General features: G+C 39.3%; 1 protein-coding gene, 1 non-coding gene and 1 pseudogene across 4 annotated transcripts; all 3 read left to right on the forward strand.

Annotated features, from left to right (window-relative positions):
- The first annotated feature begins 12,269 nt into the window (after positions 1–12,269).
- Positions 12,270–12,650, forward strand: LOC118617482 (annotated as a pseudogene).
- Positions 12,651–84,535: 71,885 nt separating this feature from the next.
- Positions 84,536–240,184, forward strand: COL8A1 (collagen type VIII alpha 1 chain). 3 transcript variants are annotated; one of them, XM_036243718.1, is made up of 5 exons: positions 84,536–84,587; positions 101,621–101,671; positions 182,824–182,923; positions 234,543–234,870; positions 237,511–240,184. In XM_036243718.1, exons 4-5 carry the CDS (start codon positions 234,546–234,548, stop codon positions 239,418–239,420), a joined length of 2,235 nt encoding a protein of 744 aa, XP_036099611.1. In that variant the 5' UTR covers positions 84,536–84,587; positions 101,621–101,671; positions 182,824–182,923; positions 234,543–234,545; the 3' UTR covers positions 239,421–240,184. The 3 variants fall into 3 exon arrangements, with proteins under 3 accessions (XP_036099611.1, XP_036099613.1, XP_036099612.1); XM_036243720.1 differs by having other exon boundaries at positions 237,514–239,423; XM_036243719.1 differs by lacking the exon at positions 101,621–101,671 and having other exon boundaries at positions 84,544–84,587.
- Positions 187,211–187,314, forward strand: LOC118617950. The gene has a single exon (XR_004956906.1). It is a non-coding gene; the product is annotated as a U6 spliceosomal RNA (small nuclear RNA).
- Positions 240,185–255,085: the final 14,901 nt, after the last annotated feature.

Genomic DNA, 255,085 nt, shown 5'->3' on the forward strand with positions numbered 1-255,085 from the left:
AAGACCCTGGGTATGACTCAAACTGTCACTCGTCTCTGGCTAGAAGTGGGACATGCAGCCAAGGTCCAGAAATCATATAGAGCTGAGAAATCTGGAAGTCCCCCAAATGAAGGGAGAAACACAGATCTTAGAGTTAGAGAGACCTAGGTTCATATCCTTCCACCTCCAATTTCTAGGTATGTGATATCTGAGTAAGTTGTTTTACCTATTTGATAGATGGTATTAATACCTTTACAGAGTGGGTACAAAAGCTAGAGATAATTATGATGTTCTCCAAAAAACCTTTCACATTTCTTATTAGATTTATTCCTAGATAGTTTACATATATGTTTTATTGAATTTTTTTTTTTAAGAGAGAGGGAGGAATGGAGAAAGAGACAGAAACATCAATGTGAGGGAGAAACATCAATCAATCGGCTGCCTCTTTCAGGTCCCCTACTGGGGATCCAGTCTTCAACCAGGGCATGTGCTCTGGCCAGAATCGAACCAAATCCTCTCAGTCCATGCTGCAACGCTCAGTCCACTGAGCCTCATTGGCGGGGTGATAGTTTATATTTTTTATGCTACTATAAATGGTATCTTTTAATTTTTTTCTTTTTATTAATTATTGCAATTAAATTTATATATAGCAAACTTACTAAGCTTTTATTAATTCTAATATTTTATCTACAGTTTTTATTCTCTATGTAAACAATCATACTACTTCCTAATGATATTTTTTCTTTATTACTTTTCAATCCTAATGCCCTTCAGTTTTTTTCAACTTTACTTCCTATGCTAGCTAGAGCCTTCAGTACAGCATTGAATAGAAGTGTAAAAATAGGCACACTTCACTTGTCTTAGTCCTAATATTGAAGGGAAGTTTCAGTGTTTCACCATTAAGTTTGTTATTTTTCTGTAGGCTTTTCATAGTTGTTCATTATCAAGTTAACAAATTCCCTTTTATTTCTAGTGTGCTGAGAGTTTATTTCATAACTGGATGTTGAGTTCTACCAAATGATTTTTCAGCATCAGTTGACACAATATTTCCTCCTTCGATCTGTTAATGTATGTAATAACATTAATTTGTCTAGTGTTGTTTTAAAACCTTGCATTTCTAGGATAGACATAACATACATAAGTTGTATTATTTTTTAGACTTTCTGGATTGACTTTGCTAATATTTTGTCTTATTATATAATGCAGTGTAGTTTATATGATTACTTACAGGTAAAAATAAACCGCTAATAACAAGCTATTCAAAACAACATATAACTGGGAGGAGAGTTTCTGGAGGAAAAAGGAGAAACATCTGTAACAAAAATAATAATAAAAAAAACATATAAATGAGGGCAGCATTGAACTGGGGTACAGCCTGTTTATTTTAAACTTTCATATACTGAACAACTGCAGGTACCAAAGCTAGTGTCTGAATATTTTGTTTACTGGAACTTCATGACAATTTTTTTTCTCAATAACAGTTGACATTCAATATTATATTAGTTTTAGGTATATGGCATAGTGGTTAGATATTTATGTAACTTACAAAGCGACCCCCTCCTCGATAAGTCTAGTATCCACCTGGAACCATACATAGTTATTACAATATTATTGACTATATTCTTATGCTGTGCTTTAGTTCCCATGCTGATGATTTTGTAACTGCCAATTTGTGCTTCTTAATCCCTTCACCTTTTTCATCCAGCCCCCCAATCCCCTCCCATCTGGCGAAAATCAGTTGCTTGGCTAATAATTTAAGATTGTTGTATCTATGCTCCTAAATGATATTCACTTGCAACTTATCTTTCTTGCACTATTCACAACAGGTTTTTGGTTATCAAAGTTACACTAGCCTCAAAGAAGTTGAGAAATATTTTCTCTTTTACTCTACTTTGGAATAGTTTCTGTAAAACTGAAAGTATGTGTTTCTTTAATGTTTGGTTAGACTTTATGGTAAAACCTTGCAAGGTCTGGAGTTTTCTCTGTGAGAAGATCTTTACCAGTCAATGTTGTTAATGGTTAGATGATTTATATGTTCTATTTCTTCTTCAATAAGTTTTGGCAAGTTACATTGTTCTAGGAATTTTTCTATTTCATATAAATTTTCCAATTAACTGGTATGAAGTTGTTCATACTATCCTTTTATTATCTCCTTAATGCTGGCCATTATATCCCCTTTTTCATTCTTCATATTGTTTAGTTGGGACAGCTTTTTTTTGTTTGTTTTTTTCTTGATCAATCTGGCCAAAGATTTGTTGATTTTATTAGTCTTTCCAAATAACCGAATTTTATTTTTGTTCATCTCGTTTATTCAATACTTATTTTCTCTTATATTAATTGTGGCCCAGGTCTTCGTTGTTTCCTTTCTTCCAGATTCTGTGGGTTTACTTTGGTGTTCTTTTCCTATCTTCTTAAGATAAATGTATCACTCATTATTTTCCATTTGTTTTTGTTTTGATATTATCATTCAAAGCTAAAATTTCTAATTGCTGCTTTATTTGCACACATCTCATAAGTTTTTATAGTATTTTCACTACCATTCCATTCTAAATATTTTGTGATTTCATTATATTTTGACTCATGATTTACTTAAAAATGTATTTACTAATTTCTCAGGATATGGAGTTTCAATATATCTTTTGGTTATTGATTTCTAGTGGAACTGCACTGTTGTCAAAGAATGGTACAGGATTTTGAAAATTATTAAGTCTTGCTTTATGGTCGATGTTTGCAGATGTCCCTTGTGTTCATGTACAGAATGCATATTCTATTGTGGGGGAATGTCTTTATACATGTCCATTAAGACATGATTGTCAATCACACTGTTTAAATCTTCATTTTCCTATTTAAGATATATTATTAGGTAACAAAAAAATTAAATTAGTATTTTCCTGGAAAATTAAATATTACATCACTAAGAAGAGATTATCTAATTTTGCCTTAAGCATACTTTGTCTGATATTAAAATAATATAGCATCTTTCTTTTGATGATACTTAACCTGATACATTTGTTCAGTTCTCCTTTTGTTTTGTCAATCTTTATATTTTTAGTTGAAGCATTGATCTCATTTATATTTTTTTGTAATTACTGCACTGACTTTTTTTTTGTATCTACTGTAGGAGGTGTCAGCAGTACTACTGGTAGTTTTCAGTGAAAGAGTTTGTCTGAGTACCTGGCCTATCACATTGTCAGAAACAGAACACAGGTGATATTATTCATGTAAATTATCAAGCACAGACTAGGCATTCAATAAACAGTAGCTATTATTGTTGCTATAGTTTATCCTCTTACTTACATCAAATGTTTGCTACCTTATTTTGTCATGGAATCACCATTCATTAAAGAGAGAGAGAGAGATGTTTTTATATTAGTAAGGAACCAATTCTTCATTGATTTTTCTATTAATAGAATGCCAAGGCTAAGTTTTGAATTCTAGTAATTTGAACCAGAAAAGAAAAAAGCCATGGTCATACATATGTTCCAAGGCTCTCAAAGAATAGGACAGAAAAAGAGAACCAGCTCCCTTTATTTTAGGTTCGAAAACAATACCTCTGATCACATAAAACACAGAGTAGAGTTGAAAAAACAAATCAAAAAACAAAAAACATATCAAATTACGCAGCAAACTTTGCAAAAAAAAAAACAAAAAACAGAAAAAGAAAAACAAAAGAAAGCCTATTTTCCCACATAAGTCCTAAGTATCAATTGATAAACATAAAATAAAATGATTTTCATGACTGCGTGGCTGCATATGACCGAAGCCCCGGTGTTCGGTAAACCTGTGCCTCTGTCTGCAGGACTGGGAGAGGTCTGACGCTACCATTTCAGAACTTCTAAACCAGACAGGGTCACTGTAAGGATACGTGAACGTCATCATAATCCTAAATCACAAAAGTAAATATGAACACGCTAAATGCCAATATCTCCTCACTATTATCTCTTGCCAAGTTTGTACTGACAAAACTAATAAAAGGGAAAATGACATTTTCCACATTTATCTCATTGGTAAAATATCAACCACATGACTAGCTTTTGAACTGTCAACCTAATGGCAACATTTAACACTTCTCAATGGAAGATGTCAGAGACCCAAACCGTTACTTAATACTGTTACCTCTTTTCAGATGTGAAGCTATGATTCCAAGGATAGCAGTATTTCAAGAATGGCACATCTGTGAAAACAGAATCGACCATGAGAGACTAGTTCTTTTGTTTGTTTGGCTTTTTCCAGATATGTTTTATGGATCAAAGCCACTCTCACAGCTCTGAAATACTAAATAGTCATTAGCCATCCTATGGAAGAATATCAAAATGTAGGAGTACTTGGATATTTCCTCACCAGTGCAGGAATTGTAAGGAATGTGGAGCCTGGGGTAATTCAAGGTGCATGGCCACTGGCACCTGAGGGATAGGTGGTCAAAGTGGAAAAGTTAGCCAGTCACAAGACAGTTTGGAGTTAGTGCAAATTATACAGGCCCAGTGATTTACAAGTCCCCAGAACCAGTCCTGGGAGAGAAACTGGTAACTAGGCCTGGTGGAGATCAAAGGAGTGAGGAAACAGGTTTCAGACACTGGCCTGGCATATGGGGAAACTTGACCCTAGAGTATATCAAAATGCAAAGGCAGGACCAGGATACTCTGCACAACCTGAAACAGTTACAGAGGACAAACAAGTAGCAATCACTAGACTGGACACTAAGATGAGTCACCAAGGAAAATACCTTGTTAAACATAATTACACTAAATTTTGAGAAATAGATATAATTGCTGAATTTGCTGACTTCTGAATCTGCTCTAGGCTTAAGACCTGGAGCATAGGCTGATGATTGTAGCATTAGAATCATAAGCCATATAGTATCTTAGTTTCACAACCAAAATAAGAATCCCTATGGAGTCTGGCTGGTGTGGCTCAGTGGTTGAGCTTCAACCCATGCACCAAGAGGTCGCCAGTTCAATTCCCAGTCAGAGCACATGCTCAGGTTGTGGGCCAAATCCCCAGTGGGAGGCATGCAGGAGGCACCCAATCGATGTTCTCTCTCATTGATATTTCTGTCTCTCTCTCTCTCTCTCTCTAAAATCAATAAAGAAAAAAAAAAGAATCCCTGTAGAGACCTAGCAGTTCTATATTTTAAGGGGGAGGGGAGAATATCCTAAGCATTTAAAGGATTGTTTCATCTTCACCTATAATATAAGTTGAAGAACAAATCAGAAACCAGAAAGTATTTCTCAAAGCATAACTTTTAACCCACCAAAAAGTTATCAGTGTTTTACGCCCTGGCACTGTGTACTATGGAGCAACTGTACTGTGAAGCCATCCAGTTTATTAGGACACATTGGAGGTGATACCCATGGTGTGCCAGCAAGGTTTCATGAGACAGAGACAAATAAGACATGGTCCTTGCCATGGAGCAAACTTGTTTTATAAAGACACCATAAAGGCTTCTAAGGGAGCCATATGTAATCACTTATTTTTAGTATTTATATAGTTTTGTGTCCATGTGGCTCTAGACATTTGGACACAAGGCAAGCTGCTCCATGAATATGATTGAATAAAAAAGTGTTTAGCTCATGTATTAGTTTTCTATTGCTGCCCAAACAAATCACCACAAATGTAGTGGCTTGAAACAATACCCACTTACTATCTTACAGTTCTATGGGTCAGAAGTTTGAGCACAGTGTATCTCAAAGTAGCTCTACACAGGGATCACAAGGTAGAAATCAAGGTGTTAGCCAGGCTGGGACTTACCTGGAAGTTCTGGGGAAGATTGCACTTTGAGGTAGAATTCAGTTCCAGCTATTGCCAGACTGAGAGCCCCATGTCTTCGACACAGGGCCCTTCATCTTCAAGCCAACAATAGGACCGCAAATCTCTGACTTTCCCTTCTGCTACCAGCCAGAGAAAAATCTCTGCTTTTCAGGATTTGTGGGATTAGATTAGGTCTCTCTATTATAAGATCAGCTGATTAGTAACCTTAATTACAGTCTGTAAAGTCCCTTGTGCCATGTAACTTAACATATTCACAGGAGTAACATAAACTGGTCAAAATGTGCTTACCACAGTTCATTTGATACAAATCTGCCTCAAGTAGTTTGTTTGTTTGTTTATTTTTTTTTTTAATTTTCTTCCCGAATTCTCAGTGATTTATTTTTTTTAATTAATTTATTTATTTTTGTTACAGTTGTTTCTCCTTTTCCCCCCACTGATTCCTCACCGCCCCCCCCATCCCCACCTTTGTTGTCCATGTCCATTGTTCATGCATACATGCATATAAGTTCTGTGGTTTATCTCCCCCCCCCCACTCTTCAGGGGATTGTCAGTTTGTACCCCACTTCCACCTCTCTGACACTACCCCATTCCTCAGACTGTTATGGTCATTATATTCCACAAATAAGTGAGATCATGTGATATTTGTCTTTCTCTGTTTGGCTTGTTTCACTTAGGATAATACTCTCCAGGTCCCTCCATATCATCTCAAAGGATAAGAGATCTTTCTTTCTTACAGCTGCATAGTACTTCATTGTGTATATGTACCACAGCTTTTTTATCCGTGCCTCAGGTAGTTTATATCACAAGGGAGTTTATTGGCAAACTGGGAACTTAAGGAGTGATACTCCCTTTATCATGGATGGAGAGATGCCTAAAGATGTTAGATCTTAGACACCATCTCTCAGTTCTGCCCCCTGCTGGGGGTGGCCTCAGTCTCTCCTACTGCAGACAGATTTTCTTCAACTCCAATTTTGTGTATTCTCAAATTAGTGACCTAGAGAAAAAAGGAAATTTTTTTCTTTCGATGTCTAATCAGAGCCCCTCTCTCTGGACTTTGAATTGATGCTCATTCATTCCCACATCATAATAATTCGTTCTTGATATTGATACCCCCCTATTTCCTCCAGAGCACTCTGGGTCTTGTACTTTTCTGAGTCTTATCTGCTTGTCTCCCTTTAATAGATGGCATGGTATCCTATCCATATCCTCTTCACCAACCAGTTATCCATTACTCAGCAGCTGTATGTACTGTGTCTAGCAACTTATACCTGGAACTTTCTCCAGAGCATTGCCCTTGGCTGACTGGAACACCTTGGCTGACTGGAACACCTCACTCAGAGATGCCTGGGAGGTTTCAGTATCCCCCAACCCAAGGCAGCCAATGGCTGACTGATAGGAAGGTACAAAAGTCCAACCTTCTTAACTTAAGATATACACTTCCAAACTAAAAGTAGACTTTACTGAAGACCACATCCTTCCTTAGTTCCTCATCCTTACCTCTACTGCTTCTCTCATTTCCTTATACGTTTTCAGAAGAGCGAACCCAGTCCTCAATAAACCATAGGCACTTCAATCCCTGTCTCAGGCTCTGCTTTTAGGGAACCTACCTAAGACACTTCCATTTATTTATTTATTTATTTATCCTCACCTAAGGATATTTTTCCATTGATTTTTAGACAGAGTAGAAGAGAAGAAGTGGAGAGAGAGAGAACAAGAAAAACATCGATGTGAGAGAGACACATCAATTGGTTGCTTTCTGCAAGACCCTGACCGGGGCAGGGATCAAACTTGCAACCCAGGTATATGCCCTTGACTGGGAGTCAAACCCATGACCCTTCAGTCTGCGGGCCCACTCTCTAACCGCTGAGACAAACCGGCCAGGGTGTCACGTCCTTTCAACTCTGCTTTGCCTAATGTCCCACCCAAAGTCCCATTTTTGCTCAACTCAGCCACAGTTCATTTCTGTTGCTCAAAATAGAAGAACTCTAACTATACTCTGATAACAAAGAAAAGGTCCAAAGGGGAGCGTGCTCCATGATGACAATTCCACTAGGGCTCCATGAAGTGGAGAAAAGGTTATTTTTCAGTGTGCTAAAGCCCTGACTAGTTTGTATGATCCAAGTGAGAGAGAACCATGTGCTAGTCATCTTTATATCCTCCATGACATGTAGCTCAAAACCTTGCATAAAGCAGATGCTTAATAAATATGAATGGACCGATTTCACAGAGGTAAATTCCCCAAAGTCATTATCATCTGTCAAAATACAATATGGAAACAGAAAATTTGAAAATGACAGTGTTTTTCCTCCTTACAAGGTAAATTGTCTACATATATCATTTTTTTTTTTACTCATTATGGTGATCATGCAAGGTGAGTATTAACAATAGCTCCATTTTACAGGTAAGTCTTAGACCACTAGAGACTTGCCAAAAATAACATAGCTGGTAAGTACTGAAGAAGAACATCTGATCCAAATTTTTTATTTCCTGTTCTACTAAACACAATCTTTCTGGAGAAGAGGAGTCGGTCCCTACTGACTTGGTCTTATGCTACATTTTCTTGGCTCCTGAGATTAAAGAGAGTAATGGAATTGTGACATGAGAAAGTGTGTTCTGTCCTACAGGCTCTCATTTCTTTCAAAATGGAGTGTGATCGCAACATGAAGTAAAGCCACAGAGAATACCTAAATGAGTGTGACAGATCGTGGGGACATAGCATGTCAGGGCGCTCTCAGAGTTGGTTTTGTTGTTATTCTCCTCTAATTCCTGGGGCATCTATTGTTTCAGCTGCTGAGGACTTTGGGTTTCTTCCCCAAGAAAAAAGCAAAGCCAATCCAATTTCTCTTCAATTATACAGTTTCACTCACATCCTTTAAAACATAATTAATTAGTGTGGTGTGTGGCCACTTCCAAACCAGGAGCCAAAACTTTTACTTTACCCATTAGGAAAATATCTCCCACCCAGGGAGAGAGCGCTCCTTGCTTGTTCTCAATGCCAAAAAGCAGAGCATGAATAGGTCATCTGTCTCAAATATATAGATATCATATGGGCCCCATGTCTGATCTATGAGGTCCAAGAAAATACAGAACTTCATCTGAATAGCTCTTGAGAAATCCTCTGCAAATCTGTTTGAAATTGTCTGCTGGCTGGAGCTTTCTCATTTACACCGATGGTGTCTGATTTTCCATTCCTTTCTTTAATAAGGTTTTTATACCTGGGGCCATTGATTGCAAACTATTTTATTCTAGGGCTGTTAGGCTTCATACCAGCTGGAAAAACAGAAAAACCTTCCCTGGGCTCCAGGCTTCCCCTGCCGGCTCACCACCCCCAAGAACTCAATAGAAGTCACTGTGATCTTGCCTGGCGAGGTTCTAATGTCAGCCAGAAGATTCTTCCAAGTGGAATCCAAGCATACACCGAAGACAAAATCATCTACCCTGATACACTTGTCCTTTGACCAAGAATTTTAGAGCACCTTTCCAAGAACCAAAAAATGAAATCTCCCTCCATAGACAGTATTTTGTTAGCCAGTACCATTGCAGCCAAAATGGTTCCAGTCACATATCTGCCTACATTCTGATTTAAGGATCAGCAAGGTTAAGGAACACACCCTTAGTTTTCCAGGGGTTCAGCAGTCAGGGGTGGAGTTTCTTCTCCATACTTCTCTCCCTGGGTCTCAGCATGGTTGTTTACAAATACTATTTCCTTTGAAAGGGCTTGTAAGTTTTTCTTAAATCAAACCAATTATTTTGGTGCCAGATTGCAAATATAGAACCACATCATCACCCCTTTTGTCTTTAACCTTCCCTATTTAAAGATAATTATTCATTTTTAACTAAAGTAACATGTAATGAGAGAGGGTATGGCATTGAGGAGAGGGGGACTACGATCCATTGGTAGTCCCAACAGGAAAGCTAATTCAGAGGGAGGGTATTCTGGGGGCATGACTCACCAATGTATGGATTTAGGGGAGCTACACATAGTGGAGTGCAACACCTGGAGATAGTGCCCACTGAGGCCTTCGCACCACCAGTGGACCTACAGAGAGGGGAGAAGCAGTTATCAGAATCCAGAAGGAGAGAGTGTTGGATGGAGTCTGCTATCCTATGAAGTTACTTTTGGTAGAGAGACACAGTCAGGTCTGATAGGGAGGGGGCCAAGTACATAGATCCCTGAGCTCACTGTCGTCCCCCTCCCATAGCTTCCTGCAAGGACTTCCTGTTGGCCAAACCCAAAAGAAAGCCTGAGGGCCCAGAGAGCTCTGATGACTTAGTCCATACAGGTCAGCCTCTCAGGATCAGTCACTTTGCTGGGTTCTTGTGATCCTTAGATATAATAACAAACACCTCATACTGTATTACTGGTATGTACCAGGCACCAGCACTTTATATCTTCTAATACTTTTACCAGCCTCTACTGTGGGTATTTTATCTCTGTCTTATAAATGTGGAAACTGAGGCACAGAGACTTTCAAAAACTTGCCCACTGTGGTCATACAGCTTGTAAGTGCCCCATCCTGGTTTTGAACTCCATTTTGTCTTCCACCAAAGTTATTTTCAGTATGTCCTACTGCATATAAAGTGCCTATCGTTGTGCTTAGTACTTAATAAGGGTTATGAAAAGGTAGCTTGGCAGGTAATATAATGCATGATAAGAAGAGAGCTGCCACTGATTATTCAACCACCATGAGCTATGTGCTGTGTCCTTTGTATAAATGTTATCTCAGTTAATCTTCACAGCCACCAACATTAGGTCTCCTTCTGCAGAAAGTCATTGACTAAGAGCCCCAAGCTGCACTCTGAGATCTCATCATTGCCTTTTCTCTGAGGTCACGCTTTCTACCAGCTACCCCCAATCAATGACTGAGTGCAACAGAGACACACTAAGTCAGGCACTTCCCTCCAAGATGTGGATTTCTTTGATAAGCAACTTTGGCCTGAGCACTCTTTAGCGGCCTCACCAAACTTTTCTTAGAACTGCACTTCAGTCTAAGATGTTTCCAAGCCACCTCCCTCCGTCCCTCCCTCTCCCCTCCCTCCCTCCCCCTCTTCCCTTCCCCACTCCCTCCCTCCCCCTTCCCCCTTTCCCCCTCCCTTCTTTCCTTCCTTCCCTCCCTCCCTCCCTCATTTGGGGTCAGATCTGCACTACAGTCTGAGGTCTCTCCCTGTCTTTCTCAGCTTCCTCCCTATTTTTGTTGAGAGGCATTTCTCCTAAATTTTTTTTGCAAGTTTAATTCCATCTCAGTGTCTACTTTTTTGGCAGATCTGCTTCTTAGCAGACCTTAACACAGACCGTAGCTGTCTCACTGAACTTCTAGTTTTAAATATAGCATTTTACAGATAAGGACTGAGGATGTATTCTTTACAGAATTGTATAAAAGATAAAAAGAGAAAAATCAAGCACCTATCCACAAGCAGTCTACAATCTAGCAACACATTTGGTACGTACAAAGATATGCTGTAGCTGGTTACCTGATATGCCAGAAGGAGAGACCACACTGGGCGGTCAGATTCCTCCATCCTTTTGTGTTTTATGTCAGTATCAGTGGGAATTCCATGCATGTTCCCTGACAGTGTGTTTCTTTGGAAATTTGGTTCTAAATCTAATATCAAACTGTGGTTTTTTTGAATCGTAAGTGGAAATGGCTTGGCAGGAAGAAAAAAATGAACCAGCTGTCTTTGTCCAACTGTTTAAAATATGTATTTTCCAAGTATCCCATTCCTTCCACTGTGTGAGTATGTTGTGTTTCTTTTTAACAAAGACCCCACAAAATATGTTTGCACTCAGGAAGTCCTCCTCTCCTCTGGGGCAAATGAAGGTTGCAACAGAGTCATCCGTATAAAGCATTCTTTTTATTCATATAACAGACTACTACGTACCTCCCGCCCACTCCCCCAGCCTGGAATAAAAGAGAAAAATTTGCTGTAATTTTCTTACATAGATATTCTCTTTCCTAATAATGAATTTTTGGGGTGTATGTGACATACACAAAGAAACAGAAAGACACACACACAGAGAGAAAGATAATTCTAGTTGCCTTTGTTGTTGGCCCTGAAATACATCTTATATAAATACATCAAAGAATTACTAAATGAGCCCTGACCGGTTTGGCTCAGCGGTTAGAGCATCGGCCTGCGGTCCAGAGAGACCCGGGTTCGGTTCCCACTAAGGGCATGTACCTCGGTTGCAGTTTGTCCCCGGCCCTGGTTGGTCGTGCGGGTGGCAGCCACTCGATGTGTCCCTTTCACATTGATGTTTCCCTCTCTCTCTCTCCCTCCCACTCTATCTGTGCAAAAAATGGAAAAATGTCCTCGGGTGAGGATTTAAAAAAAAAAAGAATTACTAAATGAGAGAATTTTAATTTTCTATCATTTTCTTGCTTGAGGGAAGTCATGGGCTTTTTTTTAACCTACTGAAACGAATACAAAATAATATTGTATGTTAGCTATAAATTGAAAAATAAAATTTAGGCTCTTTCTCTTCAACGAGGCAGCAGAGCACCTCCCCAGCAGACACGGAGATGCAGATCTTTGTGAAGACCCTGACAGCAGGACCGTCACCCTCACAGTGGAGCCCAGTGACACCAATAAGAATGTCAAAGCTAAAATCCAAGACAAGGAGGGCATCCCTCTTGACCAGCAGCGTCTGACTTTTGCAGGCAAACAGCTGGAGGATGGCCACTCTCTCAGACCACAATATTCAGAAAGAGTCCACCCTGCTCTTAGTGCTTGGTCTCAGGTATGGCATCCTGGAACCCTCTCTCCGCCAGCTCGCCCAGAAGTACAACTGTGACAAGATTATCTGCCGCAAGGGTTACTCATGTCTGCACCCCAGTGCTGTCAACTGCTGCAAGAAGTGAGACCACACCAACAACCTTCACCCCAAAAAGAAGGTTAAATAAGACTCCTCCACTACCTCCTGGAGCCCACAGATTAGCCTTCTGCCTGGACCCTGTGACTCTGGGCCCTCAATAGTTTCTCTTTTGTTGATGGAAAAGAAGGAGGAGGAGGGGGGGAGGGGGGGAGGAGGAGAAAGAAAAATAAAATTTTAAAATATTAAAAGAAATAAAAAAGTAAAATTCAAACACCTAAAGAAAGAGACCCACCTAAAGTCCTAAAAAATTACAGCCATTGTTTTAACGTGCATAGAATCTATAACAATGAATTAATCTCTCTAGAGTTAAAATGAAGTGTCAAGAAATATAGATCATTTTTATAAATTCCAGTTATGTTGTTAGTTCATTTAGTGACTTAACTGATTTCTCTCCTTTGATATGTTACAGAAAAAAACAAAGGACAAACAAAAACTATTGCCTGAAGGGAAGAGGAAGCCCCCAAAGCTTTAAGATGTCTTCTCAGCTGCCAGGGTGTCCTCATATGTACCAAAAACAACCTATAAAGTGTAAACAGGAGGTTAATGGAGAAAGTCTCTGCTTTTCTAGTGGTCTTTAAAAATATGTCACCATACTTGTGGCATCTGGCTGGTTCTGAGAAGCCCAGCATGAGTCTGACTGGACCTCAGGGAAACATGGGTCCCACCTTGTTACCTCCTCACAGGTGGGATGCCACCCAGCTCCACCTGTCAGCGGCCTCAGTTTGCTGCGGGCATTCAGAACACATTCAGCTGCAGGGGCAGCATCCTCTTCACTTTACACTTCACACACCCCAATGACACTTATTTGAAAACAATCTTGATGGAAGAAAATTAAGCAAGTATTGCCCTGGCCAGTTTGGCTCAGCGGTTAGAGCGTAGGCTGCGGTCCGGAGAGACCCGGGTTCTGTTCCCGCTAAGGGCACATACTTCGGTTGCAGTTTGTCCCCGGCCCTGGTTGGTCATGTGGGTGGCAGCCACTCGATGTGTCCCTTCACGTGGATGTTTCTCTCTCTCTCTCCCTTCCTCTCTCTCCCTCCCACTCTATCTGTACAAAAAATGGAAAAATATCCTCAGGTGAGGATAAAAAAAGAAAATTAAGCAAGTATTCAGAACTCAATGAAATGAGTAAACTCTAGTCCATCTTGTCACCTTTATTAATGCTCAAGGAACACCTTTTCACAGAAGCTTGTCTCCCTTGTGTGTGGTCTGTGAAATATCACAGTCTTAGCATGAAATTGAGTCACGATCTGTTTTAAATGTGCTGTGCTTACCTTCCTTTCATGTGGCTCCTTTAGGGTAAGAATGTGTGCCCTCCCTCCTCCAAACCACCCCACCCAGGAAAGGACACAGGAAATGAAAACTAGATGCCCTAAAAAAAAAAAAAAAAAAAAAAAAAAAAATCAGTTCATTTTGCCTTCACATATATTTTAACTTTCTGGACTACTGATGGATGACCAAATTATTAAAAGAGAGGAATTTCTAATTTTCATAAAGGTCTTTTCTATAAAACAATAATATACACAGACATTTGTAAACTGAACAATAATTGTCTTTGAATTTCTGCAACTAAAACTACTTATTAACCACAGAATTGATAACTGGTTACTTTTGTCATTTAAAGTCATTTTTAAATTTCTTTCTATTTCCTGCTTCACTTTCTTTCATTAAGTCTCCCTGGGAAATGTCCCTTTCAAATTGAGTCTAAAGGCTGTGGATGTTCTCCTTTCTTTGAGGCATCCCATTGGAGAAAAACTCTAACTGACTGGGAGGGACAGAGGTAAGACTCCTCTGAGAAATGGTTGAGCTAAAAGAATTATTCTTCACAGTTATATGGAATAGCATTTCGATTTGTGGTTGATGTTAGGAATTAGGATTATTGTAGAAAAGTTAAACATTCAAAAGCAGACAGCATTGATCAAAAGATTTAAGAAGCCCTCAGGGAAGCAATACTGACTCCACAGCAGCCCTTGACAGTCTACCCGTTCTGTTTCATGCCCAGGATTTTTGGAGAGGAGTTGATAAGAGGAGAGGCAGGGCAGGAAGAGGGGAAAGTGCTTAAAGAAAGCTTGCCATGCCTAAGGCTTTTTTCTTCTGTGTATGTTCCCTTAACTAAGCAACAAACCATGATCTTTATTAAAGACAAAGGCAACAGAGACACTTCACCTGAGAAGAATTGTCCTCTGTAACTGAAAGCTACCATATGCTTTTCCTAGCACATCTGGTGTTACTAAAGGCCTGGATTATTGAAAGATTTTTCCAGTCCCTCAGACAAAAGCAAAAGTGGCCACATCACTAGGTAGCACTAAAGAGAATTTTGAGCATCTGGTTATTTCAGTAATTAAAATGGCCCAGAGCACTTTAGTCCCTTATTAAGCACAGACCAAAAAAAGAAGTGGTTTCTACCATTTGCAGAAATATTCCTTGCCTTATCTTACTTGTATCTTTCTGAGTCTGAGCACTGAATTTAGAGTCCCCAAAACTGGAATTGAGCCCCAGTACTACTTACTGTCCTGTTACTTGGGGCAAGTTATTTAGTCTTGCTGGGCTGGAATTATTCTACCTATAAAACTGGAATATTTTTATCTGCCATAATAAAACAAAAGAGGTTTTGCAAGGCTCAAAAGAGAAAATGAATGTGAAAGCATTTCATAAAGTATAAATCATTGTGCAACAGGCTGTACTAAATGGATTAGCTATCTCTGGGGGTCCTTTGATGATCTTTGCTTGACCATCACACAACATTTGGGCGACCTAACCTGGCCACCATCCAATCCTCAAGCAGCCCTTCCATCGCTTGAATCCACTGTTGGATAGAGCATGAATGAATTGAAACCAAATCAAATCCAAATTCTCCTTGTTCCTGATAGATCTCCTGGTAATTAGCATTCCAGAGTTGTTTTCAAAGATAAAAATTGGGAAAGAAATAAAAATTGCATTGGTTTAGGTTCTTGAAAACTATAGGGAATTGTCTGTTTCGTATATTCTATTAAATTATTTTTGCCAAGTCCAAATTAAATTATATACATTTATATATTCCATAGAATGTATATAAATGGACCCATTTTCTTCACTGAAGTTCTAGACAACTGTTGTGAAAAGTATTCCTCTGCCCCTTGGATTTCAGTAAAGATGTTTTATTCTTCCTACAAAATCATTTCAAATTATGATCCATGCCAGTAGTGTACATTATCCTCCCGCCAATCAATAGCTAGACTGCAATGAAAATCATCCAGATTCTCATTTTTACATAAGTGGTTTTAAAACGCCCTCTCTCTATTACATCCTAATCTCCAGCTGCCCAGCAAAACATACATGATTTAATATAATGCGAATAATAATATGATGCGAAATAGTTACTAAGGAGTCAAATGGTGTTTAAAGACTTACTATAAAACCCATATGCTCACTCTGAAAATGTTCCAAATAAGCAATAGAAACTGACAGTTTAATGTGGTACTGAAAAGGTCAGATCAAGAGGTAGGAAGGCTCATGAAACAGAAGCACATGCAGAAGATATGGCCAAAAGAGTATCATGACTCCTGTAAAGAATTCAATATAACATGAGGCCCAAATTTCTAGCCCCAAACTTAATATACTTCTTTCTGTCCACGTAACAGACAAAATATCCTTTTGAGAAACATTGGAAAAGTAGAGCAATGTAGGTATTGTGTGTTTGTGCTAATCCAAATCAATGGAAAATTTAGCCAAAATACCTTCCTTAGAATTAATAAATGTGAACACCTTAGGTTTTCAATCTCCCCACATACCGAGATTTTACACATCCATCTGCCATTTAAGTCAGTTGTCTGATGAGAATTCTCCATGTGCGTATTTGATGTTTTCTATATAGTCTCCTGCTGGCTGTTTTCAAATAATGTTTCAGACATGATTACTGGATTATATATTCCCATGGTGCTTTCACAGGGCAAATCTCTTAAAGAACTTCTGCTTAACTGTAGCTTCAAATGTGCATCTTGTAAAAGGGACCTTAAAGGATTTGCCAAGGCCTTATGTTAAATGTACAGCCTATTATAATAGCATCCCTATATTTTACCACATTCCTATATTCTGGATAGAGAAATTGAGGCAGAAAGTGGAAACTTTGATTCAGATCATTCAGTGATAGGGTCCAGTGAAAGAATTGATGTTTCCAAAATCCTTTTATTATCATAGTTTTCTGGAACTGCCTTAGAAGACCTTCCTCCAAGCATGATCAAGACTCTGACAAACAACAACTGCCTTTAAAAACAAGAAATTGACTTTTGAACACCCCCCCCCCCCTTGATGACATGAGTGAAATCAAAAGCCAATAGGTCCTGCATTTAAGTCTTTTATACATTTTGGGTTTATTCTTGTGTATGGTATACGCTGGTGGTCTAGTTTCGTTTTGTTTTAAATCTAAGTCATGAAACCATAAAAATCCTAGAAGAAAATATACACAGCTAAAACTCAGATATCTCACGTAGCAGAATTTTTACTGATACATCACCTAGAGCAAAAAAAACAAAGGAAAAAAATAAACAAATGGACTACATAAAAATAAAAGGCTTCTGCACAGCAATAAAAACCATCAACAAGCCCTGGCCAGTTTGGCTCAGCGGTTAAAGCGTCAGCCTGCGGTCCTGAGAGACCCGGGTTCGGTTCCCACTAAGGGCATGTACCTCAGCTGCAGTTTGTCCCCGGCCCTGGTCGGTTGTGCGGGTGGCAGCCACTCGAGGTGTCCCTTCACGTCAATGTTTCTCTCTCTCTCTCTCTCTCCCTTCCTCTCTGTCCCTCTCACTCTATCTGTACAAAAAATGGAAAAATATCCTCGGGTGAGGATTAAAAAAAAACCATCAACAAAATGAAAGGGGAACCCGCTATATGGAAGAACATATTTGCCAATGATACATTGCATAAGAGGTTAATTTCCAAAATATTATAAAGAACTGATACAGTCTAACAAGAGGAAGACAAACAATCAAATTTAAAAATGGGCAGAGATGGCCTGGCCAGTTTGGCTCAGCAGTTAGAGCATTGGCCTTCAGACTGAAGGGTCATAGGTTTGATTCCTGGTCAAGGGCATGTGCTTGGATTGCAGGTTTGATCACCGGCCCCGGTTTGGGTCTTGCAGGAGTCAACCAATTGATGTGTCTCTCTCACATCGATGTTTCTTTCTCTGCTTCACTCCTCTCCTTCCACTTTATCTAGAATACCAATGGGAAAGTGTCCTTGGGTTAGGATTAAGCAAAAAAAAAAAAGGACAGAGGACCTGAATAGATACTTCTCCAAATAGGACATACAAATGGCCAAGAGACATATGAAAAAATGCTCAACATCACTAACCAGAGAGATGCAAATTAAAATGACAATGAGGTATCACCTCACACCTGCCAGAATGGCTGCCATCAACAAATCATCAAACAACAAGTGCTGGAGAGGATGTGGAGAAAAGGGGACTCTAGTACACTACTGGTGGGAATGCAGACTGGTGCAGCCACTATGGAAAACAGTATGGAGTTTCCTCAAAAAATTAAAAATGTAACTGCCATTTGATCCAGTGATCTCACTTCTAGGACTATAATCTGAGAATCCTGAAATACCAATCAGAAAAAAATATATGCATCCCTATGTTCATAGCAGTGCTATTTACAATTGCTAAGATCTGGAAATAGCCCAACTTCCCATCAGTAGATGAGTAGATAAAAAAGCTGTGATACATTTACACAATGAAATACTATACATCTGTAAAAAAGAAGGTTCTATTACCTTTTGAGACAGCATTGAGGGACCTGGAGAGTGTTATGCTAAACAAAATAAGCTAGTCAGAGAAAGACAAGTATCACATGATCTCACTTATATGTGGAATCTAATGAACAAAATAAGCTGACAAACAAAATAGATCCAGAGACACAGAAGCATGAACCAGACTGATGAATCTGAGTTGAGGGTGGGGGAGTTTGGGAAGAGTTAAACCAAAGAACTTATATGCATATATGCATAACCCATGGACACAGACAATAATGTGGTGAAGGAGTGGGGGTGGGAGTGGGGTGGAGAGGGACAATGGGGGAAAAAGAGGGAGCATCTGTAATACTTTCAACAATAAAGATAAATTTAAAAAATTTAAAAAAAGCCAATAGGACCAAATAATCTTGGCTCGAGCTGCACAACAATTCTGACAGTAAAATTCTGAAATGCAAACATGCAACATTCAACAGAAACTAATAAAAAATCTTCAACATGTCCCTCAATCCAGCACAAATCAAAACAAACAATAATAGAGTCATATGAGGTGCTTCCAAATTGACATGGACAAAGCAAATCACTAAGCTGAAGTATGAAATAATTGAGGAGAAGCCCTCTTCTTGGAACTGGGCAGTGAACCCCAGGGTAACATGAGGTTCCCTTCTCTAGTTTTCCCACCAGTGTAGGTAGACACCTGACTCAATGCTGCCTGTGCACCAGGTCCAATGGGAAGTTGCAGCCAACACCCAAACTCCCTTTAAATAAGAATAAGAGACAACAAAGTATTTAAACGAATATTTTCTGCAATAACAAAAAACACACAAAAAAGAACATAGAAATCATAGACAGATGGTTATCTCAGGATTCCCTTATCCTAGAATGAGAAGTTAGGACAATAAAAGAAAAGATTAAATTTTGAGGATTCTTTGGTTTGTGGCTACTGCTCAGTACCCCTATATTTTGATTCAAAATTATTTATTTATTCTTACAGCAACATTGGTAGCAGTGTGTACTCAGGAATGGGTATTTTTTATTCCAAAATTGAGAGATTATTTCTGCCTCAAAAAGTATCCTATAAAGTGAGAATGAGAGAAAAACAGAAATAACATTGCCACAGTAATCACTTGTAAATCAGCAAAAATAAGAGCAACAGAAATAAAATCTTAAATTGTTGGTTCAGAGACACTACTCCCTCCCTTCAAAACTGTTGTTACAGGTGTAGTTTGTGTTTACTGTGTAATTTATTTCATGACAAGCTCTTCCTCAGTCCAGGAGTCATTCTGAAAATGTTTTCAATGGCAAAGTGTATTTTGAATCATTCAAGAATTCATAGCAAATTAAATTATGTTAAACCAAATTTTATATAGCTCCTAGACCTATTTCTAAATTGAGAGCCATTCAAATAAATCGTCTATTCACATGTATATTAGTATTCCATCTGTTACAAATTCATAACTTTTTGAAAAGAAACTGTCCATAATAGTCACAGAATCATAAACCTGATGAGCTAAAGGACTTTGGAGACTACACACCTATTAGATTCCTCTCAACAGAAAATGAGTCTGGGTTAATAAGACTAATTCTAACCTTCAACAAGACAGATTTGAATAGAAAATAAATATATTAGTAAGTTGCTCTTTATTTGAAGGCTTATTTCAACCCTTTCTCATTAACTCCAAAAGAGAAAAAAAATCAAATTTGACATCTTGTAACTTGCTTCCTAAATATAAGCATCTATGAAATGATACTCAGCGTCACTAATCATCAGAGAAATTCAAATTAAAACCACAGTGAGATATCACCTCAAACCTATCAGAATGGCTATCATCAACAAATTCACAAATGACAAGTGTTGGCAAGGATGTGGAGAAAGGAGAACACTCATACACTATTGGTGGAAATGCAGATGGTGTAGCCAGTGTGGAAAGCAGTATGGAGTTTCCTCAAAGAATTAAAAATGGAACTGCCTATGACCCAGCAATTCCAATTCTGGGAATATATCCCAAGAAACCTGAAATACTGACTGGAAAGAATATATGCACCCTTATGCTCATTATTTACAATAGCCAAGATTTGGAAGAAACTCAGTAGATGGGTGAATAAAAAACGTTTTGGTACATTTACACAATGAAATACTACTCAGCTGTAAAAAATTAAAGAAGGAAGTCTTACCTCTTGCAACAGCATGGGTGAACCTAGAAGGTATTATGCTAAATGAAATAAGCCATTCAGAAATAGACAAATACCGTATGATTTCACTTATATGTGGAATCTAATGAACAAAATAAACAAAATAGAAACAGACTCAAGTACAGAGAACAGACTAACAGTTGTCAGGGGGGGAGAGAGGCTGGGGATTAGGTGAAATAGGTGAAGGGATTAAGCAAAAAAACAAACAAAACAAAAACAATTTATAGACACTGACAACAGTATGGTGATTACCAGAGGGAATAGGGGTGGGGGCAGGTAGGAGAAGGTAAACAGGGGATAAATGATCACAGAAGAAGACTGGACTTTGGATGGTGAACATCCAACATAATATACAGATGATATCTTATAGAATTTTACCCTTGAAATATATATAATTTTATTAACCAATGTCACTTCAATAAATATAATTTTAAAAGAATCTAACGTGCACACATAGTAAATTCTTTCTAATTCTGATTTTTATACCTTTTTATTTCTATTTCTTTTATCCCTTAAGACAGCAATTTTCAACAATTATGCCAAGAATTTTTAAAACATGCAATACCTGACTATTTAGTCAGGGACACTGACTTCTTTTCTCATAGATTGTCAAATAAAAATATGACAACAGCCAACACAACAACAACTGTCTGGTGTGAATGAATCATTACACCTATTTTTTGTCAGATTAACAAAAACTAATTTTTTGGTGTGCTGCAGAATTTTAGTAATTAGTTTATGTGTACCATGAGGTGAAAAAGGTTGAAAATTGCCCTGGCCGGTTTGGCTCAGCGGTTAGAGCGTCGGCCTGCGGTCCTGAGAGACCCGGGTTTGGTTCCCGCTAAGGGCACGTACCTCGGTTGCAGTTTGTCCCCGGCCCAGGTCGGTTGTGCGGGTGGCAGCCACTCGACGTGTTCCTTTCACATCGATGTTTCTCTCTCTCTTTGTTCCTCTCTCTCCCTCCCACTCTACCTGAACAAAAAATGGGAAGGTGTCCTCGGGTGAGGATAAAAAAAATAAAATAAAATAAAATAATGCTTTAAAAAAAAAAAAAAAAAAAGGTTGAAAATTGCTGCCTTAATATATTTTTCAAAGTTGTATGTGGGAAATGTATGTATACCTATATGTGCCTGTGTTTTTAGGAAACATGAGCATATAGGAAACTTGAGTACATGCATCTCTGTGGCCACTGGAAAAGAGCAAGAACTAGCATTCGCGGCTGTATACAATGAATTTTCACTGTTGAAATCACTGTGAGATTTCAGAGGGAAAAAGTCCCAAAATTTCTGAATAGTTATAGTGACTATATCATAAACTACACGTACCGGTTGTCCTTTCTTCCTGCAAGGAGAATATATTGAATTTGTGGGCATGAGGCAACATATTAGAATGTACCCATTCATGATTATGGCTCCATTCGATATCTGTTCTTTTATGCCAAATAAATCTAGATTCTAAAAGCCCATATTTTAGTAAAGTTGAAGGTCAGATACAAAGCAACATGATTCCTGCCAGTTTTTGGAAACCAAACTGAAGCTTATCTGCCTGGAACTGCAGAGCCCTAAAACTGAGACCATCCTGTTCAAACACCCTTGTTTCCAAGATGAGAAACCTCAAGCCTAGAAAGGCAAAGTGCCGTCCTCAATGTCACAGTTCATAACTAGAACGCTGAAGGCCAGTCCAGTGGTTCTTCTGAGTGACACATCCAATGAGAGAGAGAACATCTGTGAGATGGCTAATTGTGGTTCATAATCATAATGCAACCTTAATGTTGACTCATATTTTTTTCATCTGTGATTTTTGGTTGATACTCAAATATCATGTTGACTTGGTACACCCGTGTTTATAAAATAGACCTAAACTCCAACTCCTGTAGATTATTCCTATTTAAAATATACATTTTGTTCCCTCAAACTCTGTAACTCTGCTCTTAAAACTCTGACATAAAAGGCCCATCTATGATTTAAAGAATATCTTCTTTTTTTTATCCTCATCTGAGGACATTTTTTCCATTTTTTGTTCAGATAGAGTGGGAGGGAGAGAGAGAGAGAGAAACATCGACGTGAAAGGGGCACGTTGAGTGGTTGTCACCCACACGACCCAACGAGGGCCAGGGACAAACTGCAGCTGAGGTACATGCCCTTAGCAGGAACCGAACCTGGGTCTCTCAGGACCACAGGCCAACACTCTAACCGCTGAGCCAGACCGGCCAGGGTGATTTAAAGAATATCTTACATCCGCCCTGGCCGGTTTGGCTCAGCGGTTAGAGCGTCGGCCTGCGGTCCTGAGAGACCCAGGTTCGGTTCCCGCTAGGGGCATGTACCTCAGCTGCAGTTTGTCCCCGGCCCTGGTCGGTTGTGCGGGTGGCAGCCACTCGATGTGTCCCTTTCACATCGATGTTTCTCTCTCTCTCTCTCTCTTCTTCTCTCTCCCTCCCACTCTACCTGAGCAAAAAATGGAAAAATGTCCTCTGGTGAGGATAAAATAAACACCATAAAATGTATCATTAAAAAAAAAAAAAAAAAGAATATCTTACATCCATTTCCTTCATGATATCCTGCAGACTTCGGGCAGAAAAGGAACCTTCTGAGCCCTAGGACATCTCATTCATGCTTGTTGTTTAGCATTTGTTACATACTTCCTTGTATCAGTGTTACTCATGTGTGAATTTTATCTGCCTCACCATGTCTAACACACTTAGAGTTTGAGTGGGCACACTGCCTCTTTCTCCCTTATATTCCTGAAGTACAACCTTTTGTCTTTTGGGGAAGCCCATCAGCCCTGTTGAAGTCACAGTCTAATTTGTATTATAGTGGATCACGTATTATTCTGGATCCTGCAACAAATTAGGAAGCCCTGTTTGTCTAGGATTGTCTGTGTATTAGTTTTTAAAAGCTCCCATTGCATTTATTTCTTTTTGTATCCTACACTTAGGGGATTTAAATACTGAAATAACATCATGCCTGGCATTTAGTAGGTGCTCAAAAAATATGGCTACACATACCATGAAAATCCCTTTAAAGTGCTATTATAAAAATAATCCATTTTTTGAAAAGGCTGTACAGTATTCCATAGCATGAATAAAACCCACTTTATCTAATCACTTCCCTATTAAGTACATCTAGTTTGTTGCCAGTTTTTTTGGCCACTACAAACAAGGCTGCCACAACCAGTTTTCTACACTAAGTTCTGCTATAACTTAATATATGCATCCCTAAAAACCACCCGGCAATGCAAACTTATGTAATAAAAACTACAGGACTTCTGGCAAGTATGTGGTAAGGGGCACTACATACAAAAAGTTCTAAAAAGGGCAACATATTGAAAAATATATAAGAACCTAAAAATAATGGTAGCACAATATTACACATGATAAATGGTTAAGAAATACATAAATCCTATAATAAACATGGCATTCAAACTTGAAAAAGACCTGATATTTGCTTAAGGAAGTAGGTATCAGAAGGGTGGTTGCTTGTGAGTTATTGTGAAGTGGTGCAAGGAGGGTTATCTGAAATCAGATGGAAAGTCTTATAACACCAGATGTAGATGGGTGTGGCTCTCAACACACACAGTGAGCTGAGGTAGCAGGAGATGTATGAGGTGTCTGTGTTTTGTGTTTTCCCAGGCAGCTTGGTTCAGCTGGGTGCAGTTTCCTGCCATCCCTTAGTATTTCTTACAAAGGAAATTGTGCATCAGCCAAAGTGAAATTCATGTTATGCTCAAAGTGTTCCCTAATATATCAATTGCATTGGAAGAAATTCACATTTTCAAAGTAAAGCGTTATAGCAGAAGTGACTGCGTGAGTATCTTCAGATACCAGGGCATTCATTCCTATGGGCTAGATTCCAGGATAGAGATTGATAGTTTAAAGAATTTGTGCTTGTGTTTTGTTTGTTTGTTTGGGGGTGTCAGGGTGTGTGTGGGGGGTGTGTGTGTGTGTTTAGATGTTGCCTGATTGCATCCCACCAGTTTTAAGTTTTAAGATGTTTTCTATTTTCACATCCTCAGAGAAAACAATTCAGCCCCACACCCTACACTGCATCCCCCTCTCAACCTCCCAGTCTGAGAAGACAGTTGTGAGACTGGTTGAGACTTCCCAGAAAAGACCCTGGCCCTGCTTTGTATAGCCAAAGCAGCCAAAGGTACTGCCTGAGACAATTAGGAAAGAAAGCTACTCCTATCTGTCCTTCATGTCTATCTACGCAGCTAAGGACCAGAAATAGAAGATTCTTCAGACTCCAGGGTACTTTTCTAAATAAAGTTTTGTCATATTACAAAAAAAAATATCTTTTGGCAAGGATTGAAATACATAAAAAAGAGAAAAAAATTTTTCACTTATGACTCCACCAGATAACCATATTTAATATATTGGTGAAGTCTATGTCTATGTGTTTTGACAGCATATGATACTGAGTTTTATCTTGACTATTTTCATGTTGTAAGCATTATTAAAGTGCTTCGTATTAACATTATATACCTGCATAATACCCCATTTTACAATATACCATAATTTACCTAGACAGTTTTCTACTGTTAAAAATTGTATTATTTTCACCCTGGCCAGTGTGGCTCAGCAGTTGAAGCGTCAGCCTGAGGTCCAGAAAGACCCGGGTTTGGTTCCCACTAAGGGCACGTACCTCAGTTGCAGTTTGTCCCCGGCCCTGGTTGGGTTGTGCAGGTGGCAACCACTCGCTGTGTCCCTTTCACGTTGATGTTTCTCTCTCTCTCCCTTCTATTCGATCTGAACAAAAAATGGAAAAATGTCCTCGGGTGAGGATAAAAAAAAGAAAAAATAGTTGTATTATTTTCAAGAACAACCATCATTCAAAACCGCCTGACATCAAGCTGAATGGAAGTCCTACAACAAGGAAATTAAATAAGAAGCCACATTGAGACTGGTAGGAAGGGCAAAGGTTGCCATGTTGGTCCCATACCCACGTGTGGTGGATAAAATTCAGGAGGGACACCTTGGCTGTGAAGGTCTTCCCTGAGGAGTAAGGAGTCCCTCTCCCACACCAGGCCACCAGCTCAGGGTTCCAGTGCCAGGAAGAGAAGTCCCATCACTTCTGGCTGGAAAAACCAGTGGGAACTGAGGCAGAGGGAGGCTGAAGCTACTGGAGCCCCAGGCAGCTCCTCTTAAAGGGCCCAGGCAGCCCTGGCCGGTTTGGCTCAGCAGTTAGAGCGTTAGCCTACGGTGGACCGGGTTCGGTTCCCACTAAGGGCATGTACCTCGGTTGCAGTTTGTCCCTGGCCTTGATTGGGTCATGTGGGTGGCAACCACTCGATGTGTCCCTTTCACGTCGATGTTTCTCTCTCTCTTTCTCTCCCTCCCACTCTATCTGAACAAAATATCAAAAAAAAGTCCTCAGGTGAGGATTAAAAAATAAAAGGCCCGGGCATGGACTTACTCGGATTTGCACCCTCCAAGCTCTAGCGTAGGGGAGGCAGCTCGAAAGGCACCAGAGACATATGGGGAAGAATTGAGTTTTTAGCATTGAGGTGAGGGCTGGAAAGGCAAATTTCTCCTGGACAGATGTGCTGTCAGAGGCTTTGTTCCTTTGGTGAACCCTTCCCCCACAAGGCCAGCAGACAGCAGCCATATCTGGGACTCCAGCAACCTGGCCAACACTTTTTGTCCCTCCCTACTGATTGATTTCCTGAGGCCCTGCCCCACTCAACTTTCAGGCCTACCCAAGCTGTTGCCAGTTGCTTGACCATAGGAATGACCTGATTTTGGATCCTGCTTCAGATTTTCCTAAATTCTTTCAAACAAGCAGCATCTGGTCTCAGCAAGCCCCATACCTCTCGTTATGTGGCCCCAGGCCTGGCACTAGATGCAGCCAGCATTGGTTTACAGCTTGGCTTTGCCTGGGCACCTCCAAGCCCAGCACAAGAAGCAGTCATCTGCAGACTGCTTTGTAGCTTATTCCTGGTGGCCCCTGGTAGAACACAGGCAGTGGCTGACCTGGCCCCAGAGACAGCACACCCAGTGGACAGCTTCAGACCACATCGAAACACCACCACCCAACCACTTCCACAAGTCACACACTCAAGGAGTGGACTCAGTGAGTACCAGAGCCCTGCTGAAGCAAGTCTTGCTCTGTGTGGTGGGCCCCTGCACAGCTGATCAATCAAGGTAGTCAGAGGTTGGTGGATAGTGGGCACAGCCAGTCCTTGCAGCTGATCAGGCACTGGACCCTATGGGACACCTACTACAATAGGCCATACTAGGAAGCCTACGAGACATAGCAACTCTACCTAATACATAGAAACAAACACAGGCAGGCAGCCAAAATGAGGAGACAAAGAAACAGGTCCCAAATGAAAGAACAGAACAAAACTCCAGGAAAAGAACTAAGTGGAAATGGAGATAAGCAACCTAACAGATGCAGAGTTCAAAACACTGCTTATAAGGGTGCTCAGTAAACTTAGTGAGGGCCTTAAGAGCATAAAAAAGGACCAGTCAGAAATGAAGGAGGCACTAACTGAAATAAAGAATAATTTACACAGATTCAACAGTAGAGTAGGTAAATCCAAGAAGCAAATCATCGATTTGGAAATAAGGAAGCAAAAAAACACCCAATCAAAACAGAAAAAAGAAAAAAGAATCCAAAAAAATTAGGATAGTGTAAGGAGCCTGTGGGACAACTTCAAGCGTGCCAACATTCACATCTTTGAGGTGCCAGAAGAAGAGAGAGAACAAGAAATTAAAAACCTATTTGAAACAATAATGACAGAAAAATTTCCTAACTTGGTGAAGAAAACAGACATACGAGTCCAGGAAGCACAGAGAGTCCCAAACAAGATGAACCCCAAAAGGCCCACACCAAGACACATCATCAAAACGCAAACGGTTCAAGACAAAGAGAGAATCTTTTTTTTTTTTTATCCTCACCCGAGGATATTTTTCCGTTTTTTTTGTACAGATAGAGTGGAAGGGAGAGAGAGAGAGAAACATCGACGTGAAGGGACACATCGAGGGCTGCCACCCGCACGACCAACCAGGGCCGGGGACAAACTGCAACCGAAGTACGTGCCCTTAGCGGGAACCGAACCCGGGTCTCTCCGGACCGCAGGCCGACGCTCTAACCGCTGAGCCAAACTGGCCAGGGCCAAAGAGAGAATCTTAAAAGCAGCAAGAGAAAAGCAGTTAATGAAAAGCAAGAACATACAAACAAGATTACTCTATCCTGCAAAGCTGTCATTTAGTATTGATGGCCATTATAAAGAGTTTCCCAGACAAGAGAAAGCTAAAGGAGTTCATCACCACCAAACCATTATTATATGAAATGTTGAAGGGTCTTCTTGAAGAAAAAGAAGATCAAAAATATGAACAAACAAAATGGCAATAAATAACATATCTATCGACAATTGAATCTACAAAAATGAACAAGCAGAACAGAAACAATCTCATAGATACAGAGAACATTTTGTTGGTTGCCACATGGGAGGGAGGTTGGAGGAATGGGTGAAAAAGGTGAAGGGATTAAGAAGTACAAATTGGTTGTTAGACTGACAAACCTCAAAGGGAAGGGAGGTGGGGGGTGGGAAGAAATAAACTAAAGAACTTCTATGCATATATGTATAACCAATGGACACAGACAACAGTGTGGGGAAAGGCAAGAAGGGGGCAGGAGGGGACAGGAGGGGGTCAATAGGGGGAAAAGGAGGACCATCTGTAATACATTCAACAATAAAGATAAGTTTTGAAAAATTGTATTATTTTCAAATGTATTCTATTCTAAATATATCTTCTAATGGCATTTTTGCATGTATACAAATATATATATTTATATATGTATACATGTCACACACACACACACACACATTACTTATATAATTATTTCTTTATATAGTCTCTATAGTCTCCAAGGACAAGAATTTATGGGCCAACATAAGAATAATTTTTAAAGCTACTGATACCTTTTGTAAAATTTCTTTTCAAAAAAATAAGTTACCCCAATTTTACAGCTCTGCAAATCCAGCCTTAACCAGATTTTAATATTATCCTTTATAGATATATCCTAATTTAATATTTGAAATGTTTCCTTTTAATTTTCATTTCCATCACTTGTTAGAATAAAATATTTTATTATTTTTAATATCTACAATCTTTATTCTACTTAAAACTTCCATGCCTCTTAATTAGATATATTCTGTCTTACCATATTAATCGTATTAATCCTTTGTCTATTGTATGTACTGCAAATATTTTAACAGTTTATTGTTCACTTTTTTATCTTTGTGAGGAAGGTGAAGGGATTAACTAAAGAACATATATGCATACCCCATGGACAAGGACAATAGTTTGGTGAAGGCCAAAGGAAGGCAGGGGTGGGTGGGGGTGGGCAAAGAGCCAGGAAAAGGTGGACAGTTGCAAGTATGTCAACATTAAAAATATTTAATTGAAAAAATTAAATAAATAAAAATGGCTTTTGTATATTACAGAAGTTTTACTAATGTTTAGAATTTTTATCTAGTTAAAGTTTATTTCTTTAAACTTTGGACATCTCAACTTGTTTGCAACTTGAGAATTTCTTTTTAATTTTTCAATATACAGCAAATTCATTCTTGGTGATTTACAGTTCTATGGGTATTGGAAAAATAAATGAAGTCCTATAATACCACCATAATCATGATAGAGAACAGTTCCATCATAGCAAAATTCCCTCATGCTCCCTCCTTATAATCTACTCCTACCTCTGAGCCCTAATTCCTGGCAACTATTAACCTGTTTTTCACCAATATAATGATGCCTTTCTCAAAAACATATGATGGAATCATAGAACATACAACCTTTGGGGTCTGACTGCTTTCACTTAACAAATCAGAGTCAGTCTTATTGTATGAGTTCTTTTTTCTCACCCATTAACTAGAGAAAGGACATCTCAACTGTTTCCAGTTTGGGCAAATATGAACGAAGCTACTATAAACATTTCCACATAGATTTGTGTGTGAACATACGTTTCATTTCTCTTGGACAAATACTTAGAAGGATTTCTGGATCATATGGTATGTTTATGTTTAACTTTATAAGAAACTGCAAGACTGTTTTTTTCAAGTGACTATTGAATTTTGCATATCTATCAGCAGTGCCCCAAAAGTTGCTCCAATCCTGGCCAGCATCTAGTATTGTCAGTTACTTTTGGTAGCCATTTCAATATATATAAAATAATATTTATTTTGGTTTCAATTTGCATCTCCCTGCTGACTAATAAAGTTAAGCATCTTTCATGTGCTTATTTACTATCTGTGTATCTTCTTTGTAGAAGGGGGTGTTCAGAGGTTTGTTGTTGCTATGGTTACCCTCAGTGCATCTTAGGCTTCAGGTACTCTAGTAATACCTTGAGTTTAGGGTGGGAACAGGGTCCCTAGAGGGGTTTTCTCAACATCTAATTTATCCCAAGCCTTAGGTCTTCCCTTTTCACTAACTTCAGAGATAGTATAGCTCCAAACTCTTGCAAAAATCCAAGAGTTTTCCACTGGTATTTATTACTTTGTACTTCAAGGCCTGGAGTGGGTAGGGGAGTGGAGGGGAGTTGAAAGCCTCTGGTCTGATTAAGACTCAGTGTTGGGCATACACTGTGTCCCTGGGTCTGGGGTCGGTGTCATTCTAAGTGATCCTGTCTCTCCCCTAGCGGTAGCTCTAGACATAGCACAAATATATACCTGCCCCTCCCTCAGGGATAGAGGGTTTTTTTATTCACTTCCCCCAGATGCAAAGGATTTTTACCAGTGCCTTATGGGCAACATTTGTTGCCCTCCATAGACACATCGATTAAGGCTTTTGTTTTATGGACAATATTGGGAAGAAGTGTCCTGGTGGGGTTTTGGACACTCAGCAGTGAGAGTAGTCCTATTTGTCTTGGTGAGTGGGAGCCCATACTGTTGAGCTCTTGCATAACCTCTATCCCTGCCTCAGTGGCTCACTGTGCCAGCACTGGGGACACCAATGGCAAACATTGGTTGACAACTGGACAAGGCATTGTGTCTACTTGGTGTTTGGTAGTTCTTTGAGAATTGATACTCTAGGGTAAGAATTAATACCTGATAAAAATACTTTCACACTTTTTTTGCATGCAATAGATGTTCCTCTCCCCTAGACTTCCTTCTCTCCAAGATTCCAATATTCCTCCTTTCACCACCCTGGTGCCCACCCCAACCCTGATCCAACCACCAGTCCATTAGCTACAATTCAAGAGCCCATCTATATTCTTACCTCAGGCTGCTTCTCTCTCCACACAGTGGACCAAAGCTCTGCTCATTGGGAGAATTTTCCCCCACTATTGGTTTTCAGGGTTATTCCAGGGCAGCAGTAATCCCTGTACAGCTTTCTTCTATATATGAAGCCTACACATACATGAAATAAGCTTTGCTTTTTTTCTCAGTCGGTTGGCTGATTTTAAAGAATCCCCATGATCATAAACTGAATGAGAGGCTCCGGTGCAAAAGTTTTAGATGCTACATGGGTATGGACCACCTGCTCATGCCTGACCCTAGATTTGCCACAATAATAGGTTACCATTCGCTGTCTGCCCAATACTCTGCTCATGATGAGCAGACTTAGCTGCAAGATTGCCCTGTGTCTCAAAGTAAGACACGTGACCTCCACTCTCCCCCAGCACCAAGCAAGAACACTTTTCCAACAGGTTCATGCTGCAGATGCATTACAGTGTCTACTGCATTACAATAATTACAGATGGCTGGCCCTGTTTCAAAGCCAGAGGTCTACACTGGGATTCCCCAACTGGAGCTCTTCATAATCTTCTACCTGGCCACCTTTTCTCAGCACATATACTTTTATTACCAAAAAGTCTGCTGAATGGCAGGCCTGATTGGTAGGACTTCTACTGCAGCCTCAGCTGTCACAGAGGCCTTTCCTGCCCTGGGCCTCACTCAAAGCAGACTTGTGGGTCAGCTAGGAAATGGGTCAGAGCAGTATACCCAAGTATACTGAAATATGCTGCCTCCAGAACCAAAGAGGCCACCCAGGCACTTAAGGGTAGGAATTTCCTTTGCATTGGAGGAGTGTCCTATTTACCTCACTAATGTCTTGGGTCACTGAATCTTCAGAGTTTATTTCATATCATGTATCTTACCAAGGTCTCCAACATGCTTGTTTGTCTAGTCCAATTAACATGGATCAATGTGATGTTTATGGAACATCTAGGTGGTCTGAGTACTATTGGACCATACTATGACAAAGTGGGAGAGTTATCTGTGGCCCTGGGGTAAGGCCACAAAATTTTTGTTTATCTCATGTGAATGAGGCATGCTTCTTGATTCTCCTTCTTAATAGGTATGGAAAATAATGTATTTTTCAGATCAGTGGTTGCATGCTTTGTACTTCAGGTCCTTTATTAATTTGTTTTAACAAAGATACAGAAGCTATAATTAGAACCACCCCTTGGTTGAATTTGCTATCGTTCCCTAGGATCCAATCAGGTTTGTTAAATGAAGATGTGCTAAAGAGCTCCTCCTCTGCATCCTTTAAAGCTCCAAAGGTGGTATTATTATCTCTCACCACCTCTCTATACAAGATGATGATGATGATGATGATGATGATGATGATGATGATGATTTGTTACAGAGGTTTCTCCTTTTCCCCCCATTGACACCCTCCTCTCGATCCCCCTGAATATTATTGTTGGTCCACTATTTTGACAGTGGAGTAGAGGCTAGTTTCAGAGGCTTCTGCTAATTCTTTCCCAGTAGAAATTACAATAACAATTACCCCACAGGCTCAGAACCCAATTTGTATATTCTGTCAACTACCAAGTATATCTATTCCAATTATACATTCAGGGGCTGGAGAAAGAATGAGGTGAGTCCCTAGCTCTAGTGAATGCATGTAGATAGTCTTGGGCCAGGATTCCATCTCTTACCTGCCCACATATAGCCTCATTCCAAAGAGGGTGCCATGATGATGCTTCAGGTCTCTAGATATTAATGTCAACTTGGACCCTGTGTCCACTAGTCCTCAAAATGTCTGAGTATTGCTCTTTTCCCAAAGACAGTTACCTGAGTAAATATTCTAAGTCCCTTTGGGTAAGAATTGAGGGAATGACTGCCATATACACTTGCCATGGTGTTACAGGTCCTGCCTTGTGGGGCCAGGCCTCTCCCTATGTCAATGTGTCCAGGAAACACAACTTATATTTGGTTGTCTGCTTCAGTATTTTGACCATCCATTCTTGATTTATTTTGTTTGTGTAAATTAGGTAATACACTTATTGGCTGCCCATCTATCCTGACCCTGGGAAGCCTGAGTTTGTTTTTTTAAAAAATGTTTTCATTTATTTTATGTATTATTTATTAATTTATTTATTTTGGTTACAAATGTTTCTCCTTTTCCCCCGCTGATACCCCCCCTCCCCACCCTGTCCCCAGCTTTGTTGTCCATGTCCATTGTTCATGCATACATGCATATAAGTTTATCTCTCTCCCACCACCCACTCTTCTAGGGATTGTCAGTCTGTACCACACTTCCACATCTCTGGGACTACCCCGTTCCTCATATTGTTATATTCATTATATTCCACAAATAAGTGAGATCATGTGATATTTGTCTTTCTCTGCTTGGCTTGTTTCACTTAGGATAATACTCTCCAGGTCCCTCCACATCGTCTCAAAGGATAAGAGATCTTTCTTTCTTGTAGCTGCATAGTACTCCATTGTGTATATGTACCACTGCTTTTTTATCCATTCGTCTACTGATGGACATTTGGGCTGTTTCCAGATCTTAGCTATTGTAAATAGTGCTGCTATGAACACAGGGGTACATATATTCTTTCTGATTGGTATTTCAGGCTTCTTAGGGTATATTCCTAGAAGTGGAATCACTGGGTCAAATGGAAGTTCAACTTTTAATTTTTTGAGGTAACACCATATTGTTTTCCATAGTGGCTGCACCAGTCTGCATTCCTACCAGCTGTGTACTAGAGTCCCCTTTTCTCCACACCTTCACCAACACTTGTTGTTTGATGATTTGTTGATGGCAGCCATTCTGACAGGTGTGAGGTGATACTTCATTGTTGTTTTAATTTGCATCTCTCTGATGATTAGAGATGTTGAGCATTTCTTCATATGTCTCTTAGCCATTTGTATGTCCTGTTTGGAGAGGTGTCTATTTAGTTCCTCTGCCCATTTTTTAATTGGGTTCTTTATCTTCCTTTTGTTGAGCTGTATGAGCACCCTATATATTTTGGAAATTAACCCCTTATCTGATATATTGTTGGCAATTATGCTCTCTCATAGAGTGGGTTGCCTTTCCATTTTGATGGTTGTTTCTTTTGCTGTGCAGAAGCTTTTGAGTTTGATGTAGTCCCGTGTGTTCATTTTCTCCTTTGTTTTGTTGCCTTAGGTGATGGATCAGTGAAAATTCTGCTATGTATGATGTCTGAAATCTTGTTGCCTACATTTTCTTCTAGAATTTTTATGAATTCATGGGTCGCATTTAAGACTTTTATCCATTTTGAGTTTATTTTTGTCTGTACTACCCAAAGCAATCTATAGATTCAATGCAATCCCCATCAAAATACCAATGACATATTTCACAGAACTAGAACAAATACTTCAAAAGTTCATATGGAACCAAAAAAGACCCTGAATAGCCACAGCAATCTTGAAAAAGAAGAACAAAGTTGGATGGATCACATTACCAGATTTCAGGTTATACTACAAAACCACTGTAATCACAACAGTCTGCTACTGGCACAAGAATGGGCAGATAGATCAATGGAACAGAATAGAGATCCCAGAAATGGACCCAAGGCAATATGCTCAATTAATATTTGACAAAGGGGGCAAGAGCATACAGTGGAGTAAAGACAGCCTCTTTAATAAATGGTGTTGGGAAAATTAGACAGCTACATGCAAAAAATGAAACTAGACCATCAACTTACATCATTTATTTTTCTTTAGAGGGAGAGGAAGGGGGGAGAGACCTAGAAACATCAAGGGGAACCACTGATTGGCTGCCTCCTGCATGCCCCCTACTGGGGATTGAGCCTGAAACCTGGGCTTTTGCCCTGACCAGGAATCAAACCCATGACCTCTTGGCGCATGGGATGATACCCAACCAACTAAACCACATCAGCCGGGCAACCCTGAGGGTTTCTTTTCTTTTCTTTTTTTTCTTCACTGATTTTAGAGAGGAAGGGAGAGAGAGAGAGAGAAACATCAATGAGAGAGAACATAGACTGGCCACCTCCTGCATGCCCCCCCCCCCCACTGGGGATTTGGCCCACATCCTGGGCATATGCCCTGACCAGGAATCGAACTGGTGACTTCTTGGTGCATGTGTCGATGCTCAACCAGTGAGCCACACCAGTCGGGCAACCCTGAGATTTTTTAATCATCACCAGAGCCCTCTGCAGATCATATCTTTTGGCTGCCATAATGACCATGCTCTTCATTACAATAATTGCACCCACCTTGCATATCATGGTTAAGTACTACCACCTGGACTATTTACCAGCCCAACTTAAAGATCACAGCTCTCATGTAGTGTCTCAGCCATACAGGTACACCTCTCACAAGCAAATTCCTTGCCACTTTGGTAAATAACGTGTCCTCCAGACTCTCCTGTAGAACATAGTGAGCTGGTGGGTATTCCAACTTTACTTAGATATCTACTCGAGGAGGCCCTGTTCTCCCAGCTTTTTTATTCCTGCCTCCACTGTCTGCCATGGGAATCGTGACATTTCTACTTTCCTTAATGTGGTCCATCATTTCTCCCAAGCTTTGAAGAACCATCTTAGTAGCATATTAGCTCCATTTCCTGGGTCCTTGATAGGTTGTTAAATCCTATAAACTGGGAGAGTGCTCTCATGTAGATAAAATCTCTATTTCCCAACTTGATGTTCTCTCTCCACCTTGATCCAGCACCCTCAACACATACACACACACAAATAAATATAAATATATATATAAATATATAAATATGTATATAAAATGTGTGTGTGTGTGTGTGTATATATATATATATATATATATATATATATATATATATAAAAATTCTTCCTGGCTCCTGCCAATACATATTAGCCTGGCCCAATAGTTCCTTGCACATGGAATCTCTCTGCTCCCTCAGGAGGCTTAGCATGTCCTGCCTTGCCTGGGTTATGTTGTGAATAATCCTAGTTTTTCATCTGGTGTCCAGGAGTGGAAGTAGGGATAGGTCCTGAAGGGAGTGTGTGTTGTCTCTCAAAGCCTGGGTGTCATCTTCAAGCAATGGGGGAAGGGAGTGCCTAATATTTAATAGAGCAAAGTAGGCTACTTTTATGGGCCCAGAGTTTAAGAAAATATAAGGATTCAAGGTTTTTGAGGATATAAATTTAGATGCTCCCATTCCTAGTTTCAGCATCCTACTGCTTTCTAACTGGGGCTCTAATCTTGATATAATAAACTTTCTGGGGTTAAATATTCAACCCTGTCTGAAGTTCCACTGCCCTCATAATTAAACACTGGGATTGATTCTCAACCTATTCATTTTCCAATTGTAGGACATAAAATTTTCTTTGTATGCTGCCAAGAATATCCTCTGGCTTGTACACTTTACCTGAAATTAATGATTAGCCACCTTAGCCTTTAATTATCTTTCTCCAATGTATTGCTTGCACACAGCAAAAATCCATCTGATTCTATTGGCTTGATAATTCTACTTTACTACATAGAATCTCTCAAATGCCTGAGATATTGCCCCTGCCAGAGAGTTCCCTTTCACTGTGCCCTATCCCAGTTCACCACTTATGAAAGTTAACAGCTGCTCTGCTAGAACATGCCATGGGCTATTAGGGTCACACCAATCACCAGGGATGGGGTTCCCATTGTCTTCAAAGGCAGCAGATGATCCAATTTCAAAATTGAATGGTAGAGCCTGGGTCCTCAGACCACACCGAGTACCAACTAGTATTTAAGTTGGGTTCGCCAGAAAACAGATTCTAATACTGAACAACACCAATTAAGGAGAAAAGAATGAGGCCTGGGCAAGGGAGAAGCTGAATGGCAGTGCAGTTATACCAGAGTCCTCAGCAAATCCTTCAAGACGCCCTGGAGCTAGAATGGCTCTTCAGAGCTTTCTAGAATTGAGGCAAGGAGAAGGGGTCTTTGTACACCCACATGGATCACTTATTTAACATGAGCTATCTCCAGGGAGAGGGCACAGCCTTGAGCAAAGCTGTACCATTTATTCTAGACTCTAGAGCAATTTCCAGAGAGATCCTCAGCAGCCAGTACGCCCTGGGGTAGTTGAATGGGTGCCACACACTTGCAGGGGAATCTGGATGACAGAGCACAGCACCCGTCACATACTTCCACAACAAAATAGTATTTGGGAAAGATGTTCATGAACATCAGCATAACAAACAGGTAGAAGAATAAGTAGTAGTATAATATAAATGGAGAAATTAATATCACTTAGCTTCTAGTAAATAAAAACAGGGAGGGACCAAACAAACTCTGGCCACGAGAGAAACCTTCTCATAGCACAAGATATGTTCCATCAGTTGCACAACCTCCCCAGTCTGAATCTGTCTCCACCTCACAGCTGGGGCGCTGGTCCACGCGATTTCATCTGCCTTCCTTCCACGCTACCACTCACTGTGTTCTGCCTCAAGGTCAGGGACAGCTCTTGGTTTCCAAAAGTTATATTGTTTTGTGCAATTACACACCAACTATTATTCAGCCAGCTCTCTGCTTTAACTGGGAAAAACTAGTAAAGAGAAAAGATTTGGGGAGCAGGTTGGTTTCTGGTTCCACATGCAAGAAGCTCAGAAGTCAGCAATCAATCTTTTTCTTTTCTTTTTTTTTAAGAGAGAAAAGGGAGAGGTGGAGAGAGAGAGAGAGATGGCAACATCGATGAGAGAGAACATCGACCTGCTGCCTCTTGCATGCCCCCCACTGGGGATTGGGCCCACAACCTGGGCATGGGCCTGGACTGAGAATCGAACCAACGACCTCCCGGTGCATGGGTCGACACTCAACCACCAAGCCACACCGGCCGGGCAATCGGCAATCATTCTTAACAAGTAAAAAGCTGAACAGGCTGAAAAATCAGCGACTCATCTTGTATCTGTAACAGGCAAGGGTACCGGGCAAGCTGCTGCCCCAATAACAGAGACAGGTGCATACGGAGAGTCATGGTTCCTGGAGCAGCCTCACCTTGGGAACCAAGTGCCAGGCAGGCAACCTGAAACTGCAATTGACAATCACTGAAGGCCCAGCACGGACAAGTCTGCGAGTTAAAAACTCTAGGGCAATCCAGGTATAGGGGTACCCCACAGTTTTGTGAGATTTACCTCCAGGAGCTTGACCAGATTCCCTCAGAACTGTTGGAGAAAAGTCCCCTCCTCTTCTGGCAAAGGGAGCGGAAAGAGAAACTGTTCTGAAATATCCCAGAATGCACTGTTCTGAACAAGGTTTGCCCTCCGGAGGAACTAATTAAGCTGAGTCTGACCTGCTGGGTGTTCTCAGAGCCTAACTGACCTGGGGGAAGAAGAAACTTAACTCCAGTCAGCTCAGCCGTACTGTTCCTCCTAAGAGGGGAGAAAAAAACCTCAGAAACACTTGTGAAGCTCCCAGTTCAAAAACATAGCTCGCTTAAAGACAGACCTACTAGTGCATTATAGGATACTTATCCTCATTTCAAACCTCACCACCTTCTTCCTAAAGGCCTATTTACAGCAGTTCCTTATACCTGGTACATCATGTACAGTTATCAAGAAAAAATTACAAGAGATACCAAATGGCAAAATGCCATCTGAAAAGACAGAGAAAGCATCAGAATCAGACATGGCAGGGATACTGGAATGATCCAACTGGGAATTTAAATATTATTAATGTGCCAAGGACTTTAATGGATGAAGTAGACAGCATGCAAGAACAGATGGGTATCTAAGCAGAGAGACAGAAGTCCTAAGAAAGAACCAAAAGGAAATGCTAGAGATCAAAACACTGTAAATGAGAAAGAAGGCTTCTGATGGGCTTATGAGAAGAGGCTTAAAACGAAACAAAACAAACAAACAAAACAGACTACCCAAGGACTATGGGCAGTTACAAAATGTGCAACATACTGTATGTGTAACCAGAAGGAAAAGAGAGGAAGGAACAGATGAAATGTTTGAAGAAATAAAATGACTGAGAGTTCCTCAAAGTTAAGTTGGACACCAACCCACAGGTCCAGGAAGCAGGAGAACACCAAGCAGGATGAATACCAAGGAGAAGAGATTGAAATGACTTGAGTCTTTCTCCCCCAGTCTGATAGTTATTAATCACCATAGGCTATTATAAGAAGGAACACTTCAAAATTTTTGCAGCCTGAGTGATGCTGACCCATTTCCTAAGTCAGTCTTCTTCATTAAATTTGCTGAATAAACTCCTCTAGTCAGAGACTCTGAGTCCCACTGGTCCCACTTCTCCTATTTGCCATACTTAAAAGAAAAAATCTTAACCCCATTAATAATAGGAATGGTATCATTTTAAATAGAGTCAAATAGTGGTTTCTATACTTTATTAAAGTCATAGATTATCTTTCTATATAAAAAGTAAATAAGGTATTATAAATATTTTACTAACCCACCCAAGGCCAACTTTCAACTTTCATGAGAACTGGCAATATGACTTTAGATTTAAATAAACCTAAGTTCAAGTCCTGGATCTGCTACCTAGTAGTTTTGCTTTCATGGGGAAATTATTCAATTTGCCTAAGCTTCAGTTGCCTCTTCCATAAAAAATATATTTTAATGATACCTACTTCATTGAGTTGCAATAAGGATATTTCACAATGGCATAAGCAAATAGCTTTGGACCTGGGACTAACAAAGTCCTTAATTAATTATATCTACACTTATCAATATTATATTCATGTATCAATTATTATTTGTGTTAATATTAGTCCCTGTGTAAGCGATCTCCTTGCTTGGTGTTCTCGGGCTGTCAGAGTATAGCCTAACAGAAGCAAAAGTCCATTTTTTTGTGTTTTAAATTGTGACCCTCCAGAGAACCAGCAACCCAACTGTGCTTGTTTAATGTGGTTTGTTCTGCACCATATGCGTGTGGGCTTTTAATAAATGCTGTTTGATGATGATGATGAGTTCCTGGAGACAGCGCTGTGTTCAGCAGAGTCACTACATTATGCTTGGCCTCACTTTCTGCTACTCAACTCCAGGAATGCTCTTGTGAGCAGTACAGAAACTTCTGAAATTTCCATTTGAGGTGAAGTACCACTGCCAGTAACCTAATGAAGGGAGTCATTAACCCTCACCCTTTTTTCTTGTGGCTCCTTCCAAACTGACCCTCAGAAGGGCGTTCTCAGCAGGCTTCACGGGGGCTCTCAGCAGCCCTGTGCGTTCTGCAGCAGCTCTATCGGCCATGCTTCCCCGGAAAGCAAGGGGCTAACAGCTGCTGAGCTCAGTGGGCCAACTCCCAGAGTCCAAACTATGGAGAACAGTTTATTACAACTCCACCGAAAGAAAAAACAAATCAAACCAAACCAAGGACTCAGTCTTCATTCCCTAATAGATACAAAATGAGCTTCAACTCCAGGGACTCAAACAGGGTTTAAACTTTTTTGAAATGTTTGCATTAAAAACAGTGATATATTAAAACACCAAGCCTGAAAACTAAGATAAAAAACAAAGACTTTTTCCTCCCCATAATTTATTTTAAAGTGATTAGGAAGTATGAAGGGCATGTCATCCGCTGGGATCAAGCCACTTCAAAGAGCACAAGCTCTTTTTCACAGGTAGTTTGCTTTCCAATCCAAGAGGGCCTTTTGACTGAGTCTTGGGTTGGTAAGTTCTCCCCACTACTAGAAAACTATATCTATATTTACCAACTAGTATTTGAATTAAGAATGCCTTTTGTTTCAGATGTGCCCCCTTATTTTTAGAAAACAAAGAATTTCTTCTTAGGTGAAATGTCAACTTTCTCACCTATAAAACTTCTACCCTTCTGCCCAAGAGTTGTAGTTGCAAAGGGTCTAGTGACCCCTGGCACACCCTTTCCAAGGAGGATGCTTTGGACATAGTGCTATAAATGAACAATGCTTCCTTTCAGACAACCTGGGTTCTCCAAACACAGAGATGGCTGTGAAGCTTTGCCAGATCAAGAGAGAGCCCTGTGTTTAACAGTGGTGACCTGGACTTGCAGCGACATTATGAGCTTTGCAGACAGTCTGCCTATGCAGGCTTAGACCTGGTTTCCAAGGTTCATTGAGGCTATTGCCTGAAATAGCAGGGGAGAGTGAAAAGAGATTCGAGAGAGCAGAAGGACATCAAATCATATCTGGGAGCAGAGACAATGATGCCTGTCCTTGGAAAACAACAAAAAACTATGAATTTAATTGCAAAAGTCATAGAAATAAGAAATCTTGCCTTACTGCACCTAAGTTTGCTGTTATACTCCAAGCCACTCTTTGATCCTTAATCAAATTTTACAGCCACTTGATCAATCATTTCATCACGTTTTTAAATTCATCCACAGAGACTTTGCAATAATATTCCAAAGAATTATTTTATTTTTATTTTTTTATTTTTTTGCATTGTGGATAAGTCTGTTGTTACTGGCAATGTGTGTAGGAACCAGTCCTGGTGACCTCTCTGTGAACCCACCAAAAAGTCAAAATTTGCAATTTCTTGTTCAGTGTAAAGCTAAGCTTTGACCTTGAGGACTTTGTTGTGGTGGCTTTCCCCAGGAAATCAAAGCGACTGGTCATTTCCCAAGTCCCCAACAGCAGTTCTGTTATGAAAATCTCTCAGGGGCCTCTGAGTAAGCATCTTTCAACTTCATGGTTCAAGTACAAGTTTCATTGGTACACAGAGGCTATAATCTAAACCTCAAGTCTTTCAAGAGGTGACAGGAAGACAAAAGGAAGGGGGGAAAAGGAAACTATTTTTCAGCAAAGAAGAAGTGAGATGAGATAATGTAAAACCTAATAGGAGGGGGTCTGTTTGTGCTGCATAACTTTATCAGTCTTTCCATCTTTTTGGAATGTCTCATTTCTTTTGTCGGTCCTTTCCATTGTTCTTGCTGGCTCTTCTCATGTAGAGAACAAATACTTTCTCTGCCAATTACAATTGAATCTCTTATACCTCTGCTGGGAACATTCTGTAGATTGGACTGTATTCCAATTTACTTGGATGCCCTTCCTGTTGGCCTTATTTCCCTTGTGTCTCACTTATCAGCCCTCCCTAAGAAGTTAGGTACTGCTAATCTACACCTCACTCAGATGTTGACATAACTTTTCTCACCAGCGGTTCTATTTGTCAAAAGCAGTTGTATGTGCTATCAGATGTCCAGAGCTCAGCAGATTATGATAAACTTCAGGGAGACACTCAATTTGTAGATTTATTCACCCAAATTCTTCTCATCTTGTTTACCCAATCCAAGGGACTGCTTCCCTCTCTTTGAACCACACGACTTTGTGAGGGCCAGGATTAGTCTGTATTTATTGAATGCACACTCATTATTTGCCAAAACTTGGTGAGAGAAACAAACTGTAAATCATTAACAGAGCCAAAAAGGACCCTGCAGCTTTAGTCTCAAAATGTCATGTCTCAGACAAAGAAATTGAGATCCAGAGAGGTGAAGTAATTTTTTTCAAGTCATCCTACAATAACATGGTGGTGGGAATAGAACAAGAAAACAGTTCTCATCACAACTGCTGGGCTTTCATATGTTCCTAGGGCTTCCAGCTTATTTGCAATGGCAACTTTAATTCCACAACATCATAACCCCACAATATCTCCATGTAAACTTACATGCTTCCCTCTAGTTCAAAAGTTTTATGCTGTTTGAAAAATGCGTATTGATGCCTTACCTTCCTAAGGCTTTCTGCAAAAGCAAACTTTAAATAGAGAGCTAATCAATTATTTTATTCTTTTCATTGTTCAAGTTCTCACTGACCTCATAGGTCCTGGGAAATCTTCCCTAGCAACAGTCCTACAAGAGTCATAAAGCAACTCACAGTCTGCAGTGACCTCAGTGAATTCAGAGTAGCATGTGACAGGAAGCCTGTGAGGAGGAAGCCTCAGAACCATATGTAAGAATTGAAAGATGGTAACTTTTATTTTGACTAGTAATGATTTTGGTAAATCAGGCTGAGTAAATCATGCAGTTTGTCCAGATCTTTCATCGAAACTACGCCATTCACTACTAAACACATGTGTCTCAAGTATGGTCCAAGGTTCTTCTAAAATACATGTGTTTTTTATCCATACAACTTTCACTTAGTGAGGATTTGTGGAATAACTACAGTGTAGAGAATAGAGGGACTTAGAGAAGAAATAAGAGACATAGTCCCTTGTATTCAGAGCTCAGTCCTCAAATGAACCTGCCTTCATCTAGCTGTCTCATCTCTTGACTTGCACTAGATAAATCCCAAGATCTTTGAGAAGGTGTATATGAAGAGTATCACCTGCTTCAGACTTTTTCTCTCCATACTTATTCTATGCTGAAGTTAATTCTTGCTTCTGGCCCCACTTCTTCAGATCTTTTGCATCAGATCCTTAACCTCTTGTACCAGACCTTTGACTTGAATTACCAACGTTATATTGATATTGTCTGATCCTGCCTGAGCCCTTCAGCCCTTGAAGGTCTTTCAGTTCCCTTGTCTGGGTTCTCGGTCCCAGCAGCATCCATTCTTACTGACTAACCCAAGACACCTGCTTGCTCTCCCCTTGCTCTCTCCCTGGATTTGACCTCTGATGCTTTTGATGTGGTTACTGCTAGCTACTTACTGACTTTCCAGAATCTTCTATTCCTCGTGTTTGGGAAAGACATTCATGCTGACAAACAGAGGACATGTGAATGAGGTCTTAAAAAATATCAGGCTTGCCCAGCCGGCATGGCTCAGTGTACTGAGCATCAGCCCATGGACTGAGAGGTCCTGGTTCCATTCCTAGTTAGGCTACATGCCCAAGATGTGGGCTCGATCCCCAGTAGGGGGCGTGCAGGAGGCAGCTGATTGATGTTTCTCTCTTACATTGATATTTCTATCTCTCTCTCTCTCTAAAAAAAAAAAAAAAAAAATCAATAATAAAATAAAAACATTAAAAAAAAAAGAATATCAGGCTAAGGATAAAACCCTCTGGGGCACCAGCATGATCAAAAATTGTTAAGAGTTAGAATAGCTCTGACATGAGCAGAACCTGCTTAACTGTGACTTTCAAATGATCCCAAACTTTTTTTTTAATGTGCTCAACCTTTTTTCAGAAAAATTAAAGTCACTAAAACAAACTCACGTAAGAAATGTAATCTAAAAAAATTTTTTCCTAGATGTCCTGGGATCAGTATACATTCAAAACGATCTCCTGCATTCTATATATTCAATTCCAAAATCTCTCACCAATGATCCTGGAGCAATGATAGGCTTTTATTCATAATTAAAATGGCCCATGGCCTTGTGCAGACTAAAATAGAAGCAAACACTAATATATGTTGAAATCATTTTCAATATCAAATTTTGATTCCTTAATTTTTCAGCAAAAGTTAATTAACTAGACATTAACTGCTAATATTTCAGTTTTAAAATAAACAATACAAGGGAAATTCATTATAATGGGATTTGTGAAGTGACTTTTGTATATCTGAGAACTGAGTGTCAGTTCCCTAAATATGCCTGCACTGAAAGGTCATCACTAATCCTACATCTACCAGTAACTATACTTAATCAGGTAATTTGAAATATTTAAGCCTTAGTCCTTTCATGTGTAAAATAGGGTGTAAGATGTTCAGCTAAATGACTTTTAAAGTCCCTTCCAACTGTGAAGTCATTTGATTATGTGGATTCTATAACACTATTTGTGTGTCACCCCAATATTAATCCCGTCCTCTGGTAATAACAGAAAGAAAAAAAAAAAACCCACATAAGTACAAAATCAACTCTCATGCGATGTCTCCAGTGTGCTCAAAGCCTGTAATTCTCATTGACTCTAAAAGGAGTTTTGCAGATGTGGAAGGAAGAACATAAATAGTGTGCCTCTCTGAAGTGAAACTGAATGAACCAGCCAGCTGCACCAAGAGGGACTGCACTTGAACTGTGCTTTGGTACCTAGCACTCAAACCAGCTGTGCCTCAATCCCTGATCCAATTTTATTTGCAACAAGAAAGTATTAGGAGACACAAAGGAAACTATTTACCTGCGGAGATTAGAGATTGAAAGATAACAACTGACTTGCAAGTCATTGATAACTATAGGAAATGTCTCCAACAAATATTTGCTAGGCTTTTCTGTTTTGTTTTACTTTATCTTGGTCCAATATCCAGTTGTGCAACTGCTGTATACCAGATTCTGGGATGGAAGACCTAGCTCTTGCCTTCAACTCTAAGTAGGAGATAAGACATACACAAATAAATATAGCATAATACTGTATGGATTGATCCACAAGTCACTGATACAACATTCTCTAAAAACTCCAAATAGGTTTTAGGCTAAATACAATCAAGTCAGTGTGACATATAGGGTGGGCAAAAGTTGGTTTAAAGTTGTATGTGAAACACAGAGTTTATTCTTGTATTATGAATTAATTATTGTATTATATATTTATTTGTATTACAATTATAAACCTACTTTTGCCCACCCCTGTATATCACATAGATATAAGTGATACACACACACACACACACACACACACACACACACAAACACACATTTGTTGCAAGCCAAGAAGTATGATCATAGTAAATAAATATTTTAATTAAACTGTAGTGAACTGGATAGACTTGGTAAAAATTCAGTGAGTCATGTAATTATAACCCTAATGACCTTGCTTTATCTCCTTAATAAAAGTGTTAACATTGGTTGTTCTAGTAGAGATTAGTAAACCTGTTCAAAGTAGATATTTTATACATATCCCTCTATTAAATGAAATGTTTCTTGGAAACACTAAACTGAAAGCAAAATGGATGACTTCACCCCAACACACTGCTCTTTGGAATTTCTGACAATCTTGTTTAAAACTTAAAGCATTACAATTTTTAACTGTCACTGTATTTTTATCTACCTAGTTTTTAATGATATATTTATTATCTTTAGTGGAAATGGTATATTGACTAGAAAATACAAAATAAACCTGAATTTCTATATACATACAGTTTAAGCTTCCTTATGAAATTGACCACATGCATATAACTCCATTCTCCAAAAAATGTGCTAAGATGTCAGGAGAGAGATAAAAAGGTGTAGACCTTAGAAGGGCAACAATAATGAAAAATAAAACAACAGAGTATAAAAGATTTCAGCACCTTTTTTGGAATGCCAATGGGGTCATGGTAACAACAACTGGAGGAGGAGTAACTAAATTAACCACAGGCACACCTTGGAGATATTGCAGGTTCTGTTTCAGACCTCTACAATAAAATGAGTATCACAATAAAATGAGTCACAACCTTTTAATTTTTTTTTTAATCCTCACCACTCATCCTCACCAGATAGAGTGGGAGGGAGAGAGAGACACAAACATGGACTGGCTGCCTCCTGCACAACCCCCACCAGGGCCAGGAACCGCAACCGAGGTGCGAGGTATATGCCCCTGACCGGATTCCAACACCGCCACTCATTGGTGGGCCGACGCTCTAATTGCTGAGCCAAACTGGCCAGGGCGAGTCATAACCTTTTTGCTGGTAGAGGGTCTTACCTTCAATTTGTAAAAAGCAAAACATCTGCGAAGCACAATAAAACGAGGTGTGGCTGTACAATCTGAAATGCTTGAAAAGGAGGGCCTCAAGTCAGGTTCCTTAGAAGCAGAGACTGAAATAGGGATTCCTGCATAAGTGATTTATTGCGGAAGTGCTCTCAGGAGAACTTGTAAGGGCAACGAGGGAATCAGACTAGAGCAGAAGAAAAGGCTAAGCAAATGTGATTTTTGGAGGAAGTCTAGTCTCAGCCTGGTCTCACGGAGGGCACTGGAGGATAATGTGCTTTAAAGGTTATCCCATTCAGGCTGAATGAGGCTGGGCTGTTATGCCCCTGCTTTGGTTACTCCATGGCCATGGGCTGTCCCAGGTAGAGGGAGAAAATTGTACTCTCCCATGTATCTCTGGGCAAAGAGACTCCCCTCAGCCAAGGACTACCTTGCAAAGAAGTGTGTACTGGTGTATACCATTACCAGCCAACATTTACAACAGCTGGGGGCTAATGTACATCCCTAGCAAAGGATATCAGGGCAGAATACCCAGAAATATCTTTTATCCCTTGTACAGCTCAGTCCACTTGCTTCTCACATTAAGTTTACTCCATCTAGTCCCTGCTTCTCCAGAATTTTAGTTGGTTGCAATTTCCAGTAAAACTTAGATGAGGAGAGTTAGTGAGGTGAGCTATTGTCCCTCTGCTGAAATTGGTCCCAAGTCCACCCTTTCTAGATTTCCCTCCATTCTAGCATTTTTGATGATCTATGTGATTCCCCTTGAGTAGTCTAAGCCCCTGGTTATCAAGGTTTTATTGCCTCACTTTCCCAATTTACAGTTAAAATTGAGCATGGGAATGCCAAGAGATACCCCAGTGACAAACATATTCCACCCTGTTCCGATTATATAATAGCAACTTTGCCACCTCAATGATCACAATGACCTCTGTTAACATGGTAATTACTTCCTTTGACTGCTGGTCTGCTGGAATGGGGAATGCCAAAATGCCAGGTGGTTGCAGTAGTTTTAATTTAGGTTGAACTCTAATTTTATTCCAAGATAGAAGACTTCCCCTTCTAGGAACCAGGATCTCTAGACCCACAGAATTTAGAGATGCAGACTGATGGTGAGTTGGAGCATCCTTACTTACATCCTTTAGGTCCCAGATGCATGTAGTCTACCTGCCAACAGCAATGCAACACACAAAGGTCATCGGTTCAGGGCAAATACTGGCTCCTGAAGAATAGTGCCCAACATTTTCAGGTGTCAACAGTCCCTCAGTTGCACCATCAAGAGGTCATTCTAATGTTCTATCAGGTCAGAAGCTTCGAGACAATGCTACATATTTAAGCAATTAGCAAGCTAATACCCTCTGAAGCTGGGGAATCCCAGCACCAACCTATTAAAGAGAATCCGGGTGACACCTACAACCCTTGCTACAAAAAGATCAACAAGAATTGAAAATTGAGCTGATTCAGCCCTGGCCGATGTTGTCAGTGGTTAGAGCATTGGCCCATGCACTAAAAGGTCATGGGTTCAATTCCCAGTCAAGGGTACATACCTTGGTTTCAGGTTTGATCCCTGGCCCCGGTTGGGGTCGTGCAGAAGGCAACCAATCAATGTGTCTCTCTCACATCAATGTTTCTCTCTCTCTCTCCTTTCCTACCTCCCACTCTATCTAAAAATCAAAGGAAAGATATCTTCAGGTGAGTATTAAAAAAACTGAATAAAAATAATAAATAATGTTAGCAATCCCTTTTACATAAAGCCTTCTTTCATCAGTAGTTGTTTTTCTGTTATTTTTACTTTGTTAACCATTGCTCCTTGTTAGGCAATGGTATCTTCCCTTATCAATGCTAGTGTATTAACATTCCAAAATCAACATTACTTATTGACCATCACTAATAATGCAGCCAACTCCAATTTTGATAGGGGATTTTCCAGAAACCTGGCTTTGGCCTTAGCACCCTCCTGCTACTTGCATTTGGGACATCTCACTTCTTGTTAGCACCTCCATGAAGGGTGTTGAGAAGGAAAAAGAAGATAAAACTCAAACTCATCCAATATTCTTCTGAGAATCATACAAATTTTTAAATTAGAAATCATCTCCAAGGCTATCTATTCCAACTCCCACCCAGTGCTAGAATCTCCTTTAACCTATCTTTTCTTTTTTTTTTCCTATTTATAATTAGATAGAATGGAAGGAAGGGGGAGACAGAGAGACAGAGAGAAACATCGATGTGATAGAGCCACATAGACTCGCTGCCTCCCGCACGACCCAACCAGGGCCAAACCACAACCAAGGTACATGCCCTTGAGTGGAATTGAACACGCGACTCATTGGTCCACAGGCTGACACCCACCACCGAGCCAAACTGGCCTCCTCTAGTCTATCTTTGACAAATAGTCACCCAAGATAGATTCTACTTGGACATTTTGAATAAAACAGAGCAAAATGCTCAGTTGCTCAAATAATGAATTTCATGATCCCCTGGTTTAGTTCATTTCCAAATTATCAGTTCAAATAGAAGTTCTGAAATGTGATTGGAAACAATATTTAAACTTTGGTTAGGGAACAGTAATATGTATTTCAGTTATGACACACACACACAATATTCTTCAGGCACACACACACAATATTCTTCAGGCAAAGAAAAAGAAAATCTTCAAAAATAATATATTATAGCCCTGGCTGGTTTGGCTCAGGGGCTGGAATGTCAGCCTGCAGACCAGAGAGTCCTGGGTTCGGTTCCCGCTAGGGGCACGTACCAAATAATAATAATAATAATAATAATAATATATTAATAATAATATATACTTATCATTATTATTATTATTATAAATATCTAAACCTCAGCATTCCCTATGAGTCATGGAAAGGGGGGAGGAGGGAACTGAAAAATAAATCCATTCATACTATGAACTGAATTGTATTCCCTCACCCCAAGTTCATATATTGAAACGCTAACTCTCAATTTGACTGTAATTGAAAACAGAGTTTTTAGGAGGTAACTAAGGTAAATGAGGTCATAGAAAAGGATTTCTAATCCAATAAGATTAGTGCCTTACCATGCTGCCAAGACTAGGAGGGATAGCAGATTTACCTAATACATAAAAACAAAAAGAGAGGCAGCTAAAATGAGGAAGCAAAGAAACATGTTCCAAATGAAAGAACAGGAGAAAACTCCAGAAAAAGAACTAAACAAAATGAAGCCAAGTAATCTACCAGATACAGAGTTCAAAACACTGGTTACAAGGATGCTCAATGAACTTAGAAGAAAAATATATCAAGTCAGTGAGACCTTCAACAAAAAGATAGTAAACATAAAATAGAATATAAAAACTATAAAAAAAGAACCAGTCAAAAATAAAGAATACAATAACTTCATTGAAAGATACACTAGAAGGAATTAACAGCAAATTAGATAAATCAGAGGGCTGAATTAGTGCTTTGGAAGATAAGGTAGCAGAAAATACTCAATAAGAACAGCAAAATAAAATAAATAAATAAATAAATAACTGAGGATAGTTTAAAGGACTTATGGGATAACATCCTAAGGCCATAGAGGTACCAGAAAAAGAAGATAGAGAGCAAGAAATTAAAAAACTATTTGAAAAACATAACCAAAAACTTTACTAACCTGGTGGAAAAAAAAAATGTCCAAGAATCACAGAGACTATCAAACAAGATGAACCCAAAGAGTCCCATACCAAGTGCATCATAATTAAAATGCCAAAGGTGAAAACTAAAGACAGAATCTTCAAAGAAGCAAAAGAAAAGCAGTTAGTCCACTACCAGGGAACTCTCATAAGACTGTCAGCAGCTTTATCAGCAGTAACTTTGCAAGCCAGAAGAGATTGGCACAAAATATTCAAAGTGATGAAAGCAAGGACCTACAACCAAGACTACTAACCCAGCAAGGCTGTCATTTAGAGACAAAGGAGAGATAAAAAGCTTCCCAGACAAGAAAAGCTAAAAGAATTAATCACCACCGAACCAGTATTACAAGAAATGTTAAAGGGGCATCTTTAAAAAGAACTAAAGAAAACCATAGATATGAACAATAAAAGTACAATAACTATATACCTATCAATAGTCACTTTAAATGTAAATGGATCAAATGTTCCAATCAAAGACATCAGGTAGCTAAATACATAAGAAAATGAGACCCAAGTGACCACTGATAGAAGACTGGATAAAGAAGATGTGATATATATACACAGTGGAATATTACTCAGTCATAACAAATAATGAAATGTTACCATTTACATATATATAATGGAATACTACTCAGCCATAAAATAAGAATGAAATCTTATCAACTGTGACAACATGGATGAACCTAGAGGGTATTATGCTACATGAAATAAGTGAGAGAGAGAAAGACAAATAGCACATGATTTCACTTTATGTGGATTCTAAAATACAAAATAAATTAACAAAACAGAAACAAATGCATAAATACACAGAACAAATTGATGGTTGTCAAATGGGAGAGAGATTAGGGAACTGGTTGAAAAATGTAAATGGATTAAGAAGTATAGATTGGGCCCTGGTCAGTTTGGCTCAGTGCTAGAGTGCTGACCAGTGGACCGAAGGGTCACGGGTTTGATTCTTAGTCAAGGGTACATACCTGGGTTGCAGATTCAATCCCCAACCCCAGTTGGGGTCATGCAGGAGGCAACCAATCAATATATCTCTTTCACATCAAAGTTTCTCTCTCTCTCTCTCCTTCCCTTGCTTACACACTATCCAAAAAAGAAAAAAAAAATCAATGGAAAAATATCCTCTGGTGAGGATTAATAAAAAAAAAAAAAAAAAAAAAGTACAGATTGGCAGGTAAATAGGAATATAAAATACAGCATAAGAAATATAGTCAATAATATTTTAATAATTATGTATGGTGTCAGGTTATTAGACTTATTGGGCTGTTCACTTCATGAGTTATTTAATTGTGTAAACTCTATCTTGTATACCTGACACTAATATAATATTGAATGGCAACTGTAATAGCAAAATAAATTTAAAAATTAAATATATTTTTAAAATATGGCAAAAAGGAATAGGGTAGCTGTATGAATAAGAAAAGAAGACCAATACATGTGATGTCTAAAAGAGACCCATTTAAGATCAAAAGACACAAACAGACTGAAAGTTAAAAAATGGAAAAAGATATTTCATGCAAATGGGAACAAAAAAGAAGCTGAGGTAACAATACTTATATCAACTATAATAAACTTTAAAACAAAGTTTATAGCCCTGGCTGGTGTGACTCAGTTGGTTGGGCACTGTCCCATGTACCGAAAGGTTGCTGGTTCAAACCAGGTCAGGGCATATGTTTGAGTCGTGGGCTCAATATCCAGTAGGAGGCATGCAAGAGGCAGCCAAGCAATGCTTCGCTCTTGCATCAATGTTTCTCTCTCTCTTCCTTCCTCTCTCTCTAAAAATAAAAAAAGAAAAAGTGTAAAGCAAAAAACAAAGAAAACTACATAATGATAAAGGGATCAATCCAACAAGAGGATATAACCCTTATAAACATTCAAACACCCAATGTAGGAACACCTAAACTTATAAAGCAAATATTGATGAACATAAAAGGAGAGATTGACAGTAATATAGTAATTGTAGGAGACTTTAACACTCCATTGACATCAATGGGTAGATCATCCAGCCAAAAATCAACAAGGAAACAGTGCCTTAAATGACACATTAGACCAGATGGATTTAATTAATATTTAGACATTTCATCCAAAGCAGCAGAATTTACATTCTTTTCAGGCACACATAAAACATTTTTCAGGATAGACCACATGTTAGAACACAAAAAAGTATTAATAAATTTAAGAAGACTGAAATTATATCAAGCATCGTCTCCAATCACAATGGTATGAAACTAGAAATCAATTATAAGAAAAAAACCTGAAAACACACAAACACATGGGAGCTAAATAACATGCTACTAAACAATGAATGGGTTAACAACAAGATCAAGGAAAAAATCAAAAGGTACCTTGAGCCTAGCCAGTGTGACTCAGTGGTTGAGCATAGACCCATGCACCAAGAGGTCACTGGTTCAATTCCCGGTCAGGGCACATGCCCAGGTTGTGGGCCAAATCCCCAGTGGGGGGCATGCCGGAGGCAGCCAATTGATGTTCTCTCTCATCAATGTTTCTATCTCCCTCTCCCGTCCTTTCTCTAAAATCAATAAAGAAAAAAAATGTTTTTAAAGGTACCTTGAGGAAATTGAAAAAGGAAACAAAAAGACCCCAAATCTATGGAATATGGTAAAAGTAGAACTAAAATGAAAATATATAGCAATACAGGCCTACCACAAGAAACGAAAGTAAACATCTCAAGTAAACAATCTAAACTTACCCCTAAAGGAACTAGAAAAAGAACAATAAACAAAGCCCAAATCAGTAAAAAGAAGAAAATAATACAGATCAGAGAAGACATAAATGAAATAAAATCTAAAGAAACAATACAAAGGTCAATGAAACCAAGAGCTGATTCTTTGAAAAGATAAAAAAAATATTGCTAAACCTTTAACCAAATTCATAAAAATAAAATATAAAGAGGACCCAAATAAATAAAATTAAGAAATGAAAGAGAAGTGACAAAATGACAGCACAGAAACAAGTGATTATAAGAAAATACAATTATAAAACAACAATTTGCATAAATTGGAAGAAATGGATAGCTTCTAGAAACATACAATCTTCCAAGACTGAATCAGGAAGAAACAGAAAATCTAAATGGACTAATTACAACCAATAAAATTGAAACAGTAATAAAATAAATAAATAAATAAAACTCACAACAAACAAAAATCCTGAACCTGCTGGCTTCACATGCAAATTTTACCAAACATTCAGAGAAGAACTAACAGCCATCCTTCTCAAACTATTCCAAAAAATTCAAGAGGAGGGAGAACTCCCAAGTTCATTTTACAAAGCTAGCAGTATACTAATTCCAAATATTGTCAGACATTACCAAAAATAAATAAATAAATAATTACAGGCCAATATTTTTTATGAATATAGATGGAAAGTCCTCACCTACCAAATACTGGCAAACTGAATTCAGCAAAACATTAAAAAGACTATACACCATAATCAATTAGAATTTATTCCTGGGATGCAAGGTTGGTTCAATATCTGCAAATAAATTAACACGATACACCACATCAACAAAATGAATAATTAAAAGCATATGGTCATATCAATAGATGCAGAAAAAGCATTTGACAAAATCCAGTGCCTATTTATAATAAAAACTGTCAGCAAAGTGGGAATAGAGTGAACATACCTCAACATAATAAAGACCATGAATGACAAACCCACAGCTGACATCATACTAAATGGTGAAAAGATAAAAGCATTTTCCTTAAGGTTAGGAACAAGACAGAGATGTCCACTTTCACCACTTTCAACATAATATTGGAAGTCCTAGCCACAAAATCAGACCAGAAAAAGAAATAAAGGCATCCAAATTAGAAAGGAAAAAGTAAAACTGCCATGATTTGCAGATAACATGATAATATATATAGAAAACCCTGAATATTCCACAAAAATATATTAGAATTGATCAATGAATTCAGTAAAGTAGCAGGATATAAAAGTGATATTCAAAAAGTGGTTGCATTCTTATACGCCAAATAACAAACTACCAGAAAGAGAAATGAAGAAAACAATCCCATTTATAATTGGATAAAAAACCAAAACAAACAAACAAACAAAAAAAACCCATAGGAATAAGTTTAACCAAGAAGGTAAAATACACATACTCAAAAAATTATAAGACATTGGAAGAAAGAAATTGAAGAAGACACAAATAAATGGAAGCATGCACTATGCATATACCATGGATAGAAAGAATTAACTTCATTAGAATGTCCATCCATGCAAAGCAATCTATAGATGCAATGCAATCCCTATCAAAATGGCATTTTTCACAGAACTGGGACAAATAATTCTAAAATGTATATAGAACACAAATAACCTGAATAGCCACAGCAATCTTGAGAAAGAAGAATAAAGTTGGAGGTATCATGCTACCTAATATCAAACTATACTACAAGGCTATAATAATCAAAATGACATGGTACTGGCATAAAAATAAATATGTAGATTAATGGAACAGAATATATATCTCAGAAATAAACCCACACTATATGGTCAATTAATCTATGACAAAAAGGTAAGTATATAGAATGGGGTAAAGACAGTCTTCAATAAATTGTGTTGGGAAAATTGGACAGATACATGCAAAAAATGAAATTAGACCACCTTCTTACATCATATACAAGAATATGCTCAAAATTAATTAATATATTAAATGTAAGATCCAAAACCGTAAAACCCCTAGAAGAAAACATAGGCAGTAAATTCTCTGACATAGCTCTTAGTAATTATGTTTTGTATAACTCCTTGGATAAGGGAATCAAAAGAAAAATATATACAAATGAGACTACATCAAACTAAAAAGTTTTTGCCCAGTAAAGGAAACCATCAACAAAACAAAAAGGCAAACTACTGATTGGAGGAAGATATTCCCCAATGACACATCCAATAAGGAGTTAATATCCAAAATTTATAAAGAACTCATACAACTTAATAAAAAAATCTAGTGAAAAATGGCAAAGGATCTGAATAAGCATTTGTCCAAAGAGAACATAGAGATTGCCAATAGACATATGAAAAGATGCTCAATGCCACAAATCATCAGAGAAATGCCAATTTAAAGAAGAGATATCACCTCACACCTGTCAGAATGGCTATCATTAATAAATTAACAAACAAGTGTTGGTGAGGATGTAGAAGAAAGAGAACTTTTGTGTGTTGTTGGTAGGACTGCAAACTGGTGCAGCCACTGTGGAAAACATTATGGTGGTTCCTCAAAAAAATTACGAATAGAACTATGTATGACCCAGCAATTTCACTTCTGGGTATTTAGGCAAAAATCCAGAACACTATCTGGAAAAGATATATACACCCTTGTGTTCATTGCAGCATTATTTAGAGTAGGCAAGATATGTATCAACAGATGACTGGATAAAGAAGATGTGGTACATATCCACAATGAAATATTACTTGGCCATACAAACATAAAATCCTACCATTTGTGACAACATGGATGGACCTAGAGGATATTATGCTAAGTGAAATAATTTAGACAGAAAAAAACAAATACCATATGATTTCATTTATCTGTCAAATCGAAAGACCAAAATAAATGAACAAACAAAACATAAACAGACTCATAGATACAGAGAAAAAAAACTAACAGTTGCCAGATGGGAGGGGAGTTGGGTGCTGGGTGAAAAACAAGAAGGGATTAAGAAGTACAAATTGGTAGTCATAAAAGTCATGGGGATGTAAAATACAGCATAGGGAATATACTCAATAATATTATAATAACTATAAACGGTCCCAGGGGGGAACTAGACTTACCAGGAGGAAACACTTCATAGATTATATAAATGTCTAACCACTATGTTGTACCCCTGAAACTAATATAAAATAATATTGAATGTCAACTATAATTGAAAAAAAGATTACTGGCATTATAAGAATAGTCTCCTCTCTCTCTCCCCCCACACCCCATGAGGACACAGAAAGAAGGTGGCTATCTGCAAGCCAGGAGGAAGACCCTAACCAGAACCTGACCATGCTTGCACCCTGATGTAAGACTTCCAGCCTCCAGAAAAGTGAAAAAATAAATTTCTGTTCTTTTTTTTTCTTCATTGATTTTAGAGAGAAAGGAAGGGAGAGGGAGAGATAGAAACATAGATGAGAGAGAACACTGATTGGTCGCCTCCTGCATGGCCCCGACTGGGGATTTAGCCCACAACCTGGGCATGTGCCCTGACCAGGAATTGAATTGGAGACCTCTTGGTGCATGGGTCGATGCTCAACCACTGAGCCACACCGGCCAGACTAAATTTCTGTTCTTAAAGTCACCATGTCTATGGTATTTTGTGATAGTAGCCCTAGTTGACTAATACAGTTAATCTTAGGAAGACTTATTTTTAAATCTATCAAGGAAACTGGGGGCTCAAAATACCTTCTTGAAAAACTCAAGTCAATTTAAAAGATGCTACAGCATTGCCCGGTTTGCTAAGTGGTTAGAGCATTGGCCTGCGGTCCAGACAGACCCTGGTTTGGTTCCCCCTAAGGGCATGTACCTCCCTTACAGTTTGTCCCCGGCCCTGGTTGGGTTGTGCGGGTGGCAACCACTCACTGTGTCCCTTTCACGTTGATGTTTCTCTCTCTCTCTCTCTCTCCCTCCCATTCTATCTATCTGTCCAAAAAATGGAAAAATGTTCTTGGGTGAGAATTTAAAAAATTAAAACTAATAAAATAAAATATGCTACAGAGTCATTTTTATTGAAACCACTTACTTAGTCTTGACTTGTTTTTATTTTAAAGAGAGAAAAGAGGTTGTGAAAGAGAATGGCAATCTTATAGGGGGAGACTGAATGCCTAGATCCTGGACTTGAAATGGCCAAGATCATGTGACATACTGAATCTCAATTACTCTTCTATAAAATGAAGGATTAAACATTTTAATGATCCCCAAGCTTCCCTCTAGCTAGACTCTCTAGATCTTTAAACCTAAAAGAACCTTTGAAATATTAGAGGAAAAGGAACAAATTTATAATCAACTCGAGTGAATGTGTAAAGAATGTTACAGGTAACAGGAAGTGATAACTGCTGGCTAACAAAGAGCATTATAAAACTCTCCATAGGAAGTTGAATTTTTCCTATTAAGGATTCAAGTATCCTAAAGGTGAATATTCTTATTATTTAGGGCTCAAGTGTGGAAGGGAAAATTATTATTGCGTTTCCATTTTGGTGGTTGTTTCTTTTGCTGTCCAGAGCTTTTGAGTTTCATGTAGTCCCATGGGTTCATTTTTCTCCTTTGTTTCTATTGCCGTCAGTGATGTATCAGTGAAATTCTCCTGCATATGATGTCTAAAATTTAGTTACCAACATTTTCTTCTAAGATTTTTATGGATTCATGAGTCACATTTAAGTCTTTTATCTATTTTGAGTTTATTCTTGTGTATGGTGTAAGTGATGGTCTAGTTTCATTTTTTTTGCATGTAGCTGTCCAATTTTCCCAACACCATTTATTTAAGAAGCTTTTTTTTTTTTCCTCACCCAAGAACATTTTTCCATTTTTTGTTCAGATAGAGTGGGAGGGAGTGAGAGGAAGAGAGAGAGAGAGAGGAACATCGACATGAAAGGGACACATCGAGTGGCTGCCACCCACACGACCAAGAAGGGCAGGGGACAAACTGTAACTGAGGTACGCACCCTTAGCAGGAACCGAACCCAGGTCTCTCTGGACCACAGGCCAATGCTCTAACCGCTGAGCCAAACCAGCCAGAGCAAAGAGGCTGTCTTTACTCCAGTGTATGCTCTTGCCATCTTTGTCAAATATTGATTGAGCATATTGTCTTGGGTCCATTTCTGGGTTCTCTACTCTGTTCCATTGATCTATCTGCCTGTTCTTGTGCCAGTACCAGGATGTTTGATTACAGTAGCTTTGTAGTATAACCTGAAATCTGGTAATGTGATCCCTCCATCTTTGTTCTTTTCCAAGATTGCTGTGGCTATTCTGGGTCTTTTTTGGTTCCATATGAACTTTTGAAGTATTTGTTCTAGTTCTGTGAAGTATGTCTTTGGTATTTTGATGGGGATTGCACTGAATCTATAGATTGCTTTGGGTAGTATGGACATTATAATGATGTTAATTCTTCCAATCCATAAACAAGGTATCTGCTTCCACTTTTTTATATCTTCCTCTATTTCTTTTTTCAATGACCTGTAGTTTTCTGCAAATAGGTCGTTTACTTCTTTGGTTAAGTTTATTCCTAGGTATCTTAATTTTTTTGCTGCAATGGTAAACAGGATTTTTTTAAATTTCTCTTTCTGTGAGTTCATTATTGGTGTATAAGAATGCCATCAATTTCTTGATGTTAATTTTGTTTCCTGCAACTTTTCCAAATTCATTTATTAAGTCTAGTAGATTTTTTATAGTCTTTGGGGTTTTCTACGTATAGTATGATGCCATCTGCAAATAATGACAGTTTAACTTCCTCCTTTTCAATTTGGATCCCTTTTACTTTTTCTTCCTGTCTGATTGCTGTGGCTAAGACTTCCAGTACTATGTTAAATAAGAGTGGTGAAATTGGGCATCCTTGTCTTGTTCCTGTTCTTAAGGGAAATGCTTTTAGTTTTTGCTCATTGAGTATGATGTTGGCTGTAGGTCCTTCATATTTGGCCTTTATTATGTCAAGATATGATCCCTCCATTCCAAGATAGCTGAGCATTTTACCAGAAATGGGTGCTGGATTTTGTCGAATGCTTTTTCAGCGTCTATTGATATGGTCTTATGATTTTTATCTTTCAATTTGTTTATCTGGTGCATCACATTTATTGATTTGTGAATATTGTACCACCCTTGCATCCCTGGGATGAAACCCACTTGGTCATGGTGAATAATTTTTTTGATGTATTGCTGGATTTGATTTGCTAGTATTTTTTCAGAATTTTGGTATCTATGTTCGTCAGGGATATTGGTCTGTAGTTTTCTTTATTTGTAGTGTCTTTTTCTGGTTTTGAAATTAGAATTATGCTGGCCTCATAAAACGAGTTTGGAAGTTTTCCTTTTTCTTGAATTTTTTGAAATAGTTTGAGGAGAATGGGTATTAGTTCTTCTTTGAATGTTCGGTAAAATTCACCAGTGAAGACATCCGGGCCTGGGCTTTTGTTTGCTGAGAGAGTCTTGATTACCTCTTCAATTTCTTTTGTTGTTATTGGTCTGTTCAAGTTTTCTATCTCTTCCCGGTTCAGTTTTGGGAGACTATGTGTTTCTAGGAATTTGTGTCCATTTTGCTTAGATTGTCGAATTTGTTGCCGTATAAATGTTCATAATATTTGTTAACAATCCTTTGTATTTCTGTCTTGTCAGTTATTATTTCTCCTCTTTCATTTCTGATTTTGTGTATTTGGGTTCTCTCTCTATGTTTCTTGGCGAGTCTAACTAAGGATCCATCAATCTTGTTTATTTTTTTAAAATAACCAGCTCTTTGTTTTATTGATCCTTTGAATTGTTGTTTTTTTTTTTTTTTTTTTTTTTGGTCTCCATGTTATTTATTTCTGCTCTAATATTTACTATTTCCTTCCTTCTACTTACTCTGGGGTTTTCTTTTTGTTTGCTTTCTAGTTCTTTAAGTTGTGAGGATAAATAGTCTATTAGAGATTTTTCTTGATTCTTGAGGTAGGCCTGTAGTGCTATGAACTTCCCTCTCAGAACTGCTTTCACTGCATCCCATAGATTTTTTGTTGTTGTGTGTTCATTTTCATTGGTTTCCAGGAATTTTTAAATTTCTTCCTTCATCTCTATGGTTACCCATTCATTGTTCAATAACGTGCTATTTAGCCTCCATGTTTTCAAATGTTCTTGTTGCAATTGATTTCTAGTTGCATCCATTGTGATCTGAGATGCTTGATATGATTTCAATGTAGAGACTTAGTTTGTGCCTTGACATGTGGTCTATCTTTGAGAATGTCCCACGTGCACTTGAGAAGAATGTGAATTCTGCAGTTTTAGGGTATAATTCTCTGTAGATAATTATTAAATCCATTTGATCTAGCGCTTCATTTAGAGTCTGTGTTTTCTTGTTAATTTTTTTTGTCTAGAAGATCTATCCAGTGATGTCAGCGGGGTGTTGAAGTCCCCTGCTATGATTGTATTGCTGTTGATATCTCCTTAGAAGTCCTCTAGAAGATTTTTAATATATGTTGGTGATCTTATATTGGGTGCATATATATTTACCAAGGTTATATCTTTCTGTTGGATAGATCCTTTCAATAGTATGTAGTGGCCTTCTTTGTCTCTATTTATGTTCTTCATTTTGAAATCTATTGTATCAGATATGACTATTGCTACTCCAGCTTCTTTTTTCCTTTTCATTTTCTTGAAAGATTTTTTTCCATCCCTTCCCTTTCAACCTATATGAGTCTTTTGTTGTGAGGTGGGTCTCTTGTAAACAACATATATGTGAGTCATGCTTTCTTATTCAGTTTGCTACTCTGTGTCTTTTTATTGGAGCATTCAAACAATTCATATTTAAGGTGATTATTGATATATACTTATTTATTGCCATTTTTGTTTAGTGTGGTTATATTCCTGTTTCTTCTACTAATTACAGCAGTCCTTTTAGCATATCTTGCAGTGCTGGTTTGGTGCTAATGTATTCCCTTAGCCTTTTTTTTTTGTCTGGGAAGCTCTTTATTTGACCTTCTATTTTTAATGACAGCCTTGCTAGATAGAGTAGTCTTGGATTGAGTTCCTTGTTTTTCATGACCTTAATTACTTCATGCCACTCCCTTCTGGCCTGTAGTGTTTCTGTTGAGAAGTCAGCTGAGAGCTTTATGGGGTTTTCTTTGTAGGTTACCTGTTGCTTATCTCTTGATGCCTTTAGGATTCTCTCTTTGTCTTTAATTTTTGGCATTTGAATTACTATGTGTCTTGGTGTGGGCCCGTTTGGGTTCTTCTTACTTGGGGCTCTCTGTGCTTCTTCAACTTGAATGCCTTCTTCCTTCACTAAGTTAGGAAAGTTTTCTATCACTATTTTTTCAAATATATTCTCTAACCCTTGCCTAGTTTTTTCCTCTTCGGGGACTCCTATGATGCAAATGTTATTACGTTTCCAGTTGTCCCACAGTTCTCTTAAGCTGTCTTCTTGTTTTTTAATTGTTTTTTCTTTTGGTTTTTTGATTGGTTGATTTTTTTCTACCCTGTCTTCTAATTCACTGATCTGGTCCTCAGCTTCCTCTACTCTGCTGATTAGTCCTTCCAATGTGTTCTTTATTTCTGCTATGCCATCCTTCATTTCCACTTGGTTGGTTTTCAGTGTTTCTATTTTTTTTTTTTTTTAATCCTCACCCGAGGACATTTTTCCATTTTTTACTCAGATAGAGCGGGAAGGAGAGAGAGAAAGAGAGAGAAAGATCGATGTGAAAGGGACACATTGAGTGGCCGCCACCCACATGACCCAACCAGGGCCGTGGACAAACTGCAGCCAAGGTACATGCCCTTAGCGGGAACCGAACCCAGGTCTCTGTGGACCGCAGGCTGACGCTCTAACCACTGAGCCAAACTGGCCAGGGCAGTTTTCAGTGTTTCTATATCTTTACTCATGGTATGAATGTCCTTACTCATGCTGTTGAGTTTCCTCAAGATCATGGCTCTGAACTCTACCTCTGATAATCTGCTCAACTGCATTTCATTTATCTCATTCTCAATAGAGTTCTCTTGTTCTTTTATTTGAGATTTGTTTCTTTGTTTCACCATTTTGGCTGTCTCAGTGGATTTTGGAGCCTGCCAAATTTTCCCAGTGGGTGTTGGTGTTCTGCTGTTTGTGGCTCCCTCTACTGGGTTTGGATGAGCCTGGGTGGGACCATGTTAATCACCACTGTCAAGTCTTACTTTCATGGGTAGATTTGCAAGCCCAGGAAAGTTTCAGTTATTCTCTAGCTTTTTCCTGGAGGCTAGTAGTCTCAGTTACTCAGTGCCTTGGAATGTAGCCCTGGTGTTCTACATAAGATTTCCAGAGGGTGGGATAGATGCTGGTTGCTAATGAGCCTCAGTTTGCATTTCTTTGCCTCACCTGGGAACGGCTGAATCACTGGGGTGAAGGGTGGGGGCTGCTGTTTTTCCCCACAGCTCTGGGAAGGAGCACACTAGCCACCGTCCTTTGTGGCCGCCACTCAGCAAAAACTCTGAGTGCTCTCCAAATCTAGGTTGTCCTCACAGAGTTCCAGCCCAGTCTCCCCTCCCTCGGCCATAGCCCCCAGGTTAGTGGCTGTGGCTATTTTAGTGCTCGGTCCTGGCTCTCTGTGCTATGGAGCGGGCTTGGTCTTTATTCCCCAAGGGTGCTGCTCACAGCTAAGACTGCTGCTGTTCGTGGGCTCCCAGCCCACCATCCTCTCGCACCTCCGCAGATTCTATCAGTGTCCCTGGTTATATGGTCCTGTCCTGCTGCTTTTCTGTTGCTTTTTTCTGAGGATTTGTCTTTATTATAGTTGTAATTCCCATTTGGTCCCAGAGGATCATCTGTATAGCTTCTATTCACTCTGCCTCCATTTCCACTATGCCTACCTTGTGCACAGCTGGGTCACACAGGCCTCTCTGGTGCCCCCACACCCTGTAGGTCCTGCGGTTAACTGAATTGCACAGTCCCTTTGGGGACCTGGCTCTAAGCCTATGTTATGCGCTGTTGGGTCACACAGGCCTCTCTGGTGCTTTAGCATCCCACAGGTCCCGCGGGTAACTAGATCACACAGTCCCTGCTGGGTCGCACAAGCCTCTCTGGTGTTTCAGCACCCTGCAGGTCCTGAGGGCGGGCAGCTGCATCACACCATTCCCTCTGGGGCTCTGGCTTCCCACTGCTCTTGTGAGCTGCTGGACCGCACAGGCCTCTGTGGAGCCCCAGGCCCTGCCACTGATGGCTGGGGAGTGCTGTTGCCCCTTGGGGCTCAACTCCTGCTCAGCTTTTGCTGTAGTTTTTGGGGGTGGGTCTCAGCTGCTGGTCTGTGCTTCTGTTGCCTGGGGATGAATGTCTGCTCCCCAGCCTCTGTTGCTGGGGTTATATCTTGACTCTGATCGGGCTGCTACTATGGGGGATGGTGCTGGGCTCCCGCCTGTCCTCAACTTCTGTGACTGGCACCTTGGGAGCTTCACTACTGTGCACTGGTCTGTGTTGACACAGTGTCCACAGGTCCAATGGTGCCTGGTGCGCTGGTGGGCTCAGGTTGCTGGGCCCTAGCCACTCCCACTGCCCCCTCCCAGGGAAGACCCAGGATCTTCCAAAATGGTGGGACCTCCCTATGGCACAGGGAGAAGAGCCCTGAAGAGCCACTTACTGTGGTAGCTGGCTGCTCCCGTCCACAGCACAGGAACCTTCTGATCCACATCTCTGCATATCTAGGATTTGGTTGTCCACCTTCATGTCCACTCACACTCTCTCACACACTAGCTCACTCTCTCACACACTCACCCTCCCTCCAGTCCTGCCCACCGCCATCTTCCATTAGACTGGAGATTTTTAATGTGGGAAGTCACTTCAGATGGCCTCAGGGACAGCAAGCTGCCCCCTTTTTGGAGCTCTCATGGTATTTAATTCTCTTCCCTGCAACTGCATCTTGTTATATTATAATATCAATTTAAATCAGTCTAAAAATCAAGGGGTGTTAGGCAGAGAAACCAAGCCTTGTTTATCTATGTTTCCCTAGACCCTGTACCACATCTGATACAAAGCTGGGGCACAACATTACAACTCAGGAATTGAGAAAAATTAATCTGGTTGAACAGCTTGAGGAGGCTCAGGTTCACAGCTACTAGTCCTAGGTCTCATAGACAGGCATGGCAAAGGCGAGGCTGGGCCCCAGGTCACATGCTCACAGTTCAGTGTTCTTACCTTCAATAACTTGCTGGTAAGGAACTACCACCTCATTTAAACCCCTCTTCTGTGACCATTTGGGAGTAATCGGAAAGTCTAGCAGTATAAAGAAAAAAGCAAAATATAAAACAAGAAGAGATGGTTTAAAAAAGAAAGAAAACTAATTTAAATAGACATTTCTCCAAAGAAGATATACAAAATGTCAATAAGCACATGAAATATATTCGACATTAGTAGTCATCCTAGAAATGCAAATCAAAACCATAATGAGATACCACTTCACATCTAGTAGAATGGCTATCATCAGAAAGACTGATAAAAGGTTATAGTTAAAAAAAGAAAAAGAGCCCTGGCCAGTTTGGCTCCGCGGTTAGAGCGTCAGCCTGCGGTCCAGAGGGACCCGGGTTCGGTTCCCGCTAAGGGCACGTAACTTGGTTGCAGTTTGTCCCCGGCCCTGGTTGGTCGTGTGGGTGGCAGCCACTCGATGTGTCCCTTTCACGTCGATGTTTCTCTCTCTCTCTGTTGCTCTCTCTCCCTCCCACTCTACCCAAAAAAAAAAAAAGAATGGAAAAATGTCCTTGGGTGAGGATAAAAAAAATTAAAAATAAAAAATAATAAAAAAGAAAGAAAGACAGGCAATAACAAGTGTTGAAAAGGATTTCTAGAAATTAAAATCTTTATGCATTGCTCCTGGAAATGTAAAATAGTGCTGCCACTTTGGAAAACAGTGTGGCAGGTCCTTAAATAGTGAACACAGACTTACCGTATGACCCGAGAAACTCCACTCTTTGATATACCCAAAAGAAATAAAAACATGTGACTATACAATACTTGTCATCAATGTTCATAGCAGCTTTATTGATAATATCCAAATAATGGAAACAATCCAAATGTTCATCACCTGATGAATGGATAAACTAAACTGTGATATACCCATGCAATGGAATATTATTTGGTAACAAAAAGGTATTATGAAGTACTGATACATGCTGTAACATGGATGGAGCTAGAAAACATTATATTAAGTGAAAGAATCCAGATAGCAACGGCCACATATTGTATGATTCTATTTATGTTAAATGGATTATTATAATAAAAGTAGATTAGTGGTTGCCAGGGTCTAGGAGAAGGACAGAATGGGGAGTAGCTGCTATTGGATATGGAGTTTCTTTTGGGGGTGATTATATGTTATGGAATTAAATAATAGAGTTGCTTAATTAGCTTTGTGAATATAATAACAATCACTGAACTGTACGTTTTAAAAGCATGAATTTTATGGTATGTGAATTATACCACAGTAAAAAAAAAAAAGAAAAGAAAAAAAAAAAGAAGGAGAAGAGAAAGGAAACTACATGAACTGGCCAAACTTAGGCAGAGTAAGTGTCTTCATAAAACAATTTTTTTAAATGGTGCTATGTAGAACCTGGCACAAAATGAAATTAACTATTAGCATCTATTATGTCTCATGAAGGAGAGTGAAGGAAACCAGTGTTTATTTAGAGCCTAGGTGTACCAAGTCCCAGAATAAGTATATTTTCTGTTTTCTCATTAATCTTTTGAGGAATCTATTAATCACTTTCCATACTAGGAAACCAAGTCTCAGAGAAGTTGAGTCATTTTCCCAAGATTACACAGTAATATAGGACAGACCTAGAAATCCTGTTCAGATGTGCCTAATTCCAAAGCATGCATTCTTTCCACTTCAGCACAGCACCTCCTGAAATAGATTTCAAATTACATAAATTCACTTTCTTGCAAATTCCTCCAAAAGTTGTGAAGTAACCTAGAACACACTTACCTTCAAAAGCCTATGCAAATGTTGGACAAAACTCTCCCTTGTTTCACCAGCCTTGCTGACCACCTCCTTTATGACTGCCAAAGTTGGGGAGAGCAGTTTACCCCAGAGCCCCTCTTATACCTAGTGGACACTGTATCCCTGCAGGATGTCTAGTTCGTCTAGTTCCCAAGCACTCAACTATACTTTTAATTCAACAGAACTACAATGCATGATCATGATGACTGTGTGAACAAAATGTTTTTTTCTTTTAAAGTTCTCATAATCCATTGAAGATATAAGTTGAAGACACCATAAAGTAACCACTTTACCATTACCCCAAGAAACCTCATTTGCAGGAGGGTATAGCTGTGGACAGATTGGTGGCTGTGAGGCTATTCCCCAATCCCTCTTGCAGAGGGTTATAGACTCATGGCTGTGGCCATCTTCCACATAAACATTAGGCTTATATGCTGTAGTCGTCAAGTGTAGTACCATGTGGCTCGTTCTAGATAATGGGTTGAAAGTCAAAGGGACAAATGTTACTCCGAAACTGAACATTACTGCTGATCTCATACATAGCTCTTTTCCACTGCAGAGTGCCAGCAGCTTCTGAGATGGTAGCTGCTCCACCGGGCACATAAGAAATGTGGTGCAGAGCTTTCAACTGATCCACATGGATATTTCCTAAGTCACTAAAATTTTGAGTTTTTGTCTTTACAGAATGACCTAGCCTGTCCTGACTGCTTCAAGTATCTAAATACAAGATTATGTGTGAAAAGAATGAGAAGTAGCCCTGGCCGGTTTGGCTCAGCGGTTAGAGCATTGGCCTGTGGACCGAGAGACCCGGGTTCGGTTCCCGCTAAGGGCACGTACCTCGGTTGCAGTTTGTCCCCGGCCCTGGTTGGTTGTGTGGGTGGCAGCCACTCGATGTGTCCCTTTCATGTTGATGTTTCTCTCTCACTTCCTCTCTCTCCCTCCCACTCTGTCTGAACAAAAAATGGAAAAATGTCCTCGGGTGAGGATAAAAAAAAAAAAAAAAGAAAAAGAAAAGAATGAGGAGTAAAATTTAAGAGCAGCTGCTTGATCATGAACAACTGGAGGAGGTAGGATCAGAAAGACAGTTTGGTGTCAAACAAAACCTGGGAAGCCAGTCTAGTGTAGAAGGAGGGGGACAAAGTTATGTTAATCCCAGAGAAACTATTGGCAGAAAAACTAAAAGTACAGGAACACACAGTCAGTACAGATCTCAAGGCTGGGTGATATCTTCACTTTGAGATCCAAGAAGGGTTGAAGGTAGATAACTGAGGTCAACACAGAGAGGCCACTAGGCAGGAGATAAGACAAGTCAATCCGAGAAGTACAAAAACCCATCACTAGTAAGGGAACTGTATTGATTTTCTACTGCTACCATGTCAATTATTATACATATGTTTTAAAACAACACACATTTATTATCTTACAAATCTATAAATCAAAAATCTAACCTGGATCTCAGTGTCTAAAATCACAGAATCAGTAGGTCTGAATTCCTTTCTAGAGGCTCTAGGGGAGAATCCATTTCTTTGCTAATCCCAGCTTCTAGAGGCCACCTGTACTCCTTGGCATTTGGCCCCTTTCTGACCCTTCTTCTATCACATCCCTTTCTCTGAAAAGAGCTAGGGAAGGCTCTGTTTTTAATAACTCATGATTAGATTGGGCCCATCCAGATAATACAAAATAGTCCCAATCTCAATATTCTTAACATAATCACATCTGCAAAGTCCCTGGTGCCACATAAGATAACATACTCTCTAGATCTGGGAATTGGGACATGGCCATCTTTGGGAAGCCATTATTCTGCCTACCTAATAGCCAAGTAGTAAGAATTGGGAAGAGTCCAGGTATCAAGAAACAGAATGTGGCACTGGATAGAAGAATGACTCGATTTTAATGTTCTCTGTGTATAGTGGGTCTTGTTCTAATGCTTCCTATAAAGCAAGTTTAAAAGACTAAATGAGATGTGATTATCACTGTACTTTGCTAGTGTTAAGTACTGATGCCCTGAGATTAACCCTTTGCATGTACAAAGTAGATGCTCAATAAATACAGGCTGAATGAATAAATGGGTGAATAAAATGTTGACCAAATAAACCATACTTGACAACAGTCTGTACACAGAAGACAAAAGAGAGAGAAGGATAAAAATACCTAACAGTCAACGAAGCAGCTAGGAGAGGTGTGAGGCTGGACATTGAGGACACCATGAAAGAGAGTTACCTAAGACTTCTTCCTTATGGTGCTCTGAAAAAATGGCATTGTTTTTCAGAATTTAATTTTTTTTTTTTTACAAAACTGAAGGAGTGAATATAATGGCAGAGAGATGTAAGCTAAAGAAATGTAAGAAATCATATTAATCACATGTTTAGAAAAGGATTATCAGGAAAATGATTTTCCAGGAAGCCAAGAACTAGACATACTCTTTGTGAAACTGCTAATTAGGAAAGTAGGATCATTTTAAAAGGAGTTTTTATCTTTAAAGAAATCTAAAGAGATGGGACCATGTTTTAATTATGAAAGAATGTTTCTGACCATGTGCCTTAGATCTCTGTAGCGGAGGTATGCTGCATCTGGTCCACTGACTCCGTAAGATGGAGCGAAAACTGAAAACTACCATCAATCACAATCCCTGTGGGCAACACCCGATTAAATTTCTTTCTGGCTTTTGCACAATGGTGGTAGTGGCTGTAGTCCAGAAAATAAACAAAAACTCATATGGAAGCAACAAACACATTTACAAAAAACAAAACGTATTATTCCCTAAGTCTAAAGAACTTTTTGTCTAAGACTTTGTCTGTGACTTATTTATATTACTGAGTAACTCTACCCAGTGAACATAAAGCACAGATGAGTACAAAAAGACAGCATTTACATAGTCTAATTATTCCCAAATATGGACACTAGATGTGCATGCCAGGAAGTTTGGCAAGTCTTTTTTGAAAATTGACTTAATAAGATGGTGACAAGTGAAGTGTGTATATAGACAGTCCCACGATAACCCAGACATTTCTATCTTCATCTCTGGAACATCATTCTCCATTAGCAATGCTTTAAAGTAACATGTAAATAGTGGGCAAACTGGCACAAGTTGAATTTGCTAAAATAAATGGCCCCTGGTATAAACAGAAACCAGAGCTATAACCACCACTAATGCAATGTTATAGCTGATGAGGATGGCACAAGTCTTAAATCTCTTATTTCTTGAAGCTCACTCAAGGGACTTGACAAACTGATACACAAGGACCAGAAAGAATCAATTTAGCCTGCCACTTGAATTATGGATTCTTCTAGATATCCACATCGATTACCCTACTAATGTAGATTTTCTCTGGTTAAACTTTAAATGTATGTTGGCTTTCCCTGCCACCCAGTACATTCTTGTTGAATGTGCATGTGTGTTTGAGAGTGCTGCTTACCAAGGAGCATTGCCTACACAGGAGGTGAAACATGATTTTAAATTCCCATTGCGTCTTTCTACTTCTTTATCAACATCTAAAGGGATCTGCATAATTGGGAATTTTATAAAGATAGTGAAGAACTGATCCTATTTTATGGAAAAGTTAACAAGTATATATGCCAGTATACAATATGGATATGATGCAAACATGAGAGTGTATTTCTGGAGTTTACCATCAATATGTCTAGCCTTTAACAAGGGTGGCTAGAGTCATAATCTCTACACACTCTTATTTTTCTTCCATTTCTTTTTCTAATACCATTTCAGTTTTTATACAGACAACCTGGGTATGAGGTATTGTTTCTTCATCCTGGATGCCCTCTTGGATTCAACACAACACCCTGATTTCCATCCTGCCCATCTCCACCAGACTGGGTATTCTTACTTGGTGCACTTGACATTTTTATTCATCAATCCACATTTTTCCATATTTATTGACCATGACTCTCTGTTCCAGGCATCATGATAGGCACTGCAAATGTATTGGAGAACAAAACAGATGTTTGAATCTCAACTTTCCATAACGGATCATTTAAATCTTAGCCTGATTTCTTCAGATATGCCCCTCAATCTTGAAAAGTTCAGTGCCTCATGAAGATGCCTTGGTCCACTACCCTGGCCCTGATCAGAGACAAGCATCCACTCAAGCTGACCCTGACCCACCCAGAGAAAGTAGCCTCATGTTAGTGTCAAATAAGGAAAATAAACAACAGTAATAAAGCCCTTGCCAGTTTGGGTCAGCAGTTAGAGCATCAGCCAATGGACCAAAGGGTCATGGGTTCAATTTCTGGTCAAGGGCACGTACCTGGGTTACGGGTGTGATCGGGGCCCCAGTCAGGGTCAGGCGGAGGCAACCAATCAATGTGTCTCTTTCACAATGACGTTTCTCTCTCTTTCTCCCTCCCTTCCACTCTACCTAAAAATCAATGGGAAAATATCCTTGGGTGAGGATTGAAAAAAAAACAGCAATGGAAATTTAGTGCAAACTACACTGAACAGGGACGTTTCCAAACTGTCCAAAATGAGTTGTCCATATTCAGAATGTCTAACAAATCTGCATAAAATTCTCTGCTACACATGAGATCCTTTATTTGAATTTCAAATTTCCCTCCCAATTTTCCCTCAATTCTATCATGGTCTACTATCGAATCAATCTATTTCACACAGGCAAATTCACTCAGAACATTGAGTCAAACTACTTGACATGTATCTCCCTCCATATAAGACAGTATCTGAAATCATGTGGGTACCACCAAACAAAGTAGAAAGGTTCCCTCAGGTCATAGTGCTGAAAGGGAGAAAATGTTTGAAAAATTAAAAACGGGAAAACCTTATTTTTTTATAGTTTCAAGGATTCCCCAGATGTGGACATGTGTTCTCTTTACTCCAATGTAACTCAATAATTCTCTAACAACAAACACAGCAACTATTGGAGTAATATGTCTCGTTTCTCATCTACGAGATTGAAAAGTAACACTTGCCTTTTACTAATCACATCTAGTGAAAATGAAATAAGGTAATATATGTGGAGATATTTTGAAAAGCCTCACATGTTATCTGTACTGAAGAGGGAGTGATGTTGGGATTGGTGGTGGTCCTGGTGGTAAGGGTATGGCAATTTCTCTGACGTGGTTTCTCAGTTTAGGGCCTGCAGAACATGAGTTCTATGAAAAGTGCCTTGGAGAGAGGACTCCGTGTAGGGTTGGTTCTGTAGTCAAATAATCTTAGGAAATGCTATGTGTAATATCTCTTCCTTTTAGAATTTGAAAAGTCACATGAGCCATTCAAGGCTTGTAATAGCCCTGCAATCAGTAAATCTAATTTTAATAATCCAGAATTTCTGAAACATAGATTGGAAATATTTCTTCTTCATAACACCTATTACTATTCTACTGCACTAGAGTCCCATCCTGTAGATGGAACAGAGAATTAGATGCTCAACTAATACTCACTGTAAAAAGCCAGCTTCTTCCCCTTAAAGATCAGAGCAGAAATAAATGACATAGAGACCAAAAAAACAATTCAAAGGATCAATGAAACAAAGAGCTGGTTTTTCGAAAAGATAAACAAGATAGATGGACCCTTAGCTAGACTCACCAAGAAACAAAGAGAGAGAACCCAAATACACAAAATCAGAAATGAAAGAGGAGAAGTAACAACCAACACCATGGAAATACAAAAGATCGTTAACAACTACTATGAACAACTATATGGCAACAAATTCGACAATCTCAGCGAAATGGACAAATTTCTAGAAACACACAGTCTCCCAAAACTCTTCCCGGAAGAGATAGAAAACTTGAACAGACCAATAACAACTAAGGAAATTGAAGAGGTAATCAAGACTCTCCCAGCAAACAAAAGCCCAGGCCCAGATGGTTTCACGGGGGAGTTTTACCGAACATTCAAAAAAGAACTAACACCCATTCTCCTCAAACTATTTCAAAAAATTCAAGAAGAAGGAAGACTTCCAAACACGTTCTATGAGGCCAGCATAATTCTAATTCCAAAACCAGAAAAAGACACTACGAAGAAAGAAAACTACAGGCCAATATCCCTGATGAACATAGACGCCAAAATCCTGAACAAAATACTAGCAAATCGGATCCAGAAATACATCAAAAAAATTATTCACCACGACCAAGTGGGATTCATTCCAGGGATGCAAGGCTGGTACAATATTCGCAAATCAATAAACGTGATACACCACATAAACAAAATGAAGAATAAAAACCACATGATCATATCAATAGATGCTGAAAAAGCATTCGACAAAATCCAGCATCCATTTCTGATAAAAACGCTCAGCAATGTAGGAATAGAGGGATCATATCTCAACATAATAAAGGCCATATATGAAAGACCTACAGCCAACATCATACTCAATGGACAGAAACTAAAAACATTTCCATTAAGAACAGGAACAAGACAGGGATGTCCACTTTCGCCACTCTTATTTAACATTGTACTGGAAGTCTTAGCCACAGCAATCAGACATGAAGAAAAAATAAAAGGGATCCAAATTGGAAAGGAGGAAGTGAAACTGTCATTATTTGCAGATGACATGATATTGTACATAGAAAACCCTAAAGACTCCATCAAAAATCTATTAGACTTAATAAATGAATTTGGCAAAGTAGCAGGATACAAAATTAACGTCAAGAAATCGACGGCATTCTTGTACATTAATGATGAACTCACAGAAAGAGAAACTGAAAAAACAATCCCATTTACCATCGCTCCAAAAAAACTACGATACCTAGGAATAAACTTAACCAAAGAAGTAAAAGACCTATTTGCAGAAAACTACAGGTCATTGAACAAAGAAATAGAGGAAGATATAAAAAAGTGGAAGCACATACCCTGTTCATGGATTGGAAGAATTAACATAATTAAAATGTCCATACTACCCAAAGCAATCTATAGATTCAATGCAATCCCCATCAAAATACCAACGACATATTTCATAGAACTAGAACAAATACTTCAAAAGTTCATATGGAACCAAAAAAAACCCCGAATAGCCACAGCAATCTTGAAAAAGAAGAACAAAGTTGGAGGGATCACAATACCAGATATCAGGTTATACTACAAAGCGACTGTAACCAAAACAGCCTGGTACTGGCATAAGAACAGGCATATAGACCAGTGGAACAGAACTGAAAACCCAGAAATGGACCCAAGGCAATACGCTCAATTAATATTTGACAAAGGTGGCAGGAGCATACAGTGGAGTAAAGACAGCCTCTTTAATAAATGGTGTTGGGAAAATTGGACAGCTACATGCAAAAAAATGAAACTAGACCATCAACTTACACCATACACAAAAATAAACTCGAAATGGATAAAAGACTTAAATGTGACCCGTGAATCCATAAAAATTCTAGAAGAAAATGTAGGCAACAAAATTTCGGACATCATACGGAGCAGAATTTTCACTGATACATCACCTAAGGCAACAGAAACAACGGAGAAAATGAACACATGGGACTACATCAAACTAAAAAGCTTCTGCACAGCAAAAGAAACAATCATCAAAATGGAAAGGCAACCCACTGTATGGGAGAACATCATTGCCAATGATGTATCAGATAAGGGGTTAATTTCCAGTATATACAGAGTGCTCATACAACTCCACAAAAGGAAGACAAAGAACCCAATTAAAAAATGGGCAGAGGAGCTGAATAGACACCTCTCCAAACAGGACATACAAATGGCCAAGAGACATATGAAGAAATGCTCAACATCACTAATCATCAGAGAGATGCAAATTAAAACAACTATGAGGTATCACCTCACACCTGTCAGAATGGCCGCCATCAACAAATCATCAAACAACAAGTGTTGGCGAGGGTGTGGAGAAAAGGGGACTCTAATACACTGCTGGTGGGAATGCAGACTGGTGCAGCCCCTGTGGAAAACAATATGGTGCTACCTCAAAAAATTAAAAATTGAACTTCCATTTGACCCAGTGATCCCACTGCTAGGAATATACCCTAAGAAGCCTGAAACACCAATCAGGAAGAATATATGTACCCCCATGTTCATAGCAGCACTATTTACAATAGCTAAGATCTGGAAACAGCCCAAGTGTCCACCAGTAGACGAATGGATCAAAAAGCTGTGGTACATATACACAATGGAATACTATGCAGCGGTAAGAAAGAAAGATCTCTTATCCTTTGAGATGACATGGAGGGACCTGGAAAGTATTATCCTAAGTGAAAGAAGCCAAGCAGATAAAGACAAATACCACATGATCTCACTTATATACGGAATATAATGAACATAACAGTCTGAGGAATACAGTAGACCCAGACACATGGAAGTAGGGCACAGACTGACATCCCTCAGAAGAGGGGATGGGGGGTGGGGGGGGTGGGAAGAGATAAACCACAGAACTTATATGCATGTATGCATGACCAATGGACATGGACAACTAAGCCGGGGACAGGGTGGAGGGGGGGTGGGGTGGGGGGTGCCAATGGGGTAAAAAGGTAAAATATCTGTAACAAAAAAATAAATAAATAAATAAAATTCAAAAAAAAAAAAAAAGCCAGCTTCTTCCCCTTATGAGATCCCAGACTCTTGCCTATACTATCATGAAAGGTGGGATTCTCAATTCATGAGTAAAACCAGTGATACTGACATCTCCTTCAAATATTAACACACAGCCCTGGCCAGTTTGGTTCAGCGGTTGGAGTGTCCGCCTGTGGACCAGAGAGTCACAGGTTTGATTCCTGCTAGGGGCACATACCAAAAAAAAAAAAAAAAATTAACACCCAGATTTGGATCCCTAAAAATGGTGTCCCAAATACCTACATTTTTTTATACCTAGGCCTATAACGACTTTGGTCAGAGAAAGAATATTCAGACAAAACTATATTAGTGGATTTTAAAGATATGTAGTCTTCAGAGTCTCAAAACGACACGAAATCAACATGTTTATTATTGCAGTGAGCCTTGTGCCAGTGCTTTGAGCAAGTTTCCTGCTTTCAAGGAGCTCATGGTATTTCTGACTTCTCAATCTGAGAAATGAATAACCCAGAAGGCAAGTGAGGACAAGGTAACACAAATTAAGATAACAAATAATATCCATTTGTGCAGATATAAATGGGAGTTATCTTCAGAACTGTCACCATCAGTAGGAAATCCTCTTGGTCTAGTCAGAGAAAGTGGGAAATGGAAAAACCCATGTGATCATGAACAGTGTTCTTCCTGAGCCCCATGGCCAGATGCGATCCCAGTACCTACCTGAAACTCTGTGATAACAAATCCAGCACCAGAGTCTAATAAAAATGAAAGCTCCAGAAAGGAAGTGAAATACATACAAGATTAAATTTAAATGGAAAATAAGAGGATGGAGAAATTAGAACATGAAAAAAATGAGAATAGGAAAAATAAGATGAAACCATGTCAGAGTGACATGGACTGCTTCTCTAAAATCCAATGGGACCAAAATTATAAGTAACAACTTACAAAAAATGTCATGGGATCTGGCCACTTTTTCAATTTAGGTCTCACTTTTTAACAGGACACTTCTTTTCCCATTCCTTTACTGAGTGACCTAAAGCCCCATTTAAACACATCAATAGCTGTGATGATTTTAAGATTATCTTGCAAATAGACTTACATGTTTCCTTTTGCAAACATGAAGCTCCAAGAGCATGACTTTCCTCCTAGGAAAACAGGAGGGCTGCCAGAGATGAAGATATCTGGTATTGGCACACTGAGTGTGCTCACAAGACCATATGGTGAGTCTAAGCAGAAATGACAAGGGCCACCCATTATATGTCCACGTTTAGGAAATACATTCATGAATAATATAAAAACCAAGGTCTGTGGGACTCATTTCGCCTTGTTGTCATGGAGGCTCTCTACGAATATCTTGGAAAATTGTTTTCCCTTTCAAGGAAATAGATGGAAACTAAACACCATGAGATCGTACCCAGCCATCACAGAGGGGCCAAAAGTAAGTGGCTCCAGTTCTAGAGTGCTTTCAGCATTAGGCATAGCCTATTGTTCAGTTATTTCCTCACTCAAATTGCTCAGTGTGTGGTGGTGTACACCAGAAGAGTGTATTGGGGTCCTTTTTATTCCAAAGCAACATTAAACACATCTGCTCAAATAACCCTTGCACCTCGACTGACTCACCAGGCAGGAAGGCTCAGCTTGCAGGCCAACATGCAGACTGACCCTCCTGATCTCGAACCAAAACATATAAAATGTATCATTGTATGTTCACCCCCAACAAGTACAGAGAAGGACTAGGCTGTGTGTGTGTGTGTGTGTGTGTGTGTGTGTGTGTGTGTGTGTTTGATGTCATCCTCTGATTTATATTTCAAATCTTGTATAACCACCTCAAAGCTCCCACTGATAAGCAAGGACCTTTTCTGAGTTCCTGTAGCTCCCAGTACTTACCTCAACCATAGAATTTACCTCTTTTTTTGTGATTATTCATCCTCATCTGAGGATATTTTTCCATTTATTTATTTATTTATTTATTTATTTATGAGAGTGTGAGGGAGAGACACATCAATTGGTTGCCTCCCGCATATGCCTCGACCAGGGCCAGGGATCAAACCTGAAATCCAGGTACATGCCCTTGATCGGGAATAGAACCTATAACCCTTTAGTGCATGGGCCAACACTCTAATCACTGAGCCACACTGGCCAGGGCAGAACTTACCATTTTGAATGAAAATTATCTATTTATCATTTTTTGTCCCCTAAAAGACCATTTAAATTCCTTACAAGCGGGAACCAAACTATATTGATCTTTGAAACCCAGTTTCTATGAGCCTGCCAGAAACATACTAGCAATTCTAAATGGTTTTTTTTTTTGAGCCAAATGAGGTAAAAGGCATTAGGAATAAAGAAAGATATGAGAAGATTTCATGATACTTAAAAAAAAAAACGTTTACAATTTGCAAATATACACTGACCACCTATTCTATGGCAGGCCTAGTGTAAGAGAAAGGGGTCAGGCAGTGGAACGTGTCATGAAAGATACCAATTTACCTGGGAGATTCAGAAAGATCAGAAAATGTTTCCTGAAGAAGGTGGTATTGAAGAAACAAAGGATTTGAGTGTGTCCATAGGTGAACCTGGTAGGGAGCTCAGTCTGTCATCACATAGAAGATGAAAGTAGAGGGCACAGACATTATGAAAACCAAATTGTTTCCCCTGATGGAAGTATATGGTATGTAAATGAGCTTGGAAATAAAAACTGGGCTGCAATCTTGGAGCGGAGCCCTGCCAGAATACCAATTCAGCTCTTTCTACAAATTGTGTGGTGTCATCAAAGGTGTCTAAACAAGAGTGTGACACAATGGGGGCAACATGCAAGGTCATTTAGGGACAGGACAACCGTGCCTGTAAAAGCAGGCCAGTCTAAGGCTGGAACACCTGTTAGATCTCTCATTTCAGATAAACAGTTTTGCCTGTAAAGTTGAAATTTTTCACGAAAGTCTTAAGTTGTATATGCTATATTTCTGAGCAGGAAAAACAGAATTTACTAAAATTGAACATGGGGTTAATATTAATAAGAACATGAGAGTCAACCACAATTACACAGAATGGGAAGTAGAAGATAAAGCAGGCTTAACAATGACTCAGCTAGCAAAGTCTAGAATCGGGATAATTTTCATATGGACAGGGTCTAAGATGCCATAAAGTAAAGGTGAACTGCATTTCTCTAGTAACCTGGAGAGCCTTCACTTTTCCATTCCTGAATAAGAAAAAGAAAAAAAAATCCCTGCTCCATCTCTCTCCCTTTCCATTGCACTACCCCCCATGAGAGAATTCTACAATGAAATCTTTTAAGGTATAGAAAAAGTATAGAGTGACTTTAGGTGTCATCAGTACTGGGAGAGTGAGAGCAGGAAAAAAGGTTCAGAGACACTAGTTACAGTCTAATAGTTTGGGGATGTAAAAAGAGTTACAGTAATTTAGTCTATATCAAAAATGCAACCAAGTTTTTCCTAATTAAAAAAAAAAAAACAAAAAAAAACAAAGAGCTGAGGCACTGGGGAGATGGAAGAATTCCCAGTGGAAATAGAGTAGACAGCTTCTTAGGAAATGAAATCAACTAATTTGGACATTAAGTCAACCTGGCAATCCCTGAAGTCAATCTTCAGGGATTCAGGTGGTGTGGTTCCATTTCCAACCATCAAAAGGGAAACTACTGCTTGATTCAGAAGAGAGTTGAAAGGCTTCAAGGTTGGAGGCTGATGGCTTAACCTGGACTTCTACAAGGTCTGAGACTGAGAGAGACAGTGGTGACTGGTAGTGACAGTGGCACACCCAACCTTTTGAGATTCTGTATCCAGAACACAGGCAAGCTTTAATGTTGGGGTGCAATCCCCCTGTAACAAACACTGGACTAATGCAATGATTGTCAACCAGTGTGCCACAAGAATTTTTAAAACATGTGACACCTGCCCTGCCGGTGTGGCTCAGTGGTTGAGCGTAGACCCACACACCAAGAGGTTGCCAGTTTGATTCCCAGTCAGGACACATGTGCAGGTTGTGGGCCAAATCCCCAGTGGGGGGCATGCAGGAGGCGGCCAGTTCATGTTCTCTCTCATTGATGTTTCTCTCTCTCTCTCTCTTCCTCTCCCTTTCTTTCTCTCTAAAATCAATAAAGAAAAAATGTTTTTAAAAAACATGTGGTATTTACAATAGCTGAGATCTGGAAACAGCCCAAGTGTCCATCAGTAGACGAATGAATAAAAAAGCTATGGTACATGTACACAATGGAGTACTATGCAGCTGTAAGAAAGAAAAATCTCTTATCCTTTGAGACAACATGGAGGGACCTGGAAAGTATTATCCTAAGCAAAACAAGCCAAGCAGAAAAAGACAAATACCACATGATCTCACTTATTTGTGGAATATAATGAACATAACAATCTGAGGAATAGGGTAGACCCAGAGACGTGGAAGTAGGGTTCAGACTGACAACCCTTGGAAGAGGGGGTGGTGGTGGGAGGGAGAGATAAACCACAGAACTTAAATGCATGTACGCATAATAAATGGACAAGGACAACAAAACCGAGGATGGGGGGGGGATGGGGAGGAGGGTGTCAATGGGGTAAAAAAGGAGAAACATCTGTAACAAAAAAAAAAAAAAAAATGTTTAAACTGTAAAAAAAAACAAAACATGTGAGCCCTGGCCAGTTTGGCTCAGTGGTTAAACTGTCAGCACACAGACCAGAGAGTCCAGGGTTCAGTTCCTCCTAAGGGCATGTATTTCAGATGCAGTTTGTCCCCCGCCCTAGTTGGGGTCATGTGGGTGGCAACCACTCGATGTGTTTCTCTCATGTCGATGTTTCTCTCTCTCTCTCTTCCTCCCCTTCTCCCTCCTGCTCTATCTGAAGATAAATACAAAAAAAAATGTCCTCGGGTGAAGATAAAAAACAAAAAACATGTGATACCTGACTATTTAGTCAGGAGTACCAACCTCTTTTCCCTTAAAGTGTCAAATAAAAAAATGACAACAGCCCTGGCCAGTTTGGCTCAGCAGTTAGAGCGTCGGCCTGAGATCCAGAGAGAGTCCTGAGTTGGGTGCCTGCTAAAGGCACGTACCTCAGTTGCAGTTTGTCCCCTGCCCCGTTGGGGTCCTGTGGGTGGCAACCAGTGGATGTGTCCCTTTCACATCGGTGTTTCTCTCTCTCTCTTCCCCCCTCTCTCCCTCCCGCTCTATCTGAGGACAAATGCAAAAGTGTCCTCGGGTGAGGATAAAAAAAAAAAAAAAGACAACAGCCAATACAACAATTGTCCAGTGCGAATAAATCAAAATTATACCTATTTTCTTTTTTGTCAGATCACCAAAAAAATGTATTTCTTGGTGTGCTGCAGATTTTAGTAATTAGTTTACATGTGCCATGAGATGAGAAGGGTTGAAAATTGCTGGGCTGTTGAATTAAGAGCCCTTGCTTCAATGCCTAAAACTGAGCACAAGTATCACTGAATGTTGTGTTGACTTCACGGGGATGTTTTCTAAGAGGTACATCCACTGATTAGCACAGAGCAGGCATCGGAAAGATGGAAAGAATGTTAGAGAGTGTCTGGTTAAACCTCCTCATTTTACATACAGACGCTGAATCCAGAAAGTATAAAACATCTGTCCCAAGTTTTCATGGGTAGTTAGTGGCCGAGCTGGGACTAAACCCCAGCTTTCCTGACTGTGAACCCCGTGCTCTTTATAAAGCCAGCGGGAGCTGTGAGGCAACCATCTGTAAGATCACCTGAGTCAGGCAGCTCTCTACCATCTGGACTAACAGGAAAACAGTGACTCACAGAATCCGACGTTCCTTTGGAATGCAGGAGAGGTGTGCTTTTCTTCTGTGCTGTGAGCCTTTGCAGCTTTTGTAAATAAAACCCTATTTTAAATGCCCCAGGAGAGCTGGCAATTGTAAGTGCCTTGCAGGCCAAGGTCATATTTGGTGCTACTTAGCACAAGTTTAAACTGATTGACTGATGCGTCAGTCATTTGACAGATGGAGAGAGAATTTCTGTATTTGGAACTTCAAAGAGTCAGTGATTTTTTATTTTATTTTTATTTTTTTGCTTAGACCAAAAGCCATGTTCATTTGCATTCGGAAGCACTTGGGAGTGGCAGGAAGAATAGGGGGTTGACAGTTGCCAAGGGTTACACATGTAAAATAATTGAAAGTTGGCTGTTTGAAAATGTGAAGGTAAATCTTACAAAGCCAGATTCCATTGTTTTCTAAGCAAAGAACCCTTGAAAACTCAAGAATCTCATACATCAGACCTATTATCTGGGGATAGATACTTTCTGGTAACTTTAAAGCTGTAACACGTGAAGAAGAGACTGACTGGTTCCTCTGACACAGAGCAGGCCCTGCCCCTCACATCAATTCCATCTGTCATCTGGCCACACCCCAGGAGAATCCTGCCTTCCTCTCTTCACAACCACACAGCACACTGTAGAAACTGAGCTACAGCCACCTTTATTTCTGCCACCTCACACAGGCCTCCTGGTCTGCAAGGCAAAGACACTTTTCTCTATTTCTAGGTAAGCTAATGGCCCTAGACATACCAACAAGCATTTACCTATAGGACTACTATAAAGACACTATTTTTAAAAAGTGAAATCTTAATAATATACCATTTTCACATGCTATTCTACAGCTCAAAAATCTTCAATGACTCCTGAAGGCCTACAGCATACAGTTCAGACTACTGAGGTGACATTGAAGGCGGTCCAACGCTGACCCCACCTCTCCTCTCCTGCTCCTTGGCCTCACTGTTCTGCTACCTAAGCCCCTCAGTGACACTGGCCAATTAAGCATCCTCCAAATAGTCACATGTCTTTCCCAGTTGGACACATTCCCTCCCTTTCCCTATTGTTCATCACCCATCTACAGAAATGCTCTTTCCATGGCTCAGCTCAAATGCTACCTCCTCTGTGGTCTTTTTGCTACTCGACTACCAGGATTCCATGCTTTTTTTTTCCTCCATCCGAACAGATTCTTGTTTTCCTCTGCTGTAAATACCCCACATAGTCTGGCGTCCATTCTTAATAAATATTTGTTAATTGGTGAATTCTAATTAAGCCAAAAACAGTTTCCATTGGCAAAGCTCTTTAAAATAAGATAATCATCAGTAGCTGTTATTATATCCACACAATGGAAACTTCAGAGTGTCTAGTGTGTTGTCATTGGATTCCTTTCTTTCCACAGAAGACCAAACTAGGTCATTTCAAACCTCAGTCACCTTCAGAGGGATTCTAGAAGGGGACTCTAAGAGTCAGCAAAGCGATCACATTCCTGGATTCCTGACTTGATGTCGAGATCTGTTACTGAATCAGATTCAGGCAAGTGTAAACGGGAGAAATGAACTAATCATTAGCACCATCTGAACAAAATGGAAGGAGCTTTTTTGTTACATTGGCTGGGTATTCAGATTTGAAAGTGGGGAGTGAAAGGGGAAAAAGGAGAAGAAAAATACAGCTATCAATTGCCTTCCCTTCAAAGTGCTTTTCTTGCCTTTTCTGTTTGGATTGAAAAGATGATTTGCTGTAATCTGATGAGAATATCTGCTACATATTTATCACCCAAACACTCCTCTAACTGGGTCCTGTTTAGTTTACTCAGAACACATTTCTTTGCTAAATTAAAAAGTGGTACCCTGCCTGTAAAATGGAATCTGATTTCAGCGGTCAACCCTAGAACAGTCAATGCAGTCCTATTTCTAGATCCAGTAACAGGGGTGATTCATTTCATATACTTCATTAATGGATTTGGCCACATCCTCAAAAGACAAACAGTTTGGAAAGAGGAAAACTGAGTTATGGAGGGTAAGAAGAGAGTAAAACCAAACAGCAAATGGGCAAGACAGCTAATATGACAGTTCTAGCTTTCTAAGCATTAATTAATTATTTTATTCATTCATTAAACTAATAAATACTGACTTTTCTCTATGTGTCAGTGCTCAACAGTGTCATTTATTCAGACCGTATGTATCAACTGAGTACTTATTTTCTGCTAGCTAATTAAGCACTAGATATAACTTCTTCACGTCCCAAAAAGTTATGAATAGGAGGCATGGAGGTAAAAATTATAAACATTAAGAGAAATAATCAATGTCAAAAAATCATAAGTAACAGATAATTGTTCTAATGTTAAATTAGTTTATAATCAAGATCTTCAAGTTCTCTCGTATATCATTAATCTTCCTTCATACTACAAGAACATGAGGTCTTAAGATTTTCAGGTGTATCCAACTGAAAATAAACTGAGTTACAAACGAAGCAATTGAGGCTTTGGTCTCTGGAGGCAGGCAGATAGGAATATGTAAAAAACTAAGTCCAGTGTAAACTTAGCATGTGTGGCAGCTAATATCCAAATGCCACTACTGGGTTCCTCCCTCCCTCCCTTCCTTTTTCTTTTTTGTTAATTCTCACCCGTGGCTACATTTTTCCATTGATTTCTAGAGAGAGTGGAAGGGAGGGAGGGAAGGATAGAGAGAGAAAGACATCGACATGAGAAAGCCACATAGATTGGTTGCCTCCTGCATGACCCAGACTGGAGCCAGATCAAATGTGGGGGGGACGGGTGTTGAACCTGCAACCCAGGTACATGCCCTTGACCGGAATTGAACCCAAGATCCTTCAATCCAGGGTCCAATGGTCTACCACTGAGCCAAACTGGTCAGAGCTATTGGATATTTACTTAACAGATTTCTTTAAAATCCCTTTTTACAGTTGTGGACCTCTCTAGACAAATGATTCTTAAAGGGAAGAGGGAAATTTGCCCTCCAGAGACATTCACCTAAGTGTAGAGACATTTTCGATTTCCACAACTTGGGTGGGTGGGTGGGGGGTGCTATTGGCATCTGGTGGGTAAAAGCCAGAGCTGCTGCTCAACATCTGCAATGCACAGGAGAGACGCCCACAACAGAGAATTCGCTGGCCCAGGGTGTCCACAGCACCCACTTGGAGAAACCCTACTCTTGGCCACCATTTTTCGTTCTCTTGGAGCCTGGTAACCTGGAAAAGCATCAGGATCTAACTTGAGACCAGGCTGGGTGTTTTATATGGCTGCCAGTTGCACAGAGTACACAGGCTTTGCAAACTCACCAGCTGTGGCTCCCTCTCTGGTTAGTTTCAGCTAGTTTCCTCAGCCCTTGGAGATTCCTTTCTTTGTTTTCTACTTTTTTAATTAAAAATGTTTAATGTTGACACTATTGCTGATGTCCCCCATTTTTCCCCTTTGCCCACCGTCACCCACCCCACCTTCCTCTCCCTTCATTTTCGCCACACAATTGTCCATGTCCATGGGCATGCATATATGTTCTTTAGCTAATCCCTTCACCTTCTAGATAGTTTTACATATATATAATTTTACATATAGTTTTATATAGTTATATATAAATATATTTAGCAAAATTCCCTTATTTTTACCAGCCCACCCACCATTCCTCTGCCCCTCCCTGAGCCCCCTCAGAACCCCCATCCCCAAGGGTTCAGGTTCTCTCTTTTAAAATGCTTTAATTCCTTTGGTGGCAAAAATCGAGCTTGGGCTGGGAAGTGAGTCACCACTCAGAAGCTAAAGGAGCTTGTTTTTCTTTCTCTGAATGCATTTGTTAAGAATTTCTGCCTGATCCTTCAGCTGCCTGTTGTTTGAATCCTCTCTTGATGTTTAAGACACACAGGGAGAACTATGGCACCAAGACGGTTTCCAATGGTTAGGAATGAGTTTTTAAATACCGAAAATAACCAGAGGGCAGAGAGCCCTGCAATCCTGTTATATAAGCAGATGTTGGAGGACCGACACTGGTTTGAGGTTCCTTTCTCCACAAGCCAACCTCTGCTGATCCTCCCCAACCTTTGCTGGATTTACCTTAATGCTGCAGAAGTCTCAAGAGGGGACTCTGGATGCCTCACACTACCGGCAGCAGAACTTTCCTGAAAAATAAGCCCTGCCAGGTGTGATGAGTGGCGGGGCTGGGGCGCGGGCGGCCGCCCCATCAATCGCATCAATTGCGCCGGTGAAGGTCCCTGCCCTCTCCGCGTCCGCCCAGCCCTTGGCTTTGCTTCTCCGACGCCCCGCTTCCCCTCCTTTGCCTGACGTAGAACCCTTCAGTTTTCCTGAACCGTTATATGGCTTTTCAATTTCACAGAAAACACCTTTAATGATAATAGTTATCCGGAAGCGCCCCCCGCCCCCCGCCACCTCCGCCCCAACAAAAATGTCATACAAAAACGAAAAATAATTCAATTCCCCTTTCCTTCCAGGTCTTGCGTCTTTGGGTGTCTCTCTGTTCCCTGTTCATTTTCTCCGCAACCTTTTCCCCACATGTGGTCTACATCCTTTTCTCTATTTCTCTTCGTCCTTTTTTTCCTTCTCCTTCCTTCCTCTCCTGTCTCCACTCCTCCCTCCGCTCCTACCCCCCCCCCATCTGTCTCTCCTCCTCCTCTGGGGCTCCTTGCTCTGCCCTCTCCGCCCCTCCCCAGAGAAGAGTGTCCAGCTCCTCCCGAGGCTGCCCGCCCGCCGCTCCTTCCCTGCCCACCTACTATGAGGAGCGACTCCTCCCACCTGCCCATAAAAGCCAAGTGCATGTTACCAGCACCCGATCAGAGCACTTTCCCGGTCCTCTCCTGTGGGAGCCCCGAGACTCTCTCCTGGATCTGACGTGCTCAAGGTAAGAAACACTCCTGCAGGCATTCGACCTACTAGGGGTTGCTGCTGGGAATAAGCCTCCTCTGGCCAGCACGCTTACTGTTTGGTTAGAGCTGATTCTTACGGATGCCAGATCAGCTGTTCCTTTAACTAGCAACTGGTTCGAAAACAAACTTCTGTTTGAACGGTAAAATAAAAGTTCATCTTGGGCAGAAACAGAAGCAAAAATATTTCATAAACCCTTTTTCTCTTTTTAAATCACATTTTCTCTGGTGCTGACTGTTGCTGAGGTTATAATGTATCCGTTTGGGGTGTTTTACTGACGTTTTTCCATTGTAAATATCTCACATATCAGTGGGGGCAAGGAAAACTTTGTCCCATTGTCAAAAATGTTTTTTAAAAGAACACAATTAGTTTCCTCAAAATAGCACAGTCAAAAGGTCTGCTAACAATTTTGTGATGTTTTCCAAACCCCCAAGACAGCTTCTGTGAATCCTTTAAAAAATATCTTTCCAGGTTTAAGTGCTTGGAAAAAATGATGATGTGAACCGGTGCCCTTTCCGCAGAGACGGTAATCAGGTGGCTGGTAGATAGGAAAGAACAAATGTAAGTTTACAAGCTGTGGCAGAATGTGCTCTCACAAAGCTATCTTTTTGAGACATCCTAAAATGAGAATTAGATTGGAAGTAAGAAAGTATATAAAAGGACTTCATGAATTTCTATATACACACCTAAACATAAAGCATTTCAATATGTTTTACAGTAGAGAAAAATACAGGCCAAATTATACAGTACTTCTGTGTACACCAGATAGTTTTAAAGAAATATCGGCTAGAAGGCTTTGGAGGTTTGAACCCTGCTTGCCACCCTCTTTTCCCTCAACTAGTAAATTAAAATCGACCTGATTGGCATCCAGTTCTCTCAGAGATATCCAGTGGTTAAGCTACCCTCATTTTTAAAGACATTATCTTCTTATTTCTGAGGTCTGAGCATGAGCATTGTGCACCTGTGGAAGGAAAAACACACTCTGCAGCGACTCCTGTAAAACCAGACACTTGATCCATGAAGTTTGCCATCAAAATCTGTGGGCTGTGTGGGATGAAACTCTCTCATGTGGGAGAAAAGCCCTCTTCCAATGTTTCCTCTGGGGAATTGCACAAGACCGCTTAAAGACGGCAAATCAAAGCTGGCAGTCAGGAAACCAAACCGCTATTTCAGCTCTTAAGGTTCTTAAAATAAGAGAGGAAAAGTTTCACTTTTTTTTCTTGGTTTGTTTATATTGTTTAAGTTGAAAAACTCACGAAAGCTGTAAAAAATGCTCCACTATTAAGGAAGTAGAATCATTAGAAGTTTAACTGAGAGTCTTCCAAACTTATTTCTTACAGTTTGCATATCAAAAAATAATAATAAAGATATTTTATAATTCTGTTTGGCATGGAGGGGATTCAATACGATTATTCAAATGAAAGAGTTATATGTAAAGCTTTCTGTCATGTGAAATTTTGTTTCATTGGAAAAAAAGTATTGCAAGGAGTGCGGTTTCCTTTAAGAAAATGATATAAAATTACTATTGGCCAAGATAATACGTGACCTGGGCATATTAAAATAGCTTTTATCTCAAGCCACAGTACAGACAGCTTGCTTCACATCTGATGTAAGTGGGTGATCAACCATGACAGGAGCACAGGTATGGGACAAGGCCAAACCAAGTGTGTGGTATGTCCAAGTTCATTCTTTTTTTTATGGTAGTGCCGGACTCACGCCAGTCATCAGAAGTGTGAAAGTATACTGCTTCATTCAGCAGATCCCCTTGAGGGAAGTTATCTTTTCTGGGAAGGAAAAAAAAAGTGCTCCCAGTGTAAAAGAGCTCCCTGTTGTTCATAAGTTTGGAGATGCAAAGTGCTCTCCCAGGGTTTGCTTCTGCTTTTCCTGGCAGTTGGTCCACTCCACTAGCTATGAACCATTTAACAGAAACTGCCTTCCCCCATGTGCCATCAAGTTCTACACCCTGAATAACTGAGTGAGATCATCCTAGATTGCTCATGATCTAACTTCCACAGGGGCTTCTAACAGACACTTAAAGTGATTCTTTCTTCATGGAGCACACATCAGTCAAGATGACACTTAGAAAAATCAGTGGTGAGCCCTGGCTGGTTTGGCTCAGCGGTTGGAGCATCAGCCTGTGGCCAGAGAGACCCGGGTTTGGTTCCCGCTAAGGGCACGTACCTCGGTTGCAGTTTGTCCCCGGCCCTGGTTGGTCATGCGGGTGGCAGCCACTTGATGTGTCCCTTCACATCAATGTTTCTCTTCCTCTCTCTCCCTCCCGCTCTATCTGAACAAAAAATGGAAAAATGTCCTCGGGTGAGGATAAAAAAAAAAAAGAAAAGAAAAATCAGTGGTGAGATTTCATGTAGTTATCCCACTGTCTACCCCTTTGCACAGGATCTCCTTTTTGTGCCATTGTATGGCTGCCCCCAGATTGGGTTCATTGCCATAACTATGCAACATTATTTCAGGAGGTTTTGAACGACTCCTTTAATGTTTCTCAAAAAAAAAAAAAAAAAGGTGAGCAGTCACTGGATTCACTAGAAGCAGAGGGAGGGTACTCTGCTCATTTTAAGGGCCTGCCACACCCAGGGGAACACACATCTACCATTTCAACAGTACAAAACAATATTCTTTACATAATCAGAATGTATATCCCACTGTATTTCTATTTGTGAATCAACATCAAGTAAACGAGAACGGGAATAAGTAGTGAATTGAGAGGGAACCTGGAAGGAGTCACTTCTAAAAAGTGCCCCAAGTTAATAGAAAAATCAGAATCAGAATCTCTGTTAACAACCGGTTTTTTTTTCCTTTATTTATGTGGAATAAGAGGAGATGAGGAAGATAAAAACTCTATACCTAGTCTTATTTTTCTTTCTTAAATCAATGATAAATTGATTTCCATTAATAAGTTAAGATCCATCTGTGCTGTGCCCTTCTCTAACAGAACGAGAACAGCTCAATTCTAAAGACCAAGAGGATTGCAGGTCTGCCCCACATTAAAACCCACACAGTTTGACCAGTTGTGATTTTAAAAGCGATATCATGGGTATAAAAACCCTCAGAATGTATTTTTAATAAAAAGGTGATTCACATCAACAAAACCAACTCTAACTCTCCCAAAGGACCCAGTGCTGGGTAATTATTTGAAAGTGAGAAGGAGGCATTTACTCCCTCTTATCCATGGTCATTCTTTTTGGTATCGCAGTTTGCAGAGGGATTGAGATGCAGCCATTATTTCTCAACCTTTGGTCTTCCCAGTAACCCTCTGAGCACTAGGTCTTTCTTCGCACCTGAGCTTTCTCTTCCACCAGGTCCCCATCAACATTCACATGCATCATTTAAAGAAAGTGCAGATCTTAAGACTAGAGTGCAATCTTCTTATTGGAGAGGTACATTGTTCCAGCTATTGAGTGAAAAGAAACAAAAGGAGAGGAGAGGAGGAGGTTAAGGGGAGCATGAATGCCCTTTGGAATTTAGAGACTCTTTCGCTTTGTGTGAAAAGGATCCCTTTAACCAAAGCATCCAGAAAAATTTTTTTTTAAAAGACCAGCTCACAAATTGTCACAAAAAGGTGAGGATATAAGGAAAAGTATCTTCCAATGACGCGACAGTCACTAAAAGCAGTTTACACCCCACAGTATGAAACTGGAACTCTGCTAAAATTTTCTTTTCTGGAGAGACAAGGAGTAAGAGGGGGAGAATTAAGCACATTTCAGCACCAGCAGAGAGAAGGCGCTAATCTGACATTCCACGATGGCTTTGGTAACTATGTTTGCTGTTTAAGATAGAAGGTTTCTTATAGTCTTCCCTCAAGCAAACAGATTTTCAGGAAGGGGGTTAAGAGAGTCACACAAGGTTGGAATGTCTATACTATAATCAGGGGGTCCTGTGTACACAAATCCACAAACCATTGAAATTGCATGGGATCAAATTGAAGTGACTGAAACAAAAATATTCCCCCAAAGTGATCATAGAGTAATCAGTTAAATGATTATGAATTTTAACTTCTCAATGTAGCATAATAGCAAAAGCAGCTCCCAGAACCTTTAGCTGATTGTATAGAATACTGAAACACACCTGATGATTCACCTTCAATCTCCTCCATTAATTCTGAGCTCACTTCCATTATCCTTCCTAGAAAACAAAAACTGCCCTTCTTCCCTTCAGCACAGGGTTTGCAAATGCAGTTATGTCCCCTCTGTGCTATCCCCTTTTCTCTTTTTCTGGAAGAAATCTCTTCTCAGTTCTTATAGATCAAGTTTCTGGAGTACCACTCATACTTGTGGCTTTTCTCATTACCAAAGTCTCATACTTTTCTCAAACAGGATGTAACTTTTTACTCCCAACAAATAAAAAGGCTTTATATTTTCTAAACCTTAATTCATATACCCAGAAGAAAGATAATTTAAAATTGCTACTGTCCTCCAATGAGTTCTCTGAAATAAAGTTTCTAAGCATTTGTATTTACCTAGTCCCTATTCTAACTTCTTGGGGATTAAAAAACTTATTTAGAAAATCTCAGAATATAAATATTGGAAGGATCCTTGGAGCTAATTTTAACTGAAGTTAATTTTACAGATGAGAAAAAGTCAGAGAAGTTAATGCCTTGCCCAAGGTCTCCCAGACATGCAGAACCAAGGCTGGAGCTCCTGGAGCTAAACCCTCCAGTCAGCCCTCTGTCTCAAATAACTACAGTGTGTCTTCCCCCATAGCGTGTATCTAAGATGTCTCTGACTACACGGAGACTTCTGTTGGAACTTAACATGCAGGGATCTCAGAAAACATAACCTGGTAGAGGTGTTGAGACTGCAGCTGTACCTCTACTATAGAGCGTCTAAAAGCATTGATCCAAACCTTTGTGCAGGGTAAAATCAGTGACTGTCATCATCACAGAGACCTTGCATGTTTTTCTCCATTCCAGGACCTGGTACGTAGTATTTCCTAGGTAAATCTGTGGAGTGGGTGAGTGAATGGAAAAAAACAGCTAAGTATAAAATATTTATTTTTCTTAACTCAGTCCAGAAAAATCTTTATTAAAATCTGTAGGGACTTATAGGTACTTAAATCTCAAATATATCACATTTAATCCCCCCCCCCCCCTTGCTGTAGGAAATGTAGGCGAGTTCATCAGCCTTGTCGGTGGCTAAGCCGTTTCCCTGCCTGTGGTACTTCCACTAGGTCCTCACACGTTTACCTGGACACCAGAAGTTACACTGTTTTTACAGCAGGCTTAAAATCTACTTCCAACATTTCTGTGACAGAACAAATGTATTATTTTGTGATGAATTTATAGCATAACTCTATTCTCCCACCCAATAAACACTTGCCCCTTCCCAGGTCTTTAATGAGATAAAGGGCAAGATATGTATAATGGACAGTCAGAGAACACTTTGAGGGACATGTTGGTTGAGGGGTGTAGGCATGAGACTTGCTGTGACAAAGGAGGGCCATCCAGGGACTGAGAGAATAGAGACAGGATGGTGCAGCTGAGAGGGTTATTCCCCTGAGACAGAAGAGGGAGAGACTTTTGAGATGCTAAAGAAGAGATTTTTAATATGGTTGTGTGAACCAAGACCCTCTCAGATGTTTGGGAAATTACATTCTATTTGGGTCAGGATTCTGTTGGTACAAACCCATTTGAGGACTGGCTCACATGGGTGTAAGCTTTATTAAGCATTCTATTCATCAAAACTCTTCTTAACCCTCAACTGAACTTCAGTTAGGGAAAGAGCCTCATTTGACCTCATTTAGACTTGACTTTAACCCAGCATACTAACTGTATGTCATCAAAATGTTCTCTGCTAAGATTACAATACAATTCTTGGTATTCTTCCTTCATTTCAGTATATAAAGTTACTTCAATATAGAGAATGATGACGGTAGAAAAGAATATTCATGTAGTATTTCTGGAAACAATTTACCCTAAATGAGTGGACAGATGTTACTTACCCAAGATGCATTTTCACTTTCCTCTAAAGCATGCTGACAACTGTTTGCATATCTTTGGAATAATCATTGTGTTTCTGAAATTGATTTATTGTATGTTAAAACTTACATAGTCTATGACTAAGCATCATTGTGAAAACATTCTTTTAAGTAAGTCTTTCTTGAAGACTTCCTCTCTTAAGCTCTCTATTGATGTATTTCTATCACAAGATATTTAGGCATTGGCATCATTTGATGTGCTGAGACAAAATCAATCACTCTGTGTGCTACTTTCCCAACTCTAACCGAATAGGCCTGGGTGTGGGTGTCAGCTGTTGGCTTCTCAGGAAAATAAAATGGATCTAGCCTATTGGGGAGCTTCTCCATTCTTATCTGTTAGCTAGATAAAACAGCTGTTTTTCTGAAAGTCTGGGCCAATGATGGCCTCTCTAATTAAGGCTTCATTTACTAGGGCAACTATGGCTAGTTTATGCAGAAGTTTTGCTACCCAGAGGCAGAGTGGCTGAGCCAGAGCTTCCTTCATTTCCGTCCAACAGGAGGACATTGAATCTTAAGAGCTGGTTGAAGAACATTGTCCTGGGACATCTGGGAGGCATTTTGGCCACTATCATCCAACCCAGTTAGTGTGTTGCTCCAAACCTAAACTTGGTTCATAAATTCAAAGTGATGACTATATATTATTATATTTCTTTACTGAGCTCTGCTTAACAGCTGTCCATTCTTAAAGTCCAAGACTCATAGTGTTCATCGGTGCTATAAATTCAAACAAGTGCCCTCTTGTTAAAAGACAGGCACAAGATAAGACCAAGAAGTACAGGAAGGGAGACGCTAGGTGGAGCTAAAAATTTGTGGCTTAGATAGATGGCCAAGACTGTTGAGGTTGAAAGAAGGAGGGGAGAAAAGGGATCTGTAGCAAAAATATGCTATTGGATCCACAATTCCTAGTTAAACAACACGTCTAGGACCCCTTCCAGCTCCCAATTTATTCCCATCCCCTGCTATTCAAATGAGTGAGGAGGCAAGTCCTTGACCAGTAGAGGGAACCATGGGGCTGAGTGTCTCAGAACAGAAAACTGACTTATTCCCAAAGGGGGCTTTTAGATTTGAATTTTTCTCAAAAAAGGCAGAGTAAGGTGTCCTTTGCCACTAGTGGCTAACACGCACCATGGGAGTGTATCACATTGTCTATTTCCTTTAAAAAAAAAAATCCCAACTTAAGCCTCTAGAAATAAATCACCTACATTTCAGCAATTACAGAAATGGCCAGGCTTCTGAAAGTTTATTAGAAAGAAAACCTAAGCAATCTTAGAAAATGTTATTTCCGAGGTCACCACCAGCTCACGCTAAATGCTCAAATCAGTAACAAACAGACCTGGTAGCTAGGGGTCAGCAAGAGACAAACACAGAGAGATGAGGGCTCGCCTGAGTTTCCAAGGGTAGTCCTGGGGGCCTGCCATGACTAGACCCTCCCACCAACAGAAGAAGGGGAAGGGAGCTAGAAAAAAGCAGGAGACAGAAATGGGCCAAGCAGGCATCTGCAACCAAGATGGCCCAGAACCTGCACTCCTAGTTCTGGGTCTCTCCAGGGAGCAGCCAGAGCCCTGTCTAGACCAAAGCGAATACCTTTCTGTTGAACATTTCCATTACACAGCTGTGTAGGGATGGCTTGTTAAAACTCGAGATACTTGCATAATTCAAAATCCTTTGGGGGACAGAGATCAATTAGGACCTTAAAGATAAAAGGTCCCTGGCACGCCAGAAAAGGACTGTTTGCTTTGTAGAAATTCTGACATTCACAGGACAACAGAGCAATCCTCTCTAAGGCTATTTCTGATGTCAATAGAGATGACACTATGAAGTTGGTATGCATGTGGCCTGAGAATCCCTGTTCCAGAAACTCTTCAGTATTTTAATTTCAAAAACACCTTGACTCTGTCTTGGAATTCAGGCAAGTCATTGATCATCTCTGTGCCTTAATTTATTTATCTTACATAGAACAACGATTCTTAAATAACCACTCTCTTTACCATTTAGAGACACTTGAAATCTTACCAAGTATTTTAAAGAATGATGCTGCGCCCAGACTGGTTTGGCTCAGCGGTTAGAGTGTTGGCCTGCGGACCAGAGAGTCCCAGGTTCGGTTCCCGCTAGGGGCACATACCAAAAATAAATAAATAAATAAAAATAAAGAAAGAAAGAATGATGCTGCTTATGCATATTGTTACTGTTGCTTAGTATAGTGAATGGATTATACTCACAACACCCAAGAATGGCTCATGATATTTATACAGAACCAAGTCAAAAGGGAATAAAATTACAAATAAGCACATAACCTTCCAAGATATAGCAAGAACATTTTTTTTATCCTCACCCGAGGACATTTTTGCATTTATCTTCAGATAGAGCGGAGCGGGAGGGAGGGGGGGAGAGAGAGAAGGACTGAGGTGAGAGAGACACATCGACTGGTTGCCACCCACACGACCCCAACCGGGGCAGGGACAAACTACAACCAAGGTACGTGCCCTTAGTGGGAACCAAACCTGGGTCTCTCCAGTTCGCAGGCTGACGCTCCAACCGCTGAGCCAAACCGGCCAGGGCACAAGAACATTTTTGTGTTTTAGAATACAGAGGACAGTTCCATGTCTCAAAGGGTCAGACAAGGTCAAGAGTAAGTAGGAAAGGAAAAAGAAACAAAAATTATAGCATGAGAGTCTCAAAAGGCCTATATGTTCACTTGTCCTTATTTTAACATCAGTCAAAACATAATTCCTGACACATAAGAAAAGGTTTTACGATTTGAAATTTTTATTTTAACTGGAGAAAGATGACATTTTGTGTAAAATCTCTGAATGCCACGTTTCAACATTTGTTCAAGTGTGTTTCAAACAATAACATCTGAGACATTAATATGTGTTTGTGCAGAAAAAGATTGTGTGGTCAAAAACATTTTAGAAATACTCAATGAAGCAATATGATCAATTTTATTTACTGCCAGACTTTACAAAGACCTTAATATGCTATGTATATTTTCATTCTTCAAAAAAATTTATAGTTAATAATGTGCCCTAAACTTATTTGATGACAAATCATCCCCACCTGAGAGCAACTCTAGGGACTGATATTCTGTAGAACAGTTTGGGGGCTGTTTAAGAATCACTGTTCTGCCTCATTATTTCAAGATTTACTGGGACGTGGTACTTTCAGTGTTGCTAATTATTATATAATACATATTGACTGTCAGTATGGATTATGTGTTAGGTCAAACAATAAAATAAGAAAGAATCCTAGTGTGATTTCCAAACCCAGATGAAAAGGGAAGAAGCAGATGAACATGTCTTAGGCCCTCCAACTCTGTTTTTTTGTAACAATAATAATAATATTAATATGCCAGAATAATTTTAAGTAGTTTGCAAATTTTAGATAGATGGATGGATGGAAGGAAAAGAGAGAGGGAGGGAAGGAGGGAAGGAGGGAAGGAGGAAAGAAGGGAGAAAGTTAAACAGATTGAAGTAATCTCTTCCTTCCTTCTTTCCCACTGTCTGGATATTGTGTTATAAATAGAGAAATGGCCAACAATGAGCAATAAGTCCAGTAAATAAGGAGCCTAGATAATTCCATGAATTAGCTCAAAAGTCTCTGAGCTGATAATTCTGTTTCACCTTAAACACCCTTAATCGAGATCATTAGCCGAGCATCTCCCTTGAGCATTTGCTCCCTTACACTCACAGGCAGCTATTTCCTGTAATAGGACACACGTACTGATATTTTAGTAATCTTGCTCTGTCAGGGATTATTTGATTTATCTATCACACTCAGACGTTCCACCCCCATCAAATTCCCTGTTTCTCCTAGGGCCCTACTCTGGAAATTCCTTTTCCCCTTCACAAAGATAATGACTGGAGGCTAATATTCTCAAAACTGCAGAGTGGAACAACTCTCCTTTAAGAAAATAAGTAGCTGCCCTGGCCGGTTTGGCTCAGCGGTTGGAGCGTCCGCCTGCAGTCCGGAGAGACCCGGGTTCGGTTCCCGCTAAGGGCACGTACCTTGGTTGCAGTTTGTCCCCGGCCCTGGTTGGTCGTGCGGGTGGCAGCCACTCGATGTGTCCCTTTCACATCGATGTTTCTCTCTCTCTCTCTTCCTCTCTCTCCCTCCCGCTCTATCTGTACAAAAAATGGAAAAATGTCCTCGGGTGAGGATAAAAAAAAAAAAAGAAAGAAAGAAAGAAAATAAGTAGCTCACAGTCATCCAGGAGGGAAACTCAAACTCATTACTACTTATAAAATAGATATTATTTATTAAATGTCTAACAGGACCAGGCATTGTGCTGATCTCATGTCTCTGTTCCTTATATTAACCCTATAAGAGTTGGATTATCAGTCCCAATTTAAAGATGTGAAAACTGAACCTCTACTTGATTGAGCAACTTTCCCAAGGTCATGCACCTGGGAAGAGGAAAAGCCAGTATTTCCATCCAGGTCACACTCCAAACTCCATGTCTCCGGGCTCCTGTATGTTGTCCCTCATGCCCTCATGATGTTTTGCCCTATCATAAGTAGGACAAAAAACATCAACTCCTGTGACAATGCCTCTGACTCATAAAGCAAGAGAATTCAGTGGCTCTGTTCCTAGACACTGCCGACTGGCTCTGTTTCTTGTTTAATACTGTTTTTAATTTCTTTTTCTTTCTTGTGTTTTTTTTCCTAAAAGCATGCTGTCATTTCAAAGCCAAAAAAGTAAGGGCTATGTAACTAGGAAAAAAAAAAAAAGGCAAAACAAAATGAAAAAAACAACCATCGTTCCTCCCTAGGGTAATTTGTAAGGGATAAGGTTTCCCCCTCAATTCTCCCCAAGTTTCTTGCCATTGATCTGGTAAAGAGAGTGACAACCTAGCCTGTTTCTCCAAAGGTGGTAGAAACCCCCATAATTATGAGAAACAGACTAGAACAAAGGTACTGTGGCACATTAAAGATACTTGAATCTGGCTCATCAGAACATTCTCTTTGGCCTTACATTCATTACAATCCATATCCAAATGATGGGAGTCAAGACAACGTAAATGATTCCCCCAGGCCACGTGAGTGACCCAGACAAATGTCTGTGTTGTGTTACCTACTGGTTAACCTGCCATGAGGGTGTACATAGAAGTCAGCATACCTCGGGCCCTTCCTTCGTGCTGTGCTGAAGACAAAAGAGGAAACAAGATCTAGCTCTTTTCATATGGTCACATTCTGCTAAACCTTTTTGCTTTGTACTTGACCTTCCCTCTCTGCATGTAATATTTCCTACTTAATCTACTGAATTAATCTGCACTCCTTCACAGTTCAGATCAGGTGTCCTCCTCTGAGAAGACATGCCTGCAACCAGGCTGTGCCAGGCTATACTATGCACACCTTCCATGCTCCCTAGCACTCTGTGCCCAGCCCTGTCATGGCTGTGGCCACTCTGTGGCCTTGGCTTGTTTTAGGTTCAAAACTGTGAGCTCCTTGAACAAGGATTTATGTCTTATCTCTGCATCCTCAATAGTTGGTACTTAGGAGTTGATAAAATGTGAAAAAGAGAAAAGAAAAAAAGGAATGAGGGAATACAATGCAGTGATGGTGAATAAGAAGGCTCTAAATATGCTTTCCTCTATCCCCATATGTTCTTCTAACATATAGCTTGACCTAAGTCTATTCATGTGCTTGTACACACATGTACAGTGTTTTTAGGTTCTACTCTGGGGCTAACAATGGGGCACAAGATGAACTCCCATTTGTATGCTAATATTAAATATTGGCTTTCTGTATATCAAATTGCATAAGAAAAAATTATTTGCTGGATGGTACCACTGTCCCAAAACTGTGAGTCCTTTGCTCAAAAATATTCAGTGGAGCCCTGGTTCGTGTGACTCGGTTGGAGCATCATCCTTGTACACCCAAAGGTGGTGGATTCAATCCCCAGTCAGGGTGTGTATGGGAGGCAACTGACTGATATTTCTCTCTCACATTGATCTTTCTCTTCCTCTCCCTTCCTCTCTCTAAAATCAATGAAAAACATATCCTCGGATGATGGTCCTCCAGTGGAATTTAGTGAAATACAGAACATACAGCTAAGCTTGATAGTTTTGTTCCTTAACCTCCACCCCAATGCACCTCTGTATCTTTACGCTTTCTAGTCTGTAACAGGAATCTGACCTAAGCCAGACAGGCCATTATTCCCCCAAACGTGTCATCTTCTTTTCTCCACTGAATATCCCTCATTGTCCTTTTTACCTGTCAAAATAACTATAAATTCAAGGTCTTATTAAAGTCTTCTAAAATATTGCATCCTGCATTGATCTTTCCCGGTTCTCAGTTGACAAGCAGTTACTCTAAATGTCAGCTGTGTGTTGCTTATATGCTGTACTGAAGACATCAGGGCTAGCTACTAGAACTTTCTGCCATGATGAAAATGCTCCGAATCTGAGCTGTCTGGTATGGTAGCCACCAGCCACCTATGGCTCCTGAACACTTGAAATGTGGCTAATGTGACTGAGGTGCTGAGTTTTTAAATTTTAATTTACTATAATCTCTTTATATTTAAAATGAAATAGCTACATGTGGCTGGTGGCTGCTCTATTGGACAACACAGAATATTTCAATTTTCATGTGCTGTGCCTTGTATTCCTTGATGCAAATATAAACTGCTAACTACTGGAAGAGTTGAATAAATAAGATGCTTTTTTGTATCCCCAGTAAATGCTAGGACCACAGTGTTTATTAAAAGTTTTGTTTAATGCATTGCTTGACTACTGGGTCTTCCTCTAATTGTCATATTATCTTAAAGAAGTCTCCCTTACATAAATAATTAAAATAAAATAGTACAGATGGTATTTGCTTTTTATTTTAATGTTTAAACTCACTCAGAATGGCACTATATCACTACTTGGATCCTTTATCACTATACCAACAAAATGAGATGAAGAATGATTCGAACTGAGCCTCTGAAAGAGAAAGTTCTGTTATTTATTATCACCTCTTCTTTTCCCTTTTGGAGGAAAAACATGTTTTAAATACCTGATGAGATATAGAACTTCTTCAATTTTCAATATGACTATTTCTACCAAGAAAGATTGTCTCCAGTAATACAAAACAAGTTCAGCTAACAGATTCTTTCTTTGCTGTCTCCCTGAAACCCCATCACTTTCTAAAGGAAGTTAGTTCTTTGTCATAGATTTTCCCAGAGCATTTTTGTCTTTATTTCTGGTGAACAACCTCTGGTGAGGCACTTCGAAGAAGGATAAATCTCCACCAGCAGGTCAGGGGAGGTAGCATGTCCTTGGAATTTGACAATGATGTGCCCCTGGCACTTGCTGGCTTACCAACGGCCCTTCAGGAATTATCATGCCAACAGGCCAACCATGCAATAAAATCCTGTGCCTGGCAAAGCCAAAAGTAAAGTGATCAAACAGTCTGGCTGCAGATTAGATTCTGACTTATTAATAAGCCTTTAGAAAATAAACCAGAGTGAGTCTCTAACAGCAACAGTTTACAGGAGATGTTTAATGATTTCAGAGGTTGGCCACACCGCATGCCTTCCTCCTGACTCAGTGAAGAATGGGATGAGGACAAAGGAGACTCTCAAAAAGCCAGGACAATCAGCTGTGTCTTCTCCATTCACAGCTAAGTTTATTTGGAGTGACTGAAATAACCTTTCACGAAAAGTTTTTTAAAATAATAAAAGAATTTACCCTGTTATCATGAGCCAGACAACATTGAGAAATAATTATGGGCCTGTATTTTACCCTGCCTTGTAAAATATTTACAATTTGCAGCACAAACAAGCTCTAAAGTAAATGGTAAAGATAGCAATAACATTTCACTTATAACTTTTTATATTTAGCCGTAAAAGAATCATCATGCGTTTAAATCACATTGGAATACATATGAATAAAATACACATCTACAGACATGAGCCAGTGACTAAAAAAAGAATCCATGACTCCTTTTGTTTTTACGAAATAAAATTTACTATCACCACCACACCAGCATAAGAATATTTTAGTATCTTAATTTGGGAATTTTTAAACATGAAGACAGTAATGATGATAATAAAACCTTTGTAGAGAAATTTATAGTTTCTGACATGTACTTTATATACATTCCTTCATTTGAATTAGAAAAAGAAGGATTTTATATACATTTTATACAGGAGGCGGTGAAGGCTTAGAAAGATTAAATAAACTTTACAACATCATTTAGATAGTGAGTATTGGCGATGGAATATGAGTCTGGATCATCCCATTCCTGAAGTCCTCTTCTTTCTTCTAATCCAAGCTGAGCCTTAACAGTATCACATTCACGAATGGCCAGAGCATCCCGGAAGCATAAATGAGAAAATGCAGCAAAGGAAAACAGGATGACCTGTAAAGAGTATTTTAGTAAACAAAATTCAGTAATTAAAAATGTGTTTTTCAAGAAGATAAAACAAATTATTAACAACAGTAGCAGCTAATGTGTATTAGAGGTTTACTCTGTGCCAAGCAGAATGCTGAAAGCTCTTTTTTATATTACTGTATTTTATCCTGATCACTTCCTATGAGATAGGAAACTATGTGAGAGATTAAGTAACTTCCTCAAAGTCAAATATTTAGAAGTAATGAAACCAGATTATGAAACCAATAGATCAGTTTTCTAACTGTTACGTCATTGACATTTTATCCCCAAAGAATCATTCATAACATCCTATTAATAATCTGTGGACAAACAGATTTGCAGTGGTGAAAGGACCAGCAACGTAAGCAAACCACTGATAATCAGCAGGAATACTTTTGTAGGTTGTCTTCCATACAGTTTATGATTTTAAAGAACATGCAATCCATTTTAAACCAGCCTGTACTGTTTAAAGGATGTTTTTATATCTCCCTTTTAATTAATGCCAAAATGCATTTATGGGGAAAATAACAAAATATCCGAAATCATCTACGAGAAGCCACTGTAGTGTCGTGAATCAAAGCACCAAATTTAGCATAATAAGTCATGGGGTCAAGTCACACTTCTGCCACCTAGCAATGCAGCCACACTGGTCAAGACAGTGACTCTCACTGAATCTTCATTTCCTCTGCTCCAAAATAAGTCTACCACTCAGGATCATCATGAATGTTAATAAGGTAACACGTGAGAAAGTGTCTGGAACTCAGAAGATGCTCAGTAAAAGTTATTTGATAATAATGACTACTGATTATTATTTTTATTTATTTTTTTATCCTCACTCGATGACATTTTTGCATTTATCTTCAGATAGAGTTGGGGGGAGAGAGGGAGGAAGAGAGAGAGGGAAACATTGATGTGAGAGAGATACATCGACTGGCCACCACCCAAACAACTCCAACCGGGCCAGGGACAAACCGCAACCGATTTATGTGCCCTTAGCAGGAACCGAACCTGGTACTGTCTGCGGGCCGATGCTCTAACCACTGAGCAAGACCAGCCAGGGCACGACTACTGATTATTGAATGCTGACTTAAGAGCCAGCACAGTGGGCATTTGGCTGAGTAGAAGCTTCAAGTGTGTCTTTCTACAGATTGCAAATGAGGGCACTAAGGATCTCCTTGCCTTGTAGTTTATTTAATGAATTTGACTTCTGCTCCATGGTGCTGCTATTAGCTTGTGATGGTGGCAGCATGGGTTATTTATACACTAATTTAGATTTCTGATATTTTGTTTTTGTTTTTGTTTTGTTGTTATTTGTCTGCTTATACTAAACGGCACTACTTTAATCTCCCCACCAGTTCCCCAAAGGAAGAAATTTCCATGATTTGCACACCTTTTCCCAGTTCAAGGTCACCCCCCTCCCTTCACCATGGCAATGCACATCATGTACGGGCAACTATGTCATCATCAGGAAAAGGATGGGGCTGCCCTGGGTGTCTCAACTGAGGTCTCAGTTCACTCCATGAGCTTTTGGAGATTTATGCTTCTGTGCTCTACAGGATTCCCATTGAGGCTGCCGCATCCCGGGTGCACTCGAGCCCCTGCACTTTGATGCAGTGATACGCCCTAAGCCACGCACATACACCCAAGGGCATTCAGTGTCACCACACCAGAATCCTACCTTACATAAATTTCTTTTTCCTGTTTAAAAAAGTCCTAACCTCTTTTATCACTATACCTTAATTATCAAGAAATCTTTCAATTCAGGCTTCCTCAAAAAAAAAAAAAAAACTCTAGTAAGAGGACCAATGTTAGCATTAGGGAAATTGTAAGCTACAGTGAAGGCATTATAGTTCATAAAAATGAAGAAAGAACATAAGAGTTTTGAAAAATTTTGTCCCACAAGTTCAGTTACCCTAGTTTTGTTGGTTTAGTACTCCAATCTTAATTTCACTTATTCATTCAACAAACAGCTACTGGGACCTACCATGTTTCAAACCCTGTGCTAGACACCATCAAGGACAGTTTCACCTCTACCCATGGTTTGCAGCTGAAAAAGCCACTTGGAGCATAAATGCACAGGGAATGTAAAAACCCTTTTTCTTCTTTCCCTTCAAAGGGGGAGAGTACTTTTTGTGCATTTTTCATGACAATCAAGGTGTGGTGGGCCTTCCCTGGGGCCAGTGTCCTCTCATAGCATGTCTACCTGCACCAACAAAAGGCTCTCACTCAATGACTGTCAAGGATAATAAGTTCAAGCTCTGTTCCACTTTCTAGGTGCCAAAAAACAGTAACAAGTCAGCGCCTTATTAGATATATTTTCAGACATTCAACACATATATATAAAGATGAATGAAACAGCACATATATATAAAGATGAATGAAACAGTAAACTGTCTTTTATCTGGTATTCTTTCAATTAAAATTGTTATGAAATCTCCTTAATTTTGTTGTCAACAAGTACAATGAATACTGTTGGTACCAAGGACAACCCTGTGCCTCTGAGAAATCCCGAGGTTCTGTCTGGGACAGTCAGGCACTTTGCTTTCAATTTCTTGTTAGATGAATGTTATCTTATCTTATATCTTATTCAGTGGAGAAAAATTAAATGATTCCAAGTTGAGTTTTAGAATTAAAATATATTTAAGGTAACTTTTCATTTTTCTAGATTTCCAATTTCCGAAAACTTCTACCCTATTGAACGCTGCTGAGGACAAAAGTAAGTCAGATTGACTCAGAGAGTGGAAAACAGTGGTCATTAAGGTTCATTTTTATAAGCAATCACATGAAGTCCTCACTTCAAGCCTATTTACTTCTACTTTACAAATAATTCTAGCAAACAGGATCCTCTGAGTGCTAAGTACATTTCAGATTTGAGTTCCTCAGAGGGAAGGGGTGGAGGGTGGGATAAGATAAACCAAAGTACTTACATGCATATATGCATAACCAATGGACACAGACAACAGTGTGGTGAAGGCAGGGGGTGCAGGAGCAGGAAGGAGGGTGCCAATGATGTGGGGGGAGGGGTACGTCTGAAATACTCCCAACAATAAAGATGAATTTTTTTAAAAAGGAAAAAGGCTACAAGTAAATGTCCTGACAGCAGGTATGGAAGCCTAGCAATAAAGGAACAAAGAAGCTATAAAAAGATAAGAATTTTAAAAGCATAAAGGCATTCATTGAGGAGACAGTCATAGAGCCTTAAAAAGTTCCTAAGGGAATCACTAAATTACAGCTGAACATAAATATTGGCACATTCAGTAGCATCTTTTGAGAATTAAGAAAATTATATAATTGAAATGTATCAAAACAGGCATATTTTGATCCTTATGCATGTAAAATATCTGCCATTGGGAAATTTTTAATTATCCAAAATGTCTCATTCTATAAAGTTTAGTCGAGAAAAACCATCCTAATATGTATGAGTGTGTATGCACACACACACACACACACACATATGTACATGTGTATATACATTTCAACCTTAAACAATGTAGAGGTTGGGACGCCAACCCCCTGCACAATGTAAAACTTTCAACTCCCCCAAAACTTATATTGTCCCTCAGTATATGTCAGGGAATGACTCCAGGACCCCCTCACAGACATCAAAATCCATGGATATCAAGTCCCCTGTATAAAATGGTGTAGAACTATGCACACAGCCTTCTTCATCGTGGACTCCCAATTGTCAATTAAAAGAGTACAGGGAAAATAACCCATGTATAAGTGGACCCCCACAGTTCAAATCTGTGTTGTTCAACAGTCAACTGTATGTATAAATTATATGATGTAAAATTCCTGTTAAGCTGAAAAACTTAATCTCCCTAACATACAATAAAATGGATTCTTAACATTTTGATTGTCAGCTTCCAATAAAAACATGATCAAAGGGGGTACCTGGAATCCAAAACCTTGAGTTCATACTTTCTTTTCATCTAATGCATCTGAGACCAGGGAAATTACCTCACTGCTCAGTGACTCAATTTATCTATTTGTATAATGAGAAAAACAAAAGCTTACCTCGCAAGGGCATGGTAGACTTTGTTCCTGTTTCAAAAGTTGAAAATACTTAATATAAATCTCAATAATACCCTGGTTTGGGGTTGTTATTTTTTTAAGCAAACACCCCTCAAGGAAAAGATGCAAAGGAAGTTAGTCTTTCTTTCCCCGTTTTTCTTTCCTTACAATCTTTTCTTTCCAGAGAACACCACAAAGAAACAAAGAGCCAAACACACTGACTCACGTCTTTTTCTAATAGTGTTGTGGTCAATTTGCTCCCACAGAAAAAAAGTAGTAGTGAAGCTTTGAACTCTGGGTTTTGGAAGGCCAAGAGTGGAAAAACGTTTTTGCAAAAAGAATGGCACATTCCAAATCTGTCCAAATCTGTCCAGTGTTATGCATTTGTGAGAAAAATCTGCTTGGGCAAGCAGTCCCCACTGAAGCCCTTCTCTGTTGTTAGAACTTTCTGACAAAAGAAGGAGCTGAACTCTGCCTCTCAAAGAAACTGGGAATTGGTTGTTGTTTTTTTTCCTTAAGATGGTTTCTCATTTTAACTTGCTTTTAGGACAGATAGGAAAATGGTGTAGCTTTGTGCCTAGAAAAGTTGGCTTCATCCTTTTTTTTTTTTTTGGAGGAAAAGTTCTAACATGGTTCAGAAAGCTGAAGATGCCCCGAGAGTCTTCACTAAGAGATTTCTGATGCTGAAATCCATGAGTACATTCTCGGGTTGAGCAGATGTCAAGCTTTTTGCTATCTTAGATGTTGCTTCCTGACAGTCTGTCACAGTCTTACACACAACTTTATAGTATACAAAGGGCTTTCACATACATTCATACATTTGTGAGACCCAGTACGTCCCTGACATCTTAATGTTTTATAGTTGGGTTTTTATTATTATTATTTTAAATGCTAAAGACAGTCACAATCTGAAAAAAATAGTCTGGACTGTTTCTAAATAGTTAATGTCATTCTTTGGCTAATACGACCAAGTCCCTGGCTTATCCTACATATCACCCAACTGAAGAATTTATCTCAGTGTGAAACTCTCATTAGGACATCTCAAACTCTCTAAGGACATCTCAAGTGTCTTTTCTCCCTAGCAGGAAATTTCTATAAAAACATCCTCAACTGTCTTACCAAGCACATCTTCCCTGCAGGCCATTCTATCCTTTTCTCCTTCCTCATGTTACAGTGGAAGAGATATTTCTCTTCCTAACTCTCTTTCCTCACACATTCTCTGAGTGTTCTTCATCCAGAACTTCAATCTGAATCATTTGCACCATCTACCCATCACAGCTATAGCCTTTCTCAGTGCAGACTGGACTGTGACTCAACCATGTTTAAAATCTTTCAGCCCTGGCTGGTGTGGCTCAGTTGGTTGGAGCCCCATCCGGAACCAAAAGGTCATGGGTTCGATTCCCACTCAGGGCACATGCCGAGGTTCTGGGTTCAATCCCTGATCAAGGTGCATATGGGAGGCAGCCGGTTGATGTTTCTCTCACATTAATGTTTCTTTCTCTGTCCTTTCCTCTCTCTTTAAAATCAATACAAACATATCCTTAGGTAAGGATTAAAAATAATGTGTAAAATTTTTCAGAGATATTTTATGGCTTTCACATTAAAGTCCAAACTCTATCATAGGATTTACAAGGCCTGGTCTGGGACTGCCCATCTCTTTCCAGATCCATTTCTTGCCACACCACCTGGTGTCACCAATACCACTCTATACTATAATCACAGTTTTCTCTGAAAGTGCCCTCTCTCTTATCATTAAGGGCTTTCATTCACATGCTCTATCTTTCTGCCTGGAACACTCTGCCTTCTCATTACCTCGCAACTCTCTAAACATTCCCAGAAGCCTTCCTTGACCCCCTGGACAGGCTCCCATTGCCCCATATTCCTCTATGGCACCAAATACTCTCACTGTAGCTGTTTTAATTAACTGTCTCTCCTGCTGATCCCACGATGACCCCAGTTGAGTCTGTCTTATAAGCAATGTGCCCTCAGCACAGAGCCTGAAACCAAGTACAGGTACTCTATAGTGGCTGAAGGAAAGAATGAATAAAGGGATGCACAAATAACAATCAGAGAAGTACAGATATCAGAGACAAAGTAACAGGCTCAAGAATTGACCAGGGTTCTAGAAAAAGTGAATGGTCACAAGTCTGGTCAAAGAAGTTCAAAATCAAGAAGTCTTCAGGCATCAATAGTGCAAGGCATGAAGAAAGGTCTAAGGCCTTTAACAATCACGGCAAGCAAAATCTGATCCTCACAACACCCAGCCAGTCCCCTCTCTGCTCATCCTGGGCAGAGTTTTCCAGAATTCGTCATAGTTTGGTCCAATGATGACCTGCATTGTGATTTCTCATCTCCAGCTAGCCCTAATGAGTTAGAATCTTGTGTTTGAAATCTAGCCTAAAGCCTGCGCTTAACCAACATCCCAGGTGATACGCATGCACTTTAAGTCCTAGCCTGGAAATGGGGACAACCACAATAGCTAGTTAGGTGGGGAGAACAAGAGTAGGAAGCAAATATTCTTCCCTGGTGGTGGCTAGCTCAGCACTGTGAGCCCCCAGTTGCTCTTCATATGATATATGACTCATGGATAATGCATAGCTGACTTGTGGTTGGCCCTTGGTTCCAACCAGGGTCATGTGTATGGGAATGGGGGTGGGGGGTACTTTCATGGCACTTTTCACCATGGCCTTCCTTCTCCTGGTTGGGGCATGGCCAGAATAATCCATCTATGCATTCTGTCTGGACAGATGAATATTTAACCAGCATTCAATAAAACATTTTCTTGTCCAGGACCCAGATAAAAAGGCTAATAATAATAACTATGAAGAATTTATTGTCAGCTATTACTTCTCTGAGAAAAACAAAAATGTCCCCTTTATGCCCCCATTGAGCCTGTGGTTTTAAAGCCCTTTCCAATTTTGCATTATTGTCAAAAAAATAATTAGATATGGCTGGCTGAAATAAAATCTAGAAAGTTCTATCTGAGGAAAAGAAGTTCACCTCAAACCAACATTTCTTCTTTTGATCTTGTGTTCCAAGCAGTCTCATTTTTTTTCCACTGGGTTTTACATATAGTTTTGTCATTTATGGCCATGCCTGTAATCTGTCATGCTTACAGCCAGTCCAGAATAAACACTGATTTTTGTTACTCCTCCATTATTTATAGCTTAGGACTACTCTGTACCTTCCTCCCAGACCCTGTTCTATCACTGCTGTCTGACGTCAGTGCACCCTGCACCTTAAGTCCCTAGTAAACCAGAACGTATGTGATGTGGGCAGGGAAAACAATACATCTGACTTTCCCAAAGTCGTTCGAATCAAATGTTTTAAGTGTAATTGAAAACATATTTTTACAAGCAAATAGAGCCAATAAACCAAAAAAAAAAAAAAAAAAAAAAAAAGCCATATAGAAGCACCAGGACCCACTTCTCTGGTTTTTAATAAACTGCGATCGAGAACATTAGGAACATGAAACACTTGTGTTCCAACCCTGAATCACACAGGACAGTAAGTGCTCATCCAAAGCATGTTTCAGCCTTTACAAGTGCTCTGTGCAGAAAGGCCCAGTGTGGAAAGATGAGGAAGTGTGTGAGGACATGGTGGCTTTGCATAGCCTCCCTAATATTAGTGTGGGGACCTCATATGCCTTTATACAGGTGGTGTAATTTAATGATGAGATCCTCATTACCTTTGTCCCCTTCTGGTCCCAAGACCCAAAAGCATGATTATCTTCCTATAATTATTTAAAAAATATAACCATCATATATCCTCATGGGCCAGGTCCTTTCCTCGATTGCTATGACACAACTCCCATCAAATCTGTGGGACATTGTTGCCCTCCGTCTCAGTGTCAGACATTTTGGTTGGCTTGGCTTTTCTAGCCCCTGACACTGGAAGTCGACGGTGGTGCAAGGAGCTGGCAATAGGGAAAATTCTGGGCTGCGGGTTGAATCCTTGGCATGGATTGAATCATTCTGGCATACTGGCTTCTCCTTTCATTTTTCTAGCTATGAATTGGAGTGGATTTATTTACTCAATTTATAAAATGGCACCATTCATAAAGTAAATCACTTGAAGTAAAAGAACTAATTATAGAGCTTTTAGTAAAAAAAATAAAAGCTTTTTACTCTAAGGCTGAGGGCAGAACTGATTTCTGAATTGTAGGTTGTTACGGTATAAATGTGTTAAAGGTCCAGGGAACACGATTTGACCAAAATTCACTTAATAACTAACTGTGATATAACAGGCTTTTACTGTTTGAAGAACAGAATAGTTGTGTATAAAAATATCCTTTTCAACGTCTGTGTCCATTTTTGTAATATATCTCTTATGCAGTGCTGACAAGGGAATGGGGCTGGGAGAATGGTCATGCACTGTTGGTAAGAGTCTACATTGGTATAGCTTTTGGAAGTTTAACCAGGAATTCCACCCCAAGGATTGATCTTACAGAAATTCTCAGATGTTTGTCTTAGGATATAAGAATAATTACATTCATAAAAGAACACAATCAATAAAGTGAAAAGGCAACTTATGAAATTGGAGAAAATATTTGCAAATCAGATATCTGATAAGGGGTTAATACCCAGAGAACTCCTAAAAAAGCTATATACAATGTATATATGCACATAGGTATATAAGTGGGGGTATATGCATGTATGAATATATAAAAGACTGAATGGTACACATCAAACTGTTAATTGGGATTACCCCCTGGGAAATGGTGGGGAGTGAAGAGGGTGGATGGTTAGTACTTATGTTTTTTAGCTCCAAACTCTTGAATTGATTGAAAATGTTCCAGCCCTGGCTGGATGGCTCAGTTGGTTAGAGCATTGTCCCAATATATCAATGTTTTGGATTTGATCCCGGATCAGAACACATACAAGAATTAACCAATAAACACATGAGTGGGACAACAAATCAATGTTTCTCTCTCTCTCTCTCTCTCTCTCTCTCTCTCTCTCTGCCCCTAAATGCAATGAATAAAAAAAAATTTTTAAGAAAAATTTTCAACAAACATGTATAGCTATTATACATTTAAGAAAGCAACTGAAAAGCTTTTAAGATGCTTTATAGGTGTCCATTAAATTAAATAGTAGGCTGCATTGGAGAGAAGTGAGAACTATAACAATTAAGTGATCCAAACTGTTGGCATACTTTTCAGATATCTATTGTGCAAAACTGTAATATTTTATATGCCCCTGTTCCCCAGAAAAGGCCTTGTGAGTCAGCGGCGGAGTGGAAACAGCACTGCAGTTGGAGTCCAGTGAACCAGATAGAGTCCATTTCTGGCACTAGCTGGCCATGTCACTAGGTTCTTAACCACACTGTATTTGCATTGTTATCTTTAAATAGTTATATAAATGCCAGATATATACAGTCCGTTGGTCTATAGCTGTTCATATCTGTCTCATATATGTATGCCATGCATCACAACAAAATTTGAGTCTAAAATTAGCCAACCATCACTTTTCCTAGACAAAGATCTGACTAATCACAGAGGCCATTGACTTGAACTTTGTATTTGAAGAACAGCATATAGGTGTTATATGAGCAGGCAGCCTGATCTGCCTCTGCAGAGTGTCTATGCTGCCCTCCACTATTGCTATGGGAAGGACAGTTTCCACTGTAGAACCACACAACAGACAAAACTGAACCCCACAAACCCATCTCACTCCTCCAGAGCTTCTGTGTCACTTGTCCATTCAATCAGGAAACAACCATTAAGTACCCACTATGAGACAGGACTATACCAGGGCATGGGGAGTCATTGATCAGCAAAATAAACAGGATCTCTATCCCATTGAAGGAGGTCAAGAAAACTTATAATACAAGACAATGTAAAATATTCCATGAAAGAATTTCAGGGTACTCAGGGCTCCCCTCAGTCAGACTTGGAGGTTTTCTAATGGCTTCTCTTCACAGCATGGCTTCAACTCAGCTTTGAAATCCTGAGTTAAATCATTTTCGCCACTACCCCATTGGCTTTCCAAGAAGTTTGTCTTTCAGTTGGTTCTGTGCCTGCTGGGGAGGGTCATGGCTTGGAGAAGGAGTAACCAAGCCCCTGTGGTTCAGCTACTCAAAGAAAAGAAATAATGGAATCTCTGATTGGGAAGCATTTTTCAAATTCCTGGATGGTGCCATGTTTTATCTCTAGGTAAGAGAATCCACTCTGTCGAGTCTAGGTGTAAAAGAATTTCAATATTTGATTACAGGTGCTGAGAATGAGGACTACTTACCCATTCCTCATCAGAATCAACATCTACCATAGTCCACTCATCACTTTTACTAACCATTACATCAACCGCAAAGTGTCCCTTTGAAAGTCTTCCAAGTGTATATTTATTAGTTCCATTAGGCACAGTGCATGTCAAGGTGACAGGGCTCACATCTCTTTTCTGTTGTCTCTAAGTCCTCTTAGAATTCTTGTTTCCTGTCCCCATAATGTTTCTTAATGTTGGTTTGCAGAGCTCAAGCAAATGCACAGTTGATTTGGTTTAAAGGAATCTAATCAAAGTGGTGGTGGTTGTGTTTTGTTTTGTCTTTTCACTGCAAAAAAAGCCATATAAATTTACCAGATCCCAATGCAGGCTGATGCCTGACTTCTTTGACCTTTAAATTTTATTTTCCAGCCATGCCCACTGTAATTTCTTCCTATACATAATTGACTTCTGAAATCATGAAAAGTCTACTTTGGAGGACACAAGTTTGGTAAAAAAAGGAGGAAGATGGTGAGATTTTTTTTTCCCCCATGGGAAAGGATACACCTGGATCTCTTATTCAAGCCAGGTTTCCTTGGAATTTGTAAAAATCTAGAATATTTTTTAGAATTTCTCTATACATCTAAGAAAAGACAATTAGTTTAAGTTTTATCCTAGTCCGGCTAATTCTATAAATTCTTATACAACAGTTTTCTACATACAATGGACATTTCATCACAGTTAATTGATTTAGAGGTTCAAAAACAAACAAACAAGCAAATTCTACTTCAAAAAAAAAAAAAAAAAAGCCTACCCCTTGGTACCAAATACTGAGTATAGCAACACTCATTGAGTATAGCAACAACCTCAAAGCTGAATCTATTCATGGGATCTAAGTAGACTCTTATTCCATTGAATGAATGTTATAAGTACATTCTCCACTGCAGAATTTCATGTGCAACCATGCTATTGTCTGTTTGTTGTCTTTCTCCCACTTGTATATAAGTTCTAAAAAGCAGGGACTTTTTTTGTTCCCTGACTGCTGAATGTCCAAGCCCTGGAACAGTACCAGGCACAATGCAGGCCTTCAACTACTATTTGTTGAACAAATGAATGAATGTAACAACAAGGTTATTTTTCTCCAATGGCAACTTTCAGATTGGCTCGACTGAATCATCTTTGGCTGTCCTTTAATGACATCTTGAATAGATTCTGAAACTTTCTGGTCACTTTCCAGCAATTAAAGACCCAATCCAGTTTAAAACGTCAACCTCACATCTAGTGTCAATCTCTCTGCTCTCCCTCTGCTCTGACACTCCTCTCCCCGCTCAGCACCTTGTTGTGCCCTGGCTCTGGTTTCAACACCTCTTCTCTCACTCCCCCTGTGTGGAGGCCTCTCCTCAAGTGTTTGGGGAGGGAGAAGAAATGGACCAGCTGTGTTTGTTTTCCTTAACCTGCCGCAGCAGAAGTGCTTTTTCCATTGACTGAAGCGCCGTCGCTGGGTGCTGTTCCATGCCACATCAAACTCCTCAGTATTGCCATTTCTCAGACAGGAAAGTAGGGAGCAGGTGCCAGGTTCCCCTTCGTGCAGGCATCCTCCACTCTTATAAAGGAGAGTTTCTTAGAGTCCCCTTCCTTTCTGGCCTCAGCCACTAACTTGGCTTTGGGAAATGGAAAGCACCCACCATCTCCCTCCCCACAGGAAAAACTGCTCACCAAGAACGCTGACTCTTACACACTCCCCGTCTTCTAGTATTTTCTCAGATAGAATCGGGTAGAGGGGGTTCAGGTGGAGAAGAAATATTAAGTTTGGTTGCCACCAGGCTGCTACTTCTGGGTTCCCTTAGTAAAACCACACTGAGGCATCAGGAACAATTGGTGAATCATTTTAGACTTACCACCTTTCTGGAACCCTACACATCAATTTCAGTGCCATGAAAACAGTCCCATCAACGTCCTCTTATTTGTGCTCCAGAAAAGATTGCCTGTCCTTTACATTCACGTCTCTCTCATAGCACAGGGCCTTCTCTGTAAGCAGCGGTGGAGATACTCAATTAACCCATTACATTCTAGATACAGAATTAGGTATTTAAGATATTAACCAGAAATTCTAGATAATAAACTGAAACCTGACGAAAGGAACTTGTGGGCATCATGTCATTAATCCTGGGAAAAATCAGGAAGACTTCAGATCCATGCAGACATTTCTAAACCCCACTCTGAAACTTCACAGGGTTCAGGGTGGGGTTCTTCAAATGCTCCAATCATAAAAAAGAAATCTCCCATGTGAGAAAAGAACAGGACAGTATTTTTTAAATGAAATGCATGCTTAGAGGGGAAAATTAAAAACAGAAAATTTTGATAATGAGACAGTCTTTCCAGGGGAGACAGTCTTTTATCTCTATTTGCTGAAAGCTCTTTGGGCATCAAAATGTCTCATGAGCTCCTAGAATCTAATGTCATCAGAATCCCCAAATGGCAACATATTGCCACAATTTGCAGATGTTTCAGAGTTCTCCTTCTTGGCATCCAGTTCATACTGTGGGCCTTATCACTGGGTTTTCGCTGTGCCACAACTCACAAATAAGTGCGGCTGCCCCTGCCGTTTACTTTCACATTCACAGTTTCACCAGTGCTTTGGGATCTTAGATGAACCCATTAGATGCATCCCTCTGTAATATATACATTCAAGGAACAAAAACTCAGATTAGTTTGAAAAGTTATTGGGGGGGAGAAAGGATTAATCTAATTTTACTGGTTTCAATTTGTCATTGAAATTTGTATCACACCCTTATTTAAACCACTTTGCCTCTCTGTACTTTTCTTGCTCTCTTAGTAAGGGACAACATCTGCTTTTCCCAAACAAATGATATGGCAATTAAGTGAAAAAATAATGGCAAAACAAAATTTAGAATTTATGGAAGAAATCCTATTTGTTCCATCAAAAGTTCTGTATTAACTACACATCCCTGGCAAGTTTTAACATCTATTCTACATTTTTCATCTGTCAATTTAAGGTCAGGCTACTTTATCGTCTATTTATTGTCTATTCTGCACCAGGTTGTATGGAGAGCATACGTTATTTTACTTTGTATTCATGGTCTCTGTGTATAAAGGATTCATCATTTGAATTTCAGAGATGAAGAAACAGATTCAGGAAAGTTAAGTAACTTGCACAGCATGTGGCTTGGCCCATCAATTATAGAACTTCAATCCAAACCTTCATTTATTTAGTTCCAAAGCCCTGGTTCTAATTGCTGCAGTATGCTATCCGCTAGATGAGCTCTGAGTTCCCTCAACTATTCTTTAGGTTCTATGTTCTGAGCCCTGGCACTATTTCATTTCAACGCAAGAGGCATCATTTGGGTCAATTATTGTTGCTGGTTGTATACATAACAAGTGTAGTATACCTTAATATTCTGTAACTACTTTTGTGTTGTGGGTGGTGGTGGAAAAAGAAAAGGCAGAAAGCATTATCTTCTTTGACCTTTTTTTTTTTCAAAAGCATGCTACCTAAATAAATGGTTTTCTTCATATTTTAAAGATTCTCCCAAATAGAGATTACACAGCCTCCCTCAGAAGACCATCTACTGTTTACTATTGGAAGATGTTTTGCCTCTATCTGATGTGGCTCCCTCCAATTCTAATGTATTGTTAATACTTGAGAGTGAATTTGATCATTATTTCTTATCCCTGTTTCTTTTTTAAAAAAACTTTTTTTAAAAGTATGTTTTTATTGTTTTTTTAGAAAGAGAAGAAGGGAGAGAGAAACATCAATGTGAGGGAGAAACATGGATCGGCTGCCTCCTGCACGCCCCCTACTGGGGATCAAGCCTCAACCCAGGCATGTGCCCTGATGGGAATTGAACCGGGACCTCTCAGTCCATGGGACGACACTCAATCCACTGAGTGTCCCTATTCCTTTCTTATGATGGGAAATAATAGGACAGGATGCACTTAAGGGGAAATATAAAATATAGTATTGAGACACCACATGGAATGTTGATTCTTTCTTGCAGTCAGTGTTTCAAGGATTGTCTATACAGATTAAAAATAGAAGGAAAGAAATGTCCATAGACAGATGCGAAGCCCAAGTCTTACGTAAAACAAAAGTGTTCAACATTGACTCTTCTTTTAAACAACAAAAATTCAATGTCAGCTGTGCCTGGGTTTTTTGGCCTCAGAGAAATAACACTTAAAAGGAAGAGGGTGGAGAGGAAAGAAAGGTAGCTCCAACTGATAGATAACTGATTTCATCAAGCATTATCCAGTGTGCTTAATTAGAATTATTTTCTCCATATGTGCTGACCCAGAAAATGAAAAACGTCTTGTCCATCCATCTTTGAAAGAGTGAATCACAATTTTCCTATCAGCTAAACACTCAGTGAAAGGGAAGAAATATTTGAAAAGATAATAGAGCAAACTTTTTAAAAATTAGAAATGAATGAGAATTTGTAGAACTCTTTTATTTTTCACTTTGGCAAATCTATTATAAATAGCATATTTAAAAACCGTCTGGCTAAAACAAAACAAATGTTTCCTGTCAGCATGGAAAAAGAAATTCCTGTCTAAAATTGTGTTATCTGGTTTTTAGTCCACTTAATTAAGAAAGCTGTTAAATGTCATGCTACATGTCATCAAATGTTCTTTTTAAAACAGATTTTAATTTTTTATGAGTTTATTCCAGTTTTTGTGTTCTCACTATTTAATCATGTAGGATTTTTTTTAAGTAGAGTCATGATTTCTAAAATTCAAAGATTCACTATTTTTCCATAACCACTTTTTACATGTCAGAGTTAAAAAGATACCAGAACAGAGAAATACATCAAAGATCAAGTCATCTACTAAAATATATTACACATATCATTAATAGCATTAGTGTCTCACACATATCATCAATACTTACTTTTAAAAAGGAAAATTAAAATATGGAAATTGCTTCAGCTGAGTTGAGCTATATTAATTAAATCTAGTTTTTCACGTAAGAAAACTTGACACTCGGAACTTGAATGAAACAAAGGTCATAAAGTTTGTGCCAGAAAGCTGAGTACCTTTCTACAAAGCTAGTGAATTTGCTACACTACCACAGTTCAAAAATATTTTGTAAGCAGCTACTATGTTCCAGGCATAGTGTTAGGGTTCTGATGATACAAAGGTGAGTAAGACAGGGTGTCTAGTCTGAAGAAGTTTATAATCCAATTAAATAGTAAAATGAATAACTTGATAAGTACATTTTTGATGTAACAAATGACTCACAAACTTAGCACCTTAAAATACATACACTTATAATTCCACAGCTTCATGAGTAAGGCACTGGAATGGTTTAGCTGGGTCCTCTGCTTCAGGGTCTCTCACAAGCTGCAATCAAGGTGTCAGCCAAAATTGAGTTTTCCCCTGAAAGTTCAACTGGAGAAGAATTCACTTTCAAGTTCATGTGGTTGGCAGGAGTCGATTTCCTGTGGCCTATTGGGCTGTGGTCCTTAGTTTCTTGCTAACTATCGTCTAAAGACCATCTGCAATGCTCCCTACGTGGACGTCCCCCCAACATGGATGCTTCTTTTATCAAAGTGTGCAAATCAACATGGCAACAGAAAGTCTGTTAACAAGATAAAGGCAGAGATAATTGGGGACCACTTGAGAGTTCATCTGCCATAGAATTTTATAGTAAAGCATGATAAATGGGGTGAAAAATATAAAAGACACGGGGCAGTGGGAGCATAGGGGATAGGCTCTAAATCAGACTAGGAGGTCAGGCTGTCATTTGAGTTGAAGCTTAAAGGATAAGGTGTCATTAGATGAGGAAGAGGAAAGGCAGTCACTGTGAGCAGGAGCAGAGCCTGTAAATGCATAGGAAGGATCAAAAGCACAACATTGCTAACATTTTTGTAGCTAAGTTGTAATGTCACGCTATCAGATAATTTGGAAGAACACTTTTTGCTTAGAATCACCAAATTTTAGAGTTGGAAACTCCAAATGGAGAAACTAAGGCTGAGGAGACACTAAGCCTAGTACATGGTAGCTATTCACTAAATGTTGATGAATGAACTAAGTGGCCTAGAAATGAGATTCCATTCTTATACCCCACACAACAACCATCTAAATTAATCTCCATGACTTTAAGAAAGATAAAGAGATAAAAGTACAAGTGTTAGGAGATACAAGAAAGATATGCTTTATAGTAAGAAGAATTCCAGAGACCGATCTGAAGCTAATGAAGATGGAACAGAAAGATTATATTTTAATTCTAGTATCTACTCACAGCTAAATTAAATAAAAGCTAAAAATTATCATGGTATGATACAGCTCTTTGGGTAGGGGGAACACTTTATAGACACATAAGGTAATAACATTTTTACAACTGATACTGTCATTCCTTTGGGGGGGGGGGTCCAGAACCTTCTTGTGCTCACCAAATTCTGTACAATTTCTGTCTCTAAAACATATGCAATACATCACTTCTGGGATCCAAGATAATAAATGGTTCATATCTCACATATTTATATCAGACTTAGCATTTTTGCCTCAGTGTGAAATACATACTAATTTTGTATTTTAGCTAAAGAGCTTATTTTTTAAATAACATGGGGGGAAAAACACAAGAAAATATCACTCTGACATTGAAGTAATTACCTAAAACTTTGAGGTAATTACCTAAAAGACACATATATTTAAGTCGTAACCATTATAGGAAGTTTTCTAAACCAAAAATAAATTTGAATAACAGTCAGGGATGGTTTCATGAAATATATTGAATGAAATGACACCTTTGAGGTTCTTCCATGCATATAGTACCTAACGATGGTCAGTTTTAGTCATCCTGTTGTCCTAGGGTGATGGGTAAACCCAGGTGGAACGAGCTTTTGGAGAGAAAACAGTGGAGGGACTGTTAGGGTTTATCATGAAGACACCCTCTTTCCCCCACCTCTTGGATCATTGCCTTCTTTCCTGCGCCAGCCAAGGCACACCTAATCTTTCCTGGTGTGTGTGTGTGGGGGGGGGGTGTTTAAAAAGAATAATTCATGCCCTGACGGGTTTGGCTCAGCAGTTAGTGTATCGGCCCGCAGACCAATGAGTCAGACCAATGAGTCACCGGTTCAATTCAGGTCAAGGGCATGTTCCTCAGTTGTGGTTCAGTCCTCGGCCCCAGCTGGGGTCTAGTGGGAGGCAACCAGTTGATGTGTCCCTCTCATGTTGATGTTTCTCTCTCTCTCCCTGTCTCTCTCTCCCTCCCTCCCACTCCATCTGAAGATAAATAGAAAAAAAATTTCCTCTGGTGAGGATTAAAAAAGAAAAAAGAATGTGGATCATGAGCTACTACTGGGAAGGAAGATGATGTCAAAGGAATAGGGATAAAAATGTTCTTAAATATGAAAAAAGAAAGGTAATAACTAAGATGTATGTGATAACAAAATATTCTTTGAAAGTATTGCAGAGATGACAATTCTTCAGATGCTTTGAAGTTCAGAAACATGTTTTAAAATTCTTTTGAGGAGGGGATGGTCTGAAGTAGAAAATTTTAAAGCTCTCGATCATGTACAGTAAGTGTTGAGAAGTGTTCAGTTATCTAGAGTAACTCCCCCAAAACTGATACAAAAGAGAAAAAAACACACACAAAAAAAAAACAGGACTTTTGGAACTTTATTCACTTGATTTGTCTTCATAGGACACTTTCAGTGAACTGTAAGGAGCTATCCACTTTAGAGCCTGAGAACTTTAAAGAGAAAAGACACAGACATCTAACACTGGTGGAACCTGGGAGGCTCCACCCAAAACCAATCCATAGGCAGGGTCTACAGCTCAGGACAGGAAAAACTAATGAAAACTTGACCATTTTCAGAAAAGTTATTGAAAAAAAGAAGTAGAAAACATACTCTCTGTTTCAATATCTAAATTTCTTACATGTAGATGACATTCTTTCTTTTATGTAAAAAATAACTATCACTGATTCATAAGGGAGATTTTACTACTTCCAGTAGATGTATATGGGAATACTCATCCCTATCTTTCATGTTTTCTTAACTTCTCTTAGGTTTTCCATTTCTTTTTCTCTTTGGATTACATTCTGAGTGCTTTCCTTATGATTTCAGTTTAGTCTTTTGTTTAGCTCATCTCTTGAGATTTTTTTAAACAGTGTATTTTCATTCTTAATGAACATATTTTATTTTTATAATTTATATTTGTTTTTTTTAATCTGCCCCTTTTTTTCAGTATTCCTTCCTTTTCTTATAAATTTACTCACTCAGTTATCCCTCATTGTTCTTAATAAACTTATTTTTCATCCTCTTTCAGAAAGCTCCCTATTGATAGTTTGAATTATCTAGTAGAATTCTTCCATTAGCTGAACCTAACTCTCTCTTAAGCAGTGAGTGTTTGCTTGTCCTTTTTCATTTCAGCCTAAGCTGGTCTGCAGAGAGAGTTGGCTCCTACCTCTATATTGACGACAGCCTGAGGTGTGGACATTGCTTTTGGAGTAGTTTTCATTGCTGGAGCTCTACAGTGTCACCTATTCTAGGCCAGATTTACCTTAGACTCAGGCTGTGTTTCTGATCTACTTGGAGTATTCAGATTCTGGTCCCCCAAGCAGCTTAGACTTCCAGATTCCATTAGTCTTTCCACTCATGGGCCAGGGCAGGTGACCTATTCTCAGGATACATCCAGGCTTGCCTCTGGACCAGAGTTTCCTAACTCCCTTTATGACCTGGACACACTATTTCCAGATATATTTCCCCATTGTACAAAGAGCTTTAGACATTAGCTTCTAAAACATAATTCCAATGCTAATAACCTTGGCCTGCTTGGCATCAACTACCACTCACTACAATGACTTAAATTCCCTCTATTTCCTGCTACTTAAGAGATTTCCCTTTGGGGCTTTGAACTCAGCTTTGTAGCTAATATTTTAAAATTTATATCATAGTTGACATTACTCTGTATTTTCAGTTAAAAGATATGCTTTGCACATCTGCTTAGTCAGCCAACCTTTCCAGAAATCAATTTTATAGCAAAAAAAAATTGATTTGGGAATTTTTGTAGCTAGATACCGTATTAAAGTAATGTTTTACAAGTAAGAAATAGACTTACTTCTTTGAATTATCAGACATTATTTCTGTTGACATTTCCATTTTTGTGAACTTTTATTTAGCACTTAAGAAACCATTTCTAGTGAGAAATGATACAAGGTCCTAAATCCATCAAAATTAGTACATGTTGGTGGAAAGACAACACATAATTGACTATCTCTTGCTTTGGCACCAAAATATGAGGGAGAAAGATTTGGTTGTCTTCCTTGAAAGGGTAAAAGTCCTTGAATTTTTTACCAAAAAGGAATTTCAGTGAATTTTCAGACACAGATATTAGGGACATCCTTTTTTCCTTCAAAATCCATACGAGACTACCACCATAGGTTTTCTGCATTTCTTTTCAATACATTTTCTGAAAATGTAAAGTTATTAATACATTTTTCCTACTTTAAATCATTTTATATCTCTTTATATGTTAAAATGTGTTTTTTGTTTGTTTTGCCTTTGGTATAAATAGTGAATTTATTATTTACTGCATTAAACAATTTCTCTATTATTTGTCCTTAACATTATATATAAGTAAATTTTGAGGAATAATATTTTGGGAGAAAATAATTTTTGTTGTTTTTTATTATTAATTTTTCTGCCTTTGTTTCACTTTACTTCTGAGACAATTGTTGGTTTGGGGGTATTTTTTTGTTAATCGTCACATGAGAACATGATTAGTGATTTTAGAGATATTGATTTCAGAGAAAGGGTAGAGAGAGAGAAAGAAAAACATCAACAACATCAATGTAAGAGAGGAACATCGATCAAACCAGGATCCAACCCACAACCCCGGTATGTGCACTGACCAGGAATTAAATCCAAATCTTTAGGTGCCAACTGAGCCACACCAGCCAGGGCTGGGTTTGTTTGTTTTTTAAATTTAATTTCATATATCATTTTAAAAGAAGTAGCAGAAGTGTTAAGATTTACAATCTAGAGTCACAGTGCCAGAGTTTAAATTTAGCCTCCACCACTTATTACTAATTGTGTGATCACTGGAAAGCTTGGAACCTCTATGTACCTGTTTCCACATCTGGACAGTAAGCACAATGTGATGAAAATAGTGCCTACCATATAGGATTGTTATAAGGACTAAATTAATTAATATATATAAAGCCCTTAGAACAGACCTCAATGTATATAACTTATCATTGTATTTCAAATGTCCATGATGCTGTTTGCACAGGCATCTCTCAGCGTGTTCCTAATTATCACCAAGCCTAATTAGTTCATGGTTTTATGAGGGAATCCCAAGGCACAACATCCTGAGGCATACAGAAAGAAATAATCCTATGCTATCACTTTCAATGATTTCTTTTTTTTTTTCATGCCTTAAAAGTAATGAATCCAAACAACCCTTCCTTTTTTTCATCAAAACCCATTTTTGAGAATGTTTATAGGAAATCTCTAGAAATGGAGGGAGTTGAGGCAAAAGAAGAACCCGTCAGCCCGGTGGCCAGAGAGAGCCCTCGCAGCCCCGCCGGCCCTGTGGCCAAGATAAACACGCTTGCAAAAAGTGCCTTGCCCGCCCCACCCTGTCCATTCGGAGGTGAAGGTTTTGGACTCTGGTATTTCTACTCCACCCAACTTCTGTTCCATTTTTAATATACCTTTGTGATAAAAGGTATTGTATCCATTTTTTAAAAAGCCTAGAAGGTGTGGCTGACAAGAAGGAAAGCAATATCCTGCCACTCACTGCCTCAGACATGAAAGGGCCTCCAGGCCCAGCCCCCGACTCACCCTCCCTCCTCTGGTTGTGCAGCTCGGGCTCCACGTATCGTTCAATAAAAGCAACATTATTCACCCACCTCACCACCTGAGGAAATGCCATAATTGGCCCAAGTCCCTGTGCTCTGGCAAATACTCAGGTATCTGAGCTCACAGTGGCCAGTCACAGAAAGGATATCAGCACACCTTGCTTTCCTCAGCAGGTGGGTTGCTGAAACTGCATGAAAATCAGATGTTTGCAAGTTGAATCACTTCTTAAAACACATTAGGAACTTGTTGCTTAATGAGTCACTGCAGAGGGCTACTTATTGACCAAGAAAATTCCTTTGCCTATGCCTTATTATAATTAATGTATATATCAAGCCCATTGGATTCAAGGTCTAATATTCAAAATGCAATTAACTTCATACAAACATTAAACAAAGAGGAAATGAAACTTTTAAAAAGATACTTTTTAAAATAGCATTAAAAACATCAGTTTAGCCCTGGCCAGTTTGGCTCAGTGGTTAGAGCATCGGCCTGTGGTCTGGAGAGACCCGGGTTCGGTTCCCGCTAAGGGCACGTACTTCGGTTGCAGTTTGTCCCTGGCCCTGGTTGGTCGTGCGGGTGGCAGCCACTCGATGTGTCCCTTCACGTCGATGTTTCTGTCTGTCTCTCCCTTCCTCTCTCTCCCTCCCACTCTATCTGTACAAAAAATGGAAAAATATCCTTGGGTGAGGATAAAAAAAAAACAAAAAAACATCAGTTTAGCAGTTATGTACAAGAATAAACATCAAGAAATGACTTTTAAGAGTAATAATTTGTGTAATATTAAAATACATGTAAATATAACATTTTTAATAATTATTTTCTAAAACCAATATACAAATCTTTCTTCCTTTTTCTCTCTTTTGTTAGCTGCTACATTTCTTAAAAGCAAGATGTCGTGGCTATTTGAAAATTCACCAGTGGTTCCCTAATAACACCAGAAAATAGGAATAGGCTTCCAGAAACTTTTCATGGAAGCCACTAGTTTTTAGCTGGTTTTAGATCTTAGAAGGAGAATACCAAAAGAGAATAAATTAATGCATGGTTGTCAGAGGTCTTTCTGGCTCTCTCAAAAGCATAATCCTCTGTATAATCAGATAGCTTCTTCATGTGGACCACTTATAGTGTATCACATGCAAATATACAAGATAAATAGAGAAACAGTTTTGAACTAAGAGAGAACTTCTGAATACAGTTGTCTCATGATATTCAAGGCACTATTGGTTCCAGGACCCCAGCAGATACCAAAATCTGCAGGTGCTCAAGTCCCTTATATAAATGGTGTGGTGTTTGTACATAGACACATCCTCCACCACACTTTAAATCACCTCTAGATTACCTATAATACCTAATGCAATGTAAATGCTATGTAAATTGTTTTTATACTGTATTGTTTAGGAAATAATGACAAAGAAAAAAGTCTGTACATGTTGAGTACAGATGCACCTGTCATAGGTCTAACTACATAGTACACGTCAGCAACACCGTAACTTTTTTTTTTTCAAATATTTTTGATTGCCAGTTGGTTGAATCTGCGAATGCAGAACCCATGGATACAGTTGGCCAACTGTATCATCTCAGGCAAAGTCTAGAAAATTCATATATTATGTGAGTTTATGTGAATTTGCTAGACACCAGGGCCAACCACAAATCTTCCTTTGTACTTTTCCATATAGTTTCTCACTCAGAACAGCTCCAGCTGTCCATGGGAAGGTTCTGCAAGACAAAGAGCTGGGATTTGGCCATTTGCAGACAAACCACAAATGAATTACCCAGAGTGTGCTGGCAGAGGGACTTGAACTTAAGGACATGGGACAATCTGAACAGGTTGCCAATGGTTTGTGAGAGTTCTGAGAAAAGAAAAGGAAAATTTAAAAAAATCTTGCTGGCGTAATTTACATTGGACAACATGAGCACATTCCAGTCAATCCACTTCGTAGACATGATCTCACTGGTCTCCCCAACATCCCTACAAGGAAAGGAGGGGGACAAGTGTGACTCCACCCTTTAGGCCAAAGCCCCACCCTTCACTCCCACTTGTGGCTAGGAGTGGGTGGAACACATTTACACAGGGGAACAAATTACCATCTTCCTTGCTTTCTGATCCCTCAACATGTGGGTGAGCAAGTTTGCCTTTCCTGCTTGAGGCCATACAATTCCCAGAACAACTTGTCTGAAATGTTAAGCACTGAGTCACTGGCCAGTGATAATTCTCAAACAACTATAGGTTTGTTTCTCAACCATTGTTTGGCTATGCTGACTTGGACTCAATGCACTATGTAACTAAGTGCCTGAGATGAAATTTTCTCACTGGCCTAGAGAGGTTTTTTTAAGAATGGAAAGACTATGGTGAATATGGAAGGAGAGACATTTTATACTTTTGTGCTAGATATGTTGCTAGCACTATGCTCATCTAGAAGACAAGATAAGAGACCAGGAAAAGGAAGTATGTTGGGCATCCAGAAGTCTTTCAGATGGTAAACTGGATCTCCACATTTATGTGGTGGTTTTTCTACAACTGTATTGCCTCTCAAGACTTGTTTCACATCTCCCTTAGGTGTGATTTAAAAAATATTTCTGTGGCAGAATTATTAAAATTCTCCATCAGAAAAGTTACCAGTAATTATAATGTTGAGGAGCAATGGTTGAAAAAGAGAACAAATATAATAAAATTTGATTGCATAGTATTTTTCACCTTAGAAAATACATGATAATTTATTCAGAATCCAACTCCTTAGGATTCATGTTTGATTCTCTTATAATTAAAGATATGTTTGAATTATTCTTTCTTCCACTACAAATAAAAATGCCCCAAACACTGAAGGATAAAAAAAAAATACAGAATATAATTCTCCATATAAAGGTTGACACACATACTCACTCTACCCGCATATGGATATTTCTTACAGATATAGAACTCAGCAGCTTCTAGCAGTCAACTAAGATGAGCACCATATGGGACATAATAATGCATTATTTCACTAAAGCTTTCAGAGCTTAAGAAAATAGCCCGAGGAATAAGACTGCTCCTTTCTGAGCCAAGGTTGCAATCTTCTAAGTCCAAGGCGTGTTTGAAAACAGTCATTAGGTAATTGTAAAAGCCAAGGGAGATCAGTTTAAGAATAAGAAATAATATTACTACCAACTGCCCTTTTCTGTGTTCAATCCAGATGGAAGCTAGACACGTGGGAAGCGACATTAGTATAATAGCAAAGAAAATGAGAAAGTGGGAGCAATCTTACCCCCTATGTTCTTTTTGTAAGATTGTATTACTATTTGCTCTCTCTAATGCCCAGAAAATAGGGAAATTATATCTGTTTAATATGTTATGGAAAGCCTCCTTTTATCTTTCTATAACATAGTTTCAATTCATTGTTAGGCAATTTCATTTTATATATCAATAGTAATCTGTTTGTTGAAATCAACAACATCAAAGGCAGTGCTTGATATAAAATAAAAAGAGCCTTGAAATGAAACTCAGAATACTTCACTCTCACTAACTTGGCATATGATCTCGAGCAAGTCACTTAACCTCTCTAAGCCTTGCTTGTCCATCTCTCAAATGAGAGAAATATGATAAATTATTTCCACAGGTCTTTCCAGAATTTTTCTGTTCCTTTGGCAAATTGGTTTATGTTTGTAGAAAAGGTTCAATCTGTTTCTGACATGACAATGGCCAAATCAGAATCTCTATTTGGGATAGTAAGAAAAACGGACCGACATATTTATAAGATGAATTACTGTGGCCAAAGATACATAAATATGGATTGGGGTATATTTTTAATATTTACAGACATTTTCATCTCTTAGTTACTTCATTAGCAACTGTTACTTCACCTATCCCTGGCTGAGATTTTCCAGTAACATTAGGCCAGCAACTGTAGACTCTATTTTCTAAGAAAAATATCTCGTATTTTTCATATGCAATATTTTCACACCAATGGCCTTGATCTTTCAAGGTCTGAAGGAGACTGACAGATTAGAGGGAGAATAAAAGAATTTATGTACAAAGAATTTCTGACAAGGGAGTATTTAGTCTAGAAACAAAAACTCGGAAGTGTGGCTGGCTTAATAAAAGGCATCAAGAATATGAAAGATCAGCTGCTGTATATTTTCTCAGAACTGTGACACGAGGAAGCCACCTTTGATTACAGCAGAAGGTGGTGCTTTGGGTTAGACCCAAAGAATTTCCTGGTTGGGTCTCTAAAACAAGTCACTAAAGGAGATTTTCATCACCTCTCAAGGATATCTTGAAACTTGGGACAGAAATGAATTCAGGTCTTCTGCATTCAGGCTCTGCACTAATTACATTTATTATCTTTTCATCAGCACAGCAGCCTTATGTGAGAGGTAGAGTAGTTATTCTCATTTTATAGATAAAAAAGACAAAGGTTTGTTAGTAGCTAACCAGCAGAGAAGCTGGGATTTGAACCCAGAGACTTGGACTCCAAAGCCAGCTCTTCCACCATTGGGTCTACTACTTCTCTGCAGTGGATTGATTCTTACCTAGTTAATGGCAGCTTTATTTGGAAAAGGAAGCTATTGAATTTGACCAAGTGTAAGAAAACCTTTTATACAGAGGAAATATTATCTGACATTCTTCATTTCCACCAACTCCAAAATCACTGGAAATGGCTTAAGTGGCTTGGAGTTGTGTAAAGACCACAGGACATATCAGAATGTACTAGCTTTGTGTCCTCAGGCATGTCACTTAAACTCTGATGCTCAATTTCCCCCTTTCACCTATTCAACACTGTTTGTTGTACACCTACGGAGTCCAGTAGAAATGCAATGGTGAATAAACTCCAGAAAATGAGAAAAATAATGACTACCTCATGGTGTTCTGTTTACCACTCAGTCGGTGGGTCCCTAACCGCTTTTGCTTCCACACAAGGGACTTATGCTCCAGAAGAAGGAATTTTCTGACATTACGTGCTATGAAATATGCTCTCAGTGCAGAGAGGAAGAACAGAGAATCGTTGTCTTCTGAATGAAGGATGCCTTTTCCAGGAAGAAGTCTGGAGGGAAAAAGCACCAGCAGTGGTGTTATCTGCGCTCTCCTTTGTACTCTCACAGAAGTTGTTCATGCCTCTATTACAGTGTTTATCATATTTTATTTATTCTTTTATATACGTTCTACCCCGCCCCCCATGAGACTCTGGATTCTGGAAGACAAAGTCGATCCTTTGTTTCTTTCTATTTTTACCAAAATCATACTGAACCCAGGGCCTGGCATGTTATTGGCACTCATAAAACATTGGTTGAATGAATGAATGAATGAATAATGAATGAAGCCTCCTGGTTGGAAACAGGAAAATAAAAACACAGGAGAGAAAATATAAATTGCAACATATTTCACAGACATACTAAGCTTGATAGACCATTCATTGAAAACGGAAATCATTTTTTGTTTTTGTATTTTTTGCTTTATTTGGATGTGGGAACTGCTATGACTAGGCACAATATGTAAGCCTTTTGTAATTGTTCAAGACCTCCAGAACTCCCTCCTCGGCACTTCTTGAGGGACAGGATAAACCCTAGTTTGTGAAGGGACGGGTGGTCCTGCTGGGAAGCAGGTGGATGGGACTACATGATTCTTTCCAGCCTGACTTCAGTGACTCAGTGATTTCAAATGAACCCTTGAGAATCCTTCCAGTCAAATGATTCTTTCCACTTACCCTGACTGGGCCTCGAACAAACTCACATTAAAAAAAAAGTCCAGATAGTTAAGCCAATATTGTCATATTGCAAACATTCTGTTTTTACAACAGCAGATTCTTTCAGCCAGGCTAAAGTGCTGTGACTGTGGACCAGTTGAGACTCTAACTTTATCTCTATAAGACCAAAACCATAGGCGAAAAAATGGAACATTCATGAAACCAGGTTTGGGGGCCAAGATCTGAAATGAGCTAATATGTTACATGAATTGACTAAGTAAACTGTTCAGAACAGGCAAATAGGTCCAGGCCCTGGGAACCTACCTCGTTGCTATCAAGTCTGAGACACAGTGTCCTGCGTTCACTCAGGCCTTTGAGGAGCAGGTGACGCAAGCCAAATGCACCACCAGCAGCACACTTCGAGTAGGACTGGATAAGAAGGGATCTCTTCTCAAGTTTAATCACTTCGTACCTAGTATATCCTGGGCTCTTGGGACTGTACTGGGCATTTTATATACATTCTCTATAATCCTAAAAACAATCCTGGAAGGCAAAGGTCATTATTCCATTTTATATCTGTAGAGATGGGGCTTTAGAGAGATTATCTAAATTACCCAAAGGTGCCTAGCTACTGAGTTAGAGTCAGGATTCAGACTCAAATGCATCTCTTCACTTGCCTTCCTAAAGTAGGAGGGTCAGCATACCCTGGATCATTTACAAGCATTTGAGCCCAAAAGCTATGAAAAGATAGATCAGTAGACATAAAGCATTATTGAATGAGTCGCTACTATTCTTTATTGTATAAAGAGTTTGTCCTTTGGTATAAACTTGGTGTACCTCGTCTTCCTACTGAAATGGAGTGTTGTCAAATCTCAGTAACCTATTTCCCGTTGTTGTTTGCAATCTGTCAGTGCTGTTTTCATGATAGAATCATTTCTTAAGGTAGAGTAGTGTATTTTCTTCATAAAGTCTGAATTTGGCACCTCGTAGAATAATTTTCTAAATGGGAATTGTGCTTCCATTACCTAATTGCGAGAAGTTGCCAAAATTTAGGAAGGCTCTGGGAAGGGGAGGTAGTTCGAGAATTCAAGTGGACCTCAAGGTCTGGCTCTTAAAGAAATGGAAATATTCTTAGACTGGATTGTCATCCTACTTGTTGGTGTAACTACAGCTGGAAGGGAGAATAAAAGATAATATGTTTCTCCCCACATTTTCAGTGATAACTACAAATGAATACTATTCAAAAAAATAGTTACAAGTATTTTGCAAAATTTACCATCTACAAATTTTTAATATGCTGGTTTAATGCTTCACTCTAAGGAATAAATAAATTTATTCTTAATGTTATAAAAACTCTAAGGGAAAAAATGATGTCAATGAACTAAAATAAAAGCTCAGGCAGTAAGAACACAAATGCCAAGTAATGCAAAATACAGTGTTAAAAGTTGATGGAAAGGGGTAATGCTTAACACTGTCTTACGATCACCAAAAGTGGTGAGAAGAAGGGATAAGAATGTGTATGTCCTTGGTGTGCCCAAAATATGAATATCATCCAGATACCACACATTTCAATCCTTTATTTTAAATTTTACATATGTTTATATCAGCATGAAATAATATTCATTTAGTCATATTGTAATGGATAATAACATTAGTGTGGTATTCTTTCCATCCTTGCTAATCTGTCTTTTTCCGTTTCCTCATGAACTTAAAAACTTGCCAAATAAAATTGTGTCAATGTGAAGACATACGTATCTCTTATCTGCATGGTCTATCCAATACCTTCTGTCAATACACATTTCTCTCCCTTTTTCTCTGTGTTACGGAATTCTAGAGTCTTTTAAAATGTTCTTCTATATTTGTTTTCCATTTATAATTCTCCTTCTGATGGCTTTCCGTGGAGAGCGAAAGATTTTGCTTTTAATCCAAACATGTAGAATTTACTTCTGAGTACTTAAAGCCTATGGCCAAGTCATGTTGATTTTGCGTATTCGTTTCTATAATATGGTAATTGATAAGATAAAGTTCTTTATAATAGTGCTAATTCATCCACCATGGCAGTTTTCTGTGATAAAAAAAATGGATACAATAATCAGGCTCCCTTACCCATGTGAGGTGTTCAGCTCAGGACTTGACAACTTTTTTTTTTTTTTTTAATCCTCATCCGAGGACATTTTTTCATTTTTTTGTACAGACAGAGTGGGAGGGAGAGAGAAGAAGAGAGAAAGGGAAACATCGATGTGAAAGGGACACATCGAGTGGCTGCCACCCGCACGACCAACCAGGGCCGGGGACAAACTGCAACCGAGGTACATGCCCTTAGCGGGAACCGAACCCGGGTCTCTCCGGACCGCAGGTGGACGCTCTAACTGCTGAGCCAAACCGACCAGGGCAGGACTTGACAACTTTTTTTTAACTATACAAGGGTTTTTTGTTTGTTTGTTTTATTTTTTATCTTTTTTGTTTTCAATATTACATAAAATAACTTTGTTTCTAAATATCTTAATATTGCCCTTATTTTTCATCAAATGCTAGAACAGAAATCACCCAAAGAGAGCTAATTTTGAAAATTTCACAACCTCAACTTTGTTAGAACTAACCATGTAGCCTAAAACTGATTCTGCCCTGGCTGGTTTTGCTCAGTGTTTAGAGCTCGGCCTGCAGACCAGAGTCCCGGGTTCGGTTCCCACTAAAATTGATTCTAAAATTTTCAAGACAAGGCAAAAAAAATTTGGCAAAGACCTGCACCTTATTTTTAATAGAATTTACCACAGTAACATATAATATTAATGATACACCTTATTGAATATTGTAGAAAACTTTTTATAAATATGAATATGAAGAAAACAATGAAGTAGCTATCCAATCATTTTACTTTGTGTTTGTTTATTTAATATATTTTAGAAAATGTAGATCCAGGAAAGTGTCCCCAAAATAAGAACCAGAGGATCCTGGGAGAGGACTATACTAAAGCCAGAAGCCAGAAAAATGCCTTCCTTGCCCTGGCTAGAGGAGAACAGTAAGGGTTCAAGGGGGGATCTCCCAAGGCCTAGACGCAGAAAAATTAAGTCTTATGAGCAGAACACTAGGGGCTAGATGACTGGGCCACAGAGTGGGGCACTCCTGCCATAAATGTTCCATATGATCACCACAACGACCTTGACCGTGCTCCGTGTCCCTCTCTGAAGGTCCAAATGCAATGGAGCCACCTCGCAGCAGGCTGATCAGTAATTGCCAAGTCAGAGAAATAAAATTCCAGTCCCACCTGCCTCGACTGCCTTTCGACATTAGTTATTAGACCCTTTTAGTCCCCATTTTCTAATCTGTAAAATATTGATAATAGCGATGTGTTACAAATTATAAGACAATGGAGGTTGAAAAGCATTTGTGGGCTATTGAGCACTATAATATTAGTTACCCTTATCTGTTTATGTGTGCGCACGCGCATGCACTGTGGACTGTATGATTCTAAAACTTTCCATTTCACAAATGGAGAGGGGAAGGGGAAGGAATCGCCCTCCATGTGATAGGCTGGGGGTAGGGAGCTGCACCTGGGCAGGAGGCCGCAGCTGTGCACACAGGCCCACCAATAAATACATACAATAGGTGTTGACAGTTCTAGACCCCATGCTGCACTCTGGATGCCATGTAGTTACTTACAAACATACTTGATATAGACCACAAAATAACCTGATACCATCTTTATTCAGGGTTCAACAGAAAAAGCAGCATTTCAATGAGGCTTTGGTGAGGAATTTATAATAATATTAAAATAGCAGCTAACTTAATATGGTTGTTGTAAAAATTAATGAAACTATTTACATGAGACCACAACAAATGGTTGTAATTTGGAGATTTCAACAAATAAGTGTTCTGTCACTGCCACAATAGTTCCTTGTATTCTGCATCTCCCAACACACTTGATGAATATTTACCCATAAATTGCCTACAAAAGAACGCAGCACAGATGTTAGCTTATGTAAGATTCTATCAATCAGCTGTTAACTGTCCCCCTCAGCCCTTCTTCTCCAGCATGATCAGCAATGCTTATGCAAAACCCCAAAGTGCCTTTTTATACCTTTAGAGAAAAAATGTTCCAAATAGCTATAAGTTTGACTGTATTTTGTGTTCTAAAACCTACTTAGGCTATATGTGAACATACATACCCATGTTCAAGTCATGCCAAGTGATAGTGTATTCATTTCCTATTGTTCTGTAACAAATTGCCACAATTGGTTGCATAAAACAACACAAATTTAATATCTGACTATTTTGGAGGTCAGATGTCCAGAGAAGTCTTACAGGGCTAAAATCAGGTGTCAGCTGGACAACCTTTCTCCTGAAGGCGCCAGGGCACAATCTGTTTCCTTGCTTTTCCCAGCTTCTAGAGGCTGCCTGCATCCCTGGGCTCATGGCCCTTTCCTTGGTTTTCAAAGCACATCACTCCAACCTGTTCATTGTCACATCTTCTCTGACCCTGACCCTCATGCCTTCCTCTTTACAAAGACTCTTGTGATTAGATTGGGCCCAAATGGATAATTCAGAATACTCTCCCCATCTTGAAATCCTTAATTACATCTGCATAGTCCATTTTACCATATAAAATAATATATTCACAGGTTCTAAGGATTATGATATGGACATTTTGGGGAATCCATTGCATAGCACAGAGAAATTATATTATCATTAATTTTTCTAAGAAAAATATTGCATTAGAAGCATAAAAATTTTGTTCAAATATGCCCAGTGTGCCTGGCTGGTGTGGCTCAGTGGTTGAGCATTGATCCATGCACCAAGAGGTCGCTGCTTCAATTCCTGGTCAGGGCACATGCCTAGGTTGCAGGCTTGATCCCTAGTGGGAGGCATGCAGGAGGCAGCTGATTGATGGTTCTCTCTCATTAATGTTTCTATCTCTCTCCCTCCCACTTCCTCTCTCTCTAAAACTCAATAAAAACATAAAAAGAGTATGCCCAATGAGCCTATGTGATGGAGCTCAGCAATTGTTATGTCCAATTCTTCCTTCCTAAGTCAGTCTAACACAAGGTTTCTCACCCTCGGTGCTATTGACATTTTGAGCCACGTATTTCTTTGTTGTGGGGAGCTGTCCTGTGCACTGTGGGAATTTTAGAAACAGTCTTGGCCTCTGTTCCCATAGTTTTGACAACCAAAAATGTGTCAATACATAACCAAATATTCCTGGGTAGAAAAAAATCATCCCAAGTGGAGAAACAATGATCTAACAGAAAGCAACCAAATTATTATAATGGCCTCTTTATTTTTATTTTTTTAGAATATTTTTTTTATTTATGTAATGGCCTCTTTAAAGATCCTGACTTATAGAAAGCAAAAGATCTGGTGGTGCTAATTGATGGCTCATTTTAAAAAGGCAAATGTGAGTTATTTATCTCAGCATTATAGTATAAATATACTAATTTATACCATTTTAATCTGTATGAAAGACGAGAAACTCAGAGCTGTGTCTTATTCATTGGCACTAACTCATGTCTGTGACACGTACATGTGTGGTTACATGCGAGGCTTCCAATTCTTTGGGTAGCAAGCTCACAGCGCTGCCTTAGGAAGCAACATCTTGCAAAAGCTGTGAGCCTTTTGGTGGTAGGATCTGTCTCATTATCCGTGTTCCCACAGACCATAATACCCTCAACCTAAATCCAGCAACCTTCCCATTGTACTGTGATGATTCTCAAACATGAGAGTGATGGTGTTTCTGAAAGGACACAGGTCAAGCCCTGGGACTCACTTCTTGGCTCATTCCCCTGACATTGTTTCCCAAGCTGTGGTCCTTTGTACACCTCTTTCATAATTTCTTTTTGCCATTATTCACTTGGTATTTGCCCTTAAATCAGCTTATTTTTCTCAAACATAAAGACTACTTTAACATTAATATACATGATATCATGTTTTAAAATGCTACTATGATTTTTCTAAACTGCCTTGAATTAAATGCATCACTAGAAAATGTTTCGTGTTTGTCCATGGGCCTCTTAAACCTATCTCAGCATTAGATGTACATACAAAACTTAAAGATACTTTGCCCTGGAGGTGACCAATATCATCAAAAGCCTGAAGTTTACTTTTAATTCATTTTTGTTGCTGTTAATCCTTACTCGAGGATATTTTTTCCACTGATTTTAGAGAGAGCCCTGGCTGGTTTGACTCAGTGGTTAGAGCATCGGCCCATGAACTAATGATTTTTAGAGAGAGTGGAAGGAAGGGAAGGAGATAGGGAGGGAGGGGGAGAAAAAGAGAGAGAGGGAGAGAGAGAGAAAGAAACATCAATGTGAGAGAGACACATTAATTGGTTGCTTTCTGCACACCCCCCACTGGGCTGGGGATCGAACCTGTGACACTTTGGTGTGTGGGCTGACCCTCTCTCTATCCACAGAGCCACATTGGCCAGGGCTATTTTTTATTCTAAAAATGTTTCTCCCATTTATTCTAGTTCCTTACAGATGAGAGAATATCAGCGTATAACAGGCCAAACTGCTCACAGATTGATTCTGGGAGCTCTCACAACCAGAGAAAAAACCTCAGTCTACTGCATACACACCCTTTCCTAAAAATTTTCCTTTTCATTTAAAAAATATACATACAATAGTTAAAATATATGCCCTTAAAAGAATTGCTAGTTAGCTGTACTGATATGTTTAACCTAAGACATTAGCCAGATAAGCACAAAAAAAGCAAACTATAAAATTGGAGAAAATAATCCAGAGCAGCATTTTCCAAAGTGTATCATCCCACAGAACAGGATCTTAAAAAGCATTTCATGAAAAAGAAATGTGAGTTTGAGGGAAATCTATGGTCAAATAATTTGGGAAATGCTGTAAACAAAACTAAAAGATATTTTTTTATTGTTGGACTTCTCAGAGACTTTCATAGTGCTTTGTGAAACTTAAGGGAAATATATATGAAGCATGCAGTCCTAAATTTATTTATTAACAAAAACTTTTTTCTTTCTAAGAGCATCTCATGAAACTACTGTTCTAAGGAACATATTTTGGGAAATGCTAATCTATCTACATTAGAGAAAATTTTATTTTCCTTAGATTAAAGAGAACAAACTCTAGGGTAATAGATATTTTGAAATGCATGTTGTCTTATTTTTTACAAAGTACCTAGAAGTACAGACTGTCTTTTCTGGATTAGCTTTGTCTGTCACTGCCTTGCACCCCCAGGGACTCAAAACATATTATTGGATGTGAATGATAATTAAACACAAAAGACCATATGGAAATTCTTTTACGGGCTATCACATGGTTTATGCTGGCTACTTCTTTGCTTTTAGAATTAACTAACTTCTTTTGATCTTAACTTCTGAAGCTCCACAGAATGTAGGTCCTGATACCAAAAACAATCTTTGCTAAAGCTGATATCACCTGAAGAGCATTAATGGTCAGCTGTTAAAATTCTGGATATTTTCCTTAGGGGACTCTGCTTCCTCTCCATTCACAGTGCATTCACATGCAAGGGTCATTCTAAATAGAGATTGAGGCCATGAATTGGAGATTAGTTCATTTGTCCATTTTAATTTTTCTAGCAGCTACTGCATGTGATTTGAGATGATATTGTGAAAGTGAGTGAGACAGTGTGGCCAAAACACTGAACCCAGAGGGACTCCTAAGAAATGTGAAGCCACAAGCCCTGGCTGCTGTGGCTCAGTGGTTACAGCATTGGCCTGTGGACCAAAGGGTCGCAGGTTTGATTCCCAGTCAAGGGCATGTATCTGGGTTGCAGGTTTGATCCCCAGCCCTGGTGGTTGAGTTCATGTGGGAGGCAACCAATCAATGTCTCTCACATCGATGTTTCTCTCTCTCTCTCTCTCTCTCTCTCTCTCTCTCTCTCTCTCTCTCCCCTCTCTTCCACTCTATCTAAAAAAATCAAAGGAAAAGTATCCTCAAGTAAGGATTAACAAAAAAAAAGAAAGAAAGAAATGTGAAACCACAAAATATTATCAAGCAAGAGTTTTAGCATTGGAAGGGATATGAAAGATGTAGGAAGTGACATTGTCGTCAAAATGATGGTCATAATACCAGGAGTTTTGTGTGAGGTGCACTACTTGATTGTTGTGCCAGCCTGGGCAAGTCACTTTGCCTTTTGAGCATCCACTTTTATCTATTGATGAAATCATCTAGCACCTTGCTACTCAAAGTGTGGTGCATGAACCAATAGCATTAGCATCACTTGAGATCTTGTTAGAAATGTGGAAACTCAGACCTCACCACAGACCTACTGAGTCAGAATCTGCATTTTAACAAGATCCCCAGATGAGCCAATACACTGGTTTTCTCTCTCTGTTCCTAGCACCTCACACCTACCCTTCACCACCATCCAGCCACCCTCATGGATTGTGGGCCTCAGGGCAGAATTAGCACTAAGGATTGATTCTTTTAAAAGCTTTGGTAATCCAAGCCCTCTTTTTTGACAGATAAGGAAACTGAAACCCAGAAAGGTAAAGCAGATTTCCTGAAACCATACAGCTAATTAGTAGTAGAACACAGATTTTATTATTAATTTTTCTAGTGCAGTTGATTGTACAATTTCACAAGAATGTTACCAACATGGTGGGATGAAATTGCCAAGTGTTAATGTTACAACAAATGAACAGCAATGCTTTTCTTCTCTTGGAAAAGCCTTTCTTTTTTTAAAATTTAAAAATGACTGCTATTTAATGAAATTATGTTATTCCTGGAGGCCGTTGGAGAAGAATCGAGTTACAGGGTGCCTCACTCCTCTTCCAGGCGGTGGGAAAGCCTCCGTGCTCAGGCCAGACGCGTACTCGCCCCTTCCCGCCTTCCCTCACCATCGCCACCCCCACCACCCCCACCTCAGGTGTAACCCGATTACAAATAGCCACAGAAAGCACATGAGTCCACCAGCCAGGATGCTCACAAGCCCAATTTTAATCAGGAACCCCTTCAGCAACCAGCATTTTGCCTAAAGAACTGAACCTTCAGTAGCTTGAAAACCAAACATTTCTCAAATAGCCACAATGAAATGGATGGATATATAGGTTGAGAGAGTAATATTATAGTCACATTTAAACAAATGTCACTAATTCAGTATCGAGTATAAGGGACATGTGTATGTTCCCCCAGTGACAAGTGTCTCTTTTTACCTAAAGGCAAATTTTGTCTTTTCTGTTTTTTTCCCACTACTCTCTTCACTAATTGTTAAGGGTATACATCTTAAATCACTATCCAGCTAAGTAATAAATACATTTTCACACCAAAATTCTATAGCAGTTTATTCAATAGGACTGAGAGTCACATGTGTAATTATACATTTTCTGGTAGCACATTTAAAAAATAAAGTAAAACACATAAAATTAATTTTAGTAATATATTTTATTTAACACAATATGTCTGAAATATCACTTCAATATGTAATCAAAATGAAAAAAATACTAAAAGAAATGACTAATGAGGTATTTTACATTGGGCATAGTAGTCTCCTCATAGCATGTTAATCTTAAAGGATTAGGAGAACATGGTTAGAATTTAGACAGTTTTTAAGCAATTGAAAAAGCCATTCTTGATAATAAACCAGCATAAGCTCTAAGGTAATTGAGTTGTATCAATCAATCTATAAACTAAAGGTTTTTCTCATCACTAATTATTCTGTGAGTATGATTTACAGTTAGTAGACAAGTTTCTTCATGAAAAATTTTTTTTAAATAATTATAAGTCATAAGACCAGCTGTATGTCTCTCTTTCCTTCCTTCCTTTCTCCCCTCCCCCATGTCCTTCCCTCTCTGTCACACACCTATGTGTTCCCACCTTAGCAGTACCAAAATTTGTAACCATCTCAGTTATTTGTTGGTTTTCCTTTTTTTTCACATATATCCCATAGAATATAAGCTTTGTGATAGTAGGAACCATAGTTTATGTTCATCTTTATGTCCAGAGCACCTGACCTCCTGTGCAGTATGTGAGAATCACTCAATGTTTTCTTTAAAGAATTAATAAATAAATTAAGGAACATCAGCCAGGTCTGTATAAAGGCAGAGGTCTTTTTTTATTAATAATACATACTAGAATTCCAAATATTAGTCATCCTATCATCTGAGTTAAACAAAGCAGAGAGAGTAAACGTATCAAAAGTTTTAACTTCCGTAGCACATGCCTGGATGTTTAAGAATAACCTCTTTCTCCAAATGTCAATATGAATGAGATGTAAGGCTTCTCTGGGTCTTACCCCCAGGGCTACAAAGGTCTGCTAGGAACACCTACCACAGGAAGTCAGGAATAAAGGTGTAAGATTCTTAGAGTTGGGACATTTTCACCCAGAGTGGTCAACAGCAGTTCAGTCAGGGAAAGACCTTGAAACAGCATTAAAGAGGGAAACCAAAGCAGGCTGAGTGAATACCCAAATATCCATGTGAGCAAAAGGCGCAAGACTCGAAGGGGTTAGAGGCCTGCTTGCTTGTAGCCAGTGGTTCACAGACTAAACCTGCCAAGGCCTCTCTGCACAGACACCAAGCAGCCTGTCACCAGGCCCCAGGCCCACTTGGTTACTGTACCATCATAACAGAAACTAGAACCAGCCATGCTCATACTAGATTAGGACCACCAGACCTGGAGGTGGTAACCAAGGTAGAAACAGGTATTCATTTTGGAATTCATGCGCCAGATCCAGGCATGAATGGTTCAGATCTGTTTTGTCACACTTTCACCATCTTCCTCTCAAACCCATTTTTTCTTGAGTTTTTTCATTTAAAAAAGTGTATTATGTAGTAATTCAGTCAGTTGGCTATAACTCCTGCCTGAAATATGCAAAAATGTAAAATCAACACAAAGGCCCGAGTGCCTAACTGAGATATGAGATGTTTCCTGTTAACGACATGAGACGAAAGGAGTAGCTGCTATAAAGAAACCTTGGGGATGATTAGATCTGCTAATAAACTTTATAGGTTTATGACTCATAATTAATTTGGTCAGACTAGGAAGTTAAAAGGAAAACAACCAAATTGTTTAAAATGCTGGCATTCCCGAAAGAGATCGTGGAAGCTGAGATAAAAGCATGTTGTAGGGAGTTAACTGAAAATACTTTGGCACAGAGAGGTGATTTGAGAATCTTTCAGCACCTAGGAGTGACTCTAACTGGAAAACACACAGTTCCAACAATAAGGGTTATAAATTCTCACTGACAACAGATAGTCAAAGGAGACTTGAGATATGCAAGTCATGCAGCTGCTTCCATCTGGAAGGCCAGTTTCTTTGGGAGAGTTGGTGAATACATGTCTGTGTTTCTTTTCACTTCTAACACAGATCTCATTATACCACACACACACACACAGCACTACTGCTACCTCGCCAGCTCAGAACACAAATGGTAGTGTAAGGAAAATGCCAGAATTGATAACGAGAAGGTTTTAGAGTAAAGTACTCAACAGTCACTCATTTATTTTTAAAAAAAAAAGTATGATAAGATCTTACTCTGTCATCAGTAGGTCACTCTGTGTTATGAAGGATGCCACAGTAACATAAGATTGGATCTCTGCCCATGAGGACCTTACAGTCTAGTTATGGAGAGAAAATGTAGACAATTAGAAGCAAAAGCACTCCATTCAAACCAAATATAATGGTAGCCCCCTCCCCCACCCTGTCTCTATCATGTCACTCCGTTTTATTTTTTCTGTAGCATTGTCACTTTCTAGAATTGCTTTGTATGTTTACTTCTTGTATGTTTATTTATTGTTTATGATGTGTCTCTCCTAATAGAATCTGTGCTCCATGGGAAGAGGGACTCAGTCTGTGCCAGTGCCTAGAAAGGAATATTAGTTTAATGAATATATTAATAGTGAATTAAATTGATCGCCTATAGCTGATGAGTGATATAGATAATAATTCAGAGAAAGAGTAGAGTGAAGTTGTATTATAGAGGAAAGCCATCAGAGAGAGGGAAGCCCTCAAGGATGAGTAAGATTTGAAGAAAGGGAGAAGACCATTGTCCAAGTGAGGAAGCATGTGAAACTCAGAAACGAGAACTACTGGTAGACTAGGTAGAGACTAGCTCCTGAATGTTTTCATGTGACAAATGTCTAGTACTAAGACCTCCTGTCACACACAGCTTTCTTCACTAAAAATGCCTTTCTCTCCACCAGATCTATTCACAACATTAGTCTTCTGTCCCCCTGCATTACTTCCCTATATCCAGGGACTGTCTAAGCTCTAAAGACTCTACTTCAGCCATCCCTCTCTCATCTTGACCCTCTCCTCCACTCATCTTGACCAAGCCCTCAGTAACATTTACTTGAATTATTGCCACAGCCCCTAAACTGGTCTTCAAAACCTCCAACCTGTCTTTCCAGACCTGATTTCTTATCCCAGCTCTGCCTCTAGGTTTCCCGTGTGACACTGGGCAGAGATCACAACTCCCCCCACCCCCACCCCATATGCCTTAGTCTTTTCTTCTGTGCCACGAGGAACCGGGATAGAGTAACCATCTCTCGGTCCCTTCCCCTCTCACCTCATAGGATCCTGTGATATCCCTGTCCTCAGCAGAAGCCAGCACTGTGCTCTGGTCAGAGATGATGCTCAAAGGTTATTCTACTGTAATATAGTTCAGTAGTACTTTACAGATAATAACTGAAAAATGATGAGAGCTTTCATCACAGACCTTGTAAAGTATTTCATTCCTACGACTTACTTTACTTTCTCAAATTCATTTTCACTCAGCACAGGGCTCTCTCCATTCTAAGGAAATCTCTCTCTCTTTGTCTCGGTCTGTCCCTTTCTCTCTCACTCTCTCTTACACATGCACACACACACACACATTCTTACTCCTTTTAAATGTAGATTAAACAATCTAGTCATAATCAATACAGTCATGTTTATAATGTGTTGAAATTAATAACTGTTGACGAAATAATTAGATAAATAAAAAGGAATGTTAGAGCAATGTCTCCCAAAGATTAATGTGCTCATGAGGCCTCTGAGGGTGTCACGAAAAGACAGATTCTGTTGCACTCAGTCTGGGGTGAGGCCTGAGGCCGCATGTCTAACAAGCTCCCGAGAGAGGTAGATGCTGCTGCCCTGAGAACCAAGGTGCTGACAACAAGGTGGGAGAGCACAGGGGACCTTAGGAACCATCACATCAAACGCCCTCATTTTCACAGGTGAGGAAGTTGAGGCCGGCGTAGTGAAACAGTGTCCTCCAGGCTCCCTAGTTAGGACTGGCAGAAGTGGCCCAGGCACAGACACAGTCTCCACGCTGCCCTCAGTGCAAGGGGACCCGCTTTCGGAAGAGCAGCACGCTTCTTGCCACCTTCTACTGAAGGAGGAAACAAGTCCTCAGAGCTCATCCTCTGCACTCCCTAGCCTTCACTTCCAGCCCACCAATGGCAATTAGGTGGGATAGTCTTAATTCTGCTCCACCAGCTTGGCTGCCTTTCTCCATTTTTTGCCACAGCTTTACCTTGAAAGAAAATCTGACTGTTGTCTCATTTTCTTCACACAGCTCATTATGAAATCTGAGGAGCCGAGACTTCAACACACTTTCACTACCAGGGCACATTGCTGAGGCACCTTTTGAGACATGTTGTGTGCACATGTACACAAACACATACACCCATGCACACACTTACCCCTGCCCTTGGTTGTGTGTGCTCGGCCTCTGGACATGTTTTGTTTACTCGGCAGAAGTTCCTATCTAGACATGTGGGTTGTCTGATTTACATTTAGAAAGTTCTAGTAGCTTCTCACACATAGACCTCTCCACACTTTTCCCCATAGCTTCACAATTTTACATCAGGTTCCTAGGTTCAGAAGGAGCTTGTTTATAAGAAAAAAGGCAAAACAAGAAATATTCAGACACAAGCATAAGTTTCTCTTCCTCGTCACTGGAGAGCATCTGAAACCGTGGCGAGGCCCTGGCTGAGGGACTGGCATGCTGAGCGCTCATTTTCGTTCAGGGTATTAAGCAAAATACCAGCCTTGAATTCATTTGGTTTCAATTTACCTTTCACAAAACACATATATACTGAAAGATTTTGTGCTTGCATTTTCCTTTCTGCTTGCAAATTTCACCCCATTTAAAACATAAAAGGAGAAAAATAATGGTACTGACCAGAGCCAAACATAATATGGGTGGACACAGTACAAACTTTCCCTTAGAAAGTTTACCCCAGGACTTCGTGGGTGATATTTTTCCTTAACAGAAAATGAGGAGCATACCCTTGGGCAGTAGACTGTTTCGCTGTCAATAGGATACAACACATACCTGAGAGGATCTCCATTTTCCTTCACTTTGGGGAACACACTCTCTGTGGTACAGAAAAGGAAATTAGACACATTGAGAAAGCAGACATTGATCGAAGTGAGACACCATTATCCTCCAAATTTTATCCTCTTGAAAGTAGAAACTTAATGATAATTCTTGTACTGCTAGATCCTTGCTCAGTCTGCTTCTGAATCCCACGGCACTGGAACCTACGGCATTTATGAAAACGTCCGCCCCCTCTCTCCTCTCTTTAAAAAGTTTCAACTGTCAACTTCCACTTAATTATGGAACTCTAGAAATCACTAGTTTTCGATCTGAAAGATCATTAGCAATTATATTTCATGTAGGTGTGACTGAGGCCCTTTTCAGTAAAATAAAGACGTTTTAATTAGAGGCAGTGACTTCTAACTCATAATTCCATGCTCTTTTCACTGCACCCATTTTGCATGAAAGAATAAAGCATTAACCGGAAAGCACCATTATTGTCCTCTGCCCTCTCATACTTCTGTTGTTCAGAAGAAGTGAGCCTATAAGTAAAGAATGAGGTGATCTAAGCTGATAACTATGCATGGGTCAAAGAAGTCTTTTCCTTAATGTCATTTCAAGTGCAATGAAAAGACCGTCCCTGTCTGCCTCCCCAGCCCTACATGTCAACAGCTTCCATCATTAGGGATTCTGAGCTTCATGTGAAGCATTAATCTATCCCTAGTGTCCACTCTTAAAACCAAAACATTCTGAGAGCGATGATATCAAGTCACTAAGGATTAGCTTTGAATTTGTTTATAAGACAACTTCTTTCTATGTTGGGAGCCATAGGCCTTGATCTAAGTGACATACAGCTCAGAAAAGAGAGAAAAGTACAGAAAGGCAAGATGAAGCATGACAAACATTATTTGCCTCAGTCTTGCATAAGCCAGGCCTTGACCATATTATAAACATCATTGGCATGCCATAATATACAGTGGGCAAAATCCATGTAGAGTTTAGTTCCCTTTAGTAACCGTAGCCAAGGAGTGACTAGTGCTCAAAGAGAATATAAACATCAGTATATAAAGATTCCAATGGAATCAAAAATTTATTTGGCTACTAACATTCTAGTTATAATCCAGAGAAGGTTATAATTCATATGTGGTAATAATAAAGATGATGATGTTGATACGACAACAATGGCAGGTAATATCAGGTATGCCAGGTACTGTTCTAAGTTCATTCATTCATTCATTCATTCATTCATTCAACAAATGCTCATTTAGTGCTACTTCCTATGTGTAAGGCACTATTCTAGATGCTGGGAATTCTGCAGTGGAGTGGTGAACAGAAAAAGCTCTCACCCTCGAGAAGCTTGCATTCTAGCGGGGAAGCAGATGGTAAGCAAACAAGTAGATGCGTAACATGTCAGATGATGTAAAGTGATGGAAAGAAACAGGTGTTGTCAGGTAAAGTTTCTCTTTTATAGACATGGAAGCTTCAGTGTATAGGTCACATCTGAGCAATAACCTAAAGGAAATGAAGGAGTGTGTATAAAGATTTCTAGGGAAGAGTAGTTCAAGCATAGTGTACAGCAAATGTCCTGAACAGGGAGTATGCTTGGTATGTTTGAAGAATATCAAGGAATCCAGTAGGACTAAAGTTTGATAAGCAAAAAGAATGGTAGAAGTTGAAGTTAGACAGGTCCATGCATATCCAAGACCTTGGCTTTCAGACTAATGGAGATGGAGACTGACTGGAAGTGTTGAGTAAAGAGTGATAGAATCTGACTCATAATTTAAAAGAATCACTGCAGCTGCTCTGTTTAGATCAGACTTTTAAGAGCAAGGACAGATGCTGGTATTAACTCTCTTAAGAATCATGAGTTATGAGATTTGTACTCTTTCCCATTTTGCACATGACAAAACTGAGACAGAGAAGTCACATAGATCGTAAATAATAGAACCAGGATAACAGCCCAGGCAACCTAGTTCCAGAGGTCATACTTTGAACCTCTATACTCTACCACTTCTCAAGAAAGATGTCAAAGGCAGAGACAGGGAAAGTTTATGCAAATTTCATTGGACAGAGTCCACTAGGGGTAGTCCTAATTGTGGGAAGAAGCATACTTTTCTTTCATTCTACTTCCATTATTTCATGGACTGTATTGCACTTTGCAGACAATGAGTCAGAAATACTTGGCTCTGTCACATTTTTTTAAGAGTCTATTACAAGTCAGGAATATAAGAGTTATTAGCAGAACCTAATAATAGCTTTGTAGTAGATACCTAACTGTCAATTACATTTCTTTGCCTGCACAGTACAAAATTAAGAGGAACACAGAAGGGACTGAGATTCCCTTTCAGTGATTGCTCTATTGATATCACCCATAGGTAATTCTCAACCCACATTCCCAGCCAAATCAGGCATTATTTCTCCAATTATTTAAAACTTGTAAAGAGCCCTGGCCAGTGTTCTTAGTGGTTAGGGCATCGGCAGGAGCACCAAAGGCTTGTAGGTTCGATTCCTGGTCTAGGGCACGTACCTGGGTTGCAGGTTCAATCCCCAGCCCTGATTGGGGTTGTGTAGGAGAAAACCAATTGATGTGTCTCTCTCTGTACCCTACTCCCTCTCTTCCATTCGATCTAAAAATCAATGGAAAAAATATCCTCAGGTGAGGATTAACAAAAAATAAAAATAAAAAACTTGTAAAGAAATTATTCCAAAATATGTTTTATAACCATGTTGATTTTCCTCTGCAATTCTTTTTTTATTAAGTATAATTGACATACACTGTTATTTCAGTTTTGAGTATACAGCATAGTGATGCACCATTTACATACCTTACATACCTGATAAGTCTAGTACTCATCTGTCACTGTACAAATGGCTCCATTTTTTAAAAAAATTAAATGCCTGGTTGCCAGAAGTTTGAAGAGAAAGTTATCATCATTAAGTCTTTCAACACCATCTTTGAACACAAAGAAGCATAACTAAGGTAGCTTCTTTTATAATATGCCATTGTTTTAGAACTCTCAAAATTAGAACTTGTAGTTAGTAAAGAGCCATCTTTTTAAACATAAATAATACATGAACTTGCATATATAACTAGGTTAAAATGTAGTAACATATACATAAATGATTATGTAACAAAAATTATAATTCAAGCATGGTGTTTTTCTCATTCAATTTTTAGAAATTGTCAAGTTTGTTGAATGAATCCCACCAGATAACCAAAACCCATTTCAACTAACAATGATCTTAGTGCCTTAACACCTTACAGAAAATACAAAAGAAGAACTAGATATAGGGTTTTCCTACACTCAAGGAATTTACAACCTTGTCAAGGATAAGACTTGTATATCTTATATCAAAAAGGAGGGTGGAGGGTTTGCAGAGGAAATGATTTAACAATGGTGCTGAGTACACAGGGCATCTGCCCCCGCTGGGCAAGCAGTCTTGGGCTCAGGTTCTGATAGCACTGGCTCTGCCTCAGTGCTCTCTCCCTCCTCCAGCCAAATGTCTCCCATCCTCTCTCCAAGCCCTTCAGACTCTGAACAACTTGGGGTATTCTACTTTATATTATTACACTTCCACACTACCCATCTGAATCTTGTAAAGTACATACATACATCTCTAGAAGTATGAAGGGGCTTTCTTCCTCTCACCCAGTTGGAGGGCCCTAATATGATAGAGCAAGAGTTCTGACGAATTTGAGAGAGAAAAGGCTAAACCAGACAATTTTGAACATGGCAGCCCAAGGCAAGGTACCCAGTAGGCGGCTTAGGACAGCAATAAGGTCCTAGATGTCCAGGAGTTTGGGAAAGAAGATATTAAACTGTGGAAGAGTTGCCCAGCAAGGACTCTAGAAGGATGGCATCTTTCAGATTTGACAAACAGGGCTCTAGACCTAAGAAATAGATGATAACTTTATCTATGCCCTGCCCTTTTAGCCTACATTATTCTGCTTCTGGTCCACACAAGACAAACTAGTGGTAAAGTTATTTGATTCCAAAACCTGTTTTCCCATTAGAATTTCCAAGTAGTTCTGAAGTACTAACTCATGGAGAGAGTTTATTTACTCATTTAACAAATTTGTGGAGCCTCTGTTATGAATTAAGTGGGCCTCTGAGGACCAGCCTGGAGCCCAACTGCCATCAAGTCTATAGGTAACCTATGTTCTGAGTTCCTGACTACTGATTTACACCATTGGGAACTATTCCCAGTAGTAAATAGTAGATTCCTTGTCTTCTCCCTCTATTAGAATTTGCATGCTGCCTTCTCTTTAATTTAAGGACAGCATGAAAGTCCAGAAGATGGGACTGTACACCACTTGGTATTATTTATTTCTCTTCCTTTTGCTGTATTTGAATTATTTGCATGCTGGGAAAAGCTCATGCAACAGCATTTTTATAAAGGTCTCAAGAGAGATATCTATCACAGTAGTGGTTGAGAAAACTATAATACAAGGCAGATTACTTGACTTACATAATAGTCTGCACATAAAAAACATGGTTTATGTTTCAAAAATTGGAAGAAGTCAGAAGCTCACTTTTTTTTTTTTTTTTGGTTAATCCTCACCCGAGGATATTTTTCCATTGATGTTTAGAGAGAGTGGAAGGGAGGGAGGGAGAGAGGAGAAAGAGAGAAGCATCTATGAGAGAGAGACACATCGACTGGCTGCCTCTTACACAACCCCAGCCAGGGCTGGGGATCGAATCTGCAACCCAGGTACATGCCCTTGACTGGGAATCAAACCCATGACCCTTTGGTCCAAGGGCCAATGCTCTAACCACTTAGCAAAACTAACCAGGGCAGAGGCTCACTTTTTTTAAGCAGCAGGAAGACTTTGTTCAATTTGGGTGATAAATAAATTCCTGTTCCAAGGTATGATCCTTTTGGGGGCAAAATGAACAAAGTAAAAGATGAATAATTATTTATTTATTCAATTTACTCAATTTTAACATCTTCCCAGCATAGAACAACTATTATGGTAAATAATTAGTAATACCTATATAAAAATGTCAATATATATTTTTCAGCTCATGTTGTGTTTTTGCATGTCTTTCTATTTTATGTTTTCATAAACATCTAAGCATTTTATTAAGAAGTCCAAATTGTATGATACTTAATTATAACTACAATGAGTAAATTGAGTGATAGCTAAATATATTACTGTTAAGTCAGGAAAAATATGCAGCCTGTGAACACACTTCAGAAAAGCAAAGGGCAACAGAGCCTTGTCGTCCCCACAACCCCACCCAACCCCCCAGAACCTCACAGGTTGTGGTTGTACTTGCCCTTCTCGGTACTGGAAAAGTGACAGCGTGAACTCTCGATGGTCAGAACGGAAGTTAATCTTCACTTTAGGGCTTCTATTTCCTAACATAATCTTGTTTGAAAGAGTGGGGAATATTTTCTGAATGAAAACCAAATTTGTTTCCAGAGTGATTTTCCCCTTCTTCTTTTGTCTCCTTACCTAGAACACAGCTAAGGAGAGTTGGAAGTTCAGAGTCATTTCCTAAAACAAAAGGTGCTCAACCATTACCTGATATGGTCCTTCTCCCAAAGGAAAATGGAGAAAAACTGCTGAAATTTGGAGAGAATTCCAGAGTTAGAATTCCAAAATTCTAAACACATTTTCAGACTGATGGCCTTGTGTTCTTCCCAAATATTCTTTATAGTTAACCATGATAAACAGTTCTGACTCCTTGGCTGGTTAGCACTGGTAAGTCTGGACTTTCTCAGCTGACTTCTCTATACAACGCCACTTACCTCAACTGAGTCACCTTAGTGTGCATATTTTTATGTCATTTCAAAATAATTAATTCAGATATGACCTTTCCATTTCTGTAATGGTAGATTTAGTAACAGCTTAAGAAAAATATGTAAACTTTGCTGTTGACGAGTAATATTGGGTTTTCTTGGAATCGCTGCAAAGGGAACATTCTTGTACAGTATCAAGGAAGAGAGCTAATGTAAGTAGGGAGCTGCCAGGATCCGCACCGATCTTGTTGAATGATCAGTCCCTTGGAATGATTTATACAATACATCTTTTTTAAAGCTTTGACTTTCCTTGTTCCAAAAGGATTTGGGTCAACTTATAGTGATGTAGACAATGCAACAGATAAAGTAGATTAAAAATAAGTGAAGAAGATGAGTCAAAGAGGAACTCAGGGTAGAAAAGTGAAATGGAGTGTGGAGAAAACATGCATCATGACAAGTGTATGGTCGCTGGAGGCCGGCTACAGGTAGAGCCCAGGACTTTCTGACAGGCCATGTGAAGAGGGAAACGTGATTAGTTATAAGCACACATACAAAACTAACCCTCAGCTCACACCATTGCTGACACCGAGGGTTAGAGCCATGATGGTCTGAGGTGAAGGGGTCAGTGCAGCAGTTGGAGCAGAGTAAGCGGGCCTGGAGCCCTGAGCTGGCATCAGGTGTTAGTTCAATTTCACATCCATCTGGAGAGCACTGTTCTCTTTGCATCAGTAATGAAACCAAAGAGCTTCAAAACTTCAGCGAGCTGAACGTGATCCTCCTTGCTTTAGCCTGTAAGGACCCATCGTACCTCAGGGAAGGCAAGTGCATGGCACCCCCCTGAGGATGGCGAGTGTGTTCAGGAAGAGATCCTGGGCTGCCTCTTGCTTCCATTTTATTTGGTCCTGGTGCCTTAGGTAGAGGGGTAGGGAAGTCAGAGGATTTACATGATCAGACCCAGGCCCTGCCTAACTTGGGACAACAGTCCCAGAAAGAAGATCAGAAAAAGTGCCATCAAATAAGAAAAACAAAATAAATAAAAACAAATAAATAATTAAATTAAAAGCTGCTAGTCTACATTCATGTATATATGTAATAAAATAATAGCATACACTGAGCACTTATTATGTGTAGATACTGCTCTAAGACACTTACATTTCATTTATTTAATCCTCCCAACAACCCAGTGAGGTCTATAGATAATCTTGCATGTTTTGCAGATGTAGAAACTGAGGCACAGATAAGTTAGGTGATCTCTCCAAATCACATAGCTGGTAAGAGATACAGTCAAAATTTGAACCCTGAGGGCCTCAGTCCAGAGCTGTAATCCCATCCATGAACTCCTCCATCCCAATTCACCCTTCACCCTTTTTAAAAAATTTTTATTGATTTTTTTAATCATCACCCAAGGATATGTTTTTATTGTTGTTGTTTTAGGAGGGCCCAGAGAGAGAGAGAGAGAGAGAGAGAGACATCAATGTGAGAGAAAAACATCTATTGCCTCCCATGGGTGTCCTAAGGGACTAAACCTGCAACCTAGATTTGTGCCCTGACCAGGAATCTAACTGCATCCTTTTTGGTGTAGTGGATGATGTTCCAACCCACCAAGCCACCCAGCCGAGCACCCTTCACCCTTTAACATGCATTCCTGGGCCCACCATTTCAGACTTCTTTTCCCCTTGGGGTAGCCTAATTTCCCCTCCACTGGAGCGGGAGCAGTAAGGGAAAACCCTGGAGTGCTGTCCAGACAGCATCCCCAGGCTTCTTCTCAAAGATATGACTGCTGGGTATACTGGTGAGCAGGCATCTGAGGAGGCACTGAGCAAATTCTGTCCTAGAACTGGAAAGTAAAGATGACACCAGAGGCCTCAAGACAGTCTGTGGTCAGAAACTGAACTCAGGAGTGGCTGCCCCTAATTCTTCATTCCTCTTTGCCCCACATCAAAAGCTCAAATATTTACTTCTCTCATTTGGTTCGTTGACTTGCTCTGCCAGAAAGTCACCAGCCTGAATTATTCTGATGGTAAATCCTCCCGCCTGAGGCGAGAGCCCACTTCCTTTGCCCTTCTTTGATCTCTGCAGAATTTTTCTTTTTTGGAAAAACCATACTGGCAAGCACACCCAACTCCTTCCACATACTTGAGATTCTACAGTGGCTTTTTTGGAACTCCGTTGTGTTTTACATGTCAGTCGATCCCGGCTGGAGAGAGTTCCACAAAGACCTGTTGACACCTCACTGCAGAATTTCACAAAATGTTCTAGGAAGAGATAATTTTCTAATTGTACCACCGAATTCTACTTATGAAAGCATTTTCCAACCACTCTGTCTCCAGTGGTGGGAATAGTCTGAGGGTGAAATTAGACCCAGGGCACATACTTTTCTTTCCTTTCTGTCTTTTTTTTCTTTTTTGTATTGCCCGGGAAACTGGGCCATACTTTCCAAATGCTCACCTGAGAATGCAGTCCTCATGAACTACTGTTTTGCTCAGACCAACACCTACAAGCAATGGAACTGGGATGCTTGCCCTGGGCCCAGTGGGTGTGGGGCCCCTGGAGAAAAATGTAGTTCATCATTCTGTGGCATTTTCATCCCATCTCGAACACATTTCTTTCTGCTCGTATTTGCCCAGACAGCTCTTCCACTAACCACCAGTTAGAAAGGCAACTCTTTCTCATCTGTTAGACCTTGGTTGAGTTTCAATTGTCAAGGCAGCCTTTCCTGATCAGTGGTCCCAAAGTGTGGCCTATGGACCACCTGCATCAGAATGACCAGGGCCCAGAAAAATGTATTTTAATAAAGAGGTTCACATGTACATGAAAGTTTGAGAAACTCTGCTCTATACTGAGTCTATCCCCATGCTCTCCCTCCACAGCTGCTGTCCATTCCTCACCACACTGACTTGTTTCACATCTGTCCTCTGCATCAGACCATAGTCTTCATAAGTCAAGGACACAGTTGGGCACTTTCTAGCTTACAGTAGGCACTCGATGAACAGAATTGAAGTAAATCAACTTTTCAGAACTGCTTTTTTTTTTTTTAATAATCTTAAATTCAGGAATTAATCTAATTTCATTTTTTGTGATAAAGCAATTAAAACAAGTTTACATGAAGAATTTAATCAAAACCCAGAACCCAGATTGCATATGTGTCTTTCCACATCGCCTCTGACCTCATATCCATTCTGATTGACCTGTGTGATCACCATCAGTGTTCTGAATAGCAAAAGAGACATTGCCTGTGATTAAAAATTAATTTTTGCCCAGAAGATGAGCCTTTTGCTGTAATGTTTTTTAAAAGATTTTCAAGGACAAAGCTTAAAACAAAGAATTTTTATATCAAAATTCAGTTAAAGAAAGACAACGATAACTAAGGATATCCCTTTTAATACACACCCAACTTCTTTCTCATGTGTGATGAGAGCCTGGCTATTTAACTCACTAAAAATGTTACTTCCCAGAAGCAAAATTCTGGGTTTTATGTTAAACTAGAAAAAGATGACCTAGGAATCCTGGAGCAAAGCAGTCATCTATGGAACTGGGATATTTCCCAGACTTCAGCTGGGCTACTCCCCAAATATTCTCTCCTTACCCGACACAAAAGAAAAGTGGCACCTGTGGGGGAGGAGCAGGTAGTGACACAAGGAAACCATATATAAAGTACATGTAAATACATATAAAACAAGCCCGCTCTGTTATCTTCATGCATTGTCTAAGTACCAGGAGGACTTATTATAGAAAAATAATAAAAGTATAACTATTTTAAAGAATACCATTTGTGTTTGAATAAAAGAGACATCATTAAACTAAGCTAAGTTTCCAGTGCCCTATAAACAAAATTCCAGAAAACAATGAATGGAGTTAAGGAAACCAAGCATAAAGGAAGAGATTTTCACTGACCTTCCAAGACTTGAATCCACTTGCTCAGCTGTCAGTCTTATTCATTTTCTTTTTCTGTTAAACCTCACCCGAGGATATTTTTCCATTGATTTTTTTTTTTTTTTTAGAGAGTGGAAGGGAGGGAGGGAGAGAGAAAAAAAGAGAAACATGGACACGAGAGTGACATATCAATTGGTTACCTCCCACACGACCCAAACCAGGGCCAGGGATCAAACCTGCAACCCAGGTACATGCTTTTGACTGGGAATCGAACCTGAGACCCTTCAGACCACGGGCCTATGCTCTAACCACTAAACAAAACTGGCCAGGGAAGTCTTGTTAACTTTTAATAATGTTTGTTCCAGGTATAGGTATAATTGCATTTGTACTAGTCACAAGTATTACTATTATTACTCCTATTTTATAAGGTGAAATGATAGAGTCAGAGACATTAAGTAACTAGCCCCCGGTCACATAAATGGTAAGTGATGAAGTTAATATATGAGTGGTAAAGTCAAAATCCTGGATATGTGAGTTCAGGGCCCATGCTGCTTGCACTGTTAAGAATATGGAAACTTTTGCTATTAAGTCATAATTTCTTGATGAATTGGGTGAATGTGAATACTATTTTCTTATGTAATCTCTGGCCCCACTCCAGGGCTGTACCTATAGGAGATGAAATTCACCATTTTGGAATTCTTCCTGGGTAACACAAAGAAAATCTAGCCTCAAACCATAAATGGTGGAGAGCAGGGTCCTAGGAATATTTGGCTACCTTGGGCAAATCTCCAAGACTCTCTGCTAGAACTATTTTTTTCCAGTTGCAAATCTTAGCAGTGATCAAGCACTGCTTTTTCACTTCCTTATCTCACATACGAAATCACTTCCTTTTCTGGTTTAGAAGTAGGGAGGTAATTTGAAAGGCTTCTAATTTTGAGAAACAACAACAAAAAGAGAGAAAGCAAAGAAAAAAATGTGATAGTTATTTGGTAGTTACATAAAAACCGAATTGAATAATTGTCTAAAAATGCAGGTGAGTCACTTTAATAGAAACAAGTATAAGTAAGAGTCAGTATATGATTAATTGTTTTGTTTTAATTTCAATTCTTTTTTAGTTATTTTAATTAAATGTATTGGGTGACATGGTTGATAAGATTATATAGGTTTAAGTGTACATTTCTTTGATACATGATCTGTATATTGCATTGTGTGCCCATTACTCAGTCAAAGTGTCTTCCATAACCATACATTTGGGCCCCTTTACCCTTTACCATCGCCCATCTCCTTCCCTCTGGTAACCACGATAGTGTTGTCTGTGTCTATGAGTTTTAGTTTTATATCCCACAAATGAGTGAAATCATATGGCTCTTAGCTTTTTCTCACTGACTTATTTCACTTAGCATGATATTCTCAAGGTTCATCCATATTGTCACAAATGGAAATACTTTATCTTTTCTTTTTTTTTCTTTTTTTTATCCTCACCCAAGGACATTTTTCAATATTTTGTTCAGATAGAGTGGGAGGGGGAGAGAGAGAGAAACATTGACGTGAAAGGGACACATCAAGTGGTTGCCACCCACACGACCCAACCAGGGCCGGGGACAAACTGCAACTGAGGTACGTGCCCTTAGCGGGAACCGAACCCAGGTCTCTCCAGACCACAGGTTGATGCTCTAACTGCTAAGTCAAACTGGCCAGGGCACTTTATCTTTTCTTATGGCTAAGTATTACTCCATGGTATTTATGTATGACATCTTCTTTATCCAATCATCTATCAAGGACACTTCGGTTGTTTTCATATCTTGGCCACCATGAATACTGCTGCAATGAACATAGAGGTGCATATATCTTTGCGAATAAATGTTTTCAAATTTTGGGGGTAGATACCCAAAAGAGGGATTGCATGGTCATATGGTAATTCTATTCTTAATATTTTAAGGAACCTCCATACTGTTTCCCACAGTAACCGTACCAGTTTATAGTCCCACCAGCAGTAAATGAGGGTTCCTTTTTCTCCACAACTTCTCCAACAGTTGTTATTACTTGTCTTGATAATAGCCATTTTAACAGGTGTGAGGTGGTACCTCATTATAGTTTTCATTTACATTTCCCTAACAGCTAGTGAAGTTGAGCATATTTTCATATATCTGTTGACCATTTGTATGTCCTTTTGGGAGAAGTTCCCGTTCAGGTCCTCTGCCCATTTTTAAATTGGTTTCTTTGTTTGTTTAATATTGAGTTGGATGAGTTCTTCATATATTTTGGATATTAAGCCCCTGTCAGAGCTGTTGTTTGCAAATATCTTCCCCCATTTGGTTGGTTGCCTTTTTGTTTTGTTGATGGTTTCTTTTGCTGTGCAGAATTTTTTAGTTTGATATAGTCCCACTCATTTATTTTTGCCTTTATTTTCCTTGCTTTTGGGGTTCAATTCATAAAATGTTCTTTATGACCAAGATCCATAACTTTAGTACCTATGTTTTCTTCTACATAATTTATTGTTTCAGATCTTATAGTTAGGTCTTTGATCCATTTTGAATTAATGTTTGTACATAGGGACAAACTGTAATCTAATTTTATTCTTTTGCATGTGGCATCCCAATTTTCCCAGCAGCATTTATTGAAGAGACTTTTTTCTCTCCATTGTATGTTTTTGGCTCCTTTGTTGAAAATATTTGCCCATATACGTGGATTTATTTCTGGGCTGTCAATTCTGTTCCTTTGGTCTGTGTGTCCATTTTTCTGCCAATACTATGCTGTTTTGATTATCATTGCTCTTTAGTATATTTGAAGTCAGATAGTGTGATACCTCCAGCTTTGCTCTTTTTTCTCAGGATTGTTTGGGCAATTTAGGGTCATTTGTGGTTCCATATAAATCTGATGATTATTTGTGGTTCCATTTCTTTTAAAAATGTCATTGGGATGTTGATGGGGTTGCATTAAATCTGTATATTGCTTTGGATAATATGTACATTTTAACTATGTTGATTCTTCCATTCCATGAATATGGAATATCTTTATATTTCATCATGTCATTTTCAATCTCTTTTAATAATGCTTTGTACCTTTCAATATATAGGTCCTTCACATCCTTTGTTAAGTTTATTCCTAGGTATTTTATTCTTTTTGTTGCTATTGCAAAATAAATTGTTCTTGTTGTTGTTTTTCATTTCTTTTTCTGAAATTTCATTGTTAGTATATAAGAATGCAGTGGATTTTTGAACATTGATTTTTTTACATAATTTTTTTCTTTATTGATTTTAGAGAGAAAGGAAGGGAGAGGGAAAGAGAGATAGAAACATCAATGACAAAGAACATTGATTGGCTGCCTCCTGCATGCCCCCCACTGGAGAGCTAGCCCACAGCATGGGCATGTGCCCTGACCAGGAATCAAACCAGTGACCTCTTGGTGCACGGGTCAACACTAAACCACGGAGCCACACCAGCCAGGCACATCAATTTTTTTTAATCCTGCAACTTTACTGTATTTGTTTATTGTTTCTAATATTTTTTGGTGGATTTTTAGGGTTTTCTATATCAAGAATCACATCATCTGCAAAAAGTGATGCTTTTACTTTTTACTTCCTAATTTAGATGCCTTTGTTTCTTTCTCTTGCCTGATTGCTCTGGCTAAAACTTAAAGTACTATGTTGAATAAGAGTGGTGAGAGTTGACTTCCTTTTCTTGCTCCTGATTGTAGAGGAAGAGCTTTCAGTTTTTCAACATTGAGTATGATATTAGCTGAGGATTTGTCATATATGGCCTTTATTATGTTGAAGTAATTTCCTTCTCTACCCATTTTATTGGGTGTTTTAATCATAAATGGATGTTGTATCTTATCAGATGCTTTTTCTGCATCTATTATTACAATCATATGATTTTTATCCTTTGTTTTGTAATGTGGTGTATTATTACATTAATCTATTTTCATGTGCTGAATCATTCTTGTGCCCCTGGAATGAAGCCCACTTGATTGTGATGTATTTTTTTTTTTTCATCCTCACCTGAGGATATGTTTACTGACTTTAGAGAGAGGGAAAGAGAGAGAGAAACATCAATGTGAGAGAGAAACATCAATAGGTTGCCTCCCTCATGTGCCTCAACCTGGGATAGAACCAACAACCTAGGTATGTGCCCTAACCAGGAATCAAACCCACAACATTCTTAGTTCCAACTGGGCCACCCAGCCAGGACATGATGTATTACTTTTTAATGTACTGTTGTATTTGGTATGCTAGTATTTTGTTTAGGATTTTCGCATCTGTATTCATCAGAGATATTGGTCTGTGGTTTCTTTTTTTGTGTGTTATTCTTGCCAGGTTTTGATATCAAGGTTATGTTGGCTTCATAAAATGTGTTAGAAAGTATTGACTATTCTTCAACTTTTTGGAAGAGTTTGAGAAGTATACATATAAAATATTCTTTGAATGTTTGATAAAATTCACTAATGAAGCCATCTGTTCCTGGACTTTTATTTTTGGGGAGGTTTTTGATGGTTGTTTCAATTATCTCACAGTTGATTGGTCTATTTAGATTTTCCAGTTCTTCCTGATTCAGTCTAGGAAGGTTGTATATTTCTAGAAATTTATCCATTTCTTCCAAATTGTTGAATTTCGTAGCACATGGTCTTTCATAGCATTCTAAGATGACCCTTTGTATTTCTGTGTATAGTAACTTCTTCCATTTCTGATTTTATTTGAGTCTTTTCTCTTTTTTCCTTAGTGAGTTTAGCCAGGGGTTTATTAATTTTATTAATCTTTACAAAAACCCAGCTCTTTGTTGTATTTTTTGTTCTCTATTTCACTCAATCTGCTCTGATTGTGTGTGTGTGTGTGTGTGTGTGTGTGTGTGTTATTATTTCCTTTCTTCTGCTGATTTTGGACTCCTTTTGTTCTTTTTCTAGTTCTTTAAGATAAAATGTTACATTGTTTTCTTGAGATTTTTCTTATTTCTTGAGATAGACCTATAATTATATAAACTTCCCTCTTATCATTGCTTTCACTACATCCCAGAAGTTTTGATGTGTCATATTGTCATTCTCATTTGCCTCTATGTGTTTTCTGATCTCACTTTTTATTTCTTCTTTGATGTAGTCATTTATTAGTAGCATGTTGTTTAATCTCCACATATTTGTGAGGGTTTTTTGTGTTTTTTTTTTTACTTTCTTTTAGCAGTTTATTTCTAATTTCAAAACATTGTTGTCAGAGAATATGTCTGGTATGATTTCAGTCTTCTAAATTTGCTGAGGGCTAGTTTCATGTCCCAACATATGGTCTATCCTTGAGAATGTTTTACACTGGAGATGAATGTATAAACTCATGTTCTGGGATGAAAGGCTCTGTAAATCTCAATTAGGTCCACTTGGTCTAACGTGTCAATTAAGGTCAATATTTTTTTATTGATTTTCTGTTTCAATGATCTATCTAGAGCTGTCAGTGGAGTATGTAGGTTCCCTACTATGATTGCATTTTTGTCAGCTTCCTCCTTTAGTTCTGTTAGTAGTTGCTTTATATATTTTGGCACTCCCTGATTGGGTGCATACATATTGAGAAGTGTTATGTCTTCTTGATATAGTGTCCCTTTTATCATTATAAAATGTCCCTCTTTGTCTCTTGTTACTTCTGTTATCCTGGGTCTATTTTGTCAGATATAAGTATGGTTACATCTGCTTTTCTGTGGATGCTATTTTCTTGGAGAATCATTTTCCACCCTTTCATTTTGAGTTTATATTTGTCTTTGTAGCTTAGATGTGTCTCCTGAAGGCAGCATATGGTTGGGGTTTTTTTGTTTGTTTGTTTGTTTGTTTGTTTTAATCCAATATGCTACTGTGTGTCTTTTAATTGGTGAATTCATTTCATTTATAGTTAGGGTTATAATTGATGTATGAGGATTTCTAAAAGCCATTATCTTTTGTTTTCTGGTAGTTCCGTGCCTCTATTGGTACTTTTCCTTTGTGTTTCTGTCTGTTGTTCTTGTTTGGTGGTATTCTATACTTTCACCCTCTGTTTCTTGTTTTTTAAGTTATGTGTCCAACTTTTGGGGGTCGTGTGTGTGTGTGTGTGTGTGTGTGTGTGTGTGTGTACCACTAGGTTTATGATAAGAAAAGTTCATATATACTGTAGTCCTTTTTCTTTTGAATGCATCTGATCTCCATCCTCTTTAGCAAATTTAGACCTTTACCCCTCCTCTTTTATGTTTTTGTTGTCACAAATTATCCCTGTTTACACTGTGAGCTTGTTGGTGATCTTGTAGTTTTGTGACCCTTTTTGCTTTGTTTCATGTAGAATAACCCCCTTCAGTATATCCTGAAATAGAGGTTTTCTGGTGATAAATTCCCTCAGCTTCTGTATGTCTGGAAAAGTCTTTATTTCTCCTTCAAATCTAAAATATAACTGGTGGATATATTATTCTTGGCTAGTAATTTCTCTCTTTCAGTAGTTTGAATATTTGGTTCCACTCTTTTCTAGCTTGTAGAGTTTCTGCTGCAAAGTCTGATGATAACCTAATGGGCTTTCCTTTGTAAGTTACTTTCTTCTTTTCCCGGGCTGCCTTGAGAATACTTTGTCATTAATTTTGTTTTTTTTTTTATCCTAACCCGAGGACATTTTTTTCCATTTTGTGTTCAGATAGAGTAGAAGGGAGAGAGAGGAAGAGAGAGAGAGAGAGAAACTTTGACGTGAAAGGAACACATCGAGTGGCTGTCACCCACACAACCCAACCAGGGCTGGGGATAAACTGCAACCAAGGTATGTGCCCTTAGCGGAAACTGAACCCTGGTCTCTCTGGACCTCAGGTCAATGCTCTAACCACTGAGCCAAACTGGTCAGGGCTGTCATTAATTTGTTTTAAATATGTTTTTATTGATTTTTAGAGAGAGAATAAGGGAGAGAGAGAAACATCGATAAGAGAAAAACATCAGTCAGCTACCTCTTGCATGTGCTCTACTGGGGATCAAGCCCACAACACGAGCCTGTGCCCTGATCAGGAATCAAAGCTGCAACCTCTTGGTGTATGGGACAATGCTCAACCACTGAGCACCCCCAGCCAGGCTTTGTCATTCATTTCTTAAAGTTTTAATACAATGTGCCTTGGAGAAGGCATTTTTGGATGTTCTGTTTGCTACTTGGATTTGAGGATCTAGCTCTTTTCATAATTTTGGAAAGTTCTCATCAACTATTTGTTTGAATAGGCTCTCCATCTTTTCTTCTTCTGGTATGCCTATTGTTTTAGTATTGTTCTTTCTGATGGAGTCAGATAGTTCTCTTAAAGTTCTTTAATGTTCTTTCCTTTTTTTTAATGCTTAAGTCTCTCTCTCTTTTTTCCTCTGTGTCACTTCTAAATTTCTATCGTCGATATCACTGATTCTTTCCTCCATCTTATCAGCTCTATTTTCTGTGCTCAGTAGTTAATTCTTTGTTTCCTTCACTAAATTCTTCATCTCCAGTATTTCTATTTGGTTCTTTTTAAAGTCTCATTGTCTTTGGTAAAGTATTCATTTTGTTCATTGATTTTGCTTCTGAGTTCATTAAATTTATTATCTGTGTTTTCTTGCATCTTGTTGAATGTTTTCAGAACTGCACCCTTGAATTCTTTGTTATTTAAATCACATATTTCACAGTGTCAGTTCCAATCTTTAAGTTTATTTTCTGGAGATTTTTCTTTTTCTTTCTAAGCTTCCTTGTTACTTTGGTTATTCTCAGCATTTGATGGATCTTCTCTCTGCCTAGGCACGTATGTATGAGTCACTTCTCTAGTATATTGACAAGAAGAAATGTTTCTATTGTTTTCCAGTAGCTGACACTGAATCACAAGGTTTTTTTTAGCTCTCTTGCACTTCTCTGGCTTTTCAGATCTCTGCCGAGTGGTGGAAAATGTCCTGTGTTCCCTGGGAAGGTGGATGCCTCCCCTGTGATCCAGTCACTCGGGTCCCAGGGGACCAACACCACAGGGGAATGCAGTGGGTGATGGGACTCCAAATTCATTAAATCCCAGTGCTGTCTCCTATAACCCAACACCATCAGCAATATAGCAGTAATGTATGGGGTGGGGTAAGCTGGGGGAACCTGGCCACCTCTTTTTGCTTTGGCCTCTTAGCAGTGGTGACCAGAAGACCTCCATGGCGTACTCCTTGCACCTCCACTTGATTCTGGGATTAGTCACAGAGTACGCCCTTTACTCAGAGAAAAGTGTTTCTGCAGTACCAGTTCTGGGGTTTGCAGATAATGTGCTCTGCAACCTGACATGAAGGGTGAGGGCAGGCGAGCTCTGGGAGGTTAATGGAAAGCAGCGAGGCTTTGTAGCTTTGTTTCTCTGTCTGGAATGGATTGCCAGACAACCATGGCCACACCTCTGTGCTTCATCCCTGCCCAAGTCACTGGGCTCAGCTGCAGCTAGTACTGCCCACTCCTGCAGTAATGCTCACTAAATCTCTTTACTCCTCCCAACTGAAAGGAGTGCCTGCCACAACCTGATTCCTCCCCTCTCCAGGCTGAACCCCACAGTGAGCTTGGGCTGCAGGGCTGTGTTGGTGGCTCAGCTCTTCTCCCTTTTCACCTCCCCAGTTTGCTCCTTCTTGCCTATCTTTAGATGTTTCAATGTGCAGATCTCTCAGACGTGTTTGTGTATTGAATAGGGAATCCTGTGTTGAATTACAGCTGTTCAAATTAGTGAAACTTCAAGGGGAGAAACCAAGGGGATCTCTCATGTTGCCATTCCTCTGACATCACTCCACTAATTGTTTTATTTTGTTTTTCAGACTTCTGAAAACACTTTCCCTTCTCTTCTCAAACCCTTTCCTTCTTTTCTTTCTTTCTTTTTTCCCCCCCCAAAACTCCTGGGATTGTTTTGCACATCTGCAAAACCAATGTCAGTTATAGGCTCCTATTCTGGTGTTGAACCAGTCTGGCTTCTAGTCTCAGAAAAGGAAGCCAGTTCTTACCAGACAAACAAATGGAGATGACCTAATTCTTGGAGGAGGTGGGAGTAGGGCCCCTGATTGATAAATGACAAAGGATTTCAGGCCTCTCTGACAAACTGAACCACATCAGAGCTTAGAGGGAATTTGTGAAGTTATGGAAAAATGGGTGAATTTTGCTTTTAGAGTAGAGGGAGAAGATATGGAATAAAGAGAAATATAATTAAATATGATTCTTTTTAACAGAATTTTTAAGGGAAAAAAATCAGCTAACTAGGGATAATATTTTCTACCTATTATCCTCCCTAATAATGATATTATGTCTCCAAACTAAGGCTGTTTTAAACACACACATACACACACATCATTTTAATGCTATCAATAAATAGAAGTAATGCTCTCAGTTTGTGACTTTTCTTTCCACTTGTAAAAATACTTGAGCCTGTTAGGTTTTTGTTGACCTCTATTAAATTCAGGTAAACTTGGAAGTGAACAAAACAGAAAATCTGTACTCTTCGGAAAGGAATGAAGTTATACTTTGGAATGAGAAATTTTTAAAAGGTTAGGAGAGAATGCACTTAAGGCCATTTGGGGCAGAAATTAAAATCAGATCTTATTATCCCCACCAAGAACCATGAAGAAAAACTGAGTTATTTGTGACTATTCAAGTGGTACTTTCTTTTAGAAAAAAATTCCAAACAATTCCTGGAAACTCTACCTCTCTAAGAAGATGGCATTTTTGTGAATTGAGGGCAAAGGCATGAGGAACATATGGAGTACATTTCCCCTTATAACACTGATCTATTTAAAATTGAGGGGAAAACCACTTGGCAAAGGTACTGGCCAAGCCAATGGCAAAAGCCATTTCCGTTTATCCTCATTTCTTTCCATGGTCCACCTCCCAGAGTACCGGACATCCGGGCCCATGATTTATAAGCCCTGAATTAAAAACCAAGCAACTGAAGATGCCTAGAAAACTGTTTTCTCTTGACACGTGAAACACAGAACCACCTTTTGTCCATGTCTGCAGAGATGAAGTAAGGGAAAAAAATCTGAAGATTTTCCAGAAACAAGGTGGATTTCAAAGAGCATTAGAGTGACTGTTTTTGAAGGATTACCTATCCTAAGAAAGACCTTACAGAACTGGGAATCAAGCACAGGACCTTTTCAAAGGTAGAGTGACTCCCCAACCTGGTTTGCCTTGGTCTCTCCTGGTTTTGGAAGTAAAGGTCCAGCCTCCCTGGCAGACTGGGACAATTGGTCACCCCAGTAGGAGACTTTGGATGACTTTGTGGCTCAAATGTTGAGAAAGAAAAGTCTTCACAATATTAAGAACAACTTGTCCAACCTGAATGAAGGAAAAAAATAGAAAGAAAAACTCTGATAATAGCAGCTAACATTCGTGGTATCCTTGTTTTGTGCTAGGCCCCTCCGATGTGCTTTAAAAACATTATGTTAATACTGATTATAGTTTTAAGAGTTACTTCTTAATATTGTCCCTATTTTATAGATAAGGAAACTGAGGAACAGAGAAATTCAGGTAACTTGCCCAAAGTCACACAAACAGTAAGGACAGAGTCAGAATGAATATCATGAAGTACATTGACCTTAACTAGGACTAATTCCTTCCACTTAACACCACTGAAAGTGTTCTCTTGCTTCACATACAACCTGTTGAAGCTTTATCATCTAAATTAGAACAGGACATATTTCTTCTCTTTTTGCTATCCCAGGAGCTTGCTAGATGCCAGATGCTCCCTCAAGAAATAGACTAAGGAAGAGAGAAACCAGTAGAGCTAATGCTTGTTAAATGGCAATTGGTTTAGCACCTCCTAAAAGAGAATTCACAGGCTTTTTTGGGATAAAGCTGTAAACTCTCACAGCAAGGTTACTTGAATCCTGCACCAGTGAAGACCTTTCCTGCCTCCTCTAAAGCATTCTTCAGTCCTTGATCCTAGGCACTGGATGACCACTTGTGAGTTAAGCTCCCAGCCAGACGGCCTCCTGGGGCCCAGTTTAATCCCTTTCTCAAGGAGCCAGGGTATTGTTTGAATAAAGTTGCCACTGTAATTGCTTGGTTTACCGTTTAAGAGTATTACAGGCTCTGGGAGAGGATTTGTGAAGAGAATACAATTAAGAGAAATGTTAACAGTGCTCTATTGAAATGCAGAGTGCGTAGTTGCACAGGAGGAGAAACTTTGTCCCAGACTGACCACTAGAGGATTTATCTTATGGAGAAAAGCTGTTTTACTTAATCTGGTTTCCTGTATAAAAACAGAATGCTGGGAGCTTGTAGCTCTGATGAGAGGGGAGGAGAAAAAGTCAGTCTGGGTGTATCTACAGGTTAACACCTAAAATCGGGCAAATGGAAAACACATCCAACTGGGAATCTAACCATTGATACACTTGGATGACAAATTGAGACTTTCATCTTTTAAATGACAGTCCCTGACATATCTCTCCCTAGACATGTCTAAGAACACATGTATCTATGACTAGTGGGCCAGAGACCACCACACAATTTTAGCTATAAAGCAAGTAGCACTATGTTGTTTTGGAGGGTTATTATTTTTTTTTTTTTATCCAGACCATGTGTTTTCTACTTAGTGCTCTACTGGACTTCCTAAAAACTGACCCACCTCAAAGTCATGACATTCAATTTTCCCCAAGGGCACCCTTCACTATGAAAGTAAACCGTAAGCATTAGGACCAGCTGGCTAGAGGAAGCAGTTGCTAAAGCCAATCTCATAAAGTTTCCAGATTCTCCAGGAAACAAATGACTCATGGAGCTCTCGATGTTGGGTCCTAGTGCTTCCTCAAATTTCAACAGACATAATTGTGAAATGGAATCTATCTGAGGAACTGACCTTTGTTCTGGGGCTACTACAACTTAAATACACTCCTGCATCCTACTGACCACCTGTGAGCAGCTCCCTTTATGTTCATTGGCAGTAGTCCCTAGGATCTGTTTCATTTATCTACCCATCATTCATCTCTCCATCTGTCCATCCGTTCATTCATTCAACAAATATTTGAGGCATGCTTTTAAGCTCTGGAAGCATAGAGAAGAACAAGACAGACAAAATTCTTTCTCTAAAGGAGCTCATAGTTTAGTGGAGAGACAGACAAGAAAACAAATAAATAACTAAAATACATTCAGATGACAAGTGCCAAAAAGAATAAATTGGGCCTAGCTGGTGTTGCTCCGTGGATTGAGTGTCATCCCATGGACTGAGAGGTCCTGGTTCAATTCCCAGTCAGGGCACACGTCCGGGTTTCAGGCTTGATCCCCAGTTGGGGGCGTGCAGTAGGGGATGTTTCCTTCTTACATCAATGTTTCTATCTCTCTCTCCCTTCCTGTCTCTAAAAATGTCAATAAAAACATATAAAAATAATCTTTAAAAAAATGAATAAATTGGGAATGCTATAGAGAATGATGTGGGGGCCAAGAGCCACCTCTTGTTGGGAAGACCCTCTGAAGAAATGACATTTGGGCTCAGACTTGAAACGTGAAATTTTGAAAGAATAATGTTCCAGGCCAGAGGAATTGCAAATGTAGTCCTTAGAGACAGCAGGAAGCTTGGTGTATTTCAGGAAGAGCAGGAAGGTCATTGTGGTTATAGGAAAATGAACACTGTTGAGTTGGGTATAAGATGGAGTAGGAGGTACATCTAGGGTTTTTTAGGCTAAAGGGAATTTGTGCTTTATTCTAAGTGCATCAAAAAGCCATTGGAAGGTTTGGGGGTCGAGGGGTGACATGATTTGGTTTATAATTTTAATGGATCTATTTGACTTCTAGGTGAAAAATGAGATGACAGATGGGATAGGGGTACAAGAGTGGTCACAGGAAGAACATTTAAGAGACTTTTACGATAAATAAATGAGAAATGGTGGTGGCTTGGACTAGTAATAGAGATAGAGAAAGGTGCATATATGCATATATACATGTGTGTGTGTGTGTGTGTGTGTGTGTGTGTGTGTGTGTGTGATAGACATGGGAAATGAGGGGAAGAGGAGAATCGAGAATGACTGAAGTTCTGGGTGTATGGTGTATGCCATTGGGTAGGTGGTAGTGCCATGTTTTGACATAGGCTCCCTGTGAATAATCCTTATCCAGGTAGGTCAGATGAGTTCTGTTGACTGTTTTCTTTTTAATCCATATTTTCCTGAAATGCAAGGGGCTGTTTATGCTTTCAACACGTGGCATCTGTAATGACAGCCTTCCAGTGCCACCCGTTTCTGCATGAGGTCAGAACAAGCACAAATTTGTGGGAGGCACAGCTACATAAACTGTCAGCAAAGAGAAAATAATTCTCCTTAGAATTTGAGAAAAGGGAGAATAAACAAAGACATGCATTCTGATTTTGCAGTCTTTCTTTCTCTTTGAAAGGAGCAACTTGAGTGAGTCATTACTAAGGGGGGATCTAAACGTAGAGTTAGGGTGGAGACCTGAAATGTTTACTCTCTAGACCATCAACTTTCAACCTTTTTCATCAAATGTCACATATAAAGTAATTGCTAAAATTCTGCAACACACCAAAAAAATATATATTTTTTGTCAATCTGACAAAAAAAAAATAGGTATAATTTTTATACATTCACCCTGGATGGCTATTGTTGTATTGGCTGTTCTCAGTTTTTAATTTATAATCTAAGGGAAAAGAAGTCAGTGCCCTCGACTAAATAGTCAGATATTGCATGTTTTAAAAATTCTTTTGGTACACTGGTTGAAAATCATTGCTCTACCAGGAATGGAGGACTTCCAGCCCATGAGCCATATAAGGCCTATAGAATCAATACCAACTAACATCACACATCTTAAGTTGATTATTTTGTATGACCCTCAAATGATGTTATAAATATCCAAATGACCCTTGACAGACAAGAGGGTTCCCTACCTCTGCTAGATCAACCTGCAAAGATTAATGGATTCCTGGAGATTGCTTCTCTGAACAGTCTATTATATTTCCACAGTTTAGAGAGTCTATGAGATAGAATTGAAAGGTTTCATGCCTTCACTCTGGAACACTTCTCCAACTGCTTTTATTAAAATAAGTACGCTTTACACCAGTCTGACCCCTTTCATTAAAAGTGGAAGTGGTTGCAATTAGCAAACTGTTCGAACCTAGGTTAAATCCTGGTGTGCCACATCTCAGTTTACTGTGCTCTGACACACATAGGTTGCTAATTATCGGGCCAGACGTAACCTGGCATAGAGCAGGGTAATAATTTTCTTAGTAGACGTATTAACTATAACTGATTGGTGCATGAACATATGCAAAAGACTTCTCTGAGTAGTCTGACTTTCACGCTGGTCGGAAAGCACCCTGTTTGTCTGAATTCTATCAGCCTGTGAAAGTTTACCCATCAGACCAGTGTCTTGAATAAGCACCAGGGAGTCACACTGGAAAAAAATTACTTCTAAAAAAAACATTCCGCCAGAATGATTAGAACCAAAATGCCAATTCATTGACTCCCTGAAGATAATATATATCCATTTACTAATACTGACAGTGGAATTTTTATATGCATACTCTAAAATGTCCCACAGAAAGAAGGCTTATTAAAAATAAGAATTTCAATCAACACATTTTGTCAACAACGCTGGAAAAGATAGGAACCCAGACAGAAAATGTAGTAGGTGGCCCCCCTCCTCAGAAGAACTCTTAATGGAACAAGCCACAATTACAGTCAATCCTAAGCATTTCTTTGCTTGACATTTGATCTCGGGGGCAGGGAAGTATTTTGCTAACCCTTGGTGCTGAATGTTTGACCCGAAAGCTTGCTGTTTGCTCCTTTTTTGTCTCAATCCTCATGACTACAAATGCTATTATTAGTCATAAGATTGTTCAGTTTCTTTTAAATTCCAGCCATGGTATTTGACTTTCTGGACTAAACATAATAGAAAATCCAAAATCCCAATTATTTCTAAGGGCTCTAAGTCTTTCATCTTTACTATGTGCTTCAAATTTTCTCAGGTCCGTATGAAATAGGACTTATGTTAAGCTTTAGCAATGTATGCCCCTGAATCCTTTACTGAGCAAGGATATCCTAGTAAAAATAAATAAATAAGAAAAAAAAAAAAGCAGAGATTTTTGTGTGGCCAGGCCTGGAAGTGAATCTCTCAGCATTGCTACTGGTGAGTTAGGTGACTTTGGGAAAATTATTAAAACTCTGTATTTTGTGCAATAAATAAGAGATAATATTTACATGAAGGGTTGTTATACCAAATGTAAAATCCCTGGTGAAATTAAACATTCAGTAAATGGCATATATTATTTATTATAATGATCATTAGCATCATTCCATTAACTGACTGGGTACTATTTTCCATTTCAGCCTATGGTTGGCAAAGCTTATTTTAGCCTTGAAATCTTTGATCTTATGATTTGACTGTTCATGCTCACATAAGGGTATGACACATCTGACATACTCCATAGAACAATCCATTCAAGAAAAATTCAATCTTTGTCCTGGCAGGTTTGGTTCAGCGGTTAGAGTGTTGGCCTGTGGTCGAGAGACCCGGGTTTGATTCCTGCTAGGGGCATGTACCTCAGTTCAGTTTGTCCCTGGCCCCGATTGGTTTGTGCAGGAGGCAGCCACTCGATGTGTCCCTTTCATGTCGATGTTTCTCTCTCTCTTCCTCTCTCTCCCTCCCACTTTGTCTGAACAAAAAATATCCTCAGATGAGGATAAAAACAAAAAGAAAAATTCAATCTTTTAGTTGAAGTTAGTCTGAAAATCCATCCTAGTGCACTAAAAGATGACAAGGGCCCTGACCGGGTGGCCCAGTTGGTTGGATCATCATTCCGTATACCCAAAGGTTGTAGATTCAATTCCCCATCAGGGCACATGCCTAGATTGTGGTTATATCCCAGGTTGGGGTGTATATGGGAGGCAACCAATTGTATTTCTCTCTCTCTCTCTCTCTCTCCCCCTTCCTCTCTAAAAATCAATAAAAACATATCCTCAGATGAAGATTTAAAAATAATAATAATTAAAATAATAAAAGGTGCCTGGCCAGTGTGGCTCAGTGTTTGAGTGTTGACCCAAGCACCAAGAGGTTGCTGGTATGATTCCCAGTCAGGGGACCTGCCAGGTTGTGGGTCCAATCCCCATTGGGGGCATGCAGGAGGTGGCCAGTCTATGTTCTCTCGCATCAATGTTTCCATCTCTCTCTCTCTCCCTCTCCCTTCTTCTCTCTCTAAAATCAATTAAAAAAATAAAAATAAAAAGCGACATGGGTGCAAAAATGAAAATGTAATCATAGTTATAGATCTTAGAGCTCAAACTTTCATTAGCAATTAAGTGATTCAACTTCTATTATTTACAAATGTGAGAACTGAGGCCCAACTAAGATAGGTAACATTCATAGTCATGCAATTTAGTGATGAGCTAATATCACAAGGGGACCAAGTCCCAGTTAGGTTTATAACTTAAAGCCTCTTCTACTCCAGTGACGATTCTGATAGTTTTTAACTAATGGTGATCTTTCAGAGAGCGTGACTTACCCTGTATTACAAACCAATGACAAATTTGGAGCTAGATTATTTGTTGTAAATGGAATTGCCCAATTCAGATGCTCTCTAGGGGCTCATCTAACTCAGTTTTTTTTATTACTGTTCTGCTTGTTATTCCAGGATATCTTTTGCTGCATGAACACATGTTGTTCATCAATCTCCAAAGTATTTCTTCTGTTCTAGCCAGACCAGTGTCTTTACAATCTCACAAACATTTATTCCATTGCTAAATCTTTCCCCATATGCACAATAATCTCCCCTCTTGTCTTCATTTACCCAACTCTTATGCATTCTGCAGGCCCGTTTCCCATCTCTTCTTACCCAACTCCTGTGCACTCTGCAGGCCCGTTTCCCATCTCTTCTTACCCAACTCCTGTGCACTCTGCAGGCCCGTTTCCCATCTCTTCTTACCCAACTCCTGTGCACTCTGCAGGACCCAGTTTCCCATCTCTTCTTACCCAACTCTTATGCATTCTGCAGGCCCGTTTCCCATCTCTTCTTACCCAACTCCTGTGCACTCTGCAGACCCCGGTTTCCCATCTCTTCTTACCCAACTCCTGTGCACTCTGCAGGACCCAGTTTCCCATCTCTTCTATATCTTCCCTTACTTCTCTGGCCCTCGTAAATTTCCCTTTCTTCTGAACTGTTACAATCCACAAGGCTAGTATACACAACTGAGAACACAATTATCTACCATGTATAATGTTCTACCCATTTCTTGCCTATATCTTATCTTCCCAGTTATACTGGTGGCCCCTTGAAGATAAGTACCATGAATCAGGTTTATCTAATTTCAATGGAGCAGAACACTGTGATGAATGAGCTCATAGTAGGTATCCAGTTAATACTCGTGGACTAGGTAGGGGGAAGAGAGAACAAACATTTTCTTGTTTCTTTAACTGTTCTTGATTAACTTCTGAGAACCCACAAAAACTAATCCAAAAACTTAAAACTGGCCATTTTGATTGCGGTTTTGTACGAATTATAACTAGTTCAGCAGAGAAGGACAGTAGATAGGCTGCTTCTAATCCCATCCTACAATCTTTTCTTTAAAATGTAGAGAAAATTCCCTTGAAACTGTGCAAGTGACTAACAGTTGTATCGAAATGAGCTTTCTACTTCTGCAGCATCAATTTCTGGCAATAAGTCCTATCCCTATAAGTGAACATTTTTTTCTGGAATAAGAACACTTTAAGTCTATGTGATAAAAGATGAATAATATGAAATACTGTGAGCCAAAATTAGTAAAAAAAAAAACAAAACAGTGCATACTTGCACCAGAATGCCACAGCTTCAAGGCGATGTGTAATTTTCACGTTACGAAAATTTTTCTTTTTACAGAAATATTTCTTATTCCAACTTCTTTTTACTTTGTATGTATTTACTGAGTGCCTCGTGACAATAAGGATAGTAATAATAATAATAGAATATTAAATAAATATAATAAAAATATTAAGAGCCCAGGTTCAAGCGTCAAACAGTCTGGGTTTGAATTCTTGGTATATTCAGGAGTGAAAGTTGGTGGAAGAAATATCAATAGCTGCAGATATGCAGATGACACTGTCATACTGGAAGAAAGCAATAATGTGAACAACTTCTGATGAAAGTGAAAGAAGAAAGTGGGGTTGTATTTGAATATCAGAAAGATAGAAATCATGACTACAGAAGAAATACACAACTTTAACACAGACAATGGAGATATCAAAATTGTTAAAGATTGTTCTTCCCTTGGTTCAGCCATCAGTTCAAGTGGAGACTACAGACAAGAAATCAAGAGAAGACTTAGATTCAGAAGGGTGGTGATGGAAGAATTAGGAAAGATAATCAAAAGCAAAGATGTGTCATTAGAGACCAAGGAAAAGATTATTCTCACCCTCAAATTCCCAATCACTCTGCATGGATGCAAAAATTGGACAGCAAGGAAGACTAATAGGGAAAAAATGATTTATTTGAAATATGGCATTAAGAAGAGTTCTACGCATACCCTGGACTGCCAGAAAGATGAACAAGTATGTCCTAGAGCAAATTAAGCCTGACAGAAATGACCAAACTGAAGCTGTTCTACTTTAGGCACATGATGAGAAGGCCAGGTTCTTTGGAAAAGATAATAATTCTGGGAAAAATAGAAGGCAGCAGGAAAAGAGGGAGACCAAATATGAGATGGTTTGACTTCATTAAAGAAGCCATAGGCGTGAGTCTACAGTAGCTGAGCAGGATTATTGAGGATAGGACTTCATGTGCATCACTCATTCATAAGATCATCAGGAGTTGGAGCTGACTCAATGGCATGTATCACACACAACTTACTAATTGTGTGGGCAAGTTACTTAACATTTCTCACTTTCCTTGCCTATTAAGTAGGAATAACAATATTACTAACTCAGAGATTTATTTTAAGGATAAAATAAATCTTTCTCCCTTCTCTCTCTAAAAAGTCAATAAAAACATATTTATTTTAAAAATTAAATAATACATTAAAAACACTGTGCAGAGCATATAGTAAGCACTCAGAAAATAGCTATTTATCATTACTATTATTATTACTTATTATGACATACTTACAGTATGTCAGGCATTGTGCTGAGCAAGTTATTTAAATTTAGTAGATATAAACTTTGTAAAACTTTGTGAGTATATTCATTGATATGTTTCAAATGCTAAGAGGAGTCCCTAGCCTACCGTGGGTTCTCAGTGAATACTTGCTGAATGGATGAATGGTTTCATTTATTCCTCATAACAGCCTTACAATGTGGCAGGCACTTAGCATATGATAGTGAGCAAGACAGCATCCTAATCTTCAGGTCTGTTAAGGAGGAAGGGGGGACATGCGGAAAAGGCAGACAAGTCAACAGGCAATTCTCGTATAGAGTGATTGCTCTGATAAGGTAGTGCAGGGCATTTGGGAGAAGGTATAAGGAACTATTTTAAACTCAAGGGAATAGACATTTAGGCTGAAACATGAAGGATCTGTTAACCTGGCAAATTAGAAGTAAGAGTATAGGGCAAGTCCATAAGGGTAGTGTGTTCACTACCTTTAACTGTATGTAAGTTCAGTGTAGATGAAATGAGAAGGCGAAAGGAGAAAGGAAGCTGCAGAGTCAACGGGTCTCTGGGAGCAACACCAGGGATGTGACTTGATCCTAATGGCAAGGGGGTCATTTAAATGGGCTTTAGCGCTTCCTCAGCCTCACTGGGTTTACAGAGTTCTAACATTTGCTTTGCGCTAGATTAACTTTGATATTCATTTGCCTCTTTGCACAGTTGTGAGTCCACACTGCTAGAATTATAATTACACATGGTTTTTACATCCAGGCCTGTCTTGAACCATCTTTGTAACAGTGGTCTCTAAGACAAACACTATCTTTAATCTTATGAACCTAAAGCCTATGGGTAGACAGTTCTTACTGAGAGTAGATTCAATTGGATCTCTGTTTTGTCATAAAACTTCTCACTTGACTGCCTCCCTGATACTATATTCAACCAGTTGATCTCTCTCTGCTAAGGTTATAGCACAAGAGGCAAGATAACTTTCTGTATGTGGTTGACCCAACCTCAGAATGAGTATATCTTATATTATTTTCTCATAATAAATGACAAGTGAATTTTCAGGAAAGGAAGAAATGGCAAGATCTAACATAAAAGCTCCAGAATCCCACAGACATGTTCTTGATGCCAATTTTTACTGTACATGTATGCTGTATTATTCTGCATGACTTCCTATATGGTCCCCCAGCTAACCTGAAGTTTTCTGTCTCAGAATTCAATGTGATAGCCCTGGTTGGTTTTTCTCAGTGGTTAGAGCATTGGCCTGTGGACCAAAGAGTCATGGATTCAATTCTGGTCAAGGGCACATACCTCATTGTGGTTCAGTTCCTGGCCCTGGTCGGGATCGTGTGGGAAGCAACCAGTCAATGTGTCTCTCTCATATCGATGATTCTTTCTCTCCCTCCCTCCCCCCCCCACTCTGTCTGAAAATAGATGGAAAAATATCTAGAGTGAGCATTTTTTTAAAAATGAATTCAACGTGATAACGTTACATAAGGGTAATAATAATATATAGATCATCAGCAGGGAATTTCACGGAAATTATATTCACCAAAAAGCAGCCTTTCATGCAAGTATATCATGCAAGTTGGCATAATACGTGAGAGAACCTAAATTAAAATGATCTTTTCCGTTACTGTAAGTTATGTATGAATTGGTTTATCACTGAAGATAAATGATAAGAATGAACTGATTCATGTTCAGTGTGTCAGGAAAATGAAAGGTCAGGCTATGTGTCAAAACCTGGAGCCTCGTCCTGGACCATCAACTAAAACAAAAGCATTTTTGCTTTTGAAATTAAACTGGGAGAAAAAAATCATTTAAGTCAAGGTCTTAGAAAGGTGGTGCAGAGTTTCTGAGAACCAAATCAAATGGGGGGGGATGACCCCCATAATGGTTCTCTTAGCCCCACTTTTCTCTCGCTGCTTTGCTTGTGATTTCAGTGTGGTGAGAAGAATGGAGGGAAAGAGGCAGGCAAACAGGGGCAGGAGTGGAGGACTGGAGGAAATGAAAGGGATGAAAAGGTGGAAGGTGTGGCAAAGAGCATTTTCTAAGCCACTCAGCCTTCGAAAGTAGCACTAAAGATAGGGGAGCGCAAGCGTGCCACCAGCTCCAGCCCCAAAGCCAAGGGGCACACCTACTGTGCAGTGTTACTCGGGGACACATCGAGGAGCTCTGTGGTGCAAGACGGAACGAAAACATGAAAAGAACCATTAGAAATGTCAGCTGATTGCTGACCAGTCAACCAGTCAATGAGTCCAGAACACTTGCTTTGTGCTCAGTTGGTCCAAAAGTCGCCACCACAGCCTGGATGGACAGGACTGGGAGAGAGGAAGAAAGGGGCGGGGTGATGCCCACAGGAGAGCAAAGGAAATGGCTTAAAACCCATGGAGACTGATTGTTTGTGGCAGAAAATAAATTGCTGACAACCTTGTAATAGAAAAAGAATGGCTCAAGTTTATATACTCACTCATCCCGTTTTGCTACCTGGAGTATGATTAAACTTGGACTTCCCTTGTTTAATTAGCCACTAGGTTTGATGAAGAACATTTTTCAAGTTGAGCAGAAAATGACTTAAAAGTAAAGCGTGTCTATAAGAGAAGGCCAGCTGATGCGTGAAAAGCAAGAGTACAAGAAAATATCTACCTTTATCATAAAACCCCTGAGACTATTTTAGCACACACTGCTTTTTAAGTGAAGGAGGTGATGTGGCTAAGCCTGGTTTGCTTTGTGATGCTTAATTCGAAGTTCAGCAAACGTTTAAAAGGAAATGAAGTGAAAATTGATCACTCAATAATAGAATCACTGGAGAAAGAGATCTGCCTCCAAAATATTTCTGCCCTGGACTTTTAAAAATGCCCTACTTTAAAAAAATTATTTCAATATTATAATTTTTAAATCCTATATTTCTTAAGTGTTTGAAACAAAGGCATCATCTCTTACAGGGAACTCTATGTGTCATTGGGAACTCTGTGTGTCATCAGGTTCTCAAAATGCTCATTTTGTTAGTATGGGCTTTGGAAGATACCAGGGCATGAAAGACAGGAAACATATTCATGTGGATAGAGGAGATGGAGAATTATAGTCTGCTTTCCAGTGCACTAAAAGCTATTCAATGGAAACACTCATATATGATATCACTTGCCTTGCAAAAACACTCAGGTAATAATAAACTAAAAAATGGTTTAGCATATGCTAAAACACACACCCTTTGACATTAATATATCATATAAGCAGGAATAGCTACCCGGGAGAATTTATATTAAAATATGTAAGTTAAACCTCAATTTAAAAATCTTTTAAATAGAGTTGAGAGGTTCTTCATTGAGAAGTCAGTAATAGGATGGTACACATTAACTTTTCTGGGTAAAAATAATGGCAGTTAAGACAAAATAACTGCTCTTTTTGGCCCAAGGACTATTTAGAACATATTCATAGAATTAGTAGACATTAAAGGTGGAGAAACCCTTAAAATCACTTTGTTCATTTTCTCATTTTATAGTTGCAAGAAACAAGGTGGTATCTAGAGGTAAATTGCTTGTCCAAGGTGTTAAAATGTAGTAAGTGGTCATTAATACATTGAGACGATCATCTCATCCATTCCAAGAAAGCATATAATATAAATTCTAATATTCTTTTATATTATTATGACTTAATAAATAAGATCTGATTGGAACTCGAGAAATGGAACCTATTGACATGTCGATGTTTATAGAATGAACCTCATGTAATCAATTATGGAAACTCACATTTTAAAGGATCTTAGCAAATTACCTATCTTAAGGAAAAAACAGAGACCAAAGTTAAAAAATATATGTATAGATAGGTGAAATCTGAAATAGAAGTCCTGTGTGCCCAGGAAAGAAGCCTGCAGTGTGTTGAAAGCTATATTTAGAGGAATGGCTTCTGGGGATAGTACTCTCCTCTTTAATGAGGGAAGAAGAAAAGGAAATTAATTTAAATTGCAACCAACGGAATTTAAGTTAGATGGAAAGATCTTATTGCCAGTGAAGGTTTTATAAACTCTGGAAATGATTCCTGAGGAGGTTTTCAAATTTCCTATCTGGATATATTTAAGAGAAGAGAGATACCTATCAGCCCAGGGTGGTTGAGGTAGAGAGCTGCCTGGAATTCGCTTTCAGCTGAATTCTGCAAGTTCAGATTATTAATTCCTTGCAGTGTTCAAGATATCAAAGACAGTGCATGCTCTGCTATGGCAAGAAATTCTGGGGGCAGGGGGGAGGAAGGAAGGAAGGAAGGAAGGAAGGAAGGAAGGAAGGAAGGAAGGAAGGAAGGAAGGAAGGAAGGGAGGGAGGGAGGGAGGGAGGGAGGGAACAAAAAAAAGAAAAAGAAAGATTCACCCAAAGTAATACTTTCCTTGGAAAATCAGTTGTCATGTGCTAATTGGTTGTAAGTGGAATGTACAATTATATACATTTTGGGGGTTTTTTGTTTTTGTTTTTTGGCCTGGTTTCCAGTGGAAAGAAGGCTTATAAAATCTCCCTGGCAGGCTATGCCCTGATTAATCCTGTTTTAATTTTTCTTCTTTAAACTGGTTACAACTGAATTTCTTAGACTAACCTGTACTTTAGTAGCAATACAAGTGCTTTCAGAGGAGATAACTGTGAAAGTAGAAATGTTTTCCCCCTCATTCCAAAGGAAAATTCCCTCCTAATTTAAATAAGCAGATGATTCCACCACCACCATCACCCTCTACTTCCTTACCCTCACACAGACTCCAGCAAGTTCTCTGCAGCTTGCAAAATTTCCCCTCATTTCCAACACACAAACAACACTTGCTCTCACAGTTTATACCAAAGTTCTCTAATGTGTTGTACTTCTCTGTTTATACAGCTGTGCATCTGTTTGCCCCATTGTGTTCACCACATCTATTGTCTGGTTTTTACTGTGAGCTCCTGGAGGCGAGGAAGGGAGTCTGTTTAACTTGTTACACACGGCACTGCGCGTGCACACACAGGTGGGCAGCATGTGACCATTCTTGACAGTGATGGTTTTGGCATGACTAGATGCTCAAAAAAGCAAAAAAACTCTGTGGATTAATCAAAGCTGGAAAGAAGACTCAGTTCATAGTCCTCCTATACGCTGTACTCCACCAAAGTCATAATGACTGTCAGGGACCATCAAGAACTGAGCAGTGTCACCCAGCCGGTGTGGCTCAGTGGTTGAGTGTTGACCCATGCACCAAGAGGTTGCTGGTTCAATTCCTGGTCAGGGCACATGCCCAGGTTGTGGGCCCAATCCCCAGTGCAGGGGGCATGCAGGAGGTGGCCAATCAATGCTCTCTCTCATTGATGTTTCTCTCTCCCTTTCCCTTCCTCTCTCTCTAAAATCAATAAAGAAAAAAAAATTTTTTTATTCATCACCTGAGGATATTTTCCCATTTATCATTACATAGAGTGGGAGGGAGGGAGGGAGAGAGAGAGAGACAGAGAGAAACATCAATGTGATAGAGCCACATCGACTGGTTGCCTTCTACACGACCCCAACCAGGGCTGGGGATGAACTGCAACCGAAGTACGTGCCCTTGACTGGAATCGAACCCACAACTCATCGGTCCGCGGGCCAATGCTCTAACCGCTCAGCCCAACCAGCCAGGGGGTGAGAAAAAAAATTTTTTTAAAAAACAAACTGAGCAGTGTGGACAAAGTCCAATCAACAACTAGAAAATCTAATAAGCAGGGCCTGGAGTGCACAGAAAACGAGACTGCACTTACTTGGGAGCCTGCCCTCCTCCACGACCCTCCTCTCTCTTGTGTAAGTCCAGTCTTGCTGGGGTTCTCAACTCAGAGCATTATCGTCAGTGCCCATTGCCATAGAACATTGTTAGATTCCAGACGCTCCGTGGAGGACCCCAAAGTTCACACTATCTTGGCTTTCTTATTTCTTTTATGTTGATAGCCCAGAAGGAACAAATATCACTTTCATCAGAATTAATATTTCTTCTTTCCCACAAGTCTCCACACATTCCCCCTCAAATCTTCATTACCCCAGCCTTCCCCACTGACCCAAGAGGCCAGAGACATTTCTTGGTCGGGTTAAAATTTTTCAATCCTGTTCATCCTAAATCTTCAAAGTTACATCAAAGGACAAAGTGATTGAGGAAAATCCTTCCCTCAGGGAAAGCACAGGAAATAACATTTTGTTTAATTCAACAAATATTCTCTAGACAGCAATTATGAATCACTCACTGTGTGCTGGGGAGACAGAAGGGAGCAAAACCTAGATTGTATTTTCAAAATGTGTGTGATTAGTCAAAGTTTTATTGAATATGAAATATAAGAATATTGCTTTAGCCCCAGTGAGTTGCTCAGTGGTTAGAGCATTGGTCTGCAGACCAGAGAGTCCCAGGTTTGATTCTCATTAAGGGCATGTACCTTGGTTGCAGTTTGCCCCGGCCCTGATTGGGGTTGTGTGGGTGGCAACCAGTGGAGGTGTCTCTCTCAAATAGATGTTTCTCTCTCTCTCTTCCTCCCTCTCTCCCTCCTGTTCTATCTGAAGATAAATGCAAAAATGGCCTCGGCTGAGGATAAAAAAAAAAAGAAAAGAATATTGCTTTATTGTAGGATTGTTGTAGGGATTAAATGGTATATCATTATATCATTTAACACACTTAGCACAGATCCCTCCATATAAGACATACCCAATAACTAATAGCTATTACTATTACTACTGAGTTATGGCTTAATTTAGAACAATATATTTTTTTAGAAGACTTTCTCTGGAAACCAAATTTGATTTGAATTATGGGCAATATAGTTTGTTATGGATGTAGGGACACCATCACACTCAAGTGCACAAAGACTATTATCTAGAACATAATTTTCCACCAAAAGTGGAGGTCAGCCTCATCCTGTGTCCCAAGAAAGTCTGGTTCTCATCGTGCTCTTCCTATTAAGGTTTTGAAGTGTTTCAGAACCTTGATCAAATCCCAGACGCACACAGTACTTATTTTTTTCTCCTTCCTGCTTCCTCCTACCTTGGTCTGAATTATAGTTATTTCACAAGATAAGTTACACAACTATATACTTGAAGTTTTTCACATTTATTTCAAAAGTGCATAAAATGATTACTTCATGGCATTATTTTGTTAGTTAGTGGTTACTGAATCAGTATCATTAATTAGTTTACAGCAAGAATAAATTAACCTTTTTTGTTTTTATCCTCACCTGAGGACATTTTTTTCCATTTTTGTTCAGATAGAGTGGGAGGGAGAGAGAGAGAGAGAGAGAGAGAGAGAGAGAAACATCAACGTGAAAGGGACACATCGAGTGGCTGCCACCCACACAACCAACCAAGACCAGGGACAAACTGCAGCCGAGGTACGCGCCCTTAGCAGGAACCGAACCCTGGTCTCTCTGGACCACAAGCCGACGCTCTAACCGCTGAGCCAAACTGTCCAGGGCAAGAATAAATTAACTTTTAACTGGAAGTAAAACTAAGTCAAATTTTACTCATCCAAGGCATTTTTTTAACTTGCTCAAAACAAATTGCTTCACAAGTCATCTTAGATGAGGTATAATGTTTAATCACTTAATTAATTTATGGATGATTATATGAATAGATTATAATGCAAATGACAAGATGATTGAACAAGGATATCATAATGTACTTGCCTAAACAAAGAAATCCACTTACTTTGCACCTTTTAGTTAAATTTAAGCATAGCTCTATAATGCCAAATATCTGGATAACAGAAAGGAGTCTTCATATGAGATTCTCTTGGAATATCTACCTTACAAAAATAAGGTCTTAGTCGTTTTTCCTGAACTCTGTTATTTAGAAGACCTCTGATTATACCTGGAGTCACCATTAGGTTCTCAATATTTTACCCTCTCTGAAGGTTCATCCAATGGTTTCATTTGAAAAGGGTTATAATTTCATCTTCTATATTGTCTCAGCAAGGACGAGGGACTTCTGGGAAACATTTGATGTATTTCTATCTACAGTATTGCAAAAGTATCAGAAGGATGCACCTGAAATAAAAATCTCATAGACTATTTCCTGTCAAATATCACCACTTAAATTGTATTGTAAGGGCCTAATTTTAGATTCCAACCAATGAAGCTATTGGTCTCCAATTCTCTAAACTAAAGTCACAGTTTCCAACATTTGTTCACATATTTAAGTGTTGATTAATTTCTCACTCCCACCTTTCTTATTCCAAACTGATAGAATCCAAAGGTTTTAGATATTCATATTTCTCAGTCCTTTTACTACTTGATCATTTAGACTTTGCTTCTTCGAACTTTGTAACCATTGAATGCTCTCATGAAACTATAACATGGATTTTATAAATGAAAGAAAATTAATGTTTATCTAATCATAACATACTTAAAAGACCAGTGATACAGCAATCTAGACCTCCAATGGTGGCTAAGTATAACCTTAGATTGTTTTCCTTTTATTTAATTTGTCAGAATTTAGTTGTTAGTTCAGAATTGATTCTGTTTTCATAAAATTGGAATTCTCAATCCTAGAGTTTCATCTGAGACTCTGTAACCTTAAGTTTTTGTAAAAATCAGCTGAAGGATTAAGGAGTTTCTTTGGATGGGTTGAGAAAGGGAAATGGGCCCCCTCCCACCCCTTCTTCCAGCTCTCCGAACATTATTAAGCTGCACTGAAACCAGATCAGGTGCACTTCTCCATAGGATAATAAGAACAGTTTCTGCCCTGGCCAGTTTGGCTCAGCAGTTAGAGCCTTGGCTCGCAGACCAGAGAGTCCCGGGTTCGGTTCCCGCTAAGGGCACATACCTTGGTTGCAGTTTTTCTACTCTCTCTCTTTTTCCCTCTCTCCCTCACGCTCTATCTGAAGATAAATGCAAAAATGTGCTTGGGTGAGGATAAAAAAAAAAAAAAAGAATAGTTTCCAGTCCTGGCCATTTTGGCTCAGTGGCTGGAGTGTCGGCTTGCGGTCCAGAGAGACCCGGGTTCGGTTCCCACTAAGGGCACATGCCTCGGTTGCAGTTTGTCCACGGCCCTGGTTGGTCGTGCGGGTGGCGGCCACTCAATGTGTCCCTTTCACGTCGATGTTTCTCTCTCTCTCTCTCTGCCCCTCCCACTCTATCTGAACAAAAAATGAAAAAATGTCCTCGGGTGAGGATAAAAAAAAAAGAATAGTTTCCAGGAACCTCAGGGTGCCTCACCCAACTGTCTTTCCTAAGTCCCGGCATTTCTAAACAACCTGGATGCACAGTTCCTTTGGAAATCTTATGCCCAATTTAATAACGTTGATCAATGAATATTTGTTGTGCTCCAATGTCCATGAATCAGTGAAGTAAAACATAGTATCCCTTGAAAAGCCTGAAATTAAACTCTGGGATAATGTCAATGGGTAAGAATAGGCAGTTCCTTTGTTTTGCAGCCGTGTGTGAAAGAATGGGGTCTGTCTTTTCGTTGCCTTAACTCATTGTGCATGGTTGCAAAAATTAGATGAGACTGTCCAGACAACACACTTAGCAAGGAGACTGGCCTAAAGGACATGTGTCATAAATGTATTTCCTTTCCCTGCAAGAACCGTAAGAATGTGTTCTGCCTGCTTTGCAGAGGAAATTCAAAACTAGACTATGTTGAAATACATATAAAAACGTGTGCCTGAGTGTCTGAATGTTACAAAATTTCTGAAATAGTATGATATGTCTATAAATAGCAATTCAGATTTTTCTCATAGATTTTATAGAAATAGATTTCATTACTGTAGAATCTTATAATCATACCAGGCCACTGAGGCCCAACCACTAAGCTTATCTCAAAGCAAATGACACAGAAAGGAACAATTTTGTTTTGTTTATTTCTTTTAATTGAGATATAATTGACATGTAACTTATAATAGCTTTAAGTATATAACATAATGAATGATATTTGTGTATATTATATGTATAGAAAATGATCACCACAATAAGTCTAGTTAACATACATCATTAATCATAATTAAAATTTTTTTCTTGTGATGAGAACTTTTAAGATTTCTCTTAGCAACTTTAAAATATATAATACAGAATTATTAACTAGTCACCATGCTGTGCATTACAAAGTGGCCAGTGTGGCTCAGTTGGTTGGCCATCGTCCTGTGTACCAAAAGGTTGCTGGTTCAATTCCTGGTCCAGGCACATGCCTGGGTTGAAGGCTCAATTCCTGGTAGGAGGTATACAGGAGGCAGTTGATTGATATTATGCTCTCACATTGATATTTCTCTTTCTCTCCCTCTCTCCCTTCTCTTCTCTCTAAAAAAAAATAAATTAAAGTTTTTATAAGTTTAAAAAAAAACAAAGGGGAACAGTTTTAACTCCCATCCATCCAATAGGGTAATTAAGAAAATTCCTCATTCTAGAGGCTTGTATTAAACCAGCCTCAAAAATGAAACCTTGTTTTCAACACTTTCAGTGCTGAAAGGCAAGTCTAGTTTCTTATCCAGTAAATAAATCACGTTTGACAGGAGTGAAAATGTTGGTGGGAGGTGCACATTCTTCATTTCAAAACCGGGGACCCGGTGAGTGGGGGTACAGTTTCAAAAGTACCAGGTTTTACAGAGGAGCTCTCATCACGCTCCTGAAAAAATGTGATGCTGTTGTGACTTTGTTTGTGGGTTTTTCTGTTTTCAAAATTGAAACAATGTATTTCGCTCTAATCAGAACCATCAAAGCTCTTTAAAATGCCCATATAACTCACAATTTCTGGGGTTTTTTTTAATGATGTCAAATGCTGTCTTTTTCTGTACTGCTAAGTTCTGTGTTTCAGAAGTACAAAAAGTATTTGTACAGCATCCAGCAAATATTGACAGAACACCTACCATGAGCCAAATCCTATTTCTGGTTGCAAGGGATATTACAATAAACAAAACAAACAAGTTCCCTGCTCTCAAGGAGGGGTGGGGAGAAAGGAATGTTTGGTTGAAGCCTACTATAAATGAATAAAATGTACCATTAAATAGCGAAGATATAACTACTCCTATGCAATTAAAGAGAATTCGAGATACATGAAAATGAGTGGTTGACTTTAGATTGGATGGTCAAGAAAAACCTCTCTGAAGAAGTGATATTCAAGTTGAGATAAGTTATGAAGGGCCCAACAGTATTCTAGAGGAAGAGAATTCCAGGCTGGGGACCAGAAAGTCCTGAAAGTGGGGACCAGCATGATATTTTGCATAAGGAGAAGGCCAGTGTAGCTAAAAAATAGACAGCAAGGGGGAAAAGAGGGAAATTGTAGGGAAAATGGAATCACATGAGGCATGGAAGCCAAAAAAAAGAAGTTTAGGTTTGTTCTAAGCGCTATACGGAGCTAATGGATGAGAGGGCTGGGAGGATCTCAAGCAGGAGAATAGCATGATCTGATTTTCTTTTCCTTTTTTTTAAAATTCTCACCCAAGGATATTTTTCCATTTATCTTCAGATAGAGTGGTAGAGTGGGAGGGGGAGAGAGAGAGAGAAACATTGGATGTGAGAGAGATACATCAATTGGTTGCCTCCTACACGACACAACCAGGGCTGGGGACAGAACCGCAACTGATATATGTGCCCTTGAGCAGAATCGAACCCATGACTCTTTGGTTCAAGGGCCGACGCTCTAACCGCTGAGCCAAACTGACCAGGGCTGATTTGCTTTTTCAAAGTTTACCACATCTTCTGGTGGAGAGTGGAACAAGAGTAGGTGCACTTTTTATGCAATAAACATTTTATATTTTACCTCATTCCTGATTACTTCCTTACCTAAATTCTTAGATTCCTAGCAAAGTAAAAGAATCTGATATTTTAAAAGCTCTGGATGTACAACAAGCTACATATTGCCAGTGTAGCTAATAGTTCCCTTCAGGTCTTGCAATGGTGCTTGAAAATTGAATAATTTGATTTATTTCATGTGGTGATTGCAGCACTCTTTCTTACAATGTTTTGAATGGCAAAGTAAAAAAAATGTGTCATCACATAACAGCAAAAAATGTCTTTTAGTTAGTAATTATTTTAAAGGACATTCTTCTGGCTCATAGAGAGGAAAGAATCCCTTATAAACATATGTGGTAAACACTCAATAAATGCTAAATGATGATGCTCATCTCACATTATAAAAATGGTAACTGAGGTTTTTTTTAGTTATTTTCTTTGTGTCCAATACTGCAGAAACTGCTTTCTGCATCTGTCTGGGTGTGGAACTGGGAAAGCTGTGCAGAGAGAAGTAAATTGAATAAGATGTGTGACACATGCCTAATAGTGACCCTCACCATTTCTATTTACCCTGTGCATCTTTCTCCTGTTTTATTTTCACCATATCAAAGGGGGAAAAAAGTTTTGGCAGAAGAAGACATTGGGGAAAAAATATCATCTAATGCAATTAATCATCATGAGGGCAAGAGCTATACCTGTATTTTTCCCAACATTTTATCTCCAACACTAAGCATTGTGCCTTGTACATAGTAGTCCTCATTGAATATGTACTAAAAAACGATTTGGGGAGAGGTGCCAAAGTATTTTTCAGCCTGGTCCTGCTATCCAGTCTAGATCTAGGGTTTCTTTTTCATGGAGGCAGCTATGTTCATGGAATGTCTCCTTCATATCTGTCTCTGTTACCTGCCAGTCATACCTTATGAGAAATGGACTGGAAAAGTCAAGCCCTTGCGTTCATTTACCGTCATTGAACTTTATTACTAGAGATCATTTGAGATCTCATGACTTTCCAGAGACAAAACGTTCTCAAATCACCTGTGGCTGACCCAAACTTTATTTATGTCTGAATATGCACAAGTTGAGCCAAAGTTCAGAACGCAGCACCCTTCAGGCCTACACACATGTTATGAGCACTCCCTGCAGAAGGCCATGTACCAGAGCCTGGGCCTTGTGTTTTGGGGACACTCATGTTTGTAGACATTTGGCAACTAGAAGACATTCAAATATTGTCTCATTTCATGTTGAATACCGAATATAGATAAATACTTAGAACCATACTTTCCAATAAGATAACCACTAGCCACAAATCCGTATTTAAATTCAAATTAATTAAAACAAAAAAGAACTAAAAATTCAGTTCCACCTTTGTACTAGCCACATTTCAGGAACTCAGTAGCTACATGTGGCTAGTGGCTACCGTGTTGAACAGTGCAAACATAGAGCATTTTCATTGTCACAGGAAGTTTTACCGACTAGTACTGCTCTAGAATATATCGCTTATGTTACAGAAATTCTAAATTGGATACCCAATTCTGCAAGTATCTACTAATCATTCAATCTTAGCTTTCAAATCTTTGTGTATCTAAATGTCTGTAGTTATTCCTATTTAAATCTTTTTGAACATCAAATGTAGATAATAGTTCCTAAACAAGTCTCTATGAAATATAATAAAACAAAGCAAAGTATCTGTTATCCCAAATACAGAGTTAAATTTCTGAAACTCAGTTTGAGTGGGAATAAGTCCTACCTGATTTTTAAAAAGTCTAAATTATAGATCGTTCACAGTTTCTTCAACTAAATTACACAAAAAACTCAAACAAAAATCTACAAGTGTTGCCAAATTAAAGCCCTATCAGACCTGACTTGATAAATAACTAAGAGTAATTTCTAGCTCAAATACTGTTGTATACAAATCGATGGAAAATGTGTTGCTGGAAGAGTTAACTTTTCTAAAATAAACCTAACTTTTCTCCCTGAGGTATAATTTCCTCATAAATTTGTTTCCTCTAAAGCAAATGCCCAAATCCTTTCTAAATTATCTCAAATCTGTACTAATGGGAATTATTTTAGTGAGAACTTAGCACATAATATAACCATGAAAGGCAATAAAGATATATAGTAAATTGTTTATTTGGACAGAAACTATATATAGTATATGTGTAAAAATGAATAAGTGCACATTAGCATATATTGAAACACACACACAGAAAAATTATCTCCTAATCAGCATTCAAAGATCCCTAATCTCTAGTAAATGTGCTTTTAAATTTTGGCAAATAGTAGCATTTTTTACTGAAGTGTATATTTATACATTCCTATTATGTAATTTCTCCTATGATCCAAAAACAATACGTTTTGATAATTCAGCTTCTTCTTGTCTTTCCAATTGAGTAAAAGCAGCAATTCTCAACCTCTTTATCTCATGACACACATAAACTGATTAATAAAATTCTGAAACACACCAAAAAAATATATTTTTTACCGACCTGATTTTAATAAAGGCATAATTTTGATTCATTCACACCATTGTGTTGGATGTTGTCATTTTTTTATTTGACGATGTAAGAGGAAAGAGGTCAGTGCCCCTGTTTAAATAGTCAGATATTGCATGTTTTAAAATTTTTTGCGAGCACACTGGTTGAAAACCGCTGAGTAAAAGTATCCTTTTCTTCTTCTTCAGACACTCATCTGGTGGAGAGATAGAAACCAGTTCCAGGAGTGCCACAGGAAGGCACAACGGAGGACACTGGTCCCGATTCCACAGGCAGCCAAGTCTAAATGTAAGTGTGAGAAGCAAGGGAGGGCGCGCCGGGCCTGGCCTCCGGTGCGCACCGGGGAAGTGCCCGCAGCAGTCACGGGGAGTCAGAGGCGTTTGGCAGACACTTGAGTGTCCAGCCAGCCTGCCTGTCTTATCTCCTAGCCCCATCTCCGCCGCTGCAAAAGCCTTTAGACCATCGCTACCAATGCCAGGTTTTTAAATCCCCGACAGTAAAATACATGTGCAGAGTGTGATCCTAGCCGGTTTTTTAAGTCCAGGCATGTTGAATAAAGTCTTAAAATAATCATTTCCATAGGCCCTGACTAGGTTATCCAAGTGTTCACCAGATGCTAGCAGCTAGATTTTGCAGAGGAAAATTGCTAACTTAAGCTGCTTTTCATGATTCAGCAGTGGGTTTTAAGTAATAAAAGATCTGGAGATTTGTAAAATAAATAATGCCAGTGCAAATGGGAAAATTAAAATAATCTTATCATCTTCCAGTCATATCTATATGTGATTTTGTACCATTATCAAATTTCTCTTAATTGGGCCAATTTTTTTTTTCTGGCTGATATTTTATAGTTTTAAGTTATGATTTGCAATGAAGAAATGATTCCTTTCAGATGACTGAAGTGGCATGGGCTAAGTTTTCCTAAAGACAATCTAGGAAATGTGAAACAGAGCATGATAAAACAAATATATTTTTGTTCACAGATGATACAGAATATTCACAGTGAAAAATAATAACAGTATACTACAATCTCTTTTATCCCTGAATTGATCTCTCGGTAGAAGCAATTAACATATGAAGTACATCATTAACTTTTTAACTTTGATGGAAAAAAAAAATACCATCCATTTCTGACAAGTAGACATTATCTCATAGTATCCACAGCCATCTTACGCTTATTACTACTGCCTGGTTTTAAGTGTGACTTTTGGACACACAACTCAATATTTCCTAATATTTAATAGTACATGACTCTTTATAGTCTGTTTAATTTTATTCAGTAATTCAAAGAATGAATAGTTAAGATTCTTTAGATGTTTGTCTTCTCGCTGGAGGTGCCCTTGAACAGAAAAAGAGAAGCATAGCAAGAAGCCCTGCAGTGAATACCACGTGACCACATCCAGTCTAGAATGAACCAATTCTGAGTTCCTGGAGAAATTCAAATATGTTAATAACTCTCCTAAGGTATCAAATTTTTACTACAGGTACCACTAATTATTTTGGCTAGACTTCATCGAGGTCAGATGTTAATCAAATGAAATATTTATAACGTCAAACCATTGAATAAAAAATATATGCCCCTTTAAGCAACGGGTTACAGGAGAAGCTGATGAAGGAGGCACGACTCCGGTTACAGTCATAATGTCAGGGTAAGGCTCTGAACCCAGTTCAGGAAACTTTATAATTGTTGCAACCAATGGCAAGCTCAGCTTCTGGATTTTTTGTAACAAAATCTTGCTGCCAAGGGCATTGATGGGCTCACCCAGTAAAAAGTTACAATAATAATGTTAAACTAAATCATAAAAATGCAGAAGGTGGTTATTATAGGGCAGAGGAGAGAAATTTCTTATAAAGTTATGGTGAAAATATCAAAAATACCTTTATTAGACTTTTAAAAAATTAAATCTTGTTTTTAAACTGGGGTGCAAAAACAATAAAATGTAAAGGTTACTCAATAAATTATGTCATTCAATGGTCAACAGCAATGAAAATAAAAATAACGTTGATTCAACATGGTCATCAGTTCAGGCAGGTCCAAAGCTTATACATGATAGTTTTCCAATAAAAGTAACAATCTGAAAGTAATTTTAAAGAAAGAATTTTGATTGAAAAAAGAATGAACTTTTGAAATGTATAGTCTCCTTAGTGATAATAAACTTGGCTTATGCTTAATTTCACATAGTATAAAACCCTAAATATTTTATGTGATTTTTTAAGTTCTGTGAAGAAATTCATTTAAAATAAATGTAGAAATGGCCACAAAAAATAAATATGAAAACCACGATAGGGTTACAATTAGGGAAGATAGAAATAGATCACGATTACTCATCCTCTGTGTGCCCTCCAAAAAATAAAGGATGTGACTTTTAAAATTATATTTGAATAATCTAGAATTTCCTTTCTGATGATCTTTTTATTTTCTGAAACTATGGATTCCTGAACCACATAACATACACATTTTGGTTGACATAGTCTATATTTTGCTCAAGTTAAATAACAGTGACATTTATCATAGTAGCAAACTCCTTTTGCTTATGAGAATATCTAATGTACCTTATACACAGGAAGCAGAAGCAAACATCGATTGAACTGAATTATTTGCACTGTCTGTTCAGAGATTAATGTGTCTCTTGGATTCACACTGGAGAGGTGGTGTCTCACACATGGGAATTAATGAGCTACATCTGTAACCAAAAATAATCCATGGAAAACCTGCTGAATTGATCCATATCTGTTTTATTAATCAAACCCACTACGGAAGGGCTTTCTTGTGGTTGTACCATATTTTGGAGATAAATAGAGTGGGGAAACCACAGTTCAATTTAGAAGTTGTTTGAAACTTTGAAGAACGTGGGGTTTTATATTATATGACAGTAATAAAGTCCAATCCTTGATAGTTGTAATTCTGATATATTAGGTATATAAATATCCCGTATGTATAATTTTACTGCAAAACATTATGACGGTGGCCAAGAAGACCCTTACTATTCAATAAGGAATGTGCTTCTTACTGCTACTCTCTTCCTTCTTCATTTTTTAAAAATGAAAAAGAGTTAGGGTTTGGGAAGATTTTTTTTTAGCCAGCTTGGTATGAATAGCCTTTAGTTGAAGCAGATGGCTGGAAGTCAGAAGCCCCAGATTCTATCCTTCATTCTCCTACCAACTTGGAATGTGGCCTTGGGCAAGTCATGAGAGTAAATCTACAATAAAAGGGGTAATAATGCCTTACATGTGTACGGTGCTTTATGATCTAACAGAACACTTTCACATATAATATCTTATTTAATCTTTTCCACAGCCTCCTATGAGGGCTATGGCAGTTATTAACGAGCTCCGTTATATAGAGAGTAGGAATTTGAGACCTAGAGAAACTAAATCAGTTGTTCATGGCCATATCAATATCACATGTCAGAGCCAGGAGCAGACATATATTATGATCCCAAGTTAGTCTTGGTCTTTTTTCCTCTACACCACACTGCTCCCCTCTGGTGCCTTCCTACTGGGAATGACTAGAGCCGAGCTGTCCAGTATGGTAGCCATGAGTCACCTGTGGTGACTTGAGCCCTTGAAATGTGGCTGGTTGAAACCGAGATGTGCTGTGAGTGTAAAAATTCATTCAAGATTTCTAAGACTTTAATAAAAAAGATGTAAAATATCTCATTAATACTTTTTATATTGTTTGCACATAATATTGTTTGCCCATATGAAGGAGCAGTTACTCTTCATTTTCTAAAGGGTTTTTGTATGTTACAGTAGAATTCTTTATAGCCTCATTTCCCAGTATGTTAAAACTTACCTATCGTTTATATTATGTTAGCCCTGGCCAGTGTTAGAACATCAGCCTACACACAAAGGGTCAAAGGTTCAGTTCCCAGTCAAGGACACATACCTGGGTTGCAGGTTTGATCCCCACTCTAGTTGGGGTGCTTGTGGAAAGCAACCAATCAATCAATCGATATGTCTCTCTCACATTGATGTTTCTTTCTCACGCGCACTCCCTTCCCCCCCATACCCCCTTCCTCCCTTCCACTGTTTCTAAAAATCAATAGAAAAAATATCCTCTGGCAAGGGTTAACAAAAAAATTAAAAATTTAAAAATGATATTACTTTAGACATCTTGAGTTAAATAAAATATATTATTAAAATTAATCTCACCTATTTGTTTTAACATTTTTAATGTGGCTACTAGACAATATGAAGTCACACCTATGGCTCACACTGTTTCTATTGGACAGTGCTGGACTGGTGGATTCCATTGTTCAGAGCCCACGGGATGGATTTCACAGTGTAGGACTTGCTTATGCACCTGCCTGGATGTGGCTGAGACAAGTTTCCAAAGACTGTCAAATACAGAGCAGTGTACATTAGCACAGTGATTCGGTCATTCTCACACTTCTTCCACGTGCCGGGGAAATGTCAGACTTCATTAGCCAATGCCTCAGATTGCTCATTTATTGAAAGTATTCCTGTTATACTTGCTGAATGCTTGAAAGGCTTAGAGAAAAAGAACCATGGAAAGAGCTATAAATTATATTTATGGCTCTGTGGCACACTTTACTTTAAAATATGTTCCCCTTAGTGCTCACTTCGGCAGCACATAGACTAAAGTCGAAGCGATACAAAGATTAGCGCAGCCCCTGCACAAGGATGACATGCTAATTGGTGAAGCATTCCATATTTTCAAAAAATATATATTCCCATTAAACATTAAGAATAACTGATACATTAGACTATTAAGTGATATAGGCAATGTAAAATAATAATATATAAATTGATTGTAAAATATGGTGTATTTTATTTCCCCTACCAACTCTTTAAGATACTTTATATATACTTCCTAAAGAAGTAGTTTACCCCTAGTTTGAAAAATCGAAGTGAAAATCCTCAGGAAAAATAGGTTATTTTTTAAGGAGAAAATATGGTAACAAATAGTCCAAATCCTGAAGGCTAACATCTATTGAGCATTTACTATTTGGACTCAAGAACTATGCTAAGAGTAGACCAGGTTATCTCATTTAAGGAATTAGCAAAAGGGAGCAGAATGGAATCTTTTAACCATTATTGCCTCTTACGTCAATGTTATTTGAAATCACAATGCAACCTATCACAACAGTAATAGAATATTTGGAATTGTTCCATTTTATTCATTTCAATTCCACAGTGTTCACCTAGCAAATACAATAGACCAGGAACAGCTCTAGACTCTGAAGGAATATTTGACAATAAGACCAGCACTCTGCCCTGTAAGAGTACGTAAGTCAGTAGACTTGTGAACATGGTTTTGAACAATATATACTTTTATAAACAAGCCTATATGAAGGAGCAGTCACTCTTCACTTTCTAAAGGGTTTCTTTATGTTACAATAGAATTCTTTATAGCCTCATTTCCCAGTATGTTAAAATTCACCTATTGTTTCTAAACAAAGGTCTCATTAAACATATATATGTTTAAGGTCTCATATATGTAGTATGAATTTCAGAGATTTGCTTCCTCTATATATTATACCCATTTGGAGAAAAGTGGGATGAAATTACTTTAAATCTTTTTTACATTAAGGAAGGATGAAAACAAACAAATAAAAGGGGGACCTAAATCCAAATGACACTGAAAATCACAAAACAGTGGAACAGATGAGTTTTGTAACTTTTTGTACAATAATAATAATATGTTATCTTTGAAGGTAGAGATTAAAATGTGTGTATATGAGCTAGTTATATATTTAATTTTTAAAAGAAGACTTCAAAATGTAATGTACAACTTGTCAATTACTTAATGTTCATGATTACCTAGAATGAAATCAAAAGAAAAATATTAACAATAGTTAACTCTGCATGGCAGAATTTTAGATATTTCTAGGTGATTATTTATACTTTTTGGTAATAATTTTAGAATAAATATGCATTGCTTTTATTTAAATAATAAGAAAAATTATTCTAATCAACTTCAAAATTGATTGCAAATGAGAAGGCAAAAATTATTGGGGGAGAGTAAAGTGCAAATTTTACTCTCAATCATAAAATTTTAAAATAATAATATGTTCATAGGTTCTTCTTTCCAGGAGTTATTGCCCTTATTTTGATTCAAGATAAGGCAACCTGTGGACTATTCAAGCTCTCTAGATAAGGAAGGTGAAAATTGGATTGGGTTTCATAGACTTCCTTAAGAAAGCAGTTCACCCTTAGCCATGAACATAAATGTAAAGATCATTGTTGTAACATGAGCTCTTAAAACTCCAGGTTATAACTGCAGCCATGAGAGGAGCAGAGCACTGTGTAAAGTGCACCTTCTACCTTACAACAAACCTGCTCATCAGTCATGTCTAATGGCAGCTGCTTAAACCTGGCCTTGGTCTTAGCCTCTGAGGTGTGTAAAAATTTCATGTGGGACTATATCATACAATCACATCTTTGAGCTGGATAGGATCTTAGTGATCCTAAAAAGTAAAATATAGAGCTGTTTTAGGCATCCCATTTAAAAATGCATGGAGAAATATTTGGTCTGATAACTTCTTTTATGGAAACAGCACTAAAATTTTACTACAAAGACAGCTCAGAAATGAGTTATTTGTGCCATTTAGTCATTAAATCGTAAATCCACAGACTGTTAGAGCTGAAAGGGGCCTTCTAGATTATCTCATCCAATACCAATATTTTTCAGATGAGAAAAGTAAGGAACAGAAAAGCTATTTTCCCAGGAAAAAGTGAAATCACTGAAAAATATCCTAAAGAATCCAGGAATTTCTGGAAGCTTACCTAGGAAGGGCCAGGTATTCCAAATCCTGTCAGAACTGTATACTTTTAATTTTAATTTGGTTGTGAATACTCCTGTGCAAGGAAAAAATATGCTAATATTAACTAATATTCATATAATATATGAAGAGCACATTCACAGTGAATACATATAAAGTAAAAATAAAAAATATAACAAAACCAATTATTTCAGACCAGATCACTCACGTATTACTCAGCTTCCTTTCTTCAGTGAACCAAATAATTGAAAGGAGCGTTCTTTGTTATTTTTTAGACACAATCATCCATTATCATGAGAAATTAGCTACTTCCACAGTTGCTGATAGCCCAGAGAATAATGGGACATTTATTCCTTGAGTTAAAAAAGAAACAATTTCAAAGTTCAATTGATTTTATGCATTAATGAAAAATACGCTTATAATAAAATTATATTTATTATAAACATATTCCTCATCCCCTCAAAATACATACTTGCTACTCATTACAGAGATTGTCCTGGAACAAGGAACTATTAAGGTTCTTTTTCTATGTTCAGTGTCTGTCAAAGAAATGGAAATAGTAACACTTGATTTTAAGGAAAATAGAGCAGTACATGCATGTCTTATCATCTATGAAAAAGAAATAAGAGCAGTTTTAAAGTTGTTTAAAGACAAGCCAAACAGAGAAAGACAAGTATCATATGATCTCACTTATTTGTAGAATATAATGAACATAACAGTCTGAGGAATGGGGTAGTCCCAGAGACGTGGAAGTGGGGTACAGACTGACAATCCCCTAAAGAGGGGGTAGTGGGGGAGAGATAAACCACAGAACTTATATGCATGTATGCATGAACAGTGGACATGGACAACAATGCTGGGGACAGGGTGGGGAGGGGGAGGGGGGAATCAGTGGGGGAAAAAGGAAAAACATTTGTAACAAAAATAAATAAATTAATTAAATAAATAAAAGTTCTTTAAAGATTAAATCAGCTAATAATAGGTGCAAAATGTTTAGTACAGTGCTTGGCACATAGTTAACATATAATAAGTGTCAGATGTTATTGTTAGTAGTAACTTTTTATTATTTATAACATGATAACTCCTGCATATACACCTTTCCCTTTAATCAAACCAAACTTGCAATTGCCCACACTGCTTCATGATCCCATGCCTGTGCACTTGATTTTCTCTCTTTCCAAATGTCCTTTCTTGGTGAGCTCCTACCCATCACTCAAAGTTCAGCTCTGAAGTGCCCTCCTCATACCTGACTTTCCTATGCCTGACTCATTTGCACTCACCCATTTCCCAGGATACCCTGTACATACGCTTTTAGCAATTGAGAACATGACTTTTTTTATTTGATTATCCTCACTTCCAACACACACACCCCTGAAAATGCATCACATTCAATGCATCACACACATTTTTTTTCTCTCTTGTAGAAATGTCTGAATTGAACCAACTCCTGTATAAATAAGTAAATGGGTTTTTTTCTTTATGAGTAAGTATTAGGGTAGAATGTGTGTACCTGGTGGCCTCAGTTTAGAAGGTGGTAAGGGTATGCAGGGTGTGGTGGGCAAAGCTAGGGGATACTGCTTGGGACCTGGCTCTGCCTCAAGCCTAACCCTGTGTCTTCAGTGAGTCATTTAACTTCTCTGGACTCAGTTTCCTGCTCAGCAAAATGAGCAGGTTAGGCAAAATATTCTTTGAGTACCCGCCCAGCATCAACATTTATATGATGCTAAACATTGGCTCATCTCAGTGATTCTCAAATTTTAGCAGGTCTTACAATCATCAGGAGGGCTTGTTAAACATTAATACTTGGTCAGCAGGTCTGAGAATGGGCCAGGAATTTACATCTTCAACAAGATCCTGGGTGCTGAGGTGGGGGTGGGGAGAACCACACTTTGAGAACCACTGATTCATCTTCTTAACACAGGATTGTGACAGTCTTCTTGTCACTTGTCAAAGCACTCCTGATATACAAATTCACAATAGGATGTAGGCAGGTAAACCCAGGCTTCTGTGGGACAGCCATAAGGATAATTGAGTGCATGTGGGTGAGTTCCAAGAGCAGCCACAGAAGGCAAACTTTGCTGACCTGCTGACCACAGTTTTGTTCAAGGCCCACCTTGTGGGGATGAGATAGCTGGAGTTCTCAGTGCTCCGCTGGAGCTGAAGTCACATGGATCACAATTGCCATCTAGTGACAGCTTTGCATTACTGCACATACAGACTACAGAATGAAATTGTACTTCTCATTTGGAAACTCTTTTACAAAGCTGTCTAAGTTCAGGATGAGAACTCTCGAGACAGCTCTAATATACTCTAGTCTTATGTACATTTGTATCTAAGTACTATAAAAATAAACAAGTATATATCATTTTCTATGTGTGAAGCACTGTTCTAATAATTTAGTTTTGTAAGGTTATTCACAGGAACCCAATGAGATAGATACATTATCCCCATTTTACAGACATGAAATATAACTACAGCTGTACAAAAAAACTAAGAAACACGCCTGAGGTTGCCCAGGCAGTAAACTGGTAGAACTGGGATTGAACTCAGACAGCTCCTGGAGAGACATTATTCTAGCCGACCTCTTTCATATCAGCAATCTAAAATAGTTACTAAAACAATTGGCACCTGAAAACAGTCATCAGTTCCCAGAATGGGTCTGGAAAATTTTATAAAACACAAACTGAAGCAATTAACTTTTTCTGATTCTTCCAAATGAAATCAGCCCATGTGCAGTAACTAAAGAGATGCTTCTACCTACATAAAGACCATAATAAAATAAAAAGAATGCCAACTTGGAATCAACTTCCAACTTGCTCTGCTACCTTGGACAAGTTGCTTAACCTTTCTGGGTTCTACTTTCTTCATCTATAAAGTAGAAAAAATAAAAATGTAGTTTACAGGTTTTGGAGTTCATTAAATTCAGATTAAATTTGAGAGTAACCGATGAAGTTATCCAGTGAATGAGATCACAACAGCAAATAGGAGATGATGTGCAATACCACATTGCTTTTTCTCCAATTATCCTGCAATGAAAGAAGCTAGGACAACAGATTATTTTCTACTTTTTATTTTATTTTATTTTTAAATCGTTTTTTAAATTTTTTTATTCTAATTGACATACAATATTATATTAGTTTCAGGTGTACAGCCAGTGATTAGACATTATATAACTTACTAAGTGATCATCACAAAAACTCGTATACCCATCTGACACCATATATAGTTGTTAGAATAGTATTGACTATATTACCTATACTGTACTCTACATCCTCATGACTATTCAGTAAAAACCAATTTGTACTTCTTAATCCCTTCACTTTTTTCACCCATCTCCCCAACCCCCCTCCCATCTGGTAATGGTCAAAACATTCTCTGTATCTATGAGTCTGTTTCTGTTCTTCTTGTTCATTTATTTTGTTTTTTAGATTCAATTGTTGCCATATTATTGTTTATAATTTTTATTTCTTCTTTTCTTCCTTCTCCCCCCCCCCCCTTCCTCCTCTTCCAAGAAGATGCTTTAACATTTCTTGTCATAATGGTTTGGTAGTGATGAACTCCTTTAGCTTTTTCTTGCCTGGGAAGCTCTTTATCTGTCCTTCAATTCTAAATGGTAGCTTTGCTGGGTAGAGTAATCTTGGTTGTAGGTCCTTGCTTTTCATCACTTTAAATATTTCTTGCCACTGCCCTCTGGCCTGCAAAGTTTCTGTTGAGAAATCAGCCAAGAGTTGTATGGGAGCAAACTTGTAGGTAACTGACTGCTTTTCTCTTGTTGCTTTTAAGATTCTCTCTTCGTCTTTAAACTTTTGCATTTTAATTATGTTTCTTGGTGTGGACATCTTTGGGTTCATCTTATTTGGGACTCTGCACTTCCTAGTCTTTATGTCTATTTCCTTCACCAAGTTAGGGAAGTTTTCTGTCATTATTTTTTCAAATAGGTTTTCAATTTCTTGCTCTCTCTTCTCCTTCCAGCACCTCCATGATGCAAATGTTGGTATGCTTGAAGTTGTCCCAGAGGCTTCTTATACTATTTATATTTTATTTTTATTCTTTTTGCTGTTCTGATTGGGTGTTTTCTGCTTTCTTATCCTCCAAATCCCTGATATGAACGTCCACTTCATCTTTTCTACTATTGATTCACTGTAATGTATTCTTCATTTATGACTGGTTCTTTTTTATGTTTTCTAGTTCTGTTTCTATGTTTCCTATCTCTTTGTTGAAGTTCACACTGAGATCATTGAGCATCCTTATAACCAGTGTTTTGAACTCTGCATCTGGTAAATTGCTTATATCCATTTTATTTAGATTTTTGGAGTTTTGTTCTGTTCTTTCATTTGGGACGTTTCTTTGTCTTCTCATTTTGGCTGCCTTGCTGTGTTTGTTTCCATGTATTAGGTAGAACTGCTGTGTCTCCTGGACTTGGTAGAGTGACCTAAGGTAGTAGGTGTCCTGTAGGATCCAGTGGCACAGCCTCCTTGATAACCCAAGCTGGGCACTCCAGGTATGATCCTGTGTGGACTGTGAGCACCCTCTCCCTGTAGTTAAGCCTTGCTGGCTGTTGGCATGTCAATGGGAAAGAATTATCCCCAGGCCAATCGGTTACAAGGACTGGCTGCGACCAATGACCACCTTGGAGGATCACCATACAGGGGCCCATCCCACAGAGCAGGACTTACTTTTGTGGGGCTCTGGTGCCTGCTGAGTTATCCCCTTGAGTGTGTCACTTGTGGAGGTGGTTGGGTGGTGCTTCAACGTGGTCTGAAGCTGTCCATTGGGTGAACTGGCTCTGGAGCCTCTGGGAGGTGCAGGCCAAGATCAGCCACTGCCTGTGTTTTGCCAAAATCCTCACTGGTTTTTACAGCCAGAAATTATGGGGACTTCTCTTTCCAGCACTGGAACCCTAAGCTGGGGGACATGGTGTGAGGCTGGGACAACCCACTCCTCATGTGTGGAGGGCTCTGCAGCCAAGACACCCCTCCCAATTTTAAACCACCACTTGAGTTGGGTGTGAGACCAGCCCATTCCACATCTCTGTCCCTCCTGCCAGTCTCAATGTGTCTTCTTCTTTAAATCCCTAGTTGTAGGACTTCCATTTAGCTGGATTTCAGGCTGTTCTGAATGAATGATGGTTGTTCTGTGGTTTAGTCATAATTTTGACGGTGGTTATGGAACAATACGAGTACCCCATTTACCTACGCTGCCGTCTTGACTAAAAGATGGACAGCAGATTTGATGATCTCGTGGTCTATTGTTGAGAAGTGTTAGCATTAATAATAACACTCATGGAGTTTGCAGAGAAGTGAAGACCTCAACCAAGGAGGTCTATGTTTCACTTCTCTTCCTAGATGCTGCACTTGGCCAGTGCACCTAAGCTCTGTACCCCTGCCTGTTCTGCCCCCCAAGAGTCTTCAACAAAGAACTCCTGAAGAAAAGTCACATATTTGCTGGTGAATTGAGGTTCAACCCCACTCACTCCAGGCTTCTTTTATCCGAGATGCCTTGTGAACGATTGAGGGTACATATATCCTAATTATTAGGTTTATACTTGCCCCACAATCATAGTTTATTTTAACAATATAACCCTGACATCAGATGACTATCTTCTGACATCTGAGTTAGAAAGAAGTTTCTTATACAAATATAACAGAAGTAAAAGATTAAATCAACCTTAAGGATAGCAAAACTCTTTATTAATTCACTCAATAAACATGTGTTAAGAATCTACTATGTCCCTGGCACTGTTTTAGGTTTGGGGAATTTAACAGTGAAGAAGCCAAAATGACATTCCACTGTCAGTGCTTACATTCTATCTAGTTGGAGATAATTCAATAAACAAGAAACAAACAAATAAATACAGTGTCTGGTAATAAAACCAAAATAAGGGAAAGTAATAGAGCATGTTTGGAGCGGGTGGTTTCGGGCACTGTTTTAAATTGGATGATCAGGGCAGATCCGTCTGAAGAACTGAGGTTTGATCAAAGGTCTGACAAAGGTCAGGTGTTACAAAGATCTGAAAGTCAGTCTAAGCATAGGGAGCTGCAACTGGGAAGTCCCAGGCTTGGGAGCCAGATGGACTCGTTCCAGAGTAATAAGGAAACACTGGCCAGAGAACAGGGGTGAAGGAGATGTTGGGAGGAGGGCAGTGCCACATCATGGAGGCCTTGCAGGTTGTGGCAGGAGCTCAGAGTTTACACAAACTGGGTAGGGAGGCCTGGAAGAGTTTTGAACAGGAAAATGACAAGGCCTGGTCTACATCTTTACCCTACTGGTTTCTCTGGGAAGAATACCCTGAGGCAAGAATGAAGGGAGGAACCCCAGTTAAGGGGCTATTACAGTGGTCTAGGCAAAACATGATGGTGTCTTAGTAATAGTGGCTCGGGGTACGATTTTATGGAGAAATCCTGAAACTTGCTGATGGATTGGATATGTGAGAAAAATAGATTATCAAGATCATCTTCTAAGTATGTAAAATAGTCAGACTCATAGAAGCAGAAACAGAATGGTGGTCTCCAGGGGAGAGGGAGAAGTGGGAGTTGCTGTTCAGTGATGTATAGTGTCAAGTATGCAAGATGAGTAAGTTCTGGAGGTCAAGTGTAAGACTCATGCTTATTGTTAATAATACTGTACTATAGCCTTAAAGTGTAAGAGGGTAGATCTCATCTTATTTGTTCTTATCACAAGAAAGGGAAGGGAAGGGGAGGGAAGGGGAGGGAAGGGGAGAGGAGGGGAGGGGAGGGGAGGGAGGGGAGGGGAGGGGAGGGGAGGGGAGGGAAGGAGGGGAGGGGAGGGGAGGGGAGGGGAGGGGAGGGGAGGGGAGGGGAGGGGAGGGGAGGGGAGGGGAGGGAAGGAGGGGAGGGGAGGGGAGGGAGATTGTTGCTGTCCAAGTAAGGTCAGACTTTAAAAACTGCGATAATTCTGAGAAACTCTAAATAGGATTAATTTGCCATAGTATTTATTGTTATCGCACAATGTTATTTAACCATAGCTTTCCTCAAAACTTACATTTAAAATGTTATGCACTTATCAAAATTAGTATTAACTTTAACATAGGACTACATAAAGTCTCAGAATTCTGAAGAAAAAAAATATTTTGTTTTTTAATATTTTTATTGACTTTTTAGAAAGAGAGAGGGAAATAGAAACATCGATGAGAGAGAAACATCAATCTGCTGCCTCCTGCACACCCCCCACTGGGGATTGAGCCTGCAACCCCGGGCATGTGCCCTGACCAGGAATCCAACCGGGACCTCTCAGTCCATGGATGATGCTCAATCCACTGAGCCACACCAGCTGGGCCAAAAAACTTTTTTTTTAAAGAATGGCTCTTAGACTTTGAACCCAAACAACTGAATGAATATTAATATCATTTTCTAAAATACGGAAGCCTGAGATAGAATTAGTCTTTGTTTGTTTAGAATTAGCAGAAATGTATAACCCACTAAATGTACTAGTTATTTTTATTTCAGAATTAACTTTTTTAAGTGAAAAGACTTTTAATTCAAGAATATTTAGGATATGTCACAAACTTTTTAAGATGAGCCATGTATAGCAGCAATGCTAGCAGACTACCACATGGAATTCCACTCTGAGATAGAATCCTGAACCAGCCAATCAGCCTGATCTGGTGTAATGTTTCTAAATGTTCTTTTGTAAAGTAGTTTCAAAAACCCATCGGCCAAAAAATGTAAAACCGTGCCTTCCGTTTAGGACATGTTTATAAATATGAATAATGGAAGCTTAGCTCTTCACTCTTTTAAAAAATACAAGGTAAAAAGTCCACGGTTCAGTTCAAAGGAATGTTAACTATCAGCATGAGATTTATACTCTTGAGAAAGAAATGTTACAGTGGAAACGGGGAAGAAATGTGCTGGGTCTGTGAGCCAGTGGCTCATTTATGGGAACCAGACTCTTGAATTTCCAGGCAGCTCTGTTGTACTGAGATTGGCCTCAGAGCTTTGGGGACAGTGCCATCACATCACCCATGCATGATGGATAAGAACAAGAAAACACTTTGGGGTACAAAGACTTAGCCAAAACCACCAGTAAATCCAGGCTAGAGCTGAAACTCAGTAAACACTAGTGTAAAAATGCACACACAAATTATTTGCCTTATATGCAAACGTAACTGAAGAGAAACCATATTCCAAGGAAATGTAGTTCTTTTGTCAAGCCCCCCTTTAATAAAGAATGGCTCCTTTTCAACATTTTAGCTTGTCTGATGGATACTAATTAGCTATGATCATTTTTATAGATGAAGAAGAAATTAAATTTTGTGGGCATATAAACTCTATAAAGACAGAGACCCTTCTGTCTTTTTTATTGCTGTGTCCCCAACAATTAGAACTGCACCCAGCACACACTTAGTCCTCAGCAAATCTTGGTTGAATGAATGAATATGAAAAAGCTTGAATAAATTGCTAAATCTAAGGAAAGCAAGGATTTCTTTCTTTTCTCTTTCTTTTTATGCAAAAAACCGTGTTGTCAGGTGAAATCTAATATCACAAGAGAATTTTTCTCACCAGGGAGCAGCTCTTGTCTCTACATTGTTTTCCTCTGCTGTCAGAATAGAGTTTTCTTACCCTACCTATGTACATCATTTGTTGACACTGACTGAGCATTATCAGTTTTTTACCTCGGGTTCCACCAGTTTTAATGTGGTCTACATTTCTTACCCATTCTTCATACTCTTTTTTGAGGGGGCATTACTAATCTGAGTTTTAAAAAAACAAAACTGAATAATCCCTTAGCTGGTGTGGTTCCGTGGTTATTGTTGGCCAGCACACTGAAGGCTCTCCGGTTAGATCCCCAGTCAAGGGCATATACCTGGGTTGCAGGTTAAATCCCCCACCCCAGTAGGGGCTACTGCGGGAGGCAAGCAATCCATGTGTCTGTCTCACATCTCTCTCTCTCCCCTCCCTCCCTCCCTCCTTTACACTCTCTCTAAAAATCAATGAAAAAAATATCCTCAGGTGAGGATTAACAAAAAAAGAGAAAACTGAATAATTGACGGGCTACAAGCTAGTCAAAAGAAAATGTTGATTTTTTTTTGACCACCTACTCAGTTCTGATCTAAGGTTCTGAGATCCATGCCTAGGATTCCAATTTGCCTTAAACTTACATTAGTTCATTTACCCTTACCAGTTCTGACCTCATGTGCAGCCTGTTTTTCATTCTATCATGCAATCTGGCCATAGCTATTGAGTAGGTATGGATGGCAAAGAAAGAAAAATAAGAAATGAAAAAGGACGTGGATGGAAACATCCTTTTAGGAAAGTATATAGTGGGAAAACAGAAGCCTCGCCTTTCAGCATAGGCTGGCCTGAAATCTAGTCTGGATTTTAGAGGCTGTTGTCACGCAACCTACAGTAGATCAGCATAAATATGTTATTGTATCCAGTGTTCTTCGAGATCCTTGAATTTGTTAGAAATATTAAGTCATTCTAAAGTGAGAAAATGAATAGGATACATTCTAGTAGAAAGTCAAGAAAAGAGAATAAAATTTTCTCACCTCTCTTTTTGGTGACATTTCACTTTTTTTTTTTTAACTTTTTTTTATTATTATTTAATTGTATTTTTGTTACAGATGTTTCTCCTTTTTTACCCCATTGACACCCTCCTCCCCATCCCCCCCCCCTTGCTCTGTCCCCGGCTTTGTTGTCCAAGTCCATTGGTTATGCATACATGCATATAAGTTCTGTGGTTTATCTCTTCCCACCCCCTCATGCCCTCTTCTGAGGATTATCAGTCTGTACCCTACTTCTGTGTTTCTGGGTCTACCCTATTCCTCAGACTGTTATATTCATTATATTCCATATATAAGTAAGATCATGTGGTATTTGTCTTTTTCTGCTTGGCTTGTTTCACTTAGGATAATACTTTCCAGGTCCTTCCATGTTGTCTCAAAGGATAAGAGATCTTTCTTTCTTACAGCTGCATAGTACTCCATTGTGTATATGTACCACTGCTTTTTTATCTATTCATCTACTGATGGACACTTGGGCTGCTTCCAGATCTTAGCCATTGTAAATAGTGCTGCTATGAACATGGGGGTACATATATTCATTCTGGTTGGTGTTTCAGGCTTCTTAGGGTATATTCCTAGAAGTGGGATCACTGGGTCAAATGGAAGTTCAATTTTTAATTTTTTGAGGTAACACCATATTGTTTTCCATAGTGGCTGCACCAGTCTGCATTCCCACCAGCAGTGCACTAGAGTCCCCTTTTCTCCACACCCTCGCCAACACTTGTTTGATGATTTGTTGATGGCGGCCATTCTGACAGGTGTGAGGTGATACCTCAGTGTTGTTTTAATTTGTATCTCTCTGATGATTAGTGATGCTGAGCATTTCTTCACATGTCTCTTGGCCATTTGTATGTCCTATTTGGAGAGGTGTCTATTCAGCTCCTCTGCCCATTTTTGAATTGGGTTTTTTGTCTTCCTTTTGTTGAGTTGTATGAGTACTCTATATATTTTGGAAATTAACCCCTTATCTGATGTATCATTGGCAATGATGTTCTCCCATACAGTGGATTGTCTTTCCATTTTGATGATTGTTTCTTTTGCTGTGCAGAAGCTTTTTAGTTTGATGTAGTCCCATGTGTTCATTTTTTCCTTTGTTTATGTTGCCTTAGGTGATGTATCAGTGAAAATTCTGCTGCATATGATGTCCGAAATTTTGTTGCCTACATTTTCTTCTAGAATTTTTATGGATTCACAGGTCACATTTAAGTCTTTTATCCATTTTGAGTTTATCTTTGTGTATGGTGTAAATTGATGGTCTAGTTTTATTTTTTTGCATGTAACTGTCCAATTTTCCCAACACCATTTATTAAAGAGGTTGTCTTTACTCCACTGTATGTTCTTGCCACCTTTGTCAAATATTAATTGAGCATATTGCCTTGGGTCCATTTCTGGGTTCGATATTCTGTTCCACTGGTCTATATGCCTGCTCTTGTGCCAGTACCAGGCTGTTTTGATTACAGTGGCTTTGTAGTATAACCTGATACCTGGTATTGTGTCATTTTTTTCTTTGGCAGGTTTTAAATGACACTTGAGAGTGTCAGGCAAACCTTCTAAACCATGGCCAAGAGCAGGATAGTCCAAAACACACATCTCCAACCAGCTCAAGATCAATAAAAAAATTAGGCCTCAGGATTACAGGATATTAATTATGAAACATAATTCCATGATATTTATGTCTCTGTAAACTGGGCAGAGCTTCTCTTGAGTATTATGAAGTACTCTTTGCAGTGGGACAACTGCTTATACAGTTGTGCCTCGAACAACATGGATTTGAGCTGCACTGGTCCACTTATGTATGCAGATTCTCTTCAATACAGACACAGTTGGCCCTCCACATCCCAGGGTTTTGCAACCACAGATTTAACCAACCACGGGTCAAAAACAGTATTTTATATTTGTGGTTATGAATATGTGGCTATGGAGATCTAACTGTATATATTGTTCTATGACATTTTATATAAGAAACTTGAGAATCCATGGATTTTGGTATCTGTGTGTGTGGGGATCTTGAAACCAATCCCCTGTGGTTACTGAGGGGCAACTTAAGTACTGGGGGAGTCAAAAGTTATTCAGGAGTTAGTGTCGCTAACCCCTGTTTTGTTCAGGGTCAACTGCACTTGATGCTGTAACAGGTACTGTATGGAAGAGAACTATAGGTTAGTCACAATCTAACCAATAGGATCATGGTTCTCAATTTTTAGTAGGCCTAAGAATCAGATGGAAAAAGCTTATAAAAAATAGGGATTTCTGGTCCCCTCCCCAAGCCTATTTAGTCAGATTCCTTGGGGCAGGAGACTGGGAACAAGGAAGACCAATGAGTAATATTTGAATGGTCTGTACACCACATTGAGAATTACTGCACTCGAGTCTGGGGTGAGTTCCCTGAAGTTAGGACTCTCCATGCATCTCATGCACTGAGATTCGTACATCTCATGCACCTAGTGAATACTCAGTGAATATTTAATGAATGAAAAGCTGTCAGCATTTATGGATGCCAGGTACTCTTCTAAGCACTCTACATATTTTAACTCATTTAATCCTCACAATAAATGACTATTATTAACCTTGACACTTGCTGGGTGCTTTACCTCCACACAGTCACAGAGTCATCTCCCCAGGAAGACCCTCCCCAACTGCCTATATAAAGAAGCATCAATCTCACTCACATCCTATTACAAGATCCTGTTCCTGTTGTCTACAACCTTTGCCTCTACTCAAAATTATCTGGTTTGGTTTATTATCTAGTTCCCTCCACTAAAATATAGGTTCCATGAGAACATGAATCTTACAGGTCTTATTTGTCATTGTATCTCCAATGTGCGATTCACAGTAGACACCAAAGAAATATTTTTAAATGAATGCATTTAATATAAATGCCTGATAAATGCAAAGTAAAAAATCATGTTTGTTATATAAATTTTTAGTTCTGTCAGAACTTCTAAAATTTTTCTGAATATAAAAAAAATGAAAGACTTCTAACACCAAATGATTTCCAATCTACCCTATCCAAAATCATTTATAGACCTGAGGAAAAAGGAGAACTAAGTAAGGGTTAAAACAAAAAGTCTGGGTATATTTTTTGCTCTATGGCTTCAATATTTTGTTTGAAATGAACTCTTAGGACATCAGACACACCCGTGTTGAAACATAAGAAACACATTCCAAGATCCCATGTACATGATTTTTAGATTAGCCAATGTTTTTATTAGCCACATAGTGACTCTGCTTTACCAGTCCAGAAAGCTGTATCTACCCGACACCAAAAGTGCTAGTTAAATTGGTGACTATCAAGCCAATTATTTCTATAGTAAAAAGAATGAATACACCAATTTACTCAAAATGGCTATTGTGTCAGAATCATTGATCATTTTACCCTGTGCCAACAAAATCAAAACTAGGAGCTGACTGTAGACTCAGGAGAGAGAAAGAAACTCATTTTAAATGGGATAGAGTGTGGCTCAAAACCATGGTTCCTTGGAAAGGGGCCACTTGCTAGTTGACGTCATATCAATGCTAACCAAACCCCTGCAGGTTGCTGACTGTGGACAATTTATCTCCTCTGTGTTTGCAGTTATGGATCTCAGGTAAACAAGAGCTAGGGCTGAGGAACTGCTACTGAATGAAGCTTTTTGTTCCAAGTAGTTTTTACCACTTCCACTAAAATGCCAGACAGTGAACGTTGTCAGTGGTGATGTTGTTGGCTAAAACACTCAAAATCAACCAGAGTCTTTAAAAAAAAAAAAAAAAAGTTTTTCTTGTTTTATTTTGAGAATATCTTTTCACTATGATCATGCAAGGAGTCAGCCAGACCTGGGTTGGCTTCTCAGAGAGTGTGGATAGATCATGGGAAAATCTTCCCATTTCTGAGGAATTGCCGATCTCCCATCACATTCCTTTCAGTCAGTTATTGAGACTCTCAAAGGAGATGTGGGAAGTGGTTGGAGAAAGGAAAGCACCAATAGTGAGATCTGTTCTTAGAACAGGAGGGAAGAAAGAGCCTTTGCAAACACCTTCACCTAGGGAGAATTTTGCTGCCAACCCCCTAACACATGCATACACATTGAGGAAGATTAAATCAGAATATTTTAAGATAGAAAGGAATTTCCAAGTGCAATCCAGTTAGGAACAAAGATACTTTCTATATTCACTACCCAAGTCCTCAAAACCATCTGGGTTAACTCAAAGCCAGGTTTAGCACATTTTGTTTTCCATTTTGCAAGCAAACATGATGTGGATTACAAATTTCTCTGAGGTTCCATGCATAGAACTGAGAGACTGTCGTTCCCTTATCAGAAGCAACAGGAGAAATTCCAAATATGAAGAATCACAGAGATTTATTGCCTCAATTCTCAGCCTGATACTTGGCTCAGCACAGAAGGTAAGCAGCCAAAAAGAAGTCCTTTCCTAAGGTATGAAAGGAGCTGGCTGCTGGTGAAGTCCAGACTTGGGAGTGACATCGACGGGGGTTGGGCTTTTACACAGCCAGCAAAACACAGTCTGTTTGAAGTCGGATCAATTGATTTCTTGAACATTTCAAATAAGCAAAACTTTGCAGGAAATGGGAGCCAGATGCATTTTTAACTCAGGAGTTCCTTGGAAGACAGGCAGAAAATAATCAAACAACATCCTCCCGTTTCATTTTGGCCCTCCTTCCAGACTTGCTCTCCAGAATATACCTCCAACATGTATGCAGAGATCATGATTGAATAAACTTGAGGAAGGGTACAGGTAGAAATCTATTGAAACAACAATTTAAATGTATTTAATAATTTAAATTTATTTGAAGAACAATTAAGTGAATGTATTTTAAAAAATTTTTAAATTTATTTTTAAAATGTTTATTTAAATAGAAAAAGAAATCGTAGGTGTCTGATATAAATGCATACCAATTTTGAAATATTACAATATTTGCAAGAGGGTCTAAAACATTCTGGAAGCATGTAATATACACCAGGAGCTGTGTTGACAATTTTTACAATAACTCTTTGAGATAGGTTGTTGTTATTCTCAGGGTACATCTAAAGAAACAAAGGCTCCCCGAGATTCAGTGATTGGCCAGAGGTCACAATGATTGTAGCTGGAGAGGCTGAGATTGACTTATCAAAGGAGTCCCCTGTTGGTCCTCAGGATTGAAATCCAAATGGAAAGAACCTGATTTCTAAAGTTAAATTGCTTCTATACTAACTATTGCTAGTTCTCACCTCCTCACATGTGAGCCATAAATAAATTGGCAGCCTGTGTTGAAGCTGGAATTTCGAGGTCAGGAGTAGCTGGCAGTTGTCTACCTGCCAGGAACACCACCACTAAGTAAGCACATGCAACTTTCCCCGGGAACTGTTCGGAGAAAAGGAAAGGGTACTCCATTCTCCAATAAGCCGTGACTTGAGACATTTAGAGAAAATATAAGAAAGAGGAAAATAGACACCCTCCCACACCTGTTACCTTGTTAACACTGTTCTTTGTACTTGTGACTTTTACAGAAGATTAAATATTTTTTTCCTCTTAACTTACATATGCTGCCCAGAAGCCCCCAATTTTCCTGAAATTTTTATTTAGAATTTCAGATATTTCAGCAATTTTCAGACACCAAGCTTTGGCTGACAAAGAACAGATACGTATCATGTTTGGTACAACCGACACCTGGGGATTTTCCCCCTGCTTTTTCTTCCAATGAAATTGTCCCATTCTTGGTTTTGATTTATTAATTGTGATCATATTTCCCTTTTCAGAAATCTCATTTGCAAGGTAAAGAAAGAACAAAAATGGTAATGGATAGTCACCCCTGGAATTTTGTCAGTTCTCCTTGGCTCTTTTGAACGGTCTGTTTTTTGTGCACATCTGTGTCAGCAAAGAAAATCAAGGACAGGTTAGCATGGAATTTTTTTTTAATGTGTATTTGTGTTAATCAGGCCCACCCCTAACATGTGTGATGTTTTGGGCAAAAGTTCAAATGGAGGCCTACATACCCTACATTTAAATATTTAAAAGTTATGAACCAAGCTAACAAACTGTCAAATAACATATGTTTTATCCTTCTGGCTTGGCAAATATACATTCATAACATCCCGAAAGGCCACATTCGAGTTTGGCGTTCTCAGACCCCTTGAAGTGCTGTGCAGAGATGCAGTGGCTCGGGAAGATAAGCCTACCCCAGGCTCGTTTGTTCCCACATCCAGCTCAGCAATAAACCACAGCAGGTTTTACACCATGAGTGTGAACACCCCATCTGCATAGCCAACTCTACTCACAATCCCTAACAAACAGCTGTTCCCTAGCCCCACGTTGGACTCAGAGGTGCTGACCCCAGGGGAACAATTCATCTCAGGAAGCTAAACCTTGAGGAAAAGGCTATGTAGTCACCAGAAAGAACAAGAGCATCTGGGTTGAGAATTCCAGGGTCTGGCCTGTCTCGAGCCTGGTCCAGAAGAGTGTGGCCCTGGACAGCATGTCCCTTTGCTTCTCACCACGGCAGCTGGAGGACACACAGCTACAGGAAGGTCAGAGTAGAGGCCCTTCTTGGCCCAGTCTGAGTGGTACTTGAGGTCCCCTTTGTCGTAATGGCTAAGTGAGAATTAACATCTACTGGACACTTCATCCACAGCTCCCAAGTAGCAGTGAACAGTACCTCAGAAGATTTAGAACAAGAGGCTCGAGATCCATCATTTCACATCAGTATCACTGAGGATTATGCAATTTGCCCTTTGAATTGCAAGTGTGGTCATCTGGTTTCCTGCTCCACTTTCCATGGTCCAAAGCCAAGGAAGAAACAGAATCTGTTAAATATTAAAAAGGAGACATCATTAACAATGAATTATTATCTAACGTGTAAATAACTTTAATTAAAAGAGGGAGTAGGAAGTGTAAGCATGGACTTCATTGTCATAAATCTCTCTTCAGAAGATGAAACAACCAGGAGGCAGAGAAATCTATTCTCGGAGATGGGAGGGAGGGAGGGAGGGAAGGATGGGTTCCTTGGATTTACATTTGTTCTAACTGAAGCAGGCTGTGTTTCTTCTGCTTGTCCAATCCCCTGGACTCACTCCTGCGTCTATCAGTGATGATACCAATAACAGCTAATACTTTTTTTTTTCTTTATTGATTTTTGAGAAAGAAGAAGGGATAGGGAGAGAGAGAGAGAGAGAGAGAGAAACATCAAAGAGAGAATATCAACTGGGAGCCTCCTGCATGCCCCCCACTGGGGATGGGCCCACAACCTGGGCCTGTGCTGTGATGAGGAATCAAACCAGCAACCTCTTGGTGTATGGGTTGATGCTCAACCACTGAGCCACACCGACCGGACTAACAGCTAATACTTAGTTGGTGCTTTCTTGGTGTTAGACCTCATTTTAAGGACTTTACCTATATTAACTTTTATTTTCATAAAAGCCCTACAAGGTAGGTTTTATTATTATCCTCATCTATAGAGGAGGAAAGTGAGGCATAAAAAGAGTTTTGGAAAAATTCGAGCTTTACCAAGGTCATGTAGATAGTAAGTTTCAGAGCTGGGATGTGAACCCAAGCCATGTGGGACTAGGGTCTGTGTACTCAGTAACATGGTTACTGCTTCTACCACTCAGGGACCAGCCAGCTCAATATTGGCCACTCTCCACTCTGTCCTACTTCTTCAAGTAACATGCATTTGCCCCTAGTACTAGTGGGCGCTTTGACCTGGAGGAGTGGTTGTCTCGCTGGCCAATCTGGAACTTCTGCTTTCTATGAATGAAAGCAGCCTCCCCTTTCTCAGGCCCAGTGGCCATCACCCACCAGAGGCCAAGGAAAACATAACAGCCCCAAATTCTCTCAGCACCTAACTGGACTTTTTTTTTAATTTTCACCCGAGGACATTTTTTTTTGCATTTATCTTCAGATAGAGTGGTGGTGGGGGGAGAAACATCAATGTGAGAGAGACACACTGAGTGGTTGCCACCTACATGACCCCAACCAGGGCCAGGGACAAACTGCAACCAAGGTACGTGCCCTTAGTGGGAACCAAACCCAAGACTCTCTGGTCCGTGGGCCGACGCTCTAACCACTGATCCAAACTGGCCAGGGTGTAACTGGACTTTTTTTAAGAGGAACTTTGTGTATGACAATTTATTCTCTCATTTTTAAAATTCACAAAAGATTAAGAATTGTATCTTATTTTTCTTCATTTCCAATTCCTATTTGAGTTCTTCACATACAAGAGGTGTTCAGAAAATTTTAAATAAATGCTTTTGCTAAAGCCTTCAATAACTGTGAATTTTAGTCTGGCAGCTCAATAACTATTAAGAGCAAAACAACATTTGTAAAAAAAATTCCAAATTCAATCATTGTGGGTGGCATGAATATGGAAAGTGTGGGAAGTGTATGTACGTGCCAGACTCAATTTGATATTCAAAGTCCATATTCAATGAGGTGCTAGGGTAGAGTAATTGAGTGCCTAGACTTTTGAGGCAGTCTCTCTGAGTTCAGAGTCTAGTCCTGCTACTTACTGGCTGGGAGACTTTTAACACATTTAAACTCTCTGTGCCTCTGTTTCCTCATAGGTAAATAGGAATGATTATGACAGTACCTTCCACTTCCAAGGGGTTTTTCAGAGGATTCAATGAGTTAATCAACATAAGGTAGTTACATGAAGTAATCAATATAAAGTGCTGCCTGGAAGATAGGAAGTACTCCATGAGTTTCAGCTGTCATGCCAAACTATCCCATAATTTAAGCATAAATAGTGTATCTTTCAGCACATAAAATAGTTGTAATTTTAAAGAAATTGATAAAGTAGTTAACCTTATTTTCTCTTTATGGTTATTGAGAAAACAGTTATTATTAGTAATAATAATTAACAGGATACAACCAGGAATAATAGACCATACACCTGCCACAGTAGCCACCAAGCATAGGCAATGTAGTAAGTTATGTCATGGAAATATGGCCTACAGAGACATGGTCTTGGCTACCATGGAGAAAGCCGGCTTACTCTCCTCTGAGCAGGCCTCACCCCTCTGAGACTACAAGGAACAGGGATGTCAATTTTAGCTCCAGTCTGCTACTCAAACTCACACCAACAAACACCTAAACTCCACCATTCTCAGACCAACATCCCATCCATTCGTCAAAGGGTATCTGATGGGACAGGCAATGCAACAAGCATGTATTTCTTGGTTGACACTCTCCACAATCAAGTCAGAGGGGATCATGGCAGGGCTGCAATATTCAAAATGTTCCAAAACATACACACCAGTTTAAAATCCTTTTTGGAGACCAAATTCCTTACTTTATTGTCTCAATGTTTCCTGTACAAGCCCTTCCCAAACTCTGCCCCAGGCCTCTCTTCAAGGTGGAGCAAGCAGCACTTATTGTACAAAATCTGGTTACTGTTTGCCTCATTAGCATGTAGTTTTCTCATTATAATATCATTAGCATAAGGTAAAGGTTCCCACTGGCAAGGTAACCAGAGAAATGCTTACTCGGGCCTTTAATTCTTTTTGGTCATATCCATGTTCTTGGCTTCCTGCTTAAGAAAGTTACAGTTTTTCCTAAATGTATTAACATCTCGTTTTAGTTCTGCTGGGTACCCTCATTACCTTTCTGTTCTTCAACACAACAGATTTCTCTTCTGATGCCTCCTCAAAAGTATCAAAACTACACTTTTAATTCAGGAAAGCACTTCAAACATCATTCAGGGCAAGCATTTGTGTATCAGATGCTAGCTCAACAAACCCAGGACAGATGGTCTCTCTTAAGGATGGTTTTGTGTGTGGATGTGCTTAAGGTGTCAAAATTGGTTGGTAAAAGGTATATTAATATTCTGTTGAATTCGGGAACTACATTAACAGCAAGAACGCAGAACTATAGAGTGTTTACCATAATAGCTATCCTTCACTGAGTTGCTGCCAGTTGCCACGCTGTTATCTGATATTTGTTATCAAATATGATCCCCATAGGATTATCATTCCCATTTTCCAGGCTAAGAAATGGAGGTTCCTAAGATTACACAGCTGGGAAGCGGCAGAGCCAGGATCCAAACCCAGGTGGCTCAGACTCCCCAACCCACAGGCTGTGTCTCCCTTGCAAGCTGCTCTCAGCTCATTGGGCCCAATCACTGCAGCACAGAGAAAGGAAGAACTGAAACTCAAACAGCTCAGCCAATCCATGCATTCAAGTTTGGGAAGCAAATTATCACTAGAATTAACTGGGAAATAAAAACTAAATTTATATTCCTGGTTCATTGTATAGTCCTTCAATAATACTTCATTTTCTTCTAGTGTTTTTCTTGAGGAAAAATGTGGTGCTACTAAAAATATTACTCACTATAATAACTGAACCCAACATTTGGAAGCTAGTGCTACTGATAGTTAAAGATGACGTTCTCTAGGGAAGGGAGGCTCTCTTGTGATGTCTCATTGCACATTTGTGCAAAGCGTTAACTCCTTGACATCTTTCAAATACTTTTTTGTGTACTAGCTCAACAATAGCAAGTGTAGTATGTGATACCTTCAAAGAGATGGAAATTCCTCCAAGCCTTAAATAAACCACAGTTCATCTTTTCCCTGTGGGTTTTATCTCACAGCACAGAAGCTGACACCATATACAATACGACCCATTCATTCCCTTTAGAGATCTCTTTCTCTGATGGTTTGGGATCTTACCTATTTCACCACAGTTTATTAATTCTGGAGCTCCTTAGACACAAGGTTTTCATTTAATATTTAACTTTGGCACAGAGACATTTTATGTTTCTCCAGCCCAAAGCTTGGAAAAGAGCTAAAGAAAGGTAGCCAGGAGAACTCTACAACAATATTTTTTAAACCTTCTTATGTCCAGATTTAAAATGCATACATTTATCTTTTCTTCAGGAACAGCAATAACTCGAGCTGACACGATTTTTAATAATGCTCTTGGTAACAGCTGGTGGACCCAGAATGTTTTTGGAAGAAGAAAGAAACCTCAAATACCTCCCATTTACCCATGATGACCTGGCTCAGTCCTGGAGAGGATTAGGAGCGTTTCTTTCATAAAGTCACATTTTATTAGGGGGAACATTTTGTTCCAACCCAAATATATTGCAGCCCATCATCACCATTTCAGTTGATTATCAAAGAGCGGATCAACATAAAACGCATCCTGCCACTAGGCCTCGTGCACACACGAAATAGAAGCGCACGATGCTACAAAAGGCAAAGCAGATGTCCCAAAACTCAGGAGTAAGAAGTAGAAATAATATGAAGGATAATAACAATAAGATATATTTCTCAGAATGAGTGAGCATGAGAAACCAACACTAGAAGAACAATGTCAAATTCCGGGTTCTGCGAAAGGGACATTGCCCCATCCTCCTTTGAATTGTGATACAAGGAGATTGTCATAACTTGTAAAATACAGTGGAAACGCATGTGCACAAAGCTAAACTTTGATCTAGATGAACTGGTATTAACTGTTTCAAGTTGTTGAAAATTTTACTTTTTTCAAACTAAAAAGAATAATTGGTGACATTAGGTAAATTAGTAGCAAAGTTATAAGAGTAAAAGAAAAGTTCCTTTTAGCCAAAAATGTCCTGTTCCTGGATATGGTGATGCCACAAACCCAAACATTAGACTAGCAATTTTCAACCTTTTTCGTCTCATGGCATACATAAACTAATTAATAAAATTCTGCGGCACACCAAAAATATATATTTTTGCCCATCCGACAATATATATATATATATATACTTTTGATTCATTCCCACTGGATGGATATTGTTGTGTTGGCTGTTGTCACTTTTTTATTTGACAATCTAAAGGAAAAGAAGTAAGTGCCCCTGACTAAATAGTCAAGTATTGCATGTTTTAAGAATTCTTGTGGCACTCCAGTTGAAAAATCGCTGACCTATTAGAGCTAAACAACTCCAAGAGTGAATCTTCTTTTGTCTCCCACAATCGTTCCCACAATCAAGGACCAAACCTTCTGGTTTGGTTCTACGCGTCCTAAAATGACCACATGAGACTCAGCTTGCTATGGGCTGTTGGCAGAATGGGCAGCTGCACACCAGGGGCTGACATCATGAACCACTGGCTACCAAGCACTGCTCAGAGCACTCTGTATGGGAAAATCTCATTTACTCCTTACAACACCCAAGTATAATATGTATTACTAGTTATCACCATTTTTTTAAATAGGTGAAGAGTGTGAGATGCAGAGAGGTAAGTCACTTGCTTAGGTCACACAGGCCATGGAGACAGTGGCAGAATTGAAAACAAAGCATCTGGTTTAGATCCCAACCTGAAACCACCCTGCCATGCTGTGTCTCACACTACCATCTTCCAGGCTCGACCTACCCTGCAGGCTTCCCAGTAAGCTGCCTTCTGAACAGATACAAAAGGATAGCGTAGCCCAGCTGGACGCAGTCCTCAGATCACCGCCCTTACCCTTCTTGGTGCCCTGAGCCTCTCAGCCTCCCTTGTCCCTGAGGTGCCACACCCTCAGAAACCCTATCTGCCCAGCCCTCCATTCCAGTTTGTAGCTTCTCATGAGGTAATGACTCCATCAGACAATAGCTAAAGGTTAATCTTGTCAAACTTGTTAACACAGATGTGTGGATGAGTTAGTAGGATAGAGTATTTGTATTTCAGAAGAGGGTTTCATTAACCCAATTGAATAATAAGGGAAGGAATTTGGTTGTTTTTGTGGTGCCCGTGGTATACAGAGCGCAGCATTTGGAGTTAGAAGGAAGATGAAATCCTCATTTTGCCAATATCAGCTATGTAAAGTGGGGCAAGTCACTCCATATTCTGAGTCTCTGGCTCCTCATGTACTTAAAAAAAGGCAATAATTCTTCATAGTAGTGTTGTTACAATTAAATAAGTTGATATATGCCTAGCACCTAACACTGCCTACAACATGATAGGCATTCAATTAATGTCAATCCTTATTCTATTCTTTCAGTACTTTCCAGAACAATAGAACCGTGGAGCTAACCCCTGATATAGATTGCTGTCATTTACCAGGAAAACCGGACTGGCAAGGCCCTCATTGTCAGTGAGGTCAGACAGTATCACTAATGACTACCTTTTTGGCAACCTGCCCTGAATTCTTGTGCTTACTGGAAAGGAGAATGAGTCCGTAGGGACTTTGGAAGGCTGGTGAGACTACAGCCTCACTAGACACCAATGTTCATGATGTTAACATTAAGTTGAATTATATGCCAAAAGGGAATAGCCTGTTTTTGAAAAAGATTCATCAACACTGCCTACAGAGATATTCATTAACTCAGCAATATGTGTTCACCAATATTTATGTGCCAAAACTTACGTAAGCCCTAGGGAACACAGAAATAAAAATAGCCAGTGAACTGCCCTGTGCTAACTGACAGCAGAGGTAACAACAGAGAAAATAACAAAGAAGCCCTTCTCCCTAGGGATGGATACATGCAGGCACACACACTCATAATACAGAATCAGACTCAGAGAACAATCATCAACATCCATGGTGATAACCATTTAATTATTCATTTTTGAAATTTTTATTGAGCACATACTATGTGCCAGCCACTGGGGAAATAGCACAGTAAGAGAGACAGGCAAGGTGCCTTCTCTCACAGAGTTTATAGACATAGCAAGGGAGATAGACAATGAATAAATTAAATTAAATAGTTTCAGCTAGTGAGAAATATTATAAACGAGACAATGTGATAGAGAATGACCGGATTTGGGCATTGTCTCAGCCAGAATAGTCAGAAAAGGTTCTTCTGAGAAGATGGCATTTAGTAGAAACTTGCATAATATGAAAAGGAGCCAGCTGTGTGCAGAGCTGGGAAAAGACTGTTGGGACAGAAAGACCAGCATGCGCAAGGCCTGGCCGGAGCAAATCGGTGAATTCAAAGAACAGAGAAGGTCAATGTGCCTGGCCCTTAATCAACAGTGGGTGTATGTGGGGGACAGGCAGAGACCAATGAGATAAGTATCCCTAAGCCATGAAGAGAAGGGTTTTCAGCAGAAGAGTTCTGTGCTCTGATTTACATTTTTTTAAATGATAAAGAATATATATATAATCCCACTCTAACAAAGTTAAATGGATTCAGAAAAACAATTATTTTAACCCATTTTACATAAAGTAATGATCCATTTTCAAACGATTATAACATAAAATATAATAATTCTAACTAGAAATATATGTAGTTTAAGCATCACTTAACATTACATGTTAACATTCAGAAGTCATTATTTGCCAGGTGAGGGGAAAAAAAAGGTACACTTTATTAAATTCTGACCAAAAAGATGCCAGGCAAAGTAGACTCCGTTTGAAATTAATACTCTTCCAGCCTACTGTGCATTCTACAGAACGGGCATGTTTGAGTTGGAACCTTTCCAGCTCATCAAGACAGGTTTGTGATTTATATTAATTCCGCGCAGCTGAGAGTAAGCCAGGGCTTCCTCTGTGGTTTCCATTCATGAAAATCCCAGTTTGCTAACTGTGAAAGTGCTAATAGACCCAAATTGTGGCACCTGGCAGGTGCTCAAGGCATGTCAGCTGGCCCCCCTCTCATGATGAGGTATGCATCTGGTGAGATGTCATCAAGAGGCCACCTTCCCCCAAAGATCCTCCTACTTACCTGTCCTCAGACTCCTGGGTGTCCTCATCACAAATTTCTCCTTGAGGAGATGGAAACTCTATTAAAAGATATGTTTTATCCTGGACAGGTAACCCAGTGATACCATTGTCAGTAATGAATACCTTCCAGTGGTTTCTTAAATTACCTGGTTGTCGCCAAGCAGAGTCCATATGCTTTCTTTTCTTTTCTTTTCTTTTCTTTTCTTTTCTTTTCTTTTCTTTTCTTTTCTTTTCTTTTCTTTTCTTTTCTTTTTTCTTTTCTCTTCTCTCCTCTTCTCTTCTCTTCTCTTCTCTTCTCTTCTCTTCTCTTCTCTTCTCTTCTTTTCTTTTCTTTTTTAAGTCAGGGTAGAAGATTAGGAAGTCCAAAATGTGCCTTTAAAAAAGAGCAGGTTGATAAATAAACTGTGGTACATTCATACAATGGACTATTTTTCAGTACTAGACATAAATGAGCTAGCAAGCCATGAAAAGACATGGAGGAGCCATAAATGTCTATTATAAAATGAAAGAAGTCAACCCAAAAAGGCGACATACTGTATGATTCCAACTATATGTATGACATTCTGAAAAAGGCAAAAAAAAATGGAGACACTAAAAAGATCAATAATTGCCAGGAGGAGGGAGGTCTGTATAGGGGAAGCACAGAGGATTTTTAGAGTAGTAAAACTATTCTGCAAAGTACTACAATGGTGAATACATGTAATTATACATTTGTCGAAACCCACAGTATGTAAATCAGCAGGTGTGAAGCCTAATGTAACTATGGATTGTGGATGACAATGATGTGTCCATGCAGGTTCACCAGTTGTAACAAATGTACCACTTTGGTGTGGGATGTTGATAGTGGGGAAGGCTATTTTGTTCAGTTTTGGGGTAAACATAAAATTGCTCTAAAAATAAATTTTAATTTTTTGCCCTGGCTAGTTTTGCTCAGTGGTTAGAGCGTCGGCCTGTGGGCCAGAGAGTCCCGGGTTCAGTTTAAGCTAAGGGCACATACCTTGGTTGCAATTTGTTCCCAGCCCTGGTTGGGGTCATGTGGGTGGCAACCAATCAATTTATCTCTCTCACATCGATATTTCTCTCCCTCTCTCCCCACCTCCCTCCTGCTCTATCTGAAGATAAATGCAAAAATGTCCTCGGATGAGGATAAATAAATAAAAATAAAGTTTAATTTTTAAGTTAAGTAATATAAGTCAGAATAAATTAGAATTTGTTTTGTTTTTTTAAGTGAAGGGAAAGGTGTGTGTGTAGGGTCTCAGTGAGCAATCCTAAACAACAGGATAGGGGTGCCAAAAGGGTCCCAGGTCACCTGAAAGAGAGGGAATCATGGGCTTTGCTCTGCAAGGGGCAGGACTTGGAGATGTGGAGAGCAGTGTAGCCAGCCTTCTTGACAGTATTTGTACTGATGGAAACAAAGAACCCCAACGTAACAATGATCTTAAGGATACATTTTTTTTTATCCTCATCTGAGGACATTTTTGCATTTATCTTCAAATAGAGCAGGAGGGAGAGAGAGAGAAACATTGATGTGAGAGAGACACATCCACTGGTCACCACCCTAACCGGGGCCAGGGACAAACTGCAGCCAAGGTACATGCCCTTAGCAGGAACCGAACCTGGGACTCTCTGGTCCGTGGGCCGAAGCTCTAACCGCTGAGCCAAACCACACAGGGCTTAGGGATACATTTTAATTTAGTTGAACCGCCTTCCTGAGGCATTGATACCACAGATTTTTTTAAGTGGCTTTAGTCCAGTGTAGTCTTAAAGAGCTAAGGTCTCTGGAGACAAACCATCAGATTTTAATCCTGCTATGCTACCTACTAGCTGTGTGATGATTTGGAGCAAGTTATTTAACTTCTTCAAGACCCCTCCAACCCAATTTCTATAGCTCCCTCATTTCTACAATGCAAACTCTACTTCACTCAGGCTTTGGGGCTTTTTCCTTGTTCGCACTCAGTTAATGAGAAGTGCTGCTGGCGGCCTCTGACTCCACGTCACTTCTGTAATCTAAGTTCACCGTGTTACCCTTGCCCCATGGTTTCCACTGGGTGCCATGGATGGGAGGATAAATTTTAAACTGTGGTTTGAAACACCTTTTCTGTGTCCTTAATTGGATCGAAAGCACTTCTTCCACATGGAAAAATATATTTTTAATTTGTGATGCTCTTCTCCAGGGCCCACTACTTCTGAGTTTAATGTGTTTATTAGAGAGGCTCTAATAAAAACTGATGAATTTTCTTTTCAGTCCTTTAGTTTAAAAGAAATGTTTTAAGTCTAAACTCTTTGGGTCCTCATTTTATTATCTGCAAAATAAATATAATAGCATCTTCTGCCCAGAACTGTTGGGATTGTGTTAAATTTAGGTAAAGCACCTAGCACAGAGTCTGGCACTTAGTAAATATTTATTCAAGGTTTGTTACTTCTAATATTATTAGGAATAGAGTCTAGCAGTACTTAAAACATTCTAAGCACTCATGAAATATTTGTTCAATGAATTACTGATAACAGGACTTCAATAAACCCCTGGCGGTACCAGTGTCAGAGGAGACAGGTAATGTCTGGTTTCCGTGTAACGGTGAGCAGGCTATTCCAGATGTTAAGGACAGTGGTGGCCAGGAGTCAGTCCAACTATCCTCCAACAAGGTTCCACTGTTCTTTAATATATTTCTGCTTTGATTGTTATCTACACCTACATGCTTCATGAATCTGACAGGACACAAAATAACTGAAGATTCAGGCTATTGTAACTTCTATTCACAGGAGATCTTGATTTTGAGGATCTGTATTTTAAAGTAACTTTGTAGCAATTTGAGCTATTTGAAGGAAAAGCCTCATGTAAATTATAACACATAATTACATTTTATGTGCTTACTCTCAAAGATCCTTTAATAGATGCTGGAAATACCAATCTCTCTACCCAATCAGAACTCAGAATCAACAAATAGCCAACTTCTGTGTCTCTGTACCAATGTGCCCACAATGATAAGAACTGGTAGATGGGGAGAGAAATGATAGATTGGAAGATCAGCAGGTAGATGGGTAGATGATAAACATATATAAAAGGAATTTTCAGTTACATTATCATTTGATTTTGGTAGAAGCTAGAACAAGTAGAGTTCAGCAAGAACAAGAACCTTACATGGTTTCTCTAAAAAAAAAATTCAGAATATCATTATAAGCTAACAATATGTAAGTCTAATAATTCTTTGCCTGCCTCAGACTTCTCATGGATAACTTATTATTTTTTTTAATGTGCTTCTGTATAAGGCCAGATGCTAATAGAGATAGTTCAAGAGTTATTTATTTTTGCTATGCAACGTCTTCTATTTGCATTCCTTGCGAGTCTTGTTGAGACTGATATTAAAATAAGTTTGTTTTTTATGGATACACATCAAGGACTAGAAAGCAGAAGAAGCCTAATCACATGCTAGAAGATGGAGGGAAGCCAGCGTGGGATTGTAAAAATGCTGGCAATTACCATCCAAGTGAGTTGGTCAGCCCAACACACATAAACAGGAATTGAATGTTTCCCTGTGACTAATTTCACAGAGATGGAAACTGACACAGGAAAGGAGTCTGAGTAGTCAGCCCTAGCCAAGCCCTCTAGACTGTGAGTCATTCCAGGACAGGGACCTCATTCTCCACTCATTATTGTGTCTACAGCACCTGGCACTTGCTAAGTACTAAACAATATTGAATGGCTGGGTCAATGAATTAATTAATGGGCGAGAGTATTCCTCTGCATTTTTTATATTTTAGAACTCCAGTCCCAAGTAGAGCACTGGGGTAGGATCTGGAGGTTGTTCTGCATACAAAGGCAAGTGGCCAAGCAGTGATTTTTAAGGAAAATTTACAGAGAGAGAAGTAGTGGTTGGTGTGAGGGTCCCCTGTTGTCCTTGGCACATTCCAGACTAGGGTCATGCACAAAGATTCAGCAGGCCTGGAAGTCAGAATCTGGGAGAAGGAGCTTTCCCCTTGGCCTGTGAAGCATTTAAATTGTTTGAGTAGGGAAGCACCAGCCCTTTCCCAGTGTGGTCAGAGGCTCAGATAAAATAGCACCATCACAAGGCTTCAGCCCTCTTCTGGCCACCCAATCGCGGCCGAGGGGAGTACCAGTCTCTCTCCTATCTGGGAGATGGGGCCTAAGCCTCACAAATGACCAGGACTGTCATCTTAAGCACAAATTTAGAGTGTGCTGTAACCACTATGCACGAAGATTTGCTGAAGCTCAACTCCTTTCCTGAGAGTCCAACCTACAGGGGATCCCTCTTGAAAGCATTAATTCTTATTTTTCAGTGGTGAGACAAATTATTCATGCCATCCTGACCAGCCCTTCTCCAAGGAGCTGCTAGAGATGCCTCCTGCCTCCGTCTATGCCTCTAATTTCCGAAGATACCTGTTACCTTGCACCTCCATGTTACTCTCCATCCATTCCCAGCCAGGGCAACCACCCACAGCCCCTATACCACCCCAGACCTCATTCTTCTAAATTCCCTAAATCCCAGTTTCCTAGGCCCTGTTCTCCATTACAGATCAATCATTCGTTAAAAAAAAAAAAAAAAATCTCTGGAATATATTAGCTTTCCCAGATTCTGGAACTTTAACAGAAATTTTAGGTACTCGACAGACCTGCAGAGGAGGTATTTTGGTCGTAGGTAGTAATGCGTACTTTTAATGCCACCCCTAGTCATACCACATTAATATTTCTTCCTTGCTTATGGGAAGTCTTCCCTTGAGTCCAGTGAAGAGGGAAGATGATTTGATTCATCCCCTCTCTGGCCTTTAAAGACATGAGATTTTGTTAGGGCTCAAGTTTCAATTGAGCTGCTGAGGTTGCAGACACCAGGTGGGAATCAGAAATATGGAAAAGAGCAAAGCAGTTAGGAATGGAGTTGGGAAAGGACAAGGGAAATAGAAGAAGCAGGTACAGGAGAAAAAGGGGAAACATAGAAGTAAATAAAGAAAGGAAACCAGACCACTTGCCTTGTATTTTTTTTCCTGCGTGTTTGCCTTTGCCTTGGATTGTCATTGAGGCAGAAATGGCACCTTAATCATGCTTGACCCCTCAATAGTTCCTAAGGTGGTGGTTCAAAAAACTGTTTGTTGAACAAGATAAATAAGAGAACTAATGTGGTATGTGGTAAAGAGCTGGGTTGAATGGATCATGGTGACTCTACCTTGCATGACATCTTGTTAGTGTCATTTTTTTAAGCAAATAAAAGAAGGAATCAATAAAAATAGTTCATTCTAATGGTAATTTGCCTGACAGTAAGTGAAACCCCCTCTCTTTGGGGATATTTTCCCCTCAATATCCAGATTCTGTTATTCTTATAGCAGAGAAGCCAGAAGCCTCGAGGAACTCAATGGTTTACCCAAGGCCACACAGAGGCAAGTGTTAAGCTCAGGGCAGACCCTCATGTTTTCCAACACTCAAAGCTATGACTCTGAGAAGAGGAAACTGAACCTCCTAGGATGTTCTGTTCCAGAGCAGACACGGATTAAATATAAGATTCAAATGAATTAATAAAATATAAAATGTGGGGAAAGTAAAAATAAATTGCAGACTACACAAAGTTGAAATGGGATCATGACAACCAATCCTTAATCTGTTTGCTATTAGGGTGGAGAGCAAGTTCCTGTTCTGCTCTTCTGGAATTCAGATCCACTTTCTATTTATTATTTATACATTTTAAATATTTAACGGAATACAAGGCAAGTTCACACAGGTTGAGCTGGGCCTCTTTATAATGTAAATACTTTTCCAATGGAGAAAAAATTACTGAAAGATGGTAAGTTTGTCTTCTGACAATATTTCCCAGACATTTTTTCATTGTTAGTAAAGCTCTCTTGGAGTGTAACTAAGAGTTTTTGAGGAATGGTAGATTTAAAGCAAAGGAAAGGAAAATTTCAATAAGAACCAAGTTGCCCCCACCACCTCCCCCTTTATTTTTAAACAGAACCATCAAAGACTAGCTAACGGAAATATACTTAAGTGGCATTAATTCATCCCTAAGAGGCTCTCCAAGAGTTTTATTGCTACATAAGGGAAAGCCATAAACCAGCGGGAGGAGAAAGCAAGGAAAATAAGTCTGGGAAGTCGCCTTGTGTTAAAAAATGAGCAGGTGGTCAATAATGTGTCCTTGGCTGGTTTCCACAGCAAGGAGACAGAAATACATGGCAAGGCTGTGGCCCACAAAACAGGCGATCACAAGGAAAAGAATTGTGGAACTCTGCAAAGTCCTGCTGAACTCACATGAGTATGAAACAATAAAATGCTCATCTCTCCTCCTCTTCTCACCACCCGTCCAATTTCATGTTAATACTTACCTCCACAACCTACTGCCTGACTCCTTCTATTCTATTCTCTGGAATGATTAAGATGGGGGAGGGGGGGACTAGTCTGGGGACAGTCAAAGATAGTGAGTTTTTCGACCTAAAAATAATATTGGGGATCAGTTAGCCAATACACTTGATTTTACAAACAAGGAACTGGAGTCTCAGAGATTGCTTTTATAGAGAAAGAGAACTTTAGAGATTTTCACTTGAGGTCTCAAGTCCTAAATTGAATATTAAGGCTGGGAATTGAGAAAAATGCCTCCATGAGCCTGTCATTTGTCTCAAGCCCAGCCTAAGTAAGACCTTTAGGGTAGCCATGCAGAGACTTCAAACATCATGTGATGAATGAACATTATCACCAATCTCAAGGTTGTTTTACTTTCAATCAACCCTTCCCTGTTTTTTACAAGATTTTTTTTTTAATCCTCACCCAAGGATATTTTTCCATTCAGATAGAGTGGGAGGGAGAGAGAAAGAGAAACATCGATGTGAGAGAGACATTGACTGGTTGCCTCCCACACGACCCCAACCAGGGTCAGGGACTGAACCACAACCGTGGTATGTGCCCTTGACCAAAATCGAACCCGAGATTCTTTGGTCCGAGGGCCAACGCTCTAACCGCTGCCAAAGAGGCCAGGGCTACAAGATTATTTTTTATAATAAAAAAAGCACACTTTGTATTAATCTTTCAGGGAGAATGGGCCATTATGTAGGATTTTCCAATCCTGTGAGCTGGCAATAGACACCAGGACACCAAGTCAGGGAAATGAGAATGAAAATAGTAGACAGAAGAGTAACACTGATTCAGTGTTTGGAAAACAAAGTGCTCTCTCTGCCTTCATACCATCCAACATCTTATGTCAACATTTAGAAAACGGGGGAGGAGACAGGATGGAAATATGGTGCCATTCATATATTGTTCAACAGCATTTATAAAGCCTACTTGGTGCACAGTTTTGAACTAGGTGCACAGAGAATTCCCAAAGGTAAAGGTCTGATCCTAGTCCTCCAGACACTTGAGAGAACTCTTCTATGGAGTTTCCCACCCCATAACCAGCTCCTGGAATTTATGACCAAAATTCGTTGTTCAAAATAAAATATATTACCCATTTGTTTCATTTGGGGGAAAATTAATGTTTTCTATTTAAATATATACTTGTGGCTAAAAATGATTTGGATTTATGTGGTATTTTGGATTTGAGGCTACTATGTTGCACTAACTACAAAAGCAGCACATATTGAATTGAGTCTGTTTTTTCAGATACAAAACTCAGTGTAGTTTTGAATTATGCAAAGGTCTACGGTAGGAGGAAATGTGAATCTTTCAGACACAAGTCTTAGAACATGGTAAACACTAAATAAGTGTTATCTACAGCAATATTGTTATTATTATTACTTAAGTCTCCAAAAACAGCACAGAAATGTCAAGCTTCTAAAAAAAAAGATTGTAAGCTGATTACTTTTTGGACCTAAAAATTTACAGCCATTATTACTTGTGAATTTTACTTTCTTTAGCAGGAAAATGTAGCCTAAGTACTGCAGCCACCCCCACAAGGCCAGCCTGCCGCTGTCACCTCCCAGAAATGTCTTAGGTTCTCTGAATTTCAAGCCCAAAGCCCTTTGCAGTCAATATAACAGGCTGCTGAGTGGCCAGTTTACCGAGAGAAGGGAAGCCAGAAGCTTCCATATGATAAGCAGATGGACACCATGCACTGAGAGGCAGGAACGCAGACACAATACTTGTTATCCATTTATTATCAACTACCTTTACTCTACCTGTCTTTGGAATTTCAGCCAAAGGGACAATTGGTCAGCCTAATTTTCACAATTGATCTGGAGAAGAGTGAAGAAAACAATCATTGCCTTTCAATTCTTCAAAAACAGGACTGCAATCAAGCAAAACGTTGTGGAACATGTGCTCATAATCCCCTCTGCTACTGCTTCACCTCTTCGTCCTCCAGCTTTGTCCTCCTCCTGCTCCTTTACATAATAGCTAACACTTACTGTACCTAGGCACTTTTCTAAGCATATACTTGTATTAATTTCTTTAATCTCATCAATGACCTCATAAAACAGGTAATGTTATCATCATCCCCAATTTATTATGAGGAAATGGAGGCACAGAGAGGTTAAATAATTTGCTTCAGATCACAGAGCTAGTCAGTGATAGAATCAGGATTTAATTCTGGCAGGTTAGCCCAGAGTTGCTGCTGTTAACCATTCCCTATAGCTGCTCTTTAAGTGTTTTGGCTGCCAATGTCTGCTTTAAGATAATGTTGGTGAAGAGCAAGACTTATCCTCCACTTCCCTCCTTCCTCTGGGGACAAATCCCATTTATTCTTTAATCCTTTGCTCTTACACTGTCCTTCAAGGCTCTATGTCTGACCAACCCTACCCACCTGCCCCACCCAAGTTACAGCACTATTTTGTCTTTATTGAAGCACTTATACTAGATTAAAATCTAACTCAACAGTTGACTGGAGACTTCTTAAGAGTAGATCCTTGTTTCACTTTCACTTATTTTTATATCTCTCAAGCCACTAATATAGGATTACCTAAAAATTCAATATAATATTATTGAATTTACCAATTGAACTAACCATGGAAATAAACAATGCCAGGAGTTAGAAATTTAAGCAAATAAAGGCCCAAACAAGAGAGGTGTTAGAAAAAAATCTGGTGGTACAAAGGTACCCAGCAGCCTACAGGCTAAATCCTGTCCACAGAAGTAATTTAAAACAAACAAACAAAAAACACCTATCAGACAGTGTTTAAAAAAAATTGAACTAAAATTTCAAAGTGAAGAGATTTCACAAAATGTCCTGATTTTATGGCTTCTCTTAAAAAATTGGAAGACCTGCCCAAACAAGGCGCACATATTGGTTCAACAACTGCCCCACAGGGTAGGGCAAATGCTCCTGGGTTCACCACAAACTCAGGCAACCAACTCCACTCACCCGCTCTTCTCCCTGCTTCCTCTAGGTATAGGGGTTCCCCCTCCCCATCAAACTCATTTTATAGAGTAGGAAGAAGAAATCCTGAAAGGTACACAAAGGTATCACAACACAGAAGTGACTATACCCCAAGTCTCTCAGCTCCAGTTCAGTTTCTTGTTCACACTCTAAATCCTAAGAAATGTTTACCAGTAGAATCACATGTTTTTGTGAATTCTTTTTTTTTTTTTTTTTTTTTTATCCTCATCCGAGGACATTTTTCCATTTTTTTATACAGACATAGTGGGAGGGAGAGAGAGGAAGAGAGAGAGAGGGAAACATCGACGTGAAAGGGACACATCGAGTGGCTGCCACCCGCACGACCAACCAGGGCCAGGGACAAACTGCAACTGAGGTACGTGCCCTTAGCGGGAACCGAACCCGGCTCTCCGGACTACAGGCGGACGCTCTAACCGCTGAGCCAAACCGGCCAGGGCTGTTTTGTGAATTCTTTGTACCTTGTGATGAGTTTTGTTCATAAAGAGATGAGTCTCTTACACACTCCCAGCCTCCTTAGCTTAGATATCCCCAAGAACTGGCTTTTATAACATAATTCATTGTCCTTTCCTTTCTCCAACTTCCATTTTCTCTGAAAAATGTTCAGTAAATTAACTGTGAAAACCTTATGATTTTTCCTCCTAGACAGCACATCCATCTCTCTCTCCCTCAAAATAAATTCCACCCCTTAAAGAAGTGGAACTTCCAATACCAAGATAGCTGTGGTTTGGTTGCTTTCAATGCGTTGCCTGTGTTCAAAGGGCAGGATGTTACCACATGGGCTAATTATCTAGAAGGAGCTGCGGTTGAAAAGTGGTGGGTTTTAGAGACTGCCCTCTTTGTGGCTGACAATTTATCACAACTTGGTGTTTTAGGCTTAGCCCCAGCATGAGAACTAAAATTTTTTAATTTAAATTCATTTTTTGGGAACAGTCCTGTAGAATGATCTTGCTACTCTTGAACTGTGCAGCCGAGAAAGAACAAATGCACATTTTTACTGACCAAGAAATTTTCAAGATTTTAAAAGGTCTTTCATAATTCCAAAATTTCCAGAGCTAAATATTTCAACTTCAGTAGAATTTGCTGTTCTGACTGGAGATTAGCTGTGTGTGCATGTGTGTGTGTGAGCGCACGCACACATTAGGGGTGGATTTGGGTAGAAATTGATAATTTTTGCCTCCAAGTGCTGTTGATTTGATTACATATTTTGCCCACATGTGATAGAAACTCTAGGGGTTGATTTTTAATATCAAGTCATTCAAGGTTATGTGGCTCAAAGTAATCTTAGATAATTAAAACTTCAACAATTGAACCCCAAAAGTAACCAGCTCAAAAGTGGGGGGAAAAGTCCATAGTTGTCTACCTCATGCCCTCTACCTCTCACCTTGAAACCCACAAAGACCCACATGGGCACCCATATAGTAATTTAATTAATAAATAGTATTATAGAGAGATTGGAAAGGCTAAGATTTGTTACTTGGGTTCAGGGAACTTCTGTTTGTTTCACAGTTTCCTATAAAAATACCAAAATGAACAATTCACTGCCATAACAGCCTACTAATGAAATGTGAATGCAGCACAGGAAGTTGGCTTGCTAATCCTCTGAATATACTGATGGAGTAAGTCTTAGGTGCTGAATAGAACGGAGCAGAGAAAAGAGCCCTTGTGTGTTTTCAGTCCTTCCTTGACACTATCGCAGGAAAGCCTGGGAGAAACACTCATGGTGGCAGAGAGCTCTCCCTCCTGCTTCCAGGAAGTGCCCGTGCTGGCTGGGAACTGCTCCCACTGTACTTATAGTCAATTTTCAAAACTTTTGCCAGAACTTTTTTTGCATATAGTTGCTATGCTCTAACATTACATTCCCATTAGTTTATTTTGTAACTGGAAGATTGTACTTTTTGACCCTCTTTACCCATTTTGCCCACCCCCACTTCTGACAACCACCAATCTGATGTCTGTGCCTATGAACTTGTTTTTTTGTTTGTTTGTTTGGGATGGGGTTGTTGTTGTTGTTTTTTCAATTCCACATATAATTGAGATAATATTGTATTTGTCATTCTCAGTCTGCCTTATTTCACTTAGCATAATGCCCTCAAGGTCCATTCATGTTGGCACAAATGGCAAGATCACATTCTATTTTTATGGCTGAATCATTATATTCCATTACTATATATCATATTTTCTTTATCGTTTCATTCATCACTTGTTTCCATGTCTTGGCTATTGAAAATAATGCTGCGATGAACATGTGGGTACAGCTATCTTTTAGAATTAGTCTTTTTATTTTATTCTGCTAAATATCCAGAAGAGGGATTGTTGATCCTATAGTAGCTCTATTTTTAATTTTTTGAGGAATCTTCAGACTGTTTTCCATAGTGGCACCAATTTACATTTCCGTTTTCTTAATAGTAAAAAACATCACTAACTCACTGGAGTTTCACTTAATCTCTCAACCTTTCTTCATTACAATGCTTAACAATTGTGAGCCATCTAGAAGGCCCCCAGGATTACAGAAACGGAGAAAAGACACTTCCTCAGTGCGCGTTGGAGTCAGTAGACAAGTCATCTCTTCCTCCTTCCCACATCTAGACACTGCCCTTGAACCCCATCTCCTTTTGCCTAACAACCTTAGAATTTTGCAAATGAGCATAATTCTATCACTTTATTTTATTCAGTTTATTCATGTTATTTACAAAGGACGCCTTCAATAAACAAGTTTTAACTAAGCATGAGACAGAGGCATTGCTGAGTCCTGTTTGGTTGAAATTCTCTTGCAATCCCATTGGTCTGCACAAGAATATAAGCAAAGGTAAAAGTGCTTGTGGTGAAGAACTGTTCCATGAAATTTATATTTTACATAATACATTATAGTTGTGACATATTATTGTTTACTCTAAATAAACATTTTTTTTACAATAGCCAGTTCAATGGATTTCATTAGAGATATTTCCCCATGCATTCTCTTCTTTGCAAAGGCCTGAAAACATCTTTATTTTATTTTATTTTTTTATCCTCATCTGAGGACATTTTTCCATTTTTCGTTCAGACAGAGTGGGAGTGAGAGAGAGGAAGAGAGAGAGAGAGAGAGAGAGAAACATCGACGTGATAGGGACACATAGAGTGGTTGCCACCCACACGACTAACCAGGGCCGGGGACAAACTGCAACCAAGGCACGCGCCCCTAGCGGGAACCAAACCTGAGTCTCTCTGGACCGCAGGCCAACACTCTAATCGCTGAGCCAAACCAGCCAGGGCAACATCTTTATTTTATATTGTGTTGTTTACACAAAATATACTTGTGCTTAGAAGGCTGAAAGATGCTCGTGTGGATGACAGAGTGCTGTCTAGTTCATCTCGGCTCACACCAGAAGGGAGTTTACCTGACTACACGTCACCAGGCCTAGGGAATAGGGAGGACTTTATTCTTGGGAAGCCATCATTATTACCTACTATACTATATTACACTATACATCACCTATATCATCACCTGCTATACTGTCATCACCTACTAGACATTGGATCTCCAATTTTTCTTGCAGAATGAGCATTGTAGCTCCTGAGACATAACTATGTCACAACTATTCACTACCCACTTCTCCTTCCCAAGGCGCATAGGTTGCATCATTTGTCATTGCCCTGACAGGAGGCATACATCAATACTTGCTAGATGACTCTGGGGAAAGTTTTGAGTCTATACATTTTAGGAAATTTTTATCATTTGTAGACATTTTTACTTATTTTTAAATATGTTTTTATTGATTTTAAAGACAGAGGAAGGGAGAAGGAGAGAGAGAAAGAGAAACATCAATAGGTTTCCTCCTATACGTGCCCTAACCAGGAACTGAACCCACCACCTGGGCATAAATCCTGACCAGGAATCAAACCAGCGACCCTTTGGTGAGTAGAACGATGCTCAACCAACTAAGCCACACTGGCCAGGGCCATTTGTAGACATTTAAATTTTTTTTTTCTGAGTAAGCTTTAATTTTTATTTTTTGAGTATGGTTAAGAAATTATGAATCACTTTTTTATCCCTAAACTTTTTTTATTTTCTTATTTAGTTTCTTCCTTTGGTTTCTGGTCAAGGAAAATGAAATATTGAAAGGTAACTAGAAGTATGAGATTAATCTAACTTTGTTATATCCAAAAGTTTTAACATGTACATTCATGAAATCACATATCTGTGAAGCGTGGACATCTTATGTTCACAGCTACCATAAAATTTCAGAACTAGCCAATGTTCCTGCTGTGCAAATAAGGGAACTAATGCCCAGTCAAGATAGATGACTGGATTAAGTCAGGACTAGAATTTAGGTGCACTACACTCTGACAACAATGATGTTTCATATTATGGAAAGAAAAAACACAAAAAGGATTCCACTTTAGAACTTTCCTTTTTAGAGGTTCTCTGAAGGGTTTTATAAACTCTTTAGAAGCTGACCTGATTCCAGTTAGAGAAACAAAGGGAGTTAATTGCAGACTTCAAATATGTGAACTATTATTTTAAGAAAAATATTCTCCAGATGTTTCCCACCTACTTTGAGAATGAAGAAGAGGAAATGAGCTTAAAGTTCAGCAAGAAAGGTTCAGATTAGATATTAAGAAATGTAGGTCTGTGAAATCCTGCCGTTGGTTACCAGGGAATGTTTCGAATCGCCTCCTCTGGAGAACTTTGGAATGTGGTGGTTGGCCATCCGTTACAGAGAGTTATGTGGGTGGGCCATTTCTAGAGCTGGGGGCATGACTGAATGGACATCTCAAGTTCTATGTGTCTCATGAGGTCATGCTTGGCCTATAACTAGCAGGTGGGGTAGTTGTCTGCTCTTAATTGTAGCAAAATTCAGGATTCATCAGTGAAGCATACAGTTCAAGCTCTATTTTATATTGCTATCAGCCCTCATAAGTGAAAATGGGCAGATTGACTAAAACTAATGAATGTTTATTGGATGGCCTTGCCCATTGCCTTCATTCAATTGATTGACCAACATTGGAAGGGTTTATTTCTTTGGGCTCCATCTCAACATATTCACCTTGCCAGCAGCTTTTGATTTCATGAATACCTTCCAAGTTGTGTCACTGGTCTGAAAAGCAAAAAGCAAGGGATTCATCCTATACAATGAGAAATTCTTTATTGCTACTAACAAGACAGGCTTGATATGTGGAGGACAAGACGAGGAAGAGTGACAATACAATTAGGTAGATAGGTAGGTACCTTGCAAAACAAAGCAGAAGGACCTGTTAGCTAATATGTTGGGTGACAGCTCCTAAAAGTAATCATATAAAAATTTTGAATTTCTAACTTGAAATGTAAATCTTGAATTTCAGTAAAATAATCAATTATATAATTATAGGATGAGGAGATATCATTTGAAAGAGTTTAATGTTAAAAAAAAAAAAAAAAAAGGCCTAATAAGTGGATGGATATAGGAATAATTAAATAACATATTTGAAGTACATTCATTGTGCTGGCACAAAGTTAGTGCTCAAAAGCTTAGCTTATGTCGTCATAACTTTGATAGTCACTACCCCTCCTCCCCAGCCACCCTCTGGTTCTGCTTTTCTCATACACAATCACTAATTCTGCCCAATGCCAAACTGCAACAGCATTGATTTTTCTTCTGTCTACCCCCAACCATTCTTTCCCATGAAAGGAATAATTTCTGATGGTGTCTTCAAAAGGATTAGGGTTTCTTTATCTCAGAGGAGATTAAGGAGAGAATTTACAATACAAATCCTATTACAAACATAAAAAGCCCATCTGAATATTTTCTTTTCCAGACTACTCCTCCACTGGAAATTTTTTCTCTGACAATACAGCAATCAATTCTGCTCACAATGAATCTCCTCCAGAAGGCCACATTTCTCTACCCTCTATTATTTAGAGTTGCTTCTATTTCCTTTAAAACCAAGGAGCTAGCCCATCCAAACACACAAGCTCAGTTTCTACAGTAAAATGGATTTCAAAGCACATCATCTAGACAAATGTTAACCACTCACCTCCTCCCCATCTCCAGCATTATTTTTCTGCATATCATTCGACACATCAAATGTTTATGTTTTTGGCCCTGGCCGGTTTTGCTCAGCGGTTAGAGCGTCAGCCTGCGGTCCTGAGAGACCCGGGTTCGGTTCCCGCTAAGGGCGCGTACCTCGGTTGCAGTTTGTCCCCGGCCCTGGTCGGTTGTGCGGGTGGCAGCCACTCGATGTGTTCCTTTCACATCGAGGTTTCTCTCTCTCTCTCTGTTCCTCTCTCTCCCTCCCACTCTACCTGAACAAAAAATGGAAAAATGTCCTCGGGTGAGGATTAAAAAAAAAAATGTTTATGTTTTTGTTTATTTTTGTGTCTCCATCAAAGCATAATTCTCAAAATGTTAAAAACACAATTCTCATTCATAAGTGAACACATCAAAGTTTTATTTAACACGATGACAAAGTTGATTTGAAGTAAAATATTAAAAACCTGGGATAAACACTTTCAACATCAAAGATAAAAATAAATAAATAAGGAAATAAATACATTGGTACAAGGATATTCATTGTTTGTAATAGGTTGGAAACCTACATATCCAGCAATAGAAAATAAGGTAAATAAATGATGGCATGTCCACACCAAAAAATACCTGGGATAAAAAAGAATGCTGAGTTAGATAAACTTGTTAATGTTTTAAAGGGCAATAAAACCATAACCTGAGGGGGTTAATATAGTTTACAGAGTAGTTAACATCTGGAATACTAATCGATTATGCAACAAAGTTACATCTTCCTAGTTAGAGGACCCTAAGGTGGGCTTATTTGCATGGCAATGAATGGTCCTGTGACTATCCATCTTTTGCCTTAACCAGTTTGGGGACACATATTTTAATACCCTCCTCCAGGCCCCCCACTAAATGTGAGCCACATGTGCACTTCTATCTATGAGTCTAAAAAGGTGGGTTTCTCTTACAAGCTGCTCAGATAATACAAATAAACCAATAAAAAAATTAACAATTTTTGCACAAGGTAATAGGTTGTCTTACCACAGTAGAATGTGAGTTTCCATAATTATTAATATTTAAGGAAGAAATATGAGGACTTTCTGTCAGCATCTGTTGTAGACAGGATTCTGAGTGGGGAATGAGGTTGAATTTGATGTTTTCTAAAGCCCCTATCAACACTAAGAGTTTTGACTGTGAGGATCCATCAGTAAATATTGAGAAAGTCAAAAGAATACCACACATTTTTCAAGCAAGCTAAAATGTCATGAGGATAAATGTACAAATAAAATGCTGAGGAGCATCTAAAATAATATATATCACATTATTTTGTTACATACATTATGGGTCAAATGAGGAAACTGAAATTCTGCAGCCCTGCCCAAATTTAGGGAACCATTTAGGACTTCAAAATGATTAGGATTGGGGACTCTGACACTAGAATGAATTACTACCTTGGTTCCACTGCTTTTGTGGGGGAGGGGGCATTTTTAATATGAGTATTTTAATGGCCATTGTTTTTTATTCATGTTAGATTTATCATTATTGCAGTTAACCTCACATTTACTTTGGCTAGTATCCTCCTTTGAAAATCTTTGACATTTCAGTTGGTTTTGCTTTCTCTTTTTGGTCAGGCTCCATTAATAATAACTTAAATTTGAGTAGTTCTTTTCAGCTCACAAAAAATTCATGTTATCATTTGTGCCCTTGAACGGCTCTGTGGGAGAGGCAGAGATCATAATTTCTAATTTGTAGGTAAGGTGACTGAGACTAGAGATACAGGACTTGTCCAAGGTCATAGACATGGAGAATCACAGAGTTACAAGTCAACTGCAGGTCTTCTGACTTCTCGGATGCTTTTCCTATGTGCCGTGACACCCATTACTAAGCCAGCCTGGCTGGCAGAGAGCCAGTGCCACACACATTATACATATTTATACTTATGTATATTCACACACACATTATCAAATAGAAATCTAAGGAAAAAACCCATCAAACAGAACTCAAAACATTATTGTGTTCTGAGCCCTCAGAAAAAGAAAAAAGAGGAAAGAAAACACACTCCCCCTGTTTCTTCCCAGCAGGAACTGAGACGCCTTCTTCCCTCCAGGTGTTTGTATAGTGTTACAGAAATCGGATGTTCCTTTGAGTGATTGGGGGAGAACCACCACACCGCTTTGACCACCAAAAATATCCTCCGGGACAAGAGGGAAATTAGTAAGGATAAGTCAAGCGGTAAATTCTAACCAGGGCTCCTACATAAATATTCAAGTTAGAATGGAACAAAGTTTACTTAAACAAAAAGTCAGAGCAATGTCGCAGATGGCAGACAGAAGGAGGCAGTTTTGAGGAGAGAATGGCCAAGCTTGCGAGAGGAAATAATTGTGGTCAAGCAGGATCCCATTGGGCTGTTGGTATTCAACTGGGGTTCTTCCCGGCATTTTGCCTTCTTCTGGTTTTCCAGTGTTTCATTTGATTGTCCTGGTTTAAAGATTATTGACTGAATATAATCCAACACATCCACTGTGTTGATGGAAGGGTGATGGGCCAAGTGTGCTAGCTTATTAAAGACATCATCACAAGTTTAGGGTTTAATAATTAAATTAATTCGTCCCCAAAGGTAGAATCAAGTCCCAGTTTATATATTAACTGGTACTATCACGTATTTCTGGTGTGGATTAACACCTTTACCTCTCTAGTGACTGCCTTAGACGCTGAATATGAGGACCAGACAAGATTTTAGAGAACAATTAAGTCTGATTTTTAACAAATGAAGGAGTTGAAGGGATCTATACAGATATACAAAACTGAGTTGAGAAAGTTCGGAGTGAAAAAGCAGAAAGGAATAGTGTGTATGTGGTATGCTGTAATTTGTGTCTTAAAGGGGCATGTATTATATGTGCATATTCATAAGATATATCTGGAAAAATGTGAAGAAAAATGGGGCGAGTTGATTCACAGGAAAGGGATTTAGATACTAAAGAACAGAAGTGGAAGGGAAAATCATTTTTTCCTAGATTTTCTTTGCTCTTCATTAATAATTTATACATCTGTCACTCCTATTATAAGGTCTTTGAAGGCAGGCCCCACTGACCATATTATACTCCTCTTTGTAATCCCTAGGTGGGTGTAGCACTGTTTCTGGTAAGTACTCAATAAATTATTGTTAAATACTTACACGCAGATGTTCTTTTTTCACCTGAAATAAATTTAACTATTTTTCAGTATAAATCAGTAATAATTTTGTGGCTTTATTCAAATGGTTTATGACAACTAATCATTCTTAGAAGGACAGAAAATAATAGCTTTCTATCTTCTCCCATTTTATCAGTACATAAATTATTTATAGTATACCTGAAATAAATAATAGTTCTTGAGACTATTCTGATTTATGAAATGGAGAAAATTTTATAAATCATTTTGCTGACAGACGTTTCTTAATTTTTTCCCTCCTATTTAGTATATTTAGAAAAACAGTGAATGTTGTGGCAGGAATTCTTTAATTAAATATTTTCTTAGGTGCTTTTTATTAAACAATTCTGTAGCCTGTTCACTCTTGGCATTACTTTTGAATAGGATATTGCAAAAGTCAATGCACATTTTCTAAGAAGTGGAAATCTATGCTCCAGAATTAAATAAAGAAAACAAACTCTCAGGAGAATGGAAATTAAATAATTTAGCCCTGGCCAGTTTGGCTCAGCGGTTAGAGCATCGGCCTGCAGTCCGGAGAGACCCAGGTTCAGTTCCCGCTAAGGGCACGTACTTCGGTTGCAGTTTGTCCCCGGCCCTGGTTGGTCGTGCGGGTGGCAGCCAATCGATGTGTCCCTTCACATCGATGTTTCTCTCTCTCTCTCCCTTCCTCTCTCTCCTTCCCACTCTATCTGTACAAAAAATGGAAAAATATCCTCGGGTGAGGATAAAAAATAAATAAATAAATAAATAATTTAGACAGAAGCTTATTTAATTGTTTTCCAGAAGATACATTAAAATCTTTCTCTGTCTCTCTGTCTCTCTCTATCACACACACACGAACACACACACACAGATTTCTTCAGCATTATGATGATTCCACTTAGAATTCAGATTTTCATTAAGTCCCCCAATAAGGAGAGAGCAAAGCAAATACCTGGTGTTAGCACTAGAGATGAGTCACTGAACAGACTTCAATGTGTACCACACTTGCCGTCTAGTGGGCATTTGCGAACACTGCAGTTCCCTGGGCTATTGGATCTTCAGCCCAGGACATTTCCAAAGGTCTTTTCAAACTAGTTTTTATAAACAGATACGTAAGCTCCATTTATACTTATTCTGTCAACTGTTAATTTGCCAAGGGTGTTATTAAAGGGATTAGAAACAGTTTATTCTTATGAGTATTTAAACATCTCTATCTTATTTATACAACTAATTTGCTTTGTAAACTCCTTTCTTTCACAATAGTACAAAGACAAATTTTAATGGACTTCAGATCCAATTAGCCAAATTTTACATGAGTGACTTCACAGTATTTAACTAGAAGAAAGAAATGTCACCCCTGTGTGTGCATAGTTATGATAGTGACTTTTGTAGTGACATTTTGAGACTATCACATGAAGAACTTTCTTTACAATTCAGACTTCTGCAGTTTTTGTTGTTGTTTGGTCTTTACATTTATAGTTATTTGTGACCACACTGAAGCAGCCAAAGAGAATCTGGCAGATAAAAAACCTCCACCTCTGGCATCAAGCCTCTAAATTATCACGTTTTCCATTAGAATAGAACTTCAGCACTTACTAACAAAGCCTGGCTTTCCACCAAGTTCGCCTCCTTCTGGACAAACGACTGCTGGGATTAAGTTTAGTGCAAGTGTGTGACATGTGTTTTCAAGAAGGTAGATTTTATTGCTCTCTTTAATAAACAAATTCCAAATTTAAAGATCGATATAATTCCTCCATGTTCAACCAGGACCTAGGCTTCTTCTAGCACGTTGTTCCCCAGTGCACAGCTTTTCACCTCAGGGACCAAAGTGCCTGATCTGTTTCCAGTCAATATACCCAATTTTAGCGGGCAGGAAGGGTGAAGAGGAAGAACATAGCCCTCACCTTTAGGATCCTTCTTAGAAGATGCCCCTATTACAATTACATCCAATTGGCTAGAACTTTGTCACATGGCTATGCTTGACTGAAAGGCCTTTGTTCTAGGCTGCTCTGTTCCAGCTGAAACTCAGGGGTTGCAATAGTATGGAAGAAGACAGTGTTGATATTCAGGGACAACTAGTAGTCTCTCCTATAACCTACAGTCCTACCAACTGCCTTCATTTGACAGACCCTACCCTTTTCTGGTTTTGTTTGATTTGTTTGTTTGTTTTGCTTTCTATTGAAAGCTAACATCTTTCTTTTTATTTGTCTTCTACTCATGAGGTTCTGATAATAAAGACTCTGTTTTCTTTCTTTTTTTTATTTTTAATCTTCATAAATGGATATTCTTCCATTTATCATCAGAGTGGGAGGCAGGGAGAGAGAGAGAGAGAAACATCCATGTGAGAGAGACACATTGACTGGCTGCCTCCCGCACGACCTGACCAGGACCAGGAGGAACCACAACCGAGGTACGTGCCCTTGATTGGGATCGAACCTGAGACTGATTGGTCCGCGGCCTGACACTCTAACCACTGAGCCACACTGGCCAGGGCAAGACTGTGTTTTCTTGGTTTACTTTTTCTTCTTTCTCTAAATACACTCCAATCACTTGGCCTGCAGGTCTCACCATGTTGGTGCCTTCCTCCCTTCTCTACAGGTGATGGCTGTGCCACCTGCCCCTCTGCAACTGCTGGGAGTGCTGCTCACCATTTCCCTGGGCTCCATCAGGCTCATTCAGGCCGGTGCCTACTATGGGATCAAGCCGCTGCCTCAAATTCCTCCTCAGATCCCACCGCAAATTCCACAATACCAGCCCCTGGGCCAGCAAGTACCTCACATGCCTTTGAGCAAAGATGGCCTTACCATGGGCAAAGAGCTTCCCCATATGCAGTATGGCAAAGAGTATCCACATCTACCCCAATATATGAAGGAAATTCAGCCGATGCCAAGAATGAGCAAGGAAGCAGCTCCCAAGAAAGGCAAAGGTAACATCTTACTCCTGGGCTACCATAGAGCAGCCTTCCAAACCCTAAACTCTGAGAGTGGCTGGGGAGGGAGTGGGGAGCTAAACTTCAGAAATTTTTATTTTAGAATGTATTATTAATGTTTACTAAATGCAAGACTGTGTTCTAAACTCTATCCTTGAATAGTTCAAGTCTTAAAGATACAGACAAAATTACCATTTTATGTTGTGCTTTATTTTAACAGCATCAAAAGACAGAAAACGATTTATTAACAAATAGTTTATTTCTTCATTCAGTACATATTTCTTTAAGCATTTGGCAGTTATTTAATGGGCATCTATTTTTGTGCCAGGCTCTGAACTATATGCTGGGGAAACAGCAGTGAAAAAATGGAAAGGTGACCCTCAACATTCTCAACTAGAAGAGCAGTGTCATATGGACCTGCAGTGTTAAAAAAAAAAAAAAAATCGTATGAAGGCATTTTGTGAACTAGGTGTTAGATAAATGCAGTTGTTTTTAAGACTGCTCTAATGAAGTTACTACAGATGTCAATCAATCCATCAATAGGAGAATAAGGAGTATGGACTGCATCTGGAGATAACAGCTGGAAATCTCTCCCATTACTTTCTAGGCATAGTTATTCAACACCTGTAAAATGCCTACCACTGTAAGAGACATTTTCTTACAAATTCAGTTGGTTTATCTGGAGTTCTCGGAAACCTAGCACTTGTAGGGAAAGAATTGCATCAGAGTAGCAACTCCCTTTGAGGGAGTGGAGGCCATCTTGTGGGTCCCTGCAGAAGCAGAAGCTTTACTCCTGGAAATGACTGGATGTGGCACTAAGAAGCCTGGATGCCTGGAGTCCAGAAATGAAGGAGACCTAGTCATTTAACCTGTCTGAAACTACTTTTCTTCAACTGTAAAGTAAGATTGTTGAGAGAATCAATAACACAAGATAAATAAAAGTGTTAAGTTATCACAAAAGCACCATACAAACTTTGAGTTGCTATAACTGGTCACCCAACAAACCCTTAGTAAGAACACAGTAAGTTCCAGGCACTGTGCTAGACACCAGGGATTCTTGATGAATAAGACGTGACCCTGTCCCAAACACCCCCTTGGTATAGTAGCTACCCAATTCATTGCCTAGAAATAACAGGCCAAGACTCTACTTTCTGGGGTCATTTCTACAGTTTGTTAGAAATAACACGTCTTAATCTATTAGCATAAAAGAAGCATTCCCAATTATCTTTTTAGGAGCTGATATTCCGCTATGAAGATTATCTCGGCTATTTGTTTTCCTCCCTTTCTTGAATGGCTTGCCCGGTTTTTGGCATTTCCTGCACTTACTCAGATGGGAACCAGATTTCAATCAGGGAATTTGGAAGGAATAGTTCTGTGGTTCTATTTTGTTCCCTGACAGTAGTTCAGTGAAAAATACAATGGTCAGAATTAAGATGCGACCACTGGTCGAAATAAGACTTTGGGACCATCAATTTCACTTCTTTATGTTGTTCATTACTCCCAGTAGCACGGGGGCATCCAGAGTTAAGTTTCTCTGCAAGGCATAGCATAATCATTTATAATAACATGTGCTCTGTATTCCAATAACCATTTGAGAAAGCATAACACATTCATATCCACTACCTAATGTTGTAGTGTGGGTGTATTACTCTCACTGTACAGATGGGCGAGCGGAGATGCTGATGGCTTCAGTGACCCAAAGAAGATCCCATTTCAAGATCAGGAAGAAAAGCTGAGCTTCCTGCTCCTAATTCCAGCTCTAGTCCATATCCACACTGCCTGTCATTCTAAAATCCTAAAGCATTTTTTATCCACTTCTCCTGTTTAAAAACCAGATTTGAAAATGAGAAATAACATTAAAGAATGAATGTTTGAGGCTTAGGAAATCTACAGCAGATTGAAGAAATTAAGCAACTCTGACTCTAGAGGACAGATGTGGAAGATGTTATTAAACCACAAAATAAAATGCTTCAGTTCTTCTTAGAGTCCACATAATGGCTTTCATCATCCACATCATACTGTATTTTTGCACATGAGAAGATATTTTTTGCCATAAATTACTACATTAAAAAAAATCAAGGACATAGAAAAATACAGTATAACAATAAATAGTGAAAAAACAAAAAGGAGAATGACTTCAGCATTGTTTAAAATACACACACACACACAAATGGAGATACATATGTAAATGTCAAGTGATTATCTCTTAGTAGTGGGCTTCTAAGCAACCTTGATTTTTTTGTGTATCTATTTTGAATTTTCTAAATTACCAATAGTGAATATACCACAATATCTCCAAGTTTTAAACTTGGAAAAATGTTTACTACTTTTCGGCTTTTTCACTTAACCAATGCTGATAAAAGTAGCTGAAGATATCAGTTCTTAAAACACTATCTCAAATATGTCAAAGAAATTATCATCTTGATTATCCTTTAAGTACTGATAACTTACAGTCCTGGAAGATGAGCATATTATTCTGTCTTTCAATAAGTAATAGGCAAATGTGCCAGAAGTAAATAATCATTGTCATGATTTCCTTAAAGCGGAGGATAACTCTCTCTCTCTCTCTCTCTCTCTCTCTCTCTCCCCCTCCCTCCCTCTCACACTCTCACCCTCTTTCTCTCTCCTCTTTCCCAGTAGAAGCACCGTTAGCCAGTTTAAGAGGGGAACAAGGTCCTCGTGGAGAGCCTGGCCCAAGAGGACCACCTGGGCCCCCCGGTTTACCGGGTCATGGGATACCTGGAATCAAAGGAAAACCAGGGCCACAGGGATATCCAGGAATTGGAAAGCCAGGTATGCCTGGAATGCCAGGAAAGCCAGGTGCCATGGGAATGCCAGGGGCAAAAGGTGAAATTGGACCCAAAGGGGAGATTGGGCCCATGGGGATCCCAGGACCACAGGGACCACCAGGGCCTCATGGACTTCCTGGCATTGGGAAGCCAGGTGGACCTGGGTTACCAGGGCAACCAGGCCCAAAGGGTGAGAGAGGACTCAAAGGACCACCAGGACCTCCAGGCCTTCAGGGTCCTAAAGGAGAGAAGGGCTTCGGGATGCCAGGTCTGCCAGGCCTGAAAGGTCCTCCAGGGATGCATGGCCCTCCTGGCCCTGTCGGACTTCCAGGAGTGGGCAAACCAGGAGTGACAGGCTTCCCTGGACCCCAGGGTCCCCTGGGAAAGCCAGGTCCTCCAGGTGAACCTGGGCCACAGGGTCCTGTTGGGATACCAGGGGTTCAGGGACCTCCTGGGATGCCTGGAGTTGGAAAACCAGGCCAGGATGGGATCCCTGGCCAGCCAGGATTTCCAGGTGGCAAAGGGGAGCAAGGACTGCCAGGGCTGCCAGGACCCCCAGGCCTTCCAGGGATCGGGAAACCAGGCTTCCCAGGACCCAAAGGTGACAAGGGCATAGGGGGTGTTCCTGGGGCCCTTGGACCAAGGGGGGAGAAAGGACCAGTAGGTGCCCCTGGAATGGGGGGTCCTCCAGGAGAGCCAGGCCTGCCTGGAATCCCAGGTCCTATGGGCCCTCCAGGTGCTATTGGTTTTCCCGGACCCAAAGGAGAAGGTGGAGTTGTAGGGCCACAGGGGCCACCAGGTCCCAAGGGTGAGCCAGGGCTTCAAGGCTTCCCAGGAAAGCCAGGTTTCCTTGGTGAAGTGGGACCCCCTGGAATAAGGGGTTTGCCAGGTCCCATAGGGCCCAAGGGGGAAGCTGGGCACAAAGGTTTGCCAGGGCTCCCGGGTGCTCCAGGACTGCTTGGACCAAAGGGAGAACCAGGCATCCCAGGGGATCAGGGTTTACAGGGCCCCCCAGGTATCCCTGGTATTGCAGGCCCTAGTGGCCCCATTGGACCACCTGGAATTCCAGGCCCCAAAGGGGAACCAGGCATCCCAGGGCCCCCTGGGTTCCCTGGAGTAGGGAAGCCTGGAGTAGCAGGACTTCATGGTCCCCCAGGAAAGCCTGGAGCACTAGGTCCTCAAGGCCAGCCTGGCCTTCCAGGGCCCCCAGGCCCTCCAGGCCCCCCTGGCCCCCCAGCCGTGATGCCCCCTACCCCACCTCCCCATGGAGAATATCTGCCAGATATGGGCCTGGGAATTGATGGAGTGAAACCACCCCATGCCTATGGGGCTAAGAAAGGCAAGAACGGAGGGCCAGCCTACGAGATGCCTGCATTTACCGCTGAGCTGACTGCCCCTTTCCCACCCGTGGGGGCCCCCGTGAAGTTTGACAAACTGCTCTATAATGGCAGACAGAACTACAACCCGCAGACGGGCATCTTCACCTGCGAAGTCCCGGGCGTCTACTACTTTGCGTACCACGTTCACTGCAAGGGAGGCAACGTATGGGTTGCTCTGTTCAAGAACAACGAGCCCATGATGTACACGTACGACGAGTACAAGAAGGGCTTCCTGGACCAGGCGTCGGGGAGCGCGGTGCTGCTGCTCAGGCCTGGAGACCGGGTGTTCCTCCAGATGCCCTCAGAACAGGCCGCGGGACTGTACGCTGGGCAGTACGTCCACTCCTCCTTTTCAGGATATTTATTGTATCCCATGTAAAAAAGAAAAGAAATAGAGAGAGAGATTTAATAGAAGAAAAGAAAATGATGCACCAAAAAAATCCAAATGAAAACCATAATTGCTTCAAAACATTTATATAGTTGGAAAGTTATATTTAAGTGAAAGTTTAAACCATCATGTACAAATAAAAGTTAAGATGCATGTTGAAAGCTCCGCACAGCATCTTGTCATGGAACACGATGGGACAGATGTATGTATCAAGTACTGACACTTGTGTTGTACCCACTGGAATCATATTAGCTGTTGTGTTGTGTGCTTCCACGATAACCTGCTTATTCAAATCAGTGAAAACATTTCAGTATGAAAGATCATAGCTAATGAAAGTCACTCATATTGTTTACTTTTAAATATTTACAAATATGGCTTAAAGAAAGGTCAGTGAAAACAATTACATACCGTATTTACTTGCGTAATTTCCCCTGTATTTGTGCAGGTATTTTGCCACAGAATGTGGGGTAGTGTCACTGCCCTGGTGGGAGCGGGTCGGGGGCCATGGTAGGGCTTTAGTTGCAAGGGCTATTTCTCTCCTGTCAGAGGCTGTGTCCTTTGGCAACAGGAGTCCTGTCTCTGGAAGAAGCAGTCAGCCATCGTGTGTTAGTGCCCTCTGTTTCCGGCGCTGGGTGGGGCACTTCCATGGGGCTTGAGACAGTGCCCCACAAGCAGCTAACAACCAGTTGGGAGATAGTAGCAGTGATTCACTCATTTATTCATTTATTCCTCAAGGGTTCTTTTTGGCCTTTTTTTTTTCCTGCTTCTTTTTTTATTTTTCTTCCTTCTGTGTAGTTTCCATTATAACCCAACCAATATAAATACCTGGAAGTCATAAGAAAAAAAAATAACCCTCTCCCCCCATAAATGTCCAGTTTTGTGGAATGCTTATCATTAATAGCAGTTATTTATTGTGTTTACATACATATAAAAATCTCCTTCCTTTGTCTATACACACAAATAAAGGGGATATATATTTTTAGTAGCTGTTGGATTTTGAAGAAGTTTTCCTGTGTAGCACACCTGCAAGTCAGTGTGTCATCTGAGGTTCCAAAGTCAATTTCCAAAATCCACACCATCCTTTATTTTTGGGGCGTGAGGGAAGGTGTAGATTTTCAGAATTATATAGGAAAATAATGTTTTTGAAAACATAACTTCTGAAGTTTTAAATTTAAAAGTAGATGTACTACACTTCCTGGTGTAGGTACTAAAATTATAGGAAAAGAACTGTTTCTTTAGAAGCAGTTTGTGGAAAAGCTTTAATGTCAAAGGGCAATGATAGCCCATGCTTTTCATGTCACTCCATACTCAGCACAAGGCAAGAGTCAACACATATTTAAAGGGAGAAGTAAATATTGTTCCAGATTTTCACTTAGGTACATACTAACTGCTTCTGGTATTCAAATCTGCTCTCAAAGCACAGACAAAGAATTTCAACTCAGCTATGGGTCTACTGCTGTCACTAAATCACTGGGGAAAATAATGTGGGGTTATCATCCTGGTATCTTATATCCTTTCCTCAAAATTAAGAATGAGGAATTGAGGGGATAGTTACAAATGGGAAATGACACAAATAAATACGGTATAAACATACATGGAAATGTGTCTATGTCAAATCTGAATTATTTTAACCATCAAGAAAATTCTCCTCAACCTAACATCTGTTTTTTTCCCTTAAATGGTATACGAGCACCATTTCTTCTCAATTTCTTAAAAAGAGAAATGAGTTCATCACTATAGGGTTTCTTAATCACTGCTAATTATATGACAAAATTTTACTATCAAAAAGATATCCTACCCAACCTTTATTTTCAAAGAAGACAGAATTTATGTGGCCAAATATCCTTTGGGTTAGTCTTGAGGATGCTGGTTTGGACTGATGACTATGGGGCAACGTGGATCCTTTGGGCTCCTTCTGCTGAACAGCTGCATTGAAATGGCTTGGAAGCAAGTCAGATCAGCTGATTTGTAAAACTGTATTTATCTGTACATGTATGGGCTTCTTATTCCAGCAACTAAGTGAGAAAGTACCTATTTAGATAAAACCAAATTTCACTTTTCAGAATACCTTCCAACTTATTTATTGGTTGTTACTCAATTGCCTATATATGTGTGTGTGTGTGTGTGTGTGTGTGTGTGTGTGTGTATTATCAGGCATATGCTTCTAACTTTTAGATGGGGGAGGAGCAAAATCTATGCCAGATACTGTGTATTCTACAATGGTGCTAATCTCAGAGCAAATGAATTACTCCATTTAATTTAAAAAAGAGTTTTAAATAATTATCTATGTGTCTGTGTTTCTCTTTTGAGTGCTGCACATCATGATAACACATCAGTGTAAAACCAGAATAAACAACCATGCATTCTGAAGTCTAGGGTTAGTTCTACAATCTCTATTTAATTCAAAATTAACTAGAACTTTTCCTTGTATTAAAGGACACAACTGGCATTATTGTTATTTAAATACAGAGTTTTAAGCAGTGTGACATCCTACAAGGGGAAAAAAATGTTTGCAGTGGGTGACTGTTCTCAAATATTTCACAGAATCCATGAGCAGTGAACAGACTGGTAACTTTTTCGAGTTTCCATGACAGATTTGAGACTTGTCGATAGCAAATCATTTTTGTATTTAAATTTTTGTACTGATTTGAAAAAAATTCTTATTAAATATCTTTAAAAGTATGTTTCTCATCTTATTCATATCACTCAGCTGACAGTTTGAACCTCACAACGTTTTTATTCCCCAACATATTAGTTAGCTGCTGAAACAGAGACCTAAAACGATCATTGTTTAAAAAGGACAATTATTTCTCTCTGACATAACAGCTCTGAGCATAAGTAGTTTAGGATTAACCTGGTAGCTTCAGTCAGGTCCCCGGCTTTCTTCTACAGTAGTGTGCCCTTATCCACATTTCACGTCCATGTTTTCAGTTACCCTCGGTCAACAGTGGTCCAAATATATTAAATGGAAAATTCCAGAAATAAACAGTTCATAAGTTTTAAATGCATGCCATTCTGTTCTGACCCACTGAGGATGTGAATCATCCCTTTGTCCAGAGTATGCACGCTATATACAGTACCCACCACCCCTGAGTCATTCAGTAGCTACCTTGGTTATCAGATGGGTTATGAGAGAGAGAGCCTACATTCCCATGACTTTTATTACAGTATATTGTTACAGTTGTTCTATTTTATTAGCAGTTATTATTATCTCTTACTGTGGCTAACTGATTAAACTACACTTTATCGCAGGTATGTATGTATAGGAAAAAACATAGCATATATAGGGTTTGGTACTATCGGCAGTTTCAAGCATCTACTGGGGGTCTTGGAACACATCCTCGCAGATAAGGGAGACTGCTTTATCTTGTTTTTCTTCCACCTCAAAGGTGTTACCCTCATCTCTAAGGTCCAGGTAAGCTAACCATCACAGCCACATGACAGCCAGTGGGAAGGTGAAAAAATTACTAGGAAGGGGAGACCATGTTCCCTTAATGGACTCAACCCAGCAGCTGCTTAGATCACTTCCTCCAAGATCTCTTTGCTTGAATTTAATCACATAGCCACATGTTTCGAGGGAGTGTGGGAAATTGAATATTAATTGGGGGTAACTACATGCCCAGCTAGAAATCAGGGGTTCTAATAATATGGAAGAAGGACAAACAGATATTAGGGGACAATCAGCTGCAGCATCTATCACATGTATCATAAAAGAAAAAAACTGCCACCGACCTCTCTTCTCCCACAATCTTCAAATACTCTATTCTGTTTCACTTTGCCACACTACAACCAAATATTTTGAGGGGAGGTGGTAGTGAGTGGAGTTACAGAGCAAAGGCAAACCTGTTTCAAGATCCTAAGGGTCTTAATAAGTATCACTGATAAGGAAATAATTCCTTTTTGATGACTTGTCAAGCTCAGAATGCTAATAACTTATGTCTAGAATACTATAAAGGTATTATTCAAATCATTCAACAACTAAATATGTAGCTCCTGCGACCTGTGACTGGTTAACTGACTTCTTTAAACCATCAGTCTGGAAGTTCAAGACCACAGCTTCCATTTCCATATAGTCCAGTTAGTTCTACTTTATTCTATAGCCAAAGATTTTCATAATATGGACTGGTCATCTTGTGTGTACACAGTGTTGGTCATCACAGAAGTAAATGGAAGGATAGATACAGGAGACGGAGGCAGGGAGAAATAAAAGGTTGGCATTCAGAATGCTGGACAAGCAGGGCAATCCCATCATACAATGGGTCTAAGTAACCCATTACCTTAAAACAAAACACAAAGTAGCCCCTACGTTATGCTTGACATTACTAAGGCAATATGAGGGATACAAAGGCAACAGAACACATAACCCTTCTACTTAAAAAACGTATCTTCTGTTTGGAGGATATCACGATATTTGTTAAACAAGAAATTGATTTCTAGGTAATGTACCAACAAGTGCAGGGTGGTTTGAGGCCAACTGATGCAAATGTGCTAGAGAGAAATTCAGAAAGAGAAAGACCATTCTGTGTGGCTGCCTTCCTGGGAATGTTTTTCTGGCTTGTTTGCTGCACACTTCCTTCCTACTCACCCCTCAGGACCAAGCATCACTCCCTATTGCTCAGATTTAGTCTCTCTGCTGTGGCACCACCCTGCCTGGTACAGCGGTGGTCTGTCCCTTCCCCTTTCCTGCTTTGTAATCAACTTTGTCTTACTCCCCTATTAGAATGTAGGTTTCTTGAGAATAGGCACTTTCTTGTTTCATCTTTGCACCCACAGTCTCTCAGAGAGTGCTGGTCCAGTACCAAGTTTGAGGAAAGAATGAATCCCTCAAGGCTGCTGTGGGGGGCAGTTCAAACTCAATGTGAGGTGTGACTGAATCCAGTTCTGGGATTCCAAGATTACACAGAGATTATATATTCCAAGATTATTTAGAAGCTCACTGTGGGATAAAACCTAGTCTCAGTTTTTTGGAGAAGATGATTTTATTTTTTACAGGTAGTTTCCATAAACCTGCACCAGCTTCCCTTATCATTAACATCTGCCATTCAGAATGCATTACATTTAGTAATCGTTTCTCTTTAAGCTCCTCTTAACTAGAGAACTTGATAGTTTTGAGGATCGCTGGTCAGGTATTTTTAAAAATTTTCTTCAACTGAAATTTGTCTGATGGTTATCTTACAATTAGACTGGGTTTATAAATATTGCCATTTTTTATCACTTCATATCAAGGATGCATACTATCATCATGACTTATCAATCTTTATGTTGACTTTAACCACATGACTGAGATAATGTTTGTCAGATTTCTAGAGAAGATGGTTTTTAAAGAAATCATCTTTAATTTGATAGAACTTATATGGATGAAACACAGGGCATTCCAAGAGGAACAGCCTCTCCTCTAAAGACAGAGAGGAGGAAAGTGTGTGAGTGAGTGTGTGTCTGTGTCCTGGGGTGGGGGTAGGGGGCAGGGAGACTGAGATAAGGAAAATGGCCTAACTAGATCTGGTCTACTCAAGGACTAGTAAAGAAAGCTGATTTACTGATTTAATAACCAAAGTGGGGGGTGGGTCAAGTGATGCAGGGCTTCCCATATAAGAAAGAGACATTTATATTTTATGTAATATACAATAAGAAGACATCGTAGGTCCTGAAGTGGGAAAATGGTAAGAAAATAAGCATTGTAGAAAATGTATTTTGATTATCTTTTGGAGAAGGTAAGACACAAGTAGCAAAACAGGAAAGATCTGAATAGCTATACTCCAGGAATGAGATGAGGGGTTGGTGGTGAAGGGTCCTAACCCAGCCTCAGGAGTAAGAGCCAGACATCAGGCCAAGTGTCAGGGTTTAAGGACTGCAAAACAATGGAGATATTTCAAGGGCTAGAAAATGGAATGAAGAATGGAAGACTGAAAAGACAGTTGCAAGACTTAACTGAACTTGGGGACAATCCCAAGATGGCCTTATGAGGGAGAAGGAAGCTGGTTCCAAAGGTGGTTTCTTCACCCTGTAATGCTTGGAAGACAGGAATGGTACCATGACAGAGATCTGCAGTCCACCAGCAGAGCCTGCTACAGGCAGAGAAAGGAGAAGACACTCCATTTACTTAGAGTCTGGTGGCATCTGACCTGCCAACGGGAGACGCCTGAGTGCCAAGGGGACATTTGAGGAAGATGACAGGTAGCGCCACATGCCTAGAGAGAGATCTGGTGATCTCTGTAATAAGAGGGAGAGAAAAGACTGACTGAAAATTAGGAGCACTGTTTGTGAACAAAAATGGTTAAATTGCTTTAAAATCTCCTCCTTTCCTTACTGCATAGATTTATTTAACAAACCCTTTCATCATAGATCCAGCAACAGTAAATGTCACCCCAATCCATATGGAATTACAACTAATTCCAAATATACAGGGCCAGCACAGAGTGTAAATTAATTGTGCTTTACTATGTTTCAGAAAAATTTTTCTTAATGGTCCTTGTGATTCTAAAACTGAAAGTGTTTATGCTCATTCCATATCATGAAGAAAAATATCTATGGAGTAAGCCTTGGGGTTATCATTCTTTTAACAAAGAGTTACACAGAACTTCTGATACTTTCTTTCATTTCCCAAACCAATATTTGTGTCCGAATAAATTTTATCCTCAAACAAGTTACTCTTTATGATGTCAAATAGCAGTTAATACTTTTTATTTTTTTATGTTTATTGTTGAATGTATTATAGATGTTCCTCATTTTCCCCCATTAACCCCTTCTTCCCCACTCTCTCCCCCCTCCCGCCTTTTCCCACACTGTTGTCTGTGTCCATTGATTATGCATATAAGTTCTTTGATTTATTTCTTCCCACCCTCCAAACCTCTTCCCTTTGAGGTTTTTCAGTCTAGCAACCAATTTGTACTTCTTAATCCTTTCACCTTTTTCACCCATTCCCCCAAACCCCTCCTATCTGGCAACCAACAAAATGTTCTCTATATCTATGACAATGTTTCTGTTCTGCCTGTTCATTTTGTTTGTAGATTCAATTGTCGATAGCTAAGTATTCATTGCCATTTTGTCTGTTCATATATTTTATTATTTTCTTCAAAAGGACCCTTCAACATTTCATATAATAACAGTTTGGTGGTGATGAAATCCTTTAACTTTTTCTTGTCTGGAAAACTCTTTATATGGCCATCAATTCTAAATGACAGCTTTGCAGGATAATCTTGGTTGTAGGTTCTTGCTTTTCATCACTCTGAATATTTCTTGTCACTCCCTTCTGGCCTGCAAAGTTTCTTTTGAGAAATCAGCTGACAGTCTTATGGGAACTCCCTTGTAGGTAACTAACTGCTCTTCTCTTGCTGCTTTTAAGATTCTCTCTTTGTCTGGAATCTTTTGCATTTTGATGATGATGTGTCTTGGTGTGGGCCTCCTGGGGTTCATCTTGTTTGGGACTCTCTGTGCTTCCTGCACTTGTATGTCTGTTTCCTTCACTAAGTTAGGGAAGTTTTCTGCCATTATTGTTTCAAACAGGTTTTTGATTTCTTGTTCTCTCTCTTCTCCTTCTGGCACCCCAAGATGCGAATGTTGGCACGCTTGAAGTTGTCCCAGAGGCTCCTTACACTATCCTCATTTTTTTGAATTCCTTTTTCTTTGGGCTGTTTTGATTGGGTATTTATTGCTTCCTTGTAATCCAAATGAATGGTTTGCTTCTTGGCTTTACCTACTCTATTATTGAATCTGTGTAAATTATTCTTTATTTCAATTAGTGCCTCCTTCATTTCTGACAGTGCATCCTTCATTTCTGACTGGTTCTTTTTTATGCTCTTGAGGCCTTCACTAAGTTTACTGGGGTTCTCACTAAGTTCATTGAACATCCTTATAAGTAGTATTTTGAACTCAGCATCTGTTAGGTTGCTTATCTCCATTTTGCTTAGTTCTTTTCCTGGGGTTTTGTTCTGTTCTTTTATTTGGGACCTGTTTCTTTGTCTCCTCATTTTGACTGCCTCCCTGTGTTTGTTTCTATGTGTTACTTAACGAGAGGTATGGGGCTAGCTTAGAACAGATGCTGGTGGTTTGAAAGAATTTAGGAAAACCTGAAGCAGGATCCAAGACAGGATCCTATGGTTAAGCAACTGGCAACAGCTTGGGTTGACCTGAAAGTTGGGTGGGACGGGGCCTCAGGGAATCACCAGGGCGGGGCTACCAGTGTGAGCCAGGTTGCTGGAGTCCCAGATATGGCGGCTGTGTGCTGCCCCAGGGAAGGGCTCACCAAAGGAACAAAGGCCTCTGACAGCACGTTTGTCATGGAGAAAGCCCCCTCTCCAGCCCTCGCTCCAATGTCAAACAGCTCAGTTCTTCCCTGTATGTCTCTGGTGCCCCTCGAGCTGCCTCCCCTCCAAGCTTAGAGGGAGTGAGCCTGATAAATCTGTACAAGCCCTTTAAGAGGAGTTGCCTGGGGCTCCAGCCACATCAGCCTCCCTGAGCCTCAGTTCCCACTGGTTTTTCCAGCCAGAAGTGATGGGGATTCTCTTCCTGGCACTGGAACCCTGAGCGGGGTGCCTGGTGTGGGATGGGGACCCCTGAGTCCTCAGAGAGGACCTTCCCAGCCGAGGTGTCCTCCTGATTTTATCTGCCCCACGTGGGTGTGGGACCAGCCCGTCTGCCTCTGCCCTCCTACAAGTCTCAATGTGGCTGCTGCTTTAATTCCGTAGTTGTAGGACTTCCACTCAGCTTGATTTCAGGCAGTTTTGAATGATGGTTGTTCTGTAGTTTAGTTGTAACTTTGATGTGGTTGTGGGAGGATGCGATACCGCGTTTACCTACCTGCCATCTTGACTGGAGGTCGGTTAATAATTTTTAGTATTAGAAATATTTTGTCTAATTCCTGGAGAAAATTATAATGGAAAATAAATCAAAAGTGGGGCACATCACTCCTTTTTATCAAGTAATTCATAAAATTACTTGATAAAGTAATTTGGTGTTACTATAACACAAGACCATCTAATCAGATTTTCCTTTGCGGCGTCCAGAGCCTTTCTTTTTCTTTGCTATCATCTTACTGCAAGTAAAGAACAGACTTTTATTAGAATCAAACACACCTCTAAATTAAAGCTTGTGACTTCTGTGGAGATATACATTTCAAATGCCTTGGTAAATCCACCAAGACCTAAATACTAATTTTTGTAATGAGCACAACCAAGTCAGTTCTCGTCTGACCAGCGGCTGGCAGCACAGTTTACATCTGCTCTCATTCATGGGGCAAGAGACACAATGGGGAAAGCTAACTGAACGTTGACCAGTCTCCAATGTCCTATTACTAATAATAGTTGCCTTTCCTCACCAAAGACAAGGCTGTCCTTGTTACTTCTTCTGCCAAACCAGAGTTACCCACATAGTACATGTTAGGAGAGAGCTCTGGGGTCAGACACAGGGAACAAATCTCAACTCCTCCATCTACCAGCTGTGTCATCTTGAACCAATTACTTAATCTCTCTAAACGTCAGCATCTGCACCTATAAGATGTAAGTGGTGACAGTATCGTCCTTGTGCAGTAGTTGGAAGGGTGGATGATGCAGTAGGGTGTGGTATGGAGGGGTAACAACTGCTACCATGTGCTGAATGCCAACCATGTGCCAGAGCAGCTTTGAGTGTTTTTATGTATCTCCTTAGTAACTCCTCATAACTCTATTATTAGCTCCATTTCACAGCTGAAGAAACTGAAGCACAGTAACTTGTCCAGTATTTACTAAAAGACAATTCCAGGATTTTATCCCAGGAATCTAGCTTATGGTCCACACTCTGAGCTATTACATCATATTGCTTCAAGGCAGGAGGTAAAAGTTCTCAGCTTTCGGAGAAGCAAACAACTGTCAGTGAGAGTTCAGACTATTAGCCTCAAAAGAGAAAGTGATGACCAATTTCTTAGTTATGTCTTATTTATTGTCCTTGCCAGAGACAATAGGAATAGCCAGCTACTAGAAGACATATTGACGGATGTGATGGTGACATCCCTATCAATTAGGAGCTATGAGGGCAGATATATATGGCTTTAAAAACTAAAGGGACCACCTCACACCTGTTAGGATGGCTTTTATTTAAGAAAGAACAGAAAAGAAATATTAGAAAGGATGTGGACAACTTGGAACCCTTGTGCACTGCTGGTGGGAATGAAAAATTGGGCAACTGCTATAAAAACAGTATGGTGGTTCCTTTAAAAAATTAAAAATATAATTACCAAATTATCCAGCATTTCCACTTCTGGGTATATACCCAAAAGACTTGAAAGCAGGGTCACAAACAGATACTTGCCCATCAATGTTCATAGCAACATTATTCACAATATCTAAAAGATAGAAGCAACCCAGATGTCCATCAATAGGTAAATGTATAAACAAAATGTGGTATATACATACAATGGAATATTATTCAGCCTTTAAAAAAGAATGAAATTCTGACACATGCTACAACATAGATGAACCTGGAAGACATTGTGCTAAGATAAATAAGCTAATCACAAAAAAACAAATAGTACATGATTCCACTTACTGAAGTACTTATAGTAGTTCAATTCATTGGCAGAAAGTAAAAGAGCGGTTACCAGGAGCTGGGGGGAAATAGGAATGGGGAATTATTGCTTAATGGGTATAGAGTTTCAATTTTGCAAGATAAAAATAATTATGGACATGGGTGGTGGTGATGGTGAGTATATTTAATGCCACTAAACTATACAGTTATAAAATGATTAAGATGATCAATTTATGTGTTTTACCACATTAAAAAAGTAAAACACTAAAGGGAAAAACCATCTGTTAATAGGAATAACCCATGATGTAGGAGGTTATTGTAAATGACCTCCAGCAGCCTCCCTCACTTCCAAGTTCATCACAATGTTTACCAAATGGATAAGAAGTCTAAGCAATTCCACTGTGGTGGGTCAGAAACCACTAGTCTCAGCCTCCCCCAGGGAAGCTCTGCAGAACCCCATGGGGACAGCCACTTACCACACCACCTCCACCTCAGTGGATGCTACCTTCTAGGGACCTTAAGATCTGCCTGCAAGACACTCCACCTTCATCCTGTAACTTCAAAGTGCAAACTAGAATGAGTTTCCTCTCTTCAAGCATAAGCATGACATCTACACATCAGTTTTCCAGTACCAAAGGTGAAGTTAAAGATCAGGTTTTTCTTTCTCCAAATAAAGGGATGTTTACAGAGCTGATATACCTCAAGATATGAGATGAACAAAAGCAAGTTTTACTTCAGCCACCTGACCTCACCACGCCCTGTAGAGAAAGGAAAAATGCATTGGCACTCTAGGCAGGCTACCCAGCCTTGGTTAAGAGAAGGCAAGTGAGCATGGTCTCAGCAACTAGCAGGTACCCAAGAAACAAGTGCTCCTCATCATGGCCAGAGGAGAAACAGCAGTTCCACAGGCCAGGGTTTTTTCTGTGTTTTTTTAAAACATGAATTTTAGTGGGTCAGGAATTTGGAGAGAATATAGTGGAAATGGTTTCTTTCTATTCCTTGATATCTGGGACCACAGCTGGGGGTAAATCAATGACTGGGGCCCAGACTAATCCAGAAGCATCTTCATTTACAGGCCTAGCTGTTGATGTTGGTTTTCAGCAGCGACGTCTGCTGGGCCGGGGCTGCAATACCTACATATGTTCTTTTCATGTCATTTCTCCATGTTGGCTACTTTGGGTTTTTCTCACAGTATGATTCCTGGGTTCCAAGTGAGCATCCCAAGGTAACAAGGTGGAAATGCATTGAATTTTAAATATCTAGCCTCAGAATTCACAGAACATCCTTCCTACCATATTCTATTGGTTGAGGTGTTAAAGGTTTTCCCAGGTTCAGGGAGAAGGAATGCAGACCTCACTATTCAATGGGAGAAATGACAAGGTTACATTGTAAGAAAAGTATGCAAGATGGGATATATGGGGGCCACCTTCGGAAAATACTATCAGTCATATGTCTACCTGGTTGTTCGATGTCTTGCCTGTGACTGATACTTGACATAGTGGACCTAAACATGGGACACAAGATTCACACACTTTGCCACTCCCTTAGGTCCCTCCACACGCCTCTTCCAAGATCTCTGCTGTTGAACTTCAAATAGTGTCTATAGGCCCTTGACTCACTCAAACATGCCATTCACTATTGCTCAAGACTATGTTTATCCTTATCTCAGGCTATTTCTCTTTCCATTCAAAGATGATGGCTAACTAAATGTATATCTTTAAAGCTCTGGCCACCAGGATTCTCCTTACCACTGTCCTCTAGGGTCACTGCCTGAGGGGGACAGTAATGAAATTGCGGTCCATTTTCAGCTCCACCAACATACCAAGCCTGAAACCTTCTTAAGCATTTTTCTCCATCATCAGCTGGTCATAAGCAATACTTCATTTGACCATAGGTGCGAGCTGAGGAATACAACAGACATGGAGATCTGAGGCAGCTGTTCATGTAACTTGATGACTTCTGGACATTGTTTAAATGTGATCTCATGTATACCATTTCCATTGGTCAGTAGATTTTTGCTGTGCACACCTGGCCTTACAAAACCCATGTCCTGAAGGGTGGCTCTGGTCACATAACCATTTGAAGTTCCATAGCCAATTGCTCAGTTTCTACTAGGGTGCAGTATCATGACAGTAGGTGCTTTCTGAATGGCTTGGCTGCAGAAGGCATGGCCTTACTCTAGAACCCTGAAGTGTGGGCTGTGACTCTCCTTTTAGGTCCTGCTAGATTCCACATAGCATCATTATCTATCACCTAGCACCTTGGGGTCTGTCACATTATCATGAACTGAGTGGAAGGGCAGTTTGTAGCACAGCATGGACATGCTGCCAAGCCCTATCTGCTCTTGACCCTACTCAAAACCGGCAGCTTTTGTGCTGGCTAGTGTGGCTCAGAGGTTAGAGAGTCGGCCGGCACACCAAAGGGTCATAGGTTAAGTTCCCAGTCAAGGGCATGTACGTGGGTTGTAGGTTTGATTCCCAACCCTGGTCAGGGCATGTGCAGGAGGCAACCAATCGATGTGTCTCTCTCACAATGATGCCCCTCCCCCCCGCCTTCCTTCCACTCTCTCTAAAAGTCAACAGAAAAAATATCTTCAGGAGAGGGTTAAAAACACAAACAAACAAACAACTGGCAGCCGTTGGACTCACTTGATAAATGGGCTAGAGAAGTATTTCCAAGTGTGGCACAGGCTTTATGTACAATCCAAAGTGCGATACATCTCTTTTTCTTAGAGGTGGGAGATGAAAGGTTCAATAACTTTTTCTTTACCGTAAAGGGGATAGCCAGGCATGCCTCAGATAAGCAGACTTCTAAAAATGTGATAAAAGTTGCAGGCCCCTGAACATTTGTAATTTGTCACTCACTCTCTGGCATGCTAAGGCATCTGTTTCCTGCTCCCCAGACTCAATTAATACTATGTCATCAATACAATGAATCAATGATGTTTTGAAGAAGAGTCAGATAAAGCCCTTTTGAACTATATTATGACAAAGAACAGGAGAGTAAACCATCCCTGAGAGGGTTCATAGGAAAGCATTCACAGCTTTGCGTGAACCAGAGCTCAGTCTTCTCAAGTGAATGCAAACTGCTTTTGATCTTCTTCCCTGATAGGAATTGAGTATAAGTAGCACACATTTGCCAGATTGAAATCACACAGCAAGTGCTGGAGGCTATGTTGACTGATTCATCCATAGATGCAACAGTCTACTACAGCCTCTATAATTGAAGATACCATCATTTGCCATGGTCCATTTGATTTAGAAGGGACCATACTGGCAAACTGAGCCCCCAGCAGCCTCTACGTCCTTGAGTTTGTCATTAATCTCTGCAGTTCCACTGGAGTAAGATAGTGTTTCTGACTTCCTATCTTTGAAATGGAGTGGGAGAAGCAGTTTTAGGGGCTTTCTCTTGGCCTTCCTACCCTAATGGTTCCTACTTCATAGGTCAGAGGGACAATGTGATGGTTCTAGCACCTGCAAAGTATAGCCATCTCTATTATGCACTCAGCAACTGAAGAGATGACCATAAGATGATGGATCCATTGGAGCCACCGTGAAACAAATTTGGACCAAGACTCTATCACCTGGTCCCTGTATGTCCTACTCTAATACAAATTTATGGCAGCAGTTCGAATTCCCTGCATCCAACATCCATTGAAAGAGCTGGACACTTTCTATTTCCCCAGTGTACAGTTACTCTGTAAAATGGTCATAGGCTCTTTTGGAACAGGTTTGAGTACATACCGCATACAGAGTGGGGCAAAAGTAGGTTTACAGTTGTGAGTGTGCAAAAGACAGAGTTTATTGTTTATTAATTGTGTTATTTTCCATATGAACAGCTGTAAGCCTACTTTTGTCCCATCTGTGTTCTGGCTGTGTTGCAGAGAACTTCCTCAGGGGACTCCATATTCCCTTTAATCAATGGACTCTGGGTTTGAGAACTGGATCATATCTGAAAATGGGTCCAGAGATCATGCTTTTCCACTTGACAGTTGGCACCGGCCTTCTGCTGCAGTATAACCTGGGAGTAGCTAGAAATTCAAGTCCCCTGGGACAATCTTCACCCAATGATAGATGGCAGTCAGTGGATAAGTGCCCTAGCATTTTCTTCCTGAGGAAAATTCTGTGGCACAGTCTATATTCATTATTTCTCAGAGGGTCCCCAACAGGATATAAAAGCCAGTTACTGCCCATACCAATAACCTGTTTAAAATTCACTCCACCTTCCTAGTCTCACTCTCCCTGCCTTTATTCTTCTTCCCCACCCCCACCATCACCTCCCAAATAAACTACTTGCATCCATGCCTTGTCACAGGTTCTTCTTTTCAGGGAACCCAAACTAAGGCAGTGACTGTATCTATTAGAGTCCTGGGTGGGGGGAGGAAGGGAATGAACACCTTATATTGGATAATTGAAAATAATTTAGTAAAAGGACTATGAAGATAAGCTAGAGTTAGGGAAACAAGGGATGATGCAGAACCCCAGGGCTGGTAATAGAGTTGAGGGAGTAAGGAGGAGCTCTGGTTTTTGGTAGAGGGGTGAGGGCCAGGACTGGAGTAAAGCAAGTAGGCACCCCGGAGCACATTTAAAGGGGCAAACGCTCTTGGGTTTGTGGAATTGCCAGCCTGAGAGTGAGTGCCTCCTTAAATATTGTATCACAGGCCTCTGCTGCCTCACCCTGGTCCCAGCCTTAGAACACATAGGGTGTCATTTTCCTTACTGATGCCTCCAATTTGCTGAACCCAAAGCTCAGGGGACATTTGCATCAGCCTTCTAGGGCATAGAAAGGTAGACAGTGTTAAATAAAGAATATCCAATTCAACACAGTGCCTCAATGGAGTTATAATGGTCAGATAAATTAAGATATAAAGTGTTTAGAGAGGTACCTGAAACATGCTAATTTTTGTGCTTACCATTTTCTTACTTTAAAATCACATATGCATTTTTTTGCCTAAACAATTTTTAATTTTCCTTGTATTTGGACTTCATAAAATGGCATCTAGTGCTTGGCTATTTATTTATTTATTTTTAATTAATTAATTTTTGTTACAGATGTTTCTCCTTTTCCCCCCACTGATTCCCCCCTCCCTCCCCGCCCTGTCCCCAGCTTTGTTGTCCATGTCCATGCATATATGAATATGGTTTATCTCTCCCTCACCA

The sequence above is a fragment of the Molossus molossus genome, unplaced genomic scaffold, assembly GCF_014108415.1.
Source record: "Molossus molossus isolate mMolMol1 unplaced genomic scaffold, mMolMol1.p scaffold_m16_p_5, whole genome shotgun sequence".
NCBI lineage: Eukaryota > Metazoa > Chordata > Mammalia > Chiroptera > Molossidae > Molossus > Molossus molossus.

Bases quoted from the DNA above. Each gene is read 5' to 3' on its own strand.
- COL8A1 (XM_036243718.1), top strand. From the start codon at position 234,546: ATGGCTGTGCCACCTGCCCCTCTGCAACTGCTGGGAGTGCTGCTCACC. The intron at 234,871-237,510 runs GTAACATCTTAC...CCTCTTTCCCAG, and splicing joins AGCTCCCAAGAAAGGCAAAG to TAGAAGCACCGTTAGCCAGT.